General features: G+C 46.0%; 3 protein-coding genes across 4 annotated transcripts; 1 reads left to right on the top strand and 2 right to left on the bottom strand.

Annotated features, from left to right (window-relative positions):
* Positions 1 to 513: 513 nt before the first annotated feature.
* slc25a21 (solute carrier family 25 member 21) lies at positions 514 to 73,075 on the bottom strand. The gene is made up of 12 exons (XM_040199536.2): positions 73,019 to 73,075; positions 72,811 to 72,942; positions 72,590 to 72,681; positions 24,199 to 24,247; positions 13,958 to 14,041; positions 8,575 to 8,641; positions 7,811 to 7,870; positions 5,393 to 5,500; positions 5,123 to 5,287; positions 3,359 to 3,540; positions 2,313 to 2,365; positions 514 to 1,795 (listed from the first exon to the last, which is right to left on the bottom strand). The coding sequence occupies exons 3-12, from the start codon at positions 72,657 to 72,659 to the stop codon at positions 1,734 to 1,736; spliced, it is 900 nt and encodes a 299-aa protein (XP_040055470.1). The 5' UTR covers positions 72,660 to 72,681; positions 72,811 to 72,942; positions 73,019 to 73,075; the 3' UTR covers positions 514 to 1,733.
* A 1,945-nt stretch (positions 73,076 to 75,020) lies between these two features.
* Positions 75,021 to 139,824, bottom strand: plekhh1 (pleckstrin homology domain containing, family H (with MyTH4 domain) member 1). Of its 2 annotated transcripts, XM_040199533.2 has the most exons (31): positions 139,735 to 139,824; positions 107,816 to 107,881; positions 97,292 to 97,469; positions 91,632 to 91,694; positions 90,829 to 90,978; positions 90,647 to 90,730; positions 90,342 to 90,423; positions 89,896 to 90,069; positions 88,622 to 89,355; positions 88,029 to 88,107; positions 86,938 to 87,029; positions 86,684 to 86,831; positions 86,139 to 86,275; positions 85,894 to 86,004; positions 85,540 to 85,626; positions 85,072 to 85,230; positions 83,954 to 84,034; positions 83,564 to 83,743; positions 83,367 to 83,478; positions 82,348 to 82,460; positions 80,841 to 81,017; positions 80,648 to 80,745; positions 80,378 to 80,555; positions 79,570 to 79,725; positions 79,014 to 79,111; positions 78,670 to 78,811; positions 78,433 to 78,575; positions 78,183 to 78,312; positions 77,906 to 77,989; positions 77,230 to 77,376; positions 75,021 to 76,669 (listed from the first exon to the last, which is right to left on the bottom strand). In XM_040199533.2, exons 3-31 carry the CDS (start codon positions 97,442 to 97,444, stop codon positions 76,517 to 76,519), a joined length of 4,245 nt encoding a protein of 1,414 aa, XP_040055467.2. In that variant the 5' UTR covers positions 97,445 to 97,469; positions 107,816 to 107,881; positions 139,735 to 139,824; the 3' UTR covers positions 75,021 to 76,516. The 2 variants fall into 2 exon arrangements, with proteins under 2 accessions (XP_040055467.2, XP_040055469.2); XM_040199535.2 differs by lacking the exons at positions 107,816 to 107,881; positions 139,735 to 139,824 and adding an exon at positions 101,596 to 101,926.
* Positions 139,825 to 151,617: 11,793 nt separating this feature from the next.
* zfp36l1a (zinc finger protein 36, C3H type-like 1a) lies at positions 151,618 to 157,639 on the top strand. The gene is made up of 2 exons (XM_040199741.2): positions 151,618 to 153,396; positions 154,453 to 157,639. The coding sequence occupies exons 1-2, from the start codon at positions 153,346 to 153,348 to the stop codon at positions 155,530 to 155,532; spliced, it is 1,131 nt and encodes a 376-aa protein (XP_040055675.1). The 5' UTR covers positions 151,618 to 153,345; the 3' UTR covers positions 155,533 to 157,639.
* Positions 157,640 to 211,323: the final 53,684 nt, after the last annotated feature.

Here is a 211,323-nt window from a genome sequence, read left to right as displayed (position 1 = left end):
CCCCGGGCGGAAAACCAGGAGCCGCTCCATTTTGCCTGAGAGAAACTCCCACATCAATGCCGACTGTCAAATGCCAACGTGGCTCACTATAAGCTACTGCCAGATGAGGTTGAGATGAGTCTCTCTGCCAGAGCAGCCATTACCCCAAAGGCTGTGCAACAGGTGTGTGTGTGTGTGTTTGCATATTTGCGTAAGAGATAGAATGGCAGAGGGAGAATGTGTGCGGTAACCCCACACCACCATTCCTGCAGCCACATTTGCATTTTTTGAGCTTGTTGTTTTAGCTCGCACTAAAGCTACACGCAGGCACCTAATGCAACTTCTACAGCCGACAGGTTCTCAAACAACCAAGTGCTGTGATTGGGGTGTGTGTGTGTGTGTGTGTGTGTTGGGGGGCGGTAAGTGAGGGAAGGCGATACGCTTATCAACGCCAAGCTGAGACTGAGACACAAACAAGCAACAACGCAAAAAATCTACGGGACCCAACACACAAACAGTGAGGAGCCCAGTAAGGAGTTTTAAATGCTTCTTCTTTTATTTGTTGCTGATACATACGAGTAACGTGTCACAAAAGCTACATTGAGATAAAAGTCAAATTAACAATTTTTAGGTTTCATATTGCGATTCAAAGGAGGTCCATAAAAAATCCCTCATGCAAAAAGATCTTAATAAAAAAACATCCGCAATAGGCCATAACAATACAGTTCATAAAAATTCTTATAGTGATTCTTATTAAGAACCGTCAGGCACTATTTAAGCTAGACAGCAAGTCTTATGGCTGTGATCCCCCTTTATTTAAGATGTATACGATGATGTGTACATACACAAATACTATGCTTGAGAGTCGATAGGCCGTGTTCTGCTGCGACTTTAAATGCAGTTTGTATTGCGATTACATAATAATAGTAGTAATATATCTTAATATCCCTAGATATATGTTTCATAGATATGAATGATCCACCAAGTCACCAAGAGTCAAAGTGAGACTCATCTAAACTTGGTATGTGTTAGTATCTGCATACAGCCCATGTACTATCTATACAGTCATTATGTGTAGATGCATACCTGTGTACCTTCACTGTGATACTCGAGTGCTATAGAGCTTAGTTTTGGTATTTTGTAATCATGACTGAGTACATTCTTGGTGTTTCATTTAACTTGAAGCTTGACATTATGACCATTGAAAATATTTTACAAAAGTATTTATGACAAAAGAAGCTACTTCATAAAAGTGTGCTTAGTTATTATCCTTGAAGAGTTTAACTGAAAGGTATTGTTTGATTCTTCACGGCTGTTTAGGTTAATCAGGCAAAATACTGTCACCGTCCACCTCTAATCAGTGAGAGGAGCACAAAATGCACGATGAAGTAGGACCACATTACTCATAGTAAGAAGTTGATTGAGAAAACAGGTTTTGGGGGGGCCTTTAATCCACTGTTAAAAAACAGTTTTCTATTTTAAAAACTACTGGTCAATTTTGAAATATTACGGCTGTTTTTAATTCCTTAAAAAAGTTCCTTATCACGAAAAGAAGAAGCAAATGACATTGTAGTCATTGGTAAGGCTGATGTTTTTTGTTTTTTTGCAGAGCAGTGTTGTAAATTCAAGGTAAAAATGAAGGACGTATTTGGTCTGAGGTTACTTAAAATCACTTAGCGGTACTGGAAATGAGGCACAAGCCATAAGGCACTCTCTTGGTTTTTTTATGCTGTGATTTCTTTTAGTTTTTTGGGCTACCAGTTCTTCTGTAGCCATCCGGACACATATTCATAGACCAGCAGCATCACAGCTCCACCTGTAACCAAACACAAGACAGAGCCACGGTGAACCAACCCGCAGTGGAATAAGCAGCGTGAATGAACATAAAGTTTTAGTGTCATGCGTCGGCTTTCCGGGAAACACAAAGGAATAAATTGGATTGCAGATAAGAGTGGGATAGTTGGGCACATTATTTATAGATTAGCTGGGTGGGCAGTGGTTCTAGCTAACAATGTTTCAATTTTAAACTGTACAGATATCGAAAAAAAACAACTTATTATTTTTGTTATTGACGACAATGGAAAATGGTAAGAATTTATATATCTGATCCGGAAATTGTACTTGCTCCTGACACATTTAATTGGTAGCTCTCAAGTGGAACTTTACAGCAGCAAGCTATGGGACGCTTTGTCTAGATTCATTATTATATGTGTGGAAAAAAAGAGAAATCTTAGTTATTTCAACCAACCTTAATATTATATAAACATTTTGGTCTGAAATGCATGAATATATTTGACCATTTAAATACCAGCATCAAAACGTGTTATTGTTACCTGGTCCGAGCCTCATTATCTTGGGCACCAACCCCTTGTACAGTGCCAAGTACCTATAGAAGAAATCAGACGTTAATTATGTGCAAATTCAAAACACCATAGGTGACCCTCAAAACAAATAGATTTTATCCTAAGCTAAAGTGTGGCGGTGACTTCTTGCCCTGTCTGTCTCTCACCCCGTCGTCAGGTACATAGCTGGGGTCCAGCGGCCGGCGGGGGGCGAGTACCTGCCCCTTAATGCATTCAAGGTGATCAGTGGCTGCCTGCCTGCGCCTCGTGCTCCCTGTCCCGCTCCCTGCCCCCGCCACTGATGGCGTTAATAAGGCTCAACCCACTTCCTCCCCGGCCCTCTGTCTGATTAGATTGACCCGTGGAGCGCCGTGCGGCTCGTTAGGGTTTGCTTAACGACGTCTCCCATAGGGACCACTAATTAGCTGGGACTGTGTTGTGTTAGTGCAGGGGACTGGATGTGGCACCCTCCACGCACCCCTGCGACGGCAACGTTTCAGTGCCGTTCCCTGCAGCAGCCCCCGAGGCTCCTGGGTCGACTAACTGCAAACATCTCGCAGGCTCTTGTCTAGTGGAGCTGCATGGGGGCAAAAGCTAAAAAACTAAAATAACATACACCTTCTCCTTGAAGCCTCCATTTAGCGGTACCGTTGTCAGAGAGGCGAGAATATTTTAACATTTACTGCACGTCCGACAGATTGGAGAAATGTGTGGTGTGTGTACATACGTGGGCAATACAGCCCGGAATGTAACGTCACTATTTAGCTTTCATTTATTGGATCACAGCTCTGCATGAAGCTATTCATGCACTTCTCCTAGAGTTAGTACAGGAAACTTGTTGCACAATCAAACCGTGCTAACTTGTATCTGCAGCTGGTACATTTGTCTTTTCTGACATCTAGTTTGGCAGACAGATCAGCTATCAATTGTTTAAAAAAAAAAAAAGCAGACAAACTGCCTCATTAATCCTTGGCCGCATCAGTGCCAGCTTTGCATTTTTTGGCTTTTTTACTCATGATTCCCAACTTGTTTCCTACCCCTCCTCCCGGTACACCAGGGCCATGGACTGGAAGCAGGTGCGGTACTTGATCTCTCCGGGCACCGGCTGGGGGCCCTGGATGCGGCTCTTGGCCACGTCGAAGGGAATGTTCACGCAGGAGGAAATGGTCCCTGACACCAGGCCAATGGCAAACTTCCTCAAGAACTCCAGGGTGGGGTCCTTTTAAAGAAGGGGGGGGGGGACCAGACAAAAACAAGGTTTGGGTTATTCAACGAGTAGCGCTTCATTCGCATTAGATCAAATGTGGTCACCAGAAATATAGAATCATCATTGCCCAAAATATAACAAGTAAATAAGATTACAGCGATAGAGAAAAGGAAGTGCCATGGAGTCGTTATGTATGGGAGCTAAAGTGGGGGAGAGCGTGAGGCGGCTTGTGCATATCACTGCAAAGCTGGCATGAAAGCTCTGATCATTTTATGGTAGCAGGGGGGCAGATTAGTGCTTCCTGACTGTGGTGCAGCGTTCTGATTGGCTGAACAGAAGCACATGTTCTTTGGGGAGCCAAGACAGAGGATTTATAAACAGGGTGCATGCAGGCAGACTGGGGAGGCATATGGGTACAATTTGGGTAATTGGGCTGTGACTCTGTACAGGGGTATTACTGTACCAAAGAAGCCCGGACTCAGAGAGCTCTGACAGCTAATTGGCCGGGATATTTTTACAAATGACAGCAACCCCTCTGGTCCAGGCCTTTCTCAAGTGCCTGGACACCCTGAGAGTTGAGGTAAATCAACATCTAATCCCACTTCTTTTTTTTCTTTTTGTCAAGTGGGATGTTGAGAAGGGGGTAACATACCCTCAGACTAAGTACACCCATCAACCCACTTCCTAACAGCCTTAAGCAAACATCGCCTCACACATTTACTCGTGAATGATGCCAGTGTGCTATCTGCCTCCTCTGTACCATTCAAATTGAAATCGAAGAGAAGCCCCAGCTCTGCCAGCTTAATTTGACTATGGTCATGTTTGAGTTGCAAGCTCATCGCTCACGTTGCTGACAAATGGGCTTTGGAGATACGCCTCTATCAGCTCAGCCTGTAAGCTGTCGGGAGCCCACAATATTTATCCTTTTCTCCCTCGACAATAGCCGTTATTGGCCTTTCACAAACAGGATCACATCATCAACGTACATGCTGGTGGGTAATTCCAAAAAGCCCCGGCCAAAATCTAAGAAGAGTTTCATTTGGGTCATCCACATAATTATTGCACAGAGGATGACCACTTGCTTCTCTGAATGTGGAAAAATGTCGAAAATTAAGCCGGACTTTGGCTCGCACTGTTACCGTCTTTTGAAAATAGTACCGTTGCCTGCTTCCAATTAGTTCATTGGAGTTAATCTAATGCCCCGGTTTGTACATATGGAACTGCCTTATGGAAACGTTTCCATTAAACAAAATTAACTTTTGTTTGGGCCATCAGGCCCTGCCGGATGTGTAATCTGAAACCTGGAGGATGTTATGACGAGCAAACAGCCGAGGTATTAGCGGTCATGCTCCTCTCTGATTTTGGCTTCCTCCTTTCTGTGGCAGTCAGGTCGACTAATCAAACTATCAAACACTTGCAGTTCCCAGCTGGCAAGAGGGGACACGTGCGTACCCCACAGCCTGAAGTCGCCAAAGATGAGGTACAGTCAAGGTTACAAACACCAAGGAAAAGGGCTCATCAACCAGCATCAGCTTTGTGCGTCCCAAAAAACAGCAGTGGTTGGTGCGATTATTGATTTCGATTGACATATTACCGGGCTGCTAGGAATAGCGTCCTTGACGTTGAAGTAGAAGCCGAAGTAGATCATGTTGAAAACTCCATGGCGTCCCAGGGTGGATGTTAGTCCTTTGTTCAGACCCCTCAGTCCAAAACCTTCCGAATTAATGATGCGCCTCGCTTGAGCGAATGAAGAGGGTTGCTGTATTGGAGAGAGCGATTCCAAAAGAAAGGCGTGTCAAAGAGCGGCGAAAAAGCCACCGGGCATCGCGAGAGAAACACACGACAGTGTTCTATGTTCACGAACCTCGGCGAAGGAGTCTCTGTTGGCCTGCAGGCTGACTTTCACCACTTCGAACGGATTGACGACAACGGCCTCCGTCAAGCCTGCGCCGAGCCCCGCCACGGACAGCGCCTGGAGGGGAGATGGACACGTTCAGGACTGAGAATGTGCAGAATAGACAAAATCACGTTGACAGTCAGGACCATCGTCATTGCGCGCGAGCTACAGGAGCTTAACAGCAAATCGCAGTTTTGCGTCTACAAACTTGTCGTTTTTGTCTCTTCTAAAATGGACATTTGCTTCTGTCAGGCTTGTCAATGTTGTCGTGGGACAAATGTTTGAGGACACCTGTGTCTGTTATCCCTGGACAAAATCTCAGATGACAGACAGGAGGGAAAGGAAGGTTAAGCAAAGGAGAGAGAAAAAGCAATGTGAGCAAAGTAGCAAGCTGGTTAAGATCTATCTTTATTTTCTTTCTAATAACCACAGCACTGTATTTAGTGACACAGGAAGAGTCCCTTAACCATTTATAGACGACCCTGAAATGTAATTATGAGAGGCTGTTGCAACAGTGCACGTATTTGCAGCATACGTTCGCGTGTGTGTGTCTGCACGTGCGTATGCTCAGAGAAGTGTAATGGGAACATGTCAAGAACGTGTCTATAGCTCATTACTCTTCCTGCCTCTTTATCCTGCTGTCAGGGCCCCAGGACCCATCCTCTCAGACATGGCTTGCAATGTTTACACAGCCAGTCAGCCACATTTTCATTCCTTATTTGTATTATTGCTGTGTGTGTCCTCATTAATCAGGGTGAAGGCATTCAGCTGTGCCACGCTGAAAAAGGGGGGTGGGACCACCACCAATCTTTAATTGACTCACACAAGGGCCTCTGGGGGGGAAATGGGGTTTGGAGGCGCTGGAGGAAGAGTAAGATGAAGGAACAGAGAAGGAGGTGGATCGCATGATGGATGGGACAGGTAAACGTTTCTCCACCATTGGCTGTGAAAACAGGACGAGGAAACCGGCCCTGCCGGGGCGGCCTCCACGGTGAGCTACAGGTAAGCCATCCATCACACCTGACACTTTGCTGCCTCCATTGCCTACATTGTGTGTGCGTGTGTGTGTGTGTGTGTGCGTGCACGTGGTGACCGCACCCCAGCAAACGCAGATCTGTCTAGCTCAAAACTATAACAGAAACCAGATTGGTCAAGAAGGAGGAAATCACTTGTGGATTCGTGCCTGACGTGTAACCATTCTCCAGAATTAATAACCACCAAGCAAACACACGTAAGAGGCTGCAGGTGTTCACGTTATTCTTCATTTTACCCCGGGCACTACCCACTTATCTGCAGGCCGTCTTTCTGACCATGTCATTTACTTCAGGAACATAAACTGTACGTCAGTCTCTGCTTTAAAGTAGAACATCTCAGCCACAGCAGGCATAATAAATAAGAAAGTAATTCTTTAAAGATTAAAGTGCCGACCCCTTTCCGTCTTCCGTCTTCTCTTTGTGTTGACAAACAACACAAAGAGAAGTATTGCAAAAACAATCATTTTTCTACAAAAAAAAAAGTGAAACAGGACATGGTCCTATAAAAATGACAAAGAACAAGTTGCACCCTTAAAGGGACGGCGTGAAGCATCGGAGACTATAATGACCTTTAAGTAAAAAGGAAAAATCAAAAGGCGCTGGCTACAGTTGGCAGTGGAGATTTAAATACCCTTTTTGAGAAAAGATCACCCGAAAAGCTACAGACTGTCTGGTTAATTTAGACTTAATTAAAGCTGATTACAGGGTTTCAAAAGTAAAATGAGCATCAATTCTGACATCTAAGTATCTAAATAAGAACTTTCTCATTAAGTGTACCATTTAAAGTGCAGATTTCCGACAAATAACAATTTCCTTAGCCCTAAATAAACTTCTTCTCTATACTCAAAACCACTTTAAAGTTTAGCGTGCACGGCAGACTATTAAATAAAAGGTGCAGCTCATCAACTCTATGCTACAGTATCATCTGCATAAAACTGAAAAAAGTGTTGATGTACATGCCAACGTTATTAATATTAATAAATAGAATGAAACCGGCAGAGGCTTCATGGACCAAACTAGATTATAACCTTCAACTGGTCGCTCGTGGCTCACTTGGACTCATTCCTCAGGTTGTGGTCGTCAGGTAAAGACAAGAATGTAAAAAGTGAAGGAATTTCTCCAAATGTACTCATGCATTAGCTGTATTTGTACATGAAACAATACTTATAACTGTATGTTCACTCACATTGACAGGTACATTAAACTAACAACTTCTTTGGGCCAGTCAAATTATTCTTGGCATTTGGCAGGTGAAAGGAAATGTTGGATTTTTGACACCGGGTGTGACGCTCTTCCTGGTCCTGTGTTTGTCTTCCAGTGTGTTCAGGTGTTTCTGCGTGTGAAGACTCACCAAACCAGGAGACAAAGGGGTGAGATTCAGCAACTTCTTGTATTGCTCGAAAGTGAAAAACTGCAGAGGGAGGATCAGGTTAAACAAACCGTCAGAAAGTCACAGTGCATCCATGAAACCGACATCTGGCAACACACACAGACACACAGATACACGCCATTAAAAAGCAGCTATTTTAAAAAGACTCTGGAGGAAATGGGAATTTGGGTGAGCTGTGTATCAACCAATAAACCGGTACGGCAACATAAAGCCGTGATGTGAGTCTTGTCTGAGAAACGTTCAGAGCACGTTCTGAAAAAGGAAACATCACGGATTTGTTTTTCCGAGCTCCAGACATTTCTCACCACCGGCGAGCGACTAACCCGTCTTCTCGGTGTGAGCGCTTATTTGTCAAGTTCACACATCCTCGTCTCCAGTGTGTCATTGCCGAGCAGCTCCGTGACCGGCATCGAGCCCTCTTGGTTCACCCCAATTATGTGTTATGTGCAAGTCTACCTTTGAACACATATGAAAAGGTGGAGGCTTTAAGAGCTGCATGGGTACGATAGCTGGGAAGTCAATATTTAGCAGACCAAGAGTACAAACGGGAGAGGCTGAAGGCGAGGCAGACATGGCGGAGGATGTCACGTGATTAATCAGCACGCGTGTACCACATTAGAAGAAATGCGGTGGGAGTGTTTTTCATACGGCCGTATGTTTACGGTTAAACAGGAGCCGGAGCGTTGCATCGTAGCGCAGGAAGCTCAAAGATCCTGGTTCCTCACCTTGACGGCTCTCTTTGGCGTCTCCGCCACAATCGGAGGAAGGATCCCTTTGTAGAAACCAGAGATTCTGCGGAGAGGAGAAATATTTGTTAGCAATTACTATAATTTTATGATGACAGTAACAATTATATGACCTTAGACATGTCAAAACTGAAACCATTATCCGTGGGTTGATCAACAGAAATGTGATCAGCAAAATACTTTCAATGTTCTTACTTGTCAGATGAGAAGATTTTTTGTTTTCTGTTGCCATGCGTGATAGTAAACTTATTATTCTGAGGTTTAATTCATAAAAGTAGGCCTTATCCCTTCGTACCAGTTGTTAACCATGTTTTATTCTGTTCACTTTACATTAAAGACAACGTTTTAGATTTCTAGCTGTATCAATTCCATCGTTTAAGGCAGCCATTGATTTCCATTCATATCCGTCAGATGTTAAAATCAATTAGCAGTTATGAAATTCACAATTTAAGTAACTGTGAGTTACCCAAGACATAAAGATAGAAAATCAAGTCTACGTCCATTTTTTAAATTAAATCTCTCATTATAGTCTTTTCAGGTTATTTTACACTTAAACCTAATGAGCATGCAACAATAGCATCTGTTACAATGGTGCATTCAATGGGCAGTTCTTCAAAATGACCAAACATATACATGTAGAGATACTTTGTTGTATATTTATTATGAATGTCCATTAGAATCAAATCCCACCTTTGTGCTCAAGCCTCTGACCATAGTGAATACAGACAGCAGGACAAACACGGAGCTCGGAAAATGGCAACAGAAAGTATATTGCAGCCGTTCAGGAACATAACTACCGAGATATATTTTCAAACCACAAACCCTGGCAACAAGCTCCCCAGGAATCTGCAGAGAAAATGATTTAAGCGTTTATTTCATCGGTGGATGTACTGAATATTTCAAAAGACGGCAGCAGTATAATTCTACATAATTTGGTAGTTTGCCGTAGCTCAATCATACGATCCAGCCATGAGTTACAACGTACTTGGAGGCAGAAACAATAATAAAATGATACAGTGAGTTATGTATGTGAAGATCTATGCCTACATTTTACACGGACTGCGTTTTGTAAGCAGTCCATTTCATTGAGTGTATTTACAGTAAACTAAGCGGTCAGTCCGGCTAGATTCTTACAGACAGAAATGTAAATGGATGTCTCTGAAATTGAAGAGTTAAAGTATACAATGTATCTAAAATAGATAAAACCTATCGTGGGTAAATCATAGAAATATCATGAGAAGTCATTATAATCTGCCCTTCTAAAAAGCTCTTGGTTGACATTGATTCACATCACACCGGAGGTTCCCCCCAAAATACGCCCGACCTGCCTCTCATGTTTACGTGACAGAAGTTTCCTGTTTTGCAAAGAGAGCACAAAGCGTGTTTCGTATACATTCAGAAGTGCACACACAGGCCTTTTCCCAACTCTGGGATTCAGGAAAGAAAACAAAAAAAAGGTGCAATGGTTCATTAGCTTGAACTTATAGTTCCCACAGGCAGGGCCGGGCATGTGGTATAAAACAAGATGTCAAATCACATTAAATTACACAGGAGCTTCTTGGCTTGGGCCCAGGTCTTGAAACGCAGCGCACCTGAAACATCAGATACTACTGAGTCATTAGCTGTTGTGTCGATAACAAACTGTTGCTGGGAGCAGCAAGCTACTTTTCTCCTTCCACGTTGTTGTTTTAAGGGGTTTGCCTCATAGTGAAACCGGTAAAGCCGGTCCAAACATTCAAACAAGAACAATCACGACGTCGTCTTCTTACATTTTTGGAACCGATCGAGATGTCCCGTATCGGATCATCGGTGCCATGATTAGGTGTAACTGTAAATGTCATCAGTAGCGTGCGGGGGTTGACGTGATGCTTTGTCTGTGGTCTCACTGACTGGCATTGCATTCTTGTGTACTTGTTGCCTCAAGACAAGTATACATTTGTTTGTATGTATTTAAAGATGGCATTTCTGGGGGTGCAAATAACTACACTTGATGCAACCGCATTGTGCAGACACACATTCGTCCGTCCTGCTACTGGAACTGCAAACGAATATGAGCACGCAGCTAAATGTAGCACCGTTGGCATCGGATGGTCTTGTGGCTCAAAGCTACAGATGGCGTGGGAAGCCTGACAGAAGTGAGGCTAACACACGATGAGATGTGTACGAGGGGAAACCGGTTTACAACGTTCAAAATGAAAAGCAGAATGGCCAAATACGCATAACTTCCCACTTAGCTGCTTGCAGGCTACAGGGAGCGAGTTCATATTGATACTGAACACAGCTCCGAGGACACAGAGGACGACGTGGCGTGACCAACTGTATCTTGTGAACTGCCAGCGCCAACTCTGTTGTGGCAACATTCTCTACAAGTCAACTCAGATGATTTGGGTTGATTGGGCCCGAGAAGCACCAGCAATTACGCGCAGAAAAACCGCAGTGAACCACAACTAATATCACAACACTTCTGATCAGGTGACAGAGCCGACACCTGAAGTCGCACGCGCCCCGTACTGGCTCTGCTACGCCAAGCCATTAATATAATAACAACGTTGGAGTAAGGGATTAAGGATAAGGAAAACCCCTCCTCTGAATAAAGAATGAATCGTTTGTATTGTTTGTGTAAAGAAGTTATTTCAGTCGGACGGAAGACCCTTTCCTCGGCTCTCTTTGTCCATGCAAATGGCGGCCACAGATTTCCCGGGTGTGGTCAGGCTGGCGAGCCACCAGGTTTGGACGAGGAGTCAAAGTTGTTACAGAACAAATACGGCCTCTACTGAGTGGCCATCATTTGAATCCTCATTTGATTTACAATGTAAAGTACACACTAAGTCCCTTTTGGGCTTTCCTAAGCAAATGACCCCCTGACACGGAGCGAGGTGTGTGTGTGTGTGTGTGTGTGTGTACTTGTGTGTATGATTTGTCTTTCATTTTCATAAACCTTTCCTTTTTTTAACAGCCTACATCCGTTTGGACAGGAGCGTAGGAAACACTGGAGCAATTAAATAAACTGACTTTTTTTTTTACTTCTTAACGGATGAAATGTGTGAATGTTTAATGGAAAACGATCATTTCCATCAGGAGACGTTCGTTCGTTTTCGCACCACTATAGTGGTCGTAATATGAGCCGCCGCAGGAAGTATTTTAGCACGTAAACAACCGGCATGCTTCATCTGCAAATATTTTCTCTCTCCCTGCGTCTTTGTAACCTTGACATTGTCACTAACAGACAATAGAGCAGAATTGGCAGAGATGAGGTTTTCTAAACATAAAAAGGCACAACACTTAAAGATGATATCGATATATTTACATATAAAGTGAGCACACAAAGGTTAAAAAACGTATTCTCATTCAATTGAAGGAGAAAGTGTGTCCAAACTTTGACTGGAACTGTATATAAAAACATGTGCTATTTATAGACAGGGAAATTGCATTTTTAGAAAAAGATTTCTGAAACAATGTACTTTTGCTTTGATGATCCACTGTTACTATTATATTTTATGACTGGTGATGCAATCTATAAGATAACGTTGAAAGTTATGCAATTTTAAATGCCTCCTTTTGCCCAAATTGGTCAAGTGTTACTTTGCAGCGAAGTAAATTGTTTAGATGGTTTCTGGTCTTGTTTTATAATTTTTAGAGTGAGAAGATATTGTTAAAATATTGGTCTGTTGTGCGATATATAATTAACAGCTAGTTAGCTTAGTTCAGCATAGAGACCGGAAACAACCAGCATGGTTCTGTCACCTGCTGAACTCACATTAACTCACTGTACAATGTTTAATCCTATAAGGAATCGACTGGCAAAGACACCAATGAACATGTATAATCTGCACTTCTTGACATGAAAATGAAAATACATATTCCTCTACGGGTGGTCCCAGCTGGAACGCCCCCCTTACTGTCGGTTCCAGGCATTAGTCATTGATCTAGTGTCCACGGGCCAACGCGCTCCGCCGTAAACCGAGGACCCTTTTAATATTCCTGCGGCCGCGCTTTGGGTCCCGACCCATTCCCTGGATACCACACTGGTAAAGAATGCTGCAGAATAGAGTCTTTTTGTTTCCCTCCAGACGGAAACATTTAACACGCGCGCTCGGTTGCTGCACCCACATGCAGAAGCAAAGCAGCGCGGCCTGTAAGGCAATACGCCGACCAATGGCCAGTGAGCATAGTTCACACCGTCACGCACTTATGACCACGGCTACGGGATTTCATGCTAGATTTTCCAGATTAAAAAACAACTTATTACATAATGCGTTTTTAACCTAAATAATCCCCCCCCCCATCAACCGCCCGCTTCCCAACTGGAAGCGTTCAATTCTATTCCGCATGAAAATTTAAGTCTATCGTGTTTAGGCTTCAAACGGTTTAAAGATGGTGTCGCACATGTTCACATTTCCATGTCCTCCTTCAGTGAAATCACAGAGCTGGAGCCGCGAGCTCAGGTTTCCCCCTTCATCACCTCAAATAGAGACACAGAGAGAGAGAGAGAGAGAGAGAGAGAGAGAGAGGGGGAGAGAGAGGGAGGGAGGGGGGGGCGTAAGCTGCGTCCTGCCATGAGCTGACGGGAAATGTTTATTTTTAATAATAATTCAAAACAGTAAGGCGTAGCGCTATTTGTATAAATTATAAGTAAGTGGTTTGGCCTGGAGGTAATCCACAATGTGCTACCGGGGAGTCATTACGGCCTCAGCAAAAACATACTGTCAGTGCGAATTGTTCAACAAGAAAGTGGATCTTCTGTCTTCTGTCCCCGTTTGACAACCACGTCGCTGCGTCGGATACGACGTATCGCTCGTACTCCCGAAAGGAGACGCACCCAAAAGGCACTTCCACAATGGGAGTGTGTGTGTGTGTGTGTGTGTGTGTGTGTTGAGTGTGTGAGTAGCTCAGCTACTGCAGCCGGGTCTGTTGAACTGCTGCCAGTGTGGGATATCCCACCGTCTAGACGGCCTTTCACCTTGCGCTCACTCGCACCTCACAGCAGATCAACTTTATATCCGCCGTAAAGCTGTCGACTCGCCGTAAACAGAGCGAGTGGCAAACACTTTCGCCTGCACCGTCTCGCAGCGCTGTCACAGGGCCGGCACAGGAGGAGGGAGCACAGCAGGAGGACTGTCGCTAGTTCGTTGGGAAAACTACAAGACGATCAGCTTCCGAGTCGATAAAACGTTTAAATGCACAACATGCACAGTAGTGACATTTGAATAGATCAGCATGGCCGATCATATTGTGTAGATGTATTTTCCCTCTATTTTTGATGATGTCTGAATATACTTCTATGGAGGATACCACATATAAAATTAATAATTGCATGATGAATTTTCACCCTTGCCAAGTGACCTGTCGAGGGAAGACATACCCCTCGTTGCGGAAGATGGTGCGGAAGCAATCCCCGAGGCTCTTGTAGCTGTTGGGGTCACTGGTTCCCCTTTGGATCTGGAACCTGCAACGACCAAGATTTCATTAAAACCTCCAAACTGTAAATATTACACAGTCACATTGCTGTTACTTTGTTTTATTGCCCATATTGGGTAAATTACATTGGGACACCTTGTCTGAAAAATAGACTAAGCTAATTTGACCTTGTGATACATGAGATCATCGCCCTTCTTACCCCCCCGGCCCGGTGTTATTCTGCTCTGCTAAGATGAGAGGCTCCTACTGCCACTCCTCCCAGAGTAGGGGAGAACTAAAACATTTATTTAACCCAACCGATCCAATTAGCCACCCAACTCCCCGGGACCAGAAAGCTTTTTGACTACTAACATGCTAGTAAGCCAATTGTAACAGCTCTTTAGTTACGTGTAAATTTTTAATATGATGGAGCCAGTCAAAGGACCTTTTTCTTGTGTAGAAAACACTCTGGTAACTACCTAATAAAGGGTCGTGAGATGTGTGTAAATCTTTTACATGAGCGACCAATTGGGTTTGAAAGAATGAACATAAACGTTGCCTTTTGGAGATAAAGAGTTTCGGGTATTGAGAGGACAAGAAAGGATCTCATTATGTCCGGCCACATGGTTGAGACACGCAAACACCAACAAAAGAACAACATGTCGAACTAAATAGTCTTTTGACTGTTTATACGCCAAATGATTCGAGCAATTAGCAAGACACAATAAACTAAAGCATGTTTCTAAACGTGATCAACGATAGCTTCGGTACGATGAAGGAACATCGCGCGTTCTGAGCGTAGAAAGAGAATCAGGAGTGAAACAAAAACGATTCCCTCCTCATATGGCTTCAACTGCTGGGTCACGAGGTCAGCAGCGAGTCGTCCATGCCGGTGCCTGATGCGGCCATAAAGGGCCCCGAGGTTCCAGTGGAGGGGGAGTTTAGTGGGGTGAGCAGCCTTTCATATCGCGAACAGATTAACATCTTAGCGGGGTGTCCCTCGAATCCTGTTTGGTGGATTCCCAAATAGCTTGTAACCCGTTCCTGAAAACTAGTTAAAACAGCGTAATAAATAGATGTCTGACACCATATTAAAAAGAGGACGAAAAAGAAGGTCTTGAGGTATGAGACGATGGCAGAATACAGGGTACATGGGGGGCAATAACCCAAAGATTTAAGACCACTTGGGCTTGTAAACATATTCAAATCTGGCTTAATTAAAGGCACATGATGCTGGGGTCAAGGATGGAAGGGATCCTTTCCACGCTTTGTCCCCCGGCCTCCTTTGCTTTGCCGGCCTCAACCCTCAACCGGCCCTGAGAGAGTGAGGTTGGCAGGGCCGTGGTCCGGTACCAGCCCCCCTGACCCCAAGGTCACCTCATTTCCTCATGGCCCTCTCGTACCCTGCCATAAAAAGGCACGGACCAAACAGCAAGGCCAAGGGAGTGGGACATAATAGGGAGGACCAGAAGATCTTGTGGTAAGACGGGGACTCTCAGAAGCTGCTAATTTTGCTCTTCGCAGCAACCAACGCTGGAAAATAAGACACAGATTTTCAGTCAGTTCTGTTTTAGAGGATTTGTACAGACAAATGTCTCTAGTTTCTGTTTATAAAATCTCAGTGAGTGAGAAGATACTGGTTGGCTGAAGAGGAGCACAAGACGGCCTCTACGGCGGAGCCATTTTGCAGTCAGCCATGCAGATTCTAAACGCTGCGGCTTCCTATAAACTCATTGTTCAGTGAAAACTAGCAAAGATACAGTGTGCTCATGAGATCTGTGAGTTCATCAAGAGTACTCCTTCGCTATCCCTGTGCTTGTGCTTTACAAGCCCGGAGCCGCCCAGGTGAAGGTGAGGGCGAGGGCGAGGGCAGGGTGGTGCTTCTGTGAGCGAGACAAGCAAGTAAATAATCCCAAAAGAACTGGCCCACCTGACCTCCACTGCCTTTAAAATGACAAACTCTAGGCGTCCACAAAGAAGTCAAAAAAGTAAATGATGGGGGAGTACCAGGCAAGAGCCCCATTCTTTATATTTTTATGGACCGGAGTGCTGCGTTTGAGGGCCTTGCAGAGCCGTGTCCGCTCCCAGACCCCGGTGGTAATGGGCTTGACCCGGGGCCCAACAAGACGGGCTGTCACCCGACCGAGGGCGAGATGTTGAGGTGAGGCTCATTAATGGTGGTGTTAAAATATACATATATGGAAAAGGTGTAAAGGGGTTTGATCAAAAGGCAGAGGTTTGATGGGTTCAATGTTAAAAAGGGGCCGGCTATGCTTTTTAGGAGATCTCTTAAAAACGTGCCCTGTTAAATTAGGGGGTATTCCCTCAGTGCCATGTTTCGATGACTCGCTCACTTTAAATGTAGGATCTAATAAGGCTGATCATATTTATAGCTATTCAGACAGATTGATACATCAACTAACACTCTATATAAACAAGTAATCACCCAGCCCACAACGGGTAAGTATTCTACAACATTTTGCTGTAATATTTCAAATTGTGTGCCATTTTCCTCAAGTATGGAAGTTATGATTGATGTGTGTTGCTGTGTATTTGGACTGGTTGCTACAGCGAGAGCCTTGATCTACTCATGCCTTCACTCCAGGAATGCCAAGTGCTTTGACAACAAAATATAGTGAATCACCAAGTGGAACGGCTGAAAGTATAGTAATTTCTCACGTTAGATCTAAAGTGCATAAGACAATCTAGAGGGCAACATAAAAGGGGAATCTATTTTTACAGCCACACAATTAATTTTAATGAGCAGGATCATAAAGATGGCAGGAGTCCATTGCATTTGCACATGAGGTTAAGAACACTTTTCCGATCCTAAATGGTCCAACATGGCAAATGCGGCCAATTGTGTCTTTGGCCTTCTATTGTGCTACAGGGTTAAAGGGCGGCACCATAAATAAAAGGTTGCCCCTTCTGGATCCGATGGCGGCTACTTGTTAACACAGTGGTCATCGGTGCTGACTGACACTCAGTGGGAGAAAAAGTCTTTCACGACAAAAAGGAACATAGCACAACAAGTATGACGCCTGAGCACGGAGCATGCTTTTGTTCACAGAAATAAATAAAAACAGTGCACATTAAATGTTGTGTGGTTTGCACTTATTGCAAACTGGTAAATATGATGCAATAATGATAATTTCATCAGACTTCCATCCTGTACAATAACATGGAAAAAAAACAAGTTAGGAAAACACGTATCGTTCAATGGAATCAAAATGGTTTGAAGGCAACGTGTTTGAGCCTGTCAGGAGGACGCCAAATAAAGGCCGACCCGCCTTGGAGAGAGCAATAGGAAAATGAAGTTTAGGGAAAGAAGATGCAAGTTGGGAGCAGCGGGGACGTGATAAACCTTTGGGTGCTTGTGACACGCCAGGCTGCCAGAGCTTGATCCGGATCAGGCCGGGTTGGGTTTCACCAGCACCACAAACCTGCAGAACCGCGGGCCGCCGACGTTATAAAGCAGGTTGTGGTGCAGACAAAGGGGCGGGAAAGTGGCTCTGTACAAAGCGCTGCGACGTTGCTCTTCCACTCTGGATTCGTTCTCGCTCTGATAAAACGGACTCCCGCGATTCCCTATGGTGACGTTGGGACCAGTTTGTGGGTCCAGATGTGTGCTCATATAGTGTGACCTCTGTGACCCGAGATCAGGCTGTGTTAGTGTGCTAGAGCAGGAAAAGAGCCGCATAAAACAGCGTGAGGACGGGCTAGGAAGGGCCAAGACTCAGATGTTTTTAGCATTGCAAACCTCTGGTTGACTGACAGATCCCTCTACATGTTGAGAGGACTGTAGCGAATTAAGAAAGTCCCTAATGCAGGGGAGCAGATGGCAGAAATAAGTAATTATTCTGACATTTCCAGCAAGTGGTTGCAAAACAGAAAGGGTTTCTCGGGTGTTTAACCTCTGCCAAATGCTGTTAACTGAAATGACGGCGCTAATGCCGTTTTAGAAGGATATTTATGCTGTTTATAACACATACCGCTCAGCAGATTTAACAGTACATTTAATATTAAAAACTTGTTCATCCAAAGCGCCGCAAGTATTCCCCCATAGAACCAGAGCAGCTTAAAAGCAGGAGACAGGAGCCGAGACAGACGGCAGGCCAGACAAGCGTAGGTCAGGACTGCCCGGTGATAGACTGGTCCGGGCCAGCCACAGTAACGGCCACTTTGATGTGAGGACGGGCTGCAGGAGGTTTTCTGGAGACCACTGGCTGTAACACAGTGCGCTCCAGACAGAAGACAACTGCCCTGCGTGCTTCCAGGGAGAAACCCGAGAATCACCGCTACTTCACTGCATTCGGCACCTCGTAATGTTCGTCAATACGTATAAACGTTTGTAGCTTGATGCGTTAAAGCGTTTGGTCAGACTTATTTAGACTGGAGCCACATCATTTGGTTTTGTCAAAGCGGAATGTTGGGCTGAATGTAGTGAAATGATCCTGCAACTATTATGGATAAAGAGGTCTCCAAGTCAAAGGGTACCACTATATTCTATATTCATCTTCCTCAGGAAAATACAACTACTCTCTCGTCCACTAGTATTACTCGGGAAGAACTGAATGAATAGCGAGGGTCAGTTCAGTATCCAACTGGATCTTGTACCTTAGATCCAGTTATTTTAAGTGCATCATGATTGACATGAAGTATTATGGGTCCAGTCAGTGATGAAGACTTTTGAGCACCCCGTTGTATTCTGTTATCTGAAGGCAGAACCTTTTTATAGAGCGCATGCAAGCGGAAAACGTACAGTGGAATTATGGAACAAGTGCAACTTGTTACTTGCTGTAATATATTTCGTCCTGGTCTTTGCAATCTTCGCATGCAAGCCAACCCCAGCAATTACATGAGTAATTGTGGCTGGAATGTGGTACATCAGAGCCAATCATCCTCTATCCCACCATCTTAGAAGAAAACACACCAGCAACCAGATAGCCACGGATAAAAAGACCAAAAAAAGAAGAGGAGGCAAGGAAAAGAAAGCAGCACATGTGCACGCCACAGGCCCACATGTCCTCCTGTAGCTTTGTCCACAGAGACTTCTGCATCAGCGAGCGCGGAATGACGGGAGAAAGATTTGTGTGAATATGCATCCTTATTATTTTCTTTGGCACAGCGGCAATGCTGAGCCTTTAAGTGTCCAACACGTCAGCTGCACTCACAATAGTTATATATTGTTGTTGTTTTTTACAGGCAATCTATCCAACAGTTTGCATCTATGATAAATCATTAGAGGTGTTACACTGAGCACAGAGCTGTGCCAATTGAGTCCTGCATCCAATGCAGCTTGGTCACATTATGTTCAAGTAGCAAAGCCCCAGTGACAAAAATGCTTTGCCTAGAATTAAAAAGCCTTTATGAAGTCCAAAAAGCTGCACGCAAGAGATGGGCAAACAGGCGATGAACGCTGGATAAAGGATATAGAGTTTTGAAAGTCAAAAATAAAGAAAGCGATGGGGCGGCAGAGGAGCAGCACAGTCAGGGTCTAGAGAAGTCAAAGCACACAACGCCTCCACTCTGTAATTAGTACACTGGATGGTGAAGCCCTTCACTGATAATGATTACAGGTGCGCTAGTAGGAAACTCACACACAAACATTAAAATGCACATCTGCTCTTTATGTGCGCCTCAATCCATTGGGGAAATCTGTCATTTAGTCATCCAGTTGTGACTGCAGAAACATCTGTCACAACATTCAAATGAAAAGGTTGAGTTTTAAAAGTTTATTTTTCTGGCATTTTGCTTTTATTAGATAGTTGACTGTAGAAATGTGAATAGTAATGACGTAGCAGTCACACCATGGGCATCAGAGCCCGTTAGCTGGTCCGTGCCGGCCGATACCTCGCTCTGGTTGGTCAGTGTGCGTTTGAGCTTCTGTCAGTATGACGAGTGTTATTACTTGATTAGGTCAGTCTTTATTTGAATTAATTACTTGTTTTTAAACTCAACAGACAGCATTTGACTGTACATTTTTCAAATGTCCAGGGCACGTGGAGCTGAAACCCTAGATTACAGTGAACAAAATCGCAAGCATTCATTTTCTATGATGGGATATGAACATGCCACAGGTCCATCCAATCCCCCAATCGACCAACTCTCACTTTGTGTCTTACTTTCTGCAGAGTCCCCACCGCTTCCCGCTTTGGCATTAAATGTAACTCAGAGAGTATGCTGGAATGCCGTGGCATCCTTTTTAATCCTGCAAAAAAAGCCCTGGTCATGAAAGGACTTGCTCTCCACCTTGTGCACTGGACTCGGCCTGGCTAATGCTCGTGCAATGAAGCGCTGCACGGACTGAGCCCGTTTCATCCTAGATGCACGTTGTGGTGTTTTGGGCTCTGTGGTGTTTTGAGCCAAGCCTGCAGTCTCTCCGAGCCGCAGGGATTATGAGCCTGCCTGACAACCGCTGACCTGCGGCCTGCTCCTTTACAAGGCAAGATCTGCTATCAGGCTGCCGCCGCTTTGTGGCCTGCTGTTTGAGGGTTTTGTTAGGGATTCCTCCATAAGTGCACTGGGGTTCACCGAGCAGTTGGGGGGCAAACGGAGGTGGGAGGTGGAGAGAAGGGGTGAAGCCTTTGGGCCGTCCTCAGCGCTGTCACGCGTTTCCCCCAAAATGACTGGACGTCATCTGTCAAAGCCCTCATCAAAGATCACTTTCAAGCCCCCCAAGTGGGACACACTTTCATGCATGCTGGGACCAAATGGAGGTAGTGTTGCCATGGATACCGCAGTGACCAAGGCCCTGTACCAGGTTTTTCTAATCAGGCTTGGAACCGGCTACTGGCAGGCTTAGTGGTTTGCAAGGACTCTTGACAGCCATGTCATACAATACGATTGCATAATTCAATACACATCTTCTAAAAGAACAGGGATTTAAAACAACATTACATAATAACAAACCACAAATTCAAAGGGAATGACGGCAGACGGAACATGATGTTGTTGCAGTTTATGTCAGCTGAAGTAAAGGCTAATCCGTCCACAGGTGAATGAAGCTATGCACAGACTGGATAACGGAGGGAGACGAGAAAAAGGATCAGAATGGGAAAAGCATTCGAGGGAAAGAAAGTGTGTGTGCACAGGGAGAGGGAGGGGATAAGTCAAGAGTTGCACAAAATGAATCTGAAAACGCATCGGATCAAGTGCACCGCAAAAGAAACCGCAATCGAAGTTCCACAAAATGCCAGGAGAAGTCGCTCAGAGAGACGCGCCCCCACGGGGGAAGGTTTCACTCCTCGGGCCGGAAGTAAAACGGGTGATGGGGAGCGAGATGAGCGCGAGTTTGTTTGCACATGAATGTGTAGAAGGGTGGAGCTGCGTGTAATAGGATCTCGACATGAAGGGAAATGCAGGCTCAGTGCAACTCTCTAATGAGAGGGAGAACCTGATCAGAGTCAGATGGGGTGCCCCGAGCGCGCAGCCCCCTGCAGAAAGTGCCGCCCGACACCCTTTGTTACCTCCAAGTGAGCTGAGACCAGCCCATGAACCATGTAACTAGGTGGTTTCCAGGTTAATGAAAAGCTGTAACTCCGCGCTCTCTCTCTCTCTCTCTCTATCCTACCCCGCATTCCTGCCCCAAACCCACGCAGACAGGGGCTGGGAGGGGGGGGGGGCAATTAACGGTTAACTTTTCTGAGGAATGCTACATTTACATAGAGAGCAGATTATTACCCAGATTGACACACAATGACAAATTAAAGAACAAGAAAAGTGTTTCAGATGTGACCTTGCATGTGATACAAATACTAAAAAGTAAAGAGTTCATCAGATCGAATCATGGCACAGAGCGCTAAAACCTCCCTAAACATTTTGTCCGTTTGGCTTCGATCTAACCTGATTTTACTGATACAGAATCTCGCTGCGTGTGCGTTCTCAATGAATAAATGCTGAAAAATCAAATGTCTTTATATCATTGTCTATGGAATCTATATATATATTCTTTTTTTGCTTCATTAATTTCAGACAAAACAAGCACTTCCTGCATTTGATGCAATTGATTTACAATGAAAACACTTTTTGACACTATTTTGTAATCCTACTACTTCAGTCATCTGTAATACAAAAAGAGAGAAGAGCGCTTCACATTACACCTGATGGGAACACGGAGCCTCTACCTGCCTGCTTGGTGCAGCCCTGAGTTGGGAAACATAAATTTGTTTCGTGTTCCAGTCTTTCGCAACGATGAAAGCGGTACTCAGTCACACTGATGGAACGTGGGCTCTGCAGGAGTCCCTCAGATGTAAGATAGATGTACTTGTTAGCAAAGGTGAGTTACAGGGGTCATGGCTCAACTGGTCAGCGAGCCCGCAACGGGGAGTAAAAGTGCTACAACAAAGGCGAAAATGTCCAGTGAAATGTATTCATTCATTATCCCCCACAAATATCTGTATTTTAATAAATATCCTGAGCTGATCGTTTTGTCATTATGAACTTGCTTGCGTGTTATTTAGGTAACCTATTCAGATCTGTGGAACACACACATTTAGCAGTATCCACTCCATCTCCCTCAAAGGGAATAGGAGAAAGATAAACCCCTTTATTGAATAAGAGCTAAACATCAGCTCCCAGCCAGGTGCGTGTTTAGTAAAGTTTACCGCGCAAAGAAAAAAACAAAAAAAAACAATGTAAAAGGGGAAAAAAGAAAGGAGGAAAAAATCCCTTTGATTCCGAGTTGGTGGAAAAAAGTAAATTTACTCCAGTTGCTGTTCAATTTGGACCGGTGGACATTAAAGCAGGAGCCGGTGCCTAATAAGAGCCATGCCTGAGCGAGCGAGCGAGAGAGAGAGACCAAGTGAAGGTGTGTCTGTGTCTGACTCTTGGCTCCAAGGTTCCTGCTAATAGATTTCCGCTCCCTCAGTGTCCTAATTAGCTGGTATGTATGCTTGGTTTATGAATCGATGTGTGTTAAAGCGCGGAACACGCGCGTTCAGTACGATTGCATGTATACTCGCCTACCATCAAAAGAAGCGGCAACCTCCTGCCGTTTGGACGCTTTTATGACGTCATCAAAAGCTCCAAATTAAAAAGAAGAAAGACCATTCTGTTTGTTCGCTTTGTTAAAAAACAAACAAACCCCGATCACGAGCAAAGGGAATCCATTTACACAGATGCGTCTCTCAGCAGCAGAAAGCCTATCAAACGGAACACATGGCGACAAAAACAGAAAATAAACAGATAAACCTGTCAGATTTTAAAGCGCCTTTTCCCGCTTTTTAAGGAAGAGCGTTACAAAGAAAATAGCGGGTGCACTTTTAACCCTGACCCCGTGTGAGGACGGACAGGCACAGCGCCGGCCGTACCTGTAATAAACCCCCATGGTTCCTAGGCGGGACAATAAATCACACCGTGTGCCTTCAAAGTATCGAGTATCGACTAATACGCCACCGCTCGCCCCTGGCTTTTATCCCGGCGCTTCGCTCTCTCCGTGTTCAGGTGGTGGCACGGCCTTCAAAGTGCAACCATCTCACTTTCTTTCTTTCTTTTTTTTTTAAAAGGCACACAGAGCAATTTATTTACCAAGAAACTGCTGCCGTAAATGACAGAAAAAGAGGCACAATTTACTGAGGAGTGGTGAGCGGGGCAGGGAGGTGGTAAAAGCGAAGCCAGAGGTCTCGGCTGGGCCTGTGAAAGACTATAAAGCTTTAGTAGTAGCCCACGACCTGTTTATGGCCGGCTGAGACACTGCGGCGTGCAGGCTCCTGATCACTCAACGGCTCGACGCGGCCGCCACCACTCGCACGACACGCAAGAAAAGACATGCTGACGCAGCACCAGGTATCAGGTATTAACCACAGTGAGTTCATTGAGCGGCAGTCGATCGCGAGTCCCTTTCTTATAAGGAAGTAATAAGGCTAAAAATTTGATTTGCGGAGATAAAAACTATTTTTTTGGAGGGAATGAAAAGGTCAATGATGCGTTTCATTTTCCACAAAATGTCTACGGCTTTTGGCATCGCTGGCCACTTGTGAGCAGAATGAGCGCAGACTTGGCCAGCTGCAAAAAAAAAAAGGAAAGAAAAGAAAAAGCACTGGAATTCCAGGAACTTCACTACACACAGACCCAAATAGCCACCGAGAGGATTCGACGCAGATGTGGATTAATGTGGATTCGTGTATGACAATTATGCGTTCATTAAAGTTACACAAAATATTGGTGTTTGTCTATGAGTTGTAAAGTTATGAATGGGTGACTTACCTCGTCTTCACTACATCGAGGGGATGCATCAAGCAGATCTCTACCAGACCTGAGGGACAGAAACATTCAGGTTACGTCACTTTAATAACCATGAGCATTGAGGTGAATGCTGGTTGTTATGTTTACGTTTCATTGTCGGATGCAATTTGTGATGCAATTTGTTCATTAAACCAGAACTTTGGGTTCAGATGGAAGAAACGCTCTTTTAAAACCTTTATATAACTTAACTATTTTAATAATAAACAATTATCTAACTCTGGAACTATCATTCCAACAGAACATTTTAGCAGATATTAATATTCTTATTTTTTTTTTGGATTCATACATACAAGGTGATCATACGTGGGTACCAGCAGTGGTAAATTACCGTGGGAGCTGTAGTTTTTCTGCGCTCACAAGGTAATCATTGTTCACTCACGAGGTTTACATGTGTAATCGCTGCAGTGGATGCGGTTTGTCTTAGAAAATCAAAGGGAAACCCCAGGAACATGTTAAACTCTTTTCAGAAAGCCAGATGAAAGTGACACTAAATGGTAGAAGAGACATTAGTTACTCGCTTGGACGTGAAGCATTATTTAAAGTTAAGTCACGTCTCAAGCAAAAATATAGTTTCTAATTCCAGCTTCTAACATTTGCGGGTTATTGTGCAAATCTCTGGCTTATATCAATCAATTCGAGGATTTTGAACTGTTGAGTGGAAATAACAAGTCATATGACAATGTTTTACTACAATGAACAACATATTTCATGACAATAATTAGTTGCATTCCTACGGGGCTTATTAGTCGTGGAATGTCCTCCTTAAAAGTCTTTGTCCTGCGTACTGTTACAGTGCTGAACATTACAGTGTTGCTGCCGGTGAAAACTACCAGTGACCCAATTTGAACTCGTACAGCTGAACAGTTCTCATCTCTCAAAGCCATCCTGGATCAGAAAGCATGACGTTTTATGTCAAGTGTGACGGATCTACTTATGATAGGAAAGTTGACTGACGGCCAATAAATGCATCTTCGGGAGATTCTTTTTCAAGTACTATCTACAGTTTTAGTGTTGGCAGTCTCAACGCTTTTGCTACCAACAACCAGTGTTTGCCGGCCTTCTAACAGACCCCATCATCACGCTGATTGTCCCTCTGCCCGACTAGAATGCCAACCACCAGTTTTGATCATTGGGCCATTTTTGCAAGAACATGGGTCTGAATGCGCCTGAATGCGACCCACTGAGACGTTGTTCCTACATTCCCGTCGAATTACTATAATTTTTCGGCATTTGTGAAGGCCGAAAAAACCCCAATGCAGCAGGGTTGATCAGTTCGGGCCCCTGAGGTTTCTCTCACACACACACACACACACACACACACACACACACACACACACACACACACACACACACACACACACACACACACACACACACACACACACACACGCTAACTATGTGCATCTGTGTTGAAAAAGCCACTGCTTTGGCACGGAAGCCTTCCAACTCAAATCAAGGTTGTTTTTTTATTTTTTTACTTCAAAATTCTCACTAAATCCATTTCCTGGTGCCGTGCAGATTCCGCTGTGTGTGTACACAGCTGCTGAGTAATATGGACTGTTTCTAATTAGCTCAATTAAATATATTCTCTACAAAAAGAGTGCGTCCTTTGGTTTTGTTTTTTTGCTGTTGCATCTAAATATGTGGACAGAAGAACCAAGAACTACTGAACCAAGCAACCAGCAGGCGAGAGTCAGACAACATTCCATCTCGTACGGCTCAGTTGACCTGACTCCGGTTGCTTGATGACACTGTATTGAATAGCCAACAGGACGGCTTTGGACGCATCGTTTCGTGGCCTTGCAGTGAGGACGAGGCGCATCAGATCTTTCAGCAGGTAATCAGATTACCCGATGAAACCAAAGCCGCTCAATCAGCCTGTGCAAACACAAAGAACCTGGGAAGGGACCAAACATGCTCCAACAGGTGATGGGGGTGGCGTCCGGGGGAAAGGAGAGCTTCTGCCATCTAATAGAAACACAACACTCTATTCTAAGTGCGAGTCTCTGAAGACTAAGATAACTTATTGGTACATAGCTTGTGCTTTTGAACATTTACTAGTAAGTTTACTTAAAGCTGGATTACTACAACGCTGTAGTAATGAAACGACTAAGGAGTGAAAAGTAAAAGCACTATTTTAGGCGTCGGTGAGGCTCTGCATCATCTAATTATTATTTCTAACACTACTTTTGAGGATGTATCCGGTGGACACGGAGACATATTAACTACTCACATTACCATTTGGTAGTTAAACACTTGACAATATATCCCCATAAAAACTTAATCCACAGCTTTACTGTAAACAATTATATAGAATAAAGAATAGTAACGGCTCTCAGATAAAAGAAGAACCGTAGTGGAGTAAAAGTATAAACTACTTGGCTGGCTTACTTTCAACTAAGACCTGCAGGCTACAGCGGGAAAGTTGTTAAATCACCTTCACCACAAATTGTTTTGTTTCTATTCAAAGGCCCATATTTCAAGAAAACATTTCCAGTTTGACATAGATAAGATCAAGATTTATTACATTTAGAAACATTCACTAAATGGTTTCTGGTCCTTTAATCGCAACATTTCCTTTTCAGCCACCGGGTGAAGGGTCTCAGCAGGACATTTAAAACCCACCACACACATGATAATGAAATGGAGCACAACTTCCTGCCTTTCTATTAAGGATAATCTGCCATTCATTAGTAGTTATAGGTTTGGTACAATGGAAAGGTATACAATGGGTGAGAGGCCGGAAAGATATGATACTACGGTTAATATAAATAATAAGGTTTGAAACAACAGCAATAGTAAATATAAGCGAGGTCCAGGTTATAATGGTGGGGGTCACATGTCTGCGTTTCCATCATCAACAAGCTATATAACAAGTTGAGTATTATTTTCATCAAATATCAAAAGGAGTGCAGCGCTAGAGGCTTAGTTTTACCTGCCAGTGACCAGAGCAGCTGTGCACATCTGGATACTTCACTTAACTTGATTCACACTGGATTTTGGGCCTCATCGTAAAAACCTCAGAGTACAGGAACTCTAAAGCGTACAGGTTAGCAAATGCTTCATTAACTTAGAACGGTAACAGTAGTTAACACTCTTTACTAATTAACCGGCCTGGCCTGCTGCGCCGTTCAGATACGGTGATTAGTTCAGCGTGTTGACTCCACTTCTCAGGCTGTCGGGAGTTTGTGTCTCTAGCTGCTCGCCGCGGGTTTCCGAGGTTGACGTCAGTCACTAATGCATGTTGCGTTTCCAGGATGTCAGTTGCAGAAGGATCAAGCGATGACAAGCATGATACAAAACAAGGTTGGGCTTATTTCGGCGTCAGACTAACGATCTTCCTCCTGAAGAACGGCTCATGGCAGATGAGCTGACGGGCTGAAGGGGAAATCTAAAAGAACAGAACGTGCAACCAACATTGGACGTTTAGCGCACCTTTAGCAAATACCTTGATGCTGCAGAATGCATGGCAACTACCAGAAGCAAAGATCCTCTTGGTTGTATGTAAATGTGCCAAGAGCAACAGTTTGTTTTTCCAGTCGAGAAAAGGTGCAAACAAATGCTTTTGTGTGAGTTGTCAATCATACAAGGGAGAATACTGCAGAAGAGGGCGTTGCATTTATCGAACTGATGAAAGATAAACAAAGTATGCGAGCTTACAACTTGGACATTTGAGGCTATTGTTAGTGGAGCGATTCACTACCAGCCGGCACAGTGACCGGAGAGAAAGACACCTACTTCAGCTGGAGCTTTCGCAGTAGCCATTTGGACTACTTTGCCAGGTGTGTCTCTGTCTGTGTCGGGGTGTACTGACAGCTTATGTCATCGCAACACACCCCCACACACACACACCCCCACACCCCCCCCCCCACACACACACACACACACGTTTGCTGCTCAAGTTTGGCAACAAATGGTGATCCGGCATTGGGGAGGGACCATAACATTATCTGCAGGTAGTAACAGAAACGTTTATTGGGATAATCAATAAGTTACCTTGATGAGTTACAGTAAAATCTCAGTTTGCGATCATGGTGGAGAAAATAAAACAGAGGCTGGTTAAACAAATACAGGAATTATTGTTCATTAAATAGAAGGTGTGCGCTTCTCGGTGATGCAATAAGACATTTGTGTTTTTTTTTAACTAAATGCAAGGTATCTACTTGTGTTCTGAAACTAAATTGCGATGATTTTTCGGACAAAACACTGCATCCCAGAGTCGAGGGGGATAATGGCGACATTAAACGTTTCCATCGCGCCGCGTGTTGACATGTCACGGAAACTGCATCGGGGCTCTCAGGACACCAAACGTGTAATTTCCTCGGCACCGCTGAGAGGCTGCTTCTCGCTCCGCTGTGCCCCAGCGCGTCACGCTCTTCCACTCCAGCTGTCGGCACGTACTGCCGTTTAATCACAGAGCGCGGCGGCAGTGGACCACGCACACTCGCGGGAGCACTTCACACCCCTCCAGTGCCTCCGATGCAGTGAGCACGGTGAAAACCAGGGAGATGATGATGATGATGATGATGATGCTGCTGCTGCAGAGTCTCCTGCTTGGCCTGTAGTCACCCTCCCATGCTATCACGGTGCCCTGCCATGTGGTCGTCATATATTCCTTTGCAAGGTCTAAGTGAGTGACACACAGGGAGATTCCAGTATTTCCAGTCAGACGCGTGAACTAAAACACAAAAGAGTGTCTGCAGCAAAGCAGTTACGATTCACTCCTACAGGTACACTGAGACAAAGACATTCTGCGCCAAGTCGCAGTGGAAACATTTCATTTTTAAGTGCTGCATCGCTGCTTGTTCAGCTGGAGGGATTTTTGCAGAACCTAAGAGAGCGACGCCTCTCTAGCAGCGCTGCCGAGGTATCGGCAAGACGATCCGATCCTTCTGAATGGTCTTTTCCGAAAGAGATAAGATCAAACACGAAGCAGATGAGGTGATTGTGCCCGTCGGTTTATGCTGGGGAATGCACACGGTTTGCTCCCACGCAAAGGTGAGATAGAAGAAGAATAACACTGTGCCAGGGAGCGATTGCTCAACGGCTGCAGGTGTCATCCATCATACCGAGACGCGCACTGAATGACTGTAATTCCCAGCAGCCACAGGGAGAAGGTCACTGCCACAGGAAACACAGCCCCCTTTTAAATGGGCGAACACATGAGAGACAAACGGGTCGCTCGTTTTCACACGCTTACTTCTCCTGCTAAAGGCTACACACGATAGCTTAAACTCTAACTCTACTTTCCTGAATCACGCTCAAGATATTTCCAGATTACTCTCATAAAATAATTAATATCATTAAAAGCAGTAAAACAGCGGTTTAATTAAACATGGACCAACAAAGTGAAATGACATTTTAGGTTATGATTTCTTTAAAACGACATTCAGAAGTGAAGATATACATCTCAGATTGTTTTTAAAATCATTATATTACACACTTCCATATCTTGGTTCATCAAGAGCCACAGCAGAAAATAACCGTCTCGACCTGCTGCTGCAAGCCGTGAGATAAAGCACCAGAGTGTCACCGTGACAAAGGCTTCACCTCACAGGCCCACTCTGGTTTTGCAAGGCGCTCCTGACTGAACCTGCAGGTGATAAGTCATCCTGCATCTCCTCCATTAATACTTTTCAAAACACACCAGATATGGAATGCTAAACAAACCGCGAAACAGACCCGCGAGCGGCTGCTCCTCCGCAGTTTGTCAACGGTGGGAACAAAGCCGACAGGATATCCATCAGCGACGGGGCAGTGATATAGAAACGCTGATTAATTATTTTTTAAAGCCGAGGTGGAAGCACCAAAGTAAAAGTAAAAGAATGAAGGACGAAAACATGCACAGGATTAAAAAGTCCATGATCAAAAAATTACAGCCTGTCATGACTACATGTTTATGGGTTATTGAGTTTCATACAAAGATTAATGGACTGTGACAATATGACAAACACTGTATTTAACCCTTTAGTGGGCAAGAAGGCAGATCAGCGACGTGGGTGCAATAAAATGTAACACACGGAGGTAATCCAAACAACAACAAGCTGGGTGAGGCCAATGAACTATACCTACTACCAAGAGAGGAAGCTACAGTAATGAAATACGTCCTTAATCCATATTAGTTTCTAAAGCCAAATGGACACTGCAATTATATTATTACCTATTTTGTAAAATAATGGCACAAAAAAGAAACACCTGAAGTTCGGTTTATATTTGTAGTTCTAGAAATGTCAACAATTCAATATTTGTAGAAAGAAAATATACAAGGCAACCATTAACAAAAGTGATTCAGGCTCCTCCTCCAACTGTCTGACGGATTATGTTAGAATTTACATATTAAAAAAGAAGAAAATGACTCACGACATCATGGAGGTAGCGGGGAGGGAGGGAGAGAGCGCCATTATTCACAGATATCACGTCTTGGTTGACTCCCTAATCGGCCCCTAATTCTGCACTTGAAAAAGCTCAAAGGGTGCAGCAGAGGTCATCTCCAATGACAGCAGGGTTTGGGTTTTTTAAAGTGAGGGGAGGCGAGTGCAGACACCTGGTGAGCCGGCTGCCGGTGCTGCCGCTTCATCCGCGACCTCCGAGGGCCCACAGAGCCGAAAGCCACAACATGAGCAGTTCAGGAGGAAATGATTCCATTGAAATCTCAGTCTGGAGCTTTGTCGAAAAATGTAATGAAATGACATGTTGACCTTTCATTTTGTGTAGACTTTATGCAACAATAGGTTATTTCAGGTGCAGAGGATTTGAGGTTTCCACCATATAATGGAAGTAAATGGAATGCTGCTCCATTGAGAAGAATGTGTTTGTCAGGAGAAGATTATCACAGAACTTGAGATACTGACTCGTACACCTCACATGTCTCCTGTTTACAAGAAATCAAAGCATGAGTTGAGAAAAAAAAAGGGTTTACGCCGTCTGATTGATAACAGTTGGTCAACACTTTTAAAAATGTCCTTATTTCATAATCTTTCCAAACAATCTGCAGATACACGATTTACAATTTGATCATATAATATGTGGACTAATATATAATGATTTAATCTACTCATTTGACAGTGGAGTGTGATGCACGCAGAGAAAGTATGTCCCTGTCTGTCGAGCTGCGGATGAACTCTGACGTTGACGGATGGTGTAAAGGTGTGTGACTGGGTCACGACCCGACTTCTCTGCGCTGACGATAAACTAGTGACGGATTGACAGGCAGGCCGTGCCGACCCCTCTATTACCGTCACTGCTTTCCTTAACACCTGGTCACATTCATTCTTTCTTTCTCTCACACACACACACACACACACACACATACAGTACATATATAACTCGGCTCAGACTCCTGTCACTGTCTCAATGAACGGTATGATGTTGTAACACAATATATTTATCGTTTTACACTCATATATTGTACAAATTAAATCCACTCTTCAATTGAACTTTTCATTTTTAATTGTTCGACCTTCGCTGGTACAAAATGCAGTGTGAGCTAAAAGTAGTACGTGAATACAGGAGGTGAAGGGCGGCCTGCAAGGGGCCAGGTGAGGTCTGGAAGGCGGATGGAGGGGTTACACCAACACTTGACTTTTAGCCAGCAGACTGCTTTTAGTCTATTGTCTTCAAGCAAATGTCAATGTTGACCTTAGTTTCAGTAAGGCACGTACTTATAAAACCCCCCAAAAACAATCTTGGTGGTGCACAGGCAGGAGCACTGATCGCTTCCGTTTGTAGGACAACTAACAAAATATTTAGGAAAAATGCTTCTTTTAAGATGTAGAAACTGTAGCGTGAGGGATACAGAACCCTGTGAGGGGGGAGTCACACTTTTATATTTTAGAAGTATGAATACCTTTCACTAAATACTTACACAATGAGACATTTTGAAAATAATCCTGAGTTAAGTGGATATAAGAAGGTAAACTCACGGAGTACAATGAAAAGTTAAATACATCAGGTTGCTGTAATGCAGCTTTTTTTTTGCCATGTTACGATACATCAGTATATCAAATTCTAGACACGTGTCACCGTACTGACAGAAGCCCTAGTATTGGAAAATAGTAATTGTCTGAAACAAATATCATATTTTCTAGATGAAATTACAAGAAAAAAGATGGACATCTTCAATAAGATACTGAACGCAGGCTACTTACTTGATTCTTTCTTAGCCTGAATGCAGACACATTTAAATATACTATACGACATGTAATTGGACTAAAAAGTGCCTGCATCTTAGCCTTTAAAATAGTAGAATGCAACTCCCAACAAAAGAGATCGCCTTAAGAGTCAGTTTAAAAACTAGATCGTATGGAAACACAGTATTGTTGAAAAAAATGAATTTATTAAAAACTCAAAAAGCAACACCTGTTTCTACGTAATTAGTCCTTTTAAAAGGGATGTGGATCGACACAAATTGGACGACCTGGACAAGAAAGTGTGACGTGTCTCCAAACTGCAAAGTAGATGAATGTCCCAGTGCTTTACATCATCGACGCAGCAAAGGTCTTAATGAAACACTTTTCAGGAGTGCTAAGGGGATTTCTCCTCAGCCAGCCACACGTTTAACACGGTGCCTCCCAAGTCCTCAGTAGATTTCCTAAATCAGCAGTTGAAAACCACTTAGTAATTCAATTCACCTTTTATTCAAATAAAAACATGAGAGTCACCAAGACAGGCATGTTTATTTCTCTCCCATGACAAGATACAACTGCATTATTTCATATTTTAATTTATATTATATATAAGTCAAATCCAGGACGAAAAAAAACACACCACATGCCCAAACTTCTTTGCTGCTGAAAATAAAGCTTTGATTGGCAGACGCTAATTACGCCTTCATGATTCGCTTTGTGGAAAATGGCCCCGAGTGCGCGGTTTATCAGTTGAATTTATAGAAACACAAGGAACAGAAATGATGCAGACGTGTAAAATGCTCAATGCGTCACAACATGTCAAAATGTTGTCTATTCATCCGAACAACAACTCAACGTGACTGACGTGTGTGTGTGTGTGTGTTAGATGTCACACAATGCATCGCGTTGTGGTCGTGAGCCCACACTGTTCTACTTTGCACATGTTTGATAATTAAATCACGTCATACGGAAAAAGGAGAATAATCCACAGGCTCAAGAGGAATCACTACTACCAAAGTTCATATGGCTCGATCATGTGATTCAGAGGAAAATGTACCCGTTTGGTTGTAATGTAATTACCGTCAAAATATAATGCTTGAAGTGTTAAGATATTTTAAATCATGAAACGTTACTTATTAAACGTATGTCTCAGAGTCTGATAATAATAATAGAACTGCAGATCCCAAGATGCATTGTGCCGTTGAGAAAGATGAATAGTCGGCAGCCTGAAACAGCTGGCTTTGGATTTATGCGTCGGTTCTTAGTTCTTAATTTAGCAACTTGCAATAAATGGTTGTGAGACCCAACTCAAACCTCACCAATGACTATTCACTATGTATTATATGTCTATATAAGTAATATCACGACACCCACCTGATGTTGGGAGGTGCAACTAAAATACAGTAAGCATGAAATCAAGTCTGTCTGTTCTGTGAGAACACGTCACATGGGTTAGTATGGTTAGTATGGTTATTATGGTGAGCCTTCAGATGCTGTTGAGTAACGTGAAGCAGCATTGTTAACGGGTAGTAAGTGAAGTTGCCACTGTAGACGCCACCATCATTGACTCCACCGCTGCTGCCACACCACCCGCTCCCCAACTCACCTCTGTAAACAAAGATGCACCTCTTCCCATCCCTAACTGTGTCACTACTGTCACCTAGTGGTCGGGGGGCAGGGAGGGGGGGGGGGCGACCCTGATTAACACACACAGAAGTGAGGTTTTGTGTGTGTGTGTGTGTGTGTGTCTGAAGGAGAGCGAGTGATTGAGTGAATGTGTGAGTGTGTGTGAGGGAGGGACAGACGGACAGAGACACAGAGAGAGAGAGAGAGATGAGAAAAGCAGCTGTGAAAGCACATTTTGTTTGCTGTGAGAAGAAAATACACTAAACTACTATATAAATATTCAACAGTATATTGTGTCACAAAATGTCTCCTTGTCACAAAAAAAAACAGATTCCAGCCTCTGAGCTCCATCCGGTTAAAGCACGACTTTCTCCGGATGCTCACCTGAGTCCATAAAAGCTGATAATATAGGCAATAATTGGGAGGGAACAGCAATAATGATTTTTAGTGAGGCAGTAAATGATTTAATTAGTTGTTAACACCCTGTGTCTATATGCATAGTCGGAGGCTCGCCCCCTTTACAGCTGCTGCTGGGGACGGCTGGATGGACATTCAGGTTGAGGGAAAGTGACTCGTCTTTAAAAAAAAGGAGGGAAAAATGCTTCAGCTTTGCCGTAAACAAGTCGGCGAGCACCTGTACGTCACCACAGCGAGCTGCCGGGAGACGTCTCAGGCTACAAAAGCCGTCGTGTGCAAGCTGGGTTGTAACTTTTGCAATTGAGGGGGCTGAAATCCAGCTTGAGGTCTGATGTGGGCCGACGCCAGGAAGAAAACCCTTTTGCTGGCTGACATTCCGGGACGCATCAAGGCAGAGACCTTCGCCAAAACATACAATCTTTGTGGGCAAAAGAAAAAAGGCTGCAAGGTAGATAAATGCAAGTGTGCAGGGATTGGAAAACCAGGGGACATTTCAGCCGAGTGACACCATCGTTCGGTTTGCAAACTGTCCATGGCACGACAGTATAATAACAATACAATATAACAATAATAATAATCGGCCACGGTGGTCCCGGGTTTCTGTACCGGGTTGGCGGGCTGCCGTGGAGAGGGAGGAGGAGGGGGGAGAGGAGGAGGGGGAGGAGGAGGGGGGGGGAAGAGGAGGGGGGGGGCAAACAGATGAGCTGCGAGGCTGCAGGAGAAGCGGAGGCGGGACCGGCGGCAGAAAGGGAAGTCCCTGCGTGGTCGGCTCTTGTCTTAAGCTGGGAGAGTTAAAGGCAGGAAGCCATTAGCGAAGGGAAAACGCGCTCAGCCGTCACTGCTTAAACACAGCAGAAAGAAGCATGCTCCAGCACTTGGTGGGGGGGGGGGGGGGGGGGGAGTAGGGTGCAGGAGGAGGTCCTGTTAAAACACAACAAGGCCTCGCTGGTCCCCCTTTAGTTAAGGCCCTACACGAGGCCCCCAGCTCTTCTCGCATATTGTTAACAAGCTTGCCGCCTCACTCTCTCTCTCCAAACATTGCATAACGCCGCTCCAGATGCACGCCGGCGGTTTCAGCCTGATGAAAGGCTGATTATGTTACATACGCCGGGGGGTTTGATGCAATAATTATGCAATCAGCAGCACGGCTTTTTGTTATGTCTATGATTTATAAACATTATTTGAATTGGGGGGGTAATTAATTGTCGCGAGGGGGGCGGGCGGCCTCAGCGGCTCACCGTGTGACAGGGCGTCTCTGACGGCTTTTGTTTTGGCAGATGGCCCCGTGCCACGGTGCTCACCCAGGGAAACCGCACTGTGGCGTGATCACAATAGAGGCCTTGCCCTCCGTCTATCGGGCTTTCCGAGTCACACACAAAACAGACAGAAACTGGTTCTTCACGTCCGGTTTGGGTAAAATGCAGGGGGGGGGTCCAACAGAAACTTGCCCAAACAAGGCGTTATTCCTGCAAACGTGGACATTTAAGTCAGGATTCGTTTACAGGATCACGTGCCACTCAGGCTGGAAACGAGAGCCAGCGCGCTGTTGTTGTCGGAGACGAGCCTCGTCGCTGCTCCACTGCCACTGAATGACGGACAGACCTTCTGGAGCGCCTCGTTGGCCGAGGTGATGCGGAGAAAGGCTCGAGCAAACATTCTTTGAGTCCATAAGTCTCCGATTCAGCGGCAGTGGAGCGGATCCACGCTTTGTCTCGTGATGGCGTCAGATCGTGGCCGTGGTTCTCTGGTTTCTGGCTTAGTTAGAGGTAGAGGAAGGAAGTAGAGATCACAGACCTTCAGATATATTGTGTTGCTAGAAAGTCCATTCCACATGTGTGGATTCAAAATTCTTAATAAATTCAACCACACGCAAGAGAAAGCGCTGCATCGGCCCGTAATTGAGGGGTCGAGATCTGATCCGACGTGGTGGTCGATTTTATCCTGCTATTTGTCAGAGAAGCTGAAATAACTCCAAACTGTCAGCAGGTAATTATCAATGGGAACATTGAGAAAGTCACACAGTAACCAGACGATGAAAATTAAAAGGTCGTTTGAGGAGTTCCAAAACACACAACGCATCACACCTCATTTGAAACATCCGATCAGTAAAATAAAAATTGATGGAATATCAGAGGCGTTTTAACTGTTCATTTAATAACAAAAGCAGTTATGGAAATACAGCCTTTTCATTTAAATATGTAAAGGTTCATAAAGAAGATGACACGGCTGTGTGTGTGTGTGTGGGGGGGCTCGTGGAGGAGCCAAGTGGGACCTTCGGGACGGATCCCAACACGTCCTGAAAGGATCCGTGGGTTTGCTTACGTTTGGCCATCGCGGAGGCCGGTTTTGCGTTGCCTGTGTTCGTTTGCAGCGCGAGGCGCTGCGGTGTGAGAGCAGCGAGTGCTTCTCGGCCGCTGGCTTTGCTATGACAGATGCTGGCGCTGAACTCTTGACACTGGCTCAACCGGTTTATGTTCAACATGTGTGTCTCTGTTACTGTCTCTGGTTTCCAGGAGGGCTGCCCTGGCTGGCTCACTGCGGACGTAGGTATGTGTGTGTGTGTGTGTGTGTGTGTGTGTGTGTGTTGGGGGTGGAGGGTGGGGGGGGGGGAAGAGATGAGAGGAGCAGCAGGATCTGTGGCTATCTGGGAGGTTGAGCGTAATGACACACCGGGGACAGATTAGGTTCCCGTCCATCAGGGTTCCATCAGGGATACTCTGATTTACAGCCGCGCTGACCAGCCAGCTTGCCCTCCACCCAAAGCAAACACACACACACACACACACACGGAAAACACCACTGCCTCTCTGTGGTGGCAGCTGGCCGGCTTTTTCGCACACATTGCGCCTTTGGCTTCCGCGGTCAGCTTTTCGACTGAACATCAGCGCGGGAGTGCACAAATGAAACTACAATGAAGTCAATTTTAATAATAATTACCTGTATATACAATTCTATGCACGCTGCCGGCTGCCTACCCCCCCCCCCCCCCCCCCCCAGAACAGTGCAACAAGGGAGATGGACAGATCCATTAAACAAGATGTCACCCCAAAACACAACAGTGATTAATCACACGCGGCAAATTATAAGCACCTGTATGAATGGAGGGCAAAGCAAAGGCCACTCCCACTGTCTGACTGCATGCTTTCACTCTCTCAGACAGTCACGGCACCACCTTGGCCCCTGCAACCCCCCCTAAGCCCATTCTCTCCTCACCAGCCCCCCCCTCCCCCCGCCTCTCACTGCAGCAAGGGGGAAGTCGTCCTGAAAAGGAATAACTCGGCACGTACACAAAAGGCCATTTTGACTCCTCTTCGTGACATTAAAGGCCGATCGATTTGGGCGTTTTTGTGGGGGGTTTCTGAAGGAGCTTTGAAGCACCAAGTAAACACGGGACTCTTAGGAACGGTCACAATTTAAGAAATGGAAATGGAAATTTCAGCTTTGATGCTAAAATAAACCCAACCCCCCCCAAAAAAATCTTGATTTATTCACACCCAACATACTGAATTCACTTTGAGAAGACTGTGGCCCTCTGTGTGAGACCAACTGAATTCATTATGCTAACAAACTAGCCCTTCTGATAGGAACAGAGGCGGAGGTGAGGAAATGTGAGTTTGATTAATGTGGGCAAAGTTGAGCGGTGCAGACGGCTCCCCGGCCCCAGTTAAAGTAGTCGGCTGCCATCAGGCTCAAAAGAGGGCTCTCTCCGGCTCGCACCGCTGCCTGACACTTCACAGCAAACCTGCAGTAGACTCCTGCCACACTAAACAAAAGTGGCCCCTGCATGGACCTGCACGAATCTGGCTGCAGCACAAAAGCCCGAAATGAAAGCCATATTTCCGATAGGTTGCACAATGAGGGAGATGTGCTTTGCGTTTCCTGTTCACTACATATTTTAAATGGACCCGGTCAAGCTCGTGTCCGTCTGCGACCCACCGCTGCTCCCAAACCAGCCAGACCACAGCGGACTCGGGGGACGGACCATCTCACGGAGCCCGGTCGGGTCCAAAAAGCAGCAACCCTGGCAATCGGTAACCTTAGGGGAGCGCGGCCCACCGCAGAGCCCGGAGACGGCGTAGAGCTGGAGAGGTAGAGGGGGGGGAGTGTGTGGGAGGAAGGGGGAAGCTGAGCAACTAACAGAGCCCCCAGGTACCTGCCTGTATACTCGCCTCTCTCCAAATGTTTACTTTGGACCGGACTGGAGGCCAACTGGTTGCAATTGACCCTCAACCAGGACGAGTTAGAGAGTGAATATGAGACTTTTCCTTCTGGGAAAAAACGATGGAGGAGAGCCACACACGTACACAGACTAGAGTGCACGCATGCATACAAATGCATATCAACAGATGAAAAAGACAAAACACACACAGTAAAAAAAAAAAAAGAAAAAAAAAAAAAGTGTGATAAGAGGAACCGTTTTTCAAGCTGAAAGCATAGAAGAAAGCGAGGACAAATAATATAGGACCGAGCTGGAGAGAGACAACAACAGGAGACCCAAGAACCTACACGAGTCCACCTGCCACAGGTGTTAAAGCTCGGGCTGCTGAAGGGAGGGTGTGTGTGTGTGTGTGTGTGTGTGTGTGTGGGGAGGAGAGGGGGGGGAGGGGGGTGTCTGGCAAAAAGTCGCCACCAAAAATAGACTGTGAGCCCCCGTCTGCCGCCCCACGCGCGAACTGGCCCCGGTCATCCACCAGACGAGGCGGCTCGGACGCGATGGAGGAGGGTTCGCGGAGAGGACGCCCGCAGGCCCCGTAGACTAAATAAAACCTCCTGACAAACTGCTCCACACGAGCGTTGCATCCACAACTCACCAGCACGCCACTTCCAGGAGGGACGGAATTCATTTCTCCGCTTAAACGTCACCAGGATTCCTCCCGTTGTTGCCTGGCTCTCATAATAGCTTCCGTGCCCCCCCCCCCCCCCTCTCTCTCTGCCCGCAAGTATCGATGACAGAACACGTTTATGATGAAAAATGCCCTGGAAAATGCAATGATTGCTGCTTATGAGTGAGCGTGTGTTCGGACAGGCAAAGCAGCCCGTCAGGTTTACAACATATATGTGCTCAAGACCTTTTGGGACTGCAGCAAAAAGGGAAAAAAACAACAACCTACAACCCCCCCTCCCCTCCAACCAAAGCAGAGACGCCACCTACTCGCCCAACGTGACCGTACAGGCCAGAGTTGATATGATTCATCAATACAAATCACATTTAAAATAAACACGTCAATGTAATCATTTCCCTTGTCAGCCGGTCTATTCATGCTCAGCACGCGAGCCCCTCTCAGCGCACACCTGAGCAGTGTAAGCAAGCGTCGGCCCGGGCAGGAAACAAGGGAGGAGGGGGAGAGGAGGGAGGAGGGGGGAGGTTGGCGTTTCACTCCAGGCCAGTCATTTGTCACAATTGTCACTGAATGCACAAACACAAATTACTGAATTATAACTGCGGATGTGTGTGTGTCTATCCTGCTTTGGCTGAATCAAGACAGCGCCGGGAGCCGTCATAACACGGAGCGGGTGTCTGGACCGCCGCTTGGAGGCGAGTCCATTTGGGTGGCTCCTGTTTTAGCCGTTTGCTGTTTATTCGGGTAAACACGGTGTGGATGCATGGCCGACCCACAGGGGAGAGGGAGCACAAAAGGGGAAATAATAACGTCTGGGAAGCAAGATTGAGATTTAAACACCCCAATTTCTTTCTACTGAGATTTACAGGGAAAATAAACATCCTAATGCATATTAAAAGGTGCTACTATTACTACATTCTAAAATAGCATTGGCTCATTTTAATTAAATGTTTTGTGATATATTACTAGATATATATATATATATTGGAAAATATTGATGAAATCTGTGTTAATATAAAAATTACTACAATATCTAAAAGTGAGAGGGACAGCGCTTATTTCTACTAATGATTTAATGACCATCCGTCCTCTCAGCAATGTAGCCACACTCACTGCTAATACCGTGAAGCTACAATGTAATGCTGCTGAAATACTATAACATAGTAAAGCCACAATAACCATATTAGTTAATGACGGCAAAGGACACAGCGTCTCAGCGTTACTGGCTTACAGAGTGTGCTCGCCGGGTGAACCACACAGGTACGGTGGGCCAGACACAGGAAACGTATTAACATGGACCACCGTTTACTCTCCTGACCACACGGCGTCCCACAGGGACGGGGATAACAAGCCGAAACCAAAGCCTCTTCACACAAACACGGCACACACGCAGACACACACGCAGACACACACACGCAACCAAATCCAAACAAATAAATCCAGATGCACTAGGCAGTTGCCCGACAAACAATCATTTTAATATATCTTTCAAATATTGAGACATAAAAATGTACACAGGCACGCAAACAAAATGTAGCTACATATAAATGCAAAAACAAAAACTAAGCCGAGCACGGAGAAATTCAAATAAGTAAACCTGTGAAAATCCACGGATTATGTATCAATATACATATATACAAATACATATCTATACACATACAGACATAACAACAATATATCACACACACACACACACACACACACACACACAGTGACGGTTCCTCCTCTCCATGTCAACACCTGTCCACAAACTATCCATTAACAACGACATGAAACACCTACTGGCACCCGTATTCTATTAGAGGTCAGTGCTCCTCAATTTCATGGCCCATACAGGAGGACGGCGAAGGTGAAACCGACGACAGCAGCAGCGGCAGGCGAGCTGCAGCGGAGCAGCCGTACCAGCGCTCACACGCGCACAAACTAAAAGGGCACATCGGTGCACGAAACGGAGTTTACAGCTCTAATAAATAAAAGGCTTTTACGTGGAACACGCACGCATGAGCACTTGGATTCTCTGCAGCACAGCAGAGACAGACATCAATGTAATCTGATAAGAATAAATTTGCAAATTTATAATTTTGATGCCACAACGTCCAATTGATTCATCAACCACAGCTTATTCTGTAAATGGAAACCTCTGGTTTGTGCAGCGCTCTCTCCCCCCCTCACCTCCTCCGTCCCACTCAGGAACCACGTCTCTTCCATGGCTGGGAGGTTGTAATTTGTTACAGGCGGCTGGGCCGGCAGAGAGGTCCCCCCCCCCCCCCTCTTATCTGGACGGGGGATCACCAGGAAAATCATATCAGAGGAAAGGCGTGTTTGAATATAGCCGTAATTGCGGCAATCATTTCTCGCTGTCTCTTCAACCCACCTCCCGGTTTTGAAAAGGCTCCACCTTACGTTACCCAAACTTTCTCCAGTCTCCCCCCCCCAAAAAAAAAATTCCCAGACGTTTTTTACCCCTGACTTTTCAGAAGAGCCTCTCTCTTCACAAGTGTTTCCTCCTCCAGTATACAGTTAATCCTGGCGTGTGGTGTGGGCTCGGGGGCTGACAGTTGCATGACAAGGAATGTTTCCCTTTGTAAGAGCCTACTTCCTCCTTGCACAGTTTTGGCCTAATTGAAATGTTTCCTATTGAGCTCAATCAAGGAGGCAATTACCTAATTATTCGCTTGTGCCTAACCCGGCCCAGTGGAGAGAGCCGGGGAGAAGGACGGAAAGAGGGGCTGGATGAGGAGGAGGCAAGTAGAAATAGAGATAAATGCAGAAAAACGTAAAGCGAACGAGGGAGGGAGGATATGTCAGACATTTGAGCATTTCAATATTACCGGGAGGAGGACAGATATCGTTTATGTTGAAAAGTATGGAAATTACCACACTGCAGGAGACGCGCTCCAGCTCCTTCATAGACGCGTAGCGTTGGTGATGGGAGCAATTGGAAGATATTGAAAAGCAAAGTGAAATCCAAGACTAACTTAAGATGCACATTTATTGCAGGGCACAAAGGGGAAAAAGGTGGTTCTGTGAGAAAGCTTCTCTTTTTATGGGCTCATAAGGAAAAGTATTATCAAAGAGAGGAGCGAGGGGCACGAGAGGGAGACATTAAAGGAGCTGGAATGTTTTGTCCCAGCTCCGCCGGTCTCCAACACATTTAATAATGAGACAGGTAATAAAACACACTGACGCACGCGCACACGCACACACACACACGCGCACACGCACACGCACACACACGCACACACGCGCACACACACACACGCTTTCTTCCATCATTCCATGACATTAAAATTGATTGCCTATGTCATGTTCTGGACCATAATAAACAAGACTTTATAGCTCATTTGAAAATAGAGTATGTTAAAAAGCAATCAGTACATCATTAAACGTATCCATCTTGTGTCAAGTAAAGCTTTACTTCTGAATAATTTACTTCAGTGAATAATGTCCCTCGGCAGCGCGATGGATGGTGTAAATATCACTGCCTGTGTGAGAGAGAGTCTGTGTGCGCCGGGATTTGAATTCTGTCCTTCTTCACTCTCGCCCTCTCATCTCAGTGAGCCCACCTCCATCCTGCAGCTTCAACAAGTGTTGGCTGGATGACTCCTAAATCAATCATTTAAATATATGGATAAATCAGCGAGCCGTCTGGGTTTAAGCACACATGCCGTAGCTTAATTCACCCGAGCAGGCGAGCACAGCGGCCATATTTCAGCCAACATGTGCACCACTGTTGTCTAAACAAGCGCTTGGAGGCAGGCTGCGGAGGAGGGTCCTGGCTGGAGGTCATGGAAAGCAGTTATAATGCATGCACACAAACACACACAAATATACACACACACAGGCCGTGAAGGGAGTGAGGGCCCTGGCTTGAGGTCATGGAAATCAGTCATAATGCTGCCTTTCACCAGAGAAAATGAGAGGAGCAGGGATCACGGACAAAAGTTGCTGTCCTGTGTCACATACTAGCGTGTGCGTGCACACACGTCGACACGTGGGCGCGTGCACGCACGCACATGCTCTGCGAGATTTGAACACAAGCAAGCATACGACGCGCTGATATGCTCAGACGCATTTACTCACAGTCACACTGACCTCTACAGTCCGCAGAGAGAAGATGGAAGCCCACTCTGTGGCCGGCTGGGTGGGCTGGTCAGCTGGACTTAGCTGCGTTTGGGAATTCTGTTAAAACGCTTTACAAACAAATGCAGATGCACGCAATGTCATAGAAGCCTAGTTAACGGTCATTCACTTCCTACGAGGGCAGAAAACAAAACTAAGAAGTGGAAAATGGCTGAAAAGAGATTTTTTTTTAAATATTTAAAAAAAACACAAAATAACTTTTATTTCTCAACTTTAAGTCAGAAAATGAAGCAGCACAAGCTGTGCAAAAAAAGAAAAAGAAAAAAAGAAATCTGTGCGTCGTCCAGGTGGTCCTTACCCCCGGAGCCTGCACGGGCACTGCACCGACATGAAGGGCAAAAACCTGAAACCCATGCAAATGTGATCACCAGAGCCGGCCTTGATTGGAGCGGCCGCATATAATTAAGTATAATTGCGAGGAACCTCTTCCAAATGCTTTGGCGTTTTCAGAAAAAGTAGGAAGGAAGGATTCAAAACCAATTCCAGGTTGTTGTTTTTTTTTTTTCTCAAACGAGAGAGGAGAGATGAGGCGCGTGTCCTTGTGAGAAAAAGTGCATTTTTGTAAGACGGCAAAAGAAAAAAATCCCGTTTGCTTCTTTCAGATCGGGCTGGTTTTTACATGCACACGGCGAGCGGGGAGGCTTTGCTGGCTGATAAAGTACGCTGGGGTTCAGGGGCACACCCGTCACACACGCATGATTGATGGCTCAGTCTGAATGCTTAAGTCAACAAAGCGCGAGCACGTCTCGGCGGCCCGGCCTGGGCTCTGCACTCAGCACCTATTTAAGGGTCAGGTGCTTCAGAACACGCTCACTGTGCAACTGCTCCCATTATCTTCTCAAAGCAGCACACCGAGGAGTAAAGGAACGGAGAAACCGCCACACAGTTTTGCAATGTATATGAAAGGTTTCAGTGTTGGGTCGCACATTTGACCTCCTCTGGCAAAGCAATACACAATGGATCCCCAAATCAGTATTAAACGGACAGGTTCACATGTTTCACAGCTTTTAAATTATCATCGAAAAGCACATTCCTTTAAAAAAACAATTTGAATGTTTATGATGGAGGAAAAATATTCTCCGGCTTATTTCTGAGCAGACAGATATTCCAATCAAAGCCAATTTGACACTGCAGGGTCTCAACAAATTAGCCGTGCGATTCATATTGTATACTTTTACTAGCCCAGCATGCAAACTACTTGGTCATTGCATTGTGCCTAAAACAATGGGAAGCAACTTTGGGCAATGAGCCGAAATAGAAGGCTTGTGTTTTTGCTATTTTTAGTGGTTATAGTGGTTTTACCATCACTTTTGGAACAAGGGGTCGTAATTTACATTTGATTCAAAATCTGGTGGCAGTTCTTAGAGTTTATCTTAATAAGCAGCACCTATGTTTTGTTCCAAACGTTCCCTGATGCGGTTTGGCATTAATGAAAAGACATCCTTGAGATTGGAAGCAACTTTTTGAAGAGCTGCGATGCTCCACGAGTTTGTGCAGCCGCAGCAGAGAAAGAGGATATTTAGTGTGCGAACGTGCCTGCGTGCTCCCGTCCTCCATTGTGTGAGGGAGGATTGGGAAGGTTCCAGGGTGCAGGTGTCCACCCTGCTGATCTGTGGGCTGTTCCACTTCAACACCCTGTCACCAAAGTCTCTCCACCCACTGTCCGCCCTGTCATGTCATAAAGGAATCTAGGTGGGAAATATGTCTCTTTTCCAAAGAATGTGAAGTACTTCAACCGCCGTGTCAGACAGGTTGTAATTACGGAGGTGTATTTCCTCCTCTGGGAAGATGAACATGTTACAGTTTGGCTTCTCATTGTAAAAACCTGCGTCTGGTTTCTTTTATGAAATTTCACTCATCCCACACACACTAACACACACACACACACACACACGGGGGGAAGTAACAGGATTGGTCAGACAAAGCGATGATAATTTGATTTGGATAATAACGTTAAACTGGGTATTTGTTTACGACCTCTCTGGTCGTCTGTCCGCTCGTCATCCTTCAATTGAACTTCTCTTTAATGCTCTTCAGTTGGAGTTGAGGGCGTGACCCAAAGAGTACAGAGGTAAATTACTATATACAAATCTATATGAATAGGACCAAAGAAATACGATACTTGGCTTTTCCAAATCCATCCTGATCTCTTGAACCAAGAGCCGGGCTGCCAGGTCAGAAGCACGTTGTGCAAAACATTTCACAGCAAAAAAAAGGTTTTTGAACATTTTATAGATGACGGACAACAACGAAAGAGCTCCAGAAAGTGACCGATAAATGCCTCCGAGTGGCATTGGGACCTTTACCCCTCCAGTTTCCACATGTCAGGCCTAGAAAAATGTAACGCAGATGCACCGCGCATACACGCATGCATCTGATTCTTCAGTGGCCTCGCTGCGGACTGGCGACATCGCCGAGGCAGCAATGCCAGTTTGTTTAAACAAAGTAAAATTAAATTGCTGGAGTTGGAAATTTAGTCCATGTGTTGTGCAAACATGTGTTTGAAATGCAGTAGATTTGCACGTGCACAATGGAGTAACCCCCAGAAAGAGAAAAGAAACAGACAGAAAGTCAGCAAAAGAAGCAGTCAGGAAGGGAAGAGGACACAAATGGTGGTCTGAGTCATTCCACGGTCTTCCACTCCAAATGAATGGCAGATGCTACAAGGTCGGCCGCTCACGGCCGCGACAAACTCGTCCAGCGACAGCTGAGATTCACCGCTGCGCTACAGCGTCGCTGCCTTTCCATTAGGAGCAGATCCCGGGTCAGCTGCGAGGAGATGAGCTTTGAGGGACGGAAGGACGAGGAAGCGGAGACGGCTTTGACGTGCTGTAGGTCTCGGCTGGAGCAAAGGCCAATAAATCGCCTGGATTTCAGGCTCCGTCATGGTTCCGCCCACCGCTGTATGTGTGCTTGTGTGTGAGTGTATGTCGAGGCCTATTTGCAGATGTCTCCCCAATAGACGTACATGTCTGACAGGACACACACACGCCTGCATGTGTGTCCGTGTGTGTGTGTGCCTTCCTGTGAGGCCTGCAGCTGTGACAGGACCTACATCACAACACAAACATCAGGAAAACAGCTCAGAACACAATCACTGGATCACACAAGATCAGATTCGGTGACTCAGCGGGGGCCTGGGGGGCACTAACGAAACAATCACAAGTAGACAAAACACATAGACGCCACGCACGCGACAGGAAGAGCGTTTAACCTTCACTCTACGGGGGGAGTCTCAACTCTGATTTCCTCAATTTCCCCCCCGTTGATTCCCTCCCTGTTGGAGCCAGATGAGGACGAGGATGGCACAACAAAGTACGCCGCTCTTGATCTTCCTTCTGGTCATCAGTGTCCACATCGTCATCGGGACCAAACCCCCCCCTCCACCTCCACAGCCTCTCTCACTCATCCACCCACTCACCCGCTGCCACCCCGCACCGCCATGGGTTGGGTGCCTCCCAGCTGCAGCCCGGCTCGTCCTGATTGCGCCTGATTTGGGTTAAGTGATTATTACCCTGCTGCGGTTTGGGGAAGGGTCTCCCCCCACAGGCTGGAAACAAGGAGGGAGGGAGACCTCTTTATCCAACACACACACACACACACACACACACACACAGTCTGTTTAGGTGTGTATCTAAGAGGGGAAGAGAAACACAGAAACTGCCTGAAGGGGAAAGATGACTGTAAACACGCAAGAGATCAGAGAGAAATGAGTCTGTTGCACAGAAGACAACGAGATGAAATAATAAATAAAATATAACAGTGGAAAAATGAGAAATAATGGAACTATGAACAGTAAATGTATTGTTTTTGTTTGTTTCAAATGTTAATTACAATTTTTACACTTGCATATTAGATATTTTGAAATTAGTTTTTTGACACATATGTTAAAAACGGCCATTAAAACAGGTGGATGGGTAGAGAGAGAGAGAGAGAGAGATGTAGGAAGAGGGACTAAAGACTAAAAGATGCAGGGAGAAAATAGTCAAACTTCATCAAGAGAAAAAAACAGACAAAACACAGCGACACAGACATGCACACAGAATAGGCCGTGTGGCGCGGTGACGAGGACGCTACAGGACGAGCGTGGAGGGAGGGAAAAAGGGAAAACGTTCCAAACACATATTTATGACCCGTAGTTAAACTGTCTCTCACTCTGTAATTCTCAGAGCTTTTTACTGCAGGCTGGGGGTGAACAAAGTGCACGTTCTGTTATTGTACCGTCCGTCTCGTCTTACATCCACCCATCAGATTTAGGGCTGAGGTTTCAGAGGCTCGGGCCTCCGCTGCAATAGGAACACTCGGACAATTGGGTTGAGTTCAGGATGGGTCTCTATTCATTTTTCTTTTGTGATTTGCTTTTTTTGGAAAGACAGTGCAAGTTTCCATGGCGGATTTCTGTCAGCGCTTCAGCTATTTTGCGATTCATATTCAGTTGAAAATCGTTTAGACTTTGAGTAATGGCTCATGTTAGTATAATGACAGAATGGTGACTTTGGTTTATTGTGCACTTAAAGAGGTGACCTGACCTCTCAAAAAGCTAAAAACAAATGTTTAACCACTCAACTGGTTTAAAATAAATAAATTAACGTAATTACGGGATTTTCTTTTCATATACATCTCCCATTATTTTTCCAGGCTTGCAAAAAACAATCATCAACTTGCAGTTAACAGAAATGTATCAGACACATTTAAACAGTGGTGAGATCCATTTCATTAATTAATCAGTTTCCCATTCAGCGGTGGTTGTTTCCGGGTATTATGCCTTCATCATAGTCATTCGTCATTCGTAAGACTCTCAAAATATTGCCATGTCTCAGGAAATCAGAATCTGGATTTGGGGTGAATGTAGCCTTTCTATCAGATGCTCTTTTTATTGAGGATTCATGACGTCCTGAGTTCACATGGGAGATGACCAGTGGGCAGCTGCGGTCCAGCGTTTGCTCTCTAAACGGAGCCTTTTTCATGATCGTCGGCCCGGCAGCATGTGAACAGAGAATCAGCAGCCAGTTCAAAATGAATCCACACAGAAATCTCAAAACGGCAGCGAGCCAAAAAACACATTTTAATCTAAAACGTGTGGTGGGAAAGATTCCATAAGGCATGCACACCTGCTACGCGGAGCATTTCCACCCGGCGGGGATAGAAGTCCGACAATGAATTTTAATCATGCGTCTGTAGAGGACAGAATACAAAGTAACTGTCGAGACCAAAAATAGTTTAATCTATGGAAATATGTATGAAATGCCAAAAATGAGTTTAAACGCAGCTGATGAGCCGAACAGATGGTGTTATTTTAAAACACGTCTCGAGCAGAAGAAACTAAAGAGTTTGTTGGCCTCCATGCTGCTACCACACTGCAAAGTAACATGAAGCAAAGAGATTTGATCAACATTCGTCATACAGCTTCTACACAAACGGATTATAACATTTTATTACACCAATATTCTGTGACAAATTTCTTTGGAAAAAAATTAAGTTACACTGCTCTTTTCCATACTTCCTGCCACAAACAATTTAATGCATTCTCCTTATAAGTTTCTTATAATCTTGTGACCCTTCCAATACTAAAACCATTTGGAATACAGCACACTGGAGACAAGATATGTCAAATCTTTTAATTTTTATAAGAAAAAACAACAATAATAAATGTTACAACGGGCTCTTCGGCTTTGAAACTATTTCTGCTTGAAGCCACGTGTGGTAAAATAAAATCCCACTAGCAACACTGGACATAGAAATCCAAACATAAAATGTCTGTCATAATTCAGGTAATTTTTCTCTTACTTTTCACCTGCTGTAGCTCTGACATTCCATGTACAGTGTTTAATGATTAAAGACTTCATGTTCCATCAAATTTCGAGTGGCTTCATCTTTCTATACCTTGAATAAGTTGTGAGACTGCAAAACCACAGCTCGACCGGCCACAATAAGGAAATGCATAAAGAAGGAATTAAAAGTTTCTTTAATTTAGAGTAGGAAATGTAGTGCAATGCTAACAATAGAATTGACGCATTTACAAACTACTGATTAACCAGGATGCCTCAACCACATAGTTACTGTGTGTGCACGAGCCTCATCGGCCTTCAAAAGGGTGTCTGAGTCACTTTAATCCATCATTAAATCTGTGGCATGTGCGGTGCCACTGCTCATTGTCTTACAACGAATTACTCGCTCACGCCGCGGCTAAAAAACAGGGAAGCTAGACGTGCAGCGGCGTAACGGAACAAGGAGCCTTGAGACGGCACTAATGAGAGAGATGGGGATGCTGGAGAGGTGCAGCACGGCCACAGATCCCGAGGCCCAATTACACACACTAAAACATGGTGTGAAGTTTTTTTAGGAAGCCCATTGGTCTGCTTTTAATTATGTAGAAAAGCAGTTGGACATTAAGGCTGGAATGCAGGGTGTGAATAGATTCTTCAGCGGCAACTAATTTCAGATGTTCACCACGCATGAGCTGCGTTAAAAGTTGAAGAAAGTGCACCTAAGTGGAAAACACAACACATGTTTTCTTTTCCGCGGGGATATTAAGAAATGAATTATATTTGACACTGATCATTTGGCATACAGCTATAAACATACAAACAATACAATAGCTTTTTAAAACGTGTAATACTTTAATATCATACGGTTTTTACCTTGTTTTCATCAGACAGCAAGTCCCAACTCATAACAGGGGGAATTAAAGTTACGTTTCGTTTAAAAGGTATTATCTCCATGGAGGTGTTAGTGCATGTTTACCTTGCTTGACCCACCTCTGTAAGTGTATCCATAGCAACGGGGCGACAGCATGAAATTAGACTGAATATACAGTAGTGCATTGAAAGCAAACTGCGAGACTGGGCCACTGGGGAAATCGCACAACACTGCACACTGTTGTCCAAACAAGAGCCCAGGAGAGAGAGAAAACATAAACTGAGAGGGGGGGGGGGGACCCAGACCACCAGGATTATCCCCCCCGTCTTTACATATTTACTTAAACTTTCATGGTTTGGCTCGGGTCCTCTGGGGCCATCTTTCACCCCACGATTTCCCTCCTTCACACCCAAACACAGCGGGTAGCGCGGGAGGTTTCCTGTAGCAGCATGTACATCCTTCACACACACACACACACACACACACACACACACACACACACACACACACACACACACACACACACACACACACACACACACACACACACACGCGCTAATAGTCCTCCTTGGTCAGTCTGACCTGCGGGTAAGATCGAGCAAATGGGAATGTTTCCCATCGAGGGCTTCACCGGGTGAAATGTTATTTTAGAGGATCTGCTCCAGAGGTTTTATATTGCAGATATTTTATTCCATATTTGAAAGCATGAGCCTGGTCAGGCACAAAATATTGTGTTTTATATTATTTTTATATATATCATTTGAATATCACAAATGAAAATCCAAGCACCTCCACTGTATTGCAGAGTGAGCCAGTAGATAATTATGACCTGGAAAACTCTGTATATCCGCTAAACAAACATTAGTGGTCATACTTTCAAGGGACAAAGTCCTCTAGCTTTTGTAGTAATGATGAGGGGAGCCAAAAGGAAATACTGTGAGTGTGACCCGACTTTTTTCTCTCTAAAAAGACATATAGCTTAAGGTTAATATTACTACGGACTGGAGGAGAGATCTTCATATGTGTTTTCATATGGAACCCTCAACTGATTTTCTTGTGTGCATAACTGAGCATGTAAATTCTTCAGACAAAAGACAGACAGAAGGTCAGGTGCCGTATGTCCCCCCCCCCATGTGACCAGAGACCAGGACGGCTGCTTGTTGTTCTACAATCCCCAGAGATTCCCACCAAAACGACTAGACTCACCGAGGGGATTCAGATCATGACGTCACGTCAGAAACCACCAGCCTGTGTTTGCTGGTTTCCCGCCCAAGTCTGAAGTCACAACTCTGTGTGTGTCCGTGTGTGCACATCTTTGCTGTCCCACACACGTTCGATACAGACTTCCAACAAAAGTCTTTTTCCTCCTTCTTCTTCTTCTTCGGTCTGTGGAAAATGGTGGCGAGTTTTATGACCCATGTTCCCCATCCTCCTGTAAAAATCACACCACCCGCTTTGCGGCGTCGCAGCATCATTGGCTGCGCAGCCAATGAAAACAAAGGGAGCGTGTGGAGAGGAAACAAGGCAAACAAGAAGAGAGAGAGGGAGAGAAAAAGACATGTTGGAAGGAAATACCTGCAGGTTTATTTCGTACAGATCCATCACCCTTCCCCTCCCCGTCAAGACTGTGAGGCAGACCCCTCACCTACTCACACACATGTAGAAATCTTTAGGACTCACAGCCTTCCAGAGGTTCTCGCGGGGTTTCAGGCGCAATCCGACGTGGCAATCTTCCAACACTCTGCAGGCACTTAGTTATGCAGAAGGGGGTCTTTTGGGTCAAAGCCAACAAAGATGCGTCGCTGCACGGGCCCACCGCGTGTGGGCGCAGCGTCGTATTACGAAGGGGAAAAGCGGCCAGGCCGCTCTGCCTTCGCACTAATTGCGACTTTTCAAACCTGCTATTGAATCATGCGAAGAGAAGCGGGATGCATGTCTCTACTAAGCCTTGGAGATGAGACAGCAGGAAATGCCAAAGCGGCGGTCCTGTGAGGTCCTGTCTGTAGAGGGTCGGATGAAGACGTGCGTTGTGTGTATGATTCATGTGCCACTTTGTGTCAGCGCACAACAAGGGCTGAGAAGAGGCAGATGGGCCTCGGAAACGCTAGAGCGGCGGGGACAAGGCATTTGTATTCTCCCGTGCCGGTAATACATGGTAACAAGGGTGATTTGCACAGCTAAAAATCAAAACCGCGGTCGGTGACGTTCAAGTCCAACGCACGCTCAGGGCGATTGAGCGCTCGGCTGCGTTCTGCATCGAGGGCCCCGCTGCAAACCCTTTGCTTCCCAGTCGATCGGGGTCACGGGGAGAGTCGGTCGACCTGCGAGAGCGCCGTCGAATCCTAACGCGCCGCAGATGTGTCCGTCTTAAAAGTCACACGCTCTCATGAAAGCTCGCTGCTCCGTTGCTCCGCCGTCTCTCGGAGGGATACTTTACAGGATGACTATTTATTTGGGGCGGGGGGGCGGGGAGGTGTAAGGAATCACGCTGCAAGCACTTTGATTCAAAAGTTTTGCGTTACGCCGACATGACTTTTGGGTTACTTGAGCGCATTTAAGTGAGAACAGGCGCCAAGGGCGGCGCTAATAGCAGGATAGGCGCAAGATGGAGGCACGATAGGGGGACTTCTGTCGAGGCGTCCAATGGACGTGCCTGCCAGGCCTCCACATTACTCATGTAGTTGGACGGCCTATTATAAAATTGGGCAATGCGTTTCGAGGGACCCGGCGCGGGCTCCTGGCAGTGCTGCACACTGCCTGCGGTGAGCTTATCCAACACAGTCAGTGGGATTTATCTGCCCCTACGATCAGACCCACAGCAGACCTGCCTAAACACAGCTTATCTGCCCCCCCCCCCCGTGTCCCAAATCACATCCAGACGAGGGAAAAGATTGGAAAGAGTGAGGATGTGCAAACAGGTCCCCCAATCGGACGACTCACTCTGAAGTCATAGGAGGAAGGAAAATCTAGACCCGCCGAACACCCTTTTTCTCCATTGAACCCTCCTCCCTCCTTAGAGGCTCCACCTCACCCCCACCCTCCCCCTCATTGAGAGCCCCCACACAACCCCCCCCTCCCCTCCCCTCCCCGGCTCCATTGCTCCAGGAGATCCTATCATTTCTCCCGCAGTCTAGATTTCTTGGGTGACTTCAAAGCGTGTTCACTAAGTGTTTAGAAAAATGCAATGGAAACAGGAAAATAAAGTTCTGATTTCTGTAAACTTTGTAACATCTGCTTTTGCTTAGTGCTGGTGCAGTGTGAAGCGGGGGCTCCGTACTGTATTCACTTTGGGACATTTCTTTTCCCACACAGTTGAAGCGGCATCTTGCACACTGTGCACAATGGAAAGGGTTGAAGTGCCATGAGTTAAAAAAAAAGAAAAAAAAGGCTTAATGCTCCCTGCACTAAAGCGTTTTTCAAAGCAAGACATTCTTTTAAATCCGATGGCAGGCGGTTTCATTTGCCGCCATTTTCAGCCGCGCGACGGTCCATTTGAAATGCAGGTGAGGATGAATCCCACAAAAAAGGGAATAGCTTAATCCTCTAAGACCTCATTTCCATCAGTGTTTGTGTAACCTTCATCTTCTGAGAATTCAGAGGATGCAGTGAGTCCATTTCCACTGAGAGGGGAAAGGAACCAGGCGAGGCTTTGCTGGTGTCCCAAAAGGCCTGTGAGTAATGTTGCTGGCACCGTACAAGCGTACACACAGACTAACGCTACCTCCCTGTGTATACACAAGATGACAAGCCGTTTTCAGGGCCAGGCCAGATAACTCCATCACAATCTCCCATGCTAACAGGGCAGCATGTTAAGAGCACACACACACACACACACACACACACACACACACACACACACACACACACACACACACACACACACACACACACACACACACACACACACACAGCATCCGACTGGCAGCCTTGGGGCTCCTGTCTCCTTTCCCCTAACTCAATCATGCTCAGGTTTCACTCTCGCCCATCCGAGGCTAACTCGCTTCCTCTCTCGGTTCCCTCACACCCCCCCCACCATCCTTAAAATCCTTAATCCACGTCCCACCCGTACAGTACCAGTTCCAGGTCCAATGTTAAGTAGAGTGAAGTACCAAAAAAATTATTTTTTCAGATATATTTCTTTATTTTTGGCGGGATGAAGTTTTAAGCCAATGAAGACAATCGAGTGGCTCCAGAGACAGCAGCCAAAAGGGAATGACCCTCCCTAAGTCACTCGGACACGGCTGGAGAAATTCATTTTGGTGATACACCTTGCACTTCTCAGTTTCATCGTTTCTTTGTACATTTCTTTCCATATTCCAGTGAAAGGGCCAAAACACTGAAAACGTGACGACGTTGAGCTACTTCCAGCGGGGCTGCAAAGCAACGAGTCTGCAAGGTAGTGGCTCCGCTATTTCAAATGTCCGAGTTTGGCGTCGGTTCCTCACAATTAACGAGCTGGGGTATCGTTTTGCTCTGAGATATAACAATGCAACCGGGGTCAGGAGAATAATCAAATCCCCACTGACAGTAGCCTCAATTAACCACAGTGCATTGCAGCCAAAAGAGACACGGCCTCGTCTCTCGGACCTGACCGAGTTAGAATCCTTACACACAGAAGTCCCTCAGTGAGAACGTTCATCAGGTGTGCTGGACTTTTATTGCCACCTCAAAACCAAAAGCCAGTCCAGGCAAGTCCCCTCTGTGACTCGTCAAAGGACAATGGGGAGTGGACACCATACTGTTCATTTTTTCAGGTTTTCTTTTTGCCAATTTGCAAAAGACACTTCACTGCTGACAGTTGTTTTTTGGCATGTTGAGGACATTTCCTGTACATCATAGCAATAGATAAAATAAGTGTCAATAAATGTATTGGAAAGTCTACAATATTTCAATATTCTCCTTTTTCCCCCCATTGTAGACGGGACCACTGGAGGTGCTCAGAGATAACCAAGCCACAAATGTCTGTGTGTGTGTGTGGGAGGCGGGGGCGGGGGGGCGTCCATGACAAGTTCCTGTGTGAGGTTGAACATGTACTGCTCGGACCTGCTCTGTTCTCTGTTAGCAAAGACTTCACACATTGTGACAATGCCATTCTGTGTACGCCATTGTTGTACTGCACGTGTCGAAGGGTTAAGGACTTGCAGATGCAGAGTCGGGTTTGTTTCTAGGACGAGGAACTAACAGGGTGAGGGTGTTAACCATCGGGACGGGTCAAAGGGTCAAGCGTGTTGTGTTGTAGGACTGAAGGTCCAACTGCAGGCGATGAGTTTGGGATCCAATGAGCAATACTTACAAGTGTTCAAAAAAGAGACGCTGGAATAATCACCTGTGAGTCCCCAGTATTTGTGTAACTGTGTTGGTTTAATATGGCATGTATACCATTCTTCCCCCTGGAAAATGTGCATTTCGATGCTCATGCGACACCATCGCATTGAAACATAAGAAGTTAAACATGTCACACCTCAAAGACGTCCTTCAAGCAATCGTTTGGTTTCTCTCGCAAATATGAATTCTGCCATATTACATTCAAACTCATTTTAAAATGTACCTTTCACAATACCCATTTAACTGAATGGAGCTCGAACGCATCATCGTGTAAGTGAAGGCAGATTCCATTAACAGCTGCTCGCCCTGTGATTTCGCCTAAAAAGATAGCTTTAACTCGCTCTCTGGAGGGTTTGAACATGCTTTTGTTTTTCACAATGTTGCATCGTCGGGACAAAATAAGCTGCGCGTTAGTGCTTAATACAGGTTGAAGTTACAATTTTCTGACTTGCGTTCACGTCAACATCCAAATCATAATTACACCAGGAAGGCTCCGATATATCTACACGACGTCATTTCAGGAAAACGTGAAAATGTAATCAAATTCTTTAAAATGCACATTGATTCTAATAGGTAAACCAAGCGCGTTTACTATCTTGAAGGCATCGCAGATTTTAAAGTGTCGAAACGTACATCCAGTGCCACTTCCCCAAAGGCAGAGAGGGAGGAGCTCAGGAGCTGCTAATCATCCCTGGTCAAGACTCGCTGGGTACACATTCATTTCCTGCCCATTTGGACGCAGGCTATGTGCTTTCTAATTGGCCAGGAGGAAGGGGAAAAGAAAAAAGAAAGTTGACATCTCTCCTCTCCAACCACCGCTGTGTCTCCCCTCCGCCCTAAAGCTGTCCATGCAGGTCCAGCCGTTTGTCTCCTGTGCCTAGACGCCCACTTCTATGATGAATAGGCCCAAGCTCCATTCAATTACGCCCAAAGTGCGAAGACGCAGGAACAATGGGAACTGCCCTCAGCCGTGCGGTGCAGACCTTCGGCATTCTCCGCAACAATTTAGTCTAATTAGCATCAACTCCTGCACCATCCATCATGCTCCTCAAGAAACATAAACAAACTGTCAGCTCTAGCGTAACAAACAGATCGCCCAGCTACTTAGCACAAATTATTCTTACATGAAACGCAGCTTCTCAGGCAACATCCCCCCCCCCCCCCCCCCCACGCCCCCCTTCAGGCCATCTGGGGGAATGGAGAGCTATTAAAATTGAAGACATATGTTTCAGTCAAGTTCAACTCTCCAGAGTGCCGCAGTGGACACAGTGACAGTTTCCTCTGCTGGCCGGGCTCTGATGGGCGGGGGCTGCAGGGCTGACCGGGATCAGTGTGCGTGTAAAGGCGTGTATGCTTGTATAGATGTATGTGCAAGCATGTCACCATTGTGTGTGTTTGCATAATATCTATGCATGTATGTGCAACTGTAAAGGCGTTAGCAAAACGTTATGTCTTTGTTTTTAAAGAATGAACCCGTGTTTTTACAAGTTTCTGACCGCAGGTTAGGATGTTTGGAATATACTATATGTCCATTACATTGTAAACATCAAGACCAAACCTTGAACAAACTATACGTTTTTATATGAATAAACTTTGTCTAAGCAATGATAACAAGAATAATCTAGCCCATTACTTTTTGTAGGCCTGTATATTCCAACTGAGTCACATTCAGTAGTTTGTATGGGTACTTTTACATTTGCATGTAAAATAACTGCTGTAAATTTGTAGTTTGAGAAAGAAAAAAAATCTATACATAGTATATATAAACAATGACCACTCTCTCTCTCATTATATATATATATATATATATATATATAGTTAACGCAGGTCAGTCAGATTGGGGAGACCGAGATGGGGGTTGAAGATGGAGAGCTTTTTGCATTTAAAGTAAAACGTAGAACTGTGCAGAGAATTCCTCCACGTGTCAAACAGACTTCACGCACTGATAGTAGCTGCAACATGCTGGTAGCTGCTGGGCTACTTCCATCTAAACATCTACCCGGCACGGCACAGTCTGCAGAGGACCACTGTGTCCCTAAAAGACAGCGGCTTGGAAAGCGTCCTGGCTAAATGTCGGCCTGTCAAATGATGGAGAGTTGAGAGCAACATGTTCCATGGAATTCTGCCTGGGAAATGATCAAATCTGTGCAGTTTTGTGTTTAAAAAAAAACCCATTAAACAACTACACGCTGTCTAAAGTGACTACTTGTTAATTTATGCGATTTAGTGAATGAATGAATTTCAAAATGTAAGATTAATTACTTGTTATTAATTACTTAAATGTCAATGAAACATAATAATACAAAATATTAAGCTGAAAGTGATGCCATGAATTCATGAATGAATTCATGTTCACATGAACATTCAACACATAACAATACCGACCCACTCTGGAAATGCAGCAACCAAATTTAAAAACTTGTAATTGTCGTACAAATACCATTCAAGACGTTCTTATCACACTTAACTTGGTGCTTATAAGCTCTTAAATTATTATGCAACTGTAAATAAATTCTGATTTTAAAATGTTTTGGAATAGTAAACAGTGGGCATTTAAAAAGCCACAACCCCGCTGACTGCTGTAAACTGGAGTTATACAGCGAGCTGGTTTTGGAGTGACCATGTGCGGCATTGGAGCGCCACCAACCCTACGCTTTAGAAAACCAACTCCCGCTACAAACAGACCGTGCCTAATTTGTCAATTTTCCATTTCCCTTTTGATGTGCTGCGCAGTGTGAAATGCTTCACTAATTATCTAGGAAGTTTGGCAGGCGAGGCACTTGGTGTTTTTAGAGAGCTGATGTTAAGCCTCACTCATCCCAGCGAAGGAGGAGCTGTGTAAACTCACCACGACAAATAAACCAGACCCCCCCCCCCCCCCCCTTTCTGTTAACGGCAAAAAATGTCCAACAAAATAACATAATGGAGCTAAACGAAACGTCAGCGCCGGCGTTCGTTCTTCATTCCTCCCTCTGAATGTGGTTATTCCACCTTTAAAGAAAAAAAAAAATGCACCACAACCATCGGGGGTTGAGGGAGGCTGTGACGGACAGATTGCAGAGGAGCTGGATGCGTGACCCAAGGTGAGGTGGAGGGTTATTCTAATCAAGCTAATTCCCCCCCCCCCCCCCCCAAACCTCGGAATGAAGTCATCCAGGGTTTGCTCGTTAGAGACTGCTGTCAGGACGCCAACACTGATTCTCATTCGGTCGTGAATGCTTCCTCTACTTTTTCTATAAAGACCTACGCACCACATGGCATTGAAATGAAAGGCACCGGCTCCACCAGAACGACCGATAAACGGATTCCATCGGTCACACGATCACCTCACCGAGCCACGGATATAATGGCGGTGATTGACCTACGCGCGAAGGCGCCCATTTCCCGCCCTCGCCTTCCCGCGGAGCTCACTTTTTCACATATGTGGGTTTAAAAAGCGCAGCTTTCTGCCCCGTTTCTTTCCTGACGGACATCACAAGCCGTTAAACTTCGGGGCTGCTCGCTGGCCCGAGCCGTGAGCGCCGTGACTCAGCTCACAGGGGGAGGGGGGCGGGGGGGGATCTTCAGATCGAATGCGTGAATGGAACAGAAGGGGAGTCTGATGGTGCCAGCCTCTTTCTTTCCACTCCCAACCCTTTCCGCTCGCTCGTTTTTTCATCCCCTCTCCTCTGCTCGTCTTCTGTAGGCACTTTTCCATGAAGGCATCAGGTCATCTGGACTCACGGCGGGCGCCACTGATCACCACTGATGGGGGAGACGAGGGCAGACCCACACGAGAGGACTCACTCAGATCTGAGGATCTGACTGATGATTGATTGATTGATAGATTGTGGGCGAGAAATCGTTTGTTGGTGGGCGGCCTGGTAAACGTTCACGTTTTAGAATCTATCCCAAGCAGTTTTCTGAACTGCTGCCGCTGTATTTGGTGTCCCTGTTGGGAGCGATGTCACCTTTTCATCTGGACTCCTCGTCAAGGTGCACAATAGAAATTGCGGTCTTGAGCTTGTGCCAACACCGTCGCTTCTGAAGTGGTTCTCCATCTCCTAAATGTCTATTAAATTAAGATTACTTTAAATCTTGGAATTGGCAATGTACATTTGCTTGTGTAAAAAAAAAAAATTGTTTGAATTGTAGAGAATGTTGGGAAAACATTACCGGTTAACAACGTGCCAAAATAAGTTAAAGCCCGAGGACCCACATTTGTTTATGGGTCGACACGAACACTCGCGAGCCGCCTTAAAAAGACGGCAGAAGAACAACACTCAACTACTAACAAACCCCCTCCTCCCGGACCCGCCGTGCTGCTTAGTCGGGAAGCTGACTTAAACGCACCGCAACACGCCCAACCGGCTACGCTAGGTCTCTCCCTCTGCAGACGCCGGTGGTGGTGGAGAGCCGCCGCGTTTTTCGGTTTTTGCTGTTCATCTGGCAGAAGTTCCAGAGGCCCGTCTCCGGGAGTAAGAAAACAAACCCTGATCCACTTCCCCACCAACGGCTCCCCGCGAGCCCACCAACGGCCTCCAGGAGGCTGTCCAGCCGCTCCGGCCCCTCGGACCAGGATGTTTGGGTTAGAAAATGACTTTCCTACTCCCTAAGCCCCTTTCTCTAATTGCCCCACGGGTAATTACCATGTCTCCTTCCCACTTAGGAAAAGCCAAGAGCTTTAGTGTTATTGTTTCGAGTAGAAAGTAGAGTTGTAAAATTAGCATGGCTAATATTTTTATGATCATCATTATAGTTAGAATAATAAATGGATTCATTTAGAGAGCGTAGGTGATGTAAATATCAGTGAACTATAAAAATAAAGTGTACCGACATTTTGTGGTCTAATTGATGAACTTACGTTCTCTTGTTTATCCAACAGTTTGCAAAATGAGCGAAGAGCTCAAATTAAATAATCCTACAATTATTTATCTATTTTTTACTAACATTATTTCTTCAAGTAATCACAATAAAAACATCTGCAAAATTGCAACGGCCTGTGTGTGATCGCTCATGACATTTCCTTCATGGAGAAAAAGAAAAACACCAGTAATTCAAAGTAAATTCTGAATATGGGAGGGGAGGTGGGAGGTGGGGGGGGGGGGTCGGCGGCCATAATGGCAGAGGCCTGAATGTGTCATCCTGCCTTCCTCCGGCGGGGGACTGATAGATTGTTGCAGGGCGCACAAGTCCCACGGGTGCGATACATCAGGCTGAAACGGGCCAAGTACCATTACCAAACACACCTGAGAGCACTGCAGGCAGGAAACAGCAGGACACCAATGAAGCCTCGAAAGGATTTTCTCCTTGTGCGGTTTAGACAAAGATAGAGGGGGGGGGCAACTAATCAAACTGATAGTTCCCCTTTAAACCGAGCGGAAACCAGGAAAACCAGAAAAATGAAGATATACACAGGGGAAAGAACCGATCAGCTGCTGGGAGACATTTGCACCAGACTAAAGACTTGCGTCATGCCGTGTTCTGCTACGGTTGTTGTTGGATTCCCGTTCTCCTTTTGAAGATCTCAACATCAATACCTCGCTATGGAAACAGCTGGCCGCCTGCGTGTTCCTCCAGAAGCTTCTGGGGGATTCTTCCAATTGAGAAAGCATCTGTTGGGAGCCTCTGATTGCGGAGCGGCCCAGCTGAGCGCTCGCCCCCGTCGGGCCGGTCGATGACTCGAGCCTCCTCGCAGGTCTCCCGCACCCGCTGCAGGACGCTGCAGAGCCGGCGCCCTGTGTGGCATCTCGGTTTGGACTCTCGTCGATCAGGCCATAGAAAACGCCGCCTGCGTTGCATCCGAGTGAGGAGTTGGATCCCCGTGTGGGATAAAACCATCTCAAGAACCAGCGTGCTGAATCGAAGCCTGGAACCTTTCAGAATAAATACGCATTCGGTGATGTTAACATTTCCAATGGTACCTGCAGCTAACTAAACACAGATGTGAGGGGATCGTCTCATATTTTGAGAGCTGCAGGTCTCGGTGAAGTGAAATAATTCGCGCACACGTGAGAGCGCATCAGCACAGTTATCCGTCTGTATCACCTTAAATCCACAATTTCCACTAAGCTGCGTTGCTTCTAAACGGGCCACCGGGACATGTAGACATTTACAACTCAATACATTAAAAAGCACCAGCACGGCTCTCTTCTGCCCTCTAGTCAAGCGGTCGGTGTCATCATGTTCACAGAATACTTGGATCAGATTCTCCGCTTAAGGCGTTACACATTAACCCTCATTGAATAGCTGTGCAGAAAATCAATGCCAACCCAGATCAACGATGAACATATCACGCTCGGGATCGCTGCTTTACAAAAGGACTAAAAAGGGGACCGGCGCATTACCTCTCACTGCTCTTTAGAAGCTCTGTGACATTCGTGTCTGCTTAGAATGTAAAAACGACAACGAAACGGTAGACAGATTTCTAACATGACCTTTCATTCGCTTTTGTTTGTCATTAATCCGGTTTTCTTCATTCTCTGCCAGCTTCCCGCTCTCTCTCTCAAGCACGACGTCCTCCGACCACTCAGGATCCGAAATAACACAAAGTGTCTAAAAATGTGAACTTCCCCAATTAAAGCCTCACCCCGGGACATGCTCTCCCACGACCACCAGGCACGGGATATTTCCTCTCAAACGACACAAATTGGCTCACGAGCACAACAAATTACATTATGATTCCCGCGCTGGCCCAAACGCTGTTCATCTTGATAGAGTTAAAGTGGGCAGGCCGGTCTCCCCAACTGTGCAGCTAAAAGGGGACAAGAAATTACAGTTTTTGGCCGAGGTTTACTGTAAAATCCTGTGTTATAAATTCCCAGCTCATCCAGAGAATCACAGGGCAGACACGTGTACACACACACACAGACACGCGATGCACAAATTTGTACATGAACAGCCATGTAATTCAGGGTTTTTTAGTTTGTCCGGTTTTGCTTTTGTTTTACGACACTACTTATGTTTATTTATATTACAGCGCTTACAGTAGCACGGAGGCTTTGTAATTATTGTATCTAAAGTCCCGACACATGCATCACATTCACTTGAAATAACGCAAGGGTTGTCTCGGCCTTGACTTTTTTTTGTCTAGATTTCCAAAAAACAAAAACAAAAACAATTAAATTTAAAAAAAAGAAAGATTTTTTTAAACGGTGAGCCTGAAAAACAAATCAAAACCAAAAGGAATGAGCGTTGTAGAGCATCCGGCGGCGTCTTGCACCGCAGTGCAGCCGGCCCACATGTCTGACCTCCTTCCAACTGTGGCTATGAGCTACAGGGCAGGAGGTTAAATGCCCAATTCGAGACTTTTCAACACACATGTCAGTGCTCATGAGGAACAAGGTGGTAGAGAACAAACAGCACGTTGAACACTTCTTCCAACATCTCACATTTTTGCTGCTTTCTGCAATTCATATTTACTGGCATTCCAAAAAAAAAAAAAGGCATTGAATGCTGCGACATCCCATCAAACGATGTAGAAAAAATCACAGAGGGAGATGAGAAGTCTGCTGGGATGACGGACGGTAGCGCTACACAGGAAGCGCTTGTTCTTACTGGGATTTAATTACGAGGTTCAAGACAGCGGGGCTCAAAAATATACACTGAAAACATAATCCAGACGCACGCAGAACTCACACACACACACACACACACACACACACACACACACACACACACACACACACACACACACACACACACACACACACACAGTATGTACTTAAAGTAGGCTACATACATCTCTTTGCACAAAACACATAATGATAACCAAAATCACTGGCGTGCACACGCACGCAAGTACACCAAATCAAACGTGCACGCTTGACCACGTCGTTGCATAAAGGGGTCGCCGAGGAACGCACGCGGCCATTTTCATTTGCACGCATACATATCCCAGATGCATGCAAAAACACACACGGAGCTCAGTCGCACAACTGTAAACTCTCATTCTCTTCCGGGGTCACTCTCTCTTTGCTCCTTGACTACTTAGTCTGAGTGCTCAATTAAGCAAAGCTTGTTTAGCTGATTCTCCTCTCAGTTTTATTATTGTTGCCATGTGCTTGACCACGCATGCCTTCGCTTTTCACTTCCACGGAATTTGTGAGTGATCTCCGAGCCTTTGCTGTACATCCTCCTCCCGTCTGACATGCCTCTCTTGTGCTGCTCCCATTATAATCTATTATATATATATATGATGCCGACTGGTGTCAAGACTCATGTGGCGAAAAAGTGTAGAAGACCTCTGTGATAAGAAATATGAAATCTAAAGTGGCTTGATGAAATACTGTTTGAAAGTCAACTTTCTTTCCTGGTTGTAATAACTAGTACAACGAAATAGACCCCAAGGAACCAGGGAGAGTCTCCCATACCGAACAATCATGTGCTCTTACCATAATAGTATTATTATTATTATTATTATTCTAGGAACAGCCTGGCATGCATGATAAACATCCTGTGAGTGACAATTATATTCACCATAAGCGGTTACAGGATCTGGATCAGGTTCTTGGATCTGACAAACGAACTGTAAATTACCAACATAAACGCCGCCAATGCACCAAACCAGAACCATATCGCCGTTCTTACTGACAGTTATAATTCACTTATTCGTGGCCACAAATCCTTCTTATGAAACATTTCCAAGTTAAACATTAACTGTAATTGAGCGTATTGGTCCCTCTCTTTTTGCCAGATCTATACGTGTGATCGGGCCAATACGTGATCAGTGGGGCCGCCGACATTCCGTCACATCACCGTCCTCATCCACGTGACGACGCACCACATGTTTAATACGTCCATTTATTATCAACTAAAATCAAAGCTTTATGGACATGTGCAAGTCAAGTAGCACGCTAATGACATTAGCTCTCATTATCAATGTAATATTAGACGTTATGCTGCAAGGCCACCGTGTCATTAATGATCCGTACTGGATCATTAACGATCCTTACGTGCAGCAACAGCCGAGGGGTCGCCCCCCCCCCCGGCCTCCACCGGTGAACGCTTTGCCTTAAATCATGTCGTTAAGATAACGTCGCGAGTGTGACTGGGCCTCGTTCGTCACGCCACGGGCCTCGCTGAACTGGGACGCGTTTTTTTTTCTTCGGTCTAGACTTTCAAAGCGTCAACGTATGCAATTATACGCCAACAGCGTACCTTAGAACAGGCCACCGTCGTAAAAATACTACTACTGAAATACTAACTTGCTTTGGCCTGAGACACACAAAAAAAAAGACATTGTGGTCGTAGAATAGAGTTTGTTTTATTATGAAATCAGGCAGGTTAAAGGGCTCATGTGTATTTGAGGAATTAGCTCTGTTCTTTGTTCCAACGTTTGACACAGACAGATCTCCGTCCCAGGCAGCTGTAATTTAAGGGGAAATTGATGGCGCTTGTCAAATAAGGATGAGTCACACATGCAGCCTAAAGCCTGTAAGGCCTCACCTGGAGACACAGCTGAAACTCAAATAAGATTCTCATGCAAGTGCTTGATCTTGCAGCCGGCGTGACATGAGATAGATTTGAATCAATAAATCACATCCAGGCTCGGTGTTCGCTGTAATATTCTCTCTTTATTTTGGGCCTCAACATACATTTTTTATTATTTTATTTTATTAGAAAAGGGCTTAACAGAGCACTGCTGATGCAGCAGGCAGCCGTTGGAGACTTTTTGTTTGACTTTCTCCGACCTGCATGAATGAGAACCTTCGTCGGCGTGTTGCTGTCAAAACGAAGTCCTACGCTGATTGTAGAGCAGGAAATCAGCCAAATGGCGCCCGAAGCACGAGCCGAGAAGCATCTGTCCCAAACCAAATAATGCTCACCCGGGCCGGGTAATACTGGGATTTAATGCCAGAGGTGGAAATAAAGTACTCAGAACTTTAACTCAAGTATAAGTAGCGGTGCTGAAGTGTAGGAATACTCTGTTACAAGCAAAGTCCTCCAAAATGTCCTTTCAGTAAAAGCATATTAGGATGAAAATATACTTTTTTTTAGTATTATGAAACATTTCAAAATACATGTATCCTATTATAATGATTGATAAATGAATCAGCAGCTAGTGAAGTTCTTTGGTAGCCGAATTTGGGAGTTTATTCCATCATGGTGCGTCGGGATGTATTATGATTATATTTCTTTTTTTTTTTAAAGTGAAATATATACAAATAGGAATATAGCAGGAAAAAGGAAGTTGAGAGCAAGGACCTCAACATTAAACTGTAAGTACTTGATTTAAAGTACTTAGTCGCTCTCCACGAGTGTTAATTTAACTGCCCATTAGCAGTGACCAACTTATGGCATTGCTGCAAAAAGTATCTCTCTCCAGATAAAAGGAATATACGAATAATTCAGGACGAATCATTTAAATATGTCACGCACTTAAATATCTTCGGCAAGCCTCAGAAATTGTGCCAACACATTCATTATTTCATTATTTTAGTGCCAATTAACCTTTTGGGTCCACACAATCTATTTTGGAATGATGGAGTTTTGCAATGCAATGAGAACACCATAAAACTCGACGCCTGTCTGCACTCAACTAATTTCTTATGACATTGTGATCACTCACATTTGCCGAGGACTGTAATCACATCAGAGATAATAAATCTTTTCTGTTTGTTTTAGAAATGTTGGTGTGTTGTAATTTCTCCACATTAAATGAGGGGCCGACTTTCATCAAAGTGCCTGATGAACCCTGCGGCGAGCAATTTATTCACAAAGACACATCATGAGAAATTCACTCAAAGAACGTCGGTGATTGAGATGGCGTCACAAAGCCTCGGATCAACACACTGGACGACTAAAAGCTCCTCGATGCTGCATCCACCTTGTTCTGAAAACGGACACGTATGAAGAGAAGCACTGATAACAAAAGACAGATGTGTCCGGTTAAGTAGCCGTCCCTCAGCGCCATCACGGCTCATTTTAACCAAACCATCCACGACCCCCGTGGACAGCTGTCTGTCAAGGAACAGACACAATGGAAATGGAGGCCATTTAATGCGAGGCTGAGCGCACATTAAATATAAAGGAGGCGCAGTTTCACGTGCCCCCCCCAGACTTTAACTACAACAAAAAATAGAAAAATGTAAAGACGGGAGGCAGCAGGAGCAGTTTTAGAAAGAAGCGGGGCAAAAAGCACCCCATCCAGAATCAACATTTCTTCAAACATGAGGTCATCTAAACATCTGTCTTCAACATGTCCACCGGGAGTTCAATCAAAGCCCCACTGAAACATGTACAACGGTTTCTGGAAATAAATAGTAGGCCTAATCCGGCTGTGATTGTTGCAGCCACTCGGGAATCCTCCATAGCTAAGCGCAGTGTGTGTGTCAATGGTGCGCTCTCACACACACACACACACACACACACAACTTTGATTATATTTATTTGATTCCGCCCTCCCCCCCTTTTCTTCTTCTCCTTCATTTGGGTTAAATGGCTTAATCTGTTCTTTCCCGACTGATTTCAGGCTGCCTGTTTTAAAGCAATGGGATGAGGAGAGCCGCGGTGCGGTGGAAGGAGGCTCTGACAGGCTGCAGGAGAGCCGCAGTAATCACATGCCGGCTCACGTCGTCACAGGCCATTTGCTGGAGACGGATCGATTTACTCAAGGAGTACCATGCCGAGGAAATGACAAAGGATTTAGAGAAAACATTACAGCACTGAGCGTGGAACTGGATGTATTTCCAGTTAAAAAGATGGGGTGTTTAATCTGGCCATTATTTTAATGACTTTTTATTGCCTCTATCACAATCTTTTAATTGACGATTTTTGGGGGATAAGAGAACATTAATTGAGTGTTTGCCAGCACACACGCACCACTTTTGGCTCCCTTCAGCTAAAAGCTCTGACTAACATAAACATGTTGTAATATCCCTTTACTGTGAGAAGATATAACGCATGCAACTACTGCCCCCTTGAGGACCAAATGAGAAGGCACGTTAAGGTCAAGTTTCAGCAGCCGCAGAATAAAATGTTATTCTACACTCTTTTTTCCTAAATACAATGTAAATAATTTCAACAGATTTCCTGAGGATGATGTAATCATTTCAGAATTGCGAAGCCTTTGTAAGCAAAATAGGCCAAATCTCGCCCCTTAGGCCTCAAACCCTCAGAGACTTACGCACTCACCTGGTCAATGGCTGAGTGGGAGAGTCTCTTAGGGTTTGAAAGGGTGGGAAGACGAATGGGAAAGCACTTTGCACCATGACAACGTAACAATATTTGAATTGTGGGTATTTATTTAATGCTTTTAACTCCCTGATTTCAACATCATCCAGGCTCTGATCATTCGCTTCAGATAGTGAATTCAGTATTTAATTTAAAAGAGAAAATTATTGGATGAATAAATATCATCTTATTTCATATGTCCTTAACGGTTCTGTCCAAATGCAGTTTGAACACATGTGCCGTCGTCTTTCGGTTATCCCGTGTCTACTGTCACATTGCAATGAATTGTGGGTAATTCCCATTTGTTCAGCAAATATTTAATTTTGTTGAAAAACATTTAAAAGCGTGATTTGAAATGATGACTAGGATTCAACAGTCCGTGGGGGGTCTGGGGATGTCCAACCATCACACCCTCAGGTGCTTTACCGGTTTCTCGTGGACATTTTAATACACACACGCTTCTACAGCCGTTGACTGAGGATATTAACTACAATTGATTGATTTGTGACATAAAAAACGTTTCTATGGTAACCCTGGAGGTAACCCTTTGTATTAACACTGACCTATTCACTTTACACAGAAAAAAAATAACATTAACGATGGTACATATAAACAAATTTATTACACACCTGGTTTAATTTATTACCCATTTACTTTAATTTTGCTGAAGGATGCCGTTTCGAAAAAACAAACTATTAAACCATTTATTTGACCATTACCTCTTGTCTCGTGAGGAAGGGGCCTGGAAGACGTTCAAATTGGGCAGTAAAAATACCTCGAATAAACCCCACAAGTGTACACATTTTGGCATCGTCAACGGGGACGTGATGTCTCGTTCCCCCATTTGTATTTATTCGATTTCAAGCCTTTCACACACACACACAATCCTTTACCGGGTGACGTCAGCTAAATCCCAAAGAACGAGTGTTTTTCAGTCTATCGACTAATCGTATGGTCAGAAAAATACATATGACAAGTATAATATTTGCGTAAAGTATTCCCCGCCAACAGGTGTAAAATAAAATAAAACTTGTTCCAGCCTGCACTTGAAACACTGCTTCAGGCCCAAAGACCTGCTCGCATGCAAATTAGTCTCCATTCTCGTGAACGCTCTAAATCAGGAGGAAAGCTAGCGCGGGGGCGCGTAAAGACACAGAGGACATTCTGCAGAGGATTAAACGCTTCTGTCCCATCTCTCTTGGCGAGGACAGACGAGAGCCCCTCGGCCGGCTGGAGGTGCAGGACGGTTGTCGGACCCGCGGGGCTCGTGAGACAGGGGACAATAACGGAGTCCATACGACACCTCGCTTCTCATAAAAAGATGGCCTGAGGCAGGTCGCGCCCTGTGAGGAGGTGTTGAGAGAAGGTCACACGTCCGGCACACAGACCCAGCATTCATCAGCTGATGGAGACAATGCAGCCTCCCTCGCAGCGCTCCACAACACGACGCTGACATAAACCGCTGCACCACCGTGTAAACCAAAGTTCTGGAGTAAATTGGGTAAATGTTCGACTTTTGGGTCCATAATCCTTAAAATATATCCATCCATAACTGTAACTTTATTAAAGAGGAGGGGACTGGGCGGCAACACTGGGTGTCACTGTAACACGGGATAGAAGAAGACAGTGACACTTGAGGGATGGTTTGGATTGTTTGCATGAGCCAGGCTTCATATGCATCGTACCCAAGGTCGATGGAAGCTATAGGCAACATATTTCAGCGAATAGACAAGATCACCAAATAACTGAAACAAGTAAACCCAGCAGATTCCTTTGACGTAAACGTTCATTGTCCCTTGCGGAACATAAAGTGTCTAACTGTGCCCACAGACAACCACATTTCAAATAGTCTCAACGATCCCCTTCACAAGCGAAACACTCATTGAAGTTATAAAGGAACCGTCAACAACAGCGGACTGCGACTATCAGCAACATTTTCAAAAGTAGAAACAAGTGAGCAGCTAAAGAAGGAAACCGATAGAAGTAGAAGGTTAGTAGAACAAAATAACTGTAACAATACAGCAATATACAAACATGAGCCAATACATCGTGAACCCAGAGAGACTTTGCTCAAGACTTTGGACCTTGAAAACTCAAAACGTGCTGAAACTCAGCGAGTGAGCACAGCGACAACACAGCGAACACACACACACAGACACACACACACACACAAGGGAAGGGTTCAGTGGGCCTTATTGTTTCCAGCTGTTGGCTTGCTCGGTTAAAGCTGAAGGGAGGATCAGTGTAGAGACTGATCCTCCCGCCCGTTAGATACGTTCACATCGCAGATAAAAGGAACCTATATCGTCCTCACTGAACATGTAACGTGTGTAACTCGTGGTCGCACAATTCGTCGTCCACTCCACAAACCAGCGGCACCAGACGAAGCAACAGCAGAACACGATGAGTCAGCAAGTATGAGATACGTAACAATTTAGTGTGTGAAAGAAAGAAGTGAAATATTAATCAAATGAAAGTGATCTGAAAAGAATGCATGAACAAAAGGCTCCTAAAAATAAATCAAACTTGAGTTTGTGTTGTTGTAGATTGCACAACATTTGTGCACTAAAACACATTTTACTAAGCAACCACAATGTGTCATTAGCGAACGCACACGCACACACACACACACACACACACACACACACTTCTCTGGATCGCTGCCTACTAAGATGCAAAGCAAAGGAGGACTGAGGAGACCTGCTGTCCTTCACTGTCACTAATTAAGTGGTTAAACAAGCGACACCTTCCTACCACTTATTTCGACCCTCCTCAATGACTTGAGGATTGTGTAATTGTCAATAACACAGATTGTGTTATTGTGTTGTGTTATAACCTTGACTTTGCTTTGGACACAATGCACGCGTGTTAAACGCGTGTGACTTAGTAGGCAGAGCAGACACACTAATGCAACAATGAGATTTAATATGCAATTCATCCCAAATCAGTCGACTCCTTCACTTCACTGTTATTAGTCTCTCCACACATCTGGTGCTTCACAATACAAGCTTGGTGCTCATTGTTGAGAACATTTCTGGCTCAATGGGATCGTTACTGGTCAGTAGGGATTATTTGGGTGTTTTGTAGGTTGGGCTGGTTTGTACTGGTTATGCGGAGGATGGATCCTCTAAAAACCTGTTTCCAAATTCTCCAGAAATGTGTCCTTTCTTGTTTCTCTCTCTGAGTCCGAGTCCAGTCCTCTCTGCAGGACACTGAAGCGAGGGTTTTGGGCGCGTTTCTTGCTCCGCAGCGTCTGTTATCGGGGCTCAATCGCCAGCACGTTCCTCTCTTTCCGTCGGCGGTCTCTGCTTTTTCTACTCGGCACGAGTGTTGCTTCGGTCAAACGCGAGCGGACAACGTGTCCTCCGCCGTGTTACGACATCTCGCCACCGCCCCGCCTGGAAGGTGAAGCGGAACGGACGGATGTGAAGGTTCAGAACGCGAAGCAGATGAAGCGAGAGGGACGCCCTCGCTTCACTTCCTGGTTGGTTATCGGACGCGTCATGACGCCGGAAATGACGCGAATCGTTGACGTTGATACGTCTCTATGGCCCAATCAAATGACCAAGTATTGATTTCAAACTTTTTACTCTCTGATTTGAACATCTTTCGGGTTCTATCCTCAGAAACCAGTAAAACGTTATTTAAAATAACCTCTCATTTTCGGTCAAAATTGCTTTGGTTACATTTTTTTTAATTTAATGAATACATTCATAAATATTTTCTGATTAAAGTGAAAAGTCTGCGAGTCTTTTCAATCTGGATCCATAATTGTATCTATGAGACAATCATTCTGAATTTTAGTCTTTGGTTTAGAGTAATTGATTCAATTAGACAAATTATGTATTGAAAGGTGATGTCACGAAGAAAGTCCCAGTTAATGCCTGCTATTCCATAGAAGGTTGACACATTACGTTACCTCATCACAGAAATTACTTCACACTAATTCAACAAAAGCAGGTTTACCATTCACGGTTTGCTTCATTTTAAAATATAGTAAAAAAACAACAACAAATATGGTGCAGGATTTTATGCTCGTTTAGCGACCTGGTGCCACGTGCTGCCACTGTTAGTAGGAATGTGAAGGGTAACAATAGTATAATTTATAGTATCATGACTACTGGTTGTCACTTTCCATCCTCTCTGTGATGCTTTTGTGAATCCCAAACAAACCCACTTGTTTGGTTCTTCCCAGTGGGGTAAGGTTGACGTTACTCAAGTATTTGTACTTAAGTATTTCATTTCCTCGACCATTGCAATGGAAATATTTCTAATGTTACTCTACTACTTTGATTTAATACCTTCAAGTATTGTATACCTTGTATACAATACTTGTACCTTGTATACCTTGTATACCACGCAGGGTTAGAGAAGGTGTGCTGGGAAGCACAAGGTTGGTGGTTCGATTCCAGGCTGCCCCATGTTCCATGTCGAAGTGTCCCTGAGCAAGACACCTAACCCCTAATTGTTCCCCGGGCAAAAATGTGAAAAAGCCACGGTTTTAAAGTGTAATGTAAGTCGCTTTGGATAAAAGCGTCTGCTAAATGACCTGTAACGTAACGTAAAGTAGTTTGCAATCCTATTTTATAAAATAACCATACATTTGTAGCGTTCCTGTCCCATGAGAAGCATAATAATCTCTTCAGCTCAGAAAAAGTTTCCTCAATGTGGACTAAAGTGTAGTACTCAAATGAATGTAGTCTTCTTAGTCATATTCATTCATTCATTTAAAAGAAGAACAACAACGCCCTGGTTGGACGGATATACGCATGCGCACACCGGCTCTTCCGTTTTACAGTGTGTGAACTATCTTGGAAACATCCGTATCATCTTTGATCACCTAAAGACTCGGGGAGAATAAACGAGTATACTGTTGATTATTTACGCATGTGCGTCTTCATGCGCCTAAAGTCGCCGCTCTCCAACGACGCGCACGTCCCGGCTTTGCTTTGGGTGCGTTTCACCGGCCAGCTGTTAAAACCGACATGCACTTTAGCATCGTGCACGCTCCCCAAAAACGGTTGCGCAATGCGACTGCGTGGACTGAAGCAAGCAGAGGTGAAACGGTTGACTTGAACTCACCGGCTGATCCACCGGCGATGATCTGGTGAGAAGCTTCCCGCAGCATGCCGCGCGGCTCCCTGGCTGTCATGTTTCCTCAAGTCAACTCTTCCCTGTCACAACAAACGCACGTAGGAAACACGTCACGTGGAAGCCTGTGGGGTTATTTTCTTTGCACCCGAGCGTGGGTTCGTATGTCAAAAGCCCGCTGTGCAGCGTGCTGCAGCCCCACCCGCACCTACCAGTGGGTGTCCCGCGCGGTGGTGGTGGGGGGGGGCGGTTCTCTTATCTCGTCCCGCAGCCTTCGGTGGAGTTTCTGCTGGAGAGTTTCTGCACGCAGGAGAACACGTAGCCGCGAGTGCTCTCGCGCGAGGCTGAAACATGGACTCAATTATCAGCACACCCACACAAACACGAAGGGAAGGGAGGGGGGGGGAGATAGAAACCTACTGTTTTAAATCGACCCTCCCATTGCCTCCCAGCCGAGGAGGCTGACCGGTGTAACGCTGGATGGACCCTGAACGCGTTCTGGAGATCAATGTGAGGGCAAACAAACAATCACATTAAGTGCTTACAAGGTCATTGGCTGCAAGGGTGGAACCATGGTTTACATTGGGGGGCATATTTTCTGCTGTACAGATTGGTGTTTTCTCAATACTGTGGGGGGACACGACCCCCCAAATGTACCTTTACTGCTAAGCTGACTGTACTCATTAAGGTGAAGGGTATTATTTTGATATTGATATTTATGGTTGTATTTAGGTTGAAGCTGGAGCTGAAACTGTCTGAATTGATACTCCACCCAAAATGTATCTTATGACAAAAAACAGCTTTAAGGATTTTCTTACTGAAACTGTCTGAATTTAGAATGTGAGATGTAGTTTGCAGGTCTGGACTAAGCATTATTTTCATTACTGATGTTCGGATGAACCGGTTAAATAGTTGTTGTATCCAATCAGGAAATAGTGTTCTGATGGCCCAGAGTCCAAGGGGACGTTGGGAAATTGATCTTTTTTTTTTTTTCAACAACTAGTTTTAAACCCAAAGACATCCAGATTGCAATCACTTCAAACAGGAATTGAGCAGACGATCCTTCTAGTGACTTGATGACTATCAAAATCATTGACAACTAATCAACTCGTTGATTCATTTCCAAAAGCTAATAAGTGTTCGACTTAAACAGATAATAAACAACTACAACCATCTGAATATTGACTTTATATGGAACTGGTATTTGACCTTGTCGTCAGGTGTCCATAAGCTTACGTACGGTACGAGACCCCCCACGTACACCAGAGACAAACATTGCCCCCCCCCCCTCTCCAGATCATGCCGTGTGCCATGTTTCAAAGATACTTTAGCAGTCACACGTGGTGGCAGAGAGGTATGAAGTCGGAGTGTCCCTCCTGTAAGACGGCCATGACAGAAGGACATGCTGTACTTTGACATGTGACCCCACAAAGGTCTCATATAAAAGTTACTTTTCCTATTCTAAATATTAAAAAAAACTTCCATCCAACAACAGTGGAATCTTTTACCCAAAATTAAATGTGATTTAAACCTTTTAAAGCATGTGGCCTGAGCCTTCTGCTGCACTACGGGAAAATCATTTTCTTTCTTGATGAGCAACGAAGGCATGCCAAGATCTAGCAGCGGGTCGTATAACGAGCATTTCATTTAGTAAAAGAGGTTCAGACCAACTGTAAACATGTTGCATTCACAGCATGTATTTATTACCACTTTGACCCCCTTTGGATAAGAAGAAGCAGAACGGCTTCCACCCAAACAACCTCCGCTCCCGGCTGAACAAGCGGCACAGACTGCAGCGTAGTTCATGGATGTGTTGGATGACAGACGAAGGTTCATAGCGGAGAAAACAGCGTTCTTCTTTCCCAAGAGGAGCTTTTTACTGAAGTATGAATTGTGTCACTGTTGCACGAGTCCTTAGTTTCCTGAATAGATTACAGGCAAAGTGTGTGTAGTGATTCAAAATTTAAAGGACTACAAAAAACACTTTGTTGTATCAGCGAATACCAGAAACTCCTCTGGGCTTTTAAATGAGATTCATGCCAGTTGAATCAATATTTCAGCAGTGGTGAAACAAGTATTCAGTAAAAGTAGTATTACCACAGCATAATAACTTGTTGGAATGTAGATGCATTATTTGTAAAGTAGAAGCACTTATGATGCATTATTCATTTTGAACTTTAACTAAAAAGCTCTGCTGTGGAACATAATTACATTTGATGAGTGTGTAATAAGTTCGTATTAGTTATCAGTTATCTGAAGAAAAAAAAATATGAATATCATGACATGGATTAATTACAAACTGCCGAAGCTGCATGTTGAAATTTGAGTTGTGGATCTTTATTTCTATGTATTCTATGTGTATAAAAACACATGTACTTTAAAACAGTTAAAAAGAATGAATTAAGATATAAGCAAACAGGAACACGGGATTATCTTGTTTATTCTATTATCACACACAAACATAGAAACACACAAAGCCCTTCTAGTACGGATAACAGGACTTCTCTTCTTAAATTACTCTGCTACATGAAGGAAACCAAATTTTCTCATATAAACGTGACCGTTGAGGAAATCTTTTTAAGCAAAAACAGTTTAAGGAGTAAAAAATAAATAACTAATATGGAGTAAGAAAGTGGTTTAATCCAAAACAGTTCAAGTCCTTTTCATTTCATTTGTCCTCTTCTTTTGAACGTTGATGATCAGAACACTGGAGGACCTGATTGGGAACACGCTGTATTTCTAATGCTGCCAGATGACCATCAGCAAGCTGCTGCTCAGAAACACGCCCCAGTTATGGGCCTTTCATACCCACCGGGTTATTGTGTACCTCATCACTTCAATAGCACATCACAATTGCTTTTTTTTTATTTCACTTGCATTATGGTAGATAAGTGAGCTAAATGACAAAAACAAAAAAATAACAGTAGAAAAGGATTACAAAGGGCTTCTTAGATATGGCCTTAATTTATATGGGGTAAAAACTGCCCCCGTTTTTGTAGAAGAAAATCCAAATTGTATCATCTTTTGCATGACATTTTTTACGCAACCTAATGGTTGAGATGCTTGCAGATATTTGCTCTATTTCTGAAAGCCTCACTGATATCAACGTTTAAGCTAAGAACTTTTATTTTGTGGTGAATTTAGCGCTCCTTGTGGACAAAAGAGTCAGAAACCTGATTTCCCTGCAGCAGGGCTGGACAGTCCTCCCCGCTCAGGCTCCACAGCCCGACGCCTCGCACACAACAAGCCAACAGCTCCGCACAGCAACTTAAATCCTTTAGCATTTGGACTTTCGTATTTCGTCGACTTTTGCATTTCCTAACGCGGTAGTGACCAAGTATTTCCTAATGTCGTTCACAAAATAATCATCCGATGAATCTAAAATGCAAATAGTTGTTGACTGCAGCTCTAAAGTAGAGTAACATTAGATCGAGAGAACATCGCATGCCACAGCGCTCCGTTTCGAACTGCACAGTACCTCATGAAGGAAAGGAAGTGAACGTCATGCTCTGTTAAGGATGATCATTTATGGTATAAAAGGCAGCGACACACTACACAGTATTCCAGCTCTCAGGAGGCAACAGCTTCTGACAGAAAAAAGGTCTGAAAAACTTGTTGTTGTTAGAATGAAGGCGAGTAACGGCAGCAGGCTGAGTGGATCCCACTGCGGGAAGGAAACAGGTCCTCGGACCCCTCATGCATTTCAAAAACGACTCCCAACATTCAAATCTTAAATCTAAATTAACACTCCGGCTGTAGTAATAAATAGTCTAGTAAGACCTGATCCTGAAATCTCTAAATCTGAATCTCATAAAAATAAAAAGCGTCTCCCTGTCGTCTCCTCCATATGAAAGCGCACTGAGGGCGGCGTAGCGTCCAGCCCCCCCTGTGGTTAAATGGCGTGTAGTCCTGCGGCGGTCACAGGAGCGTGGGGCCCTTGGTGGTGTAGCTCATGGCAGGGAAGTGCTTGCTGTCCACGTCCCAGTGGCCGAGAGGCTGCGGCGAGGCGGGCGGGAGGCTGTGGTTCCAGTGGTTGATGTAGCTGGCCATGAGCAGAGTCAGCTCCAGGATCTGAGAGCGGAGGGGACCAGGCTTTAACGGATTCTAACCCGGGCGTTTTAATACACAAAATCTTTTTACAATGTACTTTTCAAGCAGCTGAACTTGGAATAGTGCTTCCAGTGGCAGAAGCCGATGGTTTGAACCGTCCACTTTTAGTTCAGCCTTTGAACACTTTGATCTAAACTAACTAGACTCCTTCTTTTAAACCATCATTCTTGGACATCTCATTTTAACAAGCTCTAAATTGCAATAATGTGCTGATAAGGTTCCAGCTGACTGTCTTCTGGTCTAATCCTGATTCTTCCTTCTCTCAGATGAGTTCAGTTATTTCCTGGTTTATTTTTATTGTATGGACATTGTGTGGTTTTATTTGTTGCTTCATCCATTGTTATCCAGGTTTAACTCTTATTATTACAGATTTTTCTGCTTTGTCAGCTCTTTGCAAACTCAGTTTTTGAAATTGGTGCTACATTACCAAAGTTTTTTACCAAACAGTCTGCCTGGAGGCTTGTGGGCCCTGAACGGGCGATGTGATGCCTCTCGTCTAGTCGCCTACGCGTGACCCTTACCTTTGGTTTGGCCATCGCAAAGAGCAGCTTCTCCACGCTCTTCTTCCCGAGTCCAGGCTCCCTCTGCTGGCTCGTCACCACCATGAAATCATCCCGGCAGCCGCCGAAGGTAATCACAGAGCTGTAGGAGTGTGTGACCAGCGTGTGCTGGAGAACAGACGCATTGCCAGCGTGAGATGTGCAGTGACATAAACAGGGAGCGTGTTACCATCTTTTGCCGGCCCCAAAATAGAGTGTGGAGTTCGTTTAAGGAAATTCTTCTGGTTAGGGCTTTTTTTTTTTTTTTTTAAGGGTAAATTGAGTGTAAAGACGCGTGACATTACATCCAGCGACATCTTGTAATTTTCTCTTTGTTTTTTGCCCTCCCTGACTTTCACGAAAGCCAACGCCGCCCGCCGGAGAGTGAAACGGATCCACACGGGCCGCTGAAAATGACAGAGCTCGAGCTCGCGCGGTTCACATGTCGGAGCGGCTGCTCCTCAGGGTCCAGAACGGTTCAATCGGAGGCGTTTTATTTTCCTGTGGCTTTTCTGGTGTTTGAAACACGTCAAAATAAAAAACACACTGCAGACCAGCGGCCCTGCAGAGCTCCTTTATGAACTGAATGATGTTTCAAAATGTCTCTCGTTCCGTGTAACAACACAGGGCAGGTAGTGTTGGTCTGTCTGAAACTCACCATTGCGTAGTCCAGCACACATAATCCATCTTCATTGACTGCCAGCCACACCTGGCTCTGCTCAACGGGGGAGGGGGGCAGCGGCTGTGGACAGGGGAAACAAAGCGAGGTCGTATTGCAGGTGTGCAGTAAACACTGGTCCACCCTGGGCCTGAAAGCTTGATGGATTGGGACTGGAGGGCACGCTTGTTTTCAACAAGGCTTCGCATCAAGGACTGAATGTGCAAGTTATACAGAGTGTAACGTTACATGCAACAAAAAAAAGGATTGGACTTACTTTTGCGCTGAAGAGTTTGGCTCCAAATAGCGGCCACTTGCGAGCCACGGTCAGGTATATTCTCACACACTCAGGCGCGCTGCACCCACGCAGCATAGACCACTTGGTGGCCAGACGCTCTGCAAGATCTCTGAGAGGGGGAGGGGGGGGGCATTGGTTCAAGTTAAAATCTCACCTGACTCATTAAACATTAAACACATCTATAATTTTAATAAAAAGCCTAAGTAGTGAGTAGTTATTTTGTTTGTACCTGAGCTGCTCTGAGCTGCAGTCTTGTTTGTATCGTTTGGGGTAGAAGCGCTCTAAGGCCTGCAGAAGAATGAGCTGAGATTTCGGTAGAGGAGAGCCGGTGGGAGAGGAGGAAGCCGGTCTCTCCAAGTCACCATGTTCCACCTGGAGGTCACATTAAAGAAGAAAGATAGATGAGTTAAAAACGGACGACAGAAGGTATCTTCTGATCATATAAATTGACGTAACCTCTACAGACCTGTGCCATGAGGGCGGCCACCTCAAGAGCCAGCTCTTTGTTCACGGGGAAGTGGCCTTGCTGAACTTCGTCATTCAGCTGGTAGGCCAGCAGGAGGCGCTCTCGGTCCGTCTCTCCTTTCACCTGAGATCTGAAACACAACCTGTGCATGCACAAATAAAAAGAAAAGTCGTCAGGATTTCCTGTAATCATGCACACACACACACGCACACACACACACACACATTACTGGACCATACGTATCACATCCGCATCCACTACTGTTTGATGCAAGTTTAGACAAGTGTTCCGTGACCACGTCACGACCGATAATGAGGTAATGTGTGTTTTTGCAGAAATCCTACCTGCTTTTGTATGTAAGACGCACTATCCGTGTCCCCTCATTTTTCCCAGGATGCAGCTCCTTTAGGGCCTGCTCCCACTTGGAAATGACATCACAGATCTGTCAAAAGAAAGACGAGTCAGCGTCCACTCAGACGTGTAGTTATTATATATTGTATCTAAAGACACAAGTCTGCTCTAAAATGCCCCGCAGGCTTTTAGACAGACTTATAAATGTGATGTATTCACTTTCTTTGCCGGGCCGGTTAAACATGACGATTTCAGTTTCAGTAACCAGAATGAAAACAAAGTGGAAGCACCGCTTTTATATCATGATTGAGGGGAATTTTATTACAGAGTAAAGCTTTGGTTCGCTGGCCTGTGACTGCACACACACATCCAAAAGTCACCACAAGGGACAAACTTAATTTGTCAAAATAATCTCTAACTATCAACTGCTGATCCTCTAAAATATTCAGCAACACGAGACAAATGATAGGAATCAATGCACCACAAAAGCCTCGGATGTGTGGGGAGGTTTTCCTCCATCCACTTACGTTCAGTGACCCAGACTTTTACCTTGGCAGCCGGCTGCAGGCAGTGCTCCAGGTCCTTGCCAGACGGATCGTCGGTGAAGAGTGCAAACCCAGAGAGCTGAGGCTTCCTCAAGCCGATCCTCTGATTCAGCGTGTTGAGGAACTCTTCCACTGTGGTGGAGCCGTCGAAACCCACCACCTGCACGGGAACGAAAAGGAGACGTTCTCATTTGATGCGCGTCGGAAACATGAGCCAGCAGAGGTCGCCCTGTATTAGCCCAAACGGCGCCCCCTATTAGCGAGCAAAGTAACCGCAGCAGCAGATTAAAACTGCAGAGAGGAGTCGAGTCAGAAAACAGCCTTGTGTGAAAATAAAAAGTTGTACAGTTGCAGTGAGATGTAAATGTGATCTAGCAAGTGCAGTTTGTGAAATAGATCCTTGAGTTTGAGGACTCATCGGCGCCAAAAACAGGATGTTTGCAAACAGTGATTTTGTTATCAGGATAATGTCCCAGCAAACGAGGCTAAACTAAGAAACACAGCGTTCATTTTTTTAAAAAGTAAATCGATTGCATAGATTAGATTAGAAAATCACAGCCCAAACATGTTTTGGGCTCCGGAGGTTACATTAAATATTGTCAACGCGTCTCCTCGCAATCGGCAGAAATGAGCTGATGCTGCTGTTCGTTTAGTTTGTTAGAGATTCTTTGATTTACTTGTAAAAAGAGGGAAAGAGTCTACAAGAGGTCAACAAGACACGATTACCAAGCAGCTGCAGCGCGGCTCACGGATTGTGTTTGCGTTTCAGGTAAGTCGGGGAAAAGACGAGCGAGTTGCGCTTTCAGTCTCACCTGGTAGGTGTTGTTCATGAAGTGCACAGGGATGCTGAAGGGCAGTGAATGGTGGTAGGGGTTCCTCAGCAGGATGGAGACGATCTCCATACGGGACGGTTTGGCCTCCCGCTCCCCGTTCTGCAGCGTTCGCTGCACAGACCTCTCACAGTACACTGCATACTTCCCCACCTCACTCCTGTGTGACCAGATAAGGGGATGGAAATGTAGGTAACGCACTCAGATCTGGTAGCAGTTACCATGGATAGAGTCACGCATCGGGCGTCTCACCTCGGGTCAGCGTTGCGCTGCAGGTACTGTCTTAGGTACCAAAGGAAATGTTGTTGAGGGAGGAACAGAGCCACACACAGAGACAACAGCTGCCAGCACTACGGGAAGAAAGAAGAAGTTTCATTTGTTTGTGTGTTTAACCACTTTCCCATTCACATGCATGGGTTTCGTCCTCCGTGTGCACCTGGCTGACCTGCGTGAGGGAGTAGTTATGTGGCGTTCGGCGGTTGGTCTGCTTGATCAGCTGACAGTACACCTCGTTCTGCAGCTCCGGGTGCGTCAGGCACACTTGCAATGCATTCTGGGCCAGCGAAGTGTGGTAGTCGACAGACGGGGACTCAACCAGCACGTTGATGAAGAGCTGACAGGACTGCAGAGAAGGACAGACGTCTCCTGCATTTCACTCCACTGCATTGCATAGTTAAATGTGTCTTAATCCAGATCATTAAAACCAAACAAAACCTAGAGTGAGGTCATTATTTGTATGTTTTTTTTATTTTAGCTTTCAACTCTGTGATTTTTCATCCCCAATTTGCAATCTTCTGTGTGAAATAATAGACGGTATACAAGAAGACGTCCAGGGGATTCGTCCCCTTTTTATGGATTTTTGTGACCCGTAAGGATGGGGTGGATTGTGAAGAGCGCTGAATACAACATTTATAAGGAATCACAATGGCCGCACATAACTTTCATGAACTAAAACACCCTTTGAAAAGGTTTTTAAAAATTGTAAGAGGACAACGTGGACAACTAGCCGATCTGCAGACACTGTGGTGGCGTCGTTTCAGCCTAATTGTAGCCACGCCCCCAAAGCATTCCTGGCTCGATGGTTTATTTTACTATAAACGGAACCATAATTTACAAAACTGAACATCATGCATTGAAGTAAACTGTCAAATCTGACTACCAGAGGACGCGTCCCCTTATGGCCATGAGAAAGAATGCCGCTTTAGGACACTTCCTCATAAGACTCAGTCTTCAACCATTTGAGAGTTTCATCAGATTCATTAAAACTTCAAAAGGCCTAAAGTAGAGCGTAGACTTGAACAGCGTGTGCCTTCCACTCATCCTGCCTCTTTGTGCGTTTGTGACCGTTTGTCAAGGCTAGCTGGTCAAAGAGAGGGCCGACCCATTCAACTTTCAATCCCTCAGTGCAGGGATTGTGGTGGAGGGGGCCTCTGGGTGGGCGCACTCAAGGGCCACAGGGCTGAAAAGAGAGGAAAAGGCTCTTCCTACAAGCCCCCGCTTCTGCTCTGCTCCCATTCCCTCCCCCCACACACACACACACACACCTCGTGGCTTCCATTTCTATTGCTGCCACTCTGCGAAGGCCCTGACCCCCCCATGTCTCATCTCTTTACAGGGGTCGCCTTTCACACTGGCTGTAAACCAGAGGAATGGTTAGCCCCAATCAGAGCAGATAATCAAGGCCATTATCTCTCTTCCACACTTTTAATGAGTTGGGGCCCTCATCCTCGGGCCTTTGATCTGGCGAAGAGGCAGGAGGGAAGCGGGGGGAAGAGGGTCGCGGAGCGTATCCAGGAGTGGGGAGGGATAACGGGAGGGACAAACTGGAGTCGGACGGGTGAAGCCCTGAACAGACCCTCGCAGCGAGGGCCACGCAGAAAAGGTCCCATTTGGGGAGAAAGGGATGAAAGGAAGTGGAATAGAGCTGGAGGGACGGAACGAGGGAGACTGACCTTGAAGAGCTTGATGGCTTCGGTCTGCAGAGCCTCAGAGGGCAGAGTGGTGAGAGGCGAGCGCAGACCCTCCTTACAGAAGCTCAAGGCCTCGCTCCTCCACAAAGCAGATTCTGGGAAAAGAGAAGTCGTGCACACACACACGCACACGCAGAGCAACCCACGCACGCACACACACACACACAAGATAGAGTTTCAAAGCCACAATGACAACAGCTGACAGTTATTCACACTCAGTGCTACCGTCGTAAACACAGTCTGCAGGGTGGATTAAGGTTGTCAGACACAGTGGATCAAAATAACATGTCGCATGCTACCGAGTACATTTCTATTCACTTATAGGGCGACTTTGCAAGCCTGCAGCCTTTCAGTCAATGGTGCATCGACTGAGCTACAAGCTCCGCTGTCAACAAATAGTCAGCAGTGTTCATGTGCTCTGTGTCATCAGCCATAGCTCCTCCCACTGAGGGCACTGGGGTTACTGGAAGGTATTCTTTGTTAGGGACTTTTAAGCCAACACAAAATCGCTTTTAATAAAAAGGACTAAATCTGTCCTACTTTTCATTTGAATAAATATTCAAAAACAACTCAATACATTATTGCATGAGTGTTAGATAGATAAAAGCATTCTCAGTTTAAGTTAGACACAATTTTGTTTATTTGATTCAATTAAGATCATATATTCTCACACAATGTGGACTTATTTCCAACGTAGCTTGATTCCAGGCAGTTCAGGGAAGGTTTAAAACAGCAATCGGATACAGTGCTGCTTTATTGTATCGGGCTGAATATTTGACAAAATAGGCAACTTTGATATGTAACTAATTACTTAACTTAACATAAGATTGCAAAGTGTGATATACAATTGAAAAAGCTTTTTTTTCCCCTTTGTGATGCTCAACACCGAGGGCAGTTTAGCTCAAAGTACATTTAGAGTCAAACACATTGCGTCCATTTTCTAATTACCACTAATCATAATGGAGTAACTGACGACACCTCTTTAGCAGAGGTTTCCTAACCTGGGTCTCCCTCTGCATCCAGGAGTTTACCGATGAGCTGCTCGCACTCTGTGCCCACTCTGAAGGTCGCACAGCTGCCCGCTGCCACAGTCAAGTGATACAGCCACGTGTCCTGTGTGGGAGAAAACACAGACACATGAACCCAGAATCTACGGAGAGACGAATAAAGCGCTGGCTACGTTCATTTGCCACATTACCTTCTCCTGCTTGGTGCCAATGAGCATGTAGGTGGGACTCTGGTCTCTTGGTTGGACCACCAGGGTGCAGTGGGAGGAGAGGAAACCTCGGCTGCCTGCCTCGTAGTCCTCGTCTGAATCGCAGGAACGGTCCACTTCCTTCACCGAGGCCTCGCGCATCTTCAGCTGACCCAGAGGCAACTGAGAGAAAGGATGTAAATCAGCAAACAAGTAGCCACAAACAGATGGGGATATCAGTACGAGCAATGAGAGTGTTCAATGACAGAGAAACTACACAATTTACATAATTGCACAGGCGTTTTCTGGCCTAAACAACATCTGTGAGCGCCTCTCCTCTCTTTGTGAAACGTTACAGGCATGAGTGGGAATGTTAGGTGAAGTCTCGGTAACCTTGTCTTCCTGATTACGATAGTAGGAGAACACTTTTCCAACAAGGGAACACCACACCAGCTTAGAGTGTCCATGTTTGACCTGAAACCACAAGACAACAGCATAGTAAGTATCAGGGCAAATTCCAAGACTTTTCTTAGAAAGTATTTCTTAGAAAATAGTAAATACAAGACTATAACTTGTGTTCTTTGGCTTTCAAAGGCTTGACTGATTCCCTGAATCTTTCATCTAACTAAACTTTGTCAACTGTTAACAGTCCATCCTGCTGCTGCTGATAATCACACATTACTTTCAGATGGATTTGAATGGAAGGTGAATGGAGCGAACTTCGCTGAAGAATATCGTCAACACAAACCAGCTGTGCATCCTTCAAAGAGGGGTCACGGGGGTTAAGAGTCCCCGTCTGGACTGAGATCACGACATAACCAGCAGATCAAAGACGACGCTCAGGAAGGGATCTGGCGTTTGGTGAGAGAGCACGGGCTGTCACTCATCTGTCACAGACCCATCACACACACACCTGTCTGAAGTGGGGTTTTTTTTTTTTTTAACTCTAGCACCAGACGACAGGCCTTGGCGAAGGAAAGGGGGGAATTAGAGGGTCTGAAGGGGAAGGAGCTCTCAAGCATTCCAGCAGCTCGGCCCCACAGTCGTGTCCCAACGTGAAGGAGGTTTCCAAGGATCTGCTTCAGGTTGCTATCGGTCTCAAAGAGGAAGTTTTGCCTGAAAATGTGTGACATCCTCTTCAGGGGGGGAAGTCTGATCTAAACCTCTTGCATCTAACTGCTTCCCCTGACTGTAGTAGGGAAAGCACACGTTCAAAAGCTACAGAATTGCATCGTTTCAGTAAACATGGTAACGCTGTGTGTGAGACTCCAGATGTCACGGAGACGTTATTAGTTCGGTGGGCAGAAAAAAGACAATATTAATAATCCATGAATAATTTAAGTGATCTACTTCAAGAAAATGTCTATTGTCACTTCTGTTTTTGGTTTGCTAACAGCAACAAATGGCCTAAGAAAGCATTGAGCATCATACTCCTGCAGTCGGGTAATTCATATATTTTAGGTTATTTTACTGATTGAGCACTTTTTTTTCTTCTACTTCTGTTTCCTGACCTTGGTAAGCCAACCCCTCACGGTGGGCTTGGCGGTGGTCTCCACGGTAACCGGGCTGCTGGCCTGGACTTTCAGTATGTTTTGCAGAACCCGGATCCACTCCTCCAGGATGTTGGGCGAGTCGGCGGTCAGATAGAACGTCTTCTTCTCGGTAATCAGCTGATTAGACGAAACGGGAGAAATACGGGAAAAATGCTAAGCCGGGCTCGACGGAGATAGCATCATTGTGTCAGAGGGGATGAGAATCAGCCGCCAAAGAGCCAGGAAAACATTCCAGGCCAATGCTATACCTGACGTCATTCTAAGCTGCTTCTCTGGTATGCAGAAGTAATGCTAGAGCATTACGGTGGTGCAGTAGCTGGTATAAAGGAGTAATAAATAATAGTAGAATAGTAGAAATAAATTATATTGTGCAGTACAAGGGATTCGCTCTTTGAATCCTTAATATGAAGCATGTTTTCCACTCACTTGAAAGGTCTGTGCTCCCTCTCCACGGACTATGCGGCAGGAGGAGTTCAGCTGAATCTGACCCTGAGGTTTCCTGATCACGTCACTCTGGGGAAAAAAAACAACAACACAAGAATCTTCTTTTTTGTCAAAAATGATTGTCATAATTGCCATCACATGGTTTTGTCGCGGTGACGTGGATTTTTAAAAACTAAACAACCAACATCGCTGTGGATGAGCTGCAAGATGGTGCTCGTGCTGTCGGCTGAAGCTCCTCTTGCGCGGAAACACACAAACTTTGGAAATATTCGGGCAATGTTTTCTGTGCAGAGAGCAAAACCTTAGAAGGAAGCGGGCAGGCGGGCTCACACTCACGGGAGATTTGTAGTAGAGGATCTCTCCATTCCTCAGGATAAACCAGCGGCGCTTCCAGGCTTTCACCTGACTGCCCATCTTCAGCAGGTACCCCGACTTCTCCAGCATCTCCTAAACGAAACAAACAGCCCGGGAGTCATTTAGAAACACAAAGAACAGGCTTTGTCTACTGATTTCCTCATCATACAATCTTGTCAGTTGGCTGGTGTTTTGGTAGAATGACACCGGGACAGGACTCCACTCACCGGCCCGCTGCTCTCGCAGGAATAGGAGGAGGTTCGCTGGACTTTATGTTCTGGTTCGGAGTAGTCGCTGTCCAGGGAGTAGGCGTCAGGAGGAATGGCGTAATCGCTCTCTGAGCTGATGGATGACATGGACACACCTGGGAAGAAGAGATGAGACCGACGGCTCTGACACGGGGAACCCAGACTCTCATCAGTGCGCTGCGCTGTTCAATGCTGAAGCCGCATTCCTTTCTCCCACTTTAGTTAATGATTTCTTATGCATCCGCGGTACTTTCTGCACTTGTAATGCAGCTTTTGCAGGTGCGCGTGGTTCTGGCGCGCCGCCTACTCACACTTTACTTCTCCCAGTATGAATGATACACGATGGTTTTTGTTCTTACATTGACAAACCTCAGTATTACAACACATGGTGCTAACTTTAGGCTGGTAAAAACACTGGATCCAAAGTGTCATCATGATTTCCAGAAAGCCTGTCCTGAGTTTATGCCGTGTCAGAAGTGCGTGGGTTTCACTGTCCCGTGCGCACTATTACGTGTAATCCTCACCTCTCTTGACGGCCCGCGGGCTCCCAGGGACGCTGCCCTTCTTGTCCGGCAACAGGACGGAGGTCCGCAAACTGGCCAGAGAGCTGCTGTCGTCCTCGGACCCGGAGTCGTCATCAAGCAGAGGCACGCTGCTGATCTGAGTGGCTTTCTAATAAAACACACATTCGATTGAATGGAAAAAAAAACAAGAAACATGATGACAGTTCAGGTGATGTAGATGCAGAAGTACAGAAGAGAAGTACGATTTGACTCACCCCTTTGAGTGTGGTATAGACCGGTACATTGATATTCCTGTAGATCAGCTGGGGGAACGGACCTGCCGCTGGGTATTGTGGAAAGTTTGACCCTGCAACAAACATGGATTAGAGTTTATCTACGTGTGTATAGAGGGCCGGTGGTAACATTTATATTATTTATATTACTAATAGCTTCCATAAATGACAAAAAAAAGATAAAACTGACTCAAGAGCCTTTGCAATGTAAGTCACACAGAAATATAATTTAACTAACATTAGCCGCAATGAACGTGGTGCATTTCACTGCTTAGTTTGCTTATTTGAGAATGGAATACTGTGGTTTCTTTTATTTGTGATATTCTCCCGTTTTAAATTTGGCAAAGTAAGCTGGAAACACCCACTACTAGATCTGCCTTCAAATATAAACATTACATGATACATAATCTTTCCTATGTAATTTGAAGCAAGACCATATGCTTCTCAAGCACCGTGATATCCAATCTGCCTGAAATCTAAATGCGCCAACAACAGATGCACCTTAAGGAGCAAATCATGAGCGAAAGCCGAGTAGCTGAGTAAGCTATGACCTCCACCACAACAGCCGCTTGGCAGTCGGCTTCCTCTCCCTGGACGTCAAGAAATGCAATAGTCAGAGAGTCGAACCCAGCGGCCTGCAGCCCGACAAAATGGACGGCGTCGGGACGGAGAGCAAAGCAGTAATTACGCCCAGACCCCGTCCGTCCTTTCATCGTAGCGGATTAAAAAGAAACCCCTCTAAATCTCACCACTGTTAAAAAAAAACAAAAAACGAACAGGATAGGAGAGCCCACACCTGCACAGGTGTGTGTGTGTGTGTGGAGCCCTCGGGCCGGAGGAAGTGTCATCAAAGGCAGCAATGACAGATTCTAAATCACCCGCAATCCTCGGCGGCAGCTTTAGCATCACCTGAGTGACACGTGACCTCACAGTGACGACCCGCCTCCTACACCAGTCAGGCGCCCGCGGACAGACGAGTGCCGCACACGCGGGGTTAGAGTGCAATGCCCTCTGCGTCACAGTGAATAGAAATGGACGCGATAGAAGGAAAGTAGTTTGGGCGGCGGGCTCACCTCGTCCGGGGCCCCTGGCCGCGGGACCGGCCTCTGATACTCTCATTCCTGACTTTGCCACAGCGTAGATCCGACTCTCCTGCAGGGAGAACAAAACAAGGAATATTCCTCTTCACGAATTCACTCAAAGATTCATTACACACACACGCACCTTTAGAAAGATGCTGGCGTAGACATCTTTGTTGACATCATTAAAAGAATAGTTTGACATTTTGAGAAAAATCCCAAATTGGCGTAACGTTACAAAAGAGGATCAACAAAGCCCGGCTGGTTAGCTTAGCTTAGCACAAAGACAAAATACAGGGACTCAGCAGGCTTCCCTCTGTCTAGAGAGAACACCTCTAAAGCTCACTAATTAACTGCTTTATGTCTTGTTTGTTTGATTTGTACAAGAGTAAAACGAATAAGCTTTCTGTTAACAGTGGGAGGAACTATTTCTTGTTGTTGGAACAATAACTTCACGTCACACAAGTAGCTCACCATAAAATGGCCGACTGATTTTTACACTTGAGTTTGTTTGCGTGCAGATTCAACAAACCGGATAAAGCGAGTGAATACTGATCCCAGCTAACGGGGGGGGAGGCCTCTCATACCCATGAGGGGAAGCGGTGTAACGGGGGCGTTGGTGGCTCCAGCTCCTCCGGGAGTCCCACAAAGGAGACGCCGTTGCGTCGCGGCTCCTCTGACCCCGACCCCTCCACCACGCCGTCCATGCTGTCGGGAAGCCCGTCGTCAATGTCGGTTTCCTCCACGACCTGCGAGAAGGGCGAGCTGGCCGCGCCCGTGCTCTTGAGCGTGGAGCAAGCGGAGGACGGGGGCACCATGTCGATGTTGACGTTGAGGTGGTGCAGCCGGTCCAGGCTGGGCTGCGGCTGGCTGCAGTGCTTCTTCACCAGCTGGATGCTGTCTCTGGGGGTGAGCGGAGTCCGGATTTTGGGGAGCGTCGTGCTGGTGCCCGACTGGTGAACTGGAGCGTTGGGGAAAGGGTTGTTAGTGGAGGGGGAGCGCGACAGGAGCGGGCTTTTGGGTGTTATCCTGAGGGACGGCTCCAGGGAGCTCGGCCCTTGGGCCATCTCGTAGGCAGAGGAGGAGGAGGAAGAGGAGGAGGACGAGTGGAGGCACTGGGAGCGGAACTTGCTGCTGAGCTCATCGGAGGAGTTGTCAGAGCAACCTGCCAGCGTCGCTGGACCCACTGGGAGCTCTGGTCCGCTTGTGGGAACTGGGCAGCCGGGTCCCTCCCTGCTCCGACCCTGAGAGAGGACATCATGGGCTCTAAGGTCTCCGAGAGAAATCCCCTTACTGGACTGTTCAGTAGCCCTCTTCACATCTGGGGAGACAAATAGTTCAATATGAGGACACCAAAAAAAAAAAACAGTATCTTAATAATTCATAATAATTTAAAGATGACACTTAACTTACAGTGGGCAGGTCACCAAAATGACCATTTACTAACTATAAATGAAATAGATGTTTTCTTGCTAGAGCATTATTTAATGCAGGTATAATGATGAATGAAGTTATTTTGGAGAGTAAACATTAAACAAGGATTGAAAAAACAAAAGGTGTTAATATACTATTTAATGTTGTTACTTTGAAAACAATTAATTGCATTGCAGTACATTTAAGCAAATAGCTGCATTTCCCCCCCAGATGTTTCCACATGACTGACACTCAAATAATTAGCAGAATCTACAAATCCCACCATCCCAATAGTGTTGGAAATCATGCTGAATGCTGGCGAGGCTGGCAATGCGTCCAACATTGCCGGATCCGCCGCAGTCATCAGCCAGACTTGAGTCAAAGAACAAGCTCTTGGCTCCAAAAGGCTTCCTGCCTCCCATTCAAAGAGAACACAAATCAAGCTCACCTGTCTTGCTATTACAAGCGGCCCCTCTTGGCCCCGCCTGCCTCCAGCCGTCGTCTTGGGCAGGTGGAGTGCCGGGGCAGCTGGGAGGAAACAGCGGACTGCTGGGCACCTGGTGTGTGTCCATCATTGGGGAGGCGGCAGGAGATCCACAGGATGCAGGTTTCTCTAAGAGAGCTGGAAAGACGTAATTCAGCTCTGAGAGTATTTTCTAGCGGATGCATTCCTTCCCTACTTGTCTACATAACCTTTGACTGCTGACAAAATACGGATGATATTATTGAAATATTAGAGTGCAATGCCCAAATATAGCATTGCATAATTTGATGTAAATACAATCATTACATATGACTATTATTTATTAACTGTTACAACTTTTGGTTTTTGGGGATAAAACAATCCGCACCAAAAATACATTAAAGACATGAGAGCTTTCTGTTGTTTTTCACCTTGTAGTTTGTCCTGCAGCAACATTATCTGTTCTGTCTGCTTCAAGTTGGCCATTTTCAGCAGCTGGTTTTCCTGCTCCATCTGCAGCAAACCACATGCATGCATACATCTTAAATCACGACGGTACAACTGTAAAACAAATAATGTTTGAGTACCTGATATTGTGTGTTCATTTGAATTACAGTGATACATTTAATAAATAAGAATTTTAAAATGATGAACGCCTGTAGGCAAGACACAATTATTCACAATTATCCCTTGTTGCCACGGGAGACGTCTCTCAGCAGAGGGAGTGTGAGTTTACCTCTTTAAGCTTAAAAGTGACCCAGTCTTTAATCTTGGCTGCCTTCTCCTCAATAATTTTTGCCTCCTGGGCTCTGACGAAGATCTGTAGTCAGGGAAGAGGGGGGGGATTATTTCAACCAACACTTTATGAACATAAATGGACTTTTCTGGTCTTTTATCTGATGTTCTCTGTCCATATACCTGTTTTTCCAGCTGCACCTCTAATCTCTGTATCACAGCATCTTTTTCTTGAACCCGATTGGTCAAGTCTTGATACCTTCTGTAGGACGAGCTCTCCGTTTCGCTGGTTTGTATGTTTGCAGACTTCAGCTTTTCTTCCATGACGTGGATCTAAAAATGCACAATTAGCCGAGTGAGAAGAGAAAGCTTGAATTTGCACGGCCCGTTTTGTTTAGATGGGCAGCAGAAGGAAACACTCTTGCCAACGCTGACATGAGAAATCTGTCTAAGCCCTCAGGTATTTTCTTGTTTTAAGGAAAGGCCGCCATTAAATTACCACCAACAGAAAACACCTGGAAGAGCAGTAATGAGGGATGTGCGATGTTGGAAGTTTCCTATCCTTCGGTGAAGAACCATCAAAGGTCAACGCCTTCTTACTGGTTAAGAATTCAAAAAATCGTCTCACGTCATCCAACGGCGAGTCGGAAAGTTTACGCTTTACAAAAAACACATTTGCTGGTTTTCCTCCAGAGCCTTCAACCCCGGATCCAAGCCCGTCCCAGCGAGTTTTTCTTTAAATACTTTGATAAGTCACTTGATTGAAAATATTTAAACGTACGGGGCATCTTGAAATCTTGCTGTGGCAATTTATGTATATGTTCAAATTTGTTGATGAAAAGGACAGAATAAAAAGGTTGCCAATTTCTGAAAATGGTTGCCAGTGGCAACAGTCAGTGCCGAGCACTGATGCGTCTCTTGCCCATGTTGATCTTTAGCCGGTGATGTTGTGGAATCATCCTTTAATATTTCACAAGCTGTAAAACCTGTTTCTCCGCACTCTCCGCCCGCTGGTCGGCCTCGGTCACCCGCTGCTCCAGCTCCTGCATCTACAATACAGACAAAAGACTTTCATCAAAACGTCAAACATAAACTAGTCTTTGGGAGTAAATAAGGTCAGAAAAGTCCCCACAGAGCAGAACAACAGCGAGACACATCAAACAATCTGCCACGAAAAGCCCCATTAGATCACCAAGGCAGACGACTACACAAACTCACAAACGCACACGCAGACACATTTGGTCCTCGTTGTGGAAAAATGGATATAATGGGAGGCTTTAACAAGGAGCTCATTCCTGATTATCAAACCCTTGCCGTCAAAATGAAAGTCGTCTGAGAGAGAAAGATGACAGTGTGTATTCTGCGAGGAGGAAAGATGATCGGAGGCTGAACATCTTCTTACCGCTGGTCAAACAACAGCGCAACAGAAGAATTCTACTGTGCATGTGTGCACAAGCTTGCGTCACCCCTTGTGCAAGCATGCATGCTCATGCTTTTCAAAGGCAAACAACGTCGGTCCTGCAAGTATGCACACACTCCAAGTGCCCCCTTTCTCTGAGCAACACACACACACACACACACACACACACACACACACAGGTCTCCCAGGACTTTTCTGAGGTCAGTGACCCAGGTGAAAGGAGAACAAACAAACTAATGGATTCACTCTGCTTGAGAGATGAATTCAAATTCCTCCCGTCATCTTTGTTTCCCCTCCCTTTTGTTTCTTATCCGTCTTTCTTCCTCGGTTCTCGTCGCCTCTGCAATAAGCCCCCCCCCCCATTCCCAGAATCCACCACTCGCAGCGTTTGAACGTTTGGGCGCGGCCAGATCAACGGTCGCTGAAGCCCGAGCGCATGTGGATGGTTGGTGGTTGGGCGACTCCTCACCTCAAGGTCAAAAGCCTTCGTTGTGAGTCAAAGGCCCGATCGAGCTTCAGCCACGGAGCAAACAGCACTTTGACCTCCATTCAAAAACAATAGATGGGAGATGAAGGCAAACACTTCAGGTGAGTAGAAAGTAAGAAGTCCCAATGTAGAAAAGAGAGGTCAGGAGGGAGGTAGTACACAGAATAACATCTTTAGCAGTACACAGGGGTTCAATTGGTACGGGGAGAATTTCTTCTCTTTCTACTTTATATCCTGTTTTAGTGTCCGACAGGATGTTTACACACAGCAAATTTCAGAGAGTTAAATTGACTCAATTTGAACTCTAAGCTGGTGTTTATATTGTCCCAATCTTGTCAGTGTTAAATCAACACTCAACTCAAGTGTTAACAATTTAACTTGGAATAAGTGTTAAATAGACTGTACATAGAGTTAAACCCAACATCAAGTCACTTATCACTTATCAAACCTACCAAGGAGTTAATTCACTGTTAAATACTCTCTATGTCGCCTCATCCTTGACACTGGATAATGACCACAGCTCTTTTGTACAATTGACTCTGTAACAGTTGAATCAACTTTTTGCAGCGTGATTCCAACTCTGCACTTCAACACTATTGCCGAACACCGGAAAATGAACTGTGCAGGCAGTAAAGCTGTTGCCAAGAGATGAGATTCCGTCAAAAACAGTCGGTAAAAGGTTAGCACCGACATTTAGAACGTAACCAGGATAATACATTCTAACCGTATCTTCAAATTTACATTTGTACTTCTAGTAGCAGAGACTTTTTATTATTAAGTATACATTTAGTTATTTATCCAGATAATCCTTGAGCTATCCTAAGTGTTTATCCACCACTTTGGCCAACCACTCAACCAACAGCCTTTGACATTTCAAGTCCATTATTTGCAACTCTTCCAATCACTTTGTTTTAATTATTCTATTACTGTTGGCTAACTATTACGAGCTAACTATATGAAATGTATTTGTTAACATTCTTTTGAACCATCAATTGAAAATGGCTTTCCTTCCATTGACACTTTTTTAATTATGTTTCATCCATTACTATTGCTACATTGAGCCTAATAGCTATTTTAAGCCGTTTAGGCTTCTTTGCTTGCTTGCTAACATATCTTTAGTAACTAAGTGCGAGACTGTGTATCTGTTTACAGCGGAGTCCAACTGTTGGGCAGGCGTGAGACAAATATGTCTGCAATCCAGCATCTGTCAGCCGCTGCTGCTGAGAGGGCTGAAAACGGACCAGGAGGGACTCGCGTTTCATCAAGTAGTAGTCCACAAGTCCCATGCTTTTATTGGGTTTCCTTTTAATTTGTATGTATTGCATTAATTACTTAATTATTGTGCCTTTTACAACTCATTTTTAAAGAATTTTCAGTAAGACGTTAATGCGTCGATTTGGTCTTTCTACGGGATTTACGACTGGAACGAAAATGTAGAATATCACCAGCCTCACCCTCTACTAAAGTTAAAATATAGTTGATATAATATTATAATACTGAGATGAGAGCTGGCTGTCGACAACTGATCATCACAAACTAAACAACTGTTGACTGAAAGTAATCCTGGAGGCTTGACTATTTAAATTCATTTGCCCTTTTCTCGCTTTACCGTCTGTTTTGTCCCATTAACTTGATCAGAATCCCAATGTGTGCTAACAACACTGACCACAAAGGGCATTATTTTAAACAGAGGAGGTGGTTTGAGGGTGAAATAGTATTTAATCATTAACGGTTGAGCACAGCTGGTCAGCAATGAAAACAGCTCAATCGTTAAATCCTAAAACCTGTTCAGCAGCTTGGAGGGTGAGCACATAAAGCAAGAAAGAAGGAAGACACAGCTAGAGAAAGAGTTTGGTGATATTATGATGACTGAGTGATTATCAATTCAAACAACGTTAATCATTCATCAGATATGACGACAAATGACGGGAGGATCAGTGAGAAAGCTAACAAATAAACTCTAAAACACAAGAGAAAAATCCTAAAACCTCACAAGAAATCCAACTAACTAAAAATCGTCGCTTTTCCATTTAAGAGAAGCTGATGTAAACATTTTTATACACACAAATGAACCATTTGTTGTGTGACCTTTCTGCCGACGGAGTCAGACAGGAGGCCTTTTCTCTTCAAGACACGAGAAGCTTTTGGAGCAAATTTTTCTCCCGTGTCCGTATTAGATTATCTGACTGGTTGATTGCGTCTCCAATTGGTGGAAACAGACATATTGTCATAGTGTTTTTGTTAATATCCTCTTGCATTTCCTCATGCTCTTGACTTTGTCTGCATTTACATTTCCTCTAAACATACATGTAGTAGAAAATTCTCTCCCAGAAACCTTCCCAGTTCGCTTTTGTCTTTTTTTGTCCATCAGCTGACAGACGTTGTTTGTTTGTTTTCTAATCCACACTAAATACTCTTAGATGGAGAACTTGACCCTTTGTACTCACATCTCTCACTCACTTTGCCCTTGGGGGGGGGGGGGGGGTGAAGGCCATGTCACAGGCCCCCCACCTACACTATTTTCTTTTTTCTCTCCTTGTCTTTCCATCGCAAAGTGGGTCAATCCGTTACACACTCCTAACTTGGCAAAGGGGGAGATGAAGAGCGCAAAGCAGACTTTCCAAACAGTAATAACATGACGCCATCGTAGTCCTTCAGCAACCCCCCCCCCCCCACCACCTTAAAAAGAACACCGTCAGCAGCACGGGGCTCCACTTAAACCTCGCTCAGCGCCGTGTGTGTTTATGTGTGTGTGACAGTGTGTATGCATGAGTGTTTATGAAAGGAGGGAAAGGAAACCGTGGGGATTAATTAGCCTGTTTTGTAGCCAAATGCCCAAAGAGAACGTTTCCCAATAAATACAGTGTATGCTGGATATGAATGAATCCTGGTTTAGACAGCTTTAACTACATTTTGGGCTTCAAAGCTGAGACGAAAAAGCTAAGATATACTTTCAAACACTGCATTTACACAAGTGTACATGTATGAATTCCTGATAAGACCCAAGGCGACCACTGTAACTGTGTCTTTAGTGGTGGTTAAGGGATAAACTGGCATCATTTGATCATTTTCTATCCTGAAAAAAAGACCAGAACCAGAAATGCGTTCATGCAATCATTCCAACTACTGTATCATCACATGCTGACACACACTAAGCCCCAGAATCATTTGGTCTTTTGGCTTATTGTTGCAGATTAAGACACATGTGGTGGTCTAGTATCATCAGGCAGCCGGTCTGTGGACATGTTGCATATCGGCCTGGCGATGCAGAAGCGTCTGGGGTCGGCGGGTTGTATTTCTGAGGTTCTGGTGCAGCCAGCGGATATCTAGGCTACGGCTTCTTTTCCGTGCACTGGTTATTTTTACAGTTAGCAAAAGTTGGCGACCGATTCTACGTAGAAATGCAGAATCTGCGATGGGCAGATCCAAATTAACTACAGTCTTCATTCCCCATAAGTAGATTTAACTTTGCTTTTGTTTGCATTCATTCACAACTAATCGATCAATAGCGTCGTCCACAGCGGTTACTCCGGCTTGACTGGATATAGAGAAATACGAGGATTTCAGAGTTGTTTTTTTTCAGATCCGAAGTCTGATTCTGTCGGTTATATATTTTATCACGAGACGCATCCTTAAAAAAATTCCATATTCTTATTTTCTTCAAAGAGCTCAACAATAACTTCGACGAAGTCATTAACGGTGGCGATCTGACAGAAGGTGAGCGAGGACACAGCAGGGAGTCGTCCCGCTCTTATCGGACACATGGTTTAGGTTTGAATTGTAAACATCCTGTTGACAGACCGAGCGAACCGGTCAGAGATGATGCAGAAAAACTAAAAGCAGCTTCGAGCCATTTTTGTCCGTAAAAGAACTGCCAACCGCAAAGCTGCAAAGCAAAACCACGTGGGAACCGTTCACCTTCATGACAGCCGATGGCGTTCAGAACCGTCCGGCCGCCAGGCTTCACAGCGGCAGCAACTATAGGAGCATTTGTCCGGCGGTCATTTCCCTTTAGCTGGAGCGGAAGCTCCAGAACTGATGAGTTAGATGTTAAATATTCATCTTGGCTGAAAGTGCAGCCAGTCTCCGATGACACAGAATGAGTGTAGCAACTGTTTACCAAATAAGCGGAGTAATCCCATCCGTCTTGAAGGCCAACATACGTACGGTCATCCGTCCGCTCCTGAGTTTCAAACAGATTCCCTCGCTTTGATTCCAGCTACAGCCTCCAGCTTTTGTTTGCCGTTTTGACTGGAAAACCACATTTCACATCTCCCTCGTGAGAGGAAGGAAAATCACATCTTGGCTGCTCTTCTTACTCAGAATTGAAAAGTTTTGAGGTAAATTATTTGTGTCGGGTTTGAGTTGCAGGTACTTCTAGTGAATCAATGATTTGGTTTCTAACGTTAGACAATTGAGACAACGTGTGAACTGTGGCGTCCCTCGTTTAAAAAGGCACCATGGTCTCCGAGTTTCAGTTCTAAGGCAAATCTTATTGATGTCTGCGAGTTTAGATCGAAGACGTATCCAATATTTTGTGCATATTCCCTGTGGTCCTTTTAGTCTGCTAGACAATAGTTACGCCTGGCAGGCACTGGGTGTACATATTTTGTAGGTGGAAATACTGTTTTAATACACAAAATGCTTGACTCTCCACCTGATACACACCTATTTTACGACGGTGGACCCGTGGAGCTTCTGCATGCTCTACTAGTGACCACCAGGATTTCCCCTCTTACCTTCTCTGCCAGCAGCTCTCGGATTTTCCCGGCCTGGAGCCGGAACTTCAGCAGCTGCGTCTCCAGGGCGATGCAGCGCTTTTGCCAATCGACGCCGGCCGCGCTGACGTCACGGGACCCGCCGCCGCCGCCGATCTCCAGCACGTCGGCCATGCCGGCCTCTGCCTCCAGACTCGCACTGCAACACAGACAACACAAGTCCTACTTATAACTAATCCAGATGACTTTCTGTTCGGGATTATGATTATAAAGGTGGGAAAAAGGACACATCAGCTCGCACAGAGTAATCGTGGTACAGTATTTCCTGTCCAGCTCCTGCTGTGATTCACAGCATGACGGAGAAGTGATTCAACCTCTGTAAACCTCGCTGTTCACCGCACTTCCGCGTGATTCAGGGAGAAAACGCGGGCGAAGCAACGGTGGTTTCACGGTGACACGAGTTTAACGAAAGCTTCCTCTCACTTCATGTGCTGCTCCGTGACACGTAACCACGAGGAAGCACACACACACACACACACACACACACACACACACACACACACACAATCATCTGAAACCAACACAGATTCTTTCTTTCTCTCTCTCCTCTTTTCGTCAGCGGTCGCTGCCCACACACACTGAACAAAACCCCAGCAGGGAGGCTCCGTGTCAGTGGGGGAGTTGGGTTCATGCGTGCCGGCTCCCAGGCCCGCCGGTTACAAAAGCAGGTCAGCGCTCTGCTTTTTGGCCAAATTACTTACTAACCCTCCCCCCCCCGGTCTCTCCCCACCCACAACTCCCTCGCCATGCAATCCCTTCTTAATTACAAGGCAAGAGTGAAACGGGATCCTGCGCAGCACAATAGTGTCTTTCTGCATGACAGTCCCATCACGGCTAGAGAGGAGGGGGCCCGTCAGCTCGCCCCGACAAAGAAAGGAGGAAAGAATGTGTGAGGATGAATGGGCCGAGTGCTGAATGCGAGAAACTGGGGCGCTGAGGTTATTTTTTTACCTGAGGAAGATCGACTAGTGCGCCGATACGCATTCACAAGAAGGTTAAGGCCCGACTGCGTGAACCCAATAAAAGTCCGGTTACCTTGAGGTGAAAGTAGCTATGACATACAGCTTTGGGGTTATAACTCACAAATGAAGTTGAAAGTGAGTTCAAAAAGAGTTTGAAGTTAAAAAGTTAAGCAGCGTTCACACAGACGGACTCAAAGTGCAGCCAGACAACGACAGAAGAAACGCAGACGTTCAAAGTCCAGCAACTATAACTGCACCACGGCGCTCCCTACAATTAGGGAGCTCGTAAATACAGACTCAGCAAAGCAAATTACAGAAGTCTTGCATGTGGAGGTTTTGCCAGCCGACCGCTGTAGCCGGGCTGGACAGTCAAGGTTCATCTACCAACGTCTCGCTCTCTCTCTCTCTCTCTCTCTCTCTCTCTCTCTCTCTCTCTCTCTCGCGGGCCGACCGGCGCTATATGAAGGTCAAGTACGCCGGCATGGGGAAGAGGACAAATCAGGCCGCCAGAATAAGGCCCCGCTGGGCCAATCAGGGGCCGACGGTCCCGGCCCTCCTTTAACAGCTGGGCGCAAACAAGCCATTTAACGGTTAAACGCTCTCTGCAACCCCGTGCTAATTCCACCCGGCACCGTTCCTTCAGCACTCCCTGCTTTTTTTAACATAATGGGGCTTGTTAAACCTGTGCAACGAACTCAACGGAATAATCAGCGCTTAAAGTTAGACTTTCAACTGAGGAGGATCGAAAGGGTACGAAATCACAGCCACGTCGAGGCTGAGGCCTTTCTGGAGGCGACGTAGCGGTTGGTGTCGCAGACATTCACACCGCTTTCTTGTTTATAAACTGAGCGTAACCCTGAATGGTGGGACGCTTTATAGAAAACACAGAAGTCCCACTGATTCTCTTTTGCAGCCTCTCCTCTTGTCTGGAATATTATGCCAAAGCGGGAAATATTCAGGTGGGAGGAGGAAGAAAAAAAAAATTACTAAAAAACAAAAGCCAAGATCACGAATACAAGCTGTTTGGTAACACTCGGGCCACCCAGAGTGCATGATGGGAAGCCCAGGTCGCTGACTCCTCTCCTGGCTGCAAACAGACACCAAAGGCTCCTTCACTTCCATATAGCTGCGAGAAATTTCACGCAGCCGCCGCCAGAGCAAACACCGGGGAGGGACGACTCAGTGGAAACGCCACCGCAACAATCCCAGGCGCTACGGCCGCCATCGCAGTCAAGCGCTTTCCATCGACTGCCTGCAGTTGTACTGCGGCACTCCTTCAGACGCAGGGGGGGGGGGGGGATTGGACAGCTGGCGAAGGGCAGTTTTTATTCAAAAACGTTGAAGCTATCAAAAGATGGTTATTAAGAACTCTTGACGGGGGAGTGTGCGGCGTTTGCGTCTGGCAGCGGCGACGGCACATTGCACCTTTTGCTCAGAGGACGAAAGCCGCACGTGAGCAGATCTCAAATCAGTCCTTCTGTCGCCTTCCAACCTTCTGAATCACTGCGCATTCAAACACACACACACACACACACACACACTCCCCGAGCCGGCCGTAAGTCTTCAGCGCTTGCTTACCCAAAAAACTCCGACACAGATGGAGATACACACAGCAATAGATTAGAAACAGACACACACACACACACTGCTGAGCATGCAGCTGCGGTGATGTAAGTGATTAGGTGGTTCAGTGATATCATCCCCAACCGACGTTTCAAATCCTTGCTGTTGTTGTCTCTGCCGAGGTCCAACTTGGCCTCTCCATTTTCAGCCCCCCCTCCTCCTCCTCCCCTCCTCCCTCCTCCTCCCCCCCCTCCTCCTCCCCCCTCCTCCTCCCTCACCTCCAGACCGTCAAATAACTCCTAGCAAACAGGAGCATGTGTGTAAATCTGGGTCACTGGCTGCAGATCGGTGTCAGCGTGGCAGATCTCTGCGTGTAGTAAAGCAGACAAAGACAAATGATCTGAGAGCACGAGGAGTCAAGTATGAGGGCGTTAAATATTGCTTTATCTTCTCCTCTGCGGCCCCGTGTGTTTAACAAAGAGGACCCCTGTCGACTCCCGTACGCTCGAGTAGGCCTCTATAAATTATTGCCCCCACTATTTTGCTACAGCTGAGATGTAATCTTATGAATAAATTGGAAGGGGGGGGGGGGGGGGTCTCCAATGCAGCTACATATTTCTGATTCCCTTTAGTCAGAAAGCAGAGGTTGATGTTATTTGGCGCAAAAGGAGTGTTGATAAATAACAGAGTTCGCCCAACTTTTTTCTTATTGTCTTGAAACACTTCACATTTAAAAAGTCCGTCTCAACGGTTACTCAAAGCCCGACATCCAAAGCGCTGCAGAGGCCAACGCACGCCTTCAGAGTACACCTTGAGTCCATCCTGCTGCAACGTATCATTGCATCTCTCCATTCTCACTCCTCCTCTTCCTCTGCCTCGCCTCCTCCCACACCTCTCACCTTCCACCCCCCCCTTCCCTCTCCTCCTGCAGTACCTTTCCCACCCTCCTCGTCCCCTATACCGCCCCTCCCCACATCACATTTCCTCCCACCTTTGCCGGCAAGCCAACCTGCAGCGCTCTCCCAGCTCAGGTTAATGACAGGCCTCTGCAAACTGACCACACTCATTATCAGCCTCAGCCTTAAGTACAGGCCCTGACATTCTTCTGTGCTGAGGTGTAAACGTCTACCTCTGCAACTCCTCCGTCCTGCACACACACACACACACACACACACACACACTCTCCTGCAGCACTGCAGGGTATGGAGAAACACTTTGTGTGCATGAGTTATAGGGAGAGACAACCCTAACCAGACGTTTGGAGACAGCGTGCTGGAGGTCTTAGATGTGTGTGTGTGTGTGTGTGTGTGTGTAGTAGGAGGATTTCTCCAAATGCACCTCGAGATGTGAAGAGCTTGCACGTGTGGTTCATCAAAACACACACACACACACACACACACACACACACACACACACAGTGTCCTCTGAAATGCAAATGCGAGCAATGTGTATAGACAGTATAGAATGCATCTCATTAGAGAAACACCAAAGAGGCTCCAAGAGGACGAATTTGTCCAAAAAAGGCCACAGGGAACAGGTGTGACGGACAGCAGCAGCCGTAAAACCGCCAGTCAGCAGAAAGAACAGAGGCAAGTCCGCCAGAATTCTCTTAAAATGCTCTTTCCATCCCAAACAAACCTCCCGCGGTCCCGTCTGAATGTGTCCTGTGACGACGGAGAGAAGCAGCGGGACACAGAAGAAGCGCGCGGTTGATTCGTTTGTCCTTCGCGGCTACTTTACCTTGTGACTTCGCCGTGTCCCCCCCCCCCTGCCCTCCCCCTTCAGTCGGCTTCCTCCGCTCGCGGACACCTTCCCCGGTAATTCGTCGCGATCCGGCTCATAACTTCCTCTCCGCTCCGCGCGCTCACTCCTCATTCATTTCCCCGGCGCGCTGAGTCCCGGTCCTGGTGTCCCGGTGTCCCGGTGTCCTGGTGTCCCCGGTGTCCCCGGGGGGGTCTCGGTCCCGCGGCTGCTGCTGAGCTGCTGGTTCGTCGCTGTGTCTGCGGAGCGCAGACTTCGCCCTGAGCTCCATTCAACAGACTCATCCCATATTCCTTTAAAGGGCCCAATGCGGGATCGGGTTTCTGCAGGAGTCGGGCCCCCCCTCGTGTGCAGGGGCCTGTCAGGATATTGCATTAAGGCTGCCCCCGGGTTTTTTTCTTTTTCTTTTTCTTTTTAGGATGTAAACACAGTCTTGTGAGGAGGGGAAACGGGGGGGTTGCTTGTAGCTTTAAACCAAATAACCCCAGTTGGCTTTGTGTTTAATATTCTCGGAGGCTACTATTTCATTCCTGTGAACTATTTAGCACATTCCGGCACAAAAATGTACAGCCCTTCCTTTTTATCTTCTATCTTTTGTGTTTTTATCGTAGGAATTTCATATTATGTCTCTTGCCTTTTGCATCGTAGAATATTTATTATTGCACTAAAACCACAATAAATGTATCTGAAAAAACTGTAAAAATACAGTGTTGTATTTTGACTTATTTTAAAAACGGTTAAATGAGTTAACAGTTCTGCTCGTATTTATACTGTTTATAGTGTTTATGCTGATGTGAAGCAGAGAGAACCTTCACTACTGTATGTTTCCCGTCTGTGTTCAACAATAACAACTATACTAATATCAACAAATACAACCTTGGGTCAATATTTTCATATTAGCGTGTGTTACCAACGGCAGTATGCTGTCATCTTAACACTGACAACATACTGATTTTTAGTACCTTGTTTAGTAACTTTAGCTATTTGATACAAAGGAGACAGGAACGTCAGTGGAGTTTCTGACCTGATGAAATGACCTGAATCCTGATGATGGAATGAATGTCCGTACAAAATGTCACAGCCTCATGCGGTAATGTGAAGGATTTACACAATTTGTCTGTAAAACATTTCATAGAAATCCAACAGTACTTTACTCCATTAGAGGAAATCAATGAAAGTGAAGCCACAATTGGCAAAACTCATTTTGGAGTGGATGAGGTTTATAAGTAGTCGAATTTGAAGCAATCTGTGTATTACCTCGGATTAAATATGGAGACCACCATGCGGGGGTGTTGAGAGGCCCAACTTTTGGGTTTTAAGTAGCCTAATTACAGTTTGTTTGTTTACATGCTGGGCTTGCAGGTTGCGCTTTACTGGAATCAAAAGTTGTTAAACTTAAAGCGTGGAGCTTTGCAACTGCAACGAATCGTCATCTGGGTGGTAAAATAATTGCGAGGGGGGATAATTTGGGAAGGTTTGAGACTGCACCGACCAAACTGAAGTCCTCGCTGGTCTCTAGAGGTCTGGCCTTTATTCTCTGACTGAACGCTTCCCCCAGATGTCAGAAATAGTTCACGTGCAGCTGTTTTAAACCAGTTTAGAAACAAATGGCGCCTGATCCTGAAAAAGGCGAACGTGTGGCCCTGGTGGGATGATCGGTTTACTGTCCGCAGCCTTTGCACATCTGCACCTGGAGCATTTCATGCTTTTGCAAGTTTTGCAGCATCAGAAAGTAAATCTCGGCAGGACAACAGGACATTTCAAATCTATTTACAACACGGCCAGAAATGGAACAATGGCATGTTTTCTTTTTGCGTGTTAATGCAACAAGCATGCAGCGGTGTGACACGCCCTGCTGCGTCCACCGGCTGCAAGTAGCGCTTCTCAAATGTGCTCGCACAAAGACAGACGCAGACAGAGGACAAACAAATGCTCCTCTCAGCAGCCAAGCTTTAACTTGTCATTAAAAAGGTGGTCAACTGCTACTACAAACTGCTCCCTAATGTGACCGAGGATGTAGACGGCTTAAGTTAGCGTTTTAAAAAAGAGTCATAAAAGTGGAGTTAATTTGCAGAGATGATTGCAGAACAAAAAGTGTAAGTTTTGGGAACCAGAGGGATTCTATCTTCAGGGGTCCTTAAACCGGCCGCGACGTAGTTGTCTCCCCCGGCAACGCCATGCGCCTAGTTAGCCATTTGGGACCAGACTATTTCCATGAACGTTCAGAAGGTAACCTGACATTTTTGAGTTTTGTAAAATACCGAGCGCGAGCTGGACCCAGCATGCCGTTCAGCGGTGCAACCGTTAAAAGGGGGCTAAATATGTCCTGTAGATCCCAAGACCCTGAACATACAAGCACCAGGCGTGAAGTCGTTGAGATGAACCGTTGAGAAAATGAAAAGACAGACAACCTGCTGGGAAAATATATGAAGTGTTCCTTAGTTCCTGAAAGCCAATGTAACACTATTTTGTGCCTTTATCTCATTATTGTGTTTTCAGTGAAATTTTAAGCGCGTTGTTTGCACTTTCACAACACCGATTCGGTGCCGGACGCCAAATGGACCCTTAATGGGTTCCTCTGAAAGACTGCTGAGAAATAAACCGCTCTGTTTTGTGCCAACATTTTGTGATGTATTAACTGTACCGTTCAAGGGAGGGTGCTTCCAAGCTCTTTCCAAAAGATCTGCTTGTGCGTGAGTTTACAGCTGGGATTTCACCGTTACAGCGTGCGAGGCTGAAGGTTGCTGTTGCTCAATAGGTCGGTGCCTCAGCGCTCTCTGTCAAAACCACCGGGGGTCGGGCCTACATGGCATACGTGCCTATTCTCGGGCACGGCTGCCATGTAGGCCGGGGAGGCCGGACAGGAGAGAGAGGGAGTATAAGACCGGTTCTGTCAAGTGTTTGCACTTTAGTGTGTGTTCTTCCAGCTGTTTAATCTCCGGAGTTGTGTGATGATGCGCACTGAAATAAAACTACAAAATAAATGCTGCAAGTTTTCATTCACGTCAAAACAGAAGAGACTGCAGGGAAATTCCCCCAAAAGACTCATTTCACTCGCATTATGAAGCCGTCATTTTAGCAAACGCAGCAGTTGAAGGTTTTTATGATGACTTTGCACGCATTGGTTTTATTTGAACAAAAGCGGTTTATGGAGTTATGTTCTTGTTTTTTAATTTGTTTACTTTCTTGTATTGTGCATATTTTCCTTACTTTGTGTTGAGGTCAAGTGTGGTTTTATTGCCCCATCTTCTGCACAAACATTAGACGCCGATTAGATGCTTTCTCTGCGACTGCTGTTCTTTTTTCTCCTCTCAGCAGCAGCAGAGCATCGCCCCCTTTTTCCTCACATGTTGACTGCCTGTTTAACCACTGGAGACTTTGTCAGGCCAGCAAATAGGTCTCCTTCTCCCTCTCTGATGTCCTTTGAGCCTTTTACTGCCATTTGGCCAGCCGCGCTGGAACCACAGAGGGAGTGGAGCATGATGGAAAATCCATATAAAAAGAAAATAAACCAAACTCAGTTTAACAGCAACTTTTTTGAGAGAGGAGAGAGCAGACGAGATGCGAGAGGATAACGCGTTCGACAGCAAACATGCATTATGAGTTTTTATGGCGAAAAAACACCACTCACTATTTCTTTTTTCCCCCTCTGTGATAACAGGGCTGTTAACTCCTCTCCCCTTTGCCTTTTCATCCTCCGTATTTCTTCTTCAACGCCGTGCTCCCCCCTCTCCGTGTGTGGTCCGCTTGACGGGCTGCAGTGTGGCTTCAAGTTGACAAAAGCAAGTCTTGCAGGTGGTCATCGCGCCTTTCGGCCACTTACTGTGAAAGGGAATTGGAGCAACCAACTTAAATTGTGTTTGTCTGCTGTCGTGCGCGTGCAGAGCTGGTGATGTACGGTGGGTTTTTATAGATATTTTTTTTGACCATGGCTGCCCTCTGCTAAAAACAACGCCATGTGAGTAAAGTTGCAGCTGTGAAGAAATAGCTCTATGGAAATTGCTGCAAAGCCGAATGTAACCACGCATGCACGCGAGAGCTCTTACCAGCAATCCCTCTCATAATATTTTATAGTTTTCAAGTTGTTTGCCTTGACAGGAAACTTTGGCCTGTGGTGTTGAATACTAGGTCAAAATACCACTCAAACCAATCAATCGGTGTTAAATATAAACACGTATGGTGTGTTGGTTCTGTATTGACCTAAACTGGGTCTCTTATTGTGCAAACTATGTGACTCAACACTCTTCACGTGGAATAGACATTAAAGAATACCGTCCACATCACCATCGGCCCGCTATTAGAAAAGACGCGTGCGTGGTGAAGCGGCGCTGAAGGCAGACTGTGTGAATGCGGTCAGGTGATGATCCTTAAATCACAGGTCCAGGGAGTGATGACTGTTTCAGCCATTTCACAATAACACTCGTTTCATAAAGCTGCACGTGGGACTGCAGACATGTGTGTGTGTGCCGCTGTAAAAGACATAAGTGGGTCTGTAATGTGCAAACAGTACGCGTCTGTGTGCGTGATCCCGCGGTCATGTGTCGCAGCCATGTAACGTATAGGCGATCCTGTGTTTTTCAAATCGCAGCCAGTCCACAAACCACTGGGACCACAATTGTTGACTATAACTTCCCACCCCAACTAGAGTTGTGAAACTTTAGCCACGTTCTGGTCCTGTGGTCACAAATTCACAGCTATAGTCCAAAAAGATTTCACCCTGACAATCCTCCAGTGTCATAACCGATACTTTAAAAGCTCCATCCTCTTATTGGATTATGCAATTAGGAGTTTGAATTTTGAGTTTAAGAAAACAGAAATGCGTGCTTCACAGGGGAGGGTTCAGCGCCGCCGCCGAAGAGCGTTCAGATGAGGAATCTTCTGACCTTGCAGACTTCAGGTCTCATTTAACAGAGCCCGTCCAAAAAAGATGTTTAGCAGCTGCCTGCAGGGCAGGATGCTAAAAGGAAGATTTTTACATTTTGAGAAGTACGCTTGTTCCCTTTCTGGCAGAGGAGTTAGATGATACCTCTCTCGTGTGGCGCAACAGCCAGCAGCTGTTTATCTCCGCTCGGCACGAAGATTAGTGGGTGCTTCATGGCTATGTCTAAAACACATTTAGCCTCCAAACAGCTCTGAAGCTCAAAAACCCCATAATAAATTAAATGTGTTGTTTGCAAATTATTCCTTGGTCAGAATCAGTGACTTCCTGAAGTGTCGCTTTCATAGTCTGTCTTTCATAGTCTGCAGAAAACCCCACAAAAAGGGATTTCTACAATGTCAAACTAATAATTTTAAGTAATCCAGCAAACTGCCCCAACAGTAAAAATGACGTAATCAAAGGAGGAGAATAAAAAAATAGCAGTAGCGACATTATGGGACATATTGGATCAATGTTCTCATCTTACGTTCCCAAAATGTATTCCATTAATGTTCAGATACCTAAACAGGAAGTAGAGTATCGCAAATAAAGATTTTGTTATAAAATAAATAAACCTTAAAAGGATTTTGTCACTTCCCTTACCAGAAAGTCACCAACCGGACAATTATTATCAGGACTGTTAAAACAGAAGAAGGGCGGGCCGATGGAAACGCCGCGCGGCCATCAATGGGATCTCAATCCATCATGGTGATTCACGCAGACTAAACAGTCAACACCGACAACAGACAAGATCTGTCCGGGCACAATGCGCCATGTGTTCGCAGTGGCACATCGAGAATTAAGTGGGGAAGAGTGGATGGCGACAAAGAGCGATGGAGCGAGAGATAGAATTGGAGTGAAGGCGAGCATAATGTGTGAAAATAAAAATAAAGCCCCAGTGGAACAGGGTGGAGGGAGAGAAGGAGGGCGCTCTGCACAAACAGAGGATGAGGCAATGTTACATGATCTTTTGATGGGGAGCTGTGTAAGCTCTGGGACGGTGCAGAGTGAGAGAGCATGAAATGGAGAAACACGGCGCTGTGAACTGTGACCCTGCAGCCACAGCGGGGAGGTTTCGGACGCCGTCGGTCGCCGCGTACAGGGAGGGGGTTTTGCATGGAGGGGCGATGAGATACGGCTTGGAGTCCCGTTTGACACGAGCAGACAGGATGTGGGGGTCGGGTGCTATCGATATGAGAAGTATTATCAACAAACTTTACTACAGCTGAGACCTACTGGCTTGGTCCATGCCAGGGAGTTAGATTGTGCTGTAAGCCTCACCGTTGGTCGAGGTGGAGATCATTTCTGTAGCAGTAATGCTACTTCATGTGGGGTCACAGGATCAATCTGAAAGGCAAACGGGTGGCAAAGTTATTCTAAAGGCTTTTACATACCATTTGTACAATGAAATACAGCATGCAATTCTATTTTGCTACACAACAAAACACAAAAATCACGTATATATGGGTGGATAATAACAGACTCACGGTCAGAGGAAAGAAGCTGTAATGAAGTCTGCTGGTACGTCACCTCTGGATCTGGGTGGGTATTTAATGTTCAGCATTGGGCTTCATTTAGCAGCTGGTTAGCTTAGCTTAGCTTAGCCTGGAAAGACTGGAAGCGGCTAGCCTGGCTCTGTTCTATCCTGATCTAGCAGCACCCCTAAAGTTCACAAATTAACACATTATATCTCAATGGTGCAATCCACACAAAACAATCCACACAAAACAATCCACACAAAACAATCCACTGATTCACGGTGGGCTCGGGGCCTGACTCTTTCTTGGCCGCAGGGTAATCTCACTGAGCATAAAAATAGTCTTTTTCACACTCCGCACTGAGCTTTAGACATGTTTTGTTTTTGTCCGCTTCCTCTGTCAGTCCTCTGGGCTCGCCTGTGTGAATGCATCTGTTGTTGCAGGAGCACGCAGTGAGCTCAAAGGGAAGACACACAACTTCACCGCTCTGTTGCTCTGTGTTCAGAAGAGATAGATCGAAGGGAGCGAAGGCTGCCGATGAGGAATCAACACATTCTTGTTTTTTTTTCCCGTGATAACAAACATACGGCACGCATGCTAACGCCAAGCAAGTCTTGATTGGGAAAGCAAATGTCACATATGTACATTCTACAAAGTGCACGGAGGAGCTGTACATTCACAAACACTGTTAGTGCAGACGGGTCACTGTCACTGTCACTTTGACGTGGCAACCTAGAGAACAGCTAAAAATGACCTCTTGAAGGGAAACCAGTTGTTTGTGAAGCTATAAATCCCCCGGCCAGTCAGCAGTGAGAGGTGCTTGTTATCTGCCAGCCAGCTTCTGCAGGAGGAGGAGGAGAGGAGACACCGAGTGTATAAACACATAACAAACTGGCAGTGTTGTTAAAACCACCTACCAGAGGTCCACGCGGGCCTTCAAGGGAGATCCAACAGGTCAGAGGGAGTAAAGTCAAAAACCCAGCTCACTCTCAAACGCTGCGCGGATGCTTTTCCAACTACGGTCTCCTCTGGGCCACCGTAGTTGACTCAAAAAAAGACACGTGACCAGAGGATTCCCCAGTTTGTCAATTATAAAATAAAAGAACCTACGTAGTTTACAGTCATGCGTGCAGCTCTGTGAGGCTCGGGCACAACGGTACTGAGCTCAATGCTAACGGACACTTAGTATGCTGACATCCTGGTGATGTTAACCGTGCTTGCCGTTAGATGAGTGCAGTAGCAGAGCTGAGCTTAGTTGCTATTCCAGGTATTTAGACATTGACCAAAGTATTAGACAAGTAATCAAAAACTAAAGGATCCATAAAGCTATTAAAATGAATCAAGTGGGGAATATGAGTGCTTGTGCCAAACGTTCCATTAAATGATGTCAATAAATGTCACTTGAAAACCAAAAAATGCAAAGTCAAACGATCCCCATAGTGGTTCCATTGAATATTGTTGGGGTATCGCCTGCATTTGGTTAATGTAAAAACCACAAGTTCTGTGTCCTAACGTCTTCTTTAACAAGGAAAAATGTGAGAAATATGAAAGAGGTCTGGTGAGAGGAACACACACACACACACACACACACACACACACACACACACGTTGGCCTCATCCCACCTGGCCTTTCTTTTCATATGTCAGCGTCTTTCGTCTCAGCGAGCCGGGTGCTGACGTCAACCACTTAGAGTCAATGACTGACAGCATTTGTCTTCCAGGGAGGAAGAAAAAGAGAGATTTGTAGCTGAAGAACAAAGACGAAGGGACAGAAACTGAGACAGAAGAGGGGGAGGAGAGGAGGGGAAAAGGGTTTGTTGGAGTGATGGTTCTAGCAGACAGCGCGACACAGAGAGGAAAAACAGCCCTCTGCTGCTCGGCTCGAGACCCGCACGCCGTTTGGTCTACTCGCCGGCCCGCGTGGCGTCGCCAGTCTGTGGGCAACTTCAGCAGAGCCGAAGGGACGAATGAGAAGGAACAATAGAGGAGAGAATGTGTGACTGAGAGAGAGAGAGACAGAAGAGGAAGGTAGGGGACTCCATACTGTATCAGGGACATACTGTCCCCTGCTGGACATTAACGGGACCGTCCCTTGTGTCCAGTCTTTCTTCATTTTCACCACGAGAGACCGCCAGACCTGCGTTCTTAAAGGACAAATGACCCATTTGTATGAAAAACTCACACAGGTTAATTGATTTTCAAATAGATTCCTTGTTTTATTTAAATTTTCCCTTATGTAAAATTACTGAAGTTAAGAACAATGCCAAAGTATTTTCTTTGAGCATTTCTATCGGACTTAAATACATTTCAGAGAAAATATTTCAGTCCGTACAACAACTCACAAGCAACTAAACAGTTCATTAGTATCCAAAATATTTAATCATCCCAGCATTATCAACTCAACATTACTGTGATACACACGTATATATAATAACATGTTAATATTGTAATATACATTACTGGTACTTTAAGTTAAGTTTGTACATTTATTATGTGATTTTACTATGTTTTTATTTGCTCAATGAAGAGCTGATATATTATATGTAATTAAGAATTAGATATTTCAATCATAATAATAAATGAATTGTCTTAATTACCTAATTAGAATAAAATGAATGCACTTTTAATCTGTCTTATTTGTTCTTGTGGGCGGATGGGAAGGTGTAATATTTAATACAAACTTTGCTGGCATTAAAACAACCTTTAAAAACTATTGCTTAATTTTGTGTTGCTGTATTTAATTTGACTCTTTTACTTTTTAAATGATTCTTTTACTTTATACGGAAATGGCTTCACCGGCTGCGAGCAGCCAACGTTGAATAACGTATCAATGCTCTTAGTGCATTTATTGCCTTTCTAATTGAAGTAATCCAAATGCCTCTCTGTTGAATGGTGCAACACACGTAAACCTTCTCTCCCTCTCTGCGGTTACTTGGTTGAACACAGATGTATTTAGGAACATGCATCGTGTTAGCAAAAATTCTGTGACGCATTGAAATGTGCCGTCATGTGACTGAGATTGATGTAATTTAGTTTTTTCAGCAGACCACTAAGCAGAATAATCTGTTGGACTGGCCGATGTCAGACAAAGACTCCGGGGGCCTCACATGCTTGAACAGTAATGTCTATAACTGGACTTTCTTGGTTTTCTGTTGTTGAAAATGCTCAATTGATAACATATTGCACTGTGTTTTTAATAACATGATGGAAATATTGTGTTTTTCCTCGGTTTTCTGGAGCCATAGAAAAACATGAACGTCCGAGACCTCAGAGCATTTTATACATAGAAACGGACGATGCTGTTTTCTGTTTTCGCAGATATCGCTGCGGCCTTCACCGCGTGAAAAATATGTGATGCAGCTGTCAAACACAACAGCCCCGTTAACCAAATGTTCTGCTCTTTCATGACAATAGCGTAAATAACACCAGACCCTTGAATAGAACCCTTGCAACCCCCCCCCCAATTTCTGAGAAAACGTTCTTGCTCCTTTTTTCTTCTTAACTATCACCACACCACAGCAGCAGATGCTTCCATAACTAAAACACAGTGACACAGTCGATCTGCCTCATGTCGGTGATTTAATCTACGAACGAAGCATCTTCCAACCCCCCCAGCCAACGCATCGACATCCATGTTGCTAAAAAGGGGGTCGTTGAGCAGTGACACGGGACAGAAAGCGTCCTCCATGAGGCTGGGGAGGGGGGGGGGGGTCACGACCTTGGTATCGGCTTCTTGGTGGGGGTGTGCATCCAGAAAAAGAAAGGGACAAGACAATCCTGCACTCTCTCCCCGAACTCTGCCCGGCCGCCTCCCTCACGCCGCTCTGCACCCCCGGGCGCACGCCACATCCCATCGACCAACGGACACTGTGATCAAAGGGGGGGGGGGGTTCCGTCTCTCCGTCCCTCGCTGTCCCTACCTCGTCGTACTCAGTCAACTGGAGTGAAGGACGGGGGACATACTGGTTATTCAGTTCCTGGTGTACTGATTTGGACACAATGGAGCCCCATGCTGTGTCAGTTATGTGTGTGTGTGTGTGTGTGTGTGTGTGTGTGTGTGTGTCACAAGCATCCGTCCATACGCCAACACACACACACACAATATGCATCTCTCTTTGACCATGAGCCTACAGCAGGTGGTGTCAGGGCCACAGTCGCTGCGGCTGGAAGACGCCGGCCAACGGCAGGGACCTCCTGAAGAAATGCCTTCAAGGAGGAAAGTTCAACACCAGACATGTGCACCGGTCTGCATGGAGTAATTCAGGGAGTCTGAATCAGATCATAAAGATCTGGACGCATGGAAGGAGATGGCCAGGACTGACAGAGGCTGGGGGAGAGGACAGCAGTGTGGGGGTGGGGGGGGGGGGGGGGGTTCATAAGATAAAACAAATGGCCTGTATTACTGGCTTATAATGGAATGTGTGGTTCAAACTGCTTATTGCAGCCTGCAACATGGAGACAGCTTTGGAGATAAACGTCAGGCTTCCAAAGCAGCTTTGCCTTTCATCTGCTATTCAGGGCATCACATATTCGACACAGGATATTTGACATTTTTCCCACATAAACGTGTTATTTGACGGTTGAAAAAAATATAATCGTATCCTTTAAACCTTCTGTTCTAATGTTTAGAGAATACTGAGTCATTGGATATTACTCATAAATGAATTGACGCTAACTTGACTACCTGATTATTTTATTGAGCTATGCTTTTGTAAAAATGATGATATAAGAATATTATTTCCAAGAAAGATAAAATGCAAGCAGATCATTTCCACTACTTCTTTCTTAGTGAGGACATTAAAAGGCTCTTTCTTTTGTCTATTTATTTAGCGGAGGATGTGTGTCTAATTTCATCCATGTTTTAAAAATGCTTTCGGCCTCATTTGGTGATGATACTAAAATAAAAACAAAGTCTTATATATTATATCAATATTATATGTTTACCTTCTATTTACAGAGTGTATGTAGACAGGGTTATTAAAGTTAAAGGTATTCTCCGTTCCTCCATTACAGCAGAGATATTGTCCTCCATTAGAGGCCAAGATGAAAACGCATTGTGTTCCCAGACTACTACTCTCGTATCAGCTCCTCAAGAGCCACGGACGAATTGAGCTCCCACACTCTGACTAGCAAACCGATTATGATGTGTTAAATCGGTTTATTTATCATTATTTATCGTTTCTCAAACTGACATATTTCTCCTTTTTTACGATATCTATAGCAGTATGAACGGCAGAGATGTACTTATTCTGATCTCATGATTAACGTGATTTATTACATATTGAGTCTCGAGGTACTTTTGTTATTGTTCTGTATCTCAAAGACGAACCATATGAACTGTCATTGGTTGGGACGACTGAGATCATCACAGCAGAGTACAGCGGCCCACAGCGACTAGAGTCTTAGGATGAGTTAAATGCAGAGGTTCCCCTTCATGGATGTGTGACAAATGAAACCCATTTTCCTCCTTTAACTTCATACATCCACATCGCATTTGACAAGTGCAGAACCGGAGATTAAGATGAGACGATTCAACACCCGATTCAGCACCCAACATCTGCCCCGAATTAACGGGGGGCCAACGGTCGTACCCCCCCCCCCCCCCCTCCCCGGGGAGCGGGCCAACGAGGGGCGGAGACAAGCAGTGACACACAGGCTGATGCAGCCGGACTGCGTCTCCCTCAGGGGGGGCTGCTGCAAAGCATCCTGTGCGCAACAGCACCTCGGTGCGGCGCACATCTGGGCTGCAGATGTGCGGTTCTGCATGCGCGCTTGGAACGCCGGTTGTGTCTGAGACAACTGTGTGTTTCCCGCGGAACACGCGCGTCTATGTGTGTAACCAAATGGGCCGCAGCGGGAGCCGCAGTTTTTGTTGGTGGAAGGAGAGAAGGTCAGAGGCGTAACTTCGGGGGGGGACAATCAACCGTTGAGAGATGGATTTAGTTTGGAAAGGCGTCTATGGAGGAAGAGGAGTTGTTTCAGGTCAGTGGAAGACAAACAGACATCTGGACGCAGATGTTCTGACCACTACAAACATTCTGAGTAACAACAAAAAACACCTACAAATGATCGCAAACTCACATCATAACCCGAGTGTTAAAATATCTGAGAGATCTTCACGGGGGGCACAAGGGGGTCCCCTCATATAATCCTTGAGTTAAAGTTAAAGTATTTTTTGATTGAGCAGCCATCATCACGAGAGACGAGGCCGAGATGAATCAATTCGATGACCACGAGGAACAACAGGATCTACACAACACCTCATGATTCATCTCATGACCCACAACGACAGCTCCACCAACGTGTTCGAACCTCGACGTGACTCGCTGCAGAGCTCACTGTTCAAAGAGAGACGAGGTCGATGAAGGTGCGTCGGACCAGATTATCTTCATGTCGCTCCGTTTCTGAACGGCAGCTGCTCTTTAGGCTCCTGCGAGCTGGTTTTAACCGGGTCTGTGTCGCAAAGTTGTACGTTTTCTGTGGTTACCGGATTTATATATTTCGCCATCATTATGGAATATGTCTTGGCTGCAAAGAAAATATGCATATCCCCAAATGTGAAGAGTGCAGTTAGTCTGTGATTTGTATCCAAGCCAGTGAGATGGAGGGAAAGCGAGGCCTCCCTGCGGAGCGACTGCAGCACCGCTCGTGTCCGCGAGGTGGCACTTGTGCTCCGCTGGTTGACGGCTCTTTAAAAACCAACTGTGGAACCAAATGGGTTTTCTGCCCGGGGCGCATGATCTCCACCACCGGCAATCACGGAGACAAACGCCAAAGCAAACAACGAACCACTGTTTGCTTTTTCTCTGCTACAACAAAGTAGAAATGTGGCAGAAACAACTCATTTTCTCTCTGTTTTTTTCTTCTTCTCTCGCACAGACGGACCACACGTACTTCACGTAACACATCTAACATGCACGCGCGAGCATAGACTGAGCATCACGTGATTTATATTCTTTCCTATACTTAGGATCGTATTTCTCTGTCAGCAGAGCCGAGGCGATTTTTTTCTTGGAAACGATGAAACACCTGTAGGTCTGGAAGGGCAGAATGTGGGTGTTGTTGGTGTTGTTCTCTTGACTCCGCATTGAGCTTCTGTTTCCCTCCCGCGGGACGCCCGGCGAGCGTTTGCGACGTGCCGGGGGCCACGGGGACGAGAGCGGGAAACACAGAGGAGGCCACAAGCCAACCCGCTTCAGAAAACAAGTAGCAGAAAACACTCCTCTTCCCAGTTTAAAACTCAAGGTCGATGCTTAGAAACGATCCCTTTGATGTGGCAATTCTCTTTTTCAAACTTAAAACATCTGATATGAAATGTATTTGATTTGTTGCTACAATCGGCAGCGTTTTAGCTTAGCTTAGCATGCAGACTGGAATCGGGAGGAAACGAGCAGATTAAACACACGCAATGTGTAAGTGTTGATTCCCGTGAACTGGCTAACGCGTCAGCAAACAGTTTCTTTTTCATGAATATAATTTGGATCGGTTTCCAGCTTTGTTTTTGGTGCTACATGAGTGAAACATAAAAGAGAAAAAAGTTCAGAAGTGTTTATCCTCCAGTCCAACACTGTTCTGCTTTGGAGGTTTGATGAGCAGAGGGAGGGACGGCGTGACTCAGAGCGGGGAGTGAAAATAAATACCCCGGTGAAGACAGTTAGACGAGCCTTTCATAGCTCATTTCATTTACCGACATAAACCGCATTACTGACTGGTTCCGGGGGGGGAGGGGAGGGGAGGGGGGCCTGCAGCGCGTCCGTTCTTCTGCGTTAACGTGTTTATGTGCGTGTTCCCCTGAAGAAAGAAGCGGGACGAGTTGTGTGGTAACGCCTCCGTTGGGCCGCTCTAACCTCCCCTCTCTCCCTCTTTCCTTCTCTCCTCTCCTCCCACTGAGTGAGAGAGTAAGTGGGCTCAGGTTGTAATTACAGTAATGACTGATTTTGCTCTACCTTTCCGCCCCTGTAACGTGTTCTCTCCCCCCCCCCCCCCCCCCTTTCAGCCCTCCCTGTTCCGCTGGATGTGGTTTGGCTGCTCGATGCCTCTTTGTTTTCGGTAAGGAGATCCCCCTGTTTATGAGGAGGTGGGTGTCCCAGCGCTTCGCCCACCTCATCTTTGATCTGCTCCTTCTGCTCCTCTTACCTTGAGTGTGCGCACGAACACCGATGAGCCTTCGAAATAAAGAAAAACAGCACTGCCCGTCTTCACGTGTTAACGTTTGCTGGTTGCGATGTGATGGGATGTTTCGGTGGCTCTTTGCACGATTGATCACACGAGGGTTATTGGCACATTCAGACTTCTCTTTCATTTAGACCCAATCTTGGTCCCATAGAAATGCATCAACGAGCACCGCAGTGTTTTAATATCTTTTTTATATCTCCAAATGAATGAAAGTGTCGGCCTTTCACTGCGAGTTGGAGGCCTATTCAGTGGAGGTGAATCATTTGGTTCTGTTTTTTCTCTCCCTTGTTATTGTACCTCCTCAGTGTATTTACACCATGTGTGTCCCTTTGTGTCGTGTTTGGGTTGTGTGTGATGTTGCTGTGATCTGGTTCCTGCTTGCTGACAAGCATTTTGTATTTTTAGTTATTAAAAGTTACTTTGTTTTGAGCTCGAGTCCTTGCTAAAGTATAAAAGGTGATAATATGTCAACGTGGTGTTTGCAGCTTATTGTGCAGCCCCATTATTCCACTCTGTCCCGGTCAACATGTTCAGTGTCTCCTTGTTCCAGCACCTCATTTAAGCTTTATAATGTTCAGTGAAATGTCCAGAACGAATCTCTGCATCGATCAATCAAATAACCATATCCATATGTATGTCTCATTTAATTAACATTAACCCACATTTCTGCCTGCTATATGTGGCCTTGAATTGGCTGCACAGTTTGTCTCTTTGATTTCACACAGGATAACTGAACTCATAATGTTACGTGATATATTCAACTGATTCAGCATATTAAAACTTTGCTATTAGCAAAAATAACATTTCACTTGGGGAAGTAAAACTACACATGTAGCAGGCTTGTACAACCAACGCAATCAAAACTTCCCCTATAAGCTCAGTTGAAGACTTTTAAAAGAAGAAGGAAGAGAAAAATTGCACCACTATAGAGAGAAAAACAAATTGTCGGCAGAATAAAATAACGGACTGGGTGTTAGCAACATCAGGGAACATCTGTCGCACCCAAGTAAATCACGCAGGCCTTTATTTTTCCCACATCCTCTCTCCCTGATTGTAAAATCCAAAACACGTGCCAGAGGAGTCCAAATCAAGCGAGCGGGCCTGAGGATTTAATGCTTTGCACCTATCTCTCGTCTGCCCTTTGGCCCTCACACCTCCTGCCTCTCCGGGTCACAGCTGGGCCGCACGGACGGCCGCGTTGAGCGTTACCTGTCAGACAAAGCGAGCTGCCAAGATTCTCCCGAGCTCTGCTGAGATCAGGAGCTGAGAGCCCTTCTGCTCCACAAAACCCTCCTTAACCAACCCCCCCCCCCCAGCAGAAACAGCAGAGGAGTGGGAGGGAAAGATGATACGAAAGCCAGAACCGCTGACCCCTGCTTCCACAGGCGGTTCACAGAGAGTTGAGTCAGAGGTGCAGGGCAGCCGGTTAATTCCTCTCTTCCTCAGTGGGCTCCAGTGTTCATGCTCGCGTACGGTATTGTCCTCCATGATTACAGCACCAGTGGAGATCCTGTTTGAATCTGAGGGACTCTTGGATGCTCCGAGGCCTTGTATGCTGGCGCTTCAGGGCACCTAGACGAGGGATGGGCCTCTGTTCGATGTCTGCAAGGGGGAACCGTCACGTTTGTGTCATAGACTGTAAATACAAAGTGGACCACGTCGGTCACCGGTTAGTGGACTGCGATTTTGAAGCATTGAGTTGGTCCGAAGTGACAAGTGATGCTTGGAGGTACTTGGCTTTGGCTTGGTTGTTTGAACAACCTTGTTAAATGTCTGTTTTCTGGAAACATATGAGGCCGTGATTGACAACTTTGTTAGAAAAGCCTCAGCTCTCATTGGTTGTTTTCTCTCGGCTCTGTGAAATCTTTCAAATACCATTAGGAGCACTTAAAGGAGGCAGAGGAAGCAGGTTATCTTGATCTAAGTGTAGTTTTAAACTGGCAGCGGAGGTAGAAACAGCCCCGTCATGACGGACGCGATGGGGCTGCTGTTGTGTTAAACGCCACGTCAGCATTATGGCCGCTGTGACCTTTATTTCAGGGTACAAAAGCAAAGATGGTGTTTAGTGGTGGATCTTCATTTCTGGAGTATTGCAGAATCTCTAAATACACATCGGCAGAATGGGTGACACTGACACGCTAGTGATCTAGTACTGTGCTACCACAATATTTTTTTATTGTATATTTTTATAAACTTAAAAAAAACGTATTTAAAGTAAACTAAACTAATCATACAAAGTAAGCATACAATATAAACAATAGGATATCCTTACTTTACCTGTAAGGGCAAGATCCTAAATCACAGTATATTTCATTAGACCGTCTCTGCTTCTTTAAACCCCATTTTTTTCTAACTCCTGTTTTTCAAAAGTCTCTGATTGTGGAAGTCACATCTTGGGGCTGTTTTGTTCCGTTTTCTTCAGTAGGTTCTTCTCTCAGCACAGCAATGCATGTATAGAGCTTCATGCAGCGATGTGAAACAGTCTGGAGTGAGGTCATTGTGCTCTGAGTTCGTTTAAAAATGTAAAAAAAACTGTTCAAATCATGTAAAACTCAGTCCACCATGGTGTCATGTTGCCTCACGTTGGCCTAATACGTAGTTTTCTCTTCTTTTTTACTGTAACATGAATCCGAAGTTGCATACGACGCCGTCTATATTCATGTCTGTGTTTTCCTGCCTCTACAGGCGTGAGAGTGAGCCACATCATGTTACGGCTTAAGTAAACCACAACGTGGTTCAAGAAATTGCACGACCACAGCGGTGATATATTCTGGATCTGCTCCAAAATACAAATATTCTGGAAAATCATTTGGAGAATTATGCAGCATGTCCTTATACATTCGCATGCAAGTTGCTCCATTTAGGGGATCTGCCAGAAGGAATACCAGCAAATGGCAGTAACCTCCTAAAAATATTAACAATAGCAGCAAAAAATGCATTTGATAGTTACAAACCGGTTACAAACCGGACTGAAATTGTTAAAGAAATCTCTTCTGGGATTGAGACGGACACGGACACAACCAGTTGGGAGAAATGGACCAAACATCTGTCAGAACGAGAGATGTGGCCTAGTCGTCCCTACCTATAGCCGCACGGGCTTTGGGGGATTTCACCTGCTATTGTTGCCCATTACCTTTTGAAGTACAACCACCCCCTCGACCACGATGCCACCGCATGGATATAATCATAGATCAAGATTAAGAAATGCTGTGAATGGAACAGCGGGACAAAATTTGTAAGATCTGTCAGTTGGATTAGACATAAAGTTGGACACAATTGACTGTGTTCCTTCTGATTCACAACGTATTTTATTTCCCCCCCATGAGAACGCTTAAGTCACTACTCGGCCGATAGCTGGCGTCCATCGGCTCACACCAACACTGCCGATGAGAGCGCCTCAAAATGAAACACCCGGTTGATGGAGAGACTGCAGCAACTCTCTCCTTGCGTTCCACAACCATGTCGCGTTCCCCCACCCCCCCCCCGGCCCGCTCATCCCGGCCCTCTGCTCCGCAGCGGCCCAGGGAGAGGCATGTGGATCTGGCCCCCTTTGAGCGAGCAACAAGCTCTGGAGAAAATAAATCTGCCGAGGTTCACGGTGAGTTCAGCCAAGCCGCGGCTCGAGGCTTTCTCTCTTTTATTCCCTCTCTCTCTCTCTTACAGGCTGATTCTGTCTCTGCATCCGTCTTTCCATCCCCTTCTGTCTCTCGCTCCCTTCGTCGCTTCTTTGCTTTTTTTGTTTTTTTTCTTTCCCTGAGGATGAGCTCTCACCACAGATTTGGTAATGCCACAGACAAACAGCCCAACAGTGATGTCATTGTTCGGGTCACGTCCTTGGGGAGGATGAGGGACAGTCCCCCCCCCCCCTCGCATGTGTTGTTTCTGGTCTGGTTTGGTTTGAGTGTCTGTGTCAATCCAGTTCAGTCTAGTTAGGTTCTACTTTGATCCTCAACGATAGGCCTCGGTTTCCCAAACTTTTGGCCTGAAACCCAGAAGGTTTTCTTTAGTGGGAGCAACATGACAGAAGTAATCATGTTTCAGTGAGTTATAAAGTTAGCATTTAGCGGGTTTGGAGAGGGCGCTTTGATATTTTAAGTTATAGACGCGATGTTATTTCCACGGCGGCTCTTTTCCGGCTTGCATGTTAGAGTCAGGATCAGAAATCCAAAGCAGAAACTGCTGACAGCTCCTTTTGATTCCTCCTTAGACATTTTAGGAAGTACTTTTATTTGCTTGCCTTTTGAGAATTAGATGAAAGAAGTTACAATACAGTACAAAGCTACAGCCAGAAGTCGATCAGCTTGGCTCATAGAGACAATGGCAAAATAACAACAAAATCCACCTGCAGTGCCCCTTTACAAATCAGTAGTTGCTGTGTTATACCTTGATACCGTCAGTCGTGTTACTTTTGAAAGAAGTAAAACTAACCAAATGACACCAAAAAAGCTAATATGCTAAAAGTAAAAATTAGATGCTATAACTTCTATTATATGTTTCTTTTTTTTGTTCCCTCTGCAAAAATGTGCACTTTAAAAAAGGCATCACCAAGTTTGTTATGTGTAAAAGACATACTCCAAATTCACAACGTGTAAAGAGAGCGTAGGCGCGGTTGGACACGCGGATGCGTAAACTAGGCGAGGCGTGACGCAATTCTGAAATATCCTGCCATATCCATCCATCTCCAATTATATAAGCAAATGCATCATCTTTCAAGAAACTCATCTGATGAATTAAAGCTTCCATTCAGCACGGAGATAACATCTCAGAGGGATTGAGTGTTTACTGCAGAGTGCATTTCACGGGTGGATCGTGTCAGGCAGCTCTGTGTTGACAGTGCAAAGCCCCGTCTTGTGATGTAGTTGTTTATTAGAAATGGACGGATAGTTTTGAAAAGAAAAAAGGAGGAGGGGGAGGTCTGGTCCCTGAGTACTTCCAGACCTCTAATGAAGACGGATGTGAGGACACAGTGTCCACCCTAACCCTGTAAACTTTGACCTGTGACACAACATAGCACAGAGGCCTATATAGCGAGAGAGAAAAAAAAAAGAGAAAAAAGAGAGATGTTTGGCAGGACAAAGACGGCTTCGTTTGCACTGGATAATTACATGACATCCATACAACACATTCGCAGTCTCACTATCCCACTGAAAGAAACTTTTTCACACCATAAACCAGCTGAAATTGTGAAAAATATCAGCTTGCAAGTAAACAAAACTACAAAGGTCTTATTGTAGCTCCAAGGAAAGTTATATGAAAAAGTCTTGAACCACTAATATGCACAACGTTATTACGCTGATATACAACACTCGTTGCTATTTCAAATCACTGCTTCTCTGTTTATGCTTCTGTGACAAATTGTGTGAGTAATTGTAGGTAACCCCTCGTCTCGTCTGTCAGGAACTGCCCCGTCTCCTTATCTTTGGGCCTTAGACAAACTTCTCTTCTCTCATATTATTAATATCTCCCTGACAAGTGTTAAGGGTTGCTCAGAGTAATGTGCAGCTCATTCAGCGGGGCTGAATTCTTAATCCCTGACCCGGAGGAGGGAGGACTCAGTTTACACAGGGAGTGCCGGGGGTGTTGGATTACCCTGAAACTATAATTATAGGGATTCAAGGCTGATTAAAAAAAGGGACCAACACTAATACACAATAATGCATGGGTGTTTATGATCTTGCACACACATGCAGGCGCACACACAGGTGCATATGCAGTGGCTGCCATTTGATTCTGTGGCCGTGACACACTACTTCTAACGGTTCTGTGATATATTGTTTAAAGCGTTTCAAATTTGCTGCGGTTGATTAATCCCAAACAGACACTAGTGTTACGCAGAACAGCGTGAGAGTTGCCCTCACAAACCCCCAAACCCCCAAACCCCCCCCCGTCCTGTGTCTCACTCACTCACTTTTGTAGAAAACACACAGACGTTGATGCTCTACACAGACCTGACAGGGACACAGTGTGGGGTTAAAACAACCAGGCCATCTCAGATCAGTTTAAATATTGAGAGTTAAGCAGCATCTTGATATAGCAACATGTATCTGAACCCATCTAAGGTGCCGTTAGCATGCACAAACTCACTCACAGCCCGAACCTACACAAACCGCTGGAGTGGAATGGGTTCATGATGTCCATTAATGAAATCAAGGAGAGTGCTGTCAGAGACAACACTGATCTGAGAGCTGCAGCGTCAACTGAAGCCACAGGGGTTCGAACCGACATACACACATGAAGCAGAACGGGCCCGATCCAATCCTCTTCAAACAACCGCTAATATCGCGTTGCATCCTTGAGCGTGAATGCCCGACTGTGTTTGCTCTGTGTGCACTCTGACCCCGTCTCCCTCATCCTTGCGACCCCCACTCATCCTGCCGAGCTCAACCCGGCTTAGGCCGGCCCACTCAACAGGACAAACTGCAGGCCCCCTAATCAGCTCATTTGGAGCAGATCAATGGCGTTGATGACAAGAGCCTAAGCGGAGACTGCAGGCCGAATGAGGGCTGAACAAAACACCCCCTTCTTAGACGATGGCCTCGCAGCAAATAACCCCCAGGCGAGGGGGTCAGGGGGTCGGTGACCTGGGCGGGTGCAGCGGCGGAGGTGTCCGACTGGGCCTGAGAGGGGGGTTTTGAGTCCCTGGTGTCCCCGCTGGTGGGCCAGCTGAACAAACAGCTGGGAACAAGGCCGGGCTTCAGCGTGCGGAGACACAGAGCTCCAGCCACGCAGGCCCGTGCTCAGACCAGACCAGGCCAGACCGAGGACGGAGGACAGCAAGGGGACAGGGAGCTGCTTTCTTCTCCACAGAAAAATGCCGCTGATGGACACACACACACACACACACACACACACACACACCAAAATGGAAACACACTCATGCGATTCAACCCACGCACATGCACGGAAATGCATCCACGCATCCTCGTTCACACACACATTGTTTTGCTGGCGTGCATTTCTGCGCGACAACCCCGTCTCATGCAACGCATTCACGCAACGTCAGTCCTTCTCTCATCTTTTTGCACAAAAGGCCTGTGTCTGTCTGGCCTCTGCTCAAAATAACACTCATACGTCTCCAAGCTATTGATCCTAACTCGTCTGTTCCTCCACAGGACATCCACTGTTTCTGCTCACTCTACTGCTCTGCGACAGTTCCTAATAATGTGGCCCAGCTGACATCACCCCCAAGGGAAGTCACATTCCAGAAATTATTCCAAAACCCGCACAGTGTTTTTCAGTATCTGTGTCCTTTTGCAACACTGGTTTATGTAAAAATCTGGAGCGCAGAAGTAAGAGAAGAGAAGCTGTGGGTATTGTGGGCTTGGGAAAGGGGAGGGTAGTGATACAGCCGGTCCAGTTAAATAGACGTTCATTTGCCTTTACTGACGCTCCCGTTTGATGGCGAACAAAACCTGTCCAAGCCTTGATCTGCTCAGCACAACCTGAGTCGGATCTCTAATTGTATTCGCTCCATTTCTGGCAAAACAGGGTCACCGGCAGATATAAGATACACACACACACAAAATCAGACACACACACAGACAGCCTTGTTCGGGGCAGCGGGGGGGCACAAGGCACAGATGAAAGGGTGGCTCCTCAGCAGAAAACAAACTTCCCTAGCAGAGCCGTTGTTTGGCGCGCTGACCTCTGAGCCCCCCGAGCGTGCACATTGCCCCCCCCCCCCCCCCCCCCCCCCTCCAAAGGATCCCCTCTGACGGCCCGTCACTCAATTCAACCGTCTCGTTCACAGCGACGGCGAGACCTCTGCGGATCCTCTGTCCGCCGAGGGGACTTCAAGAGGAGCTTGGTGTGAAGCCATGTTTAGACTGCAGTGGAAAAATGTGGCTTTTACTGAGGCGAAATCACAAGACTGATGAGCCGCTATAATAAATAACAGAAGATAAACAGATTCAGCCCCTTGAACTAATTATACGATTATAACATGATTTATGCTCTTTCACTTAAAATAACTTGCCGCAGACGTTAAAGGGTCAGTCTAAAAGCTAAAATGTCTCAGATACTCCCTGTCTCTCGCCAATTAACAATTTCTGAGATTTCCAATGGAGTGGGATGGAAATTTTGTTTTTATGATGCTCAAAGCATTGAAAGAAGATGTGAAGTCATTTTAGTATCAAGTCCTAAAATTCTGCCAGAGCATTGAGATGAAAACTCACTCCAGAGTGATTTTACCTGTTTTACTGTCGGTGTTTTGTACAACGCACCTAAATAGAGCTGATTGGATCACAGGAGGCCGGAAACACGACACCGACATTACTGAGATCGTTGAGGGGAAATAAGTTAGCAAAGCTCCACCAGGGCCGTCGAAGTTGACGCATTAATCTATGAGATCATTGTGGCTGAGATTGATGCAATATGTTAACGCAAATTTGTTTACTTCCGGTGTGCGTTGACCCCCCCACTGACCCCTGAAACCGCTGCGTGCTGCAGTCAGTTAGATCGCAGCGACCGAGACGGTAAGATGGAGAGAGCTTTTTGCGTTGGAAGTAAAACAAACACACAGCAGAGAACTGTGCAGAGGAATTCCTCCACGTGTCAAACAGAAGGGGGATGAGTGGAACACGAAGCTCTTTAGGACTGATAGTAAGTAGCCGGGTTACTTCCATCCCAACATCTGACCACATCATCACATCACACAGTTTGCAGAGGACCACCACTGTTGCCAGCAGAAAGAGTCACCAGTTCATCATGTTCCACCCAGTGGAATTATTGATGATCAAACGTGTGTAGTTTTTCTCCAAGTTATTCTCCAACCGACAACTCTTGAAAGGGAAATATCTGTATGTTTAGCTGCTCAAAGCTCCCCCTTGTTCTGCAGTCAGTCGCTGACTTTGTCTTCTGTTTAGTGGGGTTCACCGGAGCTGAAACCTTAAGAGGCCTGTCGGCTCCACAAGGACATCCCTCAATCTGCAAAAGCTGCTCTTGAATGAATTAGATCAGCCCCATTTTGGAAGTGAAAATTCTTCTTCTAATCCTTCCAAAGTGCTTTGTTAGCCAGCTACGACCCACGAATGAGAAAGTGCGATTTGATATGAAGGGTGCAGCCATCAAACATTTTTAAACTTAGAAAAAAGAGAAAAAACAAGAATGTTACTGTGATTTTGATCCAAAAATACATGGCTGTGAGGGAATCCCACATTACTGGTCTGCAAGTGTCGTGCGGGGAATGTGCGAGGAGTTTCGTGAGGAACCTGTTCGTTGTTTATTCACTGTCCTGCTCCACATTGTGAGCAGACAATAGACAGGGTGGAGGGCCACTCCTGCCGGCTGCGTCTCCAGTTTCAGGTCCTCCGAGGGCAGCCGCGGGCGCGCGGCGTGGGAGGAGTAGATGCTGTTTGGTTGTGTGTCGAGAGCAGGGAGGTGGGGGAGTGTGTGTGTGTGTGTCCGGCCTGAACACCGCACGCACGCAGGACGCTCACGTGTCACCAACACCAAATCAAGAATTTCGGGTGGATCCTGTGGAAAGCGGCGCCGGTGTCCCCTTCCTCCCCAACGCACTCTTCTTCTCTTGCGCCTGTCATCACCTTGTGAATGCCTCAGAGAGGAGCGAGAGGAGCCGTCTGTGCTGCTCAGCGCTTCAGTAAGACCTCAGTCTCGGGTTCTGAATGACTTTAAGGCGACGGCGAGCAAAAGCGATTTGATTTTAAAGCTCACAGTCGTAGAAGAGAGAAGAGTAGAAGAGGGCGACTCATATAAATGAACCTAGAGAGAGAATCTGCTCTGATAACCTGCAGTACACCACCTGACACCACCCAACGACAAACTAGTGAACAAAGTGGCAAATAACGACAGATATCTTCCTCGGAAATCCGCAGAAAAGAGCTAAAAGAGAGAGAAAGTTTGACTTAAACCCAAATAATCATAACATTTCTGCTTAATTGCTGGATGTTTAAACAATAAGTGTTCAAATGCCCCCAGAACAAAATGAATGCATATTTAATGAAGTATTTTGGGAGTTAAAATGCCGTTTAAATGTTCATGTCATTTAAGCCCATTTTCAACATGGGTTGACTGTAGTTTCAAGAACAGAGCTCCAATATGTTGAAATCCACACCAGCAGGGAGTGACGGTGAACCAGATGCATGAAGATAACAGCTATATTTTATCACTTGAGCTCCATATACACTGTCTGTGTATCCCAGCAGTTTATAGCTTCCAGACTGGGAGTGTTGTGTGATTTTATTTTTCCACTCCTTGATTGATTGCATCTGTCCGGTCCGCTGCTTTAACCGTTTCACTGCAGGCGCCTCCTCCTGCACGTATACGCGTGTATCACACACTGTGCTTTATCATCAACAAACCCAGGATACTAAAACAAAAACACGATCTGCATTCTGAAATCCTGCAAATCAGCCGCTGATTGTTGAACCGGGACGACACCAACACCTCCTCCGCCGCCGACCCGGGGCCCTGGCTGACCCCCGAACTTCCTTCTCCAAAAGTTGTCTCGAGTCTGACTCGTCGGCCCGCTATCGGCACGGCAAAACACGTCCATGCGCACATGTGATTCAGCCGTGTGAGGCAGCTAATCTGTGCCACATGGGTGAGTCTACTGAGATTAAAGGGGCAATCATTTGCTCCATGGGTGCTGAAACCAAAGCGGGGGCTGGCGTTTACCTTCTCCCACTAAGCGGGCGATGGTGGAACCAGGCGTTGTGTGTCTGCCTCCCATTGTCCTGCTACGTTATAAATCTTCCACGGCGACACCTGACACCTGATATCGTGGCCCATTTGTCACCTTTGTTTACGTCTGGGATGTAGAGGGCTGTCAGGACGGAATGCCCCCGCAGAGCAGCCCAAAACCCAGCAGAAGGGTGCGGGTGCTGCTGGGACAGGCAACACTGGGTGGGGGGGGGGGGGGGGGGGGGGGTCAACTTCAAGATGGAGGAACAGAGCAGAAAACAGGTATAATTGTGTCCCGGTGACAGAGAGGGAAGAGAAGTGCAGTTAGCTGTGATTTAGTGATGCGATGGACCGGCCGGTTTTAAAAGCGGGATTAAGGGAGGACGGGTGACAAAGTGAGGAGAAGCTGAGTGTGACTGTTCAGCGATACCACTTTTGTCTTCGCGGTGACGGTGAGACCACTGTTGTTTTTGAAGTTGGAAGCAGTTGTTACATGTGATGTATTATTATGATCAATGCGTAGTCAACTAAAGCAGTTGAACACGTGATTAAATCAACAGTTCCAGAAGAGTTTCTCCACAAAGAATCACACAAAATGGACCTCGGTAGATTGTGTGTTCACGACACACGACGATAAAAAGCTAAAAAACAACTAAAGAAATGCCTTTGTGACCAGGTACCGCTAGAGGTAAGTCATGCTCTAGGATTTAGTAGTACTTGCTTTACTACAGAGTATTGACCTCAGCTCAGATCTGTACTCAACAATAAGCATGTCCTTATTCAGCAGCATCAGCACCACCCCTCAACTACACCTTTTGCACTCAATCACAATAAACCCTCAACGCTGGCCCATCGGTAAATACTCACAGGCTTTTTTGGCATAAAGGGAAAAAAAGCCGGGCAGGGAGATGAAAAGAAAGAAAGAATGGCGGAGGGAGGGAGGGAGGGAGGGAGGGGGGGGGGGGGAAGGAGCTGGGAGGATAAAAGATTAGGCTGTGGTGAAGTACAACTTCTCCAAAGCTGGCTCGGTTCTTGGCAGAAGGCCAGAGGCGGGAGACAATGCTGCGCTGTGCGGATCCAGGAATCTATAGACACCCACTGGAGCATCGGGCTATTGGAAGGAGGGTTAGGGGGGGGTGGGGGCGCAGGGGGGGGCTAATCACTCTGTTTTTCAAAGCCAAGCACCGAGGACGATGATGAGGCGCCGCGGTGGCTTCAGCCAGTAGGGGAGCTCGGTTGAATTGATGCAGCAGAATTAACAGTGCAGTCACAACGTATAGAAAATATCGACCTGACAGACTCCATCGAGGAAGGGGGGGGTTTAGGCCTCTTGCTGTCCTTCCTCCCCCCCCTGACAAACTCCCTCAGCCTGTGTTGCAAACCTTCCCATGACCGAGCCGCCACGTCCCCCCGGCTGAAGTCTCGCCCCCCGGCAGCACCTGCTCAGTGTCAGCGGAGGGATGAGGAGGGGGGGGGGCAGAACAATATACCTCCGTTAGCAATCCGTCAACGGGCCGTCTCAGTCCGTCCCCCGGGCCTTCCAATAAGGACACCACAACCGATTTTTGTCTCCCGTCCTTCAGCCCCTCTCTTCACTTCATTACATTTTGTTCATCTCAATCAGTGTTTCATTTCCTTTTTCTCCTCTTGGCCCTCTCGGCGGTACGTGGAGGGTGAACGCTGAGGAAAGAAGTGAAACAGAGGAGGAGGAGAGAGAGATGAGAGGTGCACCCCTCTAAGATCAAAGGCTCGGCCCCATTGTGAAGGTTGTACAATAGAGTGCTGCTTGAAACATGGTCAGACAAAACAAAACCCTCCGCGGCTGTGAACCCGCCCCCCCGCAGGCCAACTGACAACATAGCTGGGAGGGGGCATCAGGGGTAATTTGGAGGAATGAGTGGACTGTGTACAGTAAAGTACAGTTATTTCAAACTGGGTCACACTCACTTGGCTCCCAAATGAACGGAGATACGGGTAAAAATAAATGTTTAAAACGCTGTCATCTATTTTTAAATGAATTTGTTGTTGTTGGATGGTTCCTGACGACCAGCCACAAGCACAGCCGCACCTCCTAACGATCACATGTCGCTAATACTGTTAACTACAACATATGTGTAAGCATCCGAAAGCATACGCTTGTTTAAATGTGAAACAGCGTGTTTTTTTGGGCCACCGGGAGTAGCAGACACAAACGCACCATCGAGTTGTCCGCCAACAGCTGCATGCTCATAAATTTGGAAAACTTGTGATGGGGGCCGGTTAGGGGAGAGATCAAGTTTTCGGTGATAAAAAAAAAAGCAGACGCACTATTAGTATGAGGTAATTAAAAGCCCCTACAGGGATTAAAATCGTGCTGTTTTCTCTCTCACTGCCGTATGAGCTGTGGTGAGAATGAAACCACAGTCCGGGGCAGTGCAGTGACACGACATACAATATCCTGCCCCGACACAAGCTGCACACAACCCCCCGGTATCTAAGATGCAATGCCAGATAACCCACAGTGTCACGGCTTGCACGCTTCATATAAAAAAAAAGAAAGGAGAAAAAGTCCCCAAAGATCCCCCACAGAGGAGCGCTGGTGGTTTGGGTTGTGCTCTTATAGCTGTAACCCGGTGAATGAACTTGAGGCGTTTCTCTGTCCACACGAGGAGGAAAAAAAAACCTCTGAGTGCCTAAAAAGCAGCTGTAGCTTCAAGATCTTCCCTTCTTTTTAATTCAGAGATCCAGGCCTTCAAGGGCACTTGTGATTATTGCCCTCTTCGTCCGTCCTGAGCCTCTGAGTTAACTCCTTTTCATACCTTTTCCTCCTTCCCTCTCGTCCTCGTCCTCCTCCTCCTCCGCCTTCCTCCCCTCCCGCTCTAAGCTTGCGGGGCTTATCTGCGGGCTTGAGGGAGAGAGGAGAATGGGGAAGACAAGCACCTTCATGGCTGAGTTGGGAGCCATTAGCCCCCCCCCCCCTGTTCTACCTCCTCTCAGTATTAATCTGCAGTGACAGCTTCACTGTTTACCAAATCCACGCAGGATTCTGGGGGATGACTGGCCGGCGCCACTCTCCTCCATTAACCTTTGACCTGCAACGTTAGGGCACCAGTGCCAGGCCCGGGGCTCGGGGGGGCGGAGGTGAGGGGGGGGGGGTTAGCCCGCCCGGGCAACCTGTCGGACACCTGTCTGATGTCCAAGGCAGAAGTCCCGTCACACGGAGACAGTCTGCGTGATGTGGTTCAACTGGATCTGCTGTCTTCAGTTCCACACGATTTATCTTCTCTTTAACTGTAAGTCTACCTTGTTTCCAAATGAGAAGATAAAGATGTGGCAACGCAGTTTTTATGGAGGTTATTTATGCCAGGTGGAGCTTTAACAGAATGTTGCAGGAAATTAGCGTTTTTTTCACTTCCTGATCTCAAAGGTCAATGTTTTTTTGACTCGGATCTTGATAAGAGACCTGAAATAGAGTGTGTGTTACATCAGCTCAAGAGATCTGAACGTTTTTCTCTATAATATAACATTTGTCCAGTTTACTTCTGGTAATTGATACATGGTGTTCATTCAGAAGATGACCTTGCTGGACAAAACGTATTATTGTTAGTATCGTTAACTTGTGAGAGGTAACTTTCTGCAATAATCCAAAATCCAATGTGAAAAGAACGTTGGCTGTTTATTGAAAGAACCAGAGCGATGCTGACTTGTGGTTGGTCTACAAAAACACGTCATCCCTTGTTGCCTGACTACTGGTCGTGGCAATGAAGTGAAACTCCAAAAGGTCATATTTACACTTGTGTGATAAATATTGAAGTTGTAATAAGATCTCTTATCTCTTACGATGACCGTCTAATCAAATAAAGAAGGTAAAATTGAATAATATATATATACAATAAGGGCTGGAATAAAAATATATGAATACGGATTTTAACATACTTACTTGATTTAAGAAACATTAATTACACTGAAATGTCCTGCAGCTTTAAAACCAATTAATTCAGATGTAAAGGGATGTCACCATCCGGACGGACGGGCAGAGACATTTCAGTTCGGTGTATTTGTGACTCAGGACTTCGCCGAAGGTCTTTGTTGACTCTCTGACTTGTTACACCACATTTTATTACGCCACAGATCAACACGTCAGTGGTTTCATCATACGAGACAACTGGTGCACCAGTAAACACACACAAACACAAACACACGGACCCGACGGAGCAGATCAGCTGTTATTAGAGTTCCAGACGCTAAAGCATAAAAAATACTTGGCAAATCAAGTTGTGTTAACATGATTTCATAATCATTTTCTCTTGACTTTCTCACGCTAGCCTTAAAATGGACCTTGCAAATGCCTTCAGCCTTTCTTATAACGTTTACCTGAATGCGACGCTTCAGCTAGAGTACCTGTTCTCAGCAAAGTAGGAGACAGGTTAAGACTCAGTTCAGTACCAACAAACTCTGATTTATTGTTGCAATTCAAAGAAGAAAACACAGCTTTCATTCATTTTAGTGCTCGTCAATTGCTTTTTTTATTATCGATTTTATGTGGGTGAAGACACGCGTTATTTAGATTTCACTGAGCTGTTTTAGCCATTCAGTCTAACTGGGATTACACCAAACGTGGAGTAGAGATGCTGATGTTCCAGTTCTGTGTGTGTGCACAATGTCACGTCGCACGCACACAAGTTGTGGCAAAGAAACACAATCATGCACATTTAAAAGGTACAAACACACAGAGAAACTCCTTTAGCCAAGCATGACGCACTCGGTCTTCTGTCAAGACGCTGCTGCTCGCAGACCAACTCCCCCTCCCCATTTGACCTCTGACCTTGATGACAACAGACTGTCATCCCCTTCACTCCCTCTTAAGTAAACACAGCGTTTCCCAACAGGACGATGTACTGAAGCTGTGTTTATCTTTGTGTTAATGTAGGCCCACCTGTACGTCCGTGTGTGTCCTCTTTAACCATCTGGTTTGTCCTTTAACCCAGTTATTTATTTGTGTTAAATTGTCACGTGCCCTGGTCGGATCTGCTGTGCCCTTCAAATAACAGAACCCTAAATCCAGCGCACCTGTATTTCTGAACGTTCAGGAAACAAACGGAGCTTTAGAGCACACAACTGTCGCCAAAAGGAGAAATATTTACCCGAGGTGATGCAACAAGTGCCCTGCTTCTGAACCGCCGTCAGCTATATTTAGCCGTTCCTCCACCACCAGACCAATGTGCTGCAGTCATCAAGACACGACATGAAAGACATTAAATGAGCCTTCTTAAGTCAGCAGATTCTCCGTCACGTCACCAAACAAACGCTGGACACCAAAGAGCTTCATGCTGGAGACGCTATAACTGCTCGTGTTCTTGCCTCGCCGCCTCGTAACCGCAACGTGTCGCGTTGAGATATTGGATGCAATCAGCAGGAGAAACCTGGGCGACAAATACAAACGCACACGCGGCCCTCCTGCTTGCGCTCTCCCCCGTCAGCCCCTTTCCACAAATCATATACAAATGTTTATGGGTTTTTCCACAAATTAAACAAATAAAAGAGGCGGGTGGGGTGAGGCCTGGAAGAACTGGGGAGTTTGAGTTTCTTCTGAATTCTTTTTGGACGATGTACAACGGAGAGCCTGGAGGCAGCGGAGCGCTCCTCCTCCCCCAGAGAAACCGCCACGCCGCGGCCAGCTGGAAACCATTGACAGGAGTTTGGGGTTAGCGAGAGGGAGGGAGGGGGGGGCTGGACGGAGGGGATCACGGGGCCTGCCTGTCTTGATGAATCCGCTTTCCACAAGCAAAGTCAGACCAGAAACCCAGGAGGAGAAGAACAAGTATGTGTCATATATCTGTGTCATGTGTTTTCTTCCCAGGAGAGAGAGAGAGAGATGTGTTTGAAAGTCATGAATCACAGGTTTTTCCCAAAAGAAGCCCAAAGAAACAGTGGAAATAAAGAAAGAGGATCTTCTCCATATTGATTATTTATGAAAATCCAAAGTTTACATGACTTTGTGTGTCGTAGGAAAAAAAGGGCTCAACACTTTGGCGCAATGTATGATTAACTCAAGCCTGTGTTGAATTATTGCCATTTTTGCAACCCCAAAAAAAAGAGCAGAATATGGATGTGGTTTTTAAAACTTTCTCAAGAGTCGATTCTGGATCACTACAAGAAGCACGTAAGTGCAACCTGGTGTTTGGAGTTTATCGTTATTTTTAAGGTTGAATCAAGAAACACTTCATGTGCCGTTTAGTCTTAACTTCTGTGAAGTGTCGAAATAGCGTAATAGTAAGAGAGAAAAACAAAAAAGAGGAGAGGGGAGAAGAGAGGGAGGAAACCACTGACCATTTAAAACACCAACTATGAAGAGTAAGGATTTAACAAGAAACACAACACACCCTCCATCTGCACCACTTCAGACCGGAATCACAGCAGCCTCAACAACAAAGAACTACTCTCATGACATCAGAAATTTACTTGAACAACAAACACTTCAGTTCAATGAGGGTCAATCAAACAATTCCTGACAAGAGGATTTGTAAGGAAAACTAAAACGGTACTAAACTAGAATAAATTGGTGAAAAATACTTGATAAAGGCTATTTAGAAGTTCCCGTTTGACCCCCTCCTTATACATTCTGGGTGTTCAAGTTGCAGAAATGAATAAGTTTAACGTGATAAAACTCAAGCATGTGTTTTTATCTCCCTGTCGCCAGGACCATGTCCACATGAGCAGGTCTATTTTCACCGGTTACCTGCACCTGAACCGAGTGGACAGCTGGTTTCCATTCCCATTGGTCAAAAGGACACAACTGAAATAGCAAACACTCAATAGTTCAAAATGAGATGAGAACAAAATGGGATTAGCTTAGCATAAAAACAGAAGCACTGGGGAACCAGCTAACATGCTCCATCTGAAGGTTAAAGGTAAACAACTTGTGAGCCTACAACTTGCCATTTTGACGCATTCGATTTTAAACAGATTAAACAAAGAAGATATAATAAGCTAATTGTGATCTTAGCTTCACCATCGCATGTTAGCTCATGCAAAAAACATGCTTTTCAGGAAATATGCTTCCTGTTCTTATGCTAAGCTAACTTGTGGTGGGGCCATCATGCTTTTTGTAATACAGAGATGAGAATGACTAAAAACTGGGTCAATTTTAAAAATGGTTGGACAGAGCGTGGCTGGCATTTCCCTTTGTTTCTAGTCTTTTTATTAAGCTAAGCTAACAAGCTACTGGCTGTATCGTTAAATTCAACACACAAAAAAGAGAGCGGTCCTCGTTCCTTCCATTTAAAGGCCTTAAAATAATGGGGAATTTTTTCCACAGGTCAATATATTTTTTCTACTTCTAAGCTGAATGTTATGGATCAAAAAGGGTAAAAAGAAACGTTTTTTTTTTAGCTATAGCACCACAAACACCATCAACGAATCACATTGTGGGAACCAAGACGGCAAACTTTATTCTGCTTTATAACCTCGACAAAAGCGGCGCAGACCGAATCCTCCCTTTGAACATACGTAGACGTATATTAGTCACAAGTGTTTCCCATTTTAGTGTTGTTTATTCGTCACTAGCCTGTTGTGTCGGGACCTTTACTCTCAGCAAGAAAGAAACGTGTGTCTTATTCCCCGAATAGCAACAGTGCCATAGTTTCCCATTGTGTAATGCATTAACTATCAATGATAAACCTGACATGTCAATGAACTACTTAGGTTTTACTCTATATTCTTTCGCTTTAAGCTTGCGGACTGAACATTGCACCACTTTTTTAATCATTGTTTTTTTGCACAGCTGTTACCGCACCGGTGACTGAAGTCAGCAGGCGTTTTCGGTTCTTGTTCATGACAATTTCTAATTCCTGAATCCTCGAGACTCACCAATCCCACAGCACAGCACACACAACTAACAGATGCTTTCAAGAATATGATTGCGCTGTTTGGGCTTGCTACAGTCATGCCCCCGGGACAGCGATCCCAGCTTGGTGGGAGTCTAGTAGCCTGGTTTTATTCCAATTGGCTTCCTCTCCTCAAGTTGATTAGATTGTCTGTTGTCCATTATGCTTTTTTTAAGGGAAAAAGTAAAAAGTAATCCTCCAATTTTGGTTCAACACAGAACTGCAACAGAACAACAACAGAAAGCGCTAAGTCTTCATGTCATGCTACACTTACGGAGCACATGTGCACCTGAAACTAGATACAGAATTCATTCATAATGGAACGATACCCGGCAGCGATGGCATCAATGGGAACTGCACCAGAAAGCTTGTGAACTTCTCTCTGTTGGGTATTGCCAAATGCCAAACTGATTCATCACTAGTTTCTTTTCAGAGGCACACAGTTGTTTAGTAATATTAGACAAGCTCACCTGCATCACATCATCAGTCATCACAAAAGGTGAAATAGTTTGGAGGCAATGAAAAGAAAACCTGAGTTACTGTCGGCAAGCGGCTGAAGATGTAATCCGACCGGACTACAAGTAGAAAAAGAGTGTGCTTCTCGCTGCTTTCATTGGACGAGACGAGAGTTTTTTAGGTTAAGTAAATACATCTTGCGTGCTCTTAGTAGTTTTTCAAGATTACTAACGCTGCATATAACCCTTTGGAAACGAGAGGACCCCATTTCGGGTCCCCGAACCAGCACCATAATATTGATATATTTTTTCAACAGTAACATATAAAATGATTATTACACATTATAGCACTTTGCCCACACAAAAGTAGTTCCAGCGTTGTTACACTTTTTATCATGGGTGTGCCATTTTTGGAGCGGAGGCCAAAGAAGAGGCTGGTGTCCAAATAAAACGAGCAATTCCATAGAATCTCTGCTATAAGTAAAGAAAACTACTTACTTTAGTAAAATTTCAGAAATACTGGCATCAAACATAATGTGACCAATTTCAGAATAATTTATGTTGCATAAAAAAAATGAACAGATTCATGTTGCAGTCGGTAACTGCTGGTAATTTATTACTTAAAAAGAAAACATTTCATTAAAGGGTAACACCACTTCTGTCACCGCTGTTAGAACTATTAAGGGAATCATCATGCGCCCCCTCCGTGCAGCAGACGATGACACCGCTGAGAGACCCGTTGGACCTTCCTTTGCCTAACTTGGTCATAGAGATCTGCTGCACCAGCGGCCTCGTGCAGCTCTCACAGGGACATAAACAACCAACACACCTCTGCAGCGAGGAAAACATCTGTCCCAGGGTGTCGTAGTCCTGCATTCCTTCCTGCGACGCCCTTAACCTCGTTCCTTTATGCGATCATTAAATCACCGCCGGATGTGAGAGAGGAGCAGTGGGGCTCTGGGAAAGGGAAGACGGGGAAGATGAGGACAGAAAAAAAAAACGACATAAACAGGAAGGTGCAAGGTGTTTTCCTGGCATGGCGGACGGAGTACGTCAGTAATCAAAGGTCTGACCTGCAGATAATGACGTGATGTGTAGTGAAAGGCAGATGTGGCTTTGGCACAGCGAATAAAGTCTGTTATGACCGTGTGTTTGTCTGTGTTTGTGCTTTGTGATTAAAACATTTACAGCCTGCGAAAGCCGTGCTTCTAATTCAGCGTCATTTCTTCCAAAAATGACTCAGGCAGCACTTGTTGAAGTGCATAACAGGAAAGAAAATGCAAACGCTCAAGGTTTTGCATATCTGTGCCTGCGGGTGATCACCTGAGTTCCATCTTTTAAAGTATTCATTTATTTGCTGAAGTGACTAAGTAACCCATTTGTTATCGCTACAATCACTCACTACTCTCACCTTATAAAATACTGTTTCTCTTAGATGCTTGTTGAGAAATTACTCTTGACCCACAATGTGAAAAAATGTTTGCTATCAAAATGATACCATGTGTATTTTAAAAGATTGTTGCCAGTTATTTGTTGATACAATTACCTACCACATTATTTGTTTAATTTAGAGTTGCATCAACTCTGTCAGAAGAGAAAACGCTGCACTTTCAATCATCAACTTCCTGTGCAGTTCCTGAACTCCAACGTCCATTGTCACGAGTCTGACTTGAGATGTTGTGACGCTGCTTTCTTTGCCCGGCCGATTCAGCCCTTTTAAATGTGAGCGAGCGGCGAGCAGTGTCCAGAGGCGTGCTGCACGCCGCCAGGACCTGAATCGCAGCACGTATGGAGGAAACCGCTCCAGTTGGAGAAATCGGATCCATCTATGGGGAGTATCCTAAAATAAACCCCTCTGTTCTCCCATATCAGGCCTTGTATAAATAAGATAGCACTGCAGGCCCACTGCACCATGGGAATTAGCCAATCCCGTCCTGTAAACATCAGCCAATGACTTCTGGCAGGCTGGCCGGCTCTCAGGAGGGGAGTTTGTGGACTGGAATTCATAAATAAATCACTTTTCTGGGAGTATTATGTGTCCACAGTCCCCGTCCTCCCGGCCCCCTCCTCCAAAAATAAACATGGCCAAGCAGAAATAGCAGAGTTTAAGCACCACTACAGGAAATTATTTAGGCTTGTTGCTTTAATTTGGGGACATTATTTTTATAGCATTTGCATTTAAGTAAGATGGAGCCAAACTTGATTGAGACCATGTTACACAATCTCCCTTTTCCACGCCCAACCGCACATTCCTAACATGAACAGAAATAATGCCGGCAGAATAAAGGATCCTTTGTAACATTTTGATGACTCATAATTTGATAAGAAGCACACTCACTTTATCCAATTCTTCAAATAGTTTCCACCATAAAACTGAGGTCAAGCAAGGTTTAATTGCGCTGCTTGTGCTGCTATGCGGTGGTTGTTTTTAAGGGACTGTTTATACAATTAACAGGTTCCCAGAGGAAGCAAAGCGGCACTGTTGCATTACTTCCCACTAAGCCCGGCCCTTCCTAGGCCGAGCCCTAGACGAGGCCCACTGACAGATGCCCAATAAAAGTTTATATAAGCAAGAAGTGGATGTGGTACTCTTAAAGCAATTTTTTTGGTTGTTTCCCAATAAGCATACTTTACCGTTACTACTTTACTGTACATATCAACAGCTATTGTCCAATACTGCCGATGTTGTCCTGCTAAGTTACAGACCGAAAAACAAACGAATGAAGTTCACACAGGAAGTCCGTACTCTTGCACGCCTAAGCCTACGAATCGCTCCTCACTCATGCTAACTTCCTTGCGCTCAATCGGGACATCTACCGACTCTGGATCTTCATCATGATGTGTCTCTCTGGGCTGAAATGAACTGTTCCTCAGAATTTGTTTTTTCTCTAGATGTCTGGTATCTTCTTGTGGTCGTGCTTGCTTGTGACCCAAATGACATTGTGACCTTTACCCCTGACGATCCACGGACATCATGGAAATGACAATGAAGCATATAAGTTCTTAAGTAAATGAACAGCGACAACAGGGAGGGGAGGGGGGGTTGTTCTCACGGAGGAGGCTGTTGTTGTTCTTTGCTCTTTCATGTTACTAACTTATTCTTGTGTGGGCATGAACGGGTTCAACGGCGGAGCGGCGAGGCGCTTCATGCCTCCATGTGCCTCCTCTGCATGTTCCAGACCGTCTGCAGCACAACTTTCGCTCGTACAGCACGAGGCCCTGGAAAGGCCTGGTGGGCGCTAGAGAAGACACACACACGATCAACCCCCAACATCCTGTGCAGCGCATCGGCACAAAGGTTAATGTTATCTGCCAGAAAATTAAGCAGATTCTTTTTTTGCAACGTGAAAAGAAATCAGCGCACTTTTTGTTGTGGTGCTGCGATAAGTAGGTCTGGGGAAAGCAAGGGGGCTTTCTCTTTCCACATCAATACGATAAGAAAGGAAGTGACATAAGTTCCTGCGAGCGCTGCTGCAGTGGCACGGGGCTGATAGCGAGCGCCGCGTGCGTTTTGTTCACAAGATCAAAAACACGGACTTGGACTGGTTCAGATCTGCAAACGATCCGCCGTCCTCGTTTCGATCATCGCCTGACTTCGTGTTCCGCCGCGGCGCTCGCCTGAAGACTTACGCTTATGAAACTAATGCTTCTGACTGTGTGAGGATATAAACCGGCTCATGTTGAGGCAATCGTGCCCAACCTACAGCATATTACTCATAAACCCATGATAATAGATGTGAAAATGTCCCGCAGTAACCTTTACAAATCTGTCTGTAAACGTTATTTTAGGATTCTTTTGTGTCTTGAATTTCTACAACACTGATGCAATTGTCAGCAGAAACAGAACTAAGTGACTCATGACCATAATATCAACTTTATGATCGTTCATTTTGACACCATCGCTGTTTGATAATAGTTGATATGTCATTATATGTCATTTTGGAATTAAACTCATGTGATCATGCCAGGAAACAAATCCAAACAAAATATAGACCAAGGAAATTCACTACAGTGACTCACAGACATGAAATGTGAACTTTAGCGGCGGACCTCCGAAAACACAAAGTGTGATTGTGCTCAGAGAACCAGCGCTGCCGGCTTCTCAGTGCGAGTCGCGGCCTGTTGTGTCGCAAGAGCTTTGGCAGCCCGGTAAACAAAGCCACACATTGCCAAACAGGAGAAAGTGCCCTGGAAAGTACCCAAGAAGAAGCTCCGCAGTGCAAACCCCGGGGGGGGAAATCGTCTTCTGTCTGATAAGAGGGGACACTCTCAGGCAGGATTAATCTCTTTACACTGAGGAAGAAGCCGGAGATCGAAAGTTAAGACAAAAGGTTGCGTGCGGGCTGAGTGCGTTTTTTCGTCTTTGTGTGTCCAAAAAACACGAGCCCGACTGAGACAGAAAGAGAACACTGACAGTTTAAAAGAAACGCAGACAGATGCATGGAAAAAAAGTCAAAAACTAGAGTTCAACTCCAAAAACGTCTGTTTTTCAGTCACTAGTCCACAAAGCAACCTCTGAGTCAACACAAGCCCCTTTCAACCTGAGAGGGTTTTTTAGAAACTGTCCAACCCAGACATGCTCTCACCTTTTGTTCTGTGGGTGATGGAGTAATGACTCACAGTAGACACTGCACTTTCCCTCAAAAAAAAAAATCAAGATCGGCGGCGGTCAGCGTGCCCCTCGAGTTCTGATAATGGTCCAGCCGGGCCTCATGGGTCGACACACTGTCAGAGTCAAAAGTCCAGAGTTTGAACCCGTTCCACTTTCGCCTTGGCTGGAACTCAAGAGAGGCTACAGGCCACTCGCTCCCACTCTGATAAACAACTCCCGGGCAGAGAGCTGAGAGGGAGCAGGGCTGGATTCATGCACATCTTCCAAACAAGAAAGGGCCGAGGTTAAATCACGCGTGACGAATGCGCAAAGAAATGCACGCCGTGTTCATTCACAGTATGTTTACACTGCTTCCCACAATCGGACAACTCACGGCCTTGAGAGGGCGGCTGCACATGTATAACTTCAAGCACCAAAGCGGATCTCCAATATGTTGACTCGCAGGGCAATGGTCATCAAAGACGTCACAAGGACTACTGAATGAGCTTGAGTTTACTTCTCAAAGGAACCGGAGGAGCAAGTCACATATACAAAACAAAACACAATAGTGTTTGTAATATTCTGCTATCTGCCCAGAGGACTATGGGCACATATTCCCTTGTTTTATAATAGGTAAATGTTCTTTGTGCAAAGAAATGTAACACAACCACACCAAATACAGTGTTTTTATGGGCCGACCACGCACGTCCCAACACCCCGACTTGAACCGAGGTGAATCACAACAAAACAGGAAACGCACTCGTGAATGAACTCAGCTTCGACTGAAGTCAATAGGAGATGGAACTAAAACCTGCAGGACAAACGTTCATTGTAACCCTACATTGCCAGCGTCTCCCAATTTGGGGACATGTCAACTTTGTTCAGACGTGTGCGCCATTAAAGCACGAACATCAGCTGACGTGCCAGAGGCCTTGAGGCGAGTACTGTCTGGGAGAGGATCCCTGTCTCACACAATTTGATTTAAAGACTTGCATTGGCCTTTATCACAGGAGAGCATTTCTACCATTTGGGCAGAAAAAGAATAGGTGTCACTAATAATTCAAACAATGTTTGTTCTATTCGGGGATCGCAGGGTGCCCTTCCAGTGGAGAACATGTAATGAAGTGCTGCTACTCTTTCTATATCAGTAACCTCTGTCCCTCAGAGAGCCAGAGTCCAACACTGGGCCCGATTAAACCCAGCTAAGTCTGTACCATTTCCGTTTACTATAGCTGGAAAACACATTCTATTCCATGAGATACTGAACACAATTGGTATTTGAGATGTTATTGGGAAACAGCTTGTCCTTTTTCCGTTCGTGTGGATGGACCCGTTGAGGGTAGCCAACAGGGGACATGCTTGACATCACAGTGACCACCTAACCACTTTTCAAAAGCATCTTACAACGGTCGACATTTTAGAGACTGTCAGGGTGCTTTTTTTTCTGAGGCTGTTGTGTACGTGAATCATGTTGCATCACATCAAGAGCTGAGCACAGGAAGTGGGCAGAAAAGGGAGTTCTGTTAGAGGCCTAAAATAAACATGAATGTTTCTAAAATGTTTCGCATTGGCGTGTCCTCTATTGTGCCCTGTTAACAGCTTTTTGTAAAAATATAAAGGAGGTGTTTTTAAAGACAAGGTGAGGAGGCCTCTGCGTTGAAACAGAGTATAAGAGTTTAAGCAGATCCTTACGCTTGCATTTTACCCACTTGGGAAAGAAAGACATCAGTGTAGTGGCTGCAAAGTTCATCAGCCAGCGACACCATTTCTCGGAGGTCTCCAGGGGGCCGTCTGTGTCGGAGGCATGTGAGGTTAACGTGAAGAGTCGGTACTCCAGCTTCGAGGAGGCTACCTCTTTAGGAGCCATGAATCACCAAGAGTCAACAAGCCGAGTCGGTCCCACTAGAGCCTTTTTCCATCAAACTACCGAGGGTCACATAAAGTACGTGTCACTGTGTAAGGGAGATAGGTCATAAACATATCTCGCCACAGAACCGTAATACCTTAATCAACGTCAAGAAACAATAAATCACACCGAGTTCATTTTCATGTGTGTTGAAAATAAGCAAATGATCACGTTCACGAATGATTGTGTCATCGCTGTTGTCATTGGGATCTCACTTTTTTGTCACGTTTGCTGATTCATCAGATTAGGGTGCAGCAAGTACACCCATTTGTTGGCGCACGGAAGGAAGATGTACTGTAGGGCTGTAGACTAAACATAAACACACCAGGAGTTTACGTTTGGAGCTCTGCGACTATAAAAGCACTGGCATGGCTGGTAGCAGCAGCGTTACCACGGCCCCAGATGTGCAGAGCACAACTGCTTCACTGTGGGCTGATTCTTCTTACAAGATGCAGCTGTTACTGATCTGTGATAAAGCTCGGAAAATCATAAAATTGCAAGTCATAATATTATTTCATTACTTTTAATGTGGGTTTTGGTTGTACTTCTATACAAGTACGCATGGGATCGTGCTCTACATTCAGAGCTGCTACTTTTAATTCTTCACTGCAGATGTCCCGGGACAAGCAGGAAGGCAGGAAGCTCCACCCTGCCCCCCTCTGTCCTCCGTCCAGCCGGGCCCAGTGACACCCACGTCTCCTCCTCCTGTTTACTATCGTGCGCTTTCATGCGTGCTCACACAAAGACTGCTTTTTTTGTTTACGCTTTGATTACAGAGGATTACTGTAATTCCTCACGGGCTTTTTTTCCATTGACAGAACCCTTAAAACCAGTGATACCGGGAGAGGAATTAAATTAACATTACGAAAACTTGACCAACCTCTTCATGCTACCTGCATTCCCCCTCCTTCCTCGGCCTCTAACTAGAAGAACCCAGCACTCCCACTCCGCCCCCCCCCCCATCTTATGGGCCTTCTCACTGACAGCTGGTTCTGATTATGGCTGTGAAAAATGAGGCAGTAACGCCAGCAATCCCCCCCTGCAGCATTCCTTCAGCATGACTCCGCACTTTCTCCCTCGCCAGGCCGGTCTCTGCCTCCCTCCCCTTTGTCTTTCTTCAGCTGTCTTTATTCCTTCGCCTTGATGTTTTCCATTTAAATACGGTATAAGAAAAGGGGTAAAGCTCATGCAAGCAGCTGTTTGTCTGGAGGGCTCCGTCTCCCGCAGAAATGGACGTTTTAAAAAAATGAGCTTGAGAGTGTAGGGGGGAAAAACTGAATGTGAGATTATGTTTGAGTCATGTGACAAAGACAGATCGAAGAGATATTGAAGCAGCACTCTTCACATGTGGAGCACAATTCAAGAGGCGGCGAGCCCGCACAAGGGAAATCACACTTCATCACTGCCTCGTGCTGCGACGAGGCAGTTTATGCACATTACATGACTGCGTATCGATTACAGCATGTCGGATGGAACATTCCATAGGACGATTTTCCATAGACTCCTTATTTATTTGTTTATTCCGAAGAAAGCAAAAAGTATATTTTGAGATAACCAGTGAATGCTGGTTGGGTTTTGTTACATGACTATGAAAAGCTGCAGCTTTAGCACATCTATCCACACTTGGGCTAGTTTGCCAAACTTTCCATCATGGTTGCGTCCACTTTCTCCGGCCTGATATACTGGAAAATAAGAAGCCATCCCATAATTCATAACAGAATCTTGACGCCATAAATGCTTGGCTGAAATAGTATTTTCTTGAACAAAAATGATCAGGGGAGAATTAATAGGTAGAGTTTCACATGAGAGCAATAAGCCTTGCTGAATAATAGCGTTTACTATAACACCTAATGAAATATTCTATCATATCTGCACAGCCCTGGATTTACTGTGAATTTCCACAATAGCTTTTCCAGCAGAATATGATGATGTGGCATCACTCGAAGTGACCCGTCTTTTAACAGAGTGTTTGCTGTAACATGATGCTTGAAGACACGTGGTAAGTTCAAGTCAGACTTTGTGAAAATTTGATATGAGCTTTAAGTCTGACTTTTTCTAATCCAAGCCACACATTAGAAATAAGCTTATTTGTTACCTGAAGGCACAGTGCGCAGTATTTAAGGGGATATATTGGCAGAAATGGAACGTAATACCATAAATGTTTCTCTTAGCGTGTGAACTTCTACATATGGAGCAGGTCCCCTTCACCTTCAGCAGCACAGAATGGACAGATCAAAAATTCCCTCCATAAAGGTCCAGTTACGTTTCCACCTTCTGAGGGGGCCACTGTTCTTCTCCAACTGGATTAGAAAATATGGAGAATTGCAGTTGGTTGAAATCAGCTACCTCACTCCCAGATTCATCTGAATCCTAAAAACTGCACCTTTAAAAGCAATAGTTAAACATCAAAAGGGATTCAATTTCTTTTCAAATAAAACGTTGACCTGATGTAAAGCCAGGGGATTGTTAAAGTCATTAGGATTAATCCTGAGGGAGGCATGAAGGGTTTTAGAGGCTGTCAAAAAATTCCATTCAACGAATTTCACTCAAAATCTCAAAGTCTAAAAGATGTTTAGGAAGTCATTTAAAGTCCTTCAGCAAGCAGTAAGATTCCTACACTCTGCAGTCTATCTCCTAAATATGAAATACCTCGATAATCTCTGCATATGGAGCGGAGAGTGACCATGAAGTGAGGGCTCCAGAGGCCAGATGCCTTGCGTCAGGTTGCATAAACAAGATAGAACACTTTTCATCCATCATGCTGATGAACTGGGAGCTCTAGGCTCTCTTATCCAGCTTGTTGAAGCAGAGACATTTTCAGGGCGCCGACCTTGATATTACCTCAGCGGAGACAAGTCATGTGTGAATACTGAGCTCTACAAACAGCCACTCTATGCCTCGACATGATTGTTTGACAACCATTCAACCCTTACTTGCGTCAAAGCAATGCCGTCCATTGAAGATTCTTAGGATAGAAGAAGGCATTCTTTTATTCCGCACGACCGCAATGTGATGGAGGCCGTTTATGCAGTGGCTTGTCAACAGGACAGACTCATATCCTGTGTGTGGGGACTGGCAGACAGAAACACAACAGCCTCTGGCTTCGGTCCATTCAGGCGCTCACTCAAAATCAGACACTAAATGGAACCATAAGAGGTCTCCACCCCCACCCGTAAGCTAGTCCAATACAAAGCATTTTAAATGTAGATATTATCGTTCGGTATGAGAGCATCCTTCAAATGGGCATCTCATGTGGTGAGTCACGCAGTGAGAAAGTTGCCCACAGTGGAAGCTCCGGTACTGTACTGGTCCCACCTACACATACAACCCTTTGTCTCCACCACTGCACTGCTTTCTTTGCTCCGCCCCCGGTTACCTCTGTTCCGTTCTGGTTCCCCATTCACAAAGTACAACCGGTAGACGACATCGAGGCTAGATTGTCTCTTAGCCAGTGTTGAAGATGGAAGGAGGTCAAGGTGAACCCCTAAGGTGACTGGAAACAGCTGTGAAGATTTTATGAAAATACGGTAAATGCAAGAGGTCACCGTGTTAATAGATTTCCCCACATTGGGATGTTGCTCATGTGGAACTAATTTCATCCGCCTCTTCGTTACACCTTTGCTTTTACTGGATCGCGCCCACTTGTGTCTTGGCGTTGTGAGAAGATCGGGATGAGAAATTAACCGCATCCTTTCAAGCGTATGTGTGGTTAAGCCAGTGTGAAAAAAGAGTAGAATTTTATTATATTTTGTGACTCACTCAATACAAATCCTCAAGGTTTATTAACCTTGGATCAAATGTGTGCGTATTATAGCTGTTGCAACACAAACTGCAGTCAAACAAAAAAACGGCAGGTCTTTGATGTATAACACGGCCGGTAAAGTACTCAAAGCTTAAAAAAGTTTTTTTAAATGAAGACTGGAGTTGAATTCAATGAGTTGAACCGACAGCCTTTGGACTGTTCTTCCCTCTGAGTGTCGGGTCGGGGAGCTTCAGCGGAGTAAACGCTGTAAACAGACAGTTGGAAGGTTTCAACGAGTGAAAAGGGGGGATTGTTTGGGTGTATTTTGGCAGTGGTTTTGGCACGTAGTGGTACCGGTCATGGTGAGAAAGTGGGGGTCGGGTTGCGATTTTTTGGTGAACGTGCCATTATTTACGAGTCGGGTGGGCTGAAGGGGCGCAATAAACTTACATTTCTGGGAAAGCCATTGAATTTTACTAGACCTCGTACGGCCTACAAGAGTCCAAGGCAAGAGAGACCAGAAAGTGTTTTACAAGCGCGAGAAGTGTTTCCATATTCAGCTGTCACACAACACAATAATGTGAGTAGTCCCCTGGGAGGACACTAATGGTGCTTACTGAAAACACACATCAGTGCTGTGTATGTTTCCATGATAATCACATTGAACCTCTCACAACAGACACAACACTCAGTGCTTAACTATTACCAAGTTTAGCTTGTCTTTGTATCGCAAACTCGCTGACGCACATGTTGCCAAACACAAAAAACACCTGCTTTCACGTCCGCCTTTAGATTTCCCTTCAAGTCAAGAGATAAAACCGACCTGAACCACCAGATGGTTTGTTACACAGAACCATCCCAGAAGCCGCCATTGGAAGCTATTACGGACTAAACGGGCAGGTGGCTTTAGGAGGCGTCCGTCAATGGGGCCATTGCTGAAGCGAGTCGGAGGAACATCAGAAGCCGTTGTTTTCTTGTGACATACATGTATGAATGTATGACATTGCGAGAAGACAGCTGCTGTGCAAGGTAAACAGCTGTAATGCCAGCGGGGAGAAGTAATTCCACTTGTTCTCAATTAGGTTGCTTTTGTTAGTAAATCCCTCTAGAAATGATTGCACCTGGAAATAGCAGGAAGGGTGTTTCATTTGGTTCTCAGAATTCCTGAAACAAGTAGCTGTTTGTCAGTAACAAGTAATCTGAAAGGGACTAATTGACTTGTCAAAAAGGTAACGGCTTGATCTGGACCCCGTGGATGCTTCCACATGGTGGCAGACAGGCAATTAGACCGCTGTGGGCTTAATGGCTGCAGGACAATGCCCATTGTTCTGTTGGATAAAAGCAGCAGGAGCCGAGGACCTGCTCTGGACTGGAAGTTAAACCCTCTGCCAGGAAAGTCGACCAAATGGGCTGATTCTTCTCATGCAACCAAATGAACTCCACACAGCTGCACCTTTTTTCACTGCCAGGGAAGAAGACAGTCGGAAAGAGGGAGAGGACAAAGAGAAGCTTTACTTTAGAAATAGAAGCATTTTAGACTCATATATTTTGGGCTGCGTTGTGTTTGGGGCACCTTTGCAAAAATGACAATCAACGTGGTAAGATGGTGATGAATTCTGGGGCCTGTCTTTATCCTCCCAGGAGATCGTTCTACCATTGGCTCCTTGATCTTTATCCACACATTCTGAGTTTCGCTCATTTCCTCATCGTTTTTTCCATTAAAGTGAAGACGGATGCACTTTATGAGCTCATGTGACACTCCGGGAGTCGTGGCAGATCACAGAGAAGAAAGCAGCAGACTTTATTAGGACTTTTCGTCTCAGGAGGGCAGGCCAAGGTGCAGTTTAACAGACGAGCTGAGACACCTGTAGCCCTGTGAGTCCACTGCTACACCCACCTGCTGCTTGTCCTCAGCTACACCTCTCAACCGTCAGCTACGCTGAGAGCTCCGCGCATTGCGGCCGAAGAACACACATTCAAAAGGACACGTCCTGAGGCAACAGGAAAACTATGACAGACAGATAAGGAGGTGATTGATTTTGCGGTGTGGGCACAGAACACACCATGGACCAGGTCCGGACCTCACGGGGGGATTTATCTCAAAGCAGACGTCCATCGATAACAAATGAGTCCAAGCGCCAGAGACTGAAGACTTTATCATCACATATACTTTATTAATAAGAAACAACTGTCTTTCTTTATTTGACTTGTCTCTCCTGATTTAAATCATTTTTGGTTGCACGCGGGACACGGACGTCTGAGTGAAAGTCCTGTGTTGACCTGTCCAGCCTTAGTCCCTTTTACCCTTTGCGGACTTTGTCACTCTTTAAACATGTCCGTTGAGCTGAGCATCCAATAATGGATTTATATCGGATTGGTTTAAAGTGCGTCTCATACTGGCGCTAAAGGGAGACATTTATTCATTTTGACATACATTTGCAATTAGCAAAAGCTAATTCCTCATTCCCGATACGCGAGTTGTTGTCAGCCACGGAACACAGCCGTGTCAGACGCACGCCCTCTCCAGCAGCATCTGGGGGAATATCAATAACTCGAGGGTCGACGCTTCCAACTCAATAATTCTGCGAGGGGCTATGTGTGAGAAAAGGGGCCGGGGTCATACGGGCGCTTGGCTTTGTGTATTGTCCGCAGCCGGACACATGAACTGTGTAACTCTAGTCCAGGAGTGACCACACAGGGCCGGTTGTGAGGTCTGAGAGCGCCGGCGAACGGAGACAGATGGGACACGAGTTTTGCAGTGAGAGAATGCTCTCCACTGTTCCTACGCGATACAAAGCCTATTGATTTTACTAGTGAGGAGCTGAGCAATATCTCGTTTCAGCGTCCGTCGCATGGCCGCGACACCTGGACCAGGGTCGGGTCTGTCCAGTCCACAGTGGTCCTACACTTGACACAACAACGAGCACTACGTCCCTAAACGCTTTCTTCCCTAAGTGTGTCCTCACGTTTGAGAGAGTGCGCTGCTTTGTGCGTCATGTAGCCGTGGTCTTCATCGCATTTCTTTAGCTTGATGGCTTTGACCTTTGCCGCGACCCCTAATGTGGGAGTGGAAACCCAAACTCTCCCTTCCCATGAGCCCTCTGGACAGACAGAGAGATTGTTCCTCAGGAAACACGGGTTAGGAAGTCAGAGGAGGAAGCTGGCCTTTCGTTCTAAATACAACCCTCCTCTGGAGGCCGGCGTGTCGGAGGAGAATTGGTCTGTAAATCTCCTTTAAACGTCGACCCCTCACTCTACTTGGCTTCGTTGCTAATTTTGCGGCCTTGCAGTGAACCAAAACATCATTAGCGTCCTTCTGTTTTGCTGTGAATTGGCAGTGAAGGGCCAAAAGACCCACATTTCCAGAACGGCGTTTGTTCCAAACCCTTCGGGGCCCGTGGTTGCAGCACCGCCGCGGGGCGAAGCCGTCCAAACCAGCCCGGCCGCGCATCTGACGGCGCATCCCACCCAGCGTGAGACGAGGGGCAGTGGAAGTGGAGCGGACGGGCACGCCGGAGCAATCCGTGGGAACGACATCGGCGCGAGCAGCTGGTGGTTCACCACTAACAATGCTGCGGCTGCTCCTACGGACAATTAATCGCTGCGAGGTCTCGTTTCCCTCTCGTTCTCTCCCTTTCTCCCTCCCTCACCCTCTTCATCTGAGGACAGTTCCGCCCTACGAGATGACCACAGCCCCCCCTCCTCATATGAATTTGGCAAACATACCATGAGACATGAAAGAAGGAAAAGATGAACGTTTGACGAAGCTCATCCGGGCAAGATGTGGGGATCGGCGGGGGGGGCACAGGGAACGACACATTTATGAAATCAAACTTCAATAATCCATGAGCCTGATTGCTTAACAATCCGTCTTGTCTGTATCAACAAAAACATGCTCACATGCTCGGAAAAAATGGGAAGTTATGTTCTTTAGAAATCTGTGAAATTGAATATGTCTGTTTACTGTAGTTAAAAGGTGCTTGGAGGAATGTATTGGTGTAAGTATTTATATTTAACTTCATGATTACATTGCGCTTTGCATCACACTGCTTTAATTGGAGATCTTTAGTTGCTTTGTACGTCAAACGTAAAATGTCAGCACATAAAGCACTAAAAACTACATTATATAATGTAGATTGAGTATCTTAAGTACGTTACTCAAGTATGGTAACATAACTTCTATTTAAGGATTCAGGATCTGATCTTTCATCTCTGCATCCGTGATTAGAATTGACATGAATCATTTTCCCCACTAAATACAAAATGCAAAACACATTTCTGGATAAGAGCTAATGTTCCACTTACCGATGCTCATAACACTACATTTTACAGAATTGAAAATACAATGTGTGTGGGAGACGGTTTCATCCGAAACAGATACTTCAGTTGGAAAATAATTAACTTAAAAGAAATCTTAAATACCAGGAGGTGGCAAACAGATGAATTACTGGTATCTGTCGTCAAACAAATCATTCCTCAGAAAATAAATGAGCATGAAGCAGTGGAACGTCTTTTAATGAGCCCGTGGTCGCGTTAACTGATGTGGTGCCGCACAGCTTGAGATTTACCACGCAGCACGTCTCAGCATCTTGTGCAGCTGATAAGTCCATTTGCTTCATGTGAGGACACTGAGTCAGTGTGTCGGCGGAGAGAGGCGCGTTACACAATACAGAGGGTTGTGCTGAGTCCTAATTCACCTAAAAAAGCCACATGAGGACAGGCCTGTGTCTGACTGCGCTGACCAAACAGTTTAATCTTAGCGATTCTCGCTCACGGTGTAACAAATATAATCTTCTGCATTTTTTTGCTTTCGGGGGCAAACAAGGAGAGACTTTAAATGCCGTACAAAGACGGGGGAGTAAATGTGAAACAACAAGAGCACGAGGAAAAGAAGAACTCTGCCCTCTGTTGGATGTGAGGGGGAAGAACAGCAAGCTGTTGCTTTAAGAGACGACTTCCAATTTGTTGAGTTTCCCCAGAACTTCTTTCATCTCCCGTTGAGTTAGATAAAAGATTTAACAACCAGTCATCCCACTTAAACGTTATCAGTGACCCTGTCCTCCCTTCTGAGGACGGGGTCTTCGGCGCAGGAGGCCGACATCAAACCCTCCAAAGGAGGCTGAGGAGTGACTGACTGCAGCACCAACAGAGACTGATAGGCCCCACAGGCCTGAGAGGACAGCTTTGGCCTTGAGGAGCACAAATCTTTAGAAATCCACCGTCCTGACAGAGAGAGGGAGAGAGGGAGAGAGAGAGAGAGGGAGGGAGAGAGGGAGGGAGGGAGAGAGGGAGAGAGAGAGAGAGAGAGAGAGACTCGACTGTCAACAGCTAGAGGAAAATCCTGCCTGAGGAAGTAAAGCTGACATCTAGATTGTTTCTTTTGTGCTCTTTTGTGGTGGGGAGTCGATGGAATGATGGGACAGGAAAACGCTGTGAATATTACATCTTTGACCTTTAAACATTTGTCAGAACAATTAGCCCATTCATGTATTAGTAGTGCATTCATTTATTAGGAAATCAACTTGATAAAAAAGCCAATAAAAAGGCAGAAAAGGATGTGTTTTCTTTGACATACGTTGGATTTATCAGTGCATTCGGTGTTTGAGGGAATCCTGCGTGTCTTCTTTTGAAGGCGATCATATGCAACCTTCTAACTACTTAAAACAACAACAAATCCCATTTACAGACGACAACTGCTAAATATAATCTGAACATCACCCATGTAAGAAATATTAAGTATGTCTTTGTTTGGGAAGTTAAGATACAGAAAACTCGCTCAAACTTGATCTTAAAAGAAAAGGTAACTTTTCCCCTGTGTGTGCAAGGCACTGTGTCAAAATGCTGCCGTTTACTATCTGCATAAAACCTGTTTAAAAAAGAACCACATTGGAAAATATCTCCTGGGAGATTGTCATTTCGACAGGAAGCAGGTGCCTCCTCCTAAACCTGGAAGGACAACTGCAACGCACAATAACAAGCGAGCACGATACATCTGAGAGCATTGGAGTAAACATCGACACAGTCGGAGGCTTCTTGAGGCCAGGCTGCAGCGGGGCAGGGTTTTTTTTTGTTTTAACCCTGCATATCTTGAAGAGCTCTAATCTGTACGAGAATCTATTTTGCTCCAACATCACATATAACTTACATAACCGTTGGTTGATCGTTTTTAGATTATGCCATATTATCCTTGAGATCGCTTCTCTCCAGCCACAGTTTGTTGTATTTGCTGTGAAACAGCAAACTGCTGTAAATCCCCTCCTGTGCGACCCTTCTGTAGTTTTCCCTCAGAAGAGAGACAATCAATCTGATCTACTTAATCAATCTGGGACAGGACCTTTGAACTGCAGACAGGATTTCAAGGAAGTTTGTCATCCCCCCTCCGCCCCCCCAGCCCACGTCTGTGAAAACACTCCAGGGGGAGATTACGCCAAACAGCTCCGGCTCGTAAAACCCTTTTTATGTTAAAAACACACACCCTGGCCCTTCCCTGACGGACTCCAGAATATGTCAGAAAGTTATATATACTCCCGTTAATGCAGTGTGGAGATTAGCATTATGGTTCCTGAAGGTCGTGGGGGGGGGGCCGGGGATCTGTTTGAAACGAAGATCCTGCATTCAAGCCGCGTGCATCTGGCCTTTTTCGAACTCAACTGCATTGAGCATTTCAGAAAGAAAAACAAGTCCCCCTGCCTCCCCCGCAGTGAGACAACCCCCCCCCCCTCCCCCCCGTGTGGCTTCTGTATGGGCAAAGAAGAGGAAAAGCGAATGTTTTGCCCCTCTCCCCTCACCTCCCCCTGGGGCAGCGCTGTGTGGTAATAAACGTCCCCCATAAATCTCCCCCTCACTCCATCACCCCCCTCCTCCACATCCACCTCTTTTTTCTTCTTCTTCTTCTGCTTCTTTCTCCTGGTTAACAGCTTCTTTTCTTCTCTCGCAGGCCCGGCCTTTATCCCCCCCCCACCACCCCCCCTTCTCCCTCTGCAACCCAACCCTGACATTGACTCACAGCCCGACGGGGCGGGAGAGCGGGAGAGGAAGACGACGGAGCACAATGGGAGTTGTACGGGCCCGGTGTCGCCTGCAAAGCGCCATTATTGTCACCGCGTCTGCGGGGGGGGGGGGGGGGGTCGAATCTGGTGTCAGGTCAAGGCCCGCGTGATGGAATGACAACGTCACACGTCGTTTACCTGCTGCTGAGGGAAGCAGAGCTGGGGGGGGGGCAGGGAAAGAGTTAAAAAGGCCTGGCCGCCACCGGAAAGTCCCGCCAGTGAGTGACGTGACAGGCCTCCAATTAGGAGTAAATTAATTACAGAGTGGCGGATGAGAGGTGAAACCTTGAGGAGAGCGGGGGCCGTTTAAGGAGCAAGGCTTCCACGAGGGAAAGAGGCGACTCATAATAACAACTTTTTTTATTTTTATATATAATATTTAACCATCACAACATCTGCCGAGAGCAACGGCAACTTGGCAACTTTTTTTTTTGTATAACTCAACGTCGGTATCCCCCCCCCCCCCCCCCGCACGCCGATAAACCAATAAACTGGCTCACTGTGGAGGAACTTTGGCCGCACGTCGGTGCCAAATAAAAAAAACCCAACAACTGCTCAGTATTCGCGGTCGGTGCGGCCGCGTTGTTCTCTCAAACAAAGTGACAACCCCACTCAAAAGTTTGCCCCCTTCAGAAGAGGGTGGAGGAGAAAGCAAGCGGAGTTACCGCCCAGCGGCGCCGAGGCTCCTCCTGCAGAGGATTATAAAGCAAATGTCGGAGCTGGTGCCGGGCAGAGGGGGTGTTTCTGCAGGGTCCCAAACGCAACAGGAGCCGCACACCAGAAAACTCGGCAGACCTGCGCAACTTTTTTTTTTTTTTCTCCTTCAAGCCGAGCATTACTTTATTTTTTTTGTTTTTGTTTTTGTTTTGTTTCGACTACTTTTCGAACTCCACCCCGGCCGCTGCAGACATGACCACAGCCGTGGCGTCGCCTTTCTTCGACTTCGACATAATGAACAAGGTTAGCTTCGCGTCTCTCTGTCCTGTCCCCCCGCTGTCTCTGTCTCTGTCCCTGGTGGTTTCTGTTAGCATGTTAGCCGCTGTGGAGGAATGACGCGCTGCACGCTCGCGGCCCTCTGCCGTGGCGCGCGTGCCTTTCTTTTTTTTAAAGGCTTTAAAAAAAAACCTTTTTTAAAATATAGTTTATTTTTTATTTTTTTTAATGCATTCCTTGTGCACCGCGTCTGCATCGGAGCCCTTGGCGGGTCACGACCTCTTGTCCGCGTTGTGCTGTCGGGAACTTGATCAGTTGTCGTAATGTGTTGTAAACTTTCTTTGTTGAACACGTGCCGCGCGCGTTTACCGAACCGGACCCGGTTTCTCCGAACGGCCGCGGCGGTTTTTGACGCGCTGTTCGTGCCCTCTTGTCTGTTTTTTTTTTTTTTTTTTTTTAATGAGCGCAGTTTTGCGCCACTTTTAATACTCTACAAAGCAGCCACATGCTCGCTAATCATTGACTAGATTTGTCTGGCTTTTACTTGCAGCTGCGGCCATAAATCGGTTTGCCGTGATTAACCGTGTTAATATTTCATCAAACTTTAACTTGGCTTTCGAAATATTAACGGTTCACCGGTGCGTCGACATCGCGCCCTCGGTTTTGTTTGCACGCGTTCAAATGTTTTCCTTTTTTCCCGCGCGGTTGTCCAGGAATAGTTATTTATTAACATGTCAGTGACCAAACCAGTCGTGTCCTCCGGTGTATTAAAGTAGATCGGCCTTGTCACTGAGCCAGCGGGATGCATCGCCACCTTCCTTCTCTTCTCTTCGTGCTCCATTTACTAAACAGGCGCACATTCCTACCCGCGGCATCGTGCCAAACCAGCTGCTGTTCCATAGGCCTGCATCCGCTTGTGTTGTTGGAGCCAAAAAAGACAGTCGTGCAAGAGGAGCCTGTGGTTTTTCCTGCTTTCTCTCCAGCCCACTCGCTGTCTTTTTTTTAAAAGAAATCTGGGCCAGTCGAGGGGATCATGTAGAATATTGATCCTAACGATTTGCTTTTTCTTCTGTTTCTCTGCAGAACAACAAACTGCTCAGCTACAACAACAACAACAACCTGGGTGCCCCCCATCCCATGTCTGTCCCTTGCACTGGCACGAGTGTGCCCATCTCCTCCAGCCCCGCCGGAGTCCTGCTGGACAGGAAGGCGGTGGGCTCTCCCTCGGTGGGAGGCATGTACCAGCGGCGGCACTCGGTCAGCAGCACTCGGTTCAGCCAGAACCAGTTTCTGAACAGCCTGAAGGCGGCGGAGCACTCCTCGCTCATCTCGGGGCTCGGCGGCGGCAACAACAACAACAACAAGGAGAACCGCCTGCGAGACCGCTCCTTCTCCGAGACGGGCGAGCGGCTCCTCAACAAGTGCCTGGGCCCCGCCAGCCCCACCGGCGGCAGCCAAGTGAACTCGAGCCGCTACAAGACGGAGCTGTGCCGGCCCTTCGAGGAGAACGGTTCCTGCAAGTACGGCGACAAGTGCCAGTTCGCCCACGGGATCCATGAACTACGCAGCCTGAGCCGCCACCCCAAGTACAAAACCGAGCTGTGCCGCACCTTCCACACCATCGGGTTCTGCCCGTACGGGCCCCGGTGCCATTTCATCCACAACGCCGAGGAGCGCCGCGGGCCTCCCCAGCAGTGCTCACCTCTCAACCCTTCCAACAAGATGGACCGGCCTCGCCTGCAGCACAGCTACAGCTTCGCGGGCTTCTCCAGCTCAGCCGGACTGAGGGACAGCCCCACCTCGGTCACCCCGCCGCCCATGTTCTTCCCCGACGAGGTGCCGGACTGGCCCAGCAGTAACCCGTTCACCTACTCCAGCCAGGAGCTGGCCAACCTGTTTGGACCAAGCCTCAGCGCCGGCCCTCTGGGCACAGAGCCCCACGCGCCCGCACCTCCCTCTCCAACGAGCACGCCTTACTATTTCAGACCCATGTTGGAGTCCCCGCAGATTTTCGAGTCTCCAGCCAGCCCCCCCGACTCTCTGTCAGACCAAGAGGGCTACCAGAGCAGCTCCGGAGGCAGCCTGAGCGGCTCCGAGTCGCCCACGCTGGATACGACCCGCCGCCTGCCCATCTTCAGCCGCCTCTCCATCTCCGACGATTAGGCCGCGAGCATCCACGAGTGACTTAAAAAGAGTTCGATGACACAAAGAGAACACGGCACTCCCCTCTACCTCTGCGCCCTCGTCCCAGGTCCCCCATCCATCCACACACACACACACCGTTTTAGTTCCTTGTCAGGATAACAAGGACGTTAGTCAGTTAAGGGAAATCTCTTGTCATTTCACCCCTGTTAATCTGCACAGCAAGTTTTAAACCGTACTCTGCCACGTGTCATAGTGCCAAAAAAAAAAAAGGAGAGGAAATTGAACAATGAAAATCATGAAAACATTGACAGTTTTTCCAGGTGCCACTTGTTTCTTGTTTCTTTTTTTTCTTTATTAGTTCTTGAATGTGTAGCAGCACAAGTGGCCTTGGAAAGGGGAGTGCTTTGCACTAGCCCCCCCCCCCCCCCCCCCCCATCTTCGCTCTCTCCCGCTCTCTCCCGCCCTTCTCCCTGGCGATACCACTTCCCCAGAGCTAGCTAGCGGGTGCTCACTAACTTCTCTAGATCTACCGCAGCCGTTTTTACCGTCTGAGCAAAGGAAAAAATAGACCCTGAAAATATATGAATAGTTTTTAAAAGAAGAAAAAAAGTGCCTGGGGCGGTTTCTGCATGTGTTGAGGGTGAATGGACTACTGTTTTCTCATTTACCCCCCCCCCTTCAGTTCTTCTCAAGCCCGGCTTATGTAATTGTGGACTGGGTGAGTCTGCAGGAAGGACTTTGAACTGGAAGTTGGTTATGTCCCCCCCCCCGCCCCGAGCTTCTCCCACTGTTGCTGGTCACTGGCTCTTTCTTGGGCAGGAAGTTTTGATATCAAACTGATCATTAAACCTGTAAGACTTGGCCCCGCCCCTCGACCCCGCCTCCCAGCCTTCATCCTGGCCGGTCTGGGGAATTCCAGCATTCCCATGGTGCAGTTGAACATCCTGCGATCGGATTTCCAAGCTATTTCACTTTACTTCTTCGCCCACTTTAGTATCTGCTCTCAGGAGCACTCTGTTCTCATTACATCCTTTTTTTTTTTTTTGCTTTATTTGATAATTATTTTTTATTAATGTTATTACGGTTATTGTTTGAAAAGCTTTCTGAACAGAAGGTTTTGCTTGTCACTGCTTATTTAACTTATCAGAACATATTTATTGCTGATCATATGCTTTTTTTTGGTTAATTTTGTTTTGTATTTATCTGGATAATGAACAATAGAATATATTTTCTTTTATGTTAAATTATGATCTTCCATATTAATCTAAAGATTGTGAAGACGTTTTTGTCAGTTTTCCTTTTTTCACAGTTTAATATATTGTACTTCAATGACTTTTGTTCTGCAACTACACTTTGTCAAAATGAACCTTAATTTAAAGCAAAAAAAATGCAAAAAAAGATGTTTTGCGTTTTGATTATTTATTGTACGTTGTTTTCTTACTCCCTCTTATCAGACTGCAATTTCGTCTTTTTTTTCCTAGATTTGCTTGTATTCATTCCTGACATTTCCCCCTTCACATCTTCGAGTAACCTGACCGTAACGGTAGCTAACTGTTATTACATTGATTAACTTGGTGTGTTTTTGTCCCCAGGTCTGAGTATTCACTCGCAACATTTGGGTTGACGGTGGGATTTAAGGGGGGGCTGGGAGACTTCTCATTGGGTTAGGGGAGTCTGCAAGTCAGGACTGCTTCTGTTGAAATGTTTTGTCAGTAATGTTCTTGCACCCCGTGTCTGTTATTACAAGCAATAGCTGTGACCAAATGGGTTGAGGAAAGTTAATTTTGTTTTCATTTTAATTAGATTGGATGCTTGATGCACTTGCTTGGCCCCCTCTTGACCATTGGAAGTGCCTCTTTGAATACATTCCAGGTAGCTAAGGCTTCACTGCCGTTTTATAATTGGTAAATGGAGGACAATTAAAGTTTCTTTTTTTTTTAGGTCACTTGTTCCGTTTCCTCCATGTTTTGGAAGAGGTGAACAGATTTTGACAAAAAAGTAAAACAGTTGAATGTATTTTTTCAGCCATGTTTTCACTACAGTAATTTCTGTGAGTTTTTTTTTCTCTTTTGTAAGAATTGATTGCAGTTAAGTCAATAAACCCTGTATTTTTTGAAAAGTTAAACTGTGTAATGAGTTGTGTCCTTGGGTTGACATCCAAATGCTCCGCACAAATATTCAGTTAAATAAGCGCTGCAAAATCTGTTCAACGTTGAGGTCAGATAATGTCGATTGGCGTTATCGGAAACTTCACACAAGACTGAGGAAAAACGTGTCAACGATTGACCTTATTGTCACATGCCGCATGAAAAAAAACGCCAAGTATCCCAGGGATCGTTGTTGGGTGTGCTGCATACAGCTACTTGAGCGCACTTTTCATCATGCCGATTTTCTTAAAATGGATCATTTCCTTTAAAAGCGTGCTGCCGAAAACGTTTAGCATTTTATTTAAAAATGGGAAATCGGACCGACTGCTTCTCTGTAAATAAAGGAGAACCAAAGGGAGTTTCACTGCGGTTGAAGTTGATTGGCGAGCGGAGCAGTTGGGGGTATTGACCTGGCGATGATCAAACTGAGCACCTTTTGGTTACGCAAAGTCAAGGCACTGCTGGTTTCAGCAGAAATATTGATCAGGGGGCTGTGACGGTCACGTTTCCGAGAATAAAATTCTTTTTTGGGAGGGGTTATCACCTGGTCCATGATCCTGAGGTTACCGGTAGACCGATCGATTCTTGTGTTTGGGTATTCCTTAAAAAAAATGGGATGAACAATTGGGTCATAGGTTGATCAAAATTATATATATAGCACATCAATACATACCATTAATAAAGCAGAGTGGTATTTTGACTCACAACAACCCACAGACCGCTTCCCCCTTCATGCACTCAACATCCAACCTGCTTTCGCTCGCCCTCTCTGCACACTTCCGTTCGTCCGTGTTTATATTCTCTCAGATTGCCGGAACAGGAACTCCCTTCCCTCCATACAATGGTGGGTGCTGACCCGTCACAGCTGACCCGTGGAGACCTTGTTGTTGCATTACTCCAGAGAACCTGTGCCTGCTGGATTCATGACTCGTTCCTTTACCCCCCCTCATTGACCCCGCCGCCTGCGGAGACCCTTCCCTGCATACCGGGGAGGGGAACTGGGAAATTTCCTTGCAAACACAGCTTTTTTTGTATTTTTCATACTCACAGTTCATTGCTCACTTGTACGTCTTGTTTAATTGTATTTCACACATTCCTCTAAAGATATCCCTAATGACACATTGTGCTCTAAGATTTAAGATTGAGATTTACGCATCTCAAACCAAACCAGGTGAATATGACTTGAGAACATCTTTTTTTCTTTTCTTTCTGTTGTTACACCCTTTAAGAAGAAGGTAAACTGCGTGCAGCGTGAGGGACATGAAAGAGGGCTGTTTCCTGTTTGTGTGGTGCACACGGAGGCACCTTGAGACGCAGCACCAGGAAGCGGGTTTCTGAACCTCCAGCAGCAGGTCTGAAGGTTGGCTGAGGGGGGGGGCGTCTGCTCTGTAATATGTGACAGGAACACGTATCAAAGAGCCCTAAAAAAGACTTCTATTACTTACGTCACTTATGACAGCAGGTTGCTTTCCAACATGGAAACAGCACGGTGACACGGATGGAGTGTGTGGTTCATTCACTGCTTCCTGCGCAACAGGATAGAGCAGGTGTGCAGCTTCACTCTCAGTATCTTCAACCACCTTTAACCCGCACGGTTGAGCAAGAGAACGTGGCGGCATGTACACTTTGTAATTGTGCTATCGGAGGCAGGTTCACGCCTTTGTCTGAGATGGAGGTGAGCAAATAGTTCTGCACGGTGCTATTTCCCTCATCTACGCTCTCAGCTGAGTGCAGGGCAGCTGTAGCCGAGCGTGCATGCGTGTTTCTGCATCGCTGCAGAGGGACAGGTGACGGGGAAGGGGATAATAGATGACCAAACGGGGGCCGAGGTCGTCACTGAGGGATGAGGTTAGGCCATTCGGAGAGCGCTTTGTCTGTAGAAACAGACAACGTGCGATCAACCTCCTCCAGACACACAAACCAGAGCAGTGAGAATTTGTGAAGACTGAACTTTCAATGCTCGTGGTTGGATTAGTTGGTGGTGAAAACGTAAGCTGACAGTTTGCGACACAGACCCATGACAAGAGTAGAACAAAAAGGCATTGGTGCTCAATCTTGAAGCAAAAGTTTGACATTTTGGGAAATACTAATGTTCTGGCGGAGAGGTAGATGAGACAATTGATACCACTCTCTTGTTTGTATCGGAAGTAAGAAGCCACAGCCAGCAGCTGGTTAGCTTAGCGCAGCACAATCACTTGAAACAAGTGCAAACAGCTAACTGGAGTCTGTAAAAAGTAAGAAAAAAATCCACATTCCAGCATCTCTAAACTTTATCAGCACCTGTTGCCAAGCAAACAGAAAATTCTTCACCTACAAAGAGATCCGTACGAAAACCACAGATAACAGATTACCGTTTGCTTTTTGTGTAGATCAAACAAAGTAGCTATTTCCCCCAATTTACCGTTTTTCTTCATATTGGGAATAGACAGCGAGAGAGGGATGCAGCTGTGTACGAGCATGGAAGTTAGGGAACTGCCCTAAGTGCCTTAGATAAGCCATCCGACCACCCATCCAACCGTCCATCCATCTTCAAAGCTGCTCATCCTTAATATTGTGGGGGGGGGGGGGGGGGGGGGGCACCCTGGATTGGTTGCCAAGTTAGAGGCCCCAGTCAGCCTAACTCCCAGAGCATGTCTTTGGATTGTGGGAGGAAGCTGGAGAACCCGGAGAGAACCCACGCAGACACGGGGAGAACTCGGCTCCCACTAGGTGGAGTCGAACACGGGGCCTTCTCGCTGTAAGCTTCATATTTAATGCTCCGTAGTGGTCCGGACCGGTGGTTGGGGACCACTGTGTTAGGGGACAGACCCGTGGACCTGCCCACTGCCTCTGATGGACCTGCGGAGCAAATGTTTAGTGAAAGCAGAGCTTTCACCTTCTGTGTGGCTTCACGGGTGGGATCGTGGAGAGTTAGAGTCTTGTTTTCCCAGATACTGAAATTCTTAACTTAATTATGGGGATGTGTTTTATAATGTGTGTTAACAAGGGGCCTCCTCAACCCATCTCTAATTCCTTCCTGACTATTATCTCCCTGTAGAGTATGTATGTAGGAAGTTCACATTCTGGATACAAAACAATAGAGATGAAAAGCAGCAAAAAGTGGATTAGCTTCAAAAGGATGGTTCCTTTAATTGACAGTTTGATCACTTTCCCAATGCATTTACTGCCTTGTTGTGCACTTCTCATTATGACTATTGTTCTATTATAAACCTTCGGCATATGCAACACTTTTCTCTCCAGTCGTGCAGATTTCTCTGCTGCCTGCAGCGAAATGGCGGGCTTTATCTTTATAGGTCGATGGCCATATGCGTCACGGTGAGACTGATCGCAGATCAACAAAGACAACAGTCCCAACCGCTCCCTGATCCTGTGGGTTTAACCCGTGCGCTCCGCAGCCCTGTTATCCAGGCGGCTGAGGCCTTGGCACACTGCTTAGCGAGTAATAGCCACCAGCCCTGCCGGGATCCAGTGTCACATGTGCTGCTCCGCTCGCCGCCCCCTGCCCCCGCGGGCTAAGTGGCAACCCCTTGACCTGTGAGAGAAAGGGGAGACAAAAGCACAAATGTGTTGAGCCGAGTCTTGCGGCGTCCGATGGCCGTCTTACAGGTTGTGGAAACACACCCTTCCACTCCTCACGGTGACGGGGAAAACAAACACGAGGCCACTAGACTCTGGCTGAGCCCCGCGCTAACGGACAAGCGACGACTTTCTGGCCGGCCAATGGGAGAGACCCGTACCGAACCCGACTGCTGTGCTTTGGGTTTCTGGTCCACTGGGCCGAGTGAGTCTCTCCCTCTGCTCTCCTGAGTACTGAACCACTTAACTCTTCCTGTCTCATGACTCCCAACTCCGCGGCCCGGTGGGAGGAAAGTGGGTTCTATTAGAAGAGATTAGAAAACCTGCTGTGCGTTTTGACCCACTGCTGCTCTAATTGGGACCTTACAGGATAATAAGAGTTTATAACGAGTTACTGGTGGGGTTTTGGACACTATTTCCATTGCTTTGAATAACATTTTAGAGATCTGGGAACATCATTATAACACAGCATGACATGTCAGACGCACAATAGACAGCAGTTTATCCGTCTAATGAAATCCAATGGTTCCCAACTTTTCTTTTGCCCTTGACCCCTAAAATAAAAGCCCTGTGTTGTTGCCAACCCTCTACACAGCGTGCATGGGTTCAAGAGGAGCAACAAGGCGTGCAATCAAAACTGAGTCTCTCAATACTTTGTAGGGGACTGAGGAAGTAAACACAACACAAATTTCACAAAAAATTAAAGGTATAGTTCACAAGGTTAACAAAGGTGATCCGCACACCTCGCTGGGAGCAGTTTCATGGAGGAACTATTTCCTTTCAACCATAGTTCCTAGTCAACTCACACTAAAACATTTTGAAAACAAAAGTTGCAGAAACTGCATGACTAGAACAAGTATGTCGTCTCAAAGTTGAGACACACACGGATAGTTTTAAATTTCCCCCTTCTTTTCTCTTCCAAATACATTCGACTAACCTTAAAGTGAGTTTAAATATTTAATATGATTTCTTAGAAATGAACCCCCCCGAAATATGGTGACAGAAAGTGCAGTGATATAACTAATAGTTGAGAACGTTTTTTCTTGTTTAGAGCTTTGGTAACATAATGACACTAAGAGAGAGCCCACAGCTTGCCGACTGCTTGCTTAAGTCCCACGTGTGTGATGCATGATAGTGAAAGAGGTTCGCATGAAGCCACTGGACCATGTCAGAGCTATAAACAGCGTTTCCTCCCACATGATTTTGCAGCATCTGTTTCCTTTGGTGGAAAACAACACTTCTCACTTCTTAAACGCATCTCTGCAATTTGAATACTGATCTTTATGACCTCGGCCTCCACACAAAAAAACAACATACACAGACCTCACACTCCTACTCCCCCGTCCGTCTGCAGATATGCACTGGACCATGAGAGACCTGCACAGTCGACTAAGCAGCCACACTGAGTCACTCAAGCCTCAGAGGTATAAGCAGAAAGAAGATGACATCAATAGCAGTTTTACAGGAAGTCCACGGTCCCTCTTGTACCGAGGCCCAGTCTGTCCTAAGCACAAATCCTTTCAGCTTGTATCACAGATCTAACCCTCTCACGTGGTGTTGATGAGAACGGAAATGACCAAATAGTGATAAAGTACAAACTACGTGAGGAATAGAAAAAATACAAAGCATAAAAATACAAATAAATAGAGTGTCGCCGGGTGCTTGAAAGACAGGCCGACGCAGAGGATCACCGGACCGCAGTCACCCTGCTGCTAATACAACCATGGCTGTATCATTTTTCTGTTTGAGTTGTAAACAAGGCCTAGATATCTGGCCTTGGGAGGTTAGGGAATAGTGAAGTGAACTCTGTATCGCTGTCTGTGCGTGTGTGTGTGTATCTATTTCACAATGATCTGCTGGCTGAGGCTCAGAGAGACAAAGATAAGAACTGACTGTGAGAAACCGCAGATCTCACACCCACTCACTAAGAAAAAAGCACACCGTAACACACACACACACACACACGCACACGCATAAAAGCCCACTAACAGACACGCCAGTACACACACACACACATAAACATGCGTCTGAACGCACGGAGCAACAGTCCTCGTGGAAAGGCACATTTAACGTTGGGTTCCCTCAGGGACGTACGTTGGGCTCGATCAGCACGGGTGAAGAATTTGGCTGTAAAAACGTGTCTGACTGAGATTCTTCCACGGGGATAATGCGTGGCCTGAAACCTGTCCTGTGGTTAGCCTCCAGCGTCAGCTGCCAACCTGCTGCGACATGCACTCACACAGAGAGACAGGAAGAAAAGGATTAGAGTGTAACTTTTTAACCCAAGGCCCTTTTCGGGGACGGCGGTGTCAGGATATTAGTGCCTTTAGAGTCAGCAGTGTTTTCAGATGAGACATCTTGTAAACTTTATCAGAGGTTGACAGACAGTTGACTCGAGTTAAGAATGTTTTCACTTTGATTTGAGTCAGATTGAAACCAGAAAACTTTAGACTTGAGACTTTAAAGTTAAAAGGTTAGACCATGTGAATGACTAAATACAGTTGTGTCATTTGTCTCACTGGTTTCTGACTTACTGCTGCAGCTCAACTGCACATACATGCACTTGTTTTATAAATAAGTCTATAAATAAATATCTATCGTTCTCAGGGGGGAACTCATGTGGGTTTTCCACTGTGCAATCATTGTTATTGGAGACAAGGGGTGACAGGGGAAGGCGATGTGAGAGAGCGGACGGAGGCCCTGAGGAAGGCCGCAGCACAATGCGAGGTCGGGGAGAGCTCTATAAATCTCGACCCCAACCGATTCCCCACCTGTGTCCGCTGTCTTCCCAGAAACGCACAGTCACTCAAGCAGCTGCACCTCTCCGGAAAAACCGTCATCAGCCCGCCGCTCACACACAAAATCACACAATCAAGAGTTGTGCATATCAAACACTGGCAAAGTGTAGAGCAAACTAGCCCTTTAAGGCAGAAATTGTTGTTTAGGCGTAGGACTTTTGGCATGCCGCTCCACAATGACACACACACACACACAGGTGGGCAAATGCATGCTTTGCGCACACGCGATCAAAAAAACACAGCCGTTAATTTGAAATACGTTCACCCTCATCCACAAACCATCACGATATCAACGGCAACGGTATCCACATCTATAGTATTTCCCAGTAAAGGTTTTTTTGGGTGTTTCCGGAGGTGACGCGTGAAGCGCACGTCTAGCGCACATGTAAACACATGCGGATGGTGAACGAGCATTGAAACACCTACGAATGTGTGTGAGCATGTGTGCTGAAGGGGGAGGGACTGTTTACTTGGGAAGCCTCTCAGAGGCCGTCTCCTGGACGGCTCCCACTTCCTGCCCCCGTGCCTGGAGCAGCAGCCTGTCTAGTCAGCCACCTCGGGCCGACGGGGAGACCACATGCTAAAAGACTTATTGGCCTACTTTAGAAGACCTATGGGAGGGAAGAGGGAGGCGGGGGGGCGGGGGGGACCTGTAGGCCTGCTCTGGGTGGGGCTGGAACTGTTTTGAAGAGCGATTGGGGGGTCTATGGGGTGTTTGATTTTTTAAATAAAGCACTCCCTCCCTCTTCTCTCCCTGCTTTTCCTCTGAGTGCTTACAGCTGCAGGGATGGAGCAGGGAGGGGGTTGCTGGGGAGGCATAGCGGAACAGAGCGAATGGGCTCTGCATAGAGAGGGCCCTTCATGAAGTCACATCTGGACCTTTCCCAGGGATCTCAATGGAGCGGAGAGGCTAATGAAAGTCTTAAGTTATGTAATTGAGCTCTTCCATGTGCGCCAGACGGTAATGTTGGCTTGATCCTCGGCACAGGATGTTAGCAAAGTCCTATGGACATTTATGTTCCTCGCAGAGGGCCCGATGAACTTAGCCGGGCTCGTGGCGCTGCTGTCACGTCCGCAGCGGCTCGCTAGCACGGAACCGGGTGGTACAGCGGCGCTCCAGGCCCGTACATGGAGCCGCTGCGGCGAGAGACTTGTCCCGCGAAGCATAACAAACAGGGTTTGGCATTTGCTGCTACTAACAGGCCCACTTAGGTCGATTGGCCCTGCGTTGTTTTGTCGTCGTTGGGCTTCCACGGACCGGCGGGGGTGGAAAAGCACGAGAGCATTGTGAGCGTTAAGCGCAGCGCATGATTAAAAGTGGTGTACAATGATCCCGTTGGAGCCCCGTTCAAAGTGCAAACGACTGAAATGTAATTTTGACATCTCGCAGTTTATGACAAACACATGTCTGCTGGCGTATTGTTATGAGCGGGACGGGGAAAGGAAAACCTGCACTGTAGGAAAGCATGGTGAGAGGAGGCGTGATGAATGGCAGACAACACAGATACACAGTACAGTAACAAGCCTGTAGTCATGTGTGTGTACACGCGTGTGTGTGTGTGTGTGTGTGTGTCCATCTGCATGTAATGTAACAACTGTCGGTTGTAACCACAGATTCAATAAGGTCTCCAGTATCAGCTCCAGCTTTGATTTACCTTCCACGGCTGAGGGGAGAAGAAAGAGAAGAAGCCCAAGCAGAGGAGACGCTCCTGAAATGAACACCTTGCTCAAACCTGCCGCTGTATAAAGTGTCAGCGCCGGGGGGGGGGGGGGGGGGGCCCTCTCCGTGGCACGGTGCCAAGCCCAGAGCTCCCATCAACCCCGACACCACCGGCACCACCACCAGCAGCACGCCACCGCCCCTTCCATTAATAACGGGGGGGGGGGGTAACAGTGACGGAGGGGAAGATGGGCCGGAGCAACGATACATTACCTGGCAATTAGACGCAGGGCGGAGGCGGCGAGGGGAAACGGAGACCATATGGGAGGCTCTGTGAGGGGCCACCTGACCCAAGGGGCCCACAACTCTCACATCAACACTCCTCGCCAGCGCGGGACCTGTTTGATGTCTTACATAATGCGCCGAGTACCACCCTCTCTCCAGCCAGTCTTTTCCAACGGCCCCCCCCCTCCTGCGCACTTGCCCTCCACTTTCCACTCGACGTGACCACAACCACAAGAGTCAGGGCCCCCCGGCCAAGACAAACACAAACCCAGAACCGAATTCATTTTGAGAAGGTACGGCGCGACAAATATCGCTGTACCGCTGACAAGTTCCCTCATGAGTGGGTCGAGAATTAAGTTTGTTGCATTTTTAGCAGAAGTGATCAGAGAAGCCAGACGCCTAACGGGCTTTTTCATGTATCCTTTTTTTTATAGTGAGCGTTACTCAGGATCACTTCCATTCCCTGGAAGTTGCTCCGTGGAATGAAGCATAACCTGACACAGCTTTTCCTTGCATTTTCCAAAGCTTGAAAAGGCAATTTTCCAAATGCCTCCTTTTGATGAAGGAGGTAAAGTTTGAATGCAAATGAGGGAACAGTCTGAGATTTTGGGACATTACGATATCCCTTTTTGGGGCTAGCTTAGCTTAGCATAAAGACTGGAAACATGGAGTAACAGCTAGAGCAAACCAATTAACGCTTAACACCTAGTTTTATTAAACCGTTAAAAGTTGTAATTTTCTCTTTCTTGTCGGGAATCAGTGAATTCATGGAATCTCTGCTGCTTTTCCCAGTAATCTCAAGGAGGACAACAAAAACCCAATTGTTGTTTCCTACCCTTCAGGTTGTGTGTTGACTGGTGAGCTCTGGCAGAAACGGCAGGCAGAGCTGTTAATAGCGGACGGAGCCGGCCTACCTCTCCCCACTGTTTCCAGTGCTAAGCTAAGCTAACCAGCTGCTCTCTTGTAGCTTGATTACATGGCGCACAGACACAGCGCTGGTTTTGACCTTTTCATCCAGCTCTCAGGGAGACAGCCAATCAGCGTTTCTTCCCGAAATGTCAAACTCCTTCTTTAATCTGTACACACATAAACACACAGGTTGCGTTGGTTCTCCTGCCGACTCGGCCTGGCTCGTGTATAAGAGAGGCTCCGGGCCAAGGTCTAGTCAGAAGCAGAAGGGCCAGCAGCAGCTCTGTGGAAACACTGACTCACCAGCCGGGGGACTTAACTCTGCCTCCTCCCAGCTGGCTCACATGAAACAAATATTTCATTTCTAAAACACCTTTTATCGTTACAAAGCAGCACGTGACAGGGCTAAAATGGTCCAGAGAAATCCGTCTGAAACCTCACACAAATTAAACAGAACAAATCCTGGAGCTGCTCCCAATGCACGATACGTAAAAGAGAGAGAGAGAGAGAGAGGCAGAGCTGTCTCATTAACATGGTTGGACCCCTGGGAGACTGTTGGCCTTTTATTAGACGACGCTCACCGGAGAACTTGTGGTCTAATCTTATAAAACACCCGCTCTCTGCGCGCTCTAGTTCAGGCTTATTAGTCGCAGTCCTGCTCATGGGCGCTGCAGTGCAGTAAATGGACTCGTTATTCTCCGGGCTCACTTACGGAAAAAACAAAATCCGCTTCAACGGAGCCCCAATTGTGAATTATGGTGTAAAAACACGGGGGCGAAGAAGTGTTGAGGTGTCGCGAGAGTGACACGGGTTTTTTTCACACTGTTCGGTGCCGTTGCTGAAAGCTTTTCATCAGCAAAAGCTGAGCTCATGCGCACAGGGCCCGGCCTGTACGCCACAGCACGTAAAGTCAAGTACCCAGACGAGACATCACAGGTAGCAACTGTGGAAACAGGAAACACAAGTGACAAAGGAAGTCAGAGAGTAACAACAGCAGCAGTAGTTGTGGTGGATGAGGCACCTCCGAAAATATCAGCAACTAAAATTTACCAAAGCAGCACAGCCAATATTACTGTGTTGCCCCCGAATCATGTGTTGTTTTAGATGAGCTCTTTGTCTGTAGTAGTAGGAGATGAACATCGTATATATATATATTCCTCCATGTGTGTATATTTTTTTGTGTCAAAGGGACGGTCGCTCAAACGAAAGGGGGCGACACCGGAAGGAACGCAAGTACAGCTACAGCTGGCCTGGGTCCTCCCTTCCAAACCCACCTCCCAACACAAGGTTTAGACCATTATAAGTGTGTGAAACGTTTTGAAAATCATTTCATACACTCAGACCCATATTCCTTAATCTCTGTACTACGCCACTTTCCCATTAATGCGCTAACACTGCAGTCAGTGCAGACTGTGTCATTCATACATCCTCGTGGTGAAACAGGGATGAGTATTCAGAATGATTGGAAATTGTTCCAGGAAATAAAAGCAGGAGTAGAATCTGTTGCTGATGCGGTGAGCCCAATACAGATTTCCGTCTGCAGACAATTGAGTTAACTGAACTTCAAGATGCATCATAACTTATTGTGACATGCCATAAAATACTGTATGGTACCAAAAGTTATGTTTTTTATGGAGTTTTGTCAAACAAAAACATTTTTTTTGTATTTTGGGTAAAGCTCAAACAGGTTTGACTTTGGACCGTACTTCAAACTGAAAACACCACAAAAACCAACCATTGAAACCCTTCCCTGCCTCCGCCCTGCGTGCTCCCTCTCCGGCCCAGGCTTCGGTGTGAATCTGAGCTCCAGCACCTGCGTCCAGGGCCGCACAGACCTCTTGGTCTCCAGGCCACGTCCGCCCTGATTATGGGAGCAGCAGAAACAATGCCAGCCATTGTGGCACGGAGAGCATGCAGTCTGCGCGGTTTTCTCCCTCGTCCCTCTCAAACGCTCTCATTCAGCACACAAAAGTGCTGTAATGGACTACAGAGTTGAGCGAACCACATAAAGGTAAAAATGTTTGGTGTGGGTTTTTTTTTTTTTTTTTGGAGTGAGAACGAAATACGGTTGACTGGTTTTCTGGTGCAAGGCAGCCTGCCAAGACTTGAAGAAGGCAGTTCAAATCCATCACACACACCCACACGCACACACAGATTCCTCCCGCAGGAGACCTCAGGCCACAGGGGAAGACAATCTGACGTGCCACACAGCGAGGCGCTCCGCAATTAGACAGTCACTTCATCACACTGCAAACGTGTGTTTTTTTTTTTCAAACACAAAGGTGTAATTCAGTCACAAACACAGTGCCAAACTACAAACTGCTATCATCCGTCATTAAGGACACACAGAAACGCGCTTCGCAGCTTTAGTAGCCAACAAGTTAAAATAGCTATAAATAGAGCTGTGTTATGTTGGGCCTTTCCCTCCGAGGGGAAGACTGGGAGGATCGGTCATAACCTCCGCGACCCCGTGACCTTTAACGCCTCACCCCCGGGGTTCAGTAGACACGCTGGGAGTTAACAAAGTCCAGAGGGGTACACGGGCGTCGCATAACCTTTCAGATGGCCTGGGCTCATGTGCCTTCTTCGCCCCTTCCGCTTGGAACCGCATTGTATCTTAATAATTAATTAATTGAAAAATGATTTGACCCTAATAATGTTTTGAGGGTTTGTTATCGTTGCCGCAAAGAAAAGAAAATGCAAATGATGTATTCACTACTCCTCTATAGTGAGTAAATGAAAGGGCTACAGTTTTCACACGCGTAACCATTCGAACACTCAATCTGAAATGCGTAAGCACATTTCAAGGTGTGCATGCAGGCAAGCGTTTGGTATGCCTGTAAAATAAACGGAAGCCATGACCCTCCCGTTCGGTGTAACTGACAGTTTAACAGCACCGACACTTCAATTGAAGCTTGTTGACAAGTTGAATCCAATCAGTGGATGTGTCACTTTCTTGGCCATAAACATGGACTCACATTGGACTGAATTAAGTCTTGGCTTCTGTTACAACTGTTATTTTTCACAGACTATATAAATAAGCATGCACTAACATTCATTTTACATATTTGTGTTTGCAAAAAGTTTCGTACCACAACGCTAAGAGCTGTAATGTTGAGTAAGTCATATGTCCCAACGCATAAGTTGATGAAAACGAACAGCGGCTCTATGAAAATGCTCCAGGTAGTGTATTATATACACATTTGGAATACTAATCCAGCATCCACATGTGGTCACAACAGAGCAACCCATCAACCAAAATCCTTAAAGTGTGAACACAGGGTCAAAGGTCATGCAGCGATTGGCCGATAAAGGGAACTGCAGGGGGAGTTTTGTCGCCATACGTTTCAGAATGGTTACAATTGTTTAAAAAAAATTAAAGAGTCTTTCACCGTACTAGAAAAAATATTAAATATTAAAAAAATTAATCAGAGACAAAATATCCCACTTTAAGTATGTACAAAGTATGTTTCACCTCATGCATAGATAATTATAAATGAATCAAAACTAAGTAATTACAGCTCTTAATAGGGTCTCCTAGAATACCAAAGAGAAAGAGTAAAGTCAAGAAGAGACACTAGACGTGATAAACAAACACAGTAGGACTCAACATCAGTTGTCATGAAGGTGTTAGATGTTCGAACCTCACCAACAACCACAAGACTTGCATCTTGCAACTGTTTGACTCGCAAAGAAAACCAGGTGTGAGCAGCCTTTGTCTGTGATACAGGAATGTGCAGAAGAACATTGTGTCCAGGACTTGCGGCCAGGCCGTGAGTCAAGGCTGCAGTCTGTGTGTACGTGTGTGTGTGTGTGTGTGTTTTTTGAACCTTGACAACACTGATGTCGGGCTGCGACAGTGTTTTCTGCCTACACTTTTCAAAGTTCTCTGCTCTGAAATAGTACGACAGGAAGTGAGTGAGAGGATAAAACTGCCTGCGGGGTGTTCTTCTCGACAACACCTCAGATCAGTGTCATTTATCACCCTTCTGATCTGCGTAGCTGCCATCAAAGACGCCAGAGCTGTTTAACTGAGGTTGAGATGGGCCCAGCCCTGCCTGCCCTGGTTATATGCACCCTGAGCTATTTCTCCTGCCCTGTAAAGGTGGTTTGGTTTCAGACAGGCTGCAACAGGCCCGCATCTGGGACCAGGATGGGCAGGCATGCACAGACTGTTGCCTGTGTGTGTGCGTGTGCGTGTTACATTGTCGGTTTGCAGAGAGCAGGACAGATCTGCTAGAAAGGCCTGACGGGTTCCTGCATGCTGACGGGATCTGCTCTGTTCAGCAAATAGTGACACTGTAAAATAATCTATATATGACATTTTTCAGAATAGAGAAGTATTTTTTGTTAGACAAGAGAAGGTATTGATAGATTACAACAATATAGAGGGAAACAAGGAGGAGATCAATATGAACACTTTAATCAGTCACTAGCAGCTAAATAAGTTCATTTTTAGATGGATTTTCTTATCATTGACTCCAGGGTCCGTACGTTGCCAAAAAATATCTCCCTGGTAAACCAGTTTATACTTTAAAAGAGATTTCAATAGCTTACTCCATTCTGGATTCTTCAGGTCTTTAATTCCTCAATGAACAGCCATATTTAAACAGCTTGCTATGAGTCAACTGAACAAATTCACCGGTCCAAGTTCACCAAAGTTGAACTTTGAAAAAAAAAGATGGTCCCAGGTTTACTTTGGCAGAACAAGTGTGTGTACAACCACAAAACGTTTGCAGTGTTGTTTGCTGGCGTGACCTGGCCTTAATGTCCAACTACAGCTAAACTCAGCTCATAGAGGGGTCAAAAGGTCAGAAACATGTTCCAGGACCAGGCCCAGATCTTATAAATAAAAAAATACAGAAGCAGAAAATGAGAAATATGTTAAAACTTTCCTCTTGTACTGACCCGAGCTGATCTGTCACAGGAATACAGTAAATGAAAGCAGTCAAACTTGCCAGTTAAATTATTTGAAGGATTTCTCTCAACTTTCACAAGATCACTTACTGATGTCACACAGTCGCCTCTCTCAATAACAATTTCAGATTTCCAAACCATCTCACTGTAAAGGTCCACTTAGTCGCAGTTTGAAGGTTTTCCACTGTGTCACAGAATCCACCGCAGCAGATTTTGCACAAGTAGATCAAATTAAAGAGATGACGCCTGTTAGTATCTGGCCAGCACGTGTTCATTTGAGACATTTCAGAAGCAACGGAGAGGAATATTTGTGAATAACCTAGAAATAGTAATATGCAGTCAGGGTTAAACCTTCCAGTACTCCTCTGTCAGCAGGTGATTGTGCAAACCAGCCTTGCGTCACAAACCCTTTGACAGGTTTGATAAGAGTTGATGGACGTGATTGCTCTTCACGCCTCGGGTCCTTTCGATGTGGCAGGGCTGGAGTCAGGCAGGACCAGACACGCTGAACACTCACCAAAAGAGGACGGTGATTTCTATACGGGCCGAACTAGGATGAGTTAAAATATACAAAACTTATAAATAGCCCAGAATAGTTGAAAAAAACATCTAAGAATGCAGCCTCTTCTACAGATACAACAGATGAAAACTCACAAGAGTAAGATTCTAAAGTATGATCGTGTTGGAAAACCTCCGGTTTATCACCATGTTAGCCATGTTCCTGTTAGCAAGCTGATGTTAGCACGTAGCTCAACTATCTGCCCCAATACCTGCAGGCTCAACGGTTATGCTTTTTCAATAATGAGTACGTTAATTGGTCGTTTGTGGGTGAATAACCCCAAAGGAATTGTTTTTTTAAATCAAACTATTATTATTTATTCCGTAGAATCGGGTACGACATGATTCGCTCTTTTGTTTGTTTCATGTTTGTGATTACGTCGGGCTTACCGTACTCTTTCCAGAGCAAAGACAACTTAAATCCGTTGCGCAAAACCTTTCCTAAGTGTGCCTCTTTGATTTTGACTTTATAGAAAAATCTGTCAGCAGGTGGAGGTGGGCAGTTTTTTTCGGAGGAGGAGCCTGCAGGGGTTTCTCCCAGGTGAGCGTGTTCCAACGGGGGAGACTTTGTGAGCTTGTCACAGACGATCCGATTCGCTAAACAGAACGAGAGTTTCCACACCCGAGGGGCTGTCTTTGTACCAGGTGTGTGTGAGAACTACATCTGGGAGGTGGTGTGTGTTGTGTATCTCTCTGGGTATTTTCAGCCAGACGTGGAGGCGTTATGAGCAGAGAAAGACCAGCATCCCTCCCCCTCCCTTCACTGCCTCCACACCCTAGTCCAGGGCTTTTTACCGTAAATGTGTGGTTAACCAGAAAAGGCTGTTGGTGGGGGAAGAGCAAACCTCGAGGGAGGTGCAATTTGAGAGACCCTGTTTTTTTGGTGATGTTGAGGGCATTGTGGATCTGTTTAGACCGAGCCAGTGGCTTAATGGTTATTATTATTGAGTTTGGACATGTATTCCCTCTGTTCCCTTTTGGCTACACAGTCAAAAAGTCAACCTCTGTTCCTCTGAGAGAGGCAGGGATAAAGTAGGAGGGGGGGGGGGTTGAAGGCCAAAAAGTGAGACCGTGAATGAAAGAAACAGCTAGCAAGGGAAGAGAAGAGAAGAGAGAGAGTGTGAGGGAATGGCAGAAACAGCACGAGAGCGAGGGGAGAGCGAGGGGAGAGAAGGAGGCGGAGGGAGTGACTGAGCAGTGCTTTTCAAGAGCAGAGAGAACAAAGGCCCTTTTGTGCGCAGCGCTGAGAGAGTGAACTGGAGCCAGGGCTTAGGGAGTGTTTAACAGTGCACACCGACTGCATTCCTGCGATGTGATTACAAGACGCTTTTAATTTATACTCAGGAAATGGACTTAACTCTTTCCTCTGAGCCTCTCTACCTGCCTCCCGTCTCCCTCTCAAGTTCTTCTTCTAGTTTATTAATGAGCTGTGCCCCAGTCAGCCAGGGATTGCACAGTTTGTGTGCCTTTTGTTGGCTTTTTTTTTTTTTGAGCAGTGCAGCTCACGGGTCTGCCTCTGTGCCAATGATTACAAGCTATTTCAGTGCAGCCAAGCATTGATAAATCATTGTTGAAACTCACATAACTTCATTTCTAATTCTCTTTAAGATCCCACAAAGTGTATCAATGATGTGCAATCCAGTATTCCAATTTTTATAAAGTCATATGCCAGACACAATATCTCTATTCTCTGGATTGAGGCAGCCATTAAATAAATGGACTCAACAAATTGTTATTTTGCGCTGAAAGAGTGACATAAGATGATATGTGTATTTGAAGTCTTCTGAAACACGTTTGCAAAATGCCACAAAGCAAAAAAAAGATACGGACGAGAAGCAGCTGTACGACTGATGGTCTCTCTCATTTTGGCTCTGCTTTGGTCTCCACCAACTCCTGAAGGAGATTCCTGCCTCTTCAGCTGTTAGATGCTCCATTGTTAGTCCAGTTAGTTGCTTCATGTCTGCTGTTAGGTGCTCGAAGGTATTGTTGAGTTAATGAGGGCTATTTGGTCGGGAGGGAACTCAATAGCAATCCTCCCAATCTCGTATTACGCACCTTTGAATTGTTTAAAACGAGTCACCCAAAATCACAATTACCTCACCAATTGCCCTCTGGTGTCTTCTTTTCAGATGCCAGTAACTCTATGGTTGTTTAAATCCTACAGCTCCCGGTATCAAGCAAAAGTCCCCACAATAAGAAGAAACGCTGACGTTGCAAGTTTCTCTGTTGTGATTTGAATGTGGCTCTGCAACGCAAAAGCAGCGTATGTAAATAAATAACTAAAAGTTGCCTCAGAACAGCGATGTCTGCTCAGAGCCCTAAAGGGGTAATAAAGACATTACGTTTTAGCATCAACTAGCCTGAAAAACAAGCGCTTCTGCTGCTGATTCCGAAAACACCAGAGCATTGTTTACCAACTAGAGGGCCATTGCAGACTGTGGATTATCGAATTTACCAAATGACAGTCTCCTGACTTGACTTGCCAAGTCAGAAGGGACGAAAGGGGAGGGCAGGCGGAGATGAGGAGGATGCGGAGGCCGGGGTCATGGCGCATGGACCGCCAACCTCTGGCCTGGCTGCTGCTGCCCGGCCAGTGACTGGAAGTGATCGTCACAGCTGCTTGTTATCGGGAGGAAACATCTGATTCCAGATCAGCGGCTGCCGCTCCTCCCTCTACGTCTCCTTGGGGTGAAGACAAAAGTGCAGTCTGCAGACTGGCCACGAACTGCTTCTTCTGCAGCACACTTCCTCTCGTTTCTTTTTTGTTGTTATTCCACCCCTCGTCCGGACTCCCACCACCCGCTGTATTCCTATATTCAAATGTGAGCTACCACTCCTCGCATTGCTCTGTCTGCACTAAATCCTCCTCCTCGCCGGGTGATTTACTTTCTCTCTCAACATCTCCCCTCAGCTCCGGTAATGAGGCTCCGCATTGTCCACATCGCTCTCAATCCTCCATCAAACGCAGTGAAAGCAAAATAGAATTCACGGAGGTTAAAGAAACCCAGGGGTGGGCTCAGAAACAGAGTGCATGAAACAAGAAAAGAAAAGTTTTTGAAAACTCATAAAAGCAGGACAGGCCAGCTCCCACCCACCAGATTAGCTTCTCCTCAGAAAGACGCTTTAAAGATTTAATTAGCCAACCGTTTCTGCGTGGCTCACTATTCACTCCCCCGATTTCTTTTATCTGCATTTCAATATGCCAATTCTGCATTTTCAAGACCACCTGAAAACCCCAACTCAGTTTTTGTGTGTGTGTGTGTGTGTGTGTGTTTCTTTTCTGTTCCTTAATCAGAAATGCAGGTCTGTGGTGAAAGGAAGGGCCAACGGGGTGAGATGAGCGAGGAGGCAAAGCGCTTCTAATCGGGAAGGAGGCCGAAGGGTCTTACAGTGTATTGTCCGTCAAAAACAATGCAAGGTTTTATATTCATTTTGGATTTAGCGCCCATCAACAGGTCTTGAGTGCACGAAGAACCACATGAGGAGCTTATGTGTATGCAGTAGGGCGACTATGAGAACATTTGTGTGTGCAAGTGTTTACTCGTGTAGCTTGTGTGCTTTGGGTGGGACCCAGTGACGCTAATAAAGCGCATGGGTTTCTCTAAATCGTTGCTATTCTCTCTGCGCTGAGCTACTGTTTTTCACCAAAAGCAAGTTCAAGAGTGTCATCCAGAGTAGAATCCATTAGAAAATGTTGGAACAAAAGACGATATCACAGGTTCTGTGAGTCCGACCGTGTTACAGTATGTCACGTTAAATCTGTGGAGCACTCGGACTTCCCTTCATTCAACACGCTGACGCCAGGATTTTGCATACGATTTATGTGAATTTTATGGCTCCAGAATTCTCCCTCATAAAAAACACATGGCTGATAAGCTTTCAAACTCATGGATCTGTCCTTTAAAGCTCATAGTGGATAAACAACAGCTTGTACTCACATGGCCACAGGAGGGCGTGAGAAAAGTTTAAAAAAAAATTTTTATTACATTTTCTGGAAAAATCTATGCAGAGAAAAACATTTTACAATCTAGGCTTTAGCTGATTAGCATGACATCGGTCCTGGTCTCAGCCACTCTAAACCAAATCTGAAAAACGCCGCTGAGGTTAGAGGGGATTAGGGTGAAAAGAGCGGAGGGGCGCAAAGAAGTGAAGAGCTGGGCAAGTTTGGAGGAGGCAGCTCAGTGGGCCCGGGGGTCTGTTTTGTCAGTCCGAAGGGAGAGGAGGGAGTGACGGAGACAGGGGGCCGTGGGGGACTGAAGGCGGGGGGAGGCGGGAGGGGAGGCATGGTGAAAGTTGGTCTGTATGAAATCCCCCCTTTCTCACTTCACATCAAAGCGCAGCCTGGCAATACAATCCAAAGAGGCAATCTGCATTTCCATGGGTTCCTCGTGACCCTGCTTGTCTTCCTCCTCCTCCACCCACCACCTACCCCACCTTGCTTATCCGCCCAAACTCCTCTGCCAACCACCGTCCGCTCTCCCATCCCACCCACACCTTTCGCCTCCACTCACACAGCGGAACATTTTCATCCACTCACATGAAGCTTTTATTCTGTAGTAAAGTCAAAGGTCAAGATCAGCTGATGCTTTTTATTAGCATAAAGGTGTAAGAGATGTAAGAGACCACGTTCTAGATTACAATCCCGCCATAATAATTAACATTTAATTATTTAATTAACATTTCTGACAATATTACTATTTGTTCATAATAAAATACATGAAAAACCAATGACACTTCCATCAACCTCATGTGTAACTGGTGTCTAGTTATCTAAAACCTGTTGTCACCAGCATGCAAGCATCAAAATTGCTACAGTGCAGCCTCTCAGTGCATGTCATCATCTATGTGGATTATCTTCTTCTTAACTGTATTCTAGTTACGTACTTTAAGTTTGGAGCAATGTACAATTTAAAATAAAAATGGATTGGTAAATCACACCCTGGTACATTTTTAAAACTCAATGAAAACTAGAATAAACAAAGACATCAAAGTTTTGTTGTCGCTACTGCAGGTTAAACATCATTGATATCCAAGTAGTGAATCATTCATGTGCTGTTGTTAGTCAAATTGTATTGGCATTGTCCAACAAAAGGGCGTAACCTAACAAACCTGGCATTGCCCAACAGCAACCACATGAATACACAATGTCCTCCATACAGTTGGATATAATAGTGATATATTTTCTCATAAGAGATTTTACCTTCAGGGAATAAAAAATTTAGCTATTAACTTTGCGTCTTTGTTTATGTCAAATATAGGCTGAATGTGTTTGTTTTGCCCCGTGCCAGATAGTTCGGTTTGTTTTTCTTTTTGTTGTTGCACAGTTTCGGTGGGTGTTGGTCTTTTTTCCACTTTTGGCTGCTCGGTGCCAAAAATTAATGGTTCAGTTGCAAGCTGCGATTATTTATTTTTTTTAGGTCAAATCCCAGACTCCATTATGCAAGAAGTTATGATTCACCTGAGAACAAATTACACAGCCTCTTAACAGTTTGAAAAGACCAAATTGGATTCTAGCCATTATTTTTTATTTCCCGAAGCTCTCGAAAGTCTATTTTTATCTCAGGTAGCGTTCTCACAGTTGGCCGCAGCACGAGTTGTTACAGCCACATACTTGGCTGCAGTCAAATGTGGACCTCATAATGTTGCCTTTATTGACCATCCTAACCTGCAGTAGAATCGCCAGTCTGCCTTCTATGAAAGAGCTTTGGACTCTCGATCAGGAGATTAATTCTGGAAAAACTGCTTCCTTCTCAGAATGAATTACCATTAATAAACACGGTCCTCTGCATGAATGTTACAAAAACACATTTGCTAACTGGTTGCTGTGATTTGTGTTTTCTAAAAAAGGTGCTGCATAACTAAAGCTGACTTACTTAAAATGAGTGGACCAAAAAATGGAATACTTAATGTTAAAAGTACATACAACGTATACTACACAAAACACTCATCTCTGTCTGTCTACCTGTGTTCCAGTGCAACAAGCCTCCCACCCGTCACTGTCTGCGGCTGAAGAAGAAGTGTTCGTGGGGGAAGTCTAAAAAGGTCAAACCACGAGTGGAGAGCGTCTCTGAGGGGCCGCCGGGTCCCGGGCCAAAGACGTGGGTTTCCATACCAGACGGCTGGGGAGCAAACCTTTCAAAGGACTTCCTCTGGAAGCCTCACAGAGGGGCCAGAATAGCCATGATGCATCGGGTAGGGCGCGCTGCGGTGGGCGATAGCGTGTTGTGGTCGGAAAAAAGACACAGAGGAGATGACACAAAACGTGAAAGATAAAACGGAGATCAAAAAAAGAGTACAGCGAGAGATGAGACAAAGTGACATGGAAGAGGTGGACACCACACTGCTGTCAGATGATGTTTGAATTTGGGATAAGAAGCAGGCTTCACATAAACAGGTACCGCTGGGAAGCTTCTTCATTTTAATAAAATGATTAGGCGAGCAAAGTAAGAATGTTGGCGTTTGGTGAAGACACAGCAACATTGCTGCTGAAACAACAAAATATACACATTTAAACAGTCACCATCTTTATTTCAACAGGAGGATTTGCTGCAGGTGCAACCAGTCCAGCTTTCATGCTCCATCAGTCACAGTTTTAATATTCCACTGATTATACACCTGTCCGTTTTTAATTATTATCTGTTGTAAAACGTTTTTTTCTTGCTTGTGATTGCTGACTTACTTTGCGTGTTTCCACCAGAGCGGTTTACCAAAACAAAAGTGTATGACGAAAGGTAAAAACAAATCAAACTGACATGTGACGAATCTTCCAAAAAACAGTGGTCGTCGTTTATTCGCCCGAGTTGGAGTATTTGTTTATGAAACACAACTACACTGATCACTGCGTTATTGATAAGAGACATTGTGTTGCGGAGGATTTACCTACCGACCAGTTTGCCAATGCTGAGATAAACCAGAAGTCTTTGACTGACGGTTCTTGTCCCCTTCCACGCAGATACAAGTGTTATTTCATTTAGGGGAAAGCTAAGCAACATGGAAATGATAATAGATTATTAGCTGACCCTGTGTGACCCCTTTAAGGACTTTTTTAGCTAAAAGGGAACAACATCTAAGCAACAATAAGACCTGGAGGTTAAACGCTGCCGCTAACACAGATCTAATAATAGATACTCCTCTCAATAAATACTGAAGTGCATTCTGGGCGTGCCGCATTTAACAGCAGCTACTCACTGAGGTGTGCAAGTCCCCTGATGGTACGACAGATAGGACATCACCGAATGCACATAAAGGTTAGCAGGAAATCTATGAGTCCTCCCTCACATCTCCAATAATGACAAGATAATTATAGAGTTAGACACAGTGATAATTATTTCTGGATGAAAATAGTCACATGGCAGCTATTTGTACTAGTTGAATACTTTTCTTTTAGACTAGCAGTAGTTAACCAGCCAAACAGATTTTAAGACTGAGTCGTGTGAGTGACAAAGTAGATTTAAGAGCAGGTTGTGGTGGATGAACGGGTCAAACTACGGACCAACAGGGCTGTGAGATGCTTATTAACTCATTGACTTTTTCCCATTTTTGTTTAGTTTTGACAACTTGTGTGAAGATTTCTTAATTTGAAAATCTCCAAATCAAGATTTTCTTTTACACATTTACAAATATGATAACATTAAATAACACTAACTTGGATCACACATTAGCAAATTCTTGTAGGCGAAAACAGAAAAATGGCTCGAATGGAGGATAATGTTGCTCTGCTGGATGCGTACATTTTTCATACATTTTCCACACGTTCCAGGATAACAGCCTGTCAATTCAAAAGCAAACGATTCAATATTTCATTGTGTGTGTTTGTCCTTCTGTTACGTCTGCTCGTGTTTGTTCTATTCTTACTCTCTACTTGACTCAGGTTGTTATATTCATTCTCAAAGCATTCGAAGAAGGCGCTGAATACACAACCCCTCCCACTCAGTTTGTTCTTTTCTCATCACTGAGTTTCACATGACACCTTTTCAAAATACCGCATCACATTGGAACATATTGTTCCGGAGAAATACCACCATGTCGAGCAATATCTAATCAGCTTTTCAGCTGCTGACAGCTGCATGACGAATGCATGCAGGAGTTTATAGAGCTGTTTGTTTTGTTTTATCAGCTCATATGAAAGGTTTAACCAACTCCGCCCAAACCAAAAGTTTCTTTATCCACCGGGGAGCAAAAAAAAAAACCTGGAGCTGGATTTTTTCCCAGCAGCAACATTATTCATAACTAACTACTTCAGACTGCAGTAGAGTGTGTGATTGCATCCTTAATCGGCCATGCTGCTCGTTTCATGTTTTCATCTCCATGCGTGCCGGCCGAGCCCTCGACACACCTGGGAGTCATTTGCGAGCAATGTGGGTTCTGATGAATTCGGAACACAGATTTAGATTTAACAATCCAAATTGGAGGGATTACAAGAGTGGAAAGACAAGTGCGCCTCCTCGCCAGGCTTAGCCTCGTCTTCGTTCCTACCTCCTTCCCCCTCCCCTCCCCTCCCCTCCCCCAGCCCCCTACCCTGCACCGCCATCATCATCACCATCACTCGGCTCCTCTTCCTTCCCACTTCACTCCTCTCCGACCCCGTGACCCCTCCCCCACATCACTCACGGGTCATCAGTAAGAAGAAAGGGGGATTTAACGGCTAACTTGGCTCGGGACGGCCCATGGAGGTGGGGGGCCAAACACGTCTCAGAGAATTCCAATCTTCAGCTGACTTACAACCCCCCCGCCCCTCCCTCCCCTTTCTGCCCACTGCGCTTTTCTGTTCCCACTTAGCGGCAGAGAAAAAACATCTCCCCTCATCTTTTGGGGGTTGATGACTGGGGCTGGAGAGCACGTCTGTCAGGAGTCCGCTGATGAGGAGCAGAGGCGCCAACTGTCTTATAGAAACATGGCGGATGATGGGGAATGGGCGAAAATGACTTAAAGCAATAGGAAATACGCTTATTCACTTTCTTGCTCAGGGTCAGATGGGGCCTTTGATACAACTTTAATGTAAGACACCAGGTGGTGGTTCCATGTTTTTTTTAAAAGGGGGACCAATGGATGTGATCCAGTTTTCATGCGGTATCGCATGCTCAGCCTCCCATGTACAGTTTCTTCTAGGGTGCTCTAAAATGAAGCTCGGCCTGTAGGTCAAACCCTAAATCCAGGGGGATTGGACTGTGGACTACATCATGTGGAGCAGCTTGCTCTGGATGGGTCATGGGAGTTTGCCCATCCAGTTTACATGCCTTGGAGAAGGCTTACGACTGTTTCCCCGAGGGATTCTTGCAGGGGGGCACTGTTAAAATATTGGATAGCGGGGTCATAGTGAGAGCCATCTGGTCCTTGTATAACCAAAGTTAGACCAGTGTCTGTATAATGGTACAGAGACCAATGTCTGTATAATGGTACAGAGTCAAACCCGTGTCCAGTGGGTGTCATGTGTCATGCTCCTCTTTGTCAGTTCAAAGTAAGCGTCTGGTTCGGGGACCTCAGAGTTCTGTCACTGCTCTTTGCAGACGATGTGGTTCTATTGGCTCCATCGGACTGAAACCTTCAGCACCCACTGGGACGGTTTGCCCCCCAAATGTGTCAGCTTTTGGGATGAGGATCAGTAACTCCGGGTCTGACCACAGATATTTGCCAGGAACATTTTTGGGATCTAGCCCTCCATATTGGGAGTGAGTAAGGCAAGCGACTGCAAGCAACTGCAAGGTCCTTGCGGTCTTTGTTTGTGCGAGATGGTAAGGTGCCGCATCAGACTTGCTGTTATGGTACCATTCGTTTGTGGTGAAGAGGGAGCTGAGCCCAGAAGGTAGAGCTCATGATTTACCTGTATATCATCATGAAACTTGGGTGGTCCCCAAAATAATGACATTGGGGATGGAAGCAGACAAAATGAGCTCGCTTCGTAGATACTCTCCGTCTTACATTTAGTGTTACGAGCTCAGACAACCGAAGGGAGCCTGGAGTGAACCCTGCCAAAAGATGGCCCGGTTGAGGTCTGGTCTTGTAACAACTCGGGGCCCCCCAGGAAAGAGTGGAAAGCGTTGCTGGGGAGATGGACGTTAGAAATACTGGGCAAGGCCTGTTGCCTCGGTGACCTGGCTCTTAACAGGCAGAAGAGAATGAATTAAATGAATGAAAGAATGACATGAATGGATGGAGCAACGTATCAGTGTATCAAAGATCAGATTCCATGGCATGAATCCCCTGCATAAAATGAATGATGTGTAAAGTGCTCTACAGGTCAACCTGAACAGATGTTTAAAGTAGCACAAAATAGGAGTATTAAGGACACAAAAAAGCGTAGTTAAAGGTGCCATCGGAAGAGCAACAAGTGACAACACTGGCTCGGCAAAATAAGGATATGAGGATTGAAATGAGGTTTTATTGTCCAAGAAACAAGACTGGATTAAAACGGATTAAAGGATCAAGCAGGAAATCAGAAATGAAATCCCACCTTTTCTCTCCTGAGCCTCAAATCAGCCATTGGAAAGTCGTTGGTGGGTATTTGCTCCTTCCAGGACTCTTCAACTCACTGCTTCACTTCTGAGGCAGCGTGGCGACGCCGGGGCGGGGGATGAATCGAGAGAGGATCTTGTAGACTTATTCTTTCCTGATCAACCACGCTTTTAAACACCAATGTATGAAGCGGAGGCAGACTCAATTTGATTACGAAGCTGTATTTGAACAAGGCAGGAAGCAGCAGCGGTGCATCAAAGAGAGGCTTTGTGGGGAGAGGACAAGATTAGGACCTCTGACGCAGGGATGGACACAGCCAAGAGGACATGAAGACACACGCACACACACACAGGAAAACTGCTCCAACACACAAGTCAACACATTAGGGAGAATCTATTCCAGATTTCTGTTCACTTTCATTGGAAGCATACAGGCACAACTATGCCACATCTATAATGTCTAAAAGATGGATAATGGAGTCATTAATCACACATTACTTTGTTAAAGGGATAGTTCGACATGCACACTATTATCAGCTCAGGGTTGATTACAGTTTAATAGCTTGTGGGCAGCACTGGAGCTCACACAAAGGAACAAACTGCTGTATATGAAGTAATGCCCAGCGACCATTGTAATGTAGGGCTGAATATTGCCGTTTTCACTAAATATTTACATGTGATTTCTGATAAATAAATACCAGTAATGTGGATATAGTGACTAAGTAATAACAAAAAGGAATATCCCCTTGCTTATCCTGTAAGGATTTCTAGTACTCTCTGCTGCATACTTCCCTAAGCTACTTTTGGGTCATCAAGGACTCAAGGACTCTGCATGTAGTCTATATGAAGCAGCATCTATGTTCACTTGACACAGCTAGTAACGTCTGAGATACGGCCAAAGGTTCCTGTACAGTGTGATGTTTCCGTTTGATTTTCATCAGTCATGCCAATGGAACTGTGTCAGAGAAAATGAAGAAGAAAGAAATGACTGCCCCATGTTACCGTGGAGATTTAGCAACATCACTGGTTAATGTTTGTTTCTTACAGCAGAGAGTGAAATATATATTCTGCACAAACTAAACAGAAACTATCCACACTCCAACAGCCTATAGGCACGTCTGCTGCTCTCCTACTTACCTTCCACCTCCTACTTTTACGATGCCCTGCTTTCTAATAAACTTTTGTGGTGTTTGGAATCCATTAGGAGCAATATCCCACTTCTCAAAACATCCTGGCTGGGGGGGTGGAGCAAGGGGACGGGGGAGCCGCGGGAGGGGAGGGCTTCAAATTTCCATTTCTATTGAAGGCAGACGGAGGGGGATTTGAGCGCTGAGAGCAGGGCTGTCGGGCCGCTGAATCCAAAGTCTGATGCTAAAGAGAAAGAATGCCACAAGGGACGATTACAGAGGGGAAACGCGCCGCTAGAAAGCAATGTCTTCTGGGAAAAAATATTGCTTTTAGTGAACAGAAGCTATAATATCTTTGCTTTTGCCTAAGAACACAGTGAAATGTCCCTAAATGAAACAGTAGACACACAAACCATCTACAAAGTTAAGACTAACACAAGCCACGTGGAACAAATGAATGTGTATAAAATAAAACAAATCAAGCGAACCCGTCCTTGAGTTAGTAGTCATAAACCTGTTAAACAACAGCTAGCAAGGGAACTTTTATTTTAAAGTGTTCGGTTGGTTGTTGTGTTTCTACAAAAATAACAATGAAAAGTGACACATTTTTTTCCTCGTGGGAAGATTTGGTGAATAATAACAAAAAGCAATACGTTAGTACAACTTCACTGCCAAGGACGATGCCTCAAACCACTGATTTGAAGGATCCAAGGATGTGGGCCTGAAATAAACTTTCCGTTACCATCCACCTCTCTCCCATCTTTAAATCTACAGGTACAGCCATACGTATTCCCACCACATCGGCTCTCTAGCTCCAAACAAACCTTTAATCCAATTCTGATAGCAGGCACTCAAGTGTCGCAACGATTGTTCCCACAGTGTGAAAGTAAGCCACTATCTGGAAATGCGTGGCCCCGTGCCAGCCAGGGGAGGTACGGGAGCGAGGGGCTGAGATTACAGACAAAGCAGAGGTAAACAGTCCGTTCAGATAGATTAAAAAAACACAGTCGGGCCCTTTTAACAATAGTCCTTTCCTGGCAGGGAGCGTCGACAAAGCTCCTTCCTGTATGCGAGCCCCCTTGCACGCGGCCTCACTTCCCGTGGATGCTTCGACATGTGGCTCGCCGTGGACGCATCCGCCGCCGCCGCGCCGGCCGACCCCCGACCCCTCGCGCGCGTGTTCGCCCGCCGTTTTTAGCGATACGCCCTCGCAGGATTCACAAGGTGATTAACGGGAAAGTTTGTGATTATCAACACAAACATGTAAACAACTTTTTTCTTTGTTTTTTTACTGACTCAATAAAGCAGCAGACAGATGTTTGTGCCGCAGCTTCTGCTGATAACATCTTTGTCACTGTAGCGCAGCACCAACCCTTCGGTTTCCCTTGAGCTCTCTGAGCACTTGTAAGCATTTTCACTGTTGGCGCCGTTGGATCAGAGCAGCCGTCTCTCTGTCCACATGATGAGACCCGCTGAGACGCACTAGTTTCTGTAGCTGTCAGAATAACATGCAGGAGTGAGAAGTGCAATACCTGCCTTTGTAATGTAGTAGAACAGAAGTTTAAAGTAGCATAAAACGGGAGTATTAAATCACCTCGACTTCAAAATCGAGTAAATGCGCCTAGTAATTTTCCACAGCTGGAAAACAAACAGAGACGGCCCCATGGGAGATCTACATCATTGGAAATGTTACTCATTCCCACTCCCACTCATTGGATCCTGCTTTACTCAGCTGCTTTAAGACAGCACAAACATCTCAAGGGGGGGAAAACAACAATCTAGAGGAAAAACTACAGTTAACTGGGGTAAGTGATTCATTATGTGTGTCTTGCTTTTATAGTTGTGCCAACACATATTTCTGGATGGCACATCTCTGTGGACACCAGAAAAGCCTTTCTCCTTTTACATCATGACTATAAATGACGTTTGCGTGCTCCATCATGCGTTTATGATTTCAGCCGAGGAGGGGGCAGAGGATCATAAAAAGAAAAGAGAAAAGGAGAACACAGGCCTTGTGGGTAATTACGGCGCAGAGTGGTAGGAGAGGGAGCGTTTGGGACTCGGGGGCCAGATGTGTGAGGAATGTTCTGGCTGCTGCAGCGTGCAGAGGTGGGTGGGTGGGTGGGTGGTTGAGTGGAGGGGCGGGGGGTGGGGGGCTAGCTGAATAACACAGCCTGCAGATCGTTAAAGCGCTGTCAGGCCGCCAGCGTTCTACTGTGCGTTTCACATCATCTCGGAGAGCAGCTCCAGCCTCACCTTTCTGCCTGGAAACCATGGAAAGAAACGTTCACCAGAGGACTCAAGTATCCGTTTCATACGACCTTATTACATTTGAAAGGAAAATATTGCACTTTTTAGCTGTCCACCGCTAGCCTGGTATTGTACGCGATATCTCAACCACTGTCGGTTGGATAAAAGTGACATTTTGTAAGAAAGGTCATGGTCCCCAGAGGATGGGAAGATTCTGGTGATCTTCTTTTCCAGCGTCCCCGGGAGGTGGACATTCTAATTTGTCCACATACCTTCAAAACAATTGCTTTCCCCTCTGCGCCGTCTTGTCCCAATTAGCAAAAGTATGCTAACACGCAACAACTCGTAAGAAGTTTTGGATGGGGCAGTTTAAAAAAAAAGAAAAATCAAATGGGTTTAATTTACGTAACTGGCACCAAAAGGGGGAAAATGTCCTTAAAGTAGTAGTAAATAAGGCCAGCTACAAAATGTGTACATACTTGTGTAGATCCAAGCCCATTAATCATCCTACGACCCCTCAGATATGTCTGGTGACCCTCCTGAGGGGGTCCGGCTCATAGGATGGGATCCACTGCATCAAACTCAATTCTGTTTAAAGCAGTTCAAACAAGCTCCACCGCCAGCAGCTACATCAGTAAAAGTACCACTGACGTATCATATTCAAATTATATTTATATATATATATATATACATATATATATATATATATATATATATATATATATATATATATATATATGTATATATATATATATATATATATATATATATGTATAAAGATGGAATTTTTATTAATAAACCACTCACGGGACATACGGAGTACTTGATCCTCCTTAAGTAGGATTTTTTTACCTAAGTGAATGATCTGCATACACTTCGGCAGACAGCTGCATCACCGCAGCCGCTCCCACTCAATCAATTTGGAGCCACAAGAAGCTGGGCACGTATTCATACAGCCTACCCACAATGCACCTGGAGAGCTCAACCTGCGTCACGGGCAGATAGTAAAAACACGTCTTCCATCTGTTTGTCATCATCCTCATCCATCTCCTCTCCGCCCCCCCCCCCCCCCCCCCACAAGCCCCCCCTCTCTGCTCCACGCTCGGCCTCGCTAACTCATCCAAGCCTCCACCGCAGCCTCTGGTGCCGTGGGATGGATAAATAGGCCACAACAGCTGGGTCTGACTCCTGACCGGGACCACCCCTCCAGAACCGACCAACACCGCTCCTTCTTCTTCATCTCCACCACCAGCACCACCAGCACCACCTCCTCTGTCTGTGGCCACTTGTTTCAAAGACAGAACTGGGGGAAGTTTTCCGCATTACTGGCTGTGTTTACTGCAATTATTTATTTGGCTTTTTAAATTCATTAAAATCCATCACCGGGGTTTTTTGACAAATGAGCGTTCAGCTGCTAAGACGGGGCTTGTTTACAGCTGCAGTGGAAACAAGAAAGAAATCCAGGGTTTTGAGTTATGACAGCTCTGCAGAAATCTTTCCCCCCCCCCCCCATGTTCATACTCCGGTGCTTGAGGGCTACACACAAATATACCCAAAGCATACATGGTTCAAATAAATTCCTGATTGCGCCTTTAAGTTGGGAGCGTGTTGTTTGTTCAGCTGCCGAGGGCCTCAGAGAGAAACCCGGGGAGGCCGCCGAGAATTCATACCTTCCATTCATCACAGAGGAGAGGGAGCGGGGAGGAGGAGAAGGAGGCATGGGGGGGGGGGGCAAAGAAAGAGCGAGGAAATGAAGAGACAAGAGTGTGTGCGTTTTTTTCCCCTGCTCTGCTGAGTAAGGAGAGAGGTAAGCTCAGCTTTCTGACAGCTGGGCTGTGAAACCTCTGCTCGACTGATTGACTGCTCATGGCTCATTCGTGTGACCCTACTTCAGGCTTCCAGCAGCATTGTGTGGAGTCATTTCAGCGGAACCCCCCCACCGGTGAGGATTTGTCGTTTTCAGGATGGTTTTGCACATGCTACAACGATTTATCTGTCGGAGAGAGAATGATCGTCCAAACCAACGTCTTTTAAGCTCCGATAACATTATTAGCAACCGCACTTAGTTTGGCTTTTAGGAGTTCCTCAAGTGTGTCGTTATTACTGTGGGGTTGCGAGCTAGAGGGTGATTGCCCCTTAAGCCCCGCCTCTGTATCTGAATGGTCTTCATGCACGTGTGACACACACCAATATAATGGGGACACAAGTCATGGAAACATGGTTGTCCCAGAATCAAAAGACCTCCGGTGAGAAATGTCTTGTTATAGACTGATGCCAATGCCACGTGCACGAGTCACCTGGGTACTTATGGCAAGCGTGTAGTCGCCTGCACCGTCTCTCTTACAGCCGTTATCATTAGAAAGTGGTCGAGTTACGGCCTGTTCCATGTCAGCTTGTTACAATGTAACCAAAACACGCAAAAACCACAAACGTCGGGAAACGGGAAGACCTCTGTTTGTGTGTAATCGGATGAAGGGCATAAAGTGTTCCTAAACAAGACCTGACACCTGGCCAAGGACCCCAAAGGGCTTCTGTGCTAGTTGCCACTACGGTGGGTGTCTCCAGGACAGGACAACGACACACACACACACACACACACAACGATGAACAACACAGCGGTGCTTTTGCACATGGTTAAACTGTACATGCACCAGATCAACCTACAGCGGGCTGACTAAGTCCTTACAGTGACTCTCCGCTCCGCTCGCACTTCCCCAGCGGGGTCCGAGGCCACGCCGGGGGGCCTTGCTTCATCCTGTTGTTACTCACTTGGGTTGCATCAGCGCCGCTACACGCAACTGTCCCGTCAGCACCTCTCGCTTCCTCAAAAGTCTGTAAAAACACCGCTCGGTGGCTGACTCCAGATCAGGAAGAGCGCCGCTTTTTTTTTTTTTTGCGGTCAAGGAATAATCCCGACCATAAGAACCCTGCTGCGTCTGGAACAGCTGTGAGACCTGCTGATTCAACATAATACAAACGCCGCGGAGCGACTCGTCTTTTTCTTTTTGACCATTTGAATGTGTTCGGAGTAAAAATGTTTTGATACAATCACGTTTGCGATCCTACCAGCGCCGAGCTGAGGCCCGAGCGAAGGATCGGCTACGGGAAACGTGGGGAAAGGGCGGGAAAACAACCCACGCCGAGAGCTTGTTTTTGAGAGCCCCAATCGTTTATTTCCCTCGGTTTTTCGGGGGCTGAAATTTCAGCCTCGCCGTGAGGAGAAACTCGAACCGGTGGTCCAGCTGTCTACAGACTGCCGACCGCACGCGCTCCCCCAGACTCGCTCTCTCCCGCCCGCCCGCTCCCGCCTCATCTCATCTCCCCAGCCAGGTAATCAATGGGAAACTAACACACCCAAACACAACGCGGCTGTGAGGGGGGGGGTCAGGATGCAGAGGCCCCGCCAATCGAATCTGACACTCGGCTGGAAAGCCGTGTCTCCGGTTGTATGTTGTATGTTCTTTTGCTTGTTCCAACTACACAGCTGGAAAACACTGATGTGAGTAAAAAAGAGAGGAGAAAATAAATGGCGGGCGAAGCCGTGGCGTACCTTCAGGGACTTAAGGCCACATATGCAATAACAAAAAAGACCAGTGGTCGAGTGGTTGAAACCCATCAGGCCTAAATGAGGAAATCGTTTGTGTGAAACTTTGGTTCGCACAGTTTTTGGTTTGTCGGGACAAGCACCTTATCTTCCAATGAAACCGCGATAAAGCTCCCAAAAAACAAAACACATCCAGCTTTTATCAAGTTATTTTTTTTCCCCATTTTCAAGAACTACTTTCTCGTCTTTGTTCAGGGGTAATGGCCCAAGCAACTCGCACAGGATACAGGCCACTTCTACCCGACGGTGACTCACTATCGACGCCTCTGTCACACACGGGGGGGGCGAGTGACCTTGTGCATCTGACAAAGAGGAGCTGTCTGAACTTGTCTTATCAGTTCCCCCGTGTCTGGGACACTCTCCCACAGCCTTGTACTTCAGCTCAGTTCAGAGACCAGAAAATCTGAGAAAGTGTTCTGGAATCCCGAATTAATGTTGCTGTCGATCAAACCAAGTAGACTCTTTATATTTGCATTGCTTTATTTATCTTCCTGCACGTCTCCCGAAAAGAAAAAGAGTCCCTTCAAACTGAACACCAGTCTGTTTTCTTCTCCTTGTAAACACAGATGGTATTTTGGGCTAGCCCGGCACAGTCTGTACTTTACTTCAAACTAAACATCACCAAGGTGGAGGACACATGTGCTCGCAGCATTTAAACCTGGATTCACACATTTCTTTGGGCGGGTGGGAACTGAAAGCTGTACACGTCGTGACGATGGGAAATGATCAGCTTGGAGAGCTTATTCGCACATCCAGCAGCCACGGAGTACAACAGCGTTCATTTGGAGTTTGTGTTTGTGTCAGGCGGATGAATGTTAGGACAAGATTCTCTCTCCTCTCAATCCCGGAGGTAAATATTTCAGCTGATAAAATGCTCCTCTGGGCTTGAGTTTCCAATGGCGTCATCCACCTGAGTTGAAATATTTACTGCTCCGTGTTGGGCTTGAGGGAGAGGGGGGTGCTGTTGATGCTTTTACAGACCTAGTGAGGGTAGCGTGGTAAGCAAGTGATCAACAAGTGCCAAAAGAAGAATGACGGGGGCGGAAGAGGGTTCAGGGGGGCAGGAACAGGGTTCATGGGCCAGCAGATGTTTCAGCTTTTGGGTTTTGGCTAGAAAAGGGCAATTAAGAGCTGCTCTTAATGAGGCTGGCAGCCACCCCATAAACTGTCTGGTTCGGTGAAAGAGTCGCTCATTAGACGGCGCTGCCCAGAAAAAGTCAAGCCCCCCCCCACCACCAGCACCACCAGCACCCATTGCAACAGGAAGTGATGGATCAGACATTTGAAAAATTGTATGCGAGCAATAAACAAAGTCACTTTATTCCACTTCTGGCTTTGCTGAAAAATCCTATGTGTGCGTTTGCTTGAATGCGCGTCCCTGTGTGTGCCGGCATGTTTGTTGTGCGCCAGGCCGAGTGTGGTAATGATGCACATTTTCCATGAGGCAGGTTGCCGAGTACCCACCGGCATTAAAGGCCCAGAGAGGCCAACTGAACATAACCGATGAGAATGGCAACATGTAAATACTAAAAACGTGAGAAATAGCCCCGTTTACGATCCAACGGGTTCCTCAACAACTGGAGACGTGGGCATGCAGAACAGCTGGTGAGCAGCAGTCACACGCAAACACAGACCTTTGTTTCTTCTACGATCATCTTCACGCTTCCAAGTAACCCGCAGGGACTACAAGTACCGATTCAGAGGGCAATGTTACATTTTCCACTACATACATTTGACATTTGGCTAGCAGTGGTTAATAGTTGGTCTGCTAATAAAGATGTTGGATACAACGAAAATGAGAAGAGCTAAAAGATAAATGTTCTGTATTTAGACAGATCAAACTACTTGAGTTGAATTCAAACTTAATAGACAAGAAGAAAAGTAAACATCCTGCATATAAAATTGACAACACATGTCATGTTCCAACTTCTTAATAAAACGGGAGGATTTGTTGTGATGAACCTAGTCTGAGATTACAAACCAAGCTATTTGTTCCTCTGGGGAACAGCGAAGAACCAAATGAGACATTCATTGGGAAAATAATTGACATAATCATAATTGAATGAAAATATTTTTTAATTGCATCGATAGTTCAAAATCTGGAGCTACACTCCGGCCAACAATAACATTAAAATGCTTCTTAAACGTCTTAAAGTAATTTATTTGGCATTTTTCAGCATTGAGTAAATTTACTTTCATCATCTTAAGTACATTTTCAAAGCAGTACTTTTACTTGTGACGTACTATGGTACCTTTATTTAATTAATGAAGTATAGTCTACAGCTCCCCGGCGTGGCCCCGTCCCCCGGACCTCTCGCATCAGGTGTGCTTCACACAACGATTCCTATTGAGTCTTCACAAAAAAGTAGGTCAGTCGCAAAGCTCTCAGTGGACACGCGCAGTGGAAAGAAAATAAACGGTGAGGCGAATGGACGAGCTTCCTGCGCAGACCACAGAGGGATGCCAGGAGGGAGGTTAAGATAATGCAAAGTTGTGATTACATGTTGCTATTTATGTTATTATATTTATGTTATTCATAAAATCATGCCTCTAATATTTATCTGCTTTTCACTCTTGCTTATTTTGCGAGTGTTGTGGCTCGCAGAGTTTCCTTCTGGTGAACTTTTCTCTCCTCATAAATCACACAAGAATTCTAAATCCCATGTCGTCGTCTTCTCCGTAACCCCCTTCTGACCCCCCCCCCCGTGATCTCGACAGTTGTTGCAAGTAGGCCCTGGATAATGTCTGATAGCGATTAGGCTTCAGAGGACTTTATAAACAAGTCAGTCGCAGTCGATATGATCTATTGTTCATTTCACACCGAAGACTAAAAAAACGTTTAAGGCACACATGCTGTTGTCATCACCGCCAAGACAGGACTTGTAGAAATACCAGCCGAGCAGGAAGTGAAACGAAAAACCCCTCAGAAGAGCGACAGGAAATCAGGTGACTGGAGCCGTAAAGTTACAGTAGAAAAAGTCTGGCTCAGAGAGACGCTGTCAGCTCCAAACAAAACCTGAAAAAAACCTGAAAGAGAAGTATCTCTCCTTCCTGATGTTCTCAGTCAACAGACCATGGAGTTATGGAATCGATCCCTGCCCCCACATCCTGCGTTCGCCATGAGCCCGAGGCGTATGTCTGCCAGATGTCCAAAGCAAAGGGGGGGATATGAAAGGGCTGAAGACTGCCAGAGGTGTCTTGTATCGGAGGAATGATTATCCTAATGATATAATATAACACATGCCGGCAGTCCCTCCAGGAGCAACAAACCCCGATCTATATTAGAGCCACGTAGCTTTCATTTAGCTGATCTTTATGGGAAAGCAGGAGGAAGACAGCAACCGGGATTTTGCTTTTATAACCAGAAACTGAAAACGCAGAAAGGTTACTTTTTGTTGTATTTTCAGCACAGAGTTGACAGACACACAGAGACACAGGGTGTCAGAGCGATATGGTGGGAGGTAGATCCCAAAAACCAGTGCAGGTGAGAGGAGAAGTTGTTGCAGATGATCGTAAATGTAACGTGTCTGCAAGGTGCTGCAGTCCAAACCAATACGTCCCATTTACCCGGTGAAGTTGTTCGTATTGGGACTCTGATAGAACGCATGGCAGCCTGTAAGAAACATAACAAAGAGAAAAGGGGAACTGCAGTCAGCTGATAACTCGATTGAGTATTTTGAACCACTATTACAAAATGCAGATTATTGACTGAAACTCGACAAACTGGAAGCAAAGTTTTACCACGAAGGATAAATTGGGGTTCGATGCAATCTGAGTCAAAGTGGAACAAAGAAAAATAAATCATCCTCCCAAAAGACACACAGGACTGTGGCTTTGATTTAGGATTTTTATTTTATTTTTTTATTATCAATTAATCCTCCATTTATATTGTTGATTGATATGATAAAACTTACAATTACACATTTTGTGTATGGCGACATCTGGAGCGTCTTTTTTTATTTGACCAGGAGTCCGGACCCAAACATAGTCGACTTACTAAAGATCATGAAAACCAGATCATTAAAAAAAAACTTTTGAGAAGTGTCACAATGAAAAACAATAACTTTAATAATAAAAAATAATAATAATAATAATCAGGTCATCATCATCAGTTTACTCAAAACAGGCCCCAAACTCAAAAATCCACTCAGGCTTGTTTGATAATTGCCCAATAAAGAGATCCCATTAGGCCCAAAGCCCCCAAAAAGCCTCCTGCCACAGCTGAACGACTCACTGATAATCGGATAAATCGGATAACAGATGCCTGAAATGTGTCCTCCAGCTTGTGTAGGTTTCTGTGAGCTATATACATGTGCAGAAACTCGACCCAGTAACCTGACTGGAGTGGCACCATGTAGCACACATGTATACGGACCCTGCTAGATGCATATCTAGCAGCAAGCCCCCTGAGCATTTCGGTGAATAGATGAGGAGGAGGACAGACAGTACCTGACATTTACTTAGTACTGCTGCATAGACAGACCATTGTCTTTCCTGAAATGAGAAACTCTGCCGCAGAAGGGCGAACGGGGCACAACGAGGGTGGTGTCAGACAACCTGATATCAATCTAATGAAATAATAGCGTGCTCTGATGTCGATATCTGGGATATCTAGACTTTTTACCCCATTGACAAAGTCTTTCATGACCTTGGGAAGCTTAGAGGCACAAAGAGGGCGAAATGGTGAAACAACGCAGCAAAGTCTTCCTTTAAAAACGTTAAAAAACGTCTGATCGAAGTGGAACCGATGGAGGCCTCTCCCGCTTGTCTGTTGATAATTACTACGAATGTAAACAGCCCCAGACAGAGAGAGAGAGAGACAGGCGGAGACAAACATATTAGGTAATGCCAACAACACAAGCTGTCCCCCTGGTCCGTCCCTGCAGGGTCGACAGCCCGTACTTCTGTCCCGCGCCGCCGCAGTGAAAAGAAAGAGCAAGGAACCGCTCCGCATCCGTCACAGAGAAAGAGGAAGGGAAAGAAGAAGTAGAGAGCTCATGAAAGGAAGTGAGACTGGGGCCAGAGAAGCATCTGCTTCAGATCCTTTTTAGTGCAGTTCAGCCGCTTCTCGCCGGCCGTTCAGGTTTTCCTCCGCGGGTCGGGAACAACACAAGCCAACAACACACGCACAAACGCACACAAAAGGTGGGCGCTCAGAGATGTGCGAGCACCCAGAGAGGAGCTAAGAAGTCAACAGGACGCAGCTTCATGTCGTATCGGGGGTTGTCTTTGCGGCTCGTCCAGGAAAAATAATAAACGGGACTGACACGAATCAATGTTATCTTTTCACTCGTTTTGAGGGGGGGGGGAAACGGCCAGGAAAGAACAAAGGAACAAAAAGGAGGAGAAAAAAGGAGGGAAGAGGAGAATGAAAAGCCCCCTTCTGACCTGCAGTGACCCACATACATTTGCCCAGCTTCTCTCTCTCTCTCTCTCTCTCTCTCTCTCTCTCTCTCTCTCTCTCTCTGTCTCTCTCTCTCTCTCTCTCTCTCTCTCTCTCTCTCTCTCTCTCTCTGTCTCTCTCTCTCTCTCTCTCTCTTGGCAACCAGCAGCCTCTGTGAAAGAATCCCAGCGTTCAGCCAAAGGCAAAGCCCGCGCGGGTGAGGGGAGGGAGGGGAGAAAAGGATGGCAGGGAGAAAGAGAGAGGTGTGGACGGGCGGACACCAGACCCCTCCTCCCGTTGCTCATGGCGACCGGCGCTCAATGGATTCCTCCAGATCCAGAAGGCCAGAAAAACGCACAGTATGAAGCGCTGGAAGAAGATTCTGTGTTCAAATGAAAAAAATAAAATCCTGTGAGTCGAGTCAAAGCACAGAAGTATCAACAGCGTATCAACAGGTGTTTTACACATTCGCAAAAGTGACTTAAGTGCGGAGCGTCGATTAGCTCGACACGCACACGTCTTCCATTCACATGATGGGCATCAAACGAAAGGCTCTGTTTGTATCAACATCCCTTTAAAAGCCCCGGTACTTTACTTATATTTAATCATATGAACTTTCATACACAAATGCATGAGTAAAAAGCTGGTGTGGGACAGTCCATTGGGTCCCGAACTAGAGGCCATTGTGAGATGATTTGTGGGGAAGGAAATCTGGTACCCTCACTAAAACTTACGTTTCCTCCACCCAGTGACTGCAGCCGGAGTAATCAGCGAGAAAAAAGCAAAGTGGAAATACATAATGGCAAACCCTGAAACAGTAAAAAACCTTGTAAATAAACATTACATTTCACTATTTGAAAGCACTTCACTTATATTTAATCCAAGAGTCAGAGAAAAAGAGATTTCTGGCGCACTGTTTTTATCGGTGCAGAGCAGCAGCTGCAAACGGCGAGCCGACTGAAAGAGACCAGTGGAAGGTTTTAATAGGGCGTTTGATTGGGGCGTCCAGGCTTGTAGCCTAACGATGGATGAATGCGGAGCCTTCTGAGCGACGGTGACATAATCAGAGGGCTGTAGGTCAGCTAGTGACAGCTGAGTGGCTGTGGCCGAGCGGGAGAAAGAGCCCTTTCAGCCCAAAGGCTCACGGACGCTGATCCAAGTTCATTAGCAGTCAAGACTGGCAACCGGGGGCCGCTGCAGGCTTCACCAATCCACACACACACATGCATCAGCATGCAAAGACACACCGAACATCACACAACAAGCAGCTTTTTCTTCTTAAAGAATCCTTTTTTGTTTTCTTAAACGGCCCACGGCTGTGATTTTTCTCCCCTTTGCTGGCTTTTTTTTTTTTTTTTCACGGCTCTGGCAAAGCGTTTTATCTATAAACAATAAAAGGTTGGGGCTAAAACATTTTTTCTCTGGTTTGGCCCCCTTCACTACCAATCATCCAGCCCCTCTCCCCTCTTTTCCTGCCATTAGGCCGCGATGGAGCCAAACCCGCAGCCCAGCCAACGAACCCGATAGTCGTGGAACCCATGCAGCTCCCCCCCCCCCCCCCCCCCCCCCCCGCCTTGGAATGCATTTCTGCTGCGCTGTACTTTTTCACCATCCAGCAGGGAATGGATGCAAGCAGCCCCCCACACACCAAAAAAAAAACCTACCCGAACCCACCCACCTACACAGACACAAACACTGCACCACTTGCTTGTGAAAAATGACCTTCCAAACCCCCTCACACCTACAGTGGGTACACAAAGCGGCTGAATAGCTTTACTCAGGTGTACACTTTTTATGACTAATATTGTATTTTCTACTCAGCTACGTCCATCGGACAGCTGCAATTACTTGTTACTTTGCACGAGAAACAAGAAAACGATTGATAATCAAATTTGTAATTTGTCTTGGACGAAAAAAAGCTGTATTTGGTTGTTTCAGCCTTCAGTCTTCTTCTTCTTTCCTATCTGAATATTCCTTTTGTGACTGTTTAGATTTACCATGTGACCCTTTGGATCGGCTTGACTCTCAGTTTGGGAACAACTGGTCTAGACCGACTGTATACAAAGCAGCTACAATAGATCACACTGAGGCTCCATTTAAGCAATGAGCCCTTTTTCGTACCATTCGTACCCTTTTTACTTGAGTAGAATTTTTGAATGCAGGAATGGCATTCGCTTCACTTTTATTGTTGCATTGGTACTTTTAATTAAAAAGCATGTAAGTACTTCTGCCACTATACTGCTGACACCATATCTCTGGGTTTAATAGTGCACATTGAACACACACACAAGGAGCCACAAACACTCACACCCTTCTCCTCGTGTTTGACCACAACTGAACAGGAGACAAATTCCTCCCACATCACACTTTTCAGCTTCCCCGCAAACCGCAGCGGAGGCTCACGGCGGCTTTTTGGCCAGACGCTCGTCCTGGCCGTTCTCCCTCAGCATGTGATCTTGTGTTTCAAAGTCAACACGGCGTGGAGGTCACTTCGCCTGCAACCCACGCGCTCCCCCACCCCCACCCCACCCGAACGCTGCACCTTCCTCCCTGGTGCATCTTTCATTCCTCCCACCTGTACTCATCTCACTGCTTCCCCCCGCCACATCTGCAACGTGCCGACCCCGCACACCTGCCGCCCGACGCGTACAGCGAGCCGGCGAGAAACGACCCGACTGAGCGTCTGAGCTTTGAGGTGGGAAATGGGGAGTGAGGAGAAGGCGGGACGGCGCGAGGGATCAGGAGAAAGGAAGGAAAGCCGAAGAAGAGTGAAGGAAACAAGGGAGATAACTGGAGTGTGACCTGCATTCTCACAGTGAACCCCCCCCCCTAATACCCCCCTCCTCCCGAGATCCTGTGGGAACCATTCTACTGCCCCCTGGTGGTGTAAAACAACAGTCCTCCCCACAGTGACCCCTTGAACAGGCCGCGCTCTCCTGCACTCTCCGCACACGCTCCTTGCGATGACTCAAATCCCACAAACTCCGTCATTACATCAACGCCGATCTGTATCCTTTACGCAAAGCGACAATCTCGCCCACGCTCGGGTTCGAGTCGCAGAGTCCCCCCGCGGGACCACAAGGCGGGTTTCCACACCCTGCCGCTCGGTACTCCTCGCATGTCTTCGCATGCAGTGCTGCAGACATTTGCATAAAGACAACAACTGGGTCACGACCTGATTAGGAGATACGGTGGATGTGGAGGCATCGACTTATTGGAATCCCCTCGATGCCCCAGAGGTCGTGGAAACAGACCAAAATATGTCCCTCCTCAAGACATATCTCTTGTTATAATACAGGCAGTGGAAGTTCTGATTGGTTGAGAGTGAGTCACGGGGGGGGGCATCATTCAGCGACAGTACCTGTTCACAAGTAACAGGTTAGAATTTGCGCAACATTTCAGTTTTTAGCCGAAAAAAGACAAATCCCACAAATGATCGGCTTCGGGCAATGGAAGCTTTTGCAACCGGACAATTAAGGTGGACGTCATGGGCGATGTGAATGAACGAGATGGTGCGGGATCCTGCAAGGAGACCCAAAGCTCTCTAGACTACTGAAATGCGATACACAATGTTTCGTGGCTAATATTATTTTGTGCAGAAAGGCAGCTATTTACTTACTAATTAGAATTTCGCTGATAACCATATTATAAAGTACAGCCTCTCGTACCGTCTTGCTTAACTGAACCACACTTCAACCATCTCCACTCGGCAAACATGCAACCGTTTCATTCGGTTGGCTTTATCTACAGGGCAACACTTTGTCCGGACTGAAGTAGCTTGATGCCTCTTGAATTGATTTTAATCAAATCTATGAGACATCCACGTCTGTGAGCACATTAAGACATTGGCGTAAAAGCCTAAACACAGCTGCCGTCGCAACGAGGAGCGGCAAAGATTGTGTGTTTGGTCGACGGGAGCCGATTGTGTGTCTCTGACGGCCGTAGAGATGGTTTAAAGTGAACACGGGTTGAGCTCAGCTACGTCCGGCTTTTAGGTATTGAACATGAAGCCGTGTCCACCGCTCAGCGCCTGTAAACACACGGCGAGTGTGGGGAATGTAGCATGGTGCAATAGATGTCTGACCGGTTTAGTGTGACGAGCTGCATGGCGGAGCAGGACGAGCACCTCGTCTCTGGGTTTTGGTGCGTTGGTTGAGTCTGAGGCTGAACTGTGAACCCGCGTCAATCTGCGGCAAGCTCAGAAGAGCGGTGTGCGAAAGTCAAACCGATGTCCCTTTGCCAAACCGACAAGTAGGCCCTGCGCCGTGAAGGCTTGACTCTTGCGAAATGGAAAACCCGTCCAACGAGGCGTGCTTCTCATCTTTGTGCGGCGTGTCCAAAAACCGGTGGGTTTGGCTCAAAGTGCTTTTGGTCGACTCGTCACTCTCAGATGAAAAAAAAGAAAAAGAAAAGAACACCAACTTCCCTTTGAACCTTTTTAAACGGAAATCAAATGCTGCAGACGGGCGTTTGCGAAGCAAAGGCCGCCGTCCTTTCCTTTGTCGCCCTACGAGAGGTAGGAATCGAACTTTCGGAAGCGGAATCAGTCGATCTGGTATTCACGCAAGTGACTCAACCCCGTTCGGGTTTTGACACCAAACCCAGAGGCCCGGTGTGTGTGAAGCGTGTCCATCTCCGCCGTTGGTGCTTCTCATCGCTGCCGGTGTGCTCAAAACAAGTGTGTGTGCTTCCTCTGCCTCTCCTACGGGCCCATGAGCACTTGGGGTTTTGCAGGTTATGGGCTCTGGCTGCTGTTGGGGGAACATAATGGTCTTATTGACTCAATCCCAAAGCTCCGTCCTGCCAGCTTTGTGAGCGAGCTGCAGAGGGAGCATTACTGTAAAAAGGCTTTTAAAACCGCTATTAAGCCACATTAGGTAGGTGTGTGTGTGTGTGTGTGTGTGTGTGTGTGTGTGTGTGTGTGTGTGTGTGTGTGTGGTGGTAATGAGGGATTTGTGAAGGGTGGTTGTTTTCACACCTTTTCTAAGAAAAATAAAAACTGGGGAAAGCTTGGAATATACCTTGGGGTAATTCACTTGTTTTATAAAAACTACGGCAAAGAAACATTTCGCTGAGGGGCTTAGTGGAAAACATAACGAGGAATTGCAGTTTGTGGTTGCTCGTTTAGGTGGTGCATGGTGTAGCTCTCTGTTTTTGTCCTTACTAGCGTGCACGGTCCCATACACAGACTGCTGCACGGATGATGTATTACGTAAACATTGACATGCAAACTTGTCTTCATACCGGTTTGTGCAGCAAATCTATAATAGCCGGTTGTTACTTATTATCGCTGCAGTTTAAATAACCGTAATGAGCCAAGCAAGTGAGTCCCTCGGCCTAAATTGGGTGGGTTGTCAGGGAGGTGAAGCCCCCGCTGAGAAACAGCCGAGAGACCCAACTGCAGCCAAAGCTCCAGCGCCACCGATGTCTCTTTAATTAAAAGGTGTCACTTGAACACACCGACGGTCAGCTGAAGGCCAACAAGTAGAGGACTTGATTCATCATCCGTGCGGGATTTCACTCCTCCGACTCCATTCCTCCCGTGGGTTTCCCCCCCCGGCACATTCCTCGTACTGTACTGTGCCTCTTTACGATGTGAAAACGCCATCTGAGCTGTTTACCTGTCGGCAGTCGAAGCACCTTTCCGTGCATTACTCATGAACACCTGCTCCCATGTGAGAGAAGCCTTGAATCGTCATTTCATCCAACTAGAGCGTCTGTACCTGAAACAACGTACCTCTACGGACATCAGCCCCACATGCGCTTTATTACCCTCCGCCAGTGACCCGACGCGGCACGTGTTCTCTCCGCGAAGTGAAACACTCCCCAGAACAATACACCCGAGCCCCGGACTCCTGGTAGATCATTTGTTTGCTTGAACGCCGTGCTTCTAGTGTTTACCTGGGAGTCGCCTCAGTGAGAGAATTTCCAAAGTTGTAAAAATCCTGCCCCGAAAGATTACAAACCCCGGCGGTGTTTAGGTGAAAATGCAACATGCTGTGATACCGAAAGATACACCGGATTGAACAGCTGACACACACAGGCACCGACCACAAGAGAGATAGAGGGAGTCTCATAAAATGTCCCGTACACTAGTTTAATGGGAGTGAGGAAACACCTCATTGTTCTCCCTACATAAGACATGCGTTTGTGTTTGCGTGCACGACTCCGGCAATTCAAGAGAAGAAGCTGATAAAGAGTGAATAAAAATGAGGAGCAAAACTAAAATTAGATTCTGCCAACTTAATTCCATCACCTCCCCTCTGGATGGCCGGTTGACGTGGTGGTTCACAGCTTCAGTCTCCATCTTTACATTTTCAACATGTTTTTTTGATGGTGAGTCCATTAGTCGTCCTGGAAATGTCCTTCACACACACACAGTGTACGCCCTTCTTCCTGCTTCTCTTTCTTGTACTAAGATTCATTCAAGGAGAGCGTTGGGTGTGGAGCACACATGGTAGCAATGAGCAGCAGAGAGCGGGGCGGATTGAAACATACAAACACTGTCGCTTTAGAATGAGTCACCCATATGGAGAGTTTACAAAAAGTCACCTTGTTGCTTTACAAGTGGTTAAACAATAACTTACTCATGCTCCATAGATCAGTTATGCATAAAAGCACATTTCCAGTAGGCCAGGTCGTAAAAACCGTGTCATTGGGCCGCAGAAAATATGTGGAGACCAGCTGGAGTGTGATTTGTTAGGTTGTCACGCCCGTCATGAAAGCAGCATTCAGAAGGACCTGGACCGCGTTGCCTTGTCGCCGGTGGTGTGAATGCAGCGTTAGTCGGCAGCATTCATCTTATTGGAGCATGAGTGTCGCCACACCAGAGGTCATCCACGCCGCTAATGTGGCTAAAGAACGGCAAACACAAGCCGGTGTTTACTCGACAGATGTTTGGATGTTTCCCAACTTTATGCTCTTCAAAGACCAAACACATAATTGGGCACACTGTTTTTAGGGATTTTGTGGGATATCACAAAGCCGGTGTTGGTGGCTGCGTCCCTGGGCGGTTGTAGCTGAGCTAGCAAAGCGTCCGCAACACTTACTTTGTCACTTCCAATCAACCCCACACGGGCCGCTCACGGACAGCCGAAGGGCTGGATGTGGCCCGCGGGCCGTACAATGCCCCCCCACCCCCCCCCTGCATCAGTCTGCACAGCGATCTCCAGTCGGGGTTAAACCAGTAAACTGGCTCCCTTTTACTGCCCTGCGGCGTACGTGTAATAACACAGTGTGTGATGTGCCGCTATCGAGAGCAATCCACTTCAACAGGACTGTCATGTCCTTCTAGGAATCTCACACCTAAACGCACACACACACACACACAGTACACACTGACACAAACAGGTGCAGGAGCCAAACAGCAAGGTTGCTTCCCGCCCTGGTCTCATGCTTATCTGCTCAGACGGGCCTTTCATCTTTTATCTACATGTTTAACAGCTCTTAACATTTCCCATCTGCTCCGACAAACTCACCATCCAACGTGTTCCGTGTCAAAGCCGAGACCCCGCCGTTGGTCTGAATAAACAACAGAGCGAGGGGACTTTGGTAGGAATGAGCAACGAGTTTTCAAAAATAAAATAAAACCTGCTTTTGTTTGTGCCAAATATAGAACAAGGGGAAAAGGAAATTCCCTCTTCGTATCGTAGTAAACTATTACCTTGAGCCGCATGAGTTCCTGGTCCTCCCAGACAAATGTTTTATCGACTCCACAGAACATGTGAATTTCTTTAGATGTTATGGAGACTTTGGAACTGGCTTTGGAGCTGCCCCCAACGACGGGGCCACACAGCCAAAACGCCTTCCCAGGTTCACAGGGCTCCAGATGGGCCGGGAGACGCTCAGATGGGCCGCATTCCTGAGAAAGCTTAAACCCGGCGGAACATTTTTGGACGTTTGGGTGGTCCGCCCAGCGCAACGTCGGACAGGCGAGGCCGTAGAAAGGCACCAACTGTCGGTGAGCGGCGACGAGCGGACATCAAAGGTGCCGGGGCGTGCTGTGGAAAGTGACCCGGCGGGGCCAGCGAGGGTCAGTCTGTCACGCCGCGGCCGCGCTGTCACAGATCTGCCTCGCGTTGTCCCAGAGGAGCGTTCATTCACATTCCCGGCATCCCCAATTCCCCCGGCCAAGGCCACATCGGAGTTGGGCGGAGTTGGGAGTGTGCGTGAGCCCCTGACCCCGCGACCTTTAGTAGTCCGGCCCCTGTTACCTCGCCTGCCACAGAGGCCGGGGTGCGATTCAGGGCCTTAAAGCTGCCGTGGGGAGGGATGCACGGTGTGTGTGGCAAGCATCTTGTTGTTTTAGGCGCACGGTATACTTCTGTAGGTAGTCAGTCGGCTGGAGCTCTTCGCTCCGCCACACGGACACAGTCCTCGTCACATGACAAAGTTATCATTGTAAACCCCTGACTGCAGATGTGCCACCAAACGTCAAGTAAGAAGCATCATTCTATTTCTTTTTTTTAAACGTGGAAATGCCGTAAATCCAAAAATCGACAAGTTACTCACAAAATATTATTTAATTAATTCCAATGTTTCAAGATATTGAGACATTCTAGGTAAATATGAAAACCACAGTGGTTAATCTTGGATCTTAATTATCTGCTGTAAAAGTTTGCACTCCACTGAAGCTCCGCTGATTTCTTTTGATTCTTTAAACCAGGCGGGTTTAGAACTTTAATCTAAACTAGAGGGCGGACCCTATAGAGCAGGGCACGGTGCAGTCATTGTTCCCTCTCGGCCCTCTTTGGCTCCACATTCTTATGCAGACCTTATGATTGTGGTTCCATGTAAGCGAGACCGAGTCGTGTTCCAGGTAAATGGAAGAATGAGCTCACCGATGTACCCGCAGACAATGACACCGACCTGCTTACTCATCACCATCCGACCCTCAGACAGCCGTTCACACGACTCACTGCTGAAAACCGGCCATTCCAGTTTGCACAAACTCTTTTTTCCAACTGTGTCACTTGTCAAAGTGTGTACGTGCATGTGGGTGTGTGTGTGTGTGTGTGGGTGTGTGTGTATGTGTGTGTGTGTGTGTTGTTTGCCTGCTACTGTGATTGGCATGTCAGAACAGCCAGATCGCTCCTTAAAAGGATGCTTGAGAGCACTAATGAAAGGTTGAAGGGTGTGTGTGTGTGTGTGTGGGTCTTTGTGTGGGTGGGTGTGTATGTGTGTGTGTGTGTGTGTGTGTGGGTGTGTATGTGTGTGTGTGCGGATGAAATCAATCACAAAAAGTAAAGCACGCTGACTCACTGAGGTCAGACGCAGCTCAGGGGAGACAAAAGGGAAGCCCTCAGGTAGAGTTCCTGCTGTTACATCACAATGGCGGTGAACTCGGTGTGCTGTCTGGCCATTGGCTCCCAGCCAATCAGCGAGCGAGAGGGAGGGGCCTGCCAAGATGATGGATGAGCATGAAAGACTATTAGGGATTGGCACTGATTTAGAGAAGAAGAAAAAGCACACCACACGAGCTCACCTAACAGGTTGGATCATGCCTCCGCTTCTCCTCCCGTCTCCTGCAAACGAGGAGATTTCGTGGGCATTTTACGGCCGTTCTGCACGAGCACGAGCGAACGTGATGCAGGTAGAAAAACAGGAACGAGAAGTAAGCAGGCGTTCGATGATTTACTGGTAGCTGCAGTAGTAGAGTAGCCCGTGCCTTCTCGTACGTTTCGTGTTCATTATGTCAGCTACAACACACGAGTATTCAAGTGTCTGGACCACAAACTATACATCAAACCTGAGCTTTTCTCACATTTGGAATTTCTCAACATGTGCATGCTTTGTACTTCATGACAGAGCAGAATACATTGTGCCATCCTTATTTGCGTTTGTGATCCCCTTTTGGGGGCTTTTCCGAGCACACCTGAGCCTTTGTCATAATTACACCTGACGGGGGAAGCTTTTCCTGTTAGACTCACACACACACACACACACACACACACACACACACACACCTTAGCAAACTCCACGTCCACAGAGGAGCCATTCTATCGATAGACGCTGGCGTGCAAAGCTGCAGCAGAGCACTATTTTCATAATGACTAGAGAGATTTGTTGAAAGAGGGGAGTGGGGGGGGGCAGACATGATGTAAAATAACTTAACTGCTTCATAAAGTGCATGGAGGAGGGGAGGGGGGGCAGCGAGCAGAGGGGGTAAAAGAGGAAGGAGAAGCTCTCATGAGGACCACGAGGAGCTCTGCGCCAAAAACAACATGACAGAACTTAAGCAGATGTTGCTGTTTTTTTCTGCCAAATTGCATTTCTTTCTTCCACTGGATTCTTTTTTCAAACAGACGACCGCGTCCAAACCCTTTTTTACCCAGAAAGTGTTTAAATTTGCAATATGTTAAACCCTGCGATTGAGCAGTTACATACATTACATACATCTTAACACGTGATGATGCAGTTTTGAACAGAGATACGGTATTTTTAGGAAGTTGTTTTTGCATCGACTCTTAAATGGCCTTTAGTTAGCGTCTTTGTACTCAAAAAGACAGCACACTACATGTCAACATTCACACCTGCATTCGTAGGAAGTGCCGTTCACTTCATGCCCAAGGCTGTCCTCGAACAAAGGACGTAATATCGGCATCTGTGTGAACGTCCTCATGACTGAAGCAAACCCGTATTCTTTATGTAAAGTGTATTCTTTATTTAGAAAAGGTAAACTGTCACCGGGGCGTAGAGGCCTGAATATGCATGCTCCTCCAAACGAGCTCCTCTGAGCGAGGTGGAAGCAGAGCTCGCAGGTGGCTCAATGCAGAGGTCAGAGGTCGCCGACGGCTTAACGTTGTAAATGTCAGCCGTCCGGTCCACACATCAAAGTAACCTCTTTAGGAACACAGTGTGCCCCCTCTGCTTTCAGCTTCACCAGCTTGGGAGGGCGAAGGAGCTGAGGCGTGGGTGTGTGTGTGGGGGGGGGGGGGGGGGGGGGGAACCACAGAATGGACCCGAGCCGGAAATCGCACTGTTTTCCCTGCTTCTCAAATGTTTTTTGGGGATTTTTTTTAAACACCCCAAACGGGTTGTACAAACAAAAAGGCGATGAAGGTCCTGTACATTTCATAATAAGACGTCACGCTGCAGCCCACCTGCACAAACAGCGGCCACAAAGGGGCCCGAGTGGTGCGCTCGAGATGTTGATGCAAGGTCTCAGAGAGGACGCGTGTACCTGCGCTCAGCAGGACGCATTCAGACCTGACGCTTAGAGCGAAAAAAAGTAGCAATTCCACAAGCGTACTTTAAGCGTAATGAACTTTCACTTTGATCCTTTAGAGCGGCCGTCACCACTATTTGTCTGTGTGACGGCCTGCGGCTTTGCTGCTTCTGTTCTCTCTCGCTGCTCTCGCAGCATCGCTTTGGGAAACCGCAGGAAACCGTTTTTCAATGAGAAGAATCGGAGGAAAACAACTTTACACCACCTGCTGAGCTCCGAAACAGCAGAGAGAAACAACTGCGAGTGAAGCGTTTAGCCGCTGAAGACACCGATATACTCATCAGGAGTTGGTGGAGACCAGAAACAGAGCTAGAAGAGATCAAATATTGGACTTATTCATCTGGTGCCGCTGGACGATATATCGAAAGTCCAATCAATGTTGGGATATGAGAGTAGATGGTGTCTTAGATTTTGGATATGGTTATACAATACCTCGGTTTATCAGTTGTTTTCTGATTTTAAAGGGTGTGTTGCAATACATTCTATTAGATGTCCATTTTAACAATATCAATAAAAAGGTTTTTGGTCACACCTTATTGTGGTGTTTGGTTTTCTCCATTTTTCCCGGCTCTGACAGGAACAGGAGTGACAGCGTAACTCGGTTTCTACTTGATGTGTACAGTAAATATAGGAACTATTTTCTAACAAGTCTTCCATATCAACTTGAAAGGGTGATGTTACGTCTCTGTGGTCATCACAACTTGTAAGCACTGCCCCCCAAGTAGCCGATCACATGAGCGTGAGCAGGTTTAAATACATTACTTTACATCACATTACACATTAACCTCCACCAGTGGGCCCGTATTGTATCCACAGCTGAAGTAACAGAGCCGCGGGTCTATTTCTACATCAAAAGCTCCCGTCAGGAGTTGCTACACTTGGGTGACATAAAACTGGTGGGGGACAGTGGCAATGAGCCGATAGGAGCCCTGGAGTTCCCCTCAGGAGGCCTCACTGCCGGACCTTCACCTTGAAAACACAAAACACTCCACCTCTACAGGTGGGAAACACGCAGGGAGCAGAGGGAGTTCACGCTCCTCGGGGCGAGTCGCACTGTTGGATAATTATCTTTGCTGGTATGAGCGATGAAATGGTCCGTGTGTGTGTGTGTGTGTGTGTGTGTGTGTGTGTGTGTGCAGTGTTGGCGCACCCGCAGCTGTCATCAGTGTAAACAGAGAGGCGTGGTGACGGTGCTACCGTTAATTACGGTTAGGCAATAGCTTAAAGCCGACAGTTGGCTCCGACCTGAAGCCCATTGGTTGAGCTGTCAGTAAACACAGAGGCAGGAATGAGCGGGAAGAAAACAGCGGTTTCCGTGTGTCGAAGCGTGTGTTCAGCCTGTAATGCTGTTCCCACATAACCACGAGACAACGATCCACGTCTGCAACATGTCGTGCATCCCTATTTCTCTTCCTAAAGCAATGGTGCTGTAAACAAGTGCTAAACAATTTACAATAAATGAGGCAATAAGAAAAGTGCATGATCCCGAAAGGTCAATGTTTTTTCTCGTCTGTCAGTAATTAAAGCACATGAATCTGTGCTGATCCATCGAGTAGAGGCCTCCACCCTGATCACACACACAAAAAAAACGCAGGAGACCAAACATTAACAAACCTTATGAACATTAGCTAATACATCTTTACTTATATTTGTTTTATTAAAATGGAAAAAAAGGTAAACATTCAAAGGGAATGTCACTGCTCCAGAGCTTTATGCCGCTTTAACGACACACATTCGATCTCCAGATGGCGGAATCCCACCAGGTGGAACGTGTTGAACCAGCGACTCTTCCTGTTGTCCTCGTGCACTTTGCTCTCCATCATTTGACGGCTGTGTTTGAAGTGCCAACCATCGCCCCACATTTAGCCAGGACGTTTTCCAAACCGCGGTCTTTTAGGGTCACGGCGGTGGTCCTCTGCAGACTGTGATGCTGCAGGGTAGATGTTGGGATGGGGTTTCAGGGGTCAGAGGTCAACAGACACCAGAAGTAAACAAAGATGCGTTAATCTAGGCCACAGTAATCGTACAGATGAACGCGTTAACTGACAGCCCTACTTTGAATGCAAATAGACGTCGCGAGCATCCTGCCAGTTACTGCAGCTCAGTTTGGTCAAATGATTGTCTACGGTCGCGTTCACTGGGTAGAAACAGCGGGAAGAAGATGTGTAGTGCAGAAGGAGCCAGTTTAACAGAGCCAGCAGCGGCATTTGGATCCCATCAAAACTACAATGACGTCAGAGAGTGTGCAAGAGGCAAGGATCCCCACTGCAAAGTTTGAAAAAGAGCTGGAGTTCAGCGTGGCGTCCGTTTGTAGCTCAGCGGACCGTTAAGACACAATGCAGACTGGGGGTTGGGGAGGGGGGGGGGGGGGGGCATCAGCCACGTCGGATAGATGAGACACTCTGATCGTTGCCCAAAAAACCTGCATCTGAGAAAGTGCCAAACGTGTAATAGCTACATTGTGGCACGTTGTATTCGAAAGCGTGACAATACAACGTTTCGTTTGCAACCGGGTCACGTGACTATCAACTTTCCCTCAGCTAAGAAAAAGAAAATGCCGGACTGTCGGTCTATTATCTGTGAAAAACACAATATTCTAAGAAAGCAGAATCAGCATTTGTATGCATTTTGATGGCCTTTCTAGCGAGAAGTATGCCTTATATTTTCATAATCTTCTATCAGAGAATGTAGAAGACCTTTCGTTTATTAGTTTCTAGTGACGTAGTTGCAAGGAAATGTAAAAGAACGGGCCGAAATGAAACCTAGTATTGTCACGATTTTGGGGAGAAAGCGTGAGAATACCACGTTCCACAACGTAGCTGTTACAGGTTTTGCTGTGAGACCGGGTTGAACGGAAAGGAGGCCGGACCTGAGCCCTCTGAGGGAGAGGACGGAAACATGCTGAATGGGCCCAGAGTCCAGGAGAGACGCAGGTTCATCCCTCCGACCCGCGGGACGAGCAGCAGCACATCGATGCCACTAACTGCGCTTCATTGTCTCCGCTGCAAGCAGCTATTACTGTAATTCACGCTCTGCCGCGTTCTAAACAAAAGACCAATCAGAGGTAAGGGGTATTTGCCTATTATCTGTGGCACTGGAATTAACAGGATGTTAGAACTTCATATTTACAGTGCAAATAAGGAATATGCAAAACAGTGAGCACAGAAATGGGCAGGGCGGAGGAGCGCTTGTTTTGTTTTTTGGCAGGTTCTACATATTGACATCAGGCGTCGATCCGTTGGTCTTGGCTGCAGCACGATCAGGAAAGCACTTATTGCCAGAACTCTAAAGTGATATTGTAAGAAAAAAAAGAAGGAAAGAAAAAGGAGCTGGTGGATCCTTTCACGACTTTAGAATTTGACTAAAAATTTGTATTCAATTACACCTCATCAAAACACTTTCAAACGATTACTCCGGAAACAAAATACAGGAGAAGCAACATTTGAAAGGGCCGCTCCTTCTGGTTATGCAAATCCTCGCCGGAGATAAGCCGTGACCGTTGGCTAAACGGGGCTACAGCTGGTCGCAGGTACAAACTGTCCACATTTAAGAAGCGGGGGCGCGACCCTGCTGCCTGTTGTTGTGGTTCAACCGAGGAGGCCTGACCCGATGACATGTGTGATTTCACCAACTGGCGCACTGAGAGGCATCAAGAATGTGGACGGTTTCCACTCGGGATCGGTCTCATTTCACGTGATGCAAAGCAGGGAGAGGAAAGCTCAAAGTTACCTCAGGGAAATCACCTGGCCAGAAAAAAGGCACAAAACCATTTGTGTGACGGATTTATTTCTGTTTTCTCGGAAGACCTGAGTTCGCTTCCCTGGCGTTTGAGATCCGTTTAAGCACGTCAGGATACAGTGCGTCACATGAAAAGGACTCACCAGCCAAATAAAAAGTGAAGCTCATCACCCTGCTTGGGTTCGGTCTGTCTGTCATTTATCTGGTGTCTCTGTCAAAACAAAAGGCATCAAGCACAATCTCTAAAAAAAATCAATAACATGGGGTGAACTAGATTTAGGATTTGAACGACCCCCCTAAAGTAAAACATTTGAGACACATGAAAACATTTACAAGTGACGTCAAACCACATTTACTCATTCTCCCTCATTCAAACGTCCCGAAACTTAAATGAATATTTATTTGACTTAAAGTTGAACTACTGGAAACAAGATGTCTCCAGTGTTCTCATCACGATGCTGCACTTCGCTCACTGGTCCAGCTGGATTCTTATTCAACGCCCCGAATCGTCTGGTACATACGTGTTTTAAACTTTCCACCTTCTGCAGATAAATGTGAGCACCTTACCGTCAAACTCGGAAAATGGAGCATTCCGCAGAAAGTCAAACATGGCAGTGACGCAGCCAAAGCAAAAATGCCATTTCGAATGGAAGGGGATTTTACTTCAGCTCATGGAGGAAAAAGATTGTTTATATTATATCATTCTAACGCTGGCTAGCTTGATGAGTGGGCCTGGTACGGATTTACGGAAAATAAGTGAGACAAATGAGCAACTCCATTGTGGAAAAGTACTTTTGCCAAAAGTGGATTTCTGTGGGTTGAACTTTTTCATCATCAGGGAACCAAATTAATGATGATGAAGATGCGCTAGGCCTCACCAGAGGAGTGCCAACACATTACGGCTTGTGGCAAAGAGAAAGAATAGCGCGCGATCAACGAGCCACCTGCCCTCCCTGCTGGTTCCTGACTGGAGTTTTCCAGAAGGATCTGAGCAAAAAAAAAAAAAACGACTCAAAAGCCGCGAACGTATGAATGTGTTTGGACAAAAGGTCCCGGAGCTCTCGCTCATTCACAAGTCAAGCAACACCCACCCCCACCTCAATGGAGCGCTCGCTCTCCCCGCTGTGCAAATTAAAATGTTGCCCTGATCTGACGGAACAGCTCAGTTTGTCGGGTCGC

This window comes from Gasterosteus aculeatus, chromosome 15 (assembly GCF_964276395.1).
Source record: "Gasterosteus aculeatus chromosome 15, fGasAcu3.hap1.1, whole genome shotgun sequence".
Taxonomy (NCBI): Eukaryota; Metazoa; Chordata; class Actinopteri; order Perciformes; family Gasterosteidae; genus Gasterosteus; species Gasterosteus aculeatus.
This window is presented reverse-complemented; position numbering and strand designations above follow the sequence as displayed.

Coding starts and splice junctions, on each gene's coding strand:
- slc25a21 (XM_040199536.2), bottom strand. CDS start 72,659: ATGACAGCCAGGGAGCCGCGCGGCATGCTGCGGGAAGCTTCTCACCAG. Junction 5,501..7,810: donor CCCCTTTGTCTCCTGGTTTG/GTGAGTCTTCAC, acceptor TCTCCCCTCCAG/GCGCTGTCCGTGGCGGGGCT. Junction 2,366..3,358: donor CTGGTGTACCGGGAGGAGGG/GTAGGAAACAAG, acceptor TTTCTTCTATAG/GTACTTGGCACTGTACAAGG.
- plekhh1 (XM_040199533.2), bottom strand. CDS start 97,444: ATGGCCGACGTGCTGGAGATCGGCGGCGGCGGCGGGTCCCGTGACGTC. Junction 88,108..88,621: donor TACACCGCTTCCCCTCATGG/GTATGAGAGGCC, acceptor TTCTCCCTGCAG/GAGAGTCGGATCTACGCTGT. Junction 81,018..82,347: donor AAGCCATCAAGCTCTTCAAG/GTCAGTCTCCCT, acceptor CCTTCTCTGCAG/TCCTGTCAGCTCTTCATCAA.
- zfp36l1a (XM_040199741.2), top strand. CDS start 153,346: ATGACCACAGCCGTGGCGTCGCCTTTCTTCGACTTCGACATAATGAAC. Junction 153,397..154,452: donor ACTTCGACATAATGAACAAG/GTTAGCTTCGCG, acceptor GTTTCTCTGCAG/AACAACAAACTGCTCAGCTA.